Source organism: Euleptes europaea, chromosome 17 (assembly GCF_029931775.1).
Source record: "Euleptes europaea isolate rEulEur1 chromosome 17, rEulEur1.hap1, whole genome shotgun sequence".
Lineage (NCBI taxonomy): Eukaryota > Metazoa > Chordata > Lepidosauria > Squamata > Sphaerodactylidae > Euleptes > Euleptes europaea.
The window spans coordinates 11,638,238-11,881,625 of NC_079328.1; the positions used below are offsets into that span (position 1 = coordinate 11,638,238).

The 243,388-nt window shown below is 45.3% G+C and overlaps 1 protein-coding gene across 1 annotated transcript; it reads left to right on the plus strand.

Annotated features, from left to right (window-relative positions):
- Positions 1-17,367: 17,367 nt before the first annotated feature.
- NRG2 (neuregulin 2) lies at positions 17,368-231,729 on the plus strand. Its single transcript, XM_056862284.1, has 11 exons — positions 17,368-17,505; positions 18,509-19,355; positions 135,165-135,336; positions 151,148-151,266; positions 170,637-170,757; positions 184,165-184,241; positions 212,474-212,576; positions 221,953-222,076; positions 223,520-223,647; positions 227,965-228,189; positions 231,076-231,729. The coding sequence occupies exons 1-11, from the start codon at positions 17,368-17,370 to the stop codon at positions 231,725-231,727; spliced, it is 2,706 nt and encodes a 901-aa protein (XP_056718262.1). The 3' UTR covers positions 231,728-231,729.
- Positions 231,730-243,388: the final 11,659 nt, after the last annotated feature.

Consider the following 243,388-nt stretch of genomic DNA (forward strand, 5'->3'; position numbering starts at 1 on the left):
TCAGGACTCTTGCCAGTGATTTTCAACATTTAGGTCAAGCCACTAAATGAGATCATCCAGAGTTCTGGACCTCAGTATAGTCAATGGGCTGGTGACAACCTGTGGTATATGTTATTTACCAAGCCCTTAGAAGTGGCTACCTTGGTTTTGAACCAATGTCTTGAAGCTGTCATCATGTGGATGAAAGGGGAACAAGCTGAAACTGAATCCCAGTAAGACGGAGATGACGTTGGTTAGTACAATGGATGTTCTGGAAGGAGCCAGACAACCAACTTTAGCTAGCATTATATGGTCATTAACAGATCGGCTAAAGTGTCAGCAGCAAGATGGCCCATCCCTGTTGGGCAGGGTTTGTTGCAGCGGGAATGGTAGGATAGACTTTCCGTCCCTTTCTTCATAAAGGATGAAGAAGCCCCCCAAAAAACAGCAGACTGGAAGCTCATTTGGAAAAGGATGGAAAACATGGAGAAAATGTGGAAATTCAGATTAAAGTTGGGTTGGGGGAACTCTGAGCAGGAAGGAAGAGGGAGGAGGAGGGATACCATTTTGCTAGCTCTTAAGTGAGATTATAGAAAGTTAGTACCACTATCAAGAGAACCTTTGTGTGAAGAAGTCAAAACGTTGAGGTACAGACTTCACACCACCCTCAGCCCATTACCATCCCTTGTAATACCAGCACCAACCCATTTATTTCAAAGATACTATACAAGGATGAGTTTGGGCAAATATACTGTGAGGCCACCCAAGAACTCCTTTGAGAGGGAATCGTCACTTTTAGAAGAACAGCCTACAGCAGCATTTAGGTGGCTGGTTACTATTTCTCTGCTTGGCGCTATAACATTTTCACCATTGCTTTTTGGATAATATGTCCAGTTGAATGGACCACAGGCAATCACTGAATGGAATGCAGCATAAACTGGATGTCAGAGATTAGGCAGTTATTTTTTTTAGCTTGTTCATTTATGTAAAATATTTATGCCTGCACTCTCAGTAAACATACTTTTGAGCCATAAATTATGAAAGGCTCATTTAGAAGCTTATCAAGATAGGCAAAGCTAGAACAGTTAACGATCTTTTGGTTATTTAAAGATCTTCCCGTTTCAAAACCTATGAATAAGTTTTCTGAATCCTGTCAGGTGGTTTATTCATCCACCAGAAGGACTTCCTCAAGTGCGGGAGGATCCAGCTTATGATTTTTTTTGTTTGTTTACAGGCCCCCTTTTCTCTCCTGCACCTGGCTAAGTTGAGAAAAAGCTTATTTATTTGTCAGGTGGAGATGCCCTTAATTTCTGTCCTTTGCACTTTGAAATTCAAGATGGAGCCATAGAGACACAGAGGCAGGCATATGGCACCCCCAGAAGGCAGGCAGTATCCCAGAAGTGGGTGCGAGGCTGGTGCTTGGAAAGCAAATCTATCTAGTTATGCAGGAGACAGAGAAAGTCATCCAGCCCAAGTGGCATGGTGGAGGAGGAGACAGACTTGCTGGCCCCCTGGACAGGAGACCAGCCCTTGAGATGAAACATAGGGCTTCTTCTTCTTTTTGCCATCAAGTTACAGCCAACGTATGGAGACTCCATAGAGTTTTCAAGGCAAGAGATGTTCGGAGATGGTTTGCCATTGCCTGCCTCCACGTCATGCCCCTGGTGTTCCTTGGAGGTCTCCCATCCAAATACTAGCCAGGGGCAGGGCTGAAAGTCTGTGACTTGCCCAAGGTCACCCAGCAAGTTTCCATGGTAGAGTGGTGATTCAAACCTGGGTTTCCCAGATCCTAGTCTGACACGTTAACCACTACACCATGCTGGTTCTCACTGGGCTTCTTAGGGGGAACAAAAGCAGCTGAGAGAGGATTTTACTGCTGCAAACTACTGCCCGGGGGTGCCAAAGCTGTCCCAGAGGTGCCAAAGCTGCTTTTTCTGTGTGGGAGCCCTTCTGCCTGGAGGAAGATTCCCACTTAGCAGACAGCCTTTACAAAGCAAGCAAGCAAGCATCGGAAGGACAACTTGGTGATCCGGGAAAGTCAGCATGGATTTCTCCCCAACAGGTCCTGCCAGGCCAACCTTGTTTCCTTCTTTGTTCAAGTGATGAGCTTACTGGATTGAGGGAATGCAGTTGATGATGTTTATGTGGATTTCAGTAAGGTTTTTGACAAGGCTCCCCTTGATGTTCTGATGGGTAAACTAGAGGACTATAGACTGGACCCTAGGATAGTTAGGTGGATAGAGAACTGGTTGCAGAACTGCACTTAAAGTGTAGTTGCCAATAGAATTTCATCTGAATGGAGAAAGGTGTCCAGTGGGGTGCTACATGGTTCGATTCTGGGCCCAGTGCTTTTCATTATTTTTATAAATGATCTGGATGAGGGTGTGGAGGGATTACTCATTAAATATGCAGATTACACCAAATTAGGAGAAACGGCGAACACATCAGAAGACAGAGATAGAATTCAAGAAGATCAGAACACACTGGAAAAGTGGGTGGATGTGAACAGGATGCAATTCAACAAGGATAAGTGCCAAGTTCTACATCTGGGTAACAGAAATGAGGGACATGCATACTGGATGGGGGGTATACTTCTGGGCAGCAGTGTGTGTGAACAAGATCTTGGGGTACGGGTGGACCGTAAGTTAAATACCGTATATACCCATGTATAAGCCGACCCGCGTATAAGCCGAGGTGCCTAATTTCTCCCCAAAAATGGGGAAAAATTAGGCACCCACGTATAAGCTGGGGGTCGGCTTATAACCCCCCCCCCCCCGCGCGCAGGCTTACCGTTCCTTCTGGGCTCCTGGCGGCGGGGCCGGTGGGGCCGGCGTAGCGGCCTCCCTGCAGCCGCAGGGGGCCTCTGGAGGCCGCTCCCGGCCTGGAAAAGGCGGCGGGGGCGGCTGGGCGGCCTCCCCGCGGCCGCAGGGCGCCTGTAAAGGCCGCTCCCGGCCGGGAGAAGGCGGCGGGGGCGGCTGGGCGGCCTCCCCGCGGCCGCAGGGCGCCTGTAAAGGCCGCTCCCGGCCGGGAGAAGGGGGCGGCTGGGCGGCCTCCCCGCGGCCGCAGGGCGCCTGTAAAGGCCGCTCCCGGCCTGGAAAAGGCGGCGGGGGCGGCTGGGCGGCCTCCCCGTGGCCGCAGGGCACCTGTAAAGGCCGCTCCCGGCCGGGAGAAGGCGGCGGGGCGGCTGGGCGGCCTCCCCGCGGCCGCAGGGCGCCTGTAAAGGCTGCTCCCGGCCAGGAAAAGACGGCGGAGGTAAGTTCCCCCCTCCCTCCTCCCTCCTCCCTCCCCCCTCTACCGTATTGACCCGCGTATAAGCCGAGTTCGGCTTTTTCAGCCCTTTTTTTGGGCTGAAAAACTCGGCTTATACGCGAGTATATACGGTATGAGCAGCCAGTGTGATGCAGCAACAAAAAAAGCTAATGCAATCCTGGGGTGAATCAACAGAGGCATAACATCCAAATCACAAGATGTCATAGTTACGCTGTACAGTGCATTGGTCAGGCTGCACCAGGAGTATCATGTGCTGTTCTGGAGGTCTCAGTTCAAAAAGGATGTGGACAGAATTGAGCAGGTGCAGAGGAGAGCAACGAGGATGATCGGGCCTGGAGATCAAGCCCTATGAGGAAAGGCTGAGTGAGTTGGGAATGTTTAGTCTGGAAAAGAGGAGGTTTAGGTGGGACATGATTGCTGTCTTGAAGAATTTGAAGGGCTGTCATTGAGAGGAGGGCTGGGAGCTGTTCCTGTTGGCAGCAGAGGATAGGACTCGCAATAATGGGTTTAAATCATGGGCTGAAAGGTACCGGCTGGATACTGGGGGGGGGGGCTGAGAGAGTTCTGAGAAAACTGTGACTGGCCCAAGGTAACCCAGCAGGCTTCACGTGGAGGAGTGGGGAATTGAACCCGATTCTCCAGATTAGAGTCTGCTGCTCTTAACCACTACATTATGCTGAGGTCTTCAGCTGGAGGCTTTGGTGTCTCATAACTTTCCCCCACTTTGATTGGCTTGCCCGCAGTGGGAAGCAGTGGTTACAGAATGTTCCGCACGGAGAGAGGCAGTGGCATTTGGATGCTGTTCTGTGGGAATTAGTGCTGAAACGAGGAAAGGTTTATCCACGGGAAACTCTCTAAGCCCAGACTTGAAAAGCAGGAAATTCTGGTCACTCTTTGCCCGCTGACCATTCAACAATGTTGAATACAAAGAATATTTTATCCAAGATTTTGGAATGCAAACACTGTTATTTTTCCAGCAGGGCCCTCTACTGTTTGAAACAACAGCAACAACTATGCTTTCCAAATTATCACAGGGGAATAGCACAGCCCTGCTGGATTGGACCACTCGTCCATTTTGTCCAACACCCCGTCTTATACAGTGGCCAACCAGTTGCCCTGGGGGGCTGGCTCACAGCACAAAAACAAGGCCTTCCCCCAATGTTACTTGCTAGTACTGGGTTTCCAACGTTTACTGCCTATGAATATGGAGGCTCCCTTTACTCATCATGGATAGTAGCCCTTGATTGGTTTTTTGGTTTGGATTGGGGGGGGGGGTTGGCAGTGTTTATAAATGGCAACTGACAAAAGGCTAAACCACATTCATTTGGTGGTAATGAAAAAGATTCTTCAGAGTTGAAACAGGAAAAGCCATCTTTAGAATATAGACAAATGGAGTTTGGTTCCAATCCACAGAACAACGTGCAGCAGTGGATCCTGCAGAGACAGGGGCGGCTGCTCTCTGGCGATGCAGTCAGTTTTGGGGGAAGAGGCCCCATAATCTGATCTGGAGAACCGGGTTTGATTCCCCATCCTCTATTGAGCTGCGGAGGCTAATCTGGTGAACTGGATTTGTTTTCCCACTCCTATACATGAAGCCAGCTGGGTGACCTTGGGCTAATCACACTCTCTCAGCCCCACCTACCTCTCAGGGTGTCTGTTGTGGGGAGGGGAAAGGAAGGTGGTTGTAAGCCGGTTTGATTCTTCCTTAAGTGGTAGAGAAAGTCGGCATATAAAAACCAACTCTTCCTCCTCCTCCTCCTCTCTCTCTGTCTCTCTCTCTTGATAGGTCTTTGGAGAGCAGCGCTGCACGTTTGTGGTTTAATGTTTATGTTTTATTGCAGCCTTATTGCGGCAGGGTGCATTCTGTGCCCACAGGTAAAAAGGTGGGTTAGAAATGGAATAAAAAAAGAAACACATTCACCATTCAAATACATTAAAAAAAAATCTTTCCCTCCTCTTTCAATCAATGGTAAAAATCATAGAGGCTTGGCATCTGAAAGTTGTGAGGCAGGTAACAGTTCCCCCCCCCCTCATTTAAAAACACATTGGAAAATAACTGGTAGTAGCAGGACAGAACCTGTGCTTGTCTGATAAAACTAAACATGTGTTTCAAAATAAAATTAAATGTTTATACCACCCTCTAGTGGCGATGTAAAGTATTACATAATAGAATGTTTCTTTTGGAACTGAGCCTGATTCTGCTAGAACTGAGATTTATTCATTTCATCGTTTGGTTTTGCTGTTGTCAAAAAGCAGCTCTATTTTTCTGCATGTTTTTTATCTGGTCCCTTAAAATATTATAGCATCCCAGCCCTAGCTTCACCCAAGCACATCCAACTTGTAATTAGCCACTCATATTGATTTGGTGATCCCTGCCCCAATCATTTTGGTCAGCAGTTTCCCATGTGCCCCTCTCTGCTGCACTCAGGGGGTTCCTTGGCACTATCTGCTCCTATTCATCCCAGAAAACCTTGCTCTCCCTCCTCCCCCAACCCTGGCATGCAGGCTGGGTGGGCTATATGGCACCAGCAGTGTCCAGGAGGATTGTGCAACTGGAGACGCCTTCCTTACCCCAACTGTGCAGACAATGGAGGATGCCCTCTGCCCCCTCGCAGTGTGAGTCATGTGTTGAAGATAGTGGAGATCCATCAGAGCCGGGGGTAGGAACTGACCCCTTTCTACCAAATCCCAAGCAAACAGTGACTCAGCTGTGAAATAATCCATACATTTATTGAACCATGCCAGGCACTGACTTCTGAATGTAAGGCAGATAAATTGGGTTGCCAGCTCTCTGGTTCTAGTTTGAACACTCACCAGTTCAGCTCCTGTCAGCAAGTGTAGTGGTTAAGAGCAGTGGACTCTAATCTAGGGAACTGGGTTTGATTCCCCACTAGTGTTGTGCATATCGATAAACCTGAACTGAAAATATACCCGAAATTAGCAGTTTTGGTAAATTTCGGGGTTTTGATTTACCGAACTCCAAAACCTGGGGATAAAGCAGAAGCTGAATAGCCATTTCCCGAAATTTGGGGTTTGGCTATTAGCCTTTGCTCAGAAACATGGCTCTGTGCTTTCTCCCCTTTTCCTTCCTTTTTTGGACTGGTTTTGTTAGGGCTCCATAGTTGGGGCCCTTTTGAGATAGGGTTATTTAAAAGATGGGGCTCACCCAGTCCCATCCACAGGGATAAACCCAACTAAAAAGAGCCAGATAGCTGCCAACCACCAGGCTTCTGAAGGAGATTTCTTCATCCACGTGGATGAGCAATCTCCTTCAGACAGCCCCCATGGTCTTGACTTCTGTCGGCTCTGATATCACCCCCCCCCTCATGAAAACTTGCTTTCCAAAAGAAGGTTGCCCTGAGTAGAGGCTTTGTTTCCCCACACCATGACCATCTGTTTGAATCAGATTTTTCATAACCACAATAAAGGACTGCTCACAGGATGTCATTTGCCACCAAAAGGAATGTTTTCAGTGCCTCATTTCTGTTGCATTTAAGCCTTTTTCCTCATTTGCATGGACATCATGCAAAGCAACCCAGAAATGAACGCAGACCCCAGACTTTGAGGTGCCAGCCTGGAATTGCCTCTTTCTGCCAGTTCTCCACAATGCTGAACTTTTGAACCGCATGGACAGCTTGGCTCGCAAATGCTTGGAGGATGGGGGCAACCCCTTTGTGGGCCAATAAAATTGGACCCCCTGTCCCAAAGTTCACCAAATGTTGGTGACCATCAAAGGATGATACAGCCACACTGCAATTTTGGGAATTCTTCCTCCAAAAACGTGCCCTCCAGGAACTTCAAAAATAATCCCCATTGACTATAATGGGCTCGAATTTTTCAGTAAACCCAAAATAAGTCAAATACCTATATTTACCTGTATGTGTAAATATATTTTATTTTGGGTTTACTGAAAAAATCAGGCTGAAAAAACCCCAAAATTTACTGAATTCCCCCCCCCCAACCCTATTTTCCAATCCTCCACATGAAGCCTGCTGGGTGACCTTGGGCCAGTCACAGTTTTCTCCGAACTCTATCAGCCCCACCTACCTCAGAAGGTGCCTGTTGTGGGGAGAGGAACAGAAAGTGACTGTAAGCCGGTTTAAGACTCCTTTTGGTAGAGAAAATTGGGGAATAAAACCCAACTGTTCTTCTACAGCCAGCATGGGGTATTGGTTAAAAGTGGTGATTAGGAGCAGTGGACTCTAATCCACTTCTCCACATGAGTGGCAGACGCTAATCTGGTGAGCCAGGTTGGTTTCCCCACACCTACACATGAAGCCAGCTGGGTGACCTTGGGCTAGTCACAGCTCTCTTAGAGCTCTCTCAGCCCCACCTACATCACAAGGTGTCTGTTGTGGGAAGGGGAAGGGAAGGTGATTGTAAGCCGGTTTGATTCTCCCTTAAGTGGTAGAGAAAGTCAGCATATAAAAACCAACTCCTCTTCCTCTTCTTGTCCTGCTTGTTGGTTGTGAGCTGGGAGCTGGGTTTTTTTTTTTAAAAAAAATTTTTTTGGTTTGACCTATGGTTGGTCTGTTTGTGGCTATCTGGCAGGTTTGCTTCACTGTATTCTTTCTTAACCATGTAGTACATTGCCATTGACTTTTTTCATTTGCACACTCTTACAAAGCTCAGTCAACATTCCAGGTATATTCTAGCACCTGCTGCATATTTATACTCCCTGGAAAGGAGAACACATAGGAGGGCCTATACACTGGCCAGATGGGCAGCCTTACCATCTGCCATATTAGAAGGGAGATTTAAGAAGATCCCCAGGGTGGAAAGACTTTGCCCGTGTAACACAGGGAAGTTGGAAACCACTGAGCATGTATTTTTTAGATGTACCCTCTACAAGTCAGTCCGCTTCAATATTATTGACCCTTTGATTAGGGAAATGGGCTCTGGTGAGGAGGGTGAATGGACCAAAAGGTTTCTGCTGGGAGGCAGCTCACCAATCACCTCCCAGGTTGCAAAATACTGTGCAGTAGCAATGAAGCTACGTCACCTTAATGTACATCCTTAATCTGGGAATTGTAAAATTGGGTGATTCCTAATTTTTTTGGCCTTGGTTGTAAACATCTACTCTGTATGGTCAGTTTCTGTTTTACCTGTTTTATCTGGCATACTAGCCAGAAATAAAATTTATTTATTTACAAAGCTCAGTTTAATTCTACTATCTCCCCCCTTGCTGCACAACTGCTTTGCTCAGCCTGCAGTGGTTTAAATAGACAACTAAAACAGCCATAAATCATATAAATCAGTCATAAATACTCTATTTATCATACTGCCCTTGTACAAATCTATGGAAAGACCACACTTGGAATACTGTGTACAGTTCTGGTCACCACACCTAAAAAAAGATATTGCAGAGCTTGAGAAGTGCAGAAAAGAGCAACCAAAAGGATCAGGGGGCTAGAGCAACTGCCCTATGAGGAGTGGTTGAAACGCTTAGGGCTGTTTAGCTTGGAAAGAAGGCGGATAAGGGGAGACACGATAGAGGTCTATAAAATTATGCATGGTGTGGAGAGAGTGGACAGGGAGAAGCTTTTCTCCCTCTCTCATAATACTAGATCGCGGGGTCATCTGCTGAAGCTGCAGGGTGAGAGGTTCAAAACAGATAAAAGAAAGTATTTCTTCTCACAATGCGTAGTTAAATTGTGGAACTCCCTGCCCTAGGATGTGGTGATGGCTGCCAAGTTGGAAGGCTTTAAGAGGGGAGTGGACATGTTCATGGAGGAGAGGGCTATTCATGGCTACTAGTAAAAATGGATACTGGTCATGATGCATACCTATTCTCTCCAGGATCAGAGGAGCATGCCGAATATATTAGGTGTGGTGAAACACAGGCAGGATAATACTGTTGCAGTTGTCTTTTTTGTGGGCTTCCTAGAGGCACCTGTTTGGCCACTGTGTGAACAGACTTGTGGACTTGATGGGCCTTGGTCTGATCCAGCATGGCCTTTCTTATGTTCTTATTTTACACAGTGTTTGTCTAAGGTCCCTACTGATGCAAATGGCTGCTGATCGGTATGAACGGACAGCATCTTTGGCACGTACAGTTTTGCCAAAACCAGATGCAAACCTATTTCGAACAGCTGTTCGGCATGAACTGAACGTGCTGGGTGATTGACTCACCTCTGACTGGCACCTTCAAATACGGCAATGTCAAATATTCATGGTGAGATTCACAGCATCTCTCATTCCAGCAAAGTTCCTGTGCCAGACCGCAGAGCCAGAGCTGTCCCTGTCATTGCAAGCCCATGAAAGGCGTGAAGTGTCTGTCCTGGAACACCAGTCAAGCAGCCTGGCACAGGAGCCAGGCTAGAACAAGAGGGTTGGCAACCCTACAGCACAGCTACTAGGTGCACGGTGGGCATTGGAGCTACTGGCTGTGTCACAGGCTCAGCAGATGACTTCTACTGCAGTGAGGGTGCTCTAATATTCATTCCACTTGAGCTGGGATATCGCTAACTGGCACAGAAGCTTATTTTTGCACAATCAAAAGCCATGATAATCCAAAAGACATTTACTGAAACTTATGGCAGGTTTTTGGAGCCTCGCCAGTTAGCCTTGACAACATGTCAAAAGGAAATCTTCACCAAGAAAGGTTGGTAAGTTCCCTCCTACCTCCTGGCCATAGCATGAGTGGGAGCATGTCTGTCGCATGGACACCCAGCAAGCTTCACGGCAGAGGAGGGATTCAAACCTGGATCTCTAACCACTGGCACTCTGACCACGACGCCACACCATATACTGCTGGAGTTGTCTTGTTTGATCTAAATAGTGTGGTTTCATTTGTTTGATCCACATTGTGGGCTTTTAAAATTGAAAGTATGGATGAAAACATCTTAAAGAATTGAACAACTTTCTGAGCAGTTAACAAAAGCCATTAAAAAACTCACAATAAAAACAGCAGTGAAAAGGCATTGAGAGCTATAGCTGCCATTTTTGCCTACAAGTAACAAAGGTACCTAGAATGCCCCTGAGCTGTAAACTAAACTGTGTGTGTATAGTAGATGCAACTCAGAGTCTCACACAAGCAGAATCCCATCTCCATGGCTGGGTATAACCATCACCAATAGGTCCATTTTGACGGGATTCAGTTGCGGTTGATTAGTCCTCCTCTCCCTCTCTATCCTGTTACCAATCCCAGGCATCCCTCACAAGGATGATGTGATCAGTTGTCAAGGCCCAGGATCCTGCCCTCCCCCAATGCCAGAGGAGGGTGCCAATGATAAAGAGGAGTGGTGGCATGAACCTACTCAGGAGGCGGAGCTGTCCCATTATGGAGCACTCTGGAAGTTGACAAAGAGCCCTGAGGAACACTGAGGCCCTGTCCTCTGCCCGTGAGAAGGTGACCTTGGGTCGGAGGATGTTCACACAGTGGCCAACCAGGTGCCTCTAGGAAGCCCACAAACAAGACAACTGCAGCAGTATTCTCTTGCCTGTGTTCCAAAGCACCTGATATAATAGGCCTGCTCCTCTGCTCCTGAAGAGAATAGGTATGCATCATGATTAGTATCCATTTTTACTAATAGCCGTGAATAACCCTCTCCTCTATGAACATGTGACTCCCCTCTTAAAGCCTTCCAAGTTGGAAGCCATCACCATCACCACATCCTGGGGCAGGGAGTTCCACTCATGCCCACACCTCTGGAAAAGAGCATGCCCTCTTTATCCTGGACAGTTCTGTCCAGTGAGGTGGGGACCTCACTGCAGGGCTCTTTGCCCTCAGCCCATCACGGTCCACCATGGGAGCATCCCTGCTTGGTAGCTGGTCTTGCGGCAAACTCCCTTTGTCTCCTCTGTGAGCTCTCCATGGTCCTGACCTCTGACTTTGGACTTCTACAGTTCAATACAAGCAAAAATGCACTTAGAGGCTTTAGTCCAGAATGGGAGAGTTTGTTCCAGTCAGAAAGCATGGGACAGCAGCCCTGCTAGCTGAAAACCAGGTCTTTGGGGCACAACAGATGAAAACACAGTCACGTGAGTACAACTTCCGCTGGCCAACTACAGCCGCAGGTCCAGCACATACACACACCTTTGTGGAGAAAATGCTCAGTCAGTAAGCATCTTCGTAGAATTCTTCATTTTATTTCCTTAAAAAAAAGGGGGGGGACAAAGAAAGCTTTTTTAAAAAAGATATACATACAGACAAAAATATAACAATGTGGTGGATCTACACATAGTTTCTATAAATGGTTTCCAAGTATATATGCTCAATTGCCGTCTATATGCCATTCATTCAAATATTGATCCATTGATGTACCAGAGGTGGACTTTTATCTTTCCAATGTTGCAATATGAGATTTTTAGCTGTAGTAAGGGCACAGAAGGTCCATTTTTGTTGACCACCAGTTAGCCTCCAAGAAACAGGCAAATAGTTTAAAAGTACATGGGCATCCTCAAAAACCAGTGAACATACTAATCCAAAAGTGGTATGAGTAATAACTTCTTCTCAGAAAAAACAAATGACTGGAGACACCCAAGTATCCTTGAGGAATTCAAGAGAGACCAAAGGTTTCTCCATTAACTGGTTCTGGCCTAGCTGGATAAAGAATTATGGCTCGAAGGCCCATCTGAAAGGAAAACTGCACATCGAATACTTGGTCAATCAAAGTCAGTATTGTCTACTCAGACTGGCAGCGGCTCTCCAGGGTCTCAGGCAGAGAGGTCTTTCACATCACCTACTTGCCTAGTCCCTTTAACTGGAGATGCCAGCGATTGAACCTGGGACCTTCTGCATGCCAAGCAGATGCTGTACCACTAAGCCACAGCCCCTCCCCAAGTGGGCTTGCCCCAGATGATGTCATCTTGGAATATTTCGTGCCCTTTCTGCTAAGCATCTCACAGATACAATCATTTGCGACTGCCACAAGTAAGATGTCACAATATTGATGATGCTACTGGAGTTCGTCTAATTGCAGTTGATTGGGTCAGTCTCTGTTATAGTGGCAACTGTGTGGACACTAGTTGGCCACTGTGTGAACAGACTGCTGGACTTGATGGGCCTTGGTCTGATCCTGTAGGGCCTTTCTTATGTTCTTATGTGGCCTAAGGATATGGAGAAATTATTTGGAGCTGTCCAACCCACCAGAACAGTATTCAACGTTTGATTTTCCTGGTTTGTTACATCTAGCCAAAGGGTTTCCTGAATAGGTTCAGGAGTTGCCAATGCATTCTTGAAGGAGTAGGTAGTCCCATCCTCCTTGTCAAAGTCCTCCCTGAACCTGCGAGATCTGAATAATTATCATTAGTTGCAAATATCCCCTTTGTGGGCAAAATGCTCAAGCATGTGGTAGTAATCATGTTAAATGCACTGTTGATGCTGCCCCGCACCCAGATCGACCTCTACCTGAACAGTCCAAACTGCTGAATCCAACATCTAATCCTCTATGTCAGTCACATTGGACCTTCTGGGACAGTTCCACTGTGACCACGAAGTCCAGAACCACAATCAGTCAAAGCAGCCCTACCATGGATATTCAAGTCTTTGTTGACGTTCTTTGATGCTGCTGAGACTTCCCCAGAAATTTATGCATCTCCAGGTATTCCAACAACTGCTAGTGGGTTCAGTAGGAATGTCAGGTATGGTCTGAGCACGTGCCTGAGAAACAGAACAGTTTAACCAGAAGTGGATCTTCTTCTAGAGGCTGGTGTCAAAATCACACAATTTGTTACGGTAGTATTCAGTAGACTGCTGAGCAGTGTTTGTGCCTTACACACCTTATGGCCCAATCCTATGCATGCAAACTTAGACAAAAATCTGAGTTCCATAGAGCACACTCCCAGGTAAATGTACCTTAGATTGCAGCCCAAGCCTGGAGCGATTTTTCCTATTATCTGTCTTGGGAGGGAGCAACCAGAGTTCTGATGAAAAAGTAAGTGTTGTGGCACCACAAACATGAGCATATTGATCGTGCCATGAGCATTTATGGAACAGAGCACCCTTCCTACATAATGAGATACTATATTCTCTTCATGTGCTTCTGGAACATCTATGACGATCTTACCAGGATCTTTTAAACCTCCATTACAGTTAAGCAGACTCCTGATTTGGATCAGGGTTCTGTGTGGCTTTAAATTAGTCTTAAGAGACACTGGGAAACTTGTGATCTCTGTCTTGTTCAGTTTAGTTTCACCTTCATAAAATGGGATCTGGAGTGCCAAAGTTGCTGCCACAGTCAGTCTTAAAGGTGCCAGAAGGTGTTCTTGTTGGCTTCTTACTTGTCCTCAAGCTCCCATAACAGGGATGGAAATCTTGTTCTGTGAAGCTTAATAGTAGGAGTCTCCAAGAAATGCATCAATCCCCCCCTCCCCTGGAAATTAAGGTCTCACTCATAGGAAGTACGTACAGCCTTAGAAGTCACTGGTTGAGAGACATGCATGTATGGAACCTTTTGTTTATTTCTACAACTGCTGCACATGCGCAAACAATAAGATTAGGAAGCAGTGGTGGAAACTGTTCATCTCTACCTTTGGAGCCAATGTTCAGCCACAAGAGCCAGCAAGTTGGGGAAGGGGGATTGCCTGAGATTGCAGAAGGTCCATGTAGAGAAGCAGACTTTTATTTGCCAGGAACCCTGGAGAGCTGTTTGCCTCTCAGAATATTGAGCCCATTAGATGAGAGGTCTGATGGTACAAGGCAGCTTTGTATGTTCATATATTCAAGATCTTGTCAACTGAAGTCTGCAGAATACAGGATGTTGCTGAATACAGAGGTTCTGGTGTGCAAACAGACAATTTTCTTATCATAGGGTGAATTCACAGCAGATGTAAAAGGCAAATGCAAAAATGGCCAACAATTAGACACAACTCCAGCATGGTGCAGTGGTTAACAGCAGTGGTTAGGAGCGGTGGACTCTAATCTGGAGAACCGGGTTTGATTCCGCACTCTTCCACATGAAGACGCTGGGTGACCTTAGGCTAGTCACAGTTCTCTTAGAGCTTTCTCAGCCCCACCTACCTCACAGGGTGTCTGTTGTGGGGAGGGGAAGGCGATTGTAATTCTGCTGTTGTCTTGTTTGCAGGCTTCTTAAAGGCACCTGGTTGGCCACTGTGTGAACAGATGGTTGGGCTTGATGGACCTTGGTATGATCCAGTAAGGCCTTTCTTATGATTCTTCCTTAAGGGGTACAGAAAGTCGCCATATAAAAACAAACTCTTCTTCTTTAAAATGAGTAGATGGTGATGCTGGTCTCTCTGCACCTTGGATAGTTTTTTTTTTTTTTTTAAGTTTTCTTTTTATGAAACTTCAGGCACTTTCTGGTGTATGACCAAAGCCCTCAAGATCTCACTCAATTTTAAGTATTATGAAAAGTTCAAAAACCATAAGGCCAATTTCTTCTTCCTCTTTAAGAGTCCTACAGTGTCAGTCTATTAATTGTTAGTTGTATTGCTGGTTGAGTATCCCTCAGCCACGCTTGGTGGTTGCTGTTGTGTGTGTGTGTGTGTGTGTGTGTGTTTTAATCAACCCCTGGAAGTGGCAAACCACGTCTCTTGCCTGGAAAATCCTACAGGGTAACCATAAGTCAGCTGTGACATGACTGCATGCACACACACACACACAGTTGGCACAAGAATAGCCTTAAAGAAAGCTGCGAAAGCCCTTATTTTAGCACCAGTAAATGTGAACAAAGAAATTAAACACTGTAGCAAAACTGATCCTTACTGTATAGATTTTTGAAGATGGGTTCATGTGTGTTACTCCATCTGAGGTCACAATATTTTTGGAGAAAATTACTATCATATCTACCCTCCGTGCCAAGACGTTAGTCTAGAGGCCAGAAGTATATTTTGCCACATGATCTATCCACCTCCTTTATGGGAACAGAGGCTCTACAATGAAGTTGGTTTAGTAATAATAATAATTTAGTATGAATTTAGTTGTTACAGTTAATCTAATGTATTTACAGGCAGCCTTTCAGCCATAAGGGCCCCCAAAGCAGTTTACAATAAAAAAACCCCCAAAACAAATCAACGAAGGAATCAAATAATAAAGTAAATCGGCTGAGATGGAGGGAGAAGGCACTAAGGCATGTGTGATGTTGCCTTCTTCTCAGCATGTTCTGGTGTGCTGCTGTTTCCTTCCTCACAAGACCAGAGGCCAGTAGAAACATCCTTCACTCCACCATCTCATGGGTCTTCTGCTCAATCAAATGACCCTGCCCTTTCTCTCATGCTGCCCCCCCACCCCGATGCTTGGAATGACCCTCCAAGAAACCTTCATGCCATATTTCTGTCTTCCAGTCCCTCATCAAAACCCATATTTCCTGTGAAGTCTTTGGTACAAACCTTAAGGTTGATTCCCTTCCGCTAACAAAACTAAACCATTTGTCTGTCTAGCTCAGCCCTCCCCCCCCCCAACGTGGTACCCGTGGACGCCATTGCAACCACCGACACCTCGTCTCCTGCCTTCCAAGTGTTTGTAGGAAATGGGTGAGGCCAGGTAGGGCTTTTGGAGATGTGATTGGCTGTGCAGATTTAAAAAAAATGTTGCTTTGGCAGCAGCTGCTACCACAACTATCTGCACTACGCTGCTGAAGTTAAACTGCGGCAATCATTTGTGGCTGGCTCCGCCTCCTGCAGCAGCCATTTTGTTTCTCTGCCCACCCGCCATGCCATGTCGGGATTCCAAATGTGCCCGCAGGCTCAAAAAGTTCAGGGACTCCTGGTCTAGCACATGAAGTACATTGTGACTGCACCAAGTCTGCTTCAAGCGCATGAAGAGGCAACCCAACAGGCACAGACTAATCTTGTGTTTCATACCACGCCACTCATTGAAGTGACTGAGGGCTCACGGCTCCTGTCCCAAATTTTGACTGTAAGACAGGGAAATGCCCGCATTTTTCACACTTTTCAGATACTGGCTCTGTCTTGGATTGGGTATGTAACAATTTTCAGCTTCCTAAAATACATGTTTTAGGGCATATTCCATCTTTTCTGTTTTTAGGGACATGCTTACAAATGTCTTTGGTTCTGATGAGGAAATCTCTGTGGGTAAACACCAGTCATCACATTTCACATTTGGAACCGCTCAAACCTTTGGGGGACAGATTTCAGGTGCTCTACTGGGAAGCAAAAGTGTACCTCTCCAGTGTGGTGTAGAGCCAGTGTGGTGTAGTGGTTAAGAGCGGTGGTTTGGAGCAGTGGACTCGGATCTGGAGAACCAGGTTTGATTCCCCACTCCTCCACATGAGCAGCGGAGGCTAATCTGGTGAACTGGATTTGTTTCCCCACTCCTCCACATGAAGCCCGCTGGGTGACCTTGGGCTAGTCACAGCTCTGTTAGAGCTCTCTCAGCCCCATCTACCTCACAGGGTGTCTGTTGCGGGGAGGGGAAGGTGATTGTAAGCCGGTTTGAGTCTCCCCTAAGTGGAAGAGAAAGTCGGCATATAAAAACCAACTCTTCTTCTTCTTTCCGCCTTTCCCTAGTAATCTGGGACAAGGTATGAATCCCAAATGCCACCCCTCCTGTTAATCTGAAAGTAACTAAATCTTTCAGTGCCGGTCTGAGCCTTGGGTTCCGATGCCGAACCCAAATGCCTGCTTCTCAAGCAACCAAGGTGCCTTGTGTTAGACCCGCTCTTTAACTCACAAGAACATCAGAAGAGCCCTGGTGGATGAGACCAGTGGTCCATGCAGTCTAGTATGCTTCAGGATGACTCAGGACAAATGAGAGCAAAAGTGATGTAGTGGTTAAGAGGGGCGGACTCTAATGTGGTGAACTGGGTTTGATTCCCCACTCCTCCACATGAACGGCATACACTAATCTGGTGAACCTGGTTGGTTTCCCCACTCCTCCACATGAAGCCTGCTGGGTGACCTTGGGCCAGTCACAGTTCTCTCGGAACTCTCTCGGCCCCACTTACCTCACAAGGTGTCTGTTGTGGGGTGAGGAAGGGAAAGGAGATTGTACGCTGGTTTGATTGTCTTTAAAATTGTAATTGGCATATAAAAGCCAACTCCTCTTCTCCTCCTCCTCACACAGTGGTCAACTAGTCACCTTGAAGGGCGGACAAGCAAGGCATAGAGGCCGAGGGCTTCCCCTAATGCTGCCTCCTGGCACTGGGATTCAGAGGCCGACTGCCTCTGAACCTGGAGGTTCCCTCATGGGAAAGGATGTTAACCACCGACCCTCCGCCACCCCCGGAATCCCCTCTGCCTCCGCCCAGCCAATGCTGGGAATCCAAAGAAGGCCCGGCAGAGAGGGCTGGCCTGGCCCTGGGCCCCCAGGAGCCAGCCCCCCGGGCCTTCTCTGTTGGAATATCTGTCGTGGAGATATTCCTGTGTTTAGCAGAGTGCCTTAAGCTTAGCAGCAGCAGAAGCTACACGTGTGTGTGTGTGTGTGAAAATAAAAAGGAGCAGTCGTTTGCTCTAATCATACTAAAGTACATTTATTGTGGCAATACACCTTGGATAGGAAAGGACAAACAAGGGTTCACTATCCTGATCTATCTTGCTAATTCTCTCTTCTTTTTTTTTTGAAAATTTTATTGGTTTTTATAATATACATTTCCCATGTTGACAAACAACAATAAAAGTAATATAAAAAACTAAATCATAAGTAATGTTGTTATAATTATTTAAGAACTTAATAAAAATAAAAATTAAAGGAAAATTTGTTGACTTCCCCATCCCCTCCGTCCGCCTCTTAATAAAGTATTCTACCCCATCGTGATGTGATCTGATCTTAATTATTCTTATATCTCAGTTAAGTTTCAATCACAATATTCTATTAATATAATTAATAGAATATTAATATAATTAATTAATATAATTAATAGAATATTGAATATTCTTTATGTTAGCCACGTCATCTAGATCAGATTAAAAGGTCCTCTTCCATTTCCCCCAGCCCTAGTTCCTGTTCACAATATTTCATCCAAGCCTCCCATTCCCCCATAAACTGAACATTGTCCTTTTGGTTTAAAGTAGCCGTAAGCTTTGCCATTTCCACCAGTCCAAACATTTTCATAATCCAGTCTTTTCCCCCAGGAGCGTCTGCCCCGATCTTGCTAATTCTCTCGGTATAAAAGGGGATCTGCCTCCCACTCCATCTTGGGGGGGGGGGGGAGGCCTGGACGCGCGGAGCTCCTCGATCTTGCTCGGATGATGGGCGAAAGGGGAGAGAGAGAGAGAGCAGGGACGTTTCCCTGCCAAGGCATCCTCTAGACCCCAAAGCCGGGGCAGGAAACGAGGGCGAGGTGTCCCTCGAGGTGCCCTCCCCCTGTCCTGCCGATCCATCTGCCTCTGTGGCCAGCTCCCCCTCTCAGTGGGCAGGCCGGTGACCCCGTCCCCGAAGGGCAGGTGTCCGACACTCTCCGCAGAGGGGGCGACGGCCCCTCGGCCCCCGCGCCCTCCTCCAGGCGCAGCCGAGGCGCCGTCCGGGGTTTGCAAGGGAGGGAGGGAGGGAGGGAGGGGGGTGGGCGGCGGCGCGCAGCAGCCCCCGGGGCCTTGCAGCTCGGAGCCCCTCGGGCGGGGCGGCCAGGCCCCCCCGCTTACGCCGCTTCCGGTTGTGCAGCGGGCGCCTGGGCGGCGTCGGCGTCCCCCAGATGGCGCGGGCAGCTGCGGCAGGGCTGGCGCCGCGAGGCCGGGCGCGGCGCTGCGAGGCGGCGCCAGCGCGGGCGGCGGGCGGGGGTCCCGGCGGGGCTGCGGCGGCCCGGGCATGAGGCGCGCTCCGACGGCGCCGCCGCTGCTGGTGCTGCTGGTGCTGGTGCTGGTGGCGGTGGCGGTGCTGGGCGCGTCGCGGGGCTGCCGGCCGCCCGGCCCGCGCGCCCTGCAGGAGCAGGCGCGCTCGGCCGCCGTGGTGCTGGAGGGGCGCGTGCAGGCGGCGCCCAGCGGCGAGGCGGCGGCGGCGTCGTCGGGGCTGTGGGTGCGGGTGCTGGACGTGTGGCCCCAGCGCAGCGGCGGCCTGCGGCGCCAGCAGCTGGTGCGCGTGTCCGCCCCGCCGGCGCCCTGCTTCCAGGCCCGCCCCGACGGCCGCTACCTCTTCTTCCTGGAGCCCACCGAGCGGCCGCTCGTCTTCGCGCCCGCCTTCGCGCCCCTCGACGCCGCCGCCGCCAAGCACCTCAAGCGGGACGTGGCCCAGGCCCTCTGCGCCGGCTGCGGTAAGGGGCGCTCCCGCTTCGTCGTTAGGGGCTGGGGGGGGGGAGCCGTCGGGGGCACGGACGGCGGGAGGGGAGCCGGCCTGCGTCGACGCCGCGCCCCCCCCGGCTCCGTTTCTGGGCTGGGGCGGAGGGGGCTTCCCCGGGGGCCCTTGGGGGCCAAGGCCCTCCGGGGCGGACGTGGCAGCGCGGAGGCTCCGGATCCTGGACCCGACGGCGGCGTCGCGCGCCTTTGGTGGGGGATCGGGCCCTGGGGGGGGGTGTTCCGGGACGCGGCATGATCCGGTTTCTCTCCCCCACCCAAAAGCAAAGGGACCGTCTGGACAGCCTCTGCCGGGTGGGGGCTGGGGAGGGGGGGCGCGTTCTCTTAAGCGGCCGTCGAAGTGCTCGAAAACCCCGGGGTTGAGCTGGGGCGTGGGTCCACGTGGGCTTGTCTGGCCTTTCGCATTTGTATTGGAGAACTGAGCGCAGAGGGACGTTCCTTAAGGTTGCCCTATAGGCTTCAGGTTGTTGCCCCTGCTTTTGGCTGTCTGGCTGGCGGCCTCCTCGGAAGGGCGCGCCTGGCAGCGCAGAGGATCGGGGTGGTTGAACCGCGCCTGATGGGCCGCTGCTGGTTGCAAGGGGAAGGTGGGCCTTTCCAAAGCAGAGGCACCATTTGCAGACGGTTGTGCGAGGTTTTTGGACCTGGATCCAGCTGTTGCCACGTGTTGCTGCCGAGTGTGACCAGTGCACCCCCCCTTCCCAATGTGGACACAACGCTGTACTTCTGGGTCTTGTTTGCTTGCGTGGGAGGCATGCACCTAAGAAAGATAGGCATGGGTTATTGGATCAAATGTATTTCAAAGGGGTTTTTTTTTCTTCTGTGCTCTTCTTCATTTTCTTTTTATCCTAGTTTGGTTTTTCTTCCAGTAATAAATGGTGTGTTCAGGTTTTCATGTTGTGTGCAAAGCTGCATTTCACTTTTATCCATCAGGATTTTCAGCTAGTACCTTTTGTTGTTGTTGCAGTCTTGAAAAATGAGGCCCGGTTATTCATATTTCTCTGTGTTGATGGTCACCGATATTCTGCAGTGAATTATTCCAGTATGTTTTGTGGCGTCATCTGGCAAAGCCTTCGGGTGGGTGGGCGTGCTTACCCAGGTGAACCCAACACAAAAACTGACTCCTGATTCTTTGCATGTTTACTCATAAGTAAATGCCATGGAGTTCTAAAAACATGCAATTTCTAAAACTAAATAAACTTGTGCATGCTTAGTTAGGCAGCAGCTCCATTGGTCCTGCGTCTGCATGAATATGCATACAGTTGGGGCAGCTGGTCTTTGTGTTTGCGGAATTCGTTTAGCTATTGGCTGAGGGATACCATCCTTCGGTTGCAGTAATATCATTCCTTTTTTCTTGTTGAGTTTGCAAGTTGAAACCTGTTGTTTTGACCATCCTTTCTGCTGGACAGTTGGAAGAATTACAGAAAAAAAGGCTTGAATAATTGCTCTTGAAGAGTTGTTATTGGCCTTCTTATCTTGGTATCTCAGATGCTCTCATAAGCACTTGCTGACTGGCTATTTGCACCTGTGTTGCTATCTCTTATATAGGGTAACCAATCAGCTATTTAGAAATAGTCACATGATTGTGAGAACCAAACTTAGAGAAAAATAAGATCTCTTTCTCTATAAATAAGCAGTCCTGTGAGAAGCAAATCAGATTTCCTGGCTGGAGTCTCAGAAGGCAGAGATTAAGAGCTCTTGGTGAGAGATTAGTAATTTGGGTCTTTTTGATAATGCCAAAAAGCAGAGACTAAAAGCTAAGAACCTGATATGTTTTAAACAATTATAATCAATTATTATATGAATAGATAATGTTAGGAACTCTGATTTTATTAGCATATATTTAGTATTTATTTAATAATTCCACAGGTGTCCTTGTTTTAAGTTGCTGCTTGATCAAAAGAGAAAAACTGGAGTCATGTCCAAAAATATTGTTTTGTATTATCAAAAGTTGAGAGTGTAGGAAGTATTCCCACTCTGACATGATAAATCTTTGAGGACTTTTGTCGCTGTTCATTGTTTCAGAAGCAGAGCTTTCGAAAGATTATTCAGTTCAAGGCTCCCTAGGTTGCAGGGCATAATTCTTATGCTACACTGTGACAAGGAATGATCTCTGCATATAGTAGGAACAGAACAAACACAAACTAGTTCCTGCAATTGGCTCTGTCCTGAATGGGGCTTTCTAAACCATGCCTAGGATAGTCTGGGGCTTACTTATCACCTTGATGGATGAAAATAATGCCTTGTTTGTATCATCCCAACTTCAGAACTGATTCCTAGGGGAGGCCTGCCAGGGGGAAATGCTTTTATGTAACTGCATTTGGCCAGTGGTGGAATTTTGCTCTCCTTCACTTGGCCTTTTCTATCCTGATATTTGATCTTCTGTAGTTTGTTTTAAGATTGGTTTTTATTGCTGCCTTAAGCAAATGAATTGTTTGGAAAGGGGCCGATACATTTGATTAATTTCGGAGAACAAAAATTTGAAGACTGTAGATACATTTGCCACTGAAGGGGGTTGATTGTAGGTTAGTAAACTGTGATAGTTTTTCTTTGAATAATAATTCCAAATGTTCTACTGGATTTTCTGCTGCTAGGAAGATCGAAGGCTCAATTGTGTGTGTGAATTCTGCAAGCGAGACTCTCCCTAAAGCATAAGAGTAACTGTACTATTTGGTTACAGATAGCATCTAAGGAAGCAATTGCCTGACTTTGACCTTTGTGTTAAAGCAGAGGAGATGATGTTTTAGAAACCTCATCTGTGTTCCCAGTCAAGGTCTCCGGTAAGCCTTTGAAACTGTGGAGGGTAAAACTAGATGAGCAGCTACCCCGAGGGTAACTGATTTCCAGGGTCCTGATTAGTGAAATGTTTGCAGTGCCCTCCAGGTCATCCACAGAAAATGAGTACATATTAACATAAATTATAACATTAATAACAGTTATGAAAAGAAAGATTTGAAAGAGCTCTCATATATAAATTAGGTGATATGACATCACCCAACACTTTCTTTTGGCCCATATCAGGGCATATCCTCATTTGATGTGTTTGGTGTGACAATTCTCAGTTAAATCAGCATCAGAAGCAAATATGCAGACTTGAGGCAGCTCGGAAGAGACGAGAGAGGATTCTGACCCCGACACCTCAGTGTAAATGCTCTAGTTTCTGCACTTTACCAGTTTGGCAGGATGCCTCCTGGTCAAAACACTCATCAACACTTTCTCATGAGAGAACGGAAGCTCCTGCATTAAACTTTCAATGGATTTCAAATATCAGAGGTAAACAAAGGGCGCAGAGCTACCTGAGGTCCTGTGACTGACCTGCGCAGGACTGTAACGCCTCGTATGTGGTGGGGAGTGATTTTGCTCATCTGAAATTGGCTCAGTTACCGGCACGTCCTGATTCTGCAAAGCTAGCTATTATAGTAAACTATGCAACAAAAGAAGAAAAGGTGATTTTGTTATTGTATACAATCAACACTACCCTGATTTTAGTATCAACACATCTATTTCTGAATTGTGCTGTAGAGGATAGGATCGATAGAGCCACAAAATGGAGCTGGGCTGGGAAATACCTGGAGAGTTTGGGGGTGGAGCTTGGGGAGGGTGGGGTTTGGAGAGGGGAGGGACCTCAGCAGGTATAACACATACAGTCTGCCCTCCAAAGGAGCCATTTGCTCCAGGGGAACTAATCTCATTGTCTGGAGACTAGTTGTAATTCCAGGCGATCTCCAGCCACTACATGAAGGTTGGCAGCCGTTTCTCGGAATGAGTTGATTCACTGTAAAATGGTGCCCCTAGTTTGCACTGTACATAAGCAGCCACAAAGGATAACATGGCCGGTGGTATCTGAATGCTCTGGATGTCCAGGAACATCCACAAAGTCACAGTCTGTGTTTCTTTCTTCTAGCGCAAGACATATTGCAATATGATCAGTGTCCGTGTAGGGTCTTGGAGATGCTCTTCCACTTCCAGCTCAGTCTCTTTTGCACATGTGACTGAGTTCTTGCAGAAGCTTACTTGAAGTGTTGCTGCTTCACATGTCTGTATATGAGGGACCCTGGCATTCTTTTGCCATTTCAGTGGTGATGCTAAAATTCAAAATCATTGACATTAATTTTGTAATTTGTCTTTTCTGGGATGCAGCCATGGGGAAATGTTTTGCTGTGGCCATTTTCAACTTGGTTATCATTCTAAACCAAGGGTGTCAAAAGTTAAGGCCTGTGGGTCGGGGCCGGCCCCTTGAAAGCTCTTATCCAGCCTGTGAGCCAACTGAGGCAGACACCCCCCCCCCCACTCTCAATCGGGATGGCAAGGCATGCCCCACCCGACAAAGTGACATTTATGTCATATCCAGCCTTTGTAACAATTGAGTTCGACACCCTTGTTCAAACCTTTCCTTCTGGAGAACGTTCTCTACACACACATGCCCTCCCATGACCACTGGTAAAAAAAGTGAGAGTTGTGTATTCAGAGGAGTCATCAGGGTTGAAATGAATGACACTGATTAACTGCAAACACTCTAAGCCAATGACAGGAAACCACTGAGAGAGGCAAAAGGAAATAAAATCTTCCTGCGGAAAGCTGATTTGACTTGGGCTTAAGCTATACATGGCAATCAGGTTGTGTAATTCTTTTCCCCTAGTAGTTTAGTTTTTGTATAAAGTAACCTCACAGGTCCAGTCACGACTGGCAGGTGTGTCTGTGCACACACAGTAGATTTCCCTCCCTTGCTGTCTGCTCAAAGTTGTCCTTTCAAGCTTCTTTCCTATGCATGAGGGAAAAAGATACATGGGTTCAACAAATGGGCTATAGAGCTGAATTTTGTCCCCTAATTCTTGCCCTTGGGGGTGGGAAGTAGCTTGGAAAATGCAATTGGCAGGAAGGAAAAGGGCTGTTCATTCTTTTGCCCACACAGGCAGCTTTGAGACTGTAACCCTGAGACACCAATCGGACCCCAATATGTGCCTGTGGGTTAAGGGGACCTGGACCAATGCAGTGAGGCCCTGAATGGCGTTGCAGAAAGACATTCCCCCCAAATGTGGTAGAAGCAGAGCTTCTTTGCCATCTCCCACCATTCTCTTCTTCTGTGTACACATCCATGTCTCTTTGCACCTCATCACTTATGAAAGACAACAGAGAGGCTGGATTTGTGTCTGAGAATTTGGATGCTCTTTCACAGTTTCCTCCTTAAATCTCAGCCTGGTTCCGATCCTGAAAATAACACCTGTTGTGATTTGGAGATGCAAGGTGCTTTTAAGTGAATCAGGGAGTTCCTGGGATCCTGGCAGCCCTTTAGTTTCCCAGGGAAGAAAGCCATAAACTGCACAAAGAGTAAGGGAACAGAGGTGAATTTCCACAGAGAGAGAACAAGATGTGAGTCCTAAGGTGACTGGTAGATTGGGTTTCACCTTCCCATGTGGGAGTAAGTTCCCTAAATTTGGATTGAGAGAGGCTTCCTGCCAATGAAGGCAGGCAGGGTTAAAAAGACCAGTATGGTCCAAATGCTTTGCCCAAATCCTGGAAGCTAGATTCCCTTGCAGGGAGCAGGAGGGGGGTCTGGATGTGCATTTGTTCCACAGACATCGAGGCACAGATGTCAGAGGTAACTAATCTGTATTGTTAAATTTAGCTCAGTGTATATTTTCCTTTTATAATTAGATCTTTCACCAGTAGGCGTGATAGCTGTTTCCCTTGTCTGTGCTCTAACTTAATCTGTAGCAATAAAATCTTTTCCTGTTTAAAAAAGCAGACTGTGATCCAAACTCCTCCTCATGTGACCATAGATCACTTGCTCACGCATGAACACACATGGAGAGGAGCTGAAGTAATTGGGAAGCTGCCCTTTGTACTTGCTCAGATGCAGCCTTTACCAGTGTTCACTGGTAATGTGGGAGGCCGGGTTCTTACCTTGGGATGGTGGTACAATGAAGAGGAATACTGTTTACATGCATACACAACATGCATGTAAGCACACATAGACCTCGGTCAGGTTTATGACAGCACCTAATTATGGCTCAGACATAGCATAGGACAAGCTTACAAATACAACAATGGTACAAGAACAACTTCGGTATTCTTGTGAGTTGTGGGGGCACATAAAATGGCCATGTGTGCCTGCGATGTGGAATTGGCCCTACTGCTGGTCTTCCTTTGTCAGTTTAAAAAATATTTTTTCCCCATTGAATGAATCTTTCCCTGCCCTTTACTTGTTTTAGTTATTGGTCCAGCCCTCTCCTTTGGTGGCTCCTTGATGCCAGAGAGGACCATTAGATGACAATTGCCCCAGTCCAGAGCCAGCATGGTGTGGTTAAGAGCAGTGGTTTGGAGTGCTGGACCCTGATCTGGAGAACCGGGTTTGATTCCCCACTCCTCCACATGAGCGGCAGAGGCTAATCTGGGGAACTGGATTTGTTTCCCCACTCCTACACATGAAGCCAGCTGGGTGACCTTGGACTAGTCACATTCTCTCAGCCCCACCTACCTCACAGGGTGTCTGTTGTGGGTAGGGGAAGGGAAGGTGATTGTAAGCTGGTTTGATTCGTCCTTAAGTGGTAGAGAAAGTTGGCATATAAAAACCAACTCTTCGTCTTCCTCCTCCTCCTGTGTCTGAGGGTTTCTGTTGTGCGCTAAAATGGCTTTTATCAAAACAAACAATATTGTTAGCAGAATACACTGGACCATTACCTAACGCAGATGGTGGTGAATCCATACTAAGGGCGCTTTCACACATGCTGAATAATGCACTTTAATGATCGTTTGCAAGTGGATGTTACCATTTCACACAGTAAAAACCGGCTGCAAAGTGCATTGAAAGTGGATTGAAAGTACATTATTTGGCATGTGTGAAAGCGCCCTGAGTTTCCCAGTGGCAGAAGGGAACTTTCCCGCCTCCTCCCCTGATCTCATTGACCCTTCCCACCTCCTCTCCCACTGAGAGTCAGCGTGGTGCAGTGGTTAGGAGCAGTGGTTTGGAGCGGTGGACTCTGATCTGGAGAACCAGGTTTGATTCCCCACTGCTCCACATGAGCGGCGGAGGCTAATCTGGTGAACTGTATTTGTTTCCCCGCTCCTCCACACGAAGCCAGCTGGGTGACCTTGAGCTAGTCACACTCTCTCAGCCCCACATACCTCACAGGGTGTCTGTTGTGGGCAGGGGAAGGGAAGGTGATTATAAGCCAGTTTGATTCTCCCTTAAGTGATAGAGAAAGTCAGCATATAAAAACCAACTCTTCTTCTGATCTCCACAAAATGCTGCTCTTGGGGGATAGGAGACCCCAAGGAATGTCATGAGGGGGCTCGGCAGCAGGACAGGGTATCAGCGGAAAGTGCCAGTTTAGTCTGAATCCTGCCCAAGATGTTTGCTTCACTTGCGCTGTGATCCGCTGAAACCCACAGAGCCATTTTTAGGCTGGCTCTTGAAAATTGGTCGCATGAAATAAAATGTTAGTGCTGCTTTTTATTTAGAACATTGATTTCTTGTTGTCACTTCTGCAGCTCCGGTGTTCTGTATTGGATTAGAGATGCACTGAAATAAAAGTTGTCATGTTAATTCAGATACAGTTGTCACTGTTTATTTGAAGGTGTGTCAAGATACAGACAAAAGGCATGCCTCAATTAATCATAGTGTTGTTTCTCCACTTGACATCAATTTCTGTTGAAGAGAGGGTATGGTACAGGATATTTTCCCTAACAAATGTAAAAATCTGTGGGTTGGATCTGGGTAACCCCCACATTTTGCGTGAGGAAGGGCTTTGGCTGTGTTTCTCTTCTTTTGGAGGTGTTCTGTGACCCATGAAGAGCTGCCACTAAGAGGTTAAGGGATCTTGGGAACAATTTGGGAGACAGAGTAAGGGGCTGCATTGATAATGCAGAATCAGTGACAAACCTCCCCCCCCCCCTCAATCTTGTATGAGTTCCTTCTCTGTGTAAAGGATTTGGTAATTTTTGCTGATTCTAGGGTGGATTTATTTAAATCAAAGCAATTTAAATCAACAAGAAAAAAAAGTTTCACATTGACTACAACCAGATTTTTTTCATGTAATATTTAGATAGCCCCCAAATAAAAGTGTCTACAAATTGGTTGCTATAGTCCTAAGCCATGACCCCAGATATGATGCTGATCTATGACAGCGATTTCCAGACAGCTGGATTTCGCTGCCTCTTTTTCTTTGTCATGTGTCTGTCCTCTTCTACTTCATCCCTCCCCATAGAATAAAATAATCCTGACCAGAAGCAAAGGATGGTAGTAGTTCCTGGGCAGGTTAGAACTCTTCATGAGAGAAAAGGTGAATGTTCTTTGAGTGATACTTCTAGTACTGAACCAATCAGTAATCAGGTGATTACTAGGCATAAAGTTAGGAGTAAAAGGCGGCTCAGAGGGAATAGAGGGCACTCCCTGGGATGCCTTTCCCCTCCTGGGCCCCCACAATGAAGCCATCATAGTACAGCAATGTTTATGCTGTGTGGCAACTGAGGAAGATGTTTCTCCAGCAGCTAAACCCCATGCTGGGGATTATTAGGAAAGCAGCTGAAAATCACAGCTGATATTATGCTGTCCCTGTATAGATCTATGGTGTGGTCCATTTGGAGCACTGTGTGCAGTTCTGGCCACCGTATCTCAATAAGGACACCGCAGAGGTGGAAAAAGTGCAGAAGAGGGTGACCAAGATGATGGGCAGTGCAATCCAAGGGCTGCCCGTGCTGCAGCCACTGGGTGGCTGTCTAATAATGGAACCACCAGAGTTCTCCCTGAAGGGTTCTGGCAGAGACTAAGAGGCAGGCAAAAGACCAAGAAGTGGAGCCCACAAGCTGCAACCACATCTGCAGCCACACCGTCGCGTCCCATACCAAGTCACAAGGTGCGATGCCAGGAGATCATGTGATGGACAGGGGAGACAGAACCAATAACGGGGTGGCAGGACTGGGGACTCAGCCCTGCGCACATCACAAAGAAGGGGCGGCTCGGCACACCACCACCCCCTTAAAGGAGCACAGTCCTTCTTAACAGTAACAGGGCGGCTGACAGAGTGGGTGTGGGTCTCACTGGTGGTGACCCCAAGCAGGTCCAATGGCTGCGATCACCAAGAAAAGGGCACAGGGAGTAGACAAGGACAGTGCGCCCAGCCAGGGGTCTCTGCAGCTCAGTGGTGGCGGCACCTCCTAGCAGCCCAGCCATGCTGCCAAAGGCACTCCTGGGCTACCCTCTTGGGCTACCCTCCAATGGTGGAGCTGGGAAGGGGGCTATGGTGTGGGGGTACATGTTGCCACTAGTGGATCCCCCAATAGCCTCCTCAGTGGAATGGAAGCATTCTGGGACTGGAATGACCGTCATTCAGCTCTGGGCACTGTCATTCCAGTCTTAGGGCAATTATCTGATTTAGACCATTATTCTAAATTCATTCTGCATCTGTTGTCATGTTTGCAAGCAGTAACGTGTTTCAGTGGAGGCCATGCAAGTCAGTGGGCATTCCTGGCTCCCATGATATCCAATGGGCATTCTATCATATCCCATTGTTCCCAATGGCCATTCTTGTTGTTCAGTTTGGTACATCCCCGATGTCCCTCATGACAGCCCCGGGTCAGAGCCCTCCCTCTTGGATGTGTCATCGGGCAGCCCTAAGGGGGAGTCACAGGTGGGGTGTGGCAGGAATGTAGGAGGAGGAGGAGAAGAAGAGTTGTTTTTTATATGCCGACTTTTCTCTACCACTTAAGGAAGAATCAAACCAGCCTACAATCACCTTCCCTTCTCCTCCCCACAACAGACACCCTGTGAGGTAGGTGGGGCTGAGAGACCTTGGAGAGAACCATGACTAGCCCAAGGTCACCCAGCTGGCTTCATGGGTAGGAGTGGGGAAACCAACCTGGTTCACCAGATTAGCCTCCACCGCTCATGTGGAGGAGTGGGAAATCAAACCCAGTTCTCCAGATCAGAGTCTACCGCTCCAATCCACCGCTCTTAACCACTACACCATGGAGGGAAGGGCATGGAGCTCCTGTCTGACTTACTCTGACTTATGCTGACATATTTTGGAGATACCTGCAACATAATGGCCAATCAGCTCCCTTAACGTTTTCACCCCCTCATTAGGATTGCACTGTGAGGGGTTAGAGCAACTTTCCTATGGCCTTTTATTCAGGGATGTTTTTCTGCGGTCACCCCCACCGACTGCTTCGGGGCTTCCTTTGGATTATGCATGCCTTTTCTGCCCGTCATAGGTCGCCTCTCTCTCCCCCCGCATGTTTTGCCCGCATTTTCCAGATTCTGGCTCAAACAGCATCTAGAAACACAGGCCAAATGCGTGGGGAGAGCAAGGCGACCTCTGATGGGCGGAAAAGGCATGCATAATCCAAAGGAAGCCCTGAAGCAGTCGGCGGGGGTGACCGCAGAAAAACGTCCCTGCGAAAAAGTCCTATGAGACCGGGTTATTTCAGTTCAGAAGAGAAAAGACTGAGGGAAGGGGCCTCATAGAGCAGGGGTTCTCAACAAAGGGGGAATTCCCCCCCCGGGGGGGAATTTTAGGGTTCCAGCGGGGAAATTGGGAACACTGTTCAGCAAAGTGTGATGTCCTGTAAATTATGTACAATCTAAAATTGTAGTTTGTGTTTAATTTTGAGTTAGCATGGGAAGGGGGGAATTATATTCTGAGCACTGTTGAAAGTGGGGAATGAAGCAAAAAAGGTAGAGAACCGCTGTCATAGAGGTTTACAAAAATTTTGCATGGGGGGTGGAGAAAGTAGATACGAAGTTTTTTTTTTTCTCCCTCTCCGATAATACTAGTGCTTGGGGGCACCCAGTGGGCAATAGATTCAACACAGACAAAAGGGACTGCTTCTTTACTCAATGAGTAATTAAATTGTGGAATTCATTGACAGGGAATGTAGTGATGGTCATGAGCATAGGTGACTTTCAGAGGGGATTTGTGGACCTCTGCCCATCAATGGCTACTAGCCATGGGGGCTGAAGGGAGCCTCCATATCAAGAGGCAGCAAACCTCTGAATATCAGAGCTGTGCAGCATCTGTGTTCTTTTTGTTGACCCTCCAGGGTGAGAGCCAGTGTGGCATAGTGGTTAAGAGTGGTGGACTCTAATCTGGAGGACCGGGTTTGATTCCCCACTCATGAAGCCAGCATGAAGCCAGCTGGATGATCTTGGGCTAGTGACAGTTCTCTCTGAACTCTCTCAGCCCCACCTACCTCACAAGGTGCCTGTTGTGGGGAGAGGAAGGGAATGCGATTGTAAGCTGCTTTGAGACTGTTAGAAGACAGAGAAAAGCAGGGTATAAAAGCCAACTCTTCTTCTTCTTCCAGAGTACCTGGTTTGGCCCTTGTATGAAGCAGGTTGCTGGACTAGATGGACCCTTGGTCTGATCCAGCAGGTCTCTTCTTACGTTCCTTGATCTCACTTTAAAACCAGGTTATTTTTAAATGAAACACTTCTAGCTAAGACTCAACAAAATTAGTCAGAGGTGAGCGTGTTCTATAACGGGATGTTCTCGCAGTGAGCACATGCCCGCGGCAGTGCGCAGAGCTTCTCTGGAGACCGCCGCTTCAGGCCAATTACCAAATTATTTTTTGGGGGGAGGGACTTTTCACTTTATTTTTCAGTGCCCTTCACAGTTATTATTTGTAATAATTTCATTGCCTTGTTTTTTGTCTCACAAACCTTGTGCAGTATATATCAGGCAGTAAGCCTCACAAGTGGAATTAGGACTTTTATCAAAGCCCAGAGTTGTTTGAATTTGTAGCTGTCCAAAGGCGGCTTCTGTAGTGCTGCTGAACTGGAGGATTGAAAACGGGAAAGACTTTTATCGCAGGTGATGTGCTATTAGTACTACTAGTTCTCTTTACGTTGTGTAAAATTTGTAGATTGTCAGTCACTGTGGGCAAAGTTACATATTATGTGTACATGGTGTATAAAACATTACGTGTAAATGTTTGTAGGGAAGTGACTTTTTTCTGCATGCGTAGCCATTTGAGGACGGAGCTGGTAAGTGAGGAGAAATGGCGCTGGGGTGGTGGGAGAGGCTTGAGTGACCCCCCCCCCCACTCCAGACTGGTCTCCTGATGGCTCTTCTCACAAACTTCCCAGGATTCATTTTCTCTCAAAATTGCAAGAAACCATTGGGTGGGAGTGGGTGACTTTGACCAGGGAAACAGCAGGCAGAGGTTACACATCTTCCCTCTAGTACTTCTCTGCTGCTGGTCCACTCTGCCATGGCATTTCATCGCAAAAAGAACAGTTGAGCTGCAATTGCAGACATTTGCATGCCGTGTGCAGTTTTTCCCCAGGGTTGACAGTCCGCAGCATGCAGCGGCAGGAGAAAAATAATTTTTAAAAATGTCTGTTGGGCTGATGCCATGATGTCATAGCTGAGAAGACTGGAAGTGACGCCACACCTCTCTAGGAATTGCCAGAAATTCTGTGGTAAAACCATAGAGTTTCCAGTGATTCCTAGAGGGATATCACACCGTTGCAGATGGCAGCCACCATCATGGTCTGCTGCTGTTATCTAGCCCTTACATTCCTATTTTATAAATGGGTAGCTGAATCCTAGAGAAAGTGACTTCCTAAAGGCCAAACAGTGACTAGATATAGAAAGATGGGATTGAATTTGCGTCTTCCAGTCCATGAGTCATATAACCCATATGGTTATATGAAAATCCGTCTAATCTAGATAGTGAAGACTATCTGCAAATAACGCATGCTCCGATGTACCAATGGTCATTAATTAATTTATTTCTGGACTAATGCTTAAAAACAAATCTGGCCCAAACACCAGCTTACCTTTGCCTGGAATTGCAAAGAAGGAAATCCTTGCAGGCTGTGGCTCTTTTTCAGATACTACACATCCGCTTGCAAAGATGCTCCCTGGCAAGAATTCTTAAAAGGTATTTTGAGCTTACGTAAACAGGAGTTCCTGCAGCATGTGGGTTTGGTAGAGGCCGTCAGCCGGCTCCCAATGCTGAGAAATGATAGGAAAGAGTCCAGAATGTCCTTATCCCAACTGGTCCTCTTCTCTACCCAGCAAGTATGTGATAAAGACAGTTTAAAAAAATCCTGAGGTCTTTGCCCATCTCAAGATTTTTTCTTAATTCACAAAAAAAAATTTATAGGCCATAACTGAATTTTAGTTGGCTATGTTGCCCCTGGTGTCGTCAGAGGAATTAACCCTTTCCTGCCTGCTGACCTGGCATGAGACAGAAGGGAAAGTCCAGTTTCCCTTCTTTTGGTCATTGTCCTTAAAATGAGAAAGAGGCAGAGAGAAATCTCCTCATGAAAACAGGTACAAAGGGAATGAACAGCGGACAAGGAATTAACAGAAAAATCACAGGTCTGACTGATGGGAATGCTTTGATTGCAGTCTTCTTTCTGCTGTGTTTATTAATTTTTCTCGTAATTTCCCCCCTCTCAATTGCTTGTATCTGGAAAGCGCTGCTGAGTGTATTTCCCTGTATCTCTTGAATCCTGACTTTACTATGCACGATAAATCCTGCATTGTCTTTTAAGTACTTTGTTCTAACATCCTTGGTTGCTTGAAGTATTATCAGTATTTGTCCTGGTTTTCAATAAAAGTCCTATGATGATAAATACATAATTGTATAAAATGTCACTGATAATTCCAGTCTCTCTCCCCCCCCCCCCAAATTCTAGCCTCTTTTTGCCACTTGGGAAGGTAACAGTCTGGGTCTTAGTACATGGATTAGTGAAGCGGGTGTGCGGTGATGAAGAATGCCTGTATGTATGTACAGGGAGAAGAAGAGGGTAAATAGAAAATATCTCCATCCCCCATCTCTGACTCCCCCTCCTCCAATGGGCAGGGTCCAAAGGATGGACACGCACCCTACCTTCATGCTTCTAGGAAACCCTGGCAGCAGAGAGCATGAGCCTTGAGCCGTCTGGAGGTGAGAGACAGGTGGAAGGGAAGAAAGAGGCTGGCTGTTGGCTTTCCTTCAGAATAGAGACTGAAGGGCAGGAGGAGGAGATTGAGCTTGGGGTGGTATGGGCCAGTGAACCCTGTTCCCCTCTGGTGAAGGACCAGAGGGATGTGTGTCTCTGTAAATATGCTTCAGAGGGTGTGCACCTTTAGTGAACATTTGTCCATAAAGTTGCAGAGGAAGAGCCCATTGACTGACCAAGGTGGCTTCCTGAGATAGCCTGGCTTGCTGGGAATGAGGGTGGGCTATAAATATAAGGAACAAATTTTAAAAAAATGGAAATTTATTTAGCTCTAATAAAACATGACCTGTGTATTGTTGCTGTTGTATATATGTTGGTTAGCTTGCTTCTGCGTTACTGTAAATGTGCCATGAAAAAGACTATCCAGATAATGACTAAAGAAGAAGCTAAATGGAGACAAAATAACAGCAATTGGTGCAAGGGGAAAATATTTAATAATTAAATTGCCCCAACGCATTTCGCATACTCTTTCTCAGGGAGATCTTTCTTTACTCAAATGCCCGAAGCTTGTTGCCGTTATAAGAAGAAGAAGAGGAGTTGGTTTTTATATGCCGATTTTCTCTACCTTTTAAGGAGGATCAAACCGGTTTACAATCTCAAACTGGGTTTTATACCCCACTTTTCTCTACCTTTTTAGGGAATCTCAAAGCGACTTACACTTTCCCTTCCCCTCCCCACAACAGACACCTTGTGAGGTAGGTGGAGCTGAGAGAGTTCAGAGAGAACGGTGACTAGCCCAAGGTCACCCAGCTGGCTTCATGTGGAGGAGCGGGGAAACCAACCCGGCTCACCAGATTAGAGTCTGCCGCTCATGTGGAGGAGTGGGGAATCAAACCCGGTTCTCCAGATTAGAATCCTCTGCTCTTAACCACTCCGCCATGCTGCTAGAGATCTTGAAGCGAATTGCTCTCTGCACAGTCCCATACTCTGCACACACTCAGCCATCACCATAACAAGCATTTACAAGAAGGAAAGGAAAAGGAGAGCAGTAGAAAGTGGGGGGGGGGAGGTCTGATGCCACGTTTGCTCTGCCTTTCCTTTGAAAAAGTAAAGTATTCCAGAAAAGCTACACTTGTTTCATAACCATCTGCCGTACCTTGTGTGTGTGTGTGTGTGTGTGTGTGTGTGTGTGTGTGTGTATGTGTTTCTACTTCAGGTACTCAAAAGTGCCTTTCAACCAACCAATAAAAATGACAAGAATAAAAAGTACTAATAAAATTAAAACATACTATAAAACTCCCTGCTGAAATAACAGCGGTTCAGGTAACAACTAAGAATCAGATTCCCATCACTAGCAAGGAAAGACTTTTCAAAACACCTGCCATCCACTCATCCGGTTAGTGAGAGTAGAGAGACCCTTTACTGCTCATATTTTCAGTCCAAAAGGCTGCTTTTCCATATACTGTTGGTGATTGCAATATGTAAAAAGATTAGTTTTTTTTGGGGGTGGGGATTTTGCCAGCTGCAGATTTAAGGTGGTAGGCAGCGGCCTGTAACTGGTGCTGAAGAGACCAGGGTTCTGCATAGTGAATTCTGGCACAAGTTTTAAAGAGGCAGGTCGTCTTCCCAAGGAGATTGACTCTCCTGTCTTCCAAAACTGCTTGTGAGTTATAGGAGTCGGGGAGATTAACGGTGCCGTCACAAATAGCTACACCCTTCTGAGCCGACTGACTCCAGTGGTCTGAGGTCCAGCCTAGATTTTACATCTGGCATGAGTTGGGTCTGGTGAACCCTGACCCGACTGTAACATTTGTACAGACAAACACGATGGGGAAATTAAGTCGGCGAGTGTGCTGGGCCTCATTCATCTTGGGACCCAGGCGGGAGGGGAGGGGAGGCACCAGCCTTCCTCCCTGCACCGTTTTTTCCAAGCTGAAACAGCCCCGGTGCTCCCCCGAGGCTACATGTAGCTTGGGCCTTAGAAGAGTGTGCCTTGGTCTCCCAAAAGAAGCTGAGAATATAAAAGAGGCACGAGAGGTGTGACGGATAGAGAGAGCTGACACTCTGAGCTGAGAGAGACAGAGAAAGGATTCGAAGTTTGGGACCCAGCCTGACAGGAGGGCTGTGATAGCATTTGAAGCTTGGGACCAGCCAGAGAAGGCTGTGTTAGATTCAGAACAAAACAGGGACAGCTCAAAGGTCAGAAATATCAAAATTGTATATTAAACGTTACAACAAGTGCAATAAATCAAAACTAACAATGTGATAAGCTATATACAAATACGTACAAAAATTGTTGCAAACTCTTACAAAAATATATATAACTTCAATTAAGCACACTGGCCAAATCCAAAATGACGTGAAGCAAAGTCCACTTCAATAGGGTGAGTAGATGTCAGTTTCACTTGTAACGAGTCTTGCCGTTGCACGAACCAAAAGGAAGCGCTTTCCTGGATATTTCTGGCATTTTCACAAAAAAGCTTCATCAGCCTCAAGAGAAAGTCATGGGAAACCCGGATCTCTACCGTCCTGGTTTCTTAAGGAGGAACACAAGTTACTTAGAGCGCTAGGTTAGCTCCGCATATTCATTAGTATGTATTTTGCTAATTTTTATTATTTTTGGGTTTTTTAGGCTCCCCCACAGAGGGGCTGCGAATCTTTCTGCCAGAAAGCCAAAGCTATTGCCACACACAGCCTGTGGGAGTGACAGGAGTGAGAACTGGGTTAGAGACGGAGGGCCCATTCTCAAGTCACAAGGGGAATGAGTCTCTGAGGTAGAGCTATTCCAGTGGCAGGAAGGTGTGGAGGATTACAGCCACTGAGGTGGGGTAGTCAGAGAGAGAGCTGGGCTGGGGACAGAGTTTTGAGAGTCTGAAGCTGTATGGCAGTTTTGAAAGCTGAATCTAAATAGTACTTCTAAGGGACAGAACTAAAGCTGAAGCTGAATGTGTATAATAGTTCTGAGAGACAGAACTAAGCTTGAGAACTGAGGGAACTTGTGTGTGAAGGAAACATCTAAGCTATATCTCTGAAGTAATCTTGCTTGTATCAATCTTAACTCTGAGTTTTCCCTCCAAATTTCTGCCTTTTCTTACAAACCAATCCCTGTGAGTTCTCTTTAATAAACTTTCCTGTTTTCTCTGTTTCAGTTGAAAAGCCTCTTGTCTTCTTTTTCTCACTGAGGTAAATACGGGTGTGGGACTGGAGGAGGAGAAGGAAAACAATTCTCCTCACAAATATACTCAGGCCAACGCCTTTTCCCCTCAGCATATACGGCCGGGCTGAGTGAGTGGGATATTGAAGTGGTTGGAAGGGGGGTGCGTCACAAGAGGATATTTGTTTAGAACTTGTTTCCATAAAGCTTGCCTTTTTTTTCCAGTTTGATAAATGTTTGAGGCATGGTGGTCTGCGTTCTACCGATCGATCATCTACTAACACCACCTTTGATGGAAGCAAGGAAGTTCTCCCTAAGATGAGCGGTTCTTCTGCTGACCCTTTGTTGGAGGAAGGAGTCACTGTTGAACCGAGTGGAGTCATAGAATACAACCCAGTGCCTCTGCCGATCCTGAGAATGGCTTCCCAGACGCTTTGCATAAAATGGCTGCCACTGAAATAGTCGTCGTTGAAAGTTCTGTTTGGTTGGCCAGTTTCCATAGCATTAGAATCGCTGACTTGTCCCAATTTTACCGTCTTAATAGGGCTCAAAGCTGCGAGGGAGCAGTTGTTGGATTTATCGCTCACAGGTCCAAGTGTGTCATCAGCATAAAGGAAAATCTTGGATGTCTTCTGATGCCACAGTGGCTAAATCCCTCACGGTTGAGCAGACTGGTAGCTGTGAGGCCACATCCGTCCGTCTGAGCCTGCAAACTATGGAAAGTCGCCCCGCTAGAAAAAAACCCTCATTTGGGAGTATGAGAGAACTGGAGGATGAAAGGATCTATGAATTTGTTAGAAGATTAAATAGAGGAGAGCCCTTTTGTTTGGGATGAGCCTGGATATGTTAGCAATACGGATTATCTTAATGGGCCTGTTGAGACTCACGTCGTACCATATGTGCTGAGCACGCCTTCATTTTCAGAGACCTGTTTTATCTCAAATTTGAAAACGCAGGCAAAATGTGGGGAAACGCAGGGTGAGAGGGAGACGACCTCTGACAGTCAGAAACGGCATCTGTGATCAACCCAAAGACCTGAAGTCGTCGGAGGGGTGATGGCGAGTTAAAACAGCCATGCGTAAAAGACCTCTATCTAATGTGCAAATACAGGAAACAGTTTCTAGGTCCAGGAGGGGGAAGAGACCCCATGGTGCTGTGACGCACGTCCCAGAATCTCTCTTTGTATCTCAGCTCATATCAATCAATCAATCATTTATTTTACGGTCATTTGACCAAAAAAAAAAGAACAGATCTAATCAGGAGTAACATAAATTTACAATAAAAACAATAAAAACAGTACCAGTCAACGAATTCACAAAGTAAAATAAATCAATAAAATCCCATATCTAAAGAGGCAAATACGCTAGCTTCTAAAATGTTTATCAATCAGATTTTAACTATTTATAAATTGCATACTTTTGGGGCTTATATATAGCAACACAAAATTTGGCCACACATCTTGAAGTTTGTGGGTTACTATCTTCCAGTAGTCGTTGGATGCAAATTTTATCAGGTGGTCCTATATTATTTCTTAAAATGTCTTGGATAGTCTTAGTTCTTGACTCATGATGGAGAGGGTAGTATAAGAAGACATGTTCGCAGGTCTCAATTTCTTCCCCATTGCATGGGCAGACTCATAAAGAGGAATTTTTTTATATCTGCCTTCTAAGACGGCCGATGGCAAAGCTCCACATCTGGCTAACATGAAAGCCCTTCTAAATTTGTTCACCTCCAGTGTCATCAGATATGGGGCTGCCATCATCAGGTGTCTGAACTTCTGTGAGGCTATGAAACCAGGTGACCTTGCAAGGTCATGCTGTCTCTTAGTGTCTTTCACTCTCTGCCTTACTACTTCTTTAAACTGATCTCTGCTCAGTGTCAGTAAGGCCTGAGGTGAAAACCCTAGTTTTCTTAGGTTTGATTGCACCTCCTCGGACCTCCTCGGACATAAATGGCTCAGAGTGCATCCCCCCAGACACGTTTCTGAGATAATTTATTTTGATATTTTAAAAGTTTGTACGATTCACAACATGAAGCTGGCAGATGAGTGAGAACTCGCTTGGGCCGAGGCCAGATTTTCCATGGTTCAGCCCAACATGATTAGCGACATGTGCATCTGCACATTTCCTCTCTTGTGGCCATGAGGAGCAGAGACAGGGAAATTCGGGGGGTGGAGGGGTTCGAAATGCAGAGGTGCTGGCCAGGGGCAGTCCCTCAGTGCCAAGCTTCCTTTGGTGGCAGTCGGGCAGTGTGGGGAGCAGAAGCTTAGAGTTAGTCAGGGAAGGGATTGAATGATAAGAGAGGCCTGCTTCTGTTCTTGTACGTTTTTAAATTTTCCTCATAACATTTTTTTCTTCTTGTCCAAATTGAACCTGAGGAGCCAGGATGAGGCACAAGGCTTTTGTAGTGGGGGTGGGGAAATGGTGCCTTCCAGGCAGCAGCCCAACCCCAAAGTTATTTGCCAGGTTGAGTGCCAAGGCAGCATGCTGAAAGGCGAGTTTTTGCATAGCTTTAGCAGTGGCTGGAGTGCTTTAGTGTCGTCTTCTGCCTTTGCCCAGGCAGTCTCTGTGCTTTTCTGAACAATCGAGGGGGAAGAAGCACAGGAGAATTATATTCCCACAGTTGATTAAAATGTCCCAAACTGAGCTTGCATAGCTCTCCACGAGAGCAGTGGACTCTGATCTGGAGAACCCGGTTTGATTCCCCACTCCCCCACATGAGCGGCGGAGGCTAATCTGGTGAACTGGATTTGTTTCCCCACTCCTACACATGAAGCCAGCTGGGTGACCTTGGGATAGTCACATTCTCTCAGCCCCACCTACCTCACAGGGTGTCTGTTGTGGGGAGGGGAAGGGAAGGTGATTGTAAGCCAGTTTGATTCTTCCTTAAGTGGTAGAGAAAGTGGGCATATAAAAACCAACTCTTCTTCTTCTTCATTTCCTCATGGCTTAGCAGAGATTCAGGGGTCTTGAATTCTGAAGCCACTTCTCCAGAATTACCACGTCAGTTCAACCCCTTGTTGCTCCCAGTTTATTCTCCTCTCCTCATTTTCAGCCTCCTCATTTAAGCTGCTTATTTTCTTATAGGCCCCTGGCTTGCTTTCTCCTGAGGCAGCAAACCCCTCCAGTGTCTTGGTCATGCTGTTTGGGGCCAGTTGGCATCCTTGGTGCCCCCTGCTCGACCCTTCCAAAGGCCGCTACCTTCCTGTGCCCGGCTGAGTGGCGTTCTGCCACTGTCAGCGCGAGTAACGCTAATAAATATATTTCGCAGTGACCTTTAAAGCAATCAGTAAAGTTACAATGATATATCACAATGAAGACCTTTACTCTTCTTCTGTAGATCAATGTTAAAAAAAACGTGTGGCCAAATTGATCTAAGAGCTGGAGATAAGAGTTACTCTAGTTTTGATGCTTGGAGAACATGTTCTCCACTTGCCCTGGGCCTGTTATCTAAGGGTAATCTTCCTTCCTTTATGGATTCTCTGGTTAGTCCAAAGTTATGTAGAATCTTTATGCATTCAAGATTTAATTGCCCCTTTTCAATGGTTTTGCTGGGCCGTATCCTAAAGATCCCCTTTTCAGACCGGTTGGGTCCCTGCCCTCTTCAGTCAGTGGACTCCTTGTTACATATCCTTTTGCATTGTCCTTACGTGTACCAACTTAGGCTAAAATGGATTATACCATGTTTTAACAAATGGTCCACATCTCCTCGAGCAACTTTGGAGCAAAAGGTTCAGTTCCTCTTAGAGGACTCTGACCCTCAGCGTATTTATTTTGTTGCTCGTTTTTTGGAGGCTGCAGAGAAGAGACAAGGGGAGGTGTTTTTAAATATGGGTCTTATTTAAGTGTTGTGGTTTAATTGTTCAAGACCTCAGTCTAAGAACAGGGGAAAAAAGAGATTTATCACAATGGGTAGCTGTGTTAGTCTGTCTGTGGTAGTAGAAAAGAGCAAGAGTCCAGTAGCACATTAAAGACTAACAAAATTTCGGGCAGGGTATGAGCTTTCGTGAGCCAGAGCTCACTGAGCTGTGACTCACGAAAACTCATACCCTGCCTGAAATGTTTTTAGTCTTTAAGGTGTTACAATGATACGTTTCCACAATAATATGAATTCCCCATCATGACTCATAATAATTCCAAAACAACATCTAATGTCTCCTAAAAGAAGTAACTTCATTTTTGTGATGGGTCTGTGTGTAACTCATACCTCCTGCAGATAAATGCCAGTAGGCCTCGTTTCTTAGCGCTGCCACTAATAAAATGAATACAACCGCTCAGGTTCCACAGGCATATGTGCACTGAGCAGAATCTCTAGGTGAATGCTTGCTTCCAGCGAGCTTGTTTGGCATTGATTCTCAGAAATGGGTCACAATTCTCTTGAAAGTGGGTTGTGAAGCCAGGAGGGGAGAGGAACTGGGGGTGGAGGCTCTGCGTCGATCTCTTCTGAACAACAGAACAAGAAGAGCAGTGAGTAAAGCTGCCCTGTGCCCCCTTCTTTGCGGCTCTACTCCTTCCCTCAGTGAGGGGGAGAGAGGCTTAGCCTGCCACTGACTGTGTACATGGCTCATGCTCATGTGTCTGACCAAGCTGAGCATAATCTACGCCCTGTGCTTCCCAGAGCCACACCATCAGTATCTATGCTGAGCCCTGGCCTGCAGTGTTGTGTCACAGACAGTGGCAGCAGAATTTATTTATTTAAATATTTGTACCCCACTTTATCCCCGTGGCACAGAGGAGTAAGCTACAGTACTGCAGTCAAAGATCTGCTCACAACCTGAGTGCGATCCCGATGGAAGTCAGTTTCAGGCTCAAGGTTGACGCAGCCTTCCATTCTTCTGAGGTTGGTAAAATGAGTACCCAGCTTGCTGGGGATAAAATGTGGACAACTGGGGAAGGCAATTGCAAATAGGGCTGTTGAAAACAAAACAAAAAATCGGTTTAATTCGGTTTTGGGTTTAAATGGCCTTTTTTTATTTGGGAAAACCTGAATGCCGAATTCCCTTAAACCGGTATAGGTGGGAATTTGGCTTTAAATTCGGGATTCCCAAATAATTTGGCCATTTAAGCACATTAAATGCATTTCGCAGCTTTTCGCGGCTCCTGCGGGGGCATTTTTGCAGGTAGAGGTCCCAAATTTTCAGGGTAGCTAGAAGAGACTCTCCTTTCAAAACCCCCAAGTTTGGTAAAGATTGGGTCAGGAGATCTGGAGTTATGGGGTCTGGAAGGGGTTGCCCCATCCTCCTCCATTCAAATGCACTGCCAAAGTGGCTGTGTTCAGACTCTTTAATGTGATGTTTGCAATGTATCTGAATGGAGAAGCTGGGCTTTAAACGGTGGTAAGTTCACCCCATACCTCCATAGAGACAAAGTGTTTCACCTTGTATCTCTATGAAGGAACCGGGTGAACTTTCCCACCCACTGTTTAAAGCCCAGGGGGAGGAGAGGGAGTGGTTTGGCCACAACAGTCCAATCATTGAACAGTGGGGTGGATGTGGGTAGGGCAGGACAGAGAAAACTGACAGAAACATTGCGTGCAAGGAAAAACTGACTCAAAATCGGCCTCCGGGAATACATTGGGGTAAAAGTGGTCTCCAAAGAACCAGAAAAAAGGGGAAGGAAAACAAAAACCCCAAAGTGAATATTAAGGGGACAAAAATGCGTGCCCATTTAATACACTGAAGCAGTGTGGGGCCAGAATCAGTGAGAAAAGCCCCTCTATCCTGTGGCTAATGCCAGGTTGGTTTGAATGAACACTAGGTGGCAGTGTTGCTCTTGCCCAGTTCTGCAAAACATTTATCAGGCATCTGTCGAGTAAATGTACTTTTTAAGTCTGCTCTCCTAAACAAGTTTAAAAAAAGTAGGGGTTTGTCACATTATAGGGTATCTTTGTCCTGTCCCCTCGTTTGAAGTATTCCAAACTTCACTTGTGGCATGAAGATACAATCGGTTATCAGCTGTTTTAATTAAACTGCCTTTACTTTGCCATTCAGTAGGCACAATCTTATAATTAAAGGGAATTTAATAAGCACAATGGAGTCTATTTAATTTTTTTGTTTCTGAAATTAGGGTTGAACTGTTGGGATGTTAGGAGACCGTGTTCCTGCTGCCCAGGTTGGCAGATTTGCTGGGTTTGTCCTGCTGGCTGTGCTATGCTAAATTCCGATGGAGTCTGAGTTAGAATGTGGCTTATGTTATCCAGTGACCTCTACAGCAAAGAGGCCCAGCGTTCTACTTAATTATTAATTTACTTCATTTACACCCAGCCTTTCTCCCTAGTGAGGACCCAAAGCAGCTTACATCATTCTCCTGTCCTCCGTTTTATCCTCACAACAACCCTGTGAGGTAGTTTAGTCTGAAAGCATGTGACAAGCCAGGGCAGAACTCCAGTATGTATTGCAGTATGAGCTTTCTGTTTGGTTTTGCTACGAGTAGACTAACACAGCTATCCCAGTTGAATTGACTGGTCTAAAGTCACCCAGTCACCCAGCTTCTATGGCAGAGTGGGAATTCGAATCTGGGTGTCCCAGTTCCTCGGCCAGCACTCCAACCACTACACAACACTGCTCTTTTTGGAGGATTTGTCTCCTGCATTATTTCTGGGGAGTGCTTGCACTGAGAATTTACCCAGATTATCAGCACAGTCCAGCAAGATCCCACCTATCAACCGGTTACATTTTTATACTGCCCAGGATGCCATACATGTTTCTACTTTCTTCCTTTCCCCCCTCAGAATGACCCTGTGAAGTAGGTTAGGCTGAAGACGTGGCTAACCCACAGTCACCCAGTGTGCTTCATAGCTGAGGCAGAATTTGAATCCAGGTCTCTCCGGCCCTGGCCGATTGTTCCAACAGTTACACCACACAGATTCTCTTGAAAGTGGAATGTCATGTTTCCCCAACATTGTGTGTGCTATAATTTGAATCTGATTGTTTCCCCCAGGGAGCAGATCCATTGGATTCACTGTCCCCACATCTTGTCTGCAAAGACTGGTGATTACTTACTAGCAACTTTTCTTTTTTTGCCGTCAAGTCACAGAAGAAGAAGAGCTGGTTTTTGTACTGCTGACTTATGGCGACCCCATAGGGTGGGGCTGGGGGTGGGGGCTCCAACCTTTTAGAGCCTGCAGGCACATTTGGAATTCTGACATGGCACGGTGGGCACAGCAACAAAATAGCTGCCGTGAAATGGCTGCCAAAGGAGACGGAGCCAGCCACAAAATAATTGCCACGAGTTAACTTCTGTAACACGGTGTAGATCCTTGTGCTGTGGTGGCAGCTGCTGCCAAAGCAACATTTTAAAAAATCTGCACAGCCAATCAAATCTCCAATTGTCAATCAGAAGCCTTGCTGCGCAAAAGCCCTACCTGGCCCCACCCACTTCCTAAAAACACTTGGTGGGTGCCAGAAAAGCTGTCTGTGGGCCCTGTGTTGGGGACCCCTGCCATAGGGTTTTGAAGGCAAGAGAAGTTGGGAGGTGCCTCTGCATCACGCCCCTGGTATTCCTTGGAGGTCTCCCATCCAAATACTAACCAGGGTCGGGGCTGAGAGTGTATGAATGGCCCAAGGTCACCCGGCAGGCTTCCATGGTTCGAATGGGGATTCAAACCTGGATTTTCTAGATCCTAGTCTGACACCTTAACCACTATACCATGCTGGCTCTTTAACTTATTTATACCTACTTAAATTTTAATAGTCTTCCTTCCAGACAAGCTAAAGAGGCATGAAACAGTTAATATTTATAGATGGCAATGTTAAAAACATATATTCTACAAAACTGATATTTCTGTGACTTCTTTTTTTACCTAGTTTTTACCTTGTGTTTGTTTGTGTGTGTGTGTGTTTGAGCACATGTTCCCTTGCGTGTCAAACTAAATACAAATCTGGAAGATTTCAGAAATTGGGGGTGGGGAGGGGGCTGCCAAGTTGGATAAAATTGTTTTTAATGGCTTTTCACTAACATCTAAAACAAACAAGTTTTTTCTGGCTCCTTAAAGACTAATAGGTTTATTGTGGCCTCAGCTTTTGTGAACTAGAGCCCCTTTCTCAGGACACGATGAAGCATTTTTCTGTTGACAGACATGCATAGTGCAATCCTGTCTTGACTTACTCCAGTGTAATTCCACTGTAAAGAATAGGCTTCAAGTGAAGTGACTGCTGAGTGTTGCACTGATAGTTACAGAGAGAGCCAGCATTGTATAATGGTTAAGAGCGGCGGACTCTAATCTGGAGAACTGGGTTCGATTCCCCACTCCTCCATAGGAAGCCAGCTGGGTGACCTTAGGCCAGTCACAGTTCTCTCACAACTCTCAGTCCCACCTACCTCACAAGATGTCTGTTGTGGGGAGGGGAAGGGAAAGTGATGGTAAGCCGCTTTGAGACTACTTAAAGGTATGGATGAATGAATTTATTTTTACGGCATTAGCCAGAACACATCAACCAAATTACAAACCTGTAAGTAGATAAAATAATCTCTTTGTAATAGAAAATATCTAAAGATTATCAAAAGTTAAAAAACAATAATTTACCAGTTAAAAATAGCCAGAGTTGACTCTTTAATGGTAGAGAAAAGCGGGGTATAAAAACCAAAAAAAAAAAGGAAAAAAATGTCAGCAGGATTGTCAAAAGACCACAAAATACAGGAAAAATGTGGGGTGATGTTACTGTTAAATTCTAATGTATTTAAGATAAGCACACTGGCAACTGGATGGAATATGGTCTCCTTGTGTTTTCTTACCAGGTTTAACGGAGAAGGGACTGTTGCTGTCTGTCGCTCAGAGTGAATCTGCAAGAAGATTCCTTGCTTCCTCTTATCTGGTGGAGGAGGGGGGCACCCTGCCCTTCACAGCTCCCACCCGGCCCAGTCATTACCGAAAGAGGGCTCTACTTCAAACTAAATCTAGCGGCATCTTAAACATTTATTTCAACACCAGTTTTTGTGGGTCACGGCCCACTTTTGCCAGACAGATACATGCTGGATTAGTAGGGGAATTTTTATGCCGCAGGTTGGGGGAATGGGCGAAAGTTTGGTGTGCATCACTCTGTGAGCCCTTCCAGTGTAAATGGAGCGTTACTGGGGTGAAAGGGCTTTGGAAGCTGCCTAAAGGCAGCTCTGCCCCTGGGAATGCCCCCCCTGGATGCCGGTGCTGCCAGGGAGGTAGTGCCAGCACATGAGCCTCGTGCTGCCACGTTGTTCCCCGGAGCTGGCGTAAGTCACCCAGTGCTAGCACCCGTGCCACTTTGGACAGCACCAGTGGCACGAAAGCCGGCGCTAGGGCCACGCTGGCTCCTAAGTGGCTCGGCCACCCCTTCAGGATTGCATGATTCATTTATAATGGGACTCATACCTACCCTTTCTAAATCATGATCTCCCTTTTCCCCATACACTGAGATTTTGCAAGCATCAAGTTACGACTGCAAAGTAGCTGGCGCAGCCCTGTGAAACTCAATGGGGGAGTTTCACAGGGTTTTTTTTTAATTAAAAGCATTTTTTGCTTCCCCCCCCCCCCCCGGCCGGGGAGCCTCTCAGGAGGCAGAGCTGCTGTGCCATCCCCGGTCTTCTTCTATCTACCCCCCCCCCTTCAGGACTGGGCTGCCTGAGAATTAGCAGTTACACATACTGGATGTTGGGGGCAGTCAGAGATCCAGATAAGCAAATGGTTTAAGTGAAAATTAACTGATATTGGTTATAGACTGGTAAAATGTGTCCAGCCAATTAAAATTTCCAAAAAGCAGATCCTGTGGCGCTAGTAGAGATTGTAGTGACTGAGGAAATCCAAGTATCTGTTTAAACTCACAATGACACGTTGTGTTTAATTATTTGATGAGTTCTAAATCAGCACAGGTTGTATATTCCTTTTGAAAGTTTTGGGGTTTTTTGGTACAGTAATGACTTTCAGATTAAAATGTCCCCCTACTGGGTTTTAAAAGTTGTGTTTTCTTATGTCCAGTTTGTTTTCATTGATTCTCTGCCGCAGTGACCGACACGTTTGCCCAACGTGGGGAGTAGAAGGGCATTGTTGGCAAATGATGTGTCTGTTGGGTTAAGTGCCATCAAGTTGCTTCCGTCCCTGCATAAAAGGCCTTAGCCTACTGAGGTGAAACACCCTTGGGTGGGCTTCCACACATTGCTTTGTCAGTTGAAATCCATCACTATTAATTCTGAAGCATATTGCCATAGGCCAACTATTTGTACAAACAATTGATACATTTCAAACAGGGTTTGTTAATTATTGGTCGCTTGATCTTCAGCAGAACTGGGTTCATTCAGATTAATAATTGTTCTCTTTAATTGGTTCCTGAAAAACAATTGCTTACTATTTATTCTCTGTTCTTCTTGTCTGGAGCAATTGTGGGCTGTACAATATATATAAATGCTTAGCAAAAGATGGCATTCTAGGTGTGTGAGATGGGGGAAGGGCTGCCAGATTCCCCATGGTTACCATTGGGGTGGTGGTGGGGTTAGGGTTGTCAAGTCCAGGTTAGGGAACCTCTGGAGATTTGGGGTGGAGCCTGGGGAAGGCAGGGACCTCAGTGGGGTACAATGCCATAGCGTCTACCCTCCAAAGCAGCCATTTTCTCCAGGGGAGCTGATCTCTAGGCTGGAGATGAGCTGTAATTCTGAGAGATCCCCAGGTCCCACCTGGAGGTTGGCATCCCTAGGTGGGGGCAGTTACTTGGTCCTTGATCCTGGCCTTAGCCTTGATCCATGGGCAAAGTCAGAGTTCATCTTTTTCTGTGGCTGCCCATTAGAACTGCAGTTTTTTTGGGGAGGGGCGAAGCATCAGAAAATGAAGGAGATCTTGTCTGGCTCAAGAGGCTTCCTGCATGTGAAACAACCTGCAAAATATAGTTAGCTTCCCCCCTGACATCTATAATAACTGTAATCATAGGCCTGAAACCTGGGAAGCTTCCTATCCCTCATATGCAGGGATTGTTGGTATCAGGCGCAAGTTATAAATGGGATTTGGCAGGGGGCCATAAAACATCTTTCTCTCTGTGAGACAGAGAGGCATCTGGTATCAGCCTGACACAAACCATTTGACTGGGGTCTGGTTCCTCCCCCTCTCGGCTTCTGAGGGGCAGATCCTTGTAGCCGCGCTGACAAATATTCGAGGGTTGATAACAGGCCCTGTTCCTATTCACTGGAAGTTCATTTCCTTCACATCTCCCCATAGCCCTGCTTGCTTATTCTCTCCCACTGAGCAGCACAAACGTATCGGCGAGTGCCAGCTTGTATAAAGCATGAGGTCTTCACTGGCCGTTGGAATGTGAAGCCGTTGTGAGGCTGCAGCCTTACATAAGAACATAAGAAAAACCAATCTGGATCAGACCGAGGCCCATCAAGTCCAGCAGTCTGTTCACACAGTGGCCAAACAGGTGCCTCTAGGACAGTGATGGCGAACCTTTTAGAGACCGAGTGCCCAAACTGCAACCGAAAACCCACTTATTTATCGCCGAGTGCCAATGCGGCAATTTAACCTGAATACCACCCCCAGAGGGGGCCAAGAGGGAGAGGCTAGGGTTGCCAAGTTCCTCTTCGCCATGAGTGGGAGGTTTTTGGGGTGGCGCCTGAGGAGGGCGGGGTTTGGGGAAGGACTTCAGTGCCATAGAGTCCAATTGCCAAAGTGGCAATTTTTTCCAGGGGAACTGATCTCTATTGGTTGGAGATCACCCGGGGCGGGGCAGAGCCAGAAAGGCCAGCGGCTTGGAGGAACCGCGCGTGCCGGCAGAGAGGGCTACGCGTGCCGGAAGTGGCACGCGTGCCATAGGTTCGCCAACACGGCTCTAGGAAGACCACAAACAAGACGGCTGCAGCAGCACCATCCTGCCTGTGTTCCACAGCACCTAATATAATGGGCATGCTCCTCTGATCCTGGAGAAAATAGGTATGCGTCATGAGGAGTATCCATTTTGACTAGTAGCCATGGATAGCCCTATCCATGAACATGTCCACTCCCCTCTTAAAGCCTTCCAAGTTGGCAGCTATCCCCACATCCTGGGGCAGGGAGTTCCACAATTTAACTATTCCTTCATTCTCCAGGCATTTTTGTTAGGATCTTTCCTCTGCTGGATTGATGATATTCAAAAGAATAACATCCACCCACCCACTCCCACACACTCCGGGATCTGCATGCCGTGCTTGGGATTTCAGTACTTGCGCTTTGTTTTTATCAGAGTTTTGTTTGTGAATGTATTCATGGTATCTGATTCTGTGGTTGACAAGCAAGGGAAAGTAAACTGCTGCAGCCAGAATTGCAATAAAGCCTGCTGGGTGTGGGGTAGCAAGAAAGGAAGGCAGCCCAAGGCCACTTACTAAACTAATGCAGTACTTTTTGTTCAGTTCCCCGCTAGATTCCTGGAGATCAGTTGGACACTCCTGGGGGAATTCATGTGGCACATATGTTCTCAAGAAGATATGGTGAAGAAGAAGAGTTGGTTGTTATATGCTGACTTTCTCTACCTTTTAAGAAGAATCAAACCTGCTTACAATATCCTTCCCTTCCTCTCCCCACAACAGACACCCTGTGAGGTAGGTGGGGCTGAGAAAGTTCTGAGAGAACTGTGACTAGACCAAGGTCACCCAGCTGGCTTCACATGTAGGAGTGGGGAAACCAACCCAGTTCACCAGATTAGAGTCTGCTGTTCATGTGGAGGAGTGGGGAATCAAACCCGGTTCTCCAGATTTGAGTCCACCGCTCTTAACCACTACACCATGCTGAGGTACAGTAAGAGGCAGAAATGAATCCAGTGTCTTAATAAGTGTTATTGTTAACATGCCCGTGTTAACATGTCAAATTACAGATTTGTATGAATGGATGGACTCAGGAAGTTGCCTATAGTTGACACTCAGGAAGTTTCCGATAGTCGAATGTGAACTTTCTGCTGTGGTTTTTGGAACATCTTGGCAGCCCCTCGTGGTTTGCCAAACTCTTCTGGCATTCGACATGGCTCCCTCCCCTCAGCGTGATCTTGACTGGATAACGTGCCCTTTTAGTCACTTCTTGGATGGGCAGGCTATGCACCGTTACAGGGACAAACAGAATATTCTCTTCTTCTGAAACTTAATGGAAGTTTTTCATTTCACCCATGGCAATGTCTGCGTGCCAGCAGTTAAAGGGCATCCAAGCCTTGAGGATAGGCAGCCCCTAATAGCGACTGTTTATATTGGATGGCATTTGGTAGGTGCCTGAACCTGCCATTGTCATGGAAAACAGTAGGAATTTTGCCTGAGTAAGAACAGCAGGATCAGAGCCCCCAGGGTTATTTGTGAACTCTTGACATACCTCTGAAAGGATCGGTTAATTCCTTTTCTGCATTTCCAGAAGGGGTGGTAACAAAGCCAGATGCAGCTAGCGACCCAGAGCTGGCAACCCTGTGAATTGGCCTAGATGGAGGGCATTGAGATGATTCTATGAGAAACAAAAGTTAGGGCTTTAAAGATATTCCCCCTAACTTGTGTGCTCAAAAATAATAACCTGGTCCACAGGCTACTGTTTATGTCATCCATCTCTTACGCTGGACTGAGTGGATCTGTGCAACTGTTTTCAGTAACTTTAAAAAAAAAAATATGATCAATTTCCCGTTTTTTTAAAAAGTCTCAGCTATAAAAAGTGTCTTAAATAACCTTTTAAAAACAAATCCTGACTTAAAAGCATGCGTACTGTTTTGTTTTCATTTTGGGTGTGGGTGTGTCTTAATAAGAAGTATGGCCTGGATTCTATTAATGTGAAACCGATACAGCACATACCATTTGGAGTCTTGAAGCTGTCAGGAAGGGCTCTGTTATTACTAATTTACCATTTAAGTACCCCCCTTGTTTCTTTTGCTGGCTTCTCCACGCATTTCATTTGTCATCTTGTGAGTATGATGTGCTTGTTTTCGGACGTATCTTGAGACATCTACCTATGCATGCATTAAAACTACCCCTGAACAATCTATGAGAGCCTCTGGGGAATCCTCCTTTCAGGAAAAAGCCAATATGGCCCCAGGGGGGCTGTTTCTGTCCCATTCTCTGCTCAGCACAGACTTATCCTTTGCACTCAAGAAATGCCCCAATAGTGATAGCTAGGAAACTCCTTGACAGGTAGCTGTTTCTTCCCTTTCCCATTTGCCTAGGGCAGGGGTCCCCAACGTGGTGCCTGTGGGCACCTGTGGCACCCACCAACACCTTTTCTGGTGCCCACTAAGTGTTTTTGGAAGTGGGCAGGGCCAGGTAGGTCTTTTGCCCAGCAAGACATCTGGTTGATTGGTTCTTGTAGGTTATCCGGGCTGTGTAACCATGGTCTTGGTATTTTCTTTCCTGACGTTTCGCCAGCAGCTGTGGCAGGCATCTTCAGAGGAGTAACACTGAAGGACAGTGTCTCTCAGTGTCAAGTGTGTAGGAAGAGTAATATATAGTCAGAAAGGGGTTGGGTTGAGCTGAATCATTGTCCTGCAAAAAGTATCAAAGGTAATGTGCTAATCATTGTCCTGTAAGTATGAAGATAATGTGCTAATGAGGGTGTGGTATGCTAATATGGAACCATTGTATCCTGAAGTGATCTGTTAATGTGTGAAATCCAAAACTAATCTGCATTGCTATTGTTGACTGTAGTCTTTGTTAGTCTTGAGGTTCCTGTCCTGAAAACCTCCAGACTAACAAAGACTACAGTCAACAATAGCAATGAGCTGAAGGACAGGGAGCCCAGCCACCCCCACCCCCACAACACAGCCAAAGGATATGTTAGAGGAAGGAGAAAAGACCCCTGAGCAGAAAGGGCCATGGGACATGTAGGGAAACAGTTTTGTGTATCAAGGAAATTAAGGAACTGATGGTGAGGGATCCAGGGAAAGCAGGAACAGAAGAGAGAGTTTTGACACTGCCCTGAGGGAAAAAATGACATTTGTAGTCAGCCTCGGTTGTGATCTTTGGTTTCTATCTCTTTTTCAATCTTGCTTCAGGCAGTGAATTGCGCCGGCTTCCCTTTACCTGAAAATGAAGACATTCCCCCCGCCCCCAGGTGTTACAGATTTACCCTGTAGGACCCCAGGGAGAATTCATTGGGATCATCCCATGTTATCGTCACAGCAACCCTGTGAGGTAGGTTAGGCAGCTCAAGGTCCTCTTGACTTCTTGACTGAGCAAGGATTTGAACTCAGGACTCCCTGCTCCAGGCCAGCCCTCAGTCCAGTGTACCCTATTGGACCTGTGTTTGAAATATACTCTGCAGAATCCTTTTGGTTCAACTCCCTGTTGCAGAAGACCTGTTCTGTAGAAAGTGTGCTGCATTTGCTATGATGCCAGTCTAGAAACTTGACAAGAGCTGCAAGTGGAAGGAGCGGCATATGGCTGATTCCACACAGAGACGGTTCTCCGTGTAGCTCTCATTGGTGCTCTGAATGCAGAGACATTTGCAGCGGTAACAGAACCTCCATAGATCAGTTTCCCATTCTCTTTCCTTGCCTTAGCCCTCAACGGCTGCCATTTTCTCCCATTGCCACTGGAAGGCTTTTTCAGGCTTTAATAGATTGGTAACAAGTATTGGTCTAAAGCAGTGGTTCCCAACCTTTTTTTGACCAGGGACCACTAGGACTTTTTTGTTCGGTGCAGGGACCCCAAGGTTCAAAATAAAAATTCAGAGAATTTGAAAATAAACTTTAATCATAACAGTTAAACATTAAACTTAGAATAATATTTGAATATATTTTTTATAATAGAGAACTTTTAATTGTAAATCAATGTGATTTTTGAGCTTCCATCCTATTTACAAGCTGGGCAATTCTAGGGCTAATACTGTTGCTCACAGCTACACGAATATCATCACTTGCTTCCAATCGATTTCTGGTCTTGTTCTTAATTATAAGCAAAACAGAAAACCCTTGTTCGCATAAATAAGTTGTGGAGAAGAGCATAAGATATCGCAAGGCGAATCCCCGAACTGTAGAATATGAATTTGCTTTTTTACACCAGAACTCTTCGAGAGAAACTGATTCAAACGCATCCTTACAGTGCCTATCATTTTGGAATTCAATGAGCTCTTCCTGGATTTCTTCTGCAACCTCTTCAACAGGATTGCGAATCAGCTTTTGGGTATCTTTTGATTCTGTCTGGTTATATTCTGGGAAGTAACGGTGGAATTCACTGACCAGCATTTGCAGATGACTTCTGATGTTGTCTTGTATATTCGCAGTGATCATGCCATCTTTACTATCATCGACCAGTGCTTTTAATGTCACAAACGCAGAATAATTGTTTTCGCCTACCTATAATTGAAGTTTGCCAATAAAGACACACAGTTTGTCTTCAAACATAAAAATGTTTCCCACACCTGCTAAATTTATGTTTCCAGAACCTTGCAACTGTAAGTTTAGTTTATTCAAATGTGAGAAAATATCCACAAGATAAGCCAAATGCATCTGACTTTTCGAATCAGAAAACAGCTCTAGTAAATCTTTAATTTTCTTCTCGGCTAGAAACAGCTCAACCTCTTTTCTTAGTTCAAATAACCTTCCCAGCATATTGCCTTTCGATAGCCAACGAACTTCGGTGTGGAAAAGAAGAGTCTCATGATCGGAGTCCATTTCAGTGCAGAGTTTTTTAAAAAGGCGTGTATTTAAGGCGCTGCTTTTAATAACATTGACCACTTTTATGGTCGTTTCCATGGTATTAACAAGGCTTTTAGGAAGAGTCTTGGAAGCTAACGCCTGACGATGTATGATACAATGAGTTGTTATTGCTGAAGGATTCGTCTTTTTATTAATGTTTCTAGACCGGAGCGTGATCCTAACATGGCTGGAGCGCCATCCGTACAAAAGCCGGTGAGCTTTTCCCACATAATGCTATGTTTCTCAAAATACTCCGCTATTATATTCATGACGTCAATACCTTTTGACGTCGTTTCCAGTTTCCGCGAAATCAATAATTCCTCTTTAATAGTGATGTCGTCTAAAAAGCGGACAAATACGAGCAACTGACTGCAATTAGAAACGTCTGTCGATTCATCACACTGCAAAGCAAAACATGGCGAATTTTTTATTTTCGAAACAAGCTGCTCCTCGATGTCATTTGACATAATTTCAATTCGAGCTTTTACCGTGTTGTTCGATAGAGGTATTCCTTGTATTTTCTTTTTGGCTTCCATTCCTAAAATTTCTTCGACAGCTATCATCAAACAAGGTTTGATGAGTGTTTCTCCTATTGTGTGTGGTTGTGTGAGGCTCACTTGCACCCTCCCCCGGCCTCCCCGCCCCCACATGTTCCTTACTTGTCGTGTGCTGCTCCCGCGAGTCACCACCGCACACCGCAGCGCTCTGCGCCCGCGAGCCGCCGCTATGCCGCCCGCGTAAATATTAATTTATTATGGGTTTAGAACTTTGTTTCGCGAACCCCTGGTTTCGTTCTTGCAGACTCCTGGTGGTCCATGGACCCCTGGTTGGGAACCAGTGGTCTAAAGAGTTATAACGTTATAACACTATGTAGCAACATACCGGTTCCCAGCATTCATCCCCCCCCCCAAAAAAAAACCCCAACAGTGAGTCTCTAACCTTTTTGGTTAAATAGTTATTAGGAAAAGTGTACAGCCGGTATGTTTCTCCTTATAACTCTACAATGAAAAGAGCTAGAGAATTAGTTTAAAAAAGAAAGTTGGGAACTGGTACATTATTTCAATAGATCAATAATATGTTACAATGTTTAGAGAAGCAAAATTTTCAAAACAGTGCAGTCTGCAATTAAGCAAAAGGAATAAAATCTGAAGAGGGAATACTCACTGGCAAGAGGAAAGACAAACTCCAGGTGGGACCTGGGGATCCCCTGGAATCTGCTCATCTCCAGACTACAGAAATCAGTTCCCCTGGGGAAATGGCCTGCTTTGGAGGGTGGACTCTATGACATTGTACCCCACTGAGGTCCCTGTCCTCCCCAGACTCCACCCATAAATCTACAGGAGTTTCCCAACCTAGAGTTAGCAACCCTACCCCGCCTTCCCTGTCGGTGCCAGGGGAACTTGGCAATCCTGAATGCTATAGTGATATTGCTATTACCGGGTGTGTTTTTTTAAGCCCCCCCAAAAAACCCTCCACTGAATGGGGGAAATGGCCACTGCAGGCACTGAAGTAAGAAAACTGGTGGCAATTTGGGCGAGACCTGAAAGAACGCGCACCTTTCTGTTCACACAACAGTCAAACATGCTTGGGCTGTGATCTTTCAAAAAAGATAATATCAAACCAGGTTTGGGCGAGATCACAAAGGAGTGAGGGAAGACACAGAAACAGGGCAAATAGAGGACTACATCGTAAGCCTGTTCTTGAAAACAGCGCTGTGGGAAAGAAGCCAAGGCAGAGCAAAACCCTCCCTGCAGAAAAAAGCTTGCGTTTGTCCTTCCTCTTGCCGGTGAGTATTCCCTCTTGAACACATGAAGCTGCCTTATACTGAATCAGACCCTGTGGCCATCGAAGTCAGTGTTGTCTACTCAGAACGGCAGCGGCTCTCCAGGGTCTCAGGCAGAGGTCTCTCACATCACCTACTTGCCTAGTTCCTTTAACTGGAGATGCAGGGGATTGAACCTTGGGAGCTTCTGCATGCCAAGCAGAGGCTCTACCACTGAGCCACAGTCCCTCTTCAGATTGTATTCCTTTTGTTTAATTGCAGACTGCTCTCCCCAGGACTGACCCCCCCCCAACACACAGCTCTGAAAATGTTTCCATATTTCATTGCTTTCAGAACTACATTTGGACAGGTTGCCACTACTGGGCTGTGAGCAGGGAAATGACGTGGTATTGGGTGAGGTTCTGCCACAAGTCTTTTGCCTAGGTATCGTGCCAGGCCAAACATTCAGCATCATTGCAAGAAACTCATCGCGCTTACCAACCTTCCGGCATCCTCAGCGTTGACATACTCGCCCTTGGGACCTGCTCCAAATTTTTTCCCTTCAAATTCTAATTGCACCTGTAGATCAGCCAAATCTCATGTTTAACTCTTCCTGAGTAATTTTTTATTGATGTGCCTTCGCTGGCGCCAGGCAGTCCCTCTTCCATGAAGCACATGGAACATAATGAAATGCCCAAGGGATTGCGCGGTAGTGTTGCCGGGGGCAGAGGGGTTGTCTTCTGTGTGTGACTGTCTCCGAAGGTGGAGAGAAGCTGGAAAGAGAGACGTGGACAGAAGTGTATGTGTGTGGGGAAAATGCTTGGAGTATTCCTCTGTGTGCATTTCAATGGTGGGAAAAGCTTTCTATCTCCCCTGACATCTGTCTGACTGTCAGGCATTAAGAGCAAAACTTTGTATGCGTCAAGGATGAACTCCTAGGGATGGAATTACACAACTTCTCAGCCCCAAGGATTCCTGACTTCTAAGCAGTGTTCTTAAAATAAAAATATGTACGTCGTAATTCTGCAGAATTTCCCGTGTGCAAGATAATCCCTTCCCCTCCAGTTCCAGTCCCTTTCAGATGTTCAGTGCTTGAACAGCTAGCCTTTGCTTAAATGATGAAAGAGCAGTGTTTTATTTATTACTGTTTCTCTCTCCTTTCTCTTCTCAGGTGAAAGATAGGTAGAAATCTAGAACGCGTCTCACTTTTATGGGCACCTCAAAATGGACCGGGGGGGGGGGTCGAAACTGTTATTTTGCATTTCCTCTGGTAGTGCTGTGGACTACGGCTTTTTCTGGCTTGATAAGACAGTGTTATATCGTGGTTAGATTGCTGGACTAGAATCTGGGAAATACAAGTGCAAATTTTCACTCTGCTGTGGGAGCTTGCTGGGTGACCTTGGGCTGGTCACACAGGCTCAGCTTAGCCTGCCTCACAGAGTTGTTGTGAGGGTAGAATGGTGGTGAGGAGAAGGATGTAAACTGTTTTGGGTTCCCTATTGGGGAGAAAGTTGAGTTATCAGTGAAGCAAAGAAATGAAATAAATCTTCTGATACAATTGGTGAATCGAGGGTAGGATTTGAAGCCAGGTTTTTATATATATATATATATATATATATATATATATATATATATATGTGTGTGTGTGTGTGTGTGTGTGTGTGTGTGTGTGTGTGTGTGTGTGTGTGTGTATGTGTATGTGTGTATATATATATGTATATATATGTATATATATATATATATATATATATAACATAACACATAAAACAAATACAATAATAAAAAGAAAATACAAAAGAGTATCAATTATATAATCTGCTTAATACAATCAAAATTACAAAATTATAAAATTCAAAATACCCTTTTGACCCACCACCCACCATAAAAAGTGACCCATCACCAGACTTCGGAGAAGTGTCTAAACAGTTTAAAGATTACACTATTGACAGTAAGATAAAAAAGTAAAACTTATTTCTATAACTCATTAACTAAAATAGTAAAATCCATTTTTGCCAGTTTATCCCAATATGTGACGGCCTTCACCCATGTTTTTTTTAATTCTTCCATATCTTTTCCATGTAGGAATTCTGTTAATTTGGCCATCCTCATATACATCAATAATTTCTCTCTCCAGTCACTAATTGAAGGTTTATTTACTTGCTTCCAAACTTTGGCTATTATAATTCTTGCAGCAGCAAAACTATATTGACAGATGACCCTATCATTTCTATCCATTTTTTCTTGAGGAATCCCCAATAAACAAAATGCAGGATTTCTTTTTACTCTCGTATTAATCAAATTATTAGTTTCTCCTATTACTTTTTTCCAAAAACTTTTAATTTTTTTGCATATCCACCATGCATGCATAAAAGTTCCTCTTTCCTTTCCACATTTCCAGCATAAATCCATGTCTCCTTTTTTCATTTTGCTTATCATCACGGGAGTTATATACCATCTATAAAACATTTTATATAAGTTCTCTCTAATTGCATTGGTTATTGTAAATTTAAATTCTTTCTTCCATAAGTTTTCCCATGTTTCCAAATCAATATTATATCCTAACTCCTTCATCCATTTCACCATTACTGGTTTAATTCTTTCTTGTTCTAAATTTACTTCAATTAATAATCTATATATCCTTCCTATCAACCCTTTTTTTCCCTTTATTAATATATTTTTTAGTTTGGATTTATTTTTATTAAACCCAACTTGCTTATCTTTGTTAAATATATCTTTTAGTTTATAATACGTAAACCAGTCTTTAATATTAAGTTCGTCTCTACTTCTTAAAACCCAATCTCTTTCCTTACAATCTATAATTTCTCTATATACGTCCATGTCTAAATTTAATTGTATCCCTCTCTTCATAAATGCTTCTACTGGATTAATCCATCCCAGAGTTTTATTTTCCAAAACCTTTTATCACATCTAATAATATGAATATGAAAATCTTTGTTTACCTTTTCCTTATCATACCACAAATATGCATGCCATCCAAAACGTAAATTAAAACCTTCTATTTCCAATATTTTGGGATTCTCTAACAAAATCCAGGTCTTTAACCAAACAAAACAAGATGCCTCTCATAATACATTCTCAAATTTGGTAACCCCAAACCTCCTGTTTCTTTTAATTCAGTTAAATTATTATATGCTATTCTATGTCTTTCTTTGCCCCATAAAAAATTTAAAATATATTTGAGCCCCTTTTATGATTGGTAAATTTTGAAACAAAAAAAGCATTTTAGGTAATACCATCACTTTAATTACCGAAATTCTACCCCGTAATGATAGGGATATTTTTTCCCAATTTTTTAAATCTATAACAATTTGTTGCCATAACTTAATATAATTGTTTTAAAATAAATTAAGGTAGTTTGAAGTTAACCAAATACCCAAATATTTTATTTTATGTTCAATAGAGAAGCCTGGTTTTTTTTGATAATTCTTGCTGCTGCAAAAGTGTCATATTTTAACCAATATTTTATTTTTATTTTTGTTTATTTTAAAACCTGCAAGTTTTCTATAAACCTCAACCGTTTTGTTCCAATTATCAATTTGACTAATAGGATTTGTCAAAAAATAGACTAAATCGTCAGCATAAGCTTTAACCTTAAAATTATTTCTCCCAAATTGACATTCTATTATATCTGGGATATTTCTAATCTTTCTCAATAAAACTTCTAACACTAAAATAAACAATAAAGGTGAAAGAGGGCAACCTTGTCTAGTGCCTTTTTGGATTTCAAATTGTAATGTCAAATTACCATCAATCTAGCTGATTGATAAGTGTAAATATTTCCAATAGCTGACTTAAAATTTCCCCCCAAGCCCATATACTCTAATATTTTTTTCATAAATTTCCAATTTGCATTATCAAACGCTTTTTCTGCATCTAAGAATATCATTGCTATAGGAGTAGTGACAGATTCTGCATATTCTAAAAGATCTATTACTATTCTAACATTTTGACTAATCAGTCTACCTGGGAGAAATCCAGCTTGGTCCTCATGTATAACCTGATTTAATACTATTTTTAATCTGTTTGCTAAGATAGCTACAAAAAGTTTATAATCATTATTCAATAATGAAATTGGTCTATAATTTTTGACATCCAATAAATCCGAGTTTGGTTTTTGGTATTAATACTATATTTGCTTGTTTCCAGGTTTGTGGGATGGATCCGTTCTGCAAGCAATGATTCATCACCTTTAATAAATGTGGAGATAGTTGTTCTATGAAGGTTTTATAATAAAATGCTGTAAATCCATCTTTGCCTGGAGATTTATTTAATTTGCTTTCACCTATAACAGTTTTTAATTCCTCCATAGTTATTCTAGAGTCCAATAGTTCCTTATACTCTTGTGATATTCCATCCCAGTCAAATTGATTTAAATAGACATCCATTTCCCTCTCTGAAACAACATTTTGTCTATATAAATTTGAATAATAATCTATGAAAGTTTCCATAATTTTGTCTGTTGTTATTTTACCCTCCTTCTTGATTTTTAGTATTGGTAATTTCTTCTCTTTATGTTTAACCTGCCAAGCTAATAATTTACCCGGTTTATTGGCATGTTCAAAAAATCTCTGTCTGTTAAACATTATTTTTTGCTTTATTTCTGAAGTTATTAAAAATTCATATTGATATTGTAACTTTTTAAACCTATCTATCTGTTCTTGTTTGAGTGATTTATCTTGTGATTTTGTTAGCTGTCTTTCTCCCAGTTTAATTTCTTCTAATATCTTCTTCTTTTGTGCCTCCCTCTCTTTCAACCATCTTGAATTTGTTGTATCAAAAGTCCTCTAACTACTGCTTTACCGGCATCCCATACTACTTCATCTGAAATTCCTTTGTCTTCATTCTCAGAAAAATAATTTTGTATATCTATTTTTAGCTTATCTACTATTTTTTATCTTTTTAAATAAAAATTCATTTATAGACCATGGTTTATTTCTCTTGTCCCCATTCTTAATTCTGATTGAAACAACATTATGGTCAGATAATACCTTAGGTAAAATTTCCGGATTTTCTGACAAACTTATAACTCCTTTAGAAAGCCATAACATGTCTATTCTTGAATGGGTAAGATGTCTAGATGAATAATATGTATATCCCTTTTATTACCGTTTACCAATCTCCATATATCAAACATTTCCTACTGGTCTATAAGATGGTTAAAAATACCGGGTAATTTACCCTCACAGTTACCCTTTTTTTTCTTTGCAGATCTGTCCAACCTTGGTTCCATCACTCCATTAAAGTCTCCCATCCAAATCATTTTTTCTTTAGCATATTCAGCTAATACCGATGCCAAATTATTATCAAACATTTTTTGGTTTGTATTAGGTGCATAAATACCCACCAACAATATCTTTTTAAAACCACTTACAATTACTATCAATAGGATCCTCCCATCTTTATCTTTGTATAAAATCCTAGGTTCCAATATCAAAGGAACATACATAGCTATTCCATTAATTTTTTTCTTTTCATTGCATGAAGTAAAAAGTTTACCCAGTTTTGATTGTTCCAATCTTATGATATCCTTTGGTAAAATATGAGTTTCCTGAAAACAAAAAACATTAGCCTTAGATTTTTGTAAATGGTAAAATATCTTCTTCCTCTTATTGGGAGAATTCAAACCATTAACATTCCATGACAATACTTGTAGCATATTAACGTTCAATCAACCCCATTTCTTAACCCTTTTTTAAATCTAACCCCCTCCCACCCCCATTACTTCTTTTAGTATCATTTTTATTTTTAATAGTTCAGCCATCGTCTGACTGAGAGGCCTCCTCAGTTGTTTATGGTAACTTTGGCCCACCACTTGCTTCTGCCGCCTTATCTTCTTCAGGAAGATCCTTTTCAGAAAGATCTTTGGATGGATGACGTGTTGGTTTAAGGAGATCTCCTTCGTATCTTCTTAGAAATTGTTCAGCCTTGACAGTGTCTGTGATCTTGAATCTTTTAGCTTTGAAGAGAAAATATATACCTTGTGGAAATTCCCATCTGTGTTGAATCCTGTTGAATCTCAGCCGTTTCACAATCTCTGCAAAATCCTTTCTTTTCCTGAGTAGTCTTCCAGGAATCTCCTTCATTAGCCTCACCGGTGTACCTTCTATTGTGAGTGGATTTGAATAGTGCTTATTCAAGATCAGATCCTGATGACTTCTGGAAAAAAGTTGAACTAGACAATCCCTTGGAACGTTATTTTTTGTTGCGTAAGCAGAGTTGATTCTGTAAGCTGTTATAATCATTCCTTCCACGATTGCTTCATCTTCTTGGAGAAAATCAGCCAACAACACCTTTAAGAAATTTTTAAAATCTTTCCCTTCGGATTTTTCTTTGAGGCCGCGTATGCGAATGCAATTTTCCTTTATTTTAAGTTCCAACACCACTGAGTGGTCATCACGCTTTTCTTCTCTCTCTTGGCTTGCTTCCATTGACATTTCCAAAGTATCAACTCTTTTTCTGGTTTCTTTGTTATCCTTTGAGTGTTTCTGAAATTTAGCCTCCAACTTGTCCTGTCGCACTGTCAAAGATGAAATGGAATCTTTCAGAGCAGAAATGGCGGCCATATTTTGTCCAATAGCCACTGTATTTTGAGTCAGTTCTTGTTTTACTGATTCCACCTCCTGCTTTACTGATGCCACCTCCTGAAATGTTTTAGTCATCAGTTCATGTAAAGAGTTCAGGGTGACTTCAGGTTTTTGTTTAGGTGTCATCTTTACAGCCACAGATATCCCTGTCTGGACTGGTGAAGTGGCTAATGGAACAGTTATATTAGATGCAGAGGCTTTTCTCTGGGATAGTGAAGTTTGCTGAATCTGGAGCTGCTTAGTATCTTTAAGGAGTCCTTTAGGATGTTTTTCTGTATCTTTTTTGTCTTTGTCTCCCATTCCAAAAAGCCTAGATTGGCTGCAGTTTGTAATCCAGAGAGGGGTGGTGGTGGCACTTGCTGTTTAAATCATCAGTTTAAAAATCACATAAAGAGCTGGAAATCAAACTTAGTTCATAGTCCAGACCCGAGAGAGCACTTTAGCACATCAATTTCTTCAGTCTGCTGTCATTTGCCTGCTTTTCTTCACCACGGAAATCTTATTTGAGCTCTTTAAAATGGTTGGCTAAGCTGGCAAGACTGAATTTTAAGTGCGCCACAGCTGGCAAAAAGCCAAGTTTCAGTTTGGAGCTGTTAGTGAATTTTAGATAAAGTCCAGAGTGCTTTCCCTTTATAAGCAAATACGCTGTCAGACACCTCAGTCGTGTAAATTTTTAGTAATAGATGAAATTAAAAAAAAAAACTTGCTGTGTGAAGATCAGAGTCTCCCCGCTGCTCTTCCCGGCTGCCTAAAACGATAATGGCGCCCGCTCCTCGGCTCACCCGTCCGAGCGATCGTCACCGCTTCTGCAGCAATGGCCGCTCCTAGGATGGGGAGCTCACCGGCATCCTGTTCAGCATTCCCTCTTGCACAAGGGGTGCCGCTAGCCAGGTGGTGAGGGGGGCGGTTTCCCTGTCCCCTGGCAGCTTCAAGCCGGCCCGCGATCAGTCGCGCGGCCGCAGCGATTCCCCCCCAATCCGGAAGTCCGAAGCCAGGTTTTTTGATCCAAGACCAAATCCCCATCATTGAAAGGAGCATGCAAGGGGATCAGGCGGAACCCAGAGGATTAAACCCGTTCTCCATTAATTTAAAAGTTCTCATGGAATAATATTGGTCAGGAGTCTTGCAGGAATGTTTAGTTAATTATCGCTTTCTATACTGAGTTTTTTGATTATCTTTTTAAAAAATTTCTAGTTTAAATAGTTATAAAATAGTTATAAAAATTTAAAACAACACAAGAAGTTAACTCTTTAATGTTTACAGCATACACATATCAGCAGACGCTCATATAGAAAAGGATCCTCATTAACTCTTTGAATGGGACATCAGTTAAAATACTTCAGTGCATAATCTCATGTAATGTTCCCAAGATAAAAATAACCAATTTGACCTCAGTGTGCCGAATAAATCACTGTCTGCCTTGGCCTCCTTTACTTTGCTAACTTTGCTGATTCGATGGTGGCTGCAGATCTCTTGCTATTACAACTGATCTCCGGGCAACAGATCCGTTCACCTGGAGATAATGGCCCCTTTGGAAGGTGGACTCTGTGGCACTGTACCTCACTGAAGTCCCTCCCCTCCTCAAACCCTGCCTTCCTCAGGCTCCAGCCCAAAAAATCTCCAGGTATTTCCCAACCCAGAGCTGGCAACCCTAGTTCCACTGCTAAACACAGGGTTGCCTACTCCAAGTTGGGAAATTCCTGGAGATTTGGAGCTTGGGGTGGTCAGAGTTTGGGGAGGGGAGAGACGGTAGTGTGGTATAATGCCATCGGCTGCTGACAGGGCTCAGTTAACAACTCCCTTCGTCTTCCTTTGTAAAAATGAGCAGCAGAGCAGCAAGTTATGGCATGACCCACGTTTTGAAAGAAGGAATTTTTGTTTCCCCTGTAGTTTCATGAGAAAGTCCCACTTCGGTAAATAAACACGGAGGCTTATTCTGTGTGGCAGGAGTCAGTGAGTTGAGATTGTGTGGGTGTAGATGTATATAGAATAACCTGTCCTATTCACAAGGCAATTGTTTACCCTCACAGCAACTGAATTTCTTGTTTTGCAATGGGGAGCGACAGTGGAGAGCGTGACTTTCTTAAGGCAATCCTTTGAGTCCCATAGAGGAGGCAGGATTTGACAGGACCCTTGGCTCCTTGCATACAAGTCCCCAGACTCAATCCCCACCTTTCCCGCTTAACAGGATCTGAGGTGGCAGAGCTGGGAACCCCACCTGGCATCTGCAGCACTACGTTAGCAGGTCAGATTCTAAACCAGGCGGCTTTCTCTCTCCCCATGGCCACGAACCCAAGTTCCCAAGATCTAAATTCATCATGATCCACCAGACTATGTGGTCTACAAAATAAGAATCCTGTACAGACGTCCTGAAGTAAATCTAAATCTATCAGAGGGTCCAATTGGAGTTCCATTAAAAACATGTCAGCAACAGTACCCCAGCCTCGAAGGTTTGCTTTGAAACAGCAGCACCTTAGCACCTTAGTCACAGCAACCAGGCAGTAACAATAGTATTTACAACAGACGTATCACATTTTTGAGTGTCCAGAGTAGAGTACCTGAATTACTTACAATGCAATCCTACGGAGAGTTACTCCAGTCTAAACCCATTCATTTCAATGGGCTTAGATTGGAGTAACTCTGCATAGGATTGCCCTGTTAGTCATCCAGACGATGACTAAATAAAGAGGCTCAGATTATTTGGTTTTCCCCAGAAGTGAGGTAACACTGTCACCTAATGGTACCCCTCATTCCCTCCCCCCCAACCTGGCAGCCCTAGTGGTAAAAACTGCTCTGAGTACCAGAGGAACAGATTATTAGTAGAAATGCAAAAACCTGTTCATTTACATCTATGGCTTTTTCTGCTTTTTCCACTCCATGGCCTTGGTTATCTATGGAAACTTTGCAGAGTGAATTGAATATCCTCAGTTTTAAGAATCCAGCGGGGAAATCAGTCACATATCTGAAAGGTATGTGCTGGGCTAGCTGCCCAGGTGGTCCAGTTCAAAGTGCTGGTTCTTACCTTTAAATGGCTTAGGGCCAGAGTGCCTGAAGGACTGTCCCCTCCCATACTATCTAGACCTCCGGTTAAGATTTGTCTTTCGAGCCCTGCTATCTGTGCCCCTGCCTTCAGAGGGCAGGCTCATGGCAACTAGAGACAGGGTAATTTTTGTGATGGCCCCTTCATCTTTGCAGCGTCCTCTCCTTTGAGGCTCTCCTGAAATCTACTTCACTGTTTTTCACGCACTGGGCCAAAAAGTATCTTATTACCCAGGCTTTTCCTTAGGGGTTTTCTTGTTCCAGCTTTTTAAATGGTCTCCTTCTAGTCTGAGGTCGGTTTTATTGATAGTGTTATGCTGTTTATGTCATTGGGCTTGATTTAATGGTTTGTAGTTTTTATGTTGATAACTTTTTGTTTTAAGCATAAGCCACCTTGAGCAGGACTGATGAGGCAGCAGAGAAATTTCCTAAACAAACAAACAAACATTTGAATGTGAATCCAAATGCAGCCTTTTCTACTCTGTTGCTTTCAGTGAGCTGCAGATTTGGATGTGCATTTGATCTTTCCTTGACTTCCCCGAGTAGCCTCCCCCACTCCTACACATGAAGCCAGCTGTGTAACCTTGGGCTAGTCACACTCTCTCAGCCCCCACCTTCCTCAAAGGGTGTCTGTTGTGGGGAGGGGAAGGGAAGCCGGTTTGATTCTTCCTTAAGTGATAGAGAAAGTTGGCATATAAAAACCAATTCTTCTTCTTAGTTGCAAATATTGTGAACTAATCCAGTAAGCATGACAGTCAGCGTAGAACAGACATATAGCAGCAGCGAAGAAACAAAACAATGCACTTCTTCCCTCCCCAGAAAACTCTACTTCAAACATCTGGTTTCTGTGGCATGTCTGAAAGGAAGCAAAAGGGTTATCACGGGCCTCGCTGGGGGACTCTTCAACACCTGTGATGACAGCGAACACCCTCCTTCGAGCACTGCTGGATCCTACCTCTAAAAAAGAAGGCCCTCTGGCCATTACAAAGTTCTCAAAGAGATGGAACATGGTGGTCAAGGGAGATTTTAATTACCCGGATATCTGTTGGAAGTCCAACTCTGCTAAAAATGCAAGATCCAATAAATTCCTGGCTTGTCTTGCTGACAACTTCCTTTTCCAGAAAGTGAACAGGGAAACAAGGGAATCTGCTATCTTAGACTTGATTCTCACCAACAGGGAAGAACTGGTTGATGAGGTTAAAGTAGTAGGCACCCTGGGTAGTAGTGACCATGTAATCTTGGAATTTGCAATCTTGGGGAAAGGAAAAACTGTACGTAGTCAGACATATAGATTGGACTTTAGGAGAGCTAATTTTAACAAACTTAAACTTATGCTGGGTAGAATCCCATGGTCAGAAATACTTAAGGAGAAGGGAGTTCAAGAAGGGTGGGAGTTTCTTAAAAATGAAATACTGAAGGCGCAATCACAAACCATTCCTATGAGAAGGAAAAATGGAAGGTGCCTAAAGAGGCCAGGGTGGCACCATAAACAGCTTTTTAAAGAGTTGAGAAATTAAAAAGACTCATTTAGGAAGTGGTAGGAGGGCCTTATAACCAAAGATGAATATAAACAACTAGTGCTTGTAGGGAGAGTGCTATGAAAGCTAAAGCTCAGTATCAGCTTAGGCTAGCGAGAGATGCTAAACGTAACAAAAAAGGGTTATTTTCCTATGTACAGAGTAAGAATAAGAACAAGGACAAGCCCATTGCAGGGACTGGAAAGTGAAATTATAGCAGGAGATGAAAAAAAGGCAGAACTCAATTCCTACTTTTCCTTAGTCTTTTCTTGCGAGGGAAGTGGTGCTCAACATGGTGTGGACAGAATACATGATGAGGGAAAGAATTTGCAGCCGAGGATTGGCGTTGGGATAATGCACAAACACCTAGTTTCTTTAAACGAAACAAAGTCCTCAGGGCCAGATGAATTGCATCCAAGGGTACTCAAAGAACTTGCAGATGTAATTTCTGAGCCTCTGTCCATTATTTTTGGGAAGTCTTGGAGAACAAGTGAGGTGCCAGAAGATTGGCAAATGTTGTCCCCATCTTCAAGAAGGGGAAAAAGGAGGATCTGGGTAACTACTGACGGATCAGCTTGACTTCTATACTGGGAAAGGTTTTTGAACAAAACAGTCCTTGAGCATTTAGAAAGGATGGATCTGATTTCTAAGAGCACGGGTTTCTCAAGAACAAGTCATGTCAGACTAATCTTATCTCCTTTTTTGACAAAGTTACTACTTTGCTGGATCAGGGGAATGCTGTAGACATAGTTTATCTTGATTTCAGTAAGGCTTTTGATAAGGTTCCACATAGTATCCTCATTGACAAACTGGGAAAATGTGGTTTAGATCCTATTTCTGTTAGGTGGATCTGTAACTGGTTGACAGATCGCACCCAAATAGTGCTTCTTAATGGTTCCTCATCCACTTGGAGAAAAGTGACTAGTGGAGTGCCTCAGGGATCAGTCCTGGGCCCTGTGTTGTTCAATATCTTTATAAATGATTTGGATGAAGGAATAGAGTGGATGCTTATTAAATTTGCAGATGATACTAAATTAGGAGGGGTAGCAAATACGATAGAAGACAGAGTCAGGATACAGGATGATCTTGACAGGCTGGAGAACTGGGCTAAAACCAATAAAATGCAGTTCAACAAAGATAAATGTAAAGTTCTGCATTTAGTTAGGAAAAATCAAATGCATAATTATAGAATGGGGGGGGACTTGTCTGAGCAGTAGTGTGTGTGAAAAGGATCTTGGGGTCTTAGTAGACCAAACACTGAACATGAGTCAGCAGTGTGATGCGTTAGCTAAAAAGGCAAATGCGATCTTGGGCTGTATCAACAGAAGTATAATGTCCGGATCACGCGAACTGATGGTAGCACTTTGCTCTGGTTAGACCTCACCTAGAGCACTGTGTTCAGATTTGGGCACCGCAATTTAAGAAAGACGTTCCCCTCGTGTAGTTCTGGGCTGCTTCATCACCATTCTCATGATCATTGCAACTCCACGAGATGAGATCTTGCATGGAGCCCCAGACCGAGGGAGGTTGACAGGGTTAGGGTTGTCACCTTCTCACCAAGCTGCTTGGCAATAGTCTTGTAGCCCAGTCCAGCCTTGTGCAGGTCTACAATCTTGTCCCTGACATCCTTGGACAGCTCTTTGGTCTTGGTCATGGTGGCTAGTTTGGAATCTGATGGATTGATTGCTTCTTTCGACAGCAGAACCCTAACCCTAACCCTAACCCTAATCTGGCTGGTTAATAGGGGGTCAAATACTTATTTCACTCATTATCATGCACATCAATCTCTGACTTTTGTCTTCTGGGTTTCTGGGGTTTTTCCTGTTGTTATTCTGTCTCTCACAGCTACAATAAACCTACCATTAAAATTATGGACTGGTCATTTCTTCGTCAGAGGGCAAATGGGCAAATTCAGCAGGGGATCAAATACTTTCCCCCCTCACTGTAGAGGAGGGTGCCGAGTTGTTTTCTGTTGCTCCAGAACGTTGGACCAGAACCAATGGGTTGAAATTAAATCAAAAGAGTTTCTGTCTAGACATTAGGAAGAATTTTCTAACAGTTAAGAGTGGTTCCTCAGTGAAACAGGCTTCCTCAGGAGGTGGTAAGCTCCCCTTCCCTGGAGGTTTTTAAGAAGAGGTTAGATGGTCATCTGTCAGCAATGCTGATTCTATGAGCTTTGGCAGATCATGAGCGGGAGGGGCACCTTGGCCATCTTCTGGGCATGAAGTGTGGGTCACTGGGGGTGTGGGGGGAGGTTGTTCGGAATTTCCTGCATTGTGCAGGGGGTTGGACTAGAAGGCCCTGGTGATCCCTTACAACTCTGTGATTCTATGATTCATTGCCTCCCTGGGGAGCTCAACCATAAGGAAGGTTCTTATGGAGGAGGCAGGCTGGGGTAGGGTTGCCGGGCACGGACTGGCAACCAGAGGAAGACTGGGGGGGAGGGATGGGGGCAGTTGTCAGTGATGGCATGATGTCACGTTTGGGGGAAACTCCAAAATGTCAATTAATCCAGGTCGATTAATGTTGAATATCTCCAGGTCGAACACCCTATATGATGGGCATTTTTGCTTGTAATGTAAGAAACATAAAATGGACAACAGTTATCCTAACCCAGTGGAAAAATGGAGGACTGGTTCTCAGGTCTGGAGAAAAATGTCCTTCCCTTTAACAGAGGCATCTAATGCAATCCTATGTAGAGACAGTGCAGTTTAAGTCCACTGATAAACTAGAGTACCTCTGCATAGGGGTGTGTAGATAATGTGTGGGGATGGGCAGCTGAAGCTTTTCATGGCATGGAGCTCAGGAACATCCCCTGGTCAGGATGTGTGTGTATAAAGTGCCATCAAGTGGCAGCTGACTTATGGCGACCCGATCAAGGCACTTCCAAGGCAAATGAGAAGCAGAGGTGGTTCGCCATTGCCTTCCTCTGCAGAGTCTTCCTTGGTTATCTCCCTTCCAAGGACTGACCCTGCTTAGCTTCCAAGATCTGACAAGATCGGGCTACAACCATCCCATCTTCCCTCCCCCCAGTCAATAACATCCTATAAAGCCTCTTTTAAAGGAAGAGGACTCTTCTATCCAGGGCAGCTGGCAACCCTCATCCTTTCTCCCCCCTCACCCAATCCCAACTGCTAGCAAGTTGATTCCCCCCCCACCCAGGAGCAGCAATTGTGAGGAAAGGGGAGCTGGTTTTGGTCATGGGGATTGCATATCTCAACCTGACTTCACATTCATCTGCAGGGCCCTGTGTAAAGTGACCTGCCAGCCCTGTCTTAGATGGGACCTGACACATCCTGACCTGCCCAAATGACTTGGGCATTTAGACGAAAGGGAAACAGAACCCCAAAGGCATCTTCAGGTCCAAATGAAGCATAATTTGTACCTAAACAGGACCGGCTGTTAATTTTGCATGCCACCCACACATAAATAGCTTGAAGGAGCATTTGGTCACATAACCACTAGGTTTGCAAAGGCCAGTGCTCATGTAAGAACACGTAGAATTTGCAGGAGGAAATTAGGCAACAAGGGATGAGAACTGCCTTTGTGTTTTTCCTGTTGCTGTTAAAAGTCTACCCTTCACTTCCACTCCACACCCTTCTGGGCCGTCCATGGTGAAGTGCAAGGAAGGCTGAGTTAGTGAAAAACTGTTAGTGAAACAGTTCGTTGGAAATTTCAAGGTACAATGATTATTTAAAATTACTTGTTTCCAATGGATACGAATTCAAATCAAGAAGAATGATAGGCACAAGCAGCAGCGTGGAACGAAATGCAATGCAAGGAAATTCTCGGCTAAAATACTGAAAAATGAAACATGGTGAAACTGAGTACAAAATCCTAAGAGACGTGCTAAAATGTGAGATGTGCAAAATGGGTTCCTTTATTTTCAAGCACATTCCACCATGCTTAGCTACAAAAAAAAAGGTAAAGGTCCCCTGTGCAAGCACCAGGTCATTCCTGACCCATGGGGTGACATCACATCACGACATTTACTAGGCAGACTTTGTTTACAGGGTGGTTTGCCAGTGCCTTCCCCAGTCATCTTCCCTTTACCCCCAGCAAGCTGGGTACTCATTTTACTGACCTCAGAAGGATGGAAGGCTGAGTCAACCTTGAGCCGGCTACCTGAAACCAACTTCCATCGGGATCGAACTCAAGTCATGAGCAGAGCTTGGACTGCAGTACTGAAGCTTACCACTCTGCACCACGGGGCTCCTATTAGCTACAAAAGCAGCTATGCAATTTCACAAAGCAGATCCAAATAATAGTCTTATGTCACGTGTATGATGTTGTTGCACATGCTGCTAGTTTTATTGTGTAACAGGTTCTAGGGCTGCCAAGCCCCTTGCTTGCTTTTCCCACTGCTGCTTGGAATCACTGGGCCGATGATATTGTGAGCTAGTCCCATGATAATCCCATAAACAGACTCAGCAGGCAGGGAGTATCATGGCAACCCCCCTCCCTGGAGCAGTCTGGAGGTTCCCACAGAAGAAAGTCAAAACACCTAGGAAGAAGAAGAATACGTTGGCCTTGGCTGGCATCTGGCTCAACCACAACATACCATTCTCAGGCTAGTGCCTGACATTCTGCCCCCCGGAAGGCCCTCTTCACCCCTCAGCGGCGGGTTTCAGTGGATAAGCGGCATGGAATTTTCGAACCAGCTGGGAGGCGGAAACATCGCGAGCATGAACCCATTCATCTTGAGCAGGACTGAAATGTTTCCAACGAACTAAGTATTGAAGGGCACCACGGTGAATGCGGGAGTCTAAGATTTTTGACACTTCAAAATGCTCTCCCCCCCCCCCCACCATCTCAGGCACTTCAGGAGGTGGCTCGGGATGCCATTGAGGGGAGGAAACGTGCCGTTTGAGGAGACTGATGTGGAATACCGGGTGAATTCTCCGTAGGGATTTGGGCAAGGAGAGTTCCACTGTCACGTTATTGATAATCCTGGAAATGGGAAAGAGTCCCACATATTTGGCACTAAGTTTTCCACACGGGCGGGTGAACCGTAGGTTTTTGGTGGAGAGATATACTAGATCTCCCACCTTGTAATCCCACCCCGGGGACCGGTGTTTGTCTGCCTGAGCCTTGTATTTACGTTTGGCTCGTTCCAGATTTTTAATCAACCATGGCCAGGTCGTTTGAAATGTATGAGTCCATTCGGCTACATCGATGCCACCCTTCTCCCCCGAAACATCAACATGGCCAATGGGACCGAATTCTTTCCCATACACAACTTGAAAATGGCTGAACCCTGTGGACTGGTGTACAGCATTATTGTAAGCGTAATCGGCAAAAGGCAGCAGGTCTACCCAATCATCTTGATGGTGATTGACATAGCGTAAATAACATTCCAAAACAGCATTTACTCGTTCGGTTTGACCATCTGTGTGGGGATGGAAAGCACTTGATAGTCCTTGCTCTACCCCCACCAATTTTAGAAATGCTTTCCAAAACCTAGCCACATAGGTTTTGTGTGGTCGCTCACCACTTTGCGCGGAAACGAATGATATTTAAAAACATGTGACACAAAGAGGCAGGCCAACCGTGGGGCGGAGGTACACCTGCGCAAGGTATAAGATGAGCTTGTTTTGAAAACAGATCTGTGACCACCCAGTCTTCCCCTTACTGAGGGGAAGATCAGTCATGAAATCCATTGCAATAACTTCCCATGGTCCTGCGGGGGTTTCTAAGGGCTGCAACAGTCTGGGCGGGTTTCCTTGGGAACGCTTAGCGGAAGCACAAATTGGACAACTGTGGATGAATGAGTCCACATCCGAACGCATGCCCGCCCACCAAAACTGTCTACGCAACAAATGCAAAGTTTTGATAAATCCAAAATGCCCAACACCTCCCCATGCAATCCTTTTGGCACGTATAGCTTAGAATCTTTGTACCAAAACCTTCCGTGCTTGATTAACTTTGGCGGAACAGTTTGAGAGGAGAGTTCTGCTTGATAGCTTTGTAGGAAGGTTTCCTTGAAGGATTTCGACAGTCCTTCCAAACCCCGCACCTCGGGAGCAGCGTCGGCAGACTCCTCAGGAGCAGACGGAGGGAGCGGAGCGGGCGGCTCGGCCGGGCGCTGCACTTCCTCTCCTGCGGAAGGTGGTTGTTTTAGGGCTTGGGTTTGAGAACGGGTTTGCACCGCCAAAGTAGTTAGCAGCCCCCGTTGGGTTGGGGTGAAATCGGACTCAGTGGGCTGATCAAGCTTACTTGGGTACTGGGGGAGTCTGGATAGGGCATTCTCCAGAAGATTTTGCTTGACAGGAACATGTTTCAGCACAAAGCAGAATTTAGAAAAGAAGTCGCCCAGCGCACCTGTTTCGCGGAAAGCTTGCGAGTCCCCGTTAAAGCTTCCAAGTTTTTATGATCACTCCAGACCTCAAAAGGGACTTTAGATCCTTCTAAATATTGTCTCCATATAGTCAAGGCATGTTTAACTGCTGCTGCCTCCTTTTCCCATATCGGCCAATTGAGTTCAGATTGGGCGAACTTCCTGGAGAAGTAAGCACAAGGGTGCAGTTGGTTGTCCTCCCCCCGCTGTAGCAGTGCACCCCCCATTGCTACTTCAGAAGCATCTACCTGGACTATGAAGGGCAGCTCGCAGTCGGGGTGTTGCAACACTGGTTCAGAAGTGAACAGTTGTTTAAGAGTGTCAAAAGCAGTTTGACATTGGGGGGTCCAATTCACTCGGGCAGAAGGCAGAACAGCCGCACTCCCCTTCCCCTTCGTTTTGAGGAGGTCAGTGATGGGTAGTGCAATTTGCGCGAAGTTGGGGAGGAACCCTCGGTAAAAATTTGCGAAGCCGATAAATTTTTGAACCTGTTTGCGAGTTGTGGGTGGCTCCCAGTCAATCACTGCTTGCACCTTCTCTGGGTCCATGGTTAACCCACGATGCGAGATGATGTAGCCCAGGAAAGTCAATTGTTTTTGATGAAACTCGCATTTGGATACTTTAGCATAGAGTTGATTGTCTCTGAGACGTTGTAATACTTCTCTAACCAGAGCAACGTGCTCCTTGTGGGTTTTAGAGTAAATAAGTATGTCGTCCAGATAAACTACTACCCCCTTAAACAGTAAATCATGTAGGACTTTGTTTATTAATTGCATGAAGACCCCCAGGGTCCCTTTCAAGCCAAAGGGCATCACCAGATATTCAAACATTCCAAAGCAACTTGAAAAGGCTGTCAAGGGCTCATCCCCCTCCCAAATCCTAAAGTGGTAGTAGGCTTCAACTAAGTCCAACTTGGTAAAAATGCGCTCCTCCTTCAGTTGCCCCAAGAGATCAGAGATTAGGGGAATAGGGTAGGCATTTGTTTGAGTCACTGCATTGAGTTTTCGAAAATCAATGCACAATCGTAAATCGCCTGTCTTTTTACGCACAAAAAAAGCTGGAGCAGAGTAAGGTGCCGTGGAGGGTCGGATGAAACCACAAGCCAAATTCTTGTCCAGGAACTTGTGGAGCACCGTCCGCTCAGTAGGACTCATGGGATAAATTCTGCTTTTAGGCAGTTTGCCATCCCCCACCACCTCAATTGCACAGTCTGTAGGGCATTGGAGGGGTAGCATGTCACATTCTTGTACATTAAAAGCATCTGCAAAGTCCCGAAACTCGGGAGGCAGTTGGGAAGAATTGGGCACTCCTGATGCTAGAGCTGGGGTTAAAATGGCTACCTCTCGGCGGTGTAGTTCACATTGCGGGCGGTTGAAGGCTAATGTTTTGGTCTCCCAGTCTATGGTGTAACTGTGTCCAGCTAGCCAGTTCGCCCCCAAAACAACGGCATAACGAATTGCAGGAACAATAGTGAAATGAATCTGTTCCCAGTGATGACCTATTCCCATCGCTACCCTCCTTGTGCAGCGGTTTACTGGCCCTCCCCTAAAGTCACTGCCATCCATTTGGGCGAACCGGACTGGCGCCGGTAACAGCACAGCTTTCACTTTTAGAGCTTTAAAAGTGTCTTCATTGATTAGAGTGCGTGCACACCCCGAGTCTACCAAGGCTTTTACATGTAACTGGGGGCTCCCTCTATAATGTTGCAACACCACATCCAGATATACAGTCTCTTCTACATCTCTCACCATTAGTGGAGCCTGGGGTCGTGCAGAGGGATCTGCAGTGGTCCGCGGTGTCGCTCCATCTACCGCAGACCCTGTCCGTTTTTTGGCTGCTCAGGGGGTGATACAAGGTTTAAGGCAGGGGAGGCCCACTGTCCGCCTTCCTTGGAAGAAGTGGAGCTGTCCATGTCCGGGGGAGTTGTACCTGTAATCCTGGACCCCGACAAGTCCGACGGCGGAGGGTCTTTGGTGGCCTCCTCGATGTGGAGCGCTGGGGGCACCTTCCACCCTGGGGCGATGCTACGGTCAGCTACAGCGCTCCTCCTCCGAGTGCTCCCTCTCCTACGAGGAGTACCCTCCGCCCGGGGGGCTTTGGGTTGGCCGCTCCGGGCGTGATGGACAGGCTGCAGCAAAATGACCCATGGCACCGCAAACGAGGCAGACTCCCTTCTGGAAGCGCGTCGCCTGATCCTGCGAGGGCTGGGCTTGCCTCTGCAGTGCAGCAACAGGAGGTTTAGTAGGGAACCTGCTCCCTTCCTTAGCTCGGCGTCGGGCTCCAACAATTCCCGATTCTGGTATTTTAAAGCCTGTATTTCCTCTTCACCCCACCCCCCTGTACACCGGGGATGGCTAACACCGAGGTTAGTATTCCATTCGTCCGAGTCCCCTTCATCCGAGTCGCCCCCTTCCATGTAGCTCCGCACGTCGGGCACAAAGGTCTAATGGGAGGTCACTCCGGCAAGCCGTCATCTGCGGGCCTCACTCCGTAGCGGAAAGGCGTCTGGAGAGGATGAGCGGAATGATGGGAGAGAGGGCCAGTCCACACCCCCACTTCCTTTCGGGCGCGCTCCGGCTGCCGCTGCCACCCGTTCCAAGGAGGCCCTTGCCTGGGCCACGGCCGTCTCCGCCAACAGCTGGTTTTCACTCTTGGAGTGGCAAAATTGCTAACATTGGCAGAACCCCAAGACCAGTTTTCAGGCCTGGTCTACACACACAACAGAACAAGAGGCAGAATAATGAAGTGGTGGAACAGGCAGCACTACAGATTGTAGATGGAAGATCTCACTTTTGAATGCTCTTCTATCTTACATGCTCTTTGCAAATAGAAAATTGGGCACAGCAGGCTACGGGTTGGGCTGATATGCTAATTTTCTTCATTCAATAATTTTTTTTTAAATAGGTGAGTATGCAGAAATGGCATGGCCCATTTGTAGGCTGAAGTGGTTCTGTCCACTCTGCCACTTTACTCCCACTTCATTCTTCTTCGTTGTGTGAACCCTGTCTAGATCAAGGCCCTCATTACACAATCCACATGGTTTCAGTTACAGCCCTGTAAGACGGGTGCAGAAAACACACCACCTTTGCATAATGAGGCCGACAGAGCAAAGGAGGGAATTCTCTCTGTTGTTTCCTCTGATTTACAAGTAAACTGGTTGCTGATTGAGAGCCAAAAGAGTAATATATCAAAAGAGTAATACCTTTTGTTTTATGTTTTTAGCATCAAATGTAGAGCTAGAGATCACATACAGATATTTTAGAAAATGTTAACAGAAAATATTTTGAGTCCCAAAAGTAAGACCTCTGGCAGGCAAACGGGGTCAATGCGATTAAGCTTCACAGCAGCAGGTCTCCTTGATGTCTCTAATTACCATATAACCATTGGGAAATTGGAGGATAGTTAAAATAATGGCACCATCAGCTGACAAACATTTAGTTAAATGAAACAAAAGTCCAGTGGCACCTTAAAGACTTACAACATTTATTTCAATCTTTGCAATTAACGTTCAGTTGCAGACAAGTGTGAGTTGGTTACATTTGTTCACTCATTATTTGGTTCTTGAAAACAGGAAGCCAGATGTAGGCCCAGGAGCAGTTAGGAAGGATAAGGCAGACATGAGCGTTGCCTAAGGGTTTGCCACCTTTCTGAGTCAGCTGGTTATCACAAATTTTATAAGATCAGTTGGTAATAAGGACTATAGCCCATATGCTGTTGTTATGAAATTATTATAAAAAGAGAGGAAATAATTGCTCGACTTTTGGTTACCAAGATGTTCAGCAAAAAACCATTAACCCTTTTGCTGTGGGCATGACACATATTACTGAAAAAAATGGCTGTCTTTTTCTAATGTAGCCACTGAGACTTGATCCAGGATGGTGAAGGAATGTTGTTACCCAAACCTATACAAATACTATAAATTATTTGTTTAATGACTATAATGAAAGAGGTCAGTTGACTGTATAATAAAGAGATTTGCTCTATAATATTGGTTTCTTTGGTAAGTCATGGAGAAGGCATCAGGCCTCTTGCTCAGAAAAATGATCTGCTTATTGACCGTTCTGACCACATGGTATTAACGGAAGGGTGAAAATACTTAGCAGTTTTGAGGAGTTGCAAGGATGTGTCTGCTCTTGCCTGATTTGGAATGTGTATTCTCAAGCTATGCCACACCGAACCTCCGCAAACTTGGAACAGAAATAGGTGTGTGTGTGGTGGGGGAATTGGAAACATATCCTTTTGTTCTGGACGGAGGGGAAGGCAACCCAGCAGAGGAAGTAAGTCTCTACAAACATATTGTGTAGATGTGTGGGAGGGAGCGCAGAAGAACACATGCATGTGAGAAGTTGTCCTGTTAGCTTCAAGCTGTGCAGAGATGATTATCTCTCTGGAGGAACAGGAGTGTGGACCCTACTTTCTAGGCCTAGTATCAGAGTTCCTGAACGGATCTTCATGGTCTGAGGGCACACAATCCAGCAACTGTGCTGCAACTAAACAAGATGTCTTCAGTGCCTGGATGAGAACTACGCATGCAGTGCTTTGAGTTGTGTGCAAGATGGGCAGGATATAGTTCACTGAACAAACGTAGTGGTGGGATGTGAGGAACCTCCGTCTGTGTGCGCATGTGCATGGTATAGAAGAAGAAGAAGAAGAGTTGGCTTTTATATGCCGATTTTCTCTACCTTTTAAGGATAATCAAACCGGCTTACAATCTCCTTCCCTTCCTCTCCCCTTGTGAGGTAGATGAGGCTGAGAGAGTTCGGAGCGAACTGTGATTAGCCCAAGGTTACCCAGCAGGCTTCATGTGTAGGACTGGGGAAACTAACCCGGTTCTCCAGATTAGAGTCCACTGCTCTTTACCACTACACCACACTGGCTCTCAGTATACTATCGTACTTTCAAACCCTTAGCCAACCATTGGATGCCTCATATGGTGGCTTTCCCTAATCACCTGTATCAGGGAGTCTTCTTATTGATAACAGTGCCTCAAGTGCCTCTCACAATATGTTTCACGATGAGGATGTGTGCAAAATGTTGCAGGAGAGACAAATCTATATCAGCCACCTGGAGTTATGTTTTGCAATACCTTGCCAAGCAATATCCCCAAAATACATAGTGAACTATTCAAGTACACTGTGACGGTGGCAAAATAGAAGGCAGATAAATACCCAGATTTGATTGACTGGATCAGTAAGGTAACAGAATATGCAACTAAGGCAAAACTAACATATTTTATATATAATAGACCAATTTCAGAATTTCAGGGAAAATGGAATGTTTTCTTTAATTATATAGCTGGTAGTAGTAATAATAATAATAATAATAATAATAATAATAATAATAATAAATTTATTGCAGTCACAGACCAGAAAATATCAAGGTACAGATTCTATGTTACAAATCTAACAGTCCAAAAGCCTTGTTTTCAAAAATTACTATCAAAACAGGTACAATTCTATATAAAACAGTATAAAACAATATATAGCATAAATCTGTAGTTAATTCTTTATCATTATCATAATAATTAAAAATAGAATTAAAGAAAAACAGGACAAAATGATTTAGGTAATACATATTTTTATAATAAATGTATATTATCTGATATGAAGACATATTGAGAATATAGAGTACTGTAATTCAAATAAGTAAATTATTAAAAAGTAATTTAAAACTCCACATCAACTATAATATGATGAGTGTTTATGTGTGGATGTTTTTATGTTTGTTTGTTTTTGGGGGGGAAATTATTGGACATGGCTGATTCTGGGTGGGCTCCTCGGCCTGGCCTGCCTCTTATGCGCAGATCCTGAGGTCTGCAGTGCTCTGGTGAGGCTTCCCCTCTGCTTTGCTTTTTTTGCTGGCTGGTGGCAGCCGATACCTTCCTGGCCGTGCGTGTTGCTGCTGCCACTGCCGCTGCATTGGTGGGTGGGGGAGACAGATAGCCCAACTAGCTCCTGCCCAGCCCAGCCTAGCTACAGCACTCTGCCCACCGCAGAAGGGGCAGCCAGGGGTGCTGATGAATGGGCCAGCGGCAGCGCATGGAGGCACAGTCCCCAGCAGGGGGGCATGTGGACACCTGTGCCGGCTGCTCCTTCAGCTGCTCACAGGCTGAGGGAGCAATGGCAGCTGTGGAGGCGCCGGGCAGGCAAGCCAGGGAAGGCTGGATGTAGCGCCGAGGGTGCTGTGGGGGACATGAAGCAGGTGCAAGAAAAGGTGTCACCCCCAGGCTACATATTAGGGATCCCTGGGGTATCAGATCATAATTGATTTGTTGGGTTTACTGTAGAGCTAAGATAAGAACAGATTTTTAACACATGGGAAGGCTTTGAGATAAGGAGGGTGTTATATAGTGCTTTTTCAGTGGTTGGAGCCCTGCACGTTCCTGGCAACTGGGGGGAGGGTTTGGGTGGGCACAGCATCATGGGATAAATTTTTTAAAAATACAGTCTTGTGTACTTATTGGAAGTTGATACAGGAAGTGACAATGGTAGCTCTAGGAAGCACTGTAAAGTCTATGGTAAAACCATAGAGTTTTCAGCAATTCCTAGAGCTACCCTTTGTCACTTCCTGTATCAACTTATGGTAAGTACACAAGGGTGCTTTTAAAAAATGTTCTCATGTGGCCACTATGAGCAGTATCAGGCAATGGGACCTGGAGGCGTGGGGATCCCCCGCTTCCACCATGGGCTTGGCAGCCCTTGGCAGACAGTAACAATGTGTGGAAGATCAGCATCATTTGCTCCGTATTGTGTGATGTGTGAAGAATGATGAGATGCTTGACAGAAGCAAGGTTCTCCAGAGAAAAGGGCAACAATCAGTGGGGTGTGTGTGAGGAGGGCAGGTAACTGGAGAAAGTGAAAACAGAAGACAATACTGAGGGTCGTTGCTTTTAAGAACATAAGAAAGGCCGTGCTGGATCAGACCAAGGTCTATCAAGTCCAGCAGTCTGCTCACACAGTGGTCATCCAGGTACCTCTAGGAAGCCTGCAAACAAGATGAGTGCAGCAGCATCCTGCCTTGTTCCACAGCACCGAATAGGCATGCCCCTCTGATCCTGGAGAGAATAGGTATGCATCATGACTAGTATCCATTTTTACTAGTATAATATACAATGATGTCACTTCCGGGTATAGTGCCGCATCGCGACGGGACGCTTTAGCACTCAAACCCCCAAAATGCATAGCTAAAGCTTCCTGTCGTGATGCAGTGCTAAACCCGGAAGTGACATAATTGCATCATGCGTGGGATTGCTGCTCCAGCCCCATCCTGAAAACCTCCCGCCGGTGGAAAGGGGGGACCTGGCAACCCTACTTTTCAGCCACCCAAGCACATCCCAGGGAAGCCAAGCCCTTCTCAAAGCCAAGGCAAGGGAGTAAGCTTCAAGTGCCTTTAGTAAATAGCCAAACAATCATTCATTTTATGATATAGCTGTAAAACTAACCTGCAGGTTCAAAATAAATCACTGTGTAAAACTGTATAGTGTGTACCTTCTAAAAATGATACCTGCATCTATCTCTGAGTTGTGAATATATATTAAGGTTGTAACAACCATCAGGAATGAACTTTTATGTGGGAAACCATGGCTTCAGTCAAGTCTTCCTGACAGTTGATTTAAATCATGGTTTAAATCAATTTGATTTAAATCAAATCAACCCTGTTTAACATCATATAATTTATAATACCATATAACATTGCACTATGTGGCATTTTTATGGAATTTAGAAGGATAACTTTCTTACTTTTTGGAAGCAGAATGGTGAATATACTGCCTTAGTACACACATTTTAGTTTTTGCCATTGGAGAGACGGGTTGGGGGGGGGAATAGAAGTTGAAAATACAAAGCCGCTTATATGGCAATACAAAAGAAAGTTTATTATGTGGACAGGCAGAGTTTTATACAGTCACAGCAGGACTAACAGCATATGTGAATATTGAATTAAACTTTATAACATTGAAAATACCAAACTCTTCAATAGTATAGTATCATTATACACCTAAGTAGGGTTGCCAGACCCCTGCAGGGGATCCCCCATTTTGGGGGCCCTTCCCCAACGCCATTCATCCAGCCAGTGGGAGGACTTACCATGTTGCCAGCAATGTGGGGTCGCTCTGGTATTTGGGCAAAAACCCCACGGTAAAAAACAGCTTCTACCCAAATACCCAATTTTTTTTTTTGCCCAAATACCAGAGCGTCCGCACATCACCGGTGACATGATGACATAACTTCCAGTGTGTGCTGGAAGTGATGTTGATGTGTTGCCGGCGGAAGAGCCCTAGGCCTCAGTTTGCTACTGGAAAGTTCTCCTCCATCCTCTGCCGGTTGCCAAGGAGTACCTGGCAACCCTTCACATGAGTAGTATAGCGTATTCATTATGGACTAAATTAGCCACATTTAAACGGTAAACTTGTCCTTGAAAATATGTTTTGTATGTCTGCAGTACACACAGGCATTGTCTTGCTGAAGAAATCTTTATTCTGCACACCCTGGATTACACCAAAACATTTCATTTATTCCAAAATAAAAAAATATATTTTAGAGGGAGGTTTCTGTTTTCAGAGCTCCGCAGAATTTTCATTTTCCATGCAGAGGTTGCAGCCTTCCCTCCCATGATGTTTTCCCACTCCAAAACAGCCACGGGGCACCTGTTTCACATGCTATGGGGCTCCATGTGTATTGACCGTAGCTCGGGATACCCCACAGTGGGGAAAATGGTCCCTGCAGCTGTTTTGGCTGAAGCTCCTCCTTTCCTGCACCACGTTCCCAAGCCACATTGGACCCTGGATAGCTTGGGAACTTTCATTTTCTGGTGTTACATGTGACTTCAAGTTGGGTCGGGGGATTCCCAACCCAATTTATGTCAAACTTGTCATCTAGCTTGGCCCTAAGTTTCTCAAATGGCCATAGAATACCAAAAATCACTCTTGGAGAGTAGCATCCAATTTTTTTGGTCATTTACTTGCCATGGATACATTAAGCTGGTCAGTCGAGGAGCCAAATCGGACTAATAAACGTTAGGGAACCCACCTTGTACCTAGGGGTTCTTTGAAGTATATTAATTTTACTACCCTATCTTGGTGAAGGATCAGTCTTTTGAAGCCCCAGTTCCAACCAAAAAAAAAAAAAACAATTTAATATGAAGCTTAAACCCTGAGGGGGGTCAGGGAGGGATGGGCGGGTTGAGAATCTTATTACTGCCATTAGCAGATGTTGCCATGGATATTGAGTCAGATGCCTGAAAGGCAAGTTTCCAGTTTTATTCAAAAATCAGAGTCTGGAATGGGTGATAATCATTTCAATTTAGGTTTGGGAAGGACAGTATTCAGCACCCCTCTAGGGCAGAGTCAGAATTCTTATTCCTGCATTATTAGTCTAATAAAGGAGCTCTCATAAAGAGAGGTCTCTGTTCTGGAAACGTGTGGCAAAGGGGAATTGCCTCAGCATGCTTCCCTGCTTGTCAGTCATCAGTTATGAATCCTCATGGACTAGAAATCTCCACTGTTATCTGTGAAGGGAGTTTGTGGGGAAGCCTGTAGAAACAACTGGCTGAGGGATGTCATGGGATACAACTCCTCTGGGAACATAGCCCTCGGCAAACGGAGCGTTCACAGTCCAGCTTCTGTGAGCAAAGGAGAAGGAAGTTTGGCTGGGAAGGAGTAAAACCTCATGCAAATTCAGGGGGTAGGAACAGCGGAGTGAGCTAAGCAAGAGCAGATTAAGGAACTGATAGCTTCTCTACTCTCCTGGTAGCTAAGTGGCAGGAGTGTAGAGGAAGGAGCGCTGCAGAGTAGGCCGTGGTCCGAGAAAGAAATCCATAGGCTGGGGAAAAGTAAAGCCAACAGAGGAAAAGAGTTGAGCTGAGGAGTGGCCAGAAAGACGTTCAACCCATTCCTGAGGTTGGGGGGCCGAATGGGCTTAGAAGGCAGCGTGACTGGCGTCTGTGCCACTTGTGCCATCTAAACTGGCACGGATGCCAGCGTAGGGGAACACACGCTAGCCCCCTTGAAGTCCCTCCCTCCCCAAACCACGCCCTCCTTAGGCTCTGTCCCAAAAGCCTCCCACTGGTTGCAAAGAGGGACCTGGCAAGCCTAACCAGAAGGCATAGGAAAATGCAAGTCTCACATGCCCTGATTAGTAGGGTTGCCAGCCTACAGGTAATAGCTGAAGATCTGCTATTACAACTGATCTCCAGCCGATAGAGATCAGTCCACCTGGAGAAAATGGCCTCTTTGGCAATTGGACTCCATGGCAAGTCCCTCCCCTTCCCTCCCCAAACCCCATCCTTCTCAGGGACCTGGCAACCCTACTGTTGAGATATGATATCCTTGGGCCTGCCTAAGAGCGTCTGGGCCTTAGGGATAAAGCCTACAGGGTCTCCTCTCTCTTCAGCAAGCCTTCCCTGCCATTGTTGCCACTCTCTTGGGTTTTTTGGGGGGAGGGGGGAGAATTGGTAGGGAAGTGAACCTATTTTGGTCCAAGTCTGTACTTCAAAAGGAGTTGGGTTCAGCTTGCAACAGGCCAGGGATTTCCAGCTGAAAGCGTTTGTATCCCACCACCACCCCAATATTGAAAATTTGCCCACAGCTCTAGAAATAACTGATAAAAGGAAGCTTCAGCGTTGTTCAGGAGGGAAGGCAGCATGGTATAACTCGATGGTGTTCAGATCTTGGAAGCAAAGGAGGATCAGTATTTGGACGGGAGACCACCAAGGAAGGCTCTGCAGAGGAAGGTAATGGCAGACCGCCTCTGCTTCTCACTTGCCTTGAAAGCTGCTTGCCGGGGTTGCCGTAAGTCACCTGCAACTTGAGGGCACACATGTCTGCTTAGTGTTCTTAGCCGGTTTAGGATGATAGAAAGGGAGAGCTTCTGTTGACCAGACCTCCTTTTAAACTGCAGGATGTCAAAGTTCATAACATGGAAGAAAAAATAAACTCTTTTATCCACAGCGGGGTTTTTTTTGTTTTAAATAAGGGTATAATGTAGAAAACTTAACAGCGTAATTAAAAGATCAAAGACAGTTGAGTAATTCTCTGACTAGGAAACAATGAAAGAGTAGAGCGAGGCATCCAGGGGTAAAGTAGGGAGGGGGAGAAATTGTGGGGCTTGAGGCAGTGGCAAAGCAAAGGCTGAATTTTATGCAGGATCAGGGTTGCCAACCTCCGAGTGGCACCTGGACATCTCCTGCTATTATAGTTGATCTCCAAACGACCAAGATCAGTTCCCCTGGAGAAAACGGCTTCTTTGGCATGTACCCCACTGAGGCCCCTCCCCTCGTCAAACCCCGCCCTCCCCCAGCACCCCCCAAATCTCCAGGTATTTCCCAACCCAGAGCTGCCAACCTTATGCGTGGTTTTAGCTGCAAGGTTTAGTAATGATGACATGGCAGAGAATCACCACGATCGCTGTTTCAATTATTACTATGCTCTGGTGGTGAATCACCTAATTTGCATGAAAAATTTAAATAAAGCAGATTTTATTTACCACTTTTAGCCATAGTTATATCCTGCATACCTCTAAGCCCATTATCAGCATTATGCTCTGGAAAATTAGAAATGTTATTTGTTTTTTAAAAGTTAGATTTGATTATAAGGAATATTCTAGACCAGTGTTTCCCAAACATTTTGAGTCATGGAGCACTTTTCAGGAGAGAAATTCGATAAGGAGCATTAATTTTAACCTAAGACCTATATACTAAACCAAATGACAGTAGTATTTTTCTTTCCAATCTCTTCATGAAGCACTAGGAGATGTTTCATGGAGCACAGTTTGGGAACCTCTGCTCTAGACAAACCACACAATGTACAATTGCAGAATCATGGATTTATTTATCTCTATATATATTTAAAACATTTCTATGTTGCCTTTCCATCAAACTTAGGGTCTCCAAGGCAGCAAAAAAATAAAAATAAAATAAAACAAGATTTAAAAATAAATAGTATACAATTAAAAACACACAATTAAACAATACACATACAAATCGAACAAAACACGTGTGCAATTAAAACACATGTACAAGAAGAAGGATCAGCAGAGGGGATAACAAATGAAATAGATATGTCTAGTAGTAGATGCTGACCCAGACGTGACTTTGGCAGTTTCAAAATTTATATCTATGGCATTAAATAATACTCCTAAATTTTAAACTGTACAATTATTTATATTTATAATCTTAATGACATTTTATGGAAGTTGTAAATGTAATTTTTATACTTGAGTTGATATATTTAATAATTATGTTATTTCCTAATATATCTTTTTCCTATGCTCACAACTGATTGGTCTAAGAGCATTAAATGAACGATACGATACAATAGATATGTCCACCTGCTGGTGGAAGACAGATGAATCTCTACGGGGAGGAAATTCTGTAATTTTGGTGCCTTGACCGAGAAGGCTGTTTCTTGTATTGCCGCCCATCTAGCCTCAGATGGTGAGGGCGCCCAGAAAAACGCCCTGAAAGAAGATTACAATTATCCATAGCCCTGACTGTAGTAATAGCAGCTATTTCATGAACATGGGGAAGGATGTGCATGCACGCACACATGACCGAAGATTCCTGTAGTGATATCTGTAGAACACTTTATAGTAGTGGGCTTCAGTCCACGACATTCAGCTTGGTACTGGAATTGATGAGCGTCTGGAAGGAGAATCAGTCATTTGCGAACGTTTCACTAAATTATGTCTCCCGGTTTGTGACTTGCTTTCTCTGCTGATGTCCCAGTGCAGTGCAGTGACCATGATAATGCATCCTCTAAAGGTTTCATGAGGCGGACAGTGTGGATCCTAATAGGCCAGGCAGAAGAAGTGCTTATTAGATCGTCTGGTCTGTTTATGGACCATTTTGAGGTTACCATGATGGATATTGACAGGATCCTGGGACCTCTAGTTGTGCAGGCACCTTGCCCACCCTGGCTGCTAAAATCCCATATCGTTGATCATATTGACTTACATCAGGGGTGTCAAACATATGGCCCGTGGGCTGGATCCGGCCCCTTTGAGCTCTTATCTGGCCCGCGAGCCAACCGAGGCAGCCACCCTCCCCCATTCCCAATCTGGGCCGGCGAGTCATGGCCCGGCCCAACCAAGTGCCATTTATGTCACATCCGGCCCTCGTAACAAATGAGTTCGACACCCCTGACTTACACAGCGTAATCTGCCTTAGGCACGGTGAGAAAGGCGGACTATAAATAATGTAAATAAATAAGTAAATAAATGATTAGTTTTGGCTTTCAGGTCCCTGCTATGCCTTGTTCTCTCTGGGTGATGTGGGATAAGACAATATGGACCTCATCCTGAAACCATTTTCACAAGTATCTTTGTGCCTTACCTGTCTCGAAACAATAGCCAGCAGCCTTTCAGCGTTTCTGAAGGCATTGTGAACACCAGCACATGTGAATTTTATTGCAGGTATGAAGAACAAAACATAAGACAATGAGCTGAGGAATAATCCCCGGTGTCAAATCTCCCAGGCTATCGCATCACAGTGTCAAACTCTGGGAGGTTTCTGCATTTCATTGCTTTATTTTCAGCCCTAAAGAGAGTTGGAGCCTTCATTCACTCCCCGCGTCCTGGCTCACCCTGTCTATGCTCCCTGGTACTTCTGCCAGGCAGTGGGAGGGGGAGGAAAAAGCAGCTCATCTCCACCCAGAGGTGGGTGTTGCTTGAGTCAAAAACAGTATAAGAAAGCGTTGGAAGTTTCAGCTGGTGTACAGCAAGCCTGGGATCGCCTCTTCCTCGGGGCTGTAAATATTCTGCCTTCGCAGGATGTCTGAGAACAAGAGGAAGGGGAGAGGAAGGGGGAAAAAGAACAAAGAAGGGGCCCCGAAGAACAAAGAACCAGACCCCAAAGAAGGTACTTTAAAGTTTTAGTACATTTTACTGCATCTTCAGAGCCACTTAACAAGAGAGCTCTTGCCGGCTGGCAAATATAGGAAAGGAGAGACCGTTTCCATCTTGTTCTGGAAAAGGGTTGTCTTCTCACATCTTCTCATGTTTCTGAACTATTTAGAAAATAATGGTGTTAATTAATATCGGCTAAAATCAAGGGTGTGTGCTTTTGGGGAATATTTATGATCATAACCAGTATCAAGTCTTCTAAAGGTGCCACCCTGCAAATGGGTAAGATGGGCAGCCGCCTGTTCATGTGCATCCTCGGTGGTGGCCCCCACCTTATGGCATGACCTGACTGAGGACAGGAAGCCCCCTCGAACTTCTGTCGTCCTGCAGAATGTGCAAAACTGACATGCTCAAGAGGGTATTTTGAAAAAGGTTAGAACTTTAGTGGAATGTCACAGTCCAGGAGGGTGCCTTTTTAATGGAATAGGATTGTAGTCCACTGTGATGATTATTGTGGGCAACGCCTACTTTTAGCACATTGTCCTTGTCTGGCAATCCACTTTCTGCATTGTTTATTGCATACTTGCCTTCAATAGTTTGTTCTCCTTCCTGTCTAATTCTGTGATCCTAGTCCTGTTGTGTTGTTCACAGAGTCTTAGCGAGAAAGGGGACTGTAACTAGAGTAAATAAATAAAGGGTTGAGATGCCAATCAGAGGGCTTCACGGAGCTGGAGTTTTTTCTTGCAGCTGCAAACTAGGAGAAGTTTTTCCTTGAAAGAGAGAAACTGTAACAGGCCAAAGGTGACCTGATTTTGACAGCAGTCTTATGACAGTGGTTACGTTTTGTGACTTGTGAATGAACAGTTTGTGCAAGGTCCTTCTGTTCTCTTTGGTGTGATGCCCCTGCTAAGTGGCTTTAATCTGGTGAGTTATTTGACTGGGCTTGGCTGTTAGAAGTGGATTGCCGGTTAATGGCCGTAAAGGTAAGAAGGCAGTGTGCTGTCTCTGATTGTATTCAGTGTCCCTGGAAGAACACTTGAATGGTTTCAGTGCTCACACCATCAGAACAATGTCACAAGTTCAAAAATGGCAGTTTACTTCAGGGAGATATTTCAGCTGCTGCTGATCTTCTTTCTCATGCAAGCACCCATTCGTGTAACTATTCTTCCAAGTCATTCTTTACCTAGTAACTTATTTGCATAGTGGTCGCTTATTTGCCGAGGGTTGCCAAACTCCAGTTTGGGAAATTCCTGAAGATTTGGGGATGGAGCCTGGGGAGTTTGGGGATGCGAGGAAGCGCAGCAGGGATGTGACGCCATAAAGTCCACCCTCCAAAGCTGCCATTAACTCCAGGGGAACTGATCACTAGAGATCAGTTGTAATTCTGGGAGGACACCAGGCCTCACTTGGAGGTTGGGAAACCTAATCTTGCCCTTCCTATGAAGAACTAAAAGGAGTGCACAAGATCCTCTTCCCCACTTTCCTGTGAAGAAAGGTATGCTGAGCAATCATGACTATTCCAAGATCACCCTGGGGCAGAGCAAGGAATTGAACTCAGGTGTGGATGGTCTAATGGCAACACCTGAGTCACTGCACAGCGCAGACTACTGTAAGAAGCCAGGAGTCAGACATGTGAAGGCCTTACGGAGGCTCTGTAGGGGCCCCGTTTGGCTGACCTCCCCACACGATCCTATCAGGAAAAAAAAGAAGCCCGCCCCCCAAGGGCACCTGTGTGGGAGCACCTAGATTGACACCCGCCTGTAGAGTCCTGCTTTTGTTTGATGGACCACAAAGCACCAGAATATTACTGATGACTGACAAACAGAGATGTGTCACACAAGAATGCATTCCCCCCCACACTGTGAATGGAAGATGAAGCGTGTTTAAACATGTGGCGCTCCCTCCCAGTTAACTATGTTCATTCTGTGGGTTCCTGAGTAGACTGGTCTAATTCAAGGTGATTTAAATCGCCGAGAAGAAAAGCCAGTTGAAATAATTGAGATTTAAAATGTAAAAAGGCCCATGATTATTTTGATATTTCCTGAGGAAAAGTACACATTACAACTGTTTTACAAGTGCAGCCATGACATGATTTTGTAGACAGATGGTGATGGGAATGAACACCACCTGGAACTAGGATTGCCAACCTCCAGGTGATGGCTGGCGATCTCCTGGGATTACAACTAATCCCCAGGCAACAGAGATCAGTTCACCTGGAGAAAATGGCTGCTTTGGAAGGTGGACTCTATGGCGTTATACCCCACTGAAGTCCCTCCCCTACTCAAACCCTGCCCTTCTCAGGCTCCACCCCCCAAATCTCCAGGTATTTTCCAAGCCAGTGCTGGCAACCCTACCTAGAAACGTTTCTTTGCAGGGTTCCTTTCAGTTTGGGTATGCCCATCTCCTTTGTTATATGATTATGTATAATCATTTAGCCCTTCCCTGCCTCACCACCCTACTATTTCTCACACAATTAATTAATCTCAACCAGTAGTCACTGGCTGGACACACCCTGGCCTAGCCACAGTAATCCATGCAACAGTCACCTCCAGGATGGACTACTGAAACTTGCTCTACACAGGGCTACCCTTGAAGCTGATCTGGAAACTTCCATTGGTCCAGAATGTGGCGGTGTGTGTCCTTACGGGGACCCCATGGAGCAGTGCTTTGCCAGCTATACTAGCTCCCAGTTGAGTACCAGATCAGGTTCAAGGTTCTGGTGTTGACCTTCAAAGCCCTAAACAGTCTGGGACCGTCATATCTGCAGGACCGTCTCTCCCGATATAGCTCCCAAATAGGGTTCCCAACCTCCAGGTACTAGTTGGAGATCTCCTGCTATTACAACTAATCTCCAGCCAATAGAGATCAGATCCCCTGGAGAAAATGGCAATTGGACTCTATGGCATGGAAGTCCCCTCCCTAAACCCCGACCTCCTCAGGCTGCACCCTGACCTCCCGCCAGTGGCGGATCTGGCAGCCATACTTCCAAAGACCACTATGCTCAGCTGGTAGCAACTTACTGGTGGTCCCTGGCCCAAAAAGCGTCTGGTGTCCTTGAACCTGGCCAGAGCCTTTTTGGCTCTGGCTCCAACCTGGTGGAACTTTCTGTCGAATGAGACCCTGGCCTTACGGGACTTGGCTCAGTTCCGCAGGGCCTGTAAGACCGAGATGTTCCACCAGGCCAATGGTTGAGGAGAGCGACAGTGTTACATAGTAGTTGGCCTCTCTTCTTCTTGTCCTCCCCCTTCTTCTTTCCCCTCCTCCCTTCCTTTCCTCTCTCTCTTCACTTTCTCCCTGATCGCTCTCCCCATTACTGATATTGTCTTGTGGGGCGCTGTCTTTTATATTGGGTAGGATTTAAAATGTTAACTTATATATTTATATAAAGTATTCATTTTAATTGTATATTTTAACTTTTTTTTTTTAAAAAAAAGATAGAAAGACAGGGGGAGGGGAAAATCAGGAAAAGATAATAAGGAATTGCATGCAATACACTCTTCTTTCTTCCTTGGCACCCAGAATATATTGCGATAAACTCACAAATACATTAAAAACTACCCACTAATATCTTGTCCTGTCTTTCTTTCTTTCTTTCTTTCTTTCTTTCTTTCTTTCTTTCTTTCTTTCTTTCTTTCTTTCTTTCTTTCTTTCTTTCTTTCTTTCTTTCTTTCTTTCTTTCTTTCTTTCTTTCTTTCTTTCTTTCTTTCCATGGCCAAGAAGGCCCTTCCTTGGCTTGATGCCCATTTAGCCTCAGTTGGAGGAGACACCTGAAGCAGGGCTTCTGAAGGTTATCATATGGGTCAGGTAGGTTTGTATGGGAGTGGGCAGTGCTTAAAGTATGCAGGTCCCAGGCATATATGGCTTTAAACTCAGTACCAGGCCAGCATCTTGAATTGGGCCCAGAAATAGATTGGGAGCCACTGTAGATAGAAAAAGATTGGAGTGATATAGTCTCTATAACCCTATTATACGAACTGTCGTGCTGTGGAAAATGAAAATGGTGTTTCCTCAATAATTTTCTCTTCATGAAGCAAAAGAGTTGTAGGTGTTGATAATAGGGTCATAGATCCAGTACATTAAGTTCCTTTTAAAGCAGATTTTAAAAAAGAAAAGAAAATTATAGCTCAGAGTTATTTTTAAGATTAACTTGTTTAATTTTTGTTTAAATAGGAGGTTCATAATCAGACTATCGCTGTTTGTATGACCTTAATCCTCCATAGCAATAGAGTGTGCGAACGGCAGGATTCTGAGGGTGAGAAGATTCTCTGCTGTTTATAAGCCCTTCAGCAAAGAGGAGTTCTAAAAAATGCAGAGCTGCATTTCTAAAGAGGAGGCAGAGCGGGTCTTTTTCGGCAGCAGAAGTGACAGGATTAAATGCAAGCCGGCTTGGTGTCAAAAGCCGCTGCTGGGAGGCAGGATGTGCATATAAGCCCCACGAGCGTGACTGAAAGAAATCATTCAGAAAGAAAGCTTAGAAACTGAGGAGGTTGAACTGTGGCCGGGCGGAAGGTGGATCTGTGTTTCTCTAGGTGGGGCACATTTTGTTCACATTTAACATTGCAGGCAGTGCTGATGTTCCGGGCCACAGAGAGGGAACTCGGGACAAAACAGGGCTTGCCGCCCCCCCTCTTGCACCCCTCCCCCATGCTGCCAACAGCCAACACAAGCATATTTAAGTACATGGAATTAAAACGTACATGTATGTGTTGTATGGTTTAGTGTGTAATCACAATAAATCAGAGCTGCCAGTCTTTCTGCTACGGTTTTACCACAGAGTTCCTGGCGATTCCTAGAGCTACCTGATTTCACTTCTGGGTTTCCCCAGAAGTGATGTCATGGCACAGACAATGTAGCCCTCCCCATGTCCCCTGCTGTTTTTATCTGTTTGCTTTCGGTACAAGGTGTTGGCATTTAGGTGGCTCCCCCTCCAGCTGCTTCTTGGGAATAAACTCTTGATATAGCAGTTCACTCCGGATCACAAACTTCACTGGGTTCTGCTTGGAGAGTGGGGTGGTCTTCCCAAGTCTTCTGCAAACTGGGATAGCTCCTTTGCTGCCTTAGAAAGCCAGAGGAGTCAGAAAGAGTTTGTGCACTTATAAGTTCCCTTGGGTTCATCCATCCTTGGTTTTCTTCAGCTCTGTTGAAAGTAACACCTTCCTGTGGAGGACACAATGCCCCCAACACCACCATAGTCTCACAATGTCTCTCAGGTGAGGGATTGCCCCCTTCTCAGCTCAGAACCCAGCAGAATCTTAGGTGAACAGGGAGGGTCGGCAGGGATGGAGACTGCTCTCTGCCCTTCCTGCTGCTGCATCAACTGATGACTTCCTGCCACTTCAAACGCCATTTGCACTTCCTGGGCTTGAAAGCTGAGATGCGTTTCCTCAAGGCGAAGCTACTGCATCTCCTGTGCATGGGCCATTTTAGCATGGGTTAATTGCAGCTCTCTTCCCCCCCCCCCGCTTCAAAACATCAGGTGGGGTGGCTCCAGTCAGCCTCCTCAATTCAGGACCCACTGTTGTGGGTCGATCCACACTGCCGAGATCGTCCTCCTTCACACTCACCATGCTGTTTAGTCTTCCGTCCCCAAGCTTGGCTGCCTGTCTCCTGTTATGGATGTATGGATGTGTGGATGTGAATCAGTGTGGGTAAGCAGGGGAACTTGGCTGAGCTTGGGATTCTCCAAGGCTCCTAAACCTGTGTGTACCCATTGGTTACTGGGGGTTGTTCCCCCCCCCCCAATCACAGTCTGGAGGGAGTGGCCGCAGGCGGCCAGGGGGGGCATATAAGCAGGGTCTGCCCACTGTAGTTCCAGTTCTGTTCTCGTTCTCAATAAAGCTGGTGTTGTTGGAACTCTGTCTCTGACCTCGTGTGTCCTCCCCCACGTGGACTTAACAGTGGTGACGAAGGCTGGTAGGCTGACCGGCTGTCCTGCTGATCTCACTCTTGCCTCTGCTGAATTCACGGTGCCAGGTAGGCAGCCCGGTTTGCCTTGCTCATTTCACTTCAACACACTTGGGAGCTGCAACGCGCCACGAAATGGCCACCAAAGACTCAATGGAAGTGTTCGATGCTGCCCATAACATCTCCCATAAGTGCTGTTGCTGCGAGATGCTGAACTTGTAGGGCTGTCAGTAGGGTTGCCAGGTCCCTCTTTGCTACCCACAGGAGGTTTTTGGGGTGGAGCCTGCTTTGGAAGGTGAAGCGATTTAATCCACCAGGATGGAAACAGTGATATGATGCTGTCTATATAGGGATGACTTTATAAGAGTATTATTTTGGAGAATTGAAAAAGCCTAGCTCATTTTGAGCAATGCGAAATGACTCTTGAATGAGGCTGCCAGGCCATCTTCTCTTCTTTGAAGGTTCTCCTTTGGAAAGATATTGTCTTCTGTATAATTTACCTGCAAAGATAAGGAAAGAAACACAAGCTTCAAGACAGATGGTCAACTGTATTTCTACTCACCTTTTTCTGTGATGCATTCGTTTCTCACATCTACTGCAAGAGATAAAGAAAATACTATGTGTTAGTCTAAAGACTTCCATGGAATATGTTGTAGGGTTGTTCATTACTCTGTTTATGTATGGATGTTCATTACTGTGTCTGAGAATACATGTAATTGTCATATATTTTATGATTTAGGTACTCTTTGATAGATATACATGCATTGCACCTTCTTGACTTATGCTGTCTATTCTTATTTAGACTACCTGGAGGGACCTCTCCCTGGCTGTTGTGTGCATTCATCGTGGGGATACAGCTGGGAGAGGAAGCTCCTTCCTCTACCCCTGTGCTCTTTGCACCCTATGGACTACCAGTGCTTTGCTGCACGGACTTGTTAGTCTTCATTCCCATCCTGACTAACCAAATAGTCCCTCTCACTTGTGTGTGCATACACACACACACACTGCTTCACCTCTCCTGCACTTGCATTTACCCAGTCTTACTGATTTTAGATTGATTTTTGTGATTTTATAATGATTTAAGTGTATTATTGTGTTTATTGTACTGATTGTTAGTTGTGAGCCGTCCTGAGGCCGGCCTTGACCAAGAGCGGGGTATAAAATAAATACATAAATTAAACTAAGAGTGCCCACTTTCAGTCTGCTGTTTCTCAACTCAATCCCTGACTGCTGCCAACCATGTCATGATCTCCAGAACGTTGTGGGGCACAACTGGCTAATGTCTTGCCCTGCCTTTGACTGCTGCCACCACCACCTTGGGTAAAATCCAGGCCCTGTCTCTCATGTGGGTTGGCTGAGGCCAACTCCTCAAGGGTGTATCACTGTAGCATGCCAAGGAGTCAAAGGCAGATGGGTAAGGATGTGGGCAGACTCTCTCCAATTAAATAACATTACTTCTACAAGACACAAACTCAGGGTACTGCAAGGACAGATCTAGGTGCACTGAGAAAAATAAAAGGAGAGTTACTAACTAGGTACTTACAACCCATGGTACATCTGATCTTTGTTGGATGCAGGATGCCCCCACCCATCCCTGGTGCATCTGTAACCCTCTTTAACATCATTCCCCTCTCTCATCCTTCATACCAAAACCCAAGAGAGACAGCCAGTGTGGTGTTGTGGTTAAGAGCCAGCTTATGCTTTGGTTGTTGTGAGCCAGCATGGTGTAGTGGTTAAGAGTGGTGGTTTGGAGTAGTGGACTTTAATCTGGAAAACCAGGTTTGATTCCCCACTCTTCTACATGAACAGCAGATGCTAATCTGGTGAACAGGTTGGTTTCCCCACTCCTACGCATGAAGCCAGCTGGGTGACTTTGGGCTAGTCACAGCTCTCTTAGAGTACTCTCGGCCCCACCTGCCTCACAAGGTGCCTGTTGTAGGGAAGGGAAAGGATTGTGATTGCAAGCCGGTTTGATTCTCCCTTAAGTGGTAGAGAAAGTCGGCATATAAAAACCCACTCTTCTTCTTCTCTCATGCTCCAAAAACCAACAACCAAAGCATATGAGACAAAGGAACAGCTCCCTTTTCCAGACGCCACCCCACATGTGCTCCAAGGCCTGTAGCCAATCTGGGTGCCAGGTTCAAGACCACTAGACCTGGACTTTCTAGTCAAGAGGCATTAACACATCAAAGAGCTAGTGTGGGAAAGGATGCTATCTTGCCGGGAAGAGCACCTTATCCCCTTCTTACCAGCCACAGAGATGCCAGGGTCCATAACTGTCACAGCATCTCTTTCCCCACTGCCTCTCAATGCATCACAATGGTTTTGTATGTAGTAGTTAGGTAAAGGTCCCCCTGTGCAAGCACCGGGTCATTCCTGACCCATGGGGTGATGTCACATCCCGACGTTTTCTAGGCAGACATTGTTTGCCAGTTCTATTCCCCAGTCATCTTCCCTTTACCCCCAGCAAGCTGGGTACTCATTTTACCAACCTCGGAGGATGGAAGGCTGAGTCAACCTTGAGCCGGCTACCTGAATCCAACTTCCGTTGGGATCGGACTCAGGTCGTGAGCAGAGCTTTTGACTGCAGTACTACAGCTTTACTACTCTGTGCCATGGGGCTCTAAATTACAGCTGGCAGTCCTACTGCTATGGTATTACCATAGAGTTTCTGGGGATTCCTAGAGCTACCTGATGTCACTTTTGGGTTTTTCCAGAAGGGATGTCCTAGGACATAAAACCCTATGTCCCTGCCCCCAAAACTCCCACATTCATTAATGATCAAGGCTCCCAATTCAGTATCCAGGCAAATAGGTTTCCTATTTGACAACTCACGAAAGCTCCTACCCTGCCAGAAATTTTGTTAGTCTTTAAGGTGCTACTGGACTCTTGCTCTTTTGTACTGCTAGTGACAGACTAACACGCTACCCATCGTGATCTGTCTTCAAGTAATATGAACCAGGATGTTGGGGACCCTCAATTTTATGGGGGCCTGGGTAGGTTGGTTGCCTTTGTCACCCCTCCCACACATCTGCTGGTGTTGGATGAATGTGTGGCGTGTACAGCTGATCTGGTTTAAAACTGCTTTTTAAGACAAGGCTTTACCCACTAAGGATATGCAGTATGAAAAACTTAATGCCATACAATCTATAGCAGGGGTGTCAAACATACGGCCCGGGGGCCTAATCCGGCCCCTTTAGAGCTCTTATGTGGCCTGCAAGCCAGCCAAGGCAGCCACCTTCCCCCCACCCCCCGGTCCATATCTGGGCTGGCGAGGCTTGGCTCAGTCCAACTAAGTGACATATATGCCATTTCTGGCCCTTGACAGCCCTGATCTGGAGTATTAGATAATGATATTTGCTATTAGAGATATGAAAAAACTGGAAAAAATTAGGGATGGGGAAGAAACCTGAGGTAGCCTGGGGGGTTTAAAGGGCTTTTTCCCCATTTTCTTTTAATGGAAAAATTGGGAAATTTAGGGGAGCACTGCGGGAAAACCCTCTTTTGGAATGAGTGAAATGCTTTTCAAGGCCAGGGCTTACTCACTCAGCTTGTGCTGCATGATAAATGTTATGTAAGACAGTCTCGACAGCATTAGATAATGATAATTCCCGTGTATAGTGTTGAAACATACAACGTATTTTTCAAGGATCTGGCTATTGTGTAAATGTGAGTAATTTGGGCAACAAGTAATATATTGTAATTCGTTTGATGATAATTCATTATGAAAGAGTTCAATAGTTTCAGTTCTGTAAAGTTTTAATACATATACTCTCTCAAAAATGTTGATTCTCTTGATCTGAAAAGCTAGAAAATGCAGGAACTTTTGACTCTCCCCACCCCCGGTTTAAGAGACGGATATTGGAAAGATCAGAGTTGATCATGCTCCCCCTTCCAGGGGCTTTTAAACCACTGCAGTGTTCTTGTCTTATAAGTGAAGATGTAAAGTTTATACAGTCTTTGTCAAAGCCAAGTTAATGCCAAGTCTCCCCCCCCCCAAAAAAAACCCCAGCAACAAGAAATGGATGTATAGATGAGACCAATGTGTGAATTGAGAGCAAACAGAACTTCCCTGTCCACATATATAAAGAATGCAAAATAGAGCATGATGTTCTTTTGCTAGAGGACAGCCAGCCTGAGACAAAACATCAGAACGATGCCCTCTTGCTTCGTCTGTAAATTTCATTGCGACGCCAACTGTAGCATAAGCACCATCTTGCTGGGTCAGACAATTGTGGTTTGGTTAGAATCATAGAATCATAGTTGGAAGGGACCACCTGGGTCATCTAGTCCACAATGCAGGAAATTCACAATTACCTCCCCACACACACCCCCAGTGACCCCCTACTCCATGCCCAGAAGATGGCCAGAAAACAACAACAACCCCAAACTCTCCAGGATCCCTGGTCAGTTTGGCCTGGAGGAAAATTGCTTCCTGACCCCAAAGTGGCAATCGGCATTACCCTGGGCATGCAAGAAAAGGGCGATGCAGACCTTCCTGCCCTTCCTCTCATGATCTGTCATAGAATCAGCATTGCTGACAGATGGCCATCTAGCCTCTGGTGGTCTGGTAGATATGCTGCCTCTAAACGTGGTTCCATTTACAAGCTTAATAGCCGTTGATTGATTTGGAGTGCAATCTAAGCAGAGTTACACCCTTCAAACCTATTGACTTCATCCTAACAGTGCTTTTAGGATGGCACTATTATTCCCTTAGAGTTCTCCTTCTCTTCCTTAAAAGCCTTCTAAGTAGTGTTGCCAGCTCCAGGTTGGGAAATACCTGGAGATTTTGGGGGTGGAGTCTGAGGAGGGTGGGGTTTGGAGAGGGGAGGGGCTTCAATGCCATAGAGTCCAATTGCCAAAGTGGCCATTTGCTCCAGGGGAACTGATCTCTGTCGCCTGGAGATCGGTTGTAATAGCAGGAGATCTCCAACCACCACCTGGAGGCTGGCAACCCTACAACCAAGCCAGTCTTCAGATGGTAAAATTCTGTAGACTGACAGTAGATTTTCCATCTGACTTTCTACCATCCTGCCCAGTTTTTCCCACTCACATGAACACATGAAGCTGCCTTCTACTGAATCAGACCCTTGGTCCATCAAAGTCAGTACTGTCTACTCAGACTGGCAGCAGCTCTCCAGGGTCTCAGGCAGAGGTCTTTCACATCACCGACTTGCCTAGTCCCTTTAACTGGAGATGCCAGGGATTGAACCTGGGACCTTCTGCATGCCAAGCAGTTGCTCTACCATTGAGCTACCTTCCCCACTCAAGGACTGTTTACAGGAAGGCTTGTTTTGTTTTTTTGTTTTTGTAAAGGGTGGAAGAATAGGGGGAAGGTGGGTTGTCTATTTATTTGTTTGTTCAGATCTATTGAACATATCATGTGAATTTTAAGGTTTCCTTTTTTTAGTGCCGCTCTGTATCCTTGTGCACTTACATGGAATTTGATTTGCCTACCTGCACATCTGGGCTCATTAGGCTCACTGACTATCTGTTCATAGTTCTGCCATCCTGACTAAGGAAGTGTCCTCCAGAAGTGTGGCTAACTAACCATTCTCCTCTGAATCCAGATTGGTTTGCTGGCAGACGATCAGCTTCTACCACTTGGACATACTACCTGTACCGGAGGCCACTGTGACACGGGGACTGCATTTTAGCACTATCCAGTCACGTGGCTGCTGATTGGGTAGCTGTATCCAGCTGGGCTGCTAATGTAATCCCTCGCATCAATCTCTACCATGAACTCAATGGTTGCACGCATGCACAGTGCCGAAGTTTTTCCGGTGGCTTCACTGCCTTGCAGATCTCTCCTGTAACTGTGTGGCTACTCAACGATGGCTGTTCACAGTCATTCTAACAAACTGTTGCACAAGCTGCCAGTCATGTTGCTGGAATTTCTCTCTACCCGTCTGTGTTTTTTGGTACACAAATATCTGTCTCCAGCTGATTTTGCAAGAAAGGAGAGCGAGGAAGAGTAAGAGAGAGGTAGGACATCCCTGGAACAAGGTGAAGGACTGAGGTTGAATTTTTTTTTGCCTGTGCCAGAACTTGCAACCCTTAGACTAGCAAACACTTTGGACAGGCATCCGTTCCTGACACATTTTGCAACCTTAGACACATTCAAGCAAAATGCTGTAAAATCTGGTTGGATGTCTGTTTTAGTAGATTATGCAACATTTGGAATAGGAAGAAATCCCAGACTAACTGTTGGGGTTTGCAAGATTTATTTATTATCCCTCTCTTCCTTCATGGCATTCCGGGTAGCTTATGTAAATCCTCCTCTTTTCTCCTCACAAAAGTCCTGTGAGGTCCATCTACACATTACAAAGCCCTCATGTTTGTTGGGGAACAACGCAAAGACTTTGGGCAAAAACGTTTTCGCCGAACTGCGTTCGATCCTGGCTAAATCCTGGCTGAAACAGGGAATAAAGGAGGCTAAAGCGACCATGCGTTTTCGCCCTTTGTATCATGTGTGCAATAGGAGTTTTGTGCCTCCCAGCACACACGGGGGTCTTTTCTGTTTGCAAACAAAGCAGGCAAGGAGACACTGCTGTAACCCACCCATGTTTTCAGTCCTCAAACTGCTCATGGAGTTGCTGTTGGCTCCATGTTAACTTTATGCATAGCTTCTTAAGTAACATGATTTTTACAATGGAGCCAGTAGCTGTTCGCTGATGTGAAAACGGCACAGTGGCAGGGTGGATAAAAATCAATTATTAAAAAAATATTTTAATCAAGTTTTTAACATTTAAATTAGATTTTTTAAAAAATAAAATGCTTTTTGAGGAAAAATGTATCTAAACATAGTTTTCTATTTAAGATAAAGTATAGTTTCATGTCAGAAACTAATGCCATTTTGCATGGCAGCTTTCTCTGACACATACAATATACAACCTGACATGAATTTAGGACACTTTCCCCAATAACCAGTAGTTCTGAAAAACACCAATAATTCTTCATTGCAGAGATTCAGGAACTTAAGAAATGCTCTTGACTTTTCATAGACCTGTTGGGTTTCCTCTTTATTTCCCCTCACAAATTGGAAAGTTTGGAATAGGGAGGAAAATGGTTTTGAGACCTCTTCTTAAAACCTCAGGCTTTTGGCCAAGGGCTAATATCCCTTTGTTGGGCAAAGTGCTTGAGCGAATGGTGGCTGTACAACATCCTAGATGTTGGATAAAATTGATTATCTAAATGAGGGGTCCTCAACGTGGTGCCTGTGGGGTGCCATGGCACCCCACCAACACCTTTCCTGGTGCTTGCAAAGTGTTTTTAGAAAGTGAGTAGGGCCAGGTGGGGCTGCTGCTCAGCAGGGCTTCTGGTTGGTGATCTGGTGATCCCTGGACCGAAACATATCCGGCTGTCGTCAACCAGAGCCAGGGCTTTTTTGGTCCTGGCCCCGGCCTGGTGGAACTTTCTGTCGAGCACCAGGACCTGCACTGTGTTACTGAAGCGGTTGCAATCATTTTGTGGCTGGCTTGGCCTCCTTTTGTTGCCACGCCCACCATGCCGTTTCAGAATTCTAAATGTGTCCACAGGCTAAAAAAGGTCGGGGATCCCTCGTTTAAGGACTATATCACTCCAGTCTTGGCTGATCTACACTGGCTCTCAGTCTGTTTACAGGCACAATTAAAGGTGGTGGTCTTGACCTTCAAAGCCTTATATGGTTTGAGACCAGCATACCTGAAGGACTGCTCCCTAAGGAACCTACTCTAACGAACTTAATAATGAATAGGGTTGTGCATATCAATGAACCCAAACCATAAAAATAAAAATAAAAAAACAACCCAAAAAAGGCCTTTTTGGCTTCTTTCAGGTTTATTTTAACCCAAATATTAAAACTAGGAATAAAGCCGAAGCCGGATAACTGGTCGCCAAATCAGCCGAATCGGTATTTGGCTTTTTCGGCTTCGGCTTTCCCCAGGCTTTTCCTTATGGAATTTTTTTAATGAGCTCTGGGGGAGGCATTTTTAGAGGTAGAGTTCCCAAATTTTCAGCATAGCTTCAAGGGACTCTCCTTGCATGAACCATGAAGTTTGGTGAAGGTTGGGTCAGGGGGTCCAATTTTATGGGGTCCCAAAAGGGTCGACACCCTCCTCCATAGAGAAGCATTGTAAAGCATCTGCATTTTGTTATGTATGAACGACATCATAGTTGCGTCTTCTTTTCTTTTTCTTTTTTGCTATGGGTGCATTGATTGATTGGACAGCCATAAACTTTTTTGGGTATCTGCAAATGTATTTACTACAAGATTCCCAATGTTCTTTAAACTTAAGAAGAACTGCCAATAAAACCAACCTCTGTGAACTTGTTACTTTTGTTTTGTTTTTGTTCCTAATAAATGTGTACACACCCACTGGTTTGTTGCCATTCTGTATATCTGGGTATTGCTGTCTTGCTGAGTACATGGTGTGGGCAGAAGCAGCAGCATGCTTGGCTTATTCAGTCTGTTCATTGGTGACAGAAGGTTCAAAATATGCAATTTCAAGTACACCTCACATCCTCGCATTTTACAAGGCCGGCACTAAATTCTTGTACATAAATTGTGGGGCAGAGGATTCCTCGAACGATGGAGGAGGAGGATTGTTCTGCATCACCCTGTTCTTGTAGACAACTCTTAAAGCTGCTCATGGTTGGAAGAAGAGGTTCCTTCTTGAAATGGAGTAGAATAGTGGCCAACACAATGATCTGTGAACCAGCAAAGTCCCTTGTTCAAATCTTGCCTCCTTCACAAGTGAACTAGGCAAGCTGTTGTTCTGCAAATTGGAGAGTATTAAATTACTAGAGGAGAGAAGCAATTCATTATTTATTTAAGTCATTCCTGTTCTGCCTCATAAACCTTACAGTTCTTGAGATGCCATGCAAGAATAAAAATTATACTCCATCAAACCCAGTGTTTAAATAATAAAACAGGAAGCTGAGAATATATTAGAACAGTTCAGTTTAATAGCTGATAAAATCAATATAGCCACAATAAATCCCAAGCAATTTGAAATGAAAAAGCAATTAAAACAAGGAACAGAACCAGAAACATGTGCATAACAACTAGTTAAATTAACTGTTTTCTGCATACCTTAACCTGAGCTGAAGCGTCTTGCTCAGAGGTGTAATCTCTTTCTCTCTCAAACTGGTTTTTATGATTATGATTTTGCAGTTTATTTATAAATGTGTTTTGCCTTGAAGTTGTTGCTATGTTACTATTTTAAATAGTCTTAATCACTACTTTACAGTATACTGATTATTGTTGTTCAGAACAGTGGACCCCCCAGGGCTGAATAGTGACATAGGATTCTTATCTCACTGCAGATGCTAATTTGCTACCCCTAAGCAGTTCCCCTTTGCTCTAATCAAGCTAATTACTATGTGCATTGTACCTCTGCATCCGGAGTTCCTTCTTTGCAACACCCCTCCCACCTTCTGACTGGGATATAAGGACTCCATTCTGACTTGTATTTGAGGAAGGGAGCTTTGACTCTTGAAACTTATACCCCCAAAATCTAGTTGGTCTCTAGGTGCTACTGGACTCGAATCTAGTTGTACACCCACTCTGGCTCTCTCATTAGGAGATTTGCAAACACCTATAGATTTCAGCCAGTTGTTTCCCTAGTATAACAGGAAGCTGAATGTACGTATATTAATCAGTACCCTTGGAAATGGGCTCAGACCAGCAGAGCAATTGATAGGATGGAAATGAGTAGGTTTGCCAGCTCGAGGTTGGGAAATACCTGGAGATTTTGGGGGCAGAGCCTGAGAAGGGTGGGGTTTGGTGAGGGGAGGGACTTCAATGCCATAGAGTCCAATTGCCAAAGCAGCCATTTTCTCCAGATGAACTAATCTCTATCGGCTGGAGATCAGTCGTAATAGCGGGAGATCTCCAACCACCACCTGGAGGTTGGCAACCCTAGAAATGAGGCTCTCCAATCCCAGTTTTTTTTCTTCCTAATTATATCCATGTTGACCTGATTTCCACATCAAGGCTAGCCAGAAGGACTTCTTTAACAGATCGTAAAGAGGTAGATCCCCAGGAGGCAGGGAACTAGGGAGACAAAATTCCAGGGGCCAGTGTTGCCCTGGGCAACTGTGAAGTCTGACAAGGTGCCACAAGTACACAGGCCCGCCCTATATATGTAGGCCCTAACTTCAGGTGAGTATGAAGTGTGAATGAGGTTAGTGTAGGATGCAAGAACGCTTTCAGTAAAGCTTGATTTAATGTAAAAGAGTCTTGTCTGGGACTCTGTGCCTCTTCACTGCTGGATGTGAAGCGTGTAAGTCTAGTCAGCACTGATTTCTGAGGTCAAGGAGCCGCAGGTGGAGCTGTGTATCAGACAGCGTGAGGGTTTAAAGAGGGAATATTTTGGGCAGGGGGCAAGGTGGCTTCTGCAGTAGATTCCTAGGGCCATTTATGCAGGGTTGATTCTGCTCCTCACTCAATGCTGATTTTTTAAATTCGACCTTTAAAATGACTTTTCACTGTCCCGATGCAAGAGGAGAAAGTCAAACAAATTCCACCACCCCACTCGCCTGCTCCTTCGTTTGCATAGCCATTAGCAATAGTCATTTGCATAGCTAAGCCATGGCTGTGATTCTGCATGCTTCCTTCAGTGAATGTTTCGGTGCGGGGGCGGAGCAAATACAAAAGGTCGTGTTAAAGGGGCTCTTAAGAAATGCAAAGCAGGTATGCGATGGCTTCGCGGTGATGTCTAGAATGTCGGATGAGCATGAAGAAATAAAAAAAATATGTGGGGCACTTCAGCCTGGAACTTCAGCTAATGACCAAGCATAAATGGCCTAGGAGTATTGAAACTGGGAGCCTTGGTTTGGAAAGGAGGGAACGTTATGCAGAGACACTTCCGGGGGGGAGAGTAAGCCTGCTGCTGGGGAACTGGAACAGAGAGACTGCAGAGAAACCTGCCATATCGAAGCCCTGTTGCTGCTGAGTTTTATCTTCTGCCTCACCAGCAATGGGGAAACCACAAAATCCTGTCCCCAATATGGTTCTTGTGCCTGCTGACACTTTTTCTGGCGCCCGCCAAGTGTTTTAGGAGGTGGGTGGGGCCAGGTAGGGCTTTTCCCAGCAAGGCTTCTGATCGACTATTGGAGATTTTAGTGGCTGTGCTGATTTTTTTAAATGTTGCTTTGGCAGCCGCTGCTACCACATCCCAAGAATTTACACTGTGTTACTAAAGGTAAGCTGTGGCAATCGTTTTGTGGCTGGCTCGACCTCCTGTTTTTGTTTCTGCACCCACCAGGCCATGTCAGAGCTGCCTTATACTGTATAAGGAAGCTGCCTTATACTGAATCTGACCCTTGGTCCATCAAAGTCAGCATTGTCTACTCAGACCAGCAGCGGCTCTCCAGGGTCTCAGGCAGACGTCTTTCACATCACCTACCTGCCTAGTCCCTTTAACTGGAGATGCCAGGAATTGAACCTGGGGCCTTCTGCATGCCAAGCAGATGCTCTACCACTGAGCCACAGCCCTTCCGAACATGCCTACAGGCTGAAAAAAGTAGGGAACCCCTGTCCTAAACAGACGAAAGGAAGTGGTGGTACTGCACGGTGACATATCTTAAGTCACCCATGTGGGATCAACCCCACCAGTTGATGACCATTTGATTAGATGGTCCAATTCTATAGGAGGACAACTCTGCACCGCTTCTTGTGGAGCTTGGGTTCCCCTTCTCCTGGCATATCTGACTTTGTTTAACTAAGGCTTGCTATCATATGCATACTTAATTCCTGCAATTCCTGTTGAATTTACTGGCACTTCTTATACTGAATTGAACTGCATGTGTACCTATTTTTCCTACAAGTCCTTCTAGCAACTTGCTTGCTCATTCTTTACTCATAGCTTCTGTCACAAAGGAGCCTGGAAGAGCAGTGAGAATTTGCCACACCCCAAAATTCCTACCTCTGATTACATTACAGGAGCTAGGAGTAGATTTGGCAGCCGGCAGGTATAGACTAGCCCTGCAATTCATTTCTACTTTAATTCTTAGCTCCCTGAGGATATGTTCTTTGCCATGTAAACTATACTGTGGAGAGGGTGAAAGAATAATATTGTTTCTTTTCTTGTTTGGAATCTGTGGCTTAAGAATTTCAGGTTAGATTTAAAATTGGAGATAATTCAGGAAATGGCTACTTGGTTAGTAAAATGTTGGTAAGAATTGGTGCCATGGGCATGAAAGCCAGTCTAGTTCTACAAACTGGACTTACGTAGATTATTATTATTATTATTTATTTAGCACCATTGAAATGAATGGCACTTTGAAACGGTGCATCTCCATCCTTCAGCTTCTTACAGAGTCAACATGGTATTGTGATTAGGGTGTCAGACTAGGATCTGTGAGACCCAGGTTCAAATCCGTACTGGACCATGGTGCTCTTGGGCCAATCACACCCTCTGCTCCTAACCTACCTCACAGGGTTCTTGTGAGGACAAAACGGAGGTGAGCAGAATGACATAAGCTGTTTTGGGTCTGCATTAGGGAGAAAGGTAGGGTATCAGTGAAGTAAATAAATACCGTAATATTCAACACAGGGGAGGCAATAAAGAGTGTAAGCTGTTTTGATTATCCTTAAAGGTAGAGAAAGTCACCATATAAAAACCAACTCTTCTTCTGCTGCTGCTGTTGCTGCTGCTGTTTGGATGGGAGACCTCCAAGGAATGCCAAGGTCATGATGCAGAGACAGGCAATGGCAAACCACCTCTGAACATCTCTTGCCTTGAAAACCCTACAGGGTCGCCATAAGGCAGCTTTGACTTGATGGCACTTTCTACTACTACCACCAGTCATAAGTGACTTAGTCCACTCTGCTGTCTGAGGGCTTTGCCTTCTCAGACAGTAATTAATGAGAGATTCAAAACAGATGAAAGGAAGTATTTCTTCACACAACACATAGTTAAACTGTGGAACTCCCTGCCCCAAGATGTGGTGATGGCTGCCAACTCGGAAGGCTTTAAGAGGGGAGTGGACAGGTTCATGGAGAAGAGGGGTATTCATGGCTATTAGTAAAAATGGATACTTGTCATGATGCATACCTATTCTCTGCAGGATCAGAGGCGTGTGCGTATTTTATTAGTTGCTTTGGAACACAGGCAGGATAATGCTGCTGCAGTCGTCTTGTTTGTGGGCTTCCTAGAGGCACCTGGTTGGCCACTGTGTGAACAGTCTGCTGGACGTGATGGGCCTTGGTCTGATCCAGCGTGGCCTTTCTTATGTTCTTAATAATATAGATATAACTGTCACATAATTAAAAATATTATTTTTAAAAAATTATATAGAAAGATGAGACATAGGACAATTCACAGAGCATGTACAAAATGCAACATCTAACCACATCTTAATGTAGAGAAAATTAAATAGACTATAATGTAGTCTACTTATTGTCGATTTGAAAAGAAATCACTTTTTAAATTAGCATTAATTAACACTGACCTTTCAGATTCTACTTAGCCACGTTCCCATACATGTCATAAAGCAAACGTCGGCTGCTATAGCTGCTTCAGGGCCAGATGTTTCCGCGGATCCTTCCCCAACTTCTAGAGGTTGCCAGGAGCAGTCATAAAACTACTGATGGATAAATGCTTCGTCAGTTAATTAGCTTAATTTGTATAATTGGCAAACGGTGCTCATCTGTGCAACTTAGCTAAGCCTTGGGAGTGGGAACCGGGCCTAGGAGATGTCTGCACAGGGCAGTCTAGTGTTTGAAGGGCTTCCTAATATTTAACTTGGGAATTTTTGTTTTTGCCATTGAACAGAATGGGACCGTGACAGGCAGTAGGCTGGCCTCATGTCAGTTTGGAATCCCAGAGTTAACCATGTCCAACCTACACAGTTAGGAAGAGTTAGCAGCCCTTTTTCACGAGTTATAGTTTACAACTACACCTGAAGGGAGGCAAGGGAGGGGCAGAGTTCAACACTTTCCCCAGCGTGATCCTTTTGATGTTAAAATTATCCCACCTTATGGGATAATTTCCTTCTCCCATAGTAGTGGAACATGGGGGCACCCAATGAAGTTGCTGCGAAATACGTCCAGGACAGACAAAAGGAAACGCTGCTGCTGCTGCTTCTTCTGCTGCTGCTGCTGGCAAGTCACAGCTGATTTATGGCAACCCCTGGTGAGGTTTTCAAGGGTGTCAGTGGCCATCAGAAAAGGTGTCAGCAGGCGCCATGGGCACCATGTTGGGGACCTCTGGGCTACTTGATTTGATTTTCTTTTAGGCCCTCAGCTCAGAGTTAACCAAACTTGGAATTAAATTGCAGATTCTGGAGTGTAGGATTGGGCATTGATGTTGGGAGTCTGTAAGTCTTCCAAGAGTTTGCTTTGCTGTTCTTCTAGGAGTTTTCACTAGCAGGCAATAAGGAATGCATTTAAATTTGCAGTGATGGAGAAGCAATATTTTAATTAGCATTTACCAAGTGGTGTTAGGCTCCTATGCCTCAGCCTAGAGACCATAGGGCAAACAGATTTAATTGGTAGATAAAACTTCAGGTTGCTGTTAAGGAATGAATATGGGCAAACCATGTCTTGGACTCAAGAAGTTAAGCATGCGGAACAACCCTGCTTCTTGTTCTAGGTCTATGAAGATCTGCAGGGTGATGGCTGAGGCCTATAAAAAGTAAGGTAAAGGTCCCCTGTGCAAGCACCGGGTCATTCCTGACCCATGGGGTGACGTCACATCCCGACATTTCCTAGGCATACTTTGTTTACGGGGTGGTTTGCCAGTGCCTTCCCCAGTCATCTTCCCTTTATCCCCATCAAGCTGGGTTTGACCGACCTCGGAAGGATGGAAGGCTGAGTCGACTTTGAGCTGGCTACCTGAAACCAACTTCCGTCGGTATCGAACTCAAGTCGTGAGCAGAGCTTGGACTGCAGTACTGCAGCTTACCACTCTGCGCCATGGGGCTGAGGCCTATACACGTATCTTTTCCCCTCGGCTGGGCTTAATTTTGATCTTAGAGCTAAGGGAATGGGAGAGCTGTCACAGAGAGGAGGGCAAACACTTGTTCTGTGCTACTCGAGAGGGCAGGACTGATGCACTTGATGATACAGCTGGGTAGATTTTGGTTGATCATGGATAAGAGAAACTTCCTAACGATGAGAACAGTGCAGTAATGGACCCTGCTACCTGTCTGAGGAGATGGGCTCTCCTTTGCTGGAGTCAGGGTTGCGAGGTCCCCCCCACCAGTCGCCGGCTGGGGATGAGGCGGGGAGGGTGGCCAGATCCAGGCTGGGAAATTCATGGGGATTTGGGGATGGAGCCTGGGGAGGACAGGGACCTCAGAGGGGTATAGGGTTGCCAACCTTCAGGTTGTAGCTGGAGATCTCCTGCTATTGCAACTGATATCCAGCTGACAGAGATCAGTTCACCTGGAGAAAATGGTCACTTGGGCCATTGGACTCTATGGCATTGAAGTCCCTCCCCTCCCCAAATCCCTCCCTCCTCAAGCTTCGCTCCAAAAATCTCCAGGTATTTCATACCCGGAGCTGACAACCCTAGTGGGGTACAGTGTCACAGAGTCCACCCTCCAAAGTAACCATTTTCTCCAGCAGAACTGATCTCTGTCATCTGGAGATGAGCTGTAATTCCAGGGGATCCCCAGGTCCCACCTGGAGGCCGGCATCCCTAGCTTGAAGTCTTCTGAGCCCAGGCTGGAAAGGCATCTGTCAGGGATGCTTGGGTTTCCTCCATGGAACAGGGGGTTAGACTTAAAACTCTAGGACTGTAAGAAACAGGAAAAAAGGTCAAGAGAATTGGTGTGTAAAGGAAGAATGAAAACATCTCTCCTGCCCGTCAGTTCTCCCTTGCAAATACCCCTGCGCGGCAGAGAAGTGCGGGTTTGGGAACCTCAAACCATGTAACTGTGCCCTGATCATCTTACTTTTTGCAGTCTGAGCGCACTCTGTTCAATTTATTAAATCTTAATCTTAAAAAAAATTTTTTTTAAGGCAGCACATTTGTTCCTCCCACACAGCAAGCCTCCAGCTCATGAGATGTATCACACTGTTGAATCAGGGCGTGCAGGATTATCCCTTCAAAAGCTAAGCAGTGGTTGGGGCAGGCTTTAAACTGATCACCTGGGCAAGTCCACAATAAAACAAACCCATTAAAAAGGGGGAAAAAACTGGGCTGGGACCAAAGAGATGGCTGGTGCGCAGGGTGAAGTGAGTCAGTCCCAGTTTGCTTTGCCTGGGGCGCTGAGGCCTAGGGTAGGTCCTAAGCGCCAGCATGTTGGAGCATGGGCGTGACTGTTTTGATGGGAAAGCCAAATAGGATCAACGATTGTGTCTGCCTCTTAAATAGCATTTTACATGTTCAAAGCATTTCCTAAGTCTCAAAAATGTCCTTGGCAGGCAAAGCTGGATGAGGGCTTACATCCGACTGGTAAAGAATATCCAAGGTGGAGCCTGACTTTCATTGCTTCAGAAAAGGATGCACCTTTGGTGTAGTGGGAGGGGTAGGGACAGGTTTTGGAGATGCAGATTGTTGATCGCACATCACTCTGGTTTACTTTAGAAAGTTTTTTGATCTCAGGTATTGCCTGTAGGGGAAAAAAGGGGACCGAATGTGGAGTATGGGGGTGCAAAATACCCTTGACAAAGTGTCCCTCCATGTACTACTGGCTTGGGTTTTTTCTCCAGCTGTAAACTTTGCCATCATGATAATTCACCTTTGTGTTGCTGCTGATCAGTGGCATTTGTTCTTCTCTTGCTGTGCTGCTTTGGCTCACGGCACACTGCTAGAAGCCAGGGACACCTCTATTGAAAATAAAGACACCGGTCAGAATAAAAAGAATTCTCTGAAAGAGGCTGATGCTTTTCAAAGAATTTGAGTCCTATGTGGACAGCAGAGCAGGGATAAGATTTCCAAGTGCTGAGCAGCAACTGAGATTGGAATTTGTGCGGCCACAGAACTGGCAACACAGTTTACAATGCAGAGGAAGGGAGGCAGGTTGTAGAAGAGAAAGAATGAGACGAAGGAATGCAACTGCTTCCCAATTTCAGGGTTCCTGTTAAGTACATCAGAGCCAGTATGGTGTAGTGGTTAAGAGTAGACTCTAATCTAGTGGTTAAGAGTAGACTCTAATCTAGAGAACCGGGTTCGACTCCCTACTCTTCCACATGAAGCCTGCTGGGTGACTTTGGGCCAGTCACAGTTCTCTGCAAACTCTCAGCCCGCACGGAGGCAGGCGACGGCAAACCCCCTCCGAATGGCTCTTGCCTTGAAAACTCCACGGGGTTGCCCTAAGTCGGCTGTGACTTAGCAGCAAAATCACATACACAAACACACATTAAGTACATCACAAGACGATCTGTGAAGGCTTATGGAAATCAATTCATGCTCCGTTCGGCTCCCTTCCTTGCATCCAGCGCAGGGGATGTGAGTTCCTAGGAACCTCTTTGTAATTGAGGACATTCCCCTGAGGGGTGAAGGTGAGATGTAAAAAATGATCCTGTAAGTGGCTGTGAATGGAGAAGCAGCCCTCCCGATGTTTACATTTCCGACAGCTGGTTTTGGAAGCAAAGAAAATCTGTGGTAGCTGCCCGAACTCAGGTATACTGCATTCAGATTTTATTTACCGTAATTGTTTGCTCTCTCACTGTATTTTGACAATGGAGAAACGGTTCTTGTTGGACCAAGTTTTGATAAATGGAGGATATTATAAATTTGCAGTGCTGGTTTTTAGGGGGCTGCTGGCTTCAAAAAGAAAGAAAAGAAAAAGAAAGAAAGGACAGGCAGCAAACAAAACCCTTATCCAATTTAAAACGGAAATATCCACAGACTTCTTTTCCTCACATTGGCTTTCACCTCTATCTCCCTCTGCTGATTCTGTCTTTTACAATACTTTCTCTTGTTGGTTATTTTCATATCATGGTTTCCTGGTAGCGTCTTTGTACAGAATTTTTTCTCTCTCTTTCTTTAGTAGGGGGCTTTTTAAACCTCAAAGTCTTGTGCTCCAGAGCTGGGAGAAAAATGGACTGAGAGCATTCACCCACTGGAAATACAGAAAGATGGACTTTACCAACCTCAGTCTCGGCAATATCTGTGATAGAACTCATGGGCCATTCATGCATGGGAGGTTTCACTTTGGATTTGGCCAGTCTCTAAATGCACATTTTCCCCATCCAAATTCTCAAAACTCTGCATGGGATCTTATTGTTGAGTTTTGAGAATTTAGATGGGAAAAAATGTTCATCTACATAGTAGTAAATCCAAGGCAAAACCTCCCCCACAGCCTCAATATTAGACATTGTGATTGTCTTAATAGGAGCAATCTGAATGCTTCTTAAAAGGTAAAGGTCCCCTGTGCAGGCGCCGGGTCATTCCTGACCTATGGGGTGACATCACATCCCGACGTTTACTAGGCAGACTTTGTTTTACGGGGTGGTTTGCCAGTGCCTTCCCCAGTCATCTCCCCTTTACCCCCAGCAAGCTTACTCATTTCACCGACCTCGCTCTTTTTTCTTTCTTTCTTTTTTTGATAATTTTTAAATTATTTTTCCAAAATTATTAACAGACATTGTTCTCAGCTGTTCCATTTTATCCTCACAACATCCTTGTACCCTGCACGGTACCCACATGTAGCTGCAGAAGAGACCACCCAATTAACAACAGTTACAGAAAAGTGCAGCGCTGTTTTCTGTGCTACCATTATTTCGACTGATTCTCATTCAGCAAAAATTATTCAGGAAAATGTGGTTTATATCGTATTACTATTAGGTGAATGTGTAACCGGTTGACAGATCGTACCCAAAGAATGCCAGTTAATGGTTCCTCATCCACTTGGAGAGAAGTGACTAGTGGAGTGCCTCAGGAATCTGTCCTGGGCCCTGTGTTGTTCAACATCTTTATAAATGATTTGGATGAAGGAATAGAGGGGATGCTTATTAAATTTGCAGATGATACTAAATTGGGAGGGGTAGCAAACATGGTAGAAGACAGAGCCAGGATACAGGATGATCTTGACAGGCTGGAGAATTGGGCTAATAAAATGAACTTCAACAAAGATAAATGTAAAGTTCTGCATTTAGGTAGGAAAAATCAAATGCATAATTATAGGATGGGGGATACTGTCTTAGCAGTAGTGTGTGCGAAAAGGATCTTGGGGTCTTAGTAGACCAAACACTGAACATGAGTCAGCAGTGTGATGTGGTAGCTAAAAAGGCAAATGTGATCTTGGGCTGAATCAACAGAAGAATCGCGTCCAGATCATGTGAAGTGATGGTATTGCTTTACTTTGCTCTGGTTAGACATCACTTAGAGCAAAATTGTGTTCAGTTTTGGGCACCACAATTTAAGAAGGATGTAGACAAGCTGGAACGTGTCCAGAGCGGTTCCTCAGTGGAACAGGCTTCCTCGGGAGGTGGTAAGCTCTCCTTCCCTGGAGGTTTTTAAGCAGAGGCTAGATGGCCATCTGTCAGCAATGCTGATTCTATGACCTTAGGCAGATCATTAGAGAAAGAAAGAGCGTCATGACCATCTTCTGGGCATGGAGCATGGATCACTGGGGGTGTGGGGGGGAGGTAGTTGTGAATTTCCTGCATTGTGCAGGGGGTTGGACTAGATGACCCTGGTGGTCCCTTCCAACTCTATGATTCTACTTCCGAGAGTATAGTGTGATGAATTTCCAGGCTGGAGTGAGTTGGATAGAAATTTGGCAATACATTGCGGCATTTGTTTTTCAAGATTCTTTGCAGATAAAATCTCCCTGACCTGACCTGATTGAAATGCTAAGCTTGCTTGTGGATCAGGCGGTAGAGGTTCCTGTAGCACCATTTAGTCAGTTTGTGATGGATAGACTCGGATGACTTCTTCCAGCGGAGGCTGCCAGGGCTCTTGGCCTTGTGAAGGTCCCTACAGAAAACCTGGACTGCATCTCCCTTCAAAGCCGATGTGGCAGCACTGTCCCAACCCCTCATTTCTGCCCCTTCTCACAAGACGGTTAGGGCAGCAGCAGATCATTTTAGAATCCAGAGCTTTCTCTGTGATAGCTCAAGAGCTCTGAAATGGGCAGCCAGTAGAGATGGGAACTGCACCCTCCCTATTTGTTTTCTGCAGACTGAGCAAGTTGTTCCTGTTTAAAAGGGCTTTTAGTTTTAATTAATCAATGGATTTGATTAATCTGTGTTACTGGTTTTTTTTTAGAATGAAGAATTCTTGGTTTCAAACTGTCTTGGCTATTTGGTGCATGCTTTTGTACTGTCTTATGTCCTTGGTCTACATGTTTTGGACAATTTTACATGAACTGCCTTGAACTCCCCTTGGGTGAACAAAGATAATTTAAATTTTAAAAAATTAGTGAAACTAGATTAAATCAGATCTCAAGCAGTTTCTTGAGAGCTGGCGTGGTATAGTGGTTAAGAGCAGTGGTTTGGAGTGGACTCTGATCAGGAGAACCGGGTTTGATCCTCCACTCCTCCACATGAGCGGCGGACACTAATCTGGTGAACTGGATTGATTTCCTCAGTCCTACACCTTAGCCAGCTGGGTGACCTTGGGCTAGTCACAGTTCTCTTACAGCTCTCTCAGCCCCACCTACCTCACAAGGTGTCTTTCTGTTGTGGGGAGGGGAAGGGAAGGGGATTGTAAGATGGTTTGATTCTTCCTTAAGTGGTAGAGAAAGTCAGCATATAAAAACCTTCTTCCTCTTCCTCCTCTTCCTCTTCTTCTTCTCTTCTAAAACCACCATGAGGAAGGGCTCTTTGCTTTCCCCAGGCAGGCTCAGGCATGGGTTTGAAGCAAGGTTTTTTTCATTCTTATTTTTTAATTTCCAATTTATTTCTATTTTTTCTCTCCCCACACCATAGCGAGGGCTTTTAGATCAGCGAAGGAGCACCAGAAAAGGATGGAGAGGACCACGTCTTCTACCTCCATTCCTGGCTGCTCTCCCTTTTGAACTGAGGTAGAATAGACAGCTATGGCAGTTTTCTACTCACTGTTGCCTTCTCTCCCTGAATCCTGAAGAGATCAGGATGCCAAGTGGCAGTCTATGGCCCCATTAATAGCATCTCTTCTGTAGCAAGGTGCAGGGCTCCCATAAGCTCCCCTGTCCCCCATCTGTAGGTGGAAGTGGCCACTGCGGAAAACAGTGACTGCTACTCCCCTTCTCCATCACAAGGAGACACAGATCCAAGAGATGAGAGAACCTTATTAGTTGATTTTGTTGCCCTTGGGAAATGACATCAACAGCAGGTCCAGCTGCCATTTTGGTTCCTCTTGGCAAGACACAGACAACCAGCACAGCACAATAAGGGGACAACACCTAGGCTCCCCAACAAAGGGGTGTTCTCTTCTTACCCCCAAGTTGGCAGGAATGTACACAAAGCCTGAGCTCTTGGGATGAATAGATTTAACCCCCTCCCCAATAAAGGGTTCTGTGTTATATGTAGGGGGAGGGAAGGCAGCATTGTATCACCCGATCTCGTCAGATCTTGGAAGCTAGGCAGGGTCAGTTCTTGGAAGGGAGACCTCCCAAGGAAGACCCTGCAGAGGAAGGCAATGGCAAACCACCTCTGCTTCTCACTTGCCTTGAAAGCCCCGTGCTGGGGTCACCATAGGTCAGCTGTAACTTGACGGCACTTTAGATACACATTATATTTAGAAGAAGAAGAAGAGTTTTTATATGCCAACTTTCTCTACCACTTAAGGGAGACTCGAACCGGCTTACAATCACCTTCTCTTCCCCTCCCCACAATAGACACCCTGTGAGGTAGGTGGGGCTTAGAGAACTCTTAAGAGAGCTGAGACTAGCCCAAGGTCACCCAGCTGGCTTCGTGTGTAGGAGTAGGGAAACAATTCCAGTTCACCAGATTAGCCTCTGCCGCTCATGTGCAGGAGTGGGGAATCAAGCCTGGTTCTCCAGATCAGAGTCCACCACTCCAGACCACCACTCTTAACCACTACACCACGCTGGCTCTCTTAGGGTTGCCAGGCAGTGCAACTGTTGGGGTGGGATGAATGTGCAGCATTGCAGAAGGAATTTTCTTTTTCAATGGAGCCTCATGCACTTACCGGGACCTAGGGTCGGGGCTTGGAAGCCCTAATTATATTAGTTTTAAAATGATTCAAAAGCAAGGTCATCCACACGTATTATATGGTGTGGAAGTATGGGGGTGGAAGGATGCCATCCTCTCCAGCTTAGAGGGGATCCAAAATTACTTTCTCAGATGCATCCTAGTTCTTCCCAAGAGGACACCAGCAGCCCTGATGAGAGCTGAAACTGGCCTCCCGTCTTTCAGGGCTCGCGCTCATCTCGCAATGATAAAATATTGCAAAAAACATAGAACTTCCTGAACAAACCTGTTCAGTGGTACATCTCTTGAACATTTAATGTCAAAAGACCAAGCAAATCAAAGATTTCTCAATAATATCTGTGTTTGTTATTCTATCCCTGACAACCTTTTAGATGCTTCTTCAGACAATTCTCTCCTTGGAGACTGGGTGTTCAGGATGAATGCATGGATCGATAGAGCATCAGTCCGGGAATCCAAATTTTCACCTTGGTTTAAACTCATTAAAAAGATCACTTAAGATCTTCATATCTAGTTAACTTCACAATTCAGAGTCTCAGAGCGGCCTTTACTGCCTGACGATTTCAGACTATGTCTTCTGCCTTTTTTATTAGGTTGGTATAGTCAAACGCCAAAGGAACAACGTATATGCATCTGTGGAATCCCATCTCTGGAGGACATATTTCATTATGTCTTATTATGCCCGTTGTATAGGGAGCCCAGAGCTAAATTTCTGGATGGGATTTTGAATGGCGTAAACTTCTGTTCTGAAACCGAAAAACTGATTTTCCTACTATCAGCCTCTGTTGCACATGTGACTTATAGAATGTCTCAATTTGCCCTGGCTGCTAAGAAAATAAGAGCCCTGGAGGCTACAAAGAAGGAAACTGTCTAGGCATAGCAAATGAGAACATTTTTAGTTTTAGTTTTAAATGATTTTTCCTCTTTTATTGTATGATTATAGACTTGTGATTGTGTGATAACTATTGTTTTACTTTTATCCTGTAACTAATTTTTAATCTTTTTTTTTTTTTTAGAATTTTGTAAATATTTTAGGATACTATGTAATGGCTATACAAATAAACTCCTGACTTGACTGATTATATTAGTTGGCTAGTCTTACCTGGTATAGGGGTAAATTATCCTCTTGTGGCGGGGGGATGGAAAGATTTCCAGTGGAATCACCCTGGCCACCACAGGCAGGGCTTCTCCAGATGTTGGCTGCTCTTTGGAGTTCTGGAAGAAAAAGGATTTCCCATAAGCAACATTTTCATTTTGATTTCAAAGAAAATGGTGAGAAAGGAAGGAAACGTTCATACATAAGTCAGGTCATTGTGCAGTGGAAAAGTGCTCATAAGAACATAAGAAAGGCCATGCTGGATCAGAACAAGGCCCATCAAGTCTAGCAGTCTGTTCACACAGTGGCCAACCAGGTGCCTCTAGGAAGCCCACAAACAAGACGACTGCAGCATTGTCCTGCCTGTGTTCCACAGCACCTCAGAAAATAGGCATGTTCCTCTGATCTTAGAGAGAACAGGTATGCATCAAGACTATTATCCATTTTTACTAGTAGCCATGAATAGCCTTCTCCTCCATGAACATGTTCCCACATGCAGACAGGCTTGAGTAGTTTCCCTGTTTCTGCTGCAGCTGCTGACTCAGAGTGGCGGCAACGCAGCCTCCATGCAGCAAGTTTCCCCGGTAGTTTTTCTTTAAATCAGTGATTTATTTATTGTATTAAACTTGTATCCCGCCCTCCCTAGAAAAGCCGAGCTCAGGACGGCTCACACAATCGTACGATACCTACAATAAATCACAATAAAATCTTGCTCAAACAAGAGTCATAAAAACTGCCCCATAAAATCAATAAATAATAACGTCAGTGTGTATCAGGTGACGCACATATAAGCCACAGTTGGGCCTGCGGGCAGTCAGAGCCCCCCAGGTAATAATAATAAATTCAGGGGGGTAGGATAGGGAGGCCAGTATTGATGGAAAGAACCGTAGCTAGTTTCAACCATAGGCCTGGTGGAATAGCTCTGTCTTGCAGGCCCTGTGGTAATCCTTAAGGTCCTGCAGGACGGATGGCCCTTATTGAGGCCATCCAGACACTCTTTGGGCTGGGGACCACCAGCAAATTATTATTCGATGATTGTAATGTTCTCTGGGGAACATACTAGGACAAGATATATCATTATACTAAAATACGCACCAGGTTCTCAGCTTTTAAAAAAAGTCTCTAGCTGTGCGAGCAGGGCCATGAAAATCTGAGTTTTTTTAATTCAAAGACAGCTGCCCAAGCTTCGCTGGGAACTTTCCCATAACTTTGCAGCAAAGCAGGTTTGGGAAAAATCAGAGGGAAGCCGGGACATCTGTAGGTGGTACATGAATGCACCATGTGAGGAAGTAGGAAACCCCCCCCCCCCCCACTTCCCAACAACATTGAACTCTGGGCAAATAACCCATGGACTCTTGCGTCCCTTAGCCATGCTGAGGTCTGTTTGGTGATCAGGGGATATCAATCAAAGGTTGGTAGTTTACAGTGTAGAGCAGTGGTTTTCAAAGTGGGCAGTACCACCCCCTGGGGGGAGTGGTGGGATTATCTAGGGGGGCACTAAGAGGCAAGAGGGCAGCAGGGGACGCTAGAGGTGGGCCCCTTCAACTGTGTTGTTCGCTAATTTACAATACATCAAGCTACGGCACCATGCTGGCAAATTTGGTGGAAACTATCAGAATTTTTTTCCAGACTTTGAAGAGCTTGTACCACTGGATCAAGTTCATCAGTTTTGTGGAATACATTTCAACTATTTTTTTTTATTTTGAATAGATGTGCAATTAATTGTTATTGTTTTGAAATTTTATTGTTCTTCTGTAGTGAGTCATGCAAACCCCTATTTTGAATAATGCTTTTTATAGGATAAGGTAGGGGTGCTGGGGTTGAATTTGCGGAACTAAGGGGGCGGCGGCCACTGGTATAGAGTATACAGTATGGAGACCTTGAGAACCGCTTGGTGATGAGAGTGGGCTAAAAATATTTTAAAATACATTAATAATGGTTTTCAGAATAAGGGCGAGACTCAAGCAAAGCATAATACATTGGTTACCCAGTGTGTGTGTGTGTGTTGCTGTCTAGAAGAGCCTCTTACAGAACTCCCGTAGGCCAGAGGTAAAGTATTCTTGACAACTTGTCATCCGTCTTCATGTACTTTGGTTCCCTGTATGAGTTCGTTTACAGAGAGATGCCTTCTTACAGATCGGAGATGCCCCAGGAGGTGGAAAAACAAACCTTGTGCCAACGTTCATTTAGGGTTGAAATGAAAGGGAGGCAGGGATGATGTCTGCTGGCCCCATCTGCAGCCCCTGTTTGTGCGCTTGTGGATACCCAAATGTATGCAGGCTCCTTACAAGTGATCCATGCCCACAGTTTTATAGGCATTTCCGATGTACATGCACCGATTATTTGCAGCCAGCACTGTGAATGCACAGTGGTTGGGGGAGAAGGACAGAAAGTACAATTCTAATCCCCCCCTTCCCCTGGCAGATGTTGCTATCCAATATGAACGTTTGCACAGTTCGGCTGAAAAAGTCTTGCTGTGGTCATTTTTGCTGTTGAGGAGTTAATGCACCAGCACAGCAAGGGATGAGCTGAATTCTCGCCATATTTAATTTAAACGCAAAACTAGCTGGATATATGTCCTCTCCCAAAGCCTGCCAAATCCTCAGTATATGTATGGGTTATCTTTCCTTTCTTCTTTGAAACTCAAAGGAGCATGCATAGACTGTCCAGAAGATCTCCCATCTGGGCATTGACCTAAACTACCTAGCTTCAGCATTGGGTGCCTTCAGGCTTACGTCCTGGGATGTTTTCAAATCAAGAGACTCAGAAAGATGGAAGGCAACTTAGGAGCCTCTTGTTGGAGTAAGAGCGACTCAGCATGCCTTGACATTGGGGGGCGCTGATTTACTCTAAGTTTGTAGTTGTTATCTCTTGAATGTTATCTCTTTGACTGAACCTAGGGACTGCCCTCTAACCCCTCCTCCTTCTCTCTCAGTACTGTAGCCATTTCGTCTTTCTCTTTTCCACATGGTCTGGATGGAGGCAGATGTTTCTACAGATCTCTCCTGTAAAAACCAGTGCAATCATAATTGCACTCACATGATGCTGGATTAGCCAGCCACTTGTATAGGGAAATGTATTCTTTAGATGAGGCTTTCTCTCTTCTATCGACTGCAACAAGAATGTTAACAGGCTAAACTTGAATAAATGTAAGTTCTACTTTTTTGCAATTTACTTTTTGGGAAGATTGATTTTATTGCACTCAATATCACACTTCCATGACTGGGCAAACAGTGCCAAATTAACCATATATAAAAACCCAATACCTCTTCCATTCTCTATCTGTGTGGTGTTGCAGCTGCTGTGAAACAGTTCCTTATTGTGTTGCTTGTGAAACGTCAGGTGCCCTGGTCTTATGAAAGCAGTCCAAAGCAGAGATCCCGCTTATGTCACCATTTCCCCATTTACAGGAGGGCTGGTGCTGACATGGGAGGGAGCCATTCTGTGGTGTAAAGAGCCAATGTGGTGTAGTGGTAAGTGTTGGATTAGGATCGGGGCTGTAGCTCAGTTTGTAGAGCATCTGCTTGGCATGCAGAAGGTCCCAGGTTCAATCCCTGGCATCTCCAGTTAAAGGGACTAGGCAAGTAGGTCATGGGAAAGACCTCTGCCTGAGACACTGGAGAGCCACTGCCGGTCCAAGTAGACAATACTGACTTCGATGGACCAAGGATCTGATTCAGTGTAAGGCAGCTTCATGTGTTCATGTGAGACTGCAGGTGACTATGGGCCAGTCACACACACTCAGCCTAACCTACCGCACAGGGTTGTTGTGAGGATAATATGGAGGAGAGGGGAGTGGTGTAAGATGCTTTTGGGTCCCATTGGGGAGAAAGGTGGGATATAAATGAAGTAAATAAAATAAATTCATGTTGTGAAACTCCAGTGTGACCTGAGGCTTATGATGCTAACTGAGTAGGGTAGGCAAGAGTTGTGATCCACCACAAATGAAATGTCAGACTTGGCCCTTAGTGGCCCTGGCACACTACATCCAACATGATGGATCTACAGCCTGTAACAAAATATATATTTGTCAGTCAGTCAGTCCATCCATCAGTCAGGCAGTCATTCTCTCTCTCCCCCTCTCTGTCTCTCTTATAATAAGGGGGGACCAACCCCATCTGTCTATTACCCTATTCTAGGGCGTATTTCACTGGGCAAATGCAGATTCCAGTGAGAATATGAATTAGAAGGAGAGGGAACAATTTTTGTGCCTATAGCAACCTACAAAAAATGTATTGTGAACAGATCTTTAGCTAGCCTGCCTTCCTACCACCACCACCCCCAGTAAAATACAGTGCAACACCCTGCAAAACAGGAAGGCATGCTTGGGTTTTATTTTTTAAGATTGTGGAATTACGCTGCAAGATTTCCACTGGGTTATTATTTTCATTTAGTCCATCTAGTTCAGAATTTTGGTCCCCAATGCCTAATCTTTAAGAAGCTGTATTTGTGTGAGGACGGGCAGCCCATCCTAACAGGGGAGGATAGGAGCCGGCATGACCTCTGCGCCTGCATTAGTGCCACTTCCACCAGCTAAAGTGGCACTAATGCCGGCCCTGGGGAGCAGTGCAGCAGCACCATGGTCGGCGCCAGTGCAACCTCACTGGTAGCATTTTCCTGGCACAGGGGCTCTTACTGGCATCAAAGAGGGCATTCCCGGGGGCAGAGTCAGCTCCCTAAGCCCTTTTGACCTTGGAATGCCCAACTTTGCAGGTGCTGAGTTACGCCTGCAAAAAGGCCCATGGAACTCTATGGAGAGTTGCAAGAGATTTTCTTCAAAATTGCTTTTTTGGCTTGCTGCAGCAAGCCGCTCTAGAGGTGGCATGGCTGCACCATGTCCAGGAGCTCCTTAACCACCACCCTCTTTACGATTGGACTGTAAAGGATATAACCTTCCCTTGTAATATTTTAATGCCACAGATTAAAAATGTTGCCTGGATATCTTATAAGGCCCATGTTGGCCATCTGGCTGTTACATTGCAAAGGGTTTGGAATCTCCGGAGCTGGGTTGGACAGGGGCCATCCGTGAGGTCAAATAATGGGATTCCAAGATTGTGAGACTGTTCACTGGAACTGCTTGCTTAGCAGATGCAGTTAGCGAAAATTTCACTGTGTGCTAATTAAAAGCCTCAATGAAGAGAAATGGAAGGGCTTGCCAATTGTCAAGTGCTGCCCTCAGGAAATTAAAAATATGTATTGTGGTTTCCTAGGTGCATGTTCTTTCCTTGGCAGCAGAGCAGCAACTGTTTCCCAAAAAAGTCAGGTTAGTAGCTGTGAGAAAGCCTGGTCATCCTTTTTCACACAAAATGGAAATATAAGTTGCCTAAAGCATGAAACATATTATAAGCTCCATATTACATTTTACGTTCTTTAGAGTCTGTAATTTTCTACTAATGGATTGCAGTGTGATAAGGGCTAAATCTAGATAGAATCATAGAATCATAGAGTTGGAAGGGACCACCAGGGTCATCTAGTCCAACCCCCTGCCCAACGCAGGAATTTCACAACTACCTCCCCCCCACACACACAGTGACCCCTACTCCATGCTCAGAAGATGGCCAAGATGCCCTCCCTCTCATAAACTGACTCTCATGAACTGCCTAAGGTCAGAGAATCAGCATTGCTGACTGATGGCCATCTAGTCTCTGCTTAAAAACCTCCAGGGAAGGAGCACTTACCACCTCCCGAGGAAGCCTGTTCCACTGAGGAACTGCTCTAACTGTTAGAAATGTCTTCCTAATGTCTAGATGGAAACTAGATGGATATGTTTAATATTTACCTACTCTCCAACATAGATTTGGGCAGGATGAGTTGATGTATATATTAATGGGAATAGAATCGAATAGAAATTTTATTTGTATCCTACCCTCTCCTGGCAGAGCTGGGCTCAGAGCGGCTAATACGAATACACAACAGTTTTAAAAACCATTAAATAATTAATGCTTGATATAACAATATATGTATAAATGACGCCATATTCATTCCTGTGAGGAGTGATGTCATTCCGGCAGCTGCCGCTGAACCATTTTTTTTGATGTCATGAAGAAGGAGATGGATAACAAAATCAACACAAGGAAAGGGAAAACACATAGGTGGGAAAAGGAGGGAACAAAGAGGGGGAGGATGGCCAGGAAAAGGGGAATGGAAAAAAGGGGAAAGGAAAAGAGGTGAGTGAAGAGGGGGAATTGAGGCCAGCTGCTGATGGAAACTGTCGCTGTCCTCAACCATAGACCTGGCGGAACATCTCCATTTTATACGCCCTGTGGAACTGAACCAGATCCCACAGTGTGCAGGTCTCATTAGACAGTGAATTCCGCCAGGCTGGGGCCAAGGCCGAGAAAGCCCTGGCCCTCGTTGAGGACAGCCAGATGTTCTTAGAGCCAGGGATCACCAATAGATTGTTCCCAGCTGATCACAAGGCTCTCTGGGGGATGTACAGGGAAAGGTGACCCCGCAGATATAGTGGTCCCAGACTGTTAAGGGCTTTAAAAGTTAATACCAAAACCTTGAACTTGATCCAGAATTCAATCTGGAGCTGGTGCAGCATTGGCTGGACATGTGCTGTCCAAGGGGTCCCTGTCAGGACCTGCGCCGCTGCGTTCTGGATCAGTTGCAGTTACTGGAGCAGTCTCAAGGGTAGCCCTGCGTAGAGCAAGTAGTCTAGTCCAGAGGTGACCGTTGCATGGATCACTGTGGCTAGGTCGGTCCGAGATAGGTAGGGGACCAACTGCTGGTCCTGGTGTAGATGAAAAAATGCCATCCTGGCAGTGCGTGTAACTTGGGCCTCCAGAGATAAGGAGGCATCCAGGATCACTCCCAGGCTCTTGACAGAGGTAGCCAGTTCCCGCTGAACCCTGTCAAGGGTGAGATCCATTCCACACACAGCTGTCTCTCCATTGAACATGCATGTAGCGGAAGGTAATGTGTGGGATGGATCCCAACCCCCCCCCCATTAACAGGTGCATTTAAAGCATCCAACGGTCATCATTCCTTCATCTTGAGTGTGAAGGGCACCTGTACCATTAACTGCCCTAGAGCAGGTTTTCTTGGTTCTTCAGCTTAAGTTCACATCTCCATGTATGGTGGAATCCAAAGGGCACAGCTCACAGTGTGAGATGAGGTGGACCCTTTACCCAAGGACATCATACGATGTGTTGTGTGAAGAGATGGAGCAGCAGCAGCAGCTCCAGACCTCTAAAGAAGAAGGAAGAAGCAGCCAAATCCAGACTCGGACGGTGCCCCTTTCGTTCAGAAAGCCAGCGTGGTGTAGTGGTTAAGAGCGGCGGACTCTAATCTGGAGAACCAGGTTTGATTTCCCCACTCCTCCACATGAAGCCAGCTGGGTGACCTTGGGCCAGTCACAGTTCTCTTAGAGCTCTTTCAGCCTCGCCTACCTCACAAGGTGTCTGTTGTGGGGAGAAGGGAAGGAGATTGTAAGCTGGTTTGATTCTCCTTAAAAGATAGAGAAAATCGGCATACAAAACCAACTCTTCTTCTTCTTCTCTCTGTATCCTTGTTACTGCGAGGTTTCCAATACTGAGAGTTTCAGTAAATGACAGGAAGGGTTTTTTGCTGTTCTTTCTTTCATGAAGAGTGTATCTGTTTGACAAACCTGGAGAACCCGGTGTTGTATATCCAGACTAAGCTGTTTCAGTCTGGGAAGAAACTAGTTTGTGGCTGCTGATTGCGAAAAGCTTTCTAAAGGCAAAATAGTACTGAAGAAAATTGACCTTATTTACGGTAAATTGAGACGTTTTCATGTGAAATATCCCTTAGCAATTACCTCCCACTTACAATTCGCTTCAAGAGGGAAACTATCTTGCCCTGTGAGTTAAACATCTAAGGCTCAGTTTCTCCTGATCAGCTGCCAAGAGAGTGACAGTAAATCCATTTGCTGTGACCCCACCCATCCTTTGCTGATGTGAGATCTTTAAAATCAGGAAAATGTTGGGCAGGGTGTGTGCGTAGCCTTTAAAACCAACATTAAACATTGCAATTTTTCATTGGGCTGCCTTTGTTTTCTGCTACAACCGTCTGCTGGTGCTTTACGAAATGAGTGGTGTTTTACAAAATGCAGTTCATTTAATTAAAAACTGCATGTGGAATCGTTTTTCGGAAAGGTGGTTAGTACCTCCGGGATTCTGATATTCTGTCTGATTATAGGTTCTGTTTCACTGGTACCTTGCATGAAATACCTGGTGAAATTAATGACTTGCCCAATAACACCATGATTGAAAGTGTGAAACTGTATTTCTTGAAAAGAAATGGGCAGCCCAGTCCTGAAGGGGGGGCAGTTCCATGGCGGCAGGGAATGGCGCAACCTCGCCGCCTTTTCCGAGACTTCCTGGCCGCCACAGAGGGAAAAAGAGACCTATAAATTTTTTAAAAGGGGGGAAATCCCCCATTGCCGCCGATGGGGCTGCACCACCGGAAAAGGCGGCAAAGCCCCACCACTGCTCCAGGGGGGCATTCCTGGGGCAAAAGGGCTGTAGAAGCTGCCTAAAGGCAGCTCCACCCCTGGGAATGCCCCAGGAATGCCCCCTCAAGCTGGTATGGGCTTCCCCTTCTGGGAAAGCCCTGTCAGTGTGGCTGTGCTGGTGGCGGGGGCCGGCAGAGCCTGGACACTGGCGTGTTTGCCCCTGTGCTAGCATAGGTGCCACCTTATTCACCTATGCTGGCGTGGGGTCACGCCAGCTCCAGAGGAGCTTCGGGGGCCCCTTTAGAAATGGGCTGAAAGAGTCCCATCCATTTTATGAGAGCTCAGATGGCGCAACGCTAATATAGTTATGATTTAACAGTGCTAAATGGAAGATTTGGAAATTTACCCTACCCTGAAAGTCTTTGCTCATGTAATATGAAGAAAATTGATACGCTTTCTCACATCATGCTGGAGTGTCCCCACTTCAAACTCCAATGTGATCAATGGATCCCACCTGTTTTAATGAAATCCCCTGCCACCATAACAGATGATAAAATAGTCCCCTTTTTGCTGGTGGATAGAGATCCAAGTATAGCATTGGTGGTGGCCAAGTATCTCTCCACCATATTTTTCTTAAAGAAATAGGAAAAAAATTAAAAAACCCTTTCTATTAACTGCTCAAGACCTGTGGGTCATGGGAGCTTGGAAGGAAAAAGGAAATATAGAGAGAGAACCCCAAATTTTCTAAGCTATGATTACTGAGAGCTGCCCCATCCCAGTATGAACCCCATTCTAAGTTATCCCAGCATCTATGAATATTTGATGTATAACCTGCTGGGTGGGATGCAACCTCTGATACTCTTCCCATCATTAGACAATATATAGGCAGATTGCTGGTTTACAGTTAATGATGCTTTTAAGTTAAAACACTTAAATTATGCCCCAAAGCATCTATGATATCGTATGTTTTTTGTCATTAAGGTTCTTAAATTCAGCACCAGGTGTAATCAAAGTTATTCTAATTAAATACATAAAAGTCTTCTAAGGTAGATATCTTAGAGTGTAGCCACTTAGGGCAAGATATTGAGATATTGAATTTTGCAATTCCGTTCCTCTGCTCTGCGCATTAGGAATGTCAATTGTAAGGGGGAAAGGGTCAGGAAAATAACTAGCACACCTTCTGTTTGGGTTGGATTTATTTCTTTATTTAAAACATTTTAAAGCTGCCTTTCTGCCCAATTTAGGGTCCCCAAGATGGTGAACAATAAAAACATTAAAATAAGATTAATAAGATTGTTATTTGAAAAAAAAAATCCAGGGTAATGATGGATAGAAAATGAATGATTAATTTTATCTCAGGGGATTTTATTGTGATTTATCTCATGGTCTTTAGGCCGATAGAGCTGTATCATTAAAGAAAAGTAAAATAAGATTAAAAGCACATAAATATGTAAAATAATTAAAACTAAACAGATAAACACATTAATGGGAGAACGATCAATAAGAATCAGTGAGGGGGTGCTAGACATACCAGAAAAGTGGAGACTGACTGGTGGAAAATAATGATAGGAGGGTACAGATTGCCCTGGAGAGGTGCCATGACCGAGGAGGCCTTTTCTTGGGTTACTGCTGTCTAACCCCAGATGGCAGGGGAGACCAAAGCAGGGTCTCCAGAGATTACCAGGTTTTACCTTCTAGGCTGCTTCCTTGCATCAGTAATTTGCCACTTAGCTTTCATTACCACTGCAAATGCAGTGGCAACGGAGCATCCCCAAAGCAGTTTCCTCAACAGTTTTCCTGGCTTCACCCCCCTCCAGCAGAATCGCCCCGGCGCCACTGGATGACTTTTTCAGGTGTCATGACCAAGAAGGCCCTTTCTTGCATTTCCATTTTATGCTGGCAATAACTTTGCGAGGTAGGTTAGGCTGAGAGTGCGTATAACTGAGGTCTTTTATGCATGGGCACTTGGACTCACGTTCACCCCCTGTCTGACTCGGTCGTCCCTTGGAGTTCTGCATGAGTTTTCCATCCATTAGAAATGATGTCACTGCCAGCCCTCGCAATGTCCGGGTCTTCCCCTTCCTCTGTTAACCTGATTCTTCCCTCTCCCCTGAGCTCAGCCCGGCTGAAATCTCCGTGCAGAAGGCAAAGCACGGGCACAGGAAGATTGGCATCTCTCAAGCCAATCACAAAGCAAAATGTAAACAGGCGGGGATTCAAATTCTTCCTGTTTCCTGGGAGCTCTTTCTGAGCAAAAGAAAAGCTTTTTAAAACCAAGGCTTGGATTTTTCCCTCCCCCTTACTTTCAGATTACTCTGCTTTTTGTTTTTTGTTCTTAACATGCTTTTTTATGCAGCAAGTGGGTTGGGGGGGGTTTCTCTCACTGCAAGGTAAGGCAATTACAAAGCAGCATTTAAAGGGATGGGACTTGATTTGAGCATGGAGACTGGTTGTGCATAGATTCCCAACTAGAAAGTGTGGGTCCAGCCAGCAACAAACCTCAGGTAAAACTCCCATGCATAAACGACCTGAAGTCTTTTGTAAAAAAGTTTTCACAATCAATGCAAAATATTCAGGATCTTACTTCTGAAGTTAGGCTAGATTATATCTGTTTGGGTCTGGTGGCATTTTGCTTGCAATAATGAATGTTCTCTGAAGACTCTCTTCCAAATACTACAAACAAGCTTAGCTGCTTTTTGCTTCTAAGTCACAGAGCTCATATTCAAAAGCTGGATCGGGGAATTTTTTCATGTTTCACCCGAGACTCCTAATATTCTTCCTGCTAGGAACTGCATGGCAGAAGGAGATTTCAAGGCCACTTGAGAAAAGTGCCTGATTGCCTTTGACACAACACCAACCTCCTCGTTCTTCTCACCAATCACACCAGTCAAACCCATTTTTAAGTGCTGAGGAAAACAGGCATGTGAGTGAAGTTCTGTGAAGTGCTTGGTCCAAGAGAAAAGAACCCCCCGGCGATCATTGTCAGGGTTGCGAGGTCCCTCTTCACCACTAGTGGGAGGTTTTTGGGGCAGAGCCTGAGGAGGGTGGGGTTTGGGGAGGGGAAGGGCTTCAATGCCATAGAGTCCAATTGCCAAAGTGGCCATTTTCTCCAGGGGAACTGATCTCTATCACCTGATCAGTTGTAATAGCATGAGATCTCCAGCTATTACCTGGAGGTTAAGGAAAGTAGTGCAGGAATCTTAGGCTATAATTAATACAACACAAATGAGTGAAACATCAAAATGTAATCAATGCATACAATAGTGGAAAAGGACAAACATACAACTATATACAATAGTATTTCAATAATCCACAAAGGTATGTATAAATATATTTTCTTCAATAGTCCATAAGGGTACATAGATCCAAGAAGATTCCAATAGTTGGTCACAAGAACTCAGCAAATGTGTAAAAGACTATTATGAAAGGAAGGCGATCGTTTCATTCTTCATCAGTTCCATTCAATTCATGCAGTTCAAAAGGTATACACAAAATTCAAAAATTCATTTCTTCCCCTTAGGGATAAATCTTATAACTATATCCATTGGCAATTGCAATAGTAAAATCTATAGAGGATATAGTTAGAATAAACAGAAGTCATTGCAAACGTAACCGTTCCACAAGGGAACTATTGCAATTGTGTATACCTTTTGAACTGCATGAATTGAATGGAACTGATGAAGAATGAAACGATCGTCTTCCTTTCATAATAGTCTTTTACACATTTGCTGAGTTCTTATGACCAACCATTGGAATCTTCTTGGATCTATGTACCCTTATGGACTATTGAAGAAAATATATTTATACATACCTTTGTGGATTATTGAAATACTATTGTATATAGTTGTATGTTTGTCCTTTCCCACTATTGTATGCATTGATTACATTTTGATGTTTCACTCATTTGTGTTGTATTAATTATAGCCTAAGATTCCTGCACTACTTTCCTTATCTTCGATATTAGTGCAGAGGTGTTGATTTTGGTTTGCATTACCTGGAGGTTGGCAACCCTAAGCTGAAGGGATGAATGGTGGAGTCTGTGGTGGCTGGGGGGAAATCTGAGAAGATCACAGTGACAGGAAGAGCACAGAAATGGAGCCTGGCAACCCAGGAGCCGGCCAGAGCCGTGCTCTGAACTCATCAATAGGAGCTGAGTACTTAGGCTTTGAGGGCTGGGTGTGACGTTGGGAGTGGGAGAAAAGTGTTAGTTTAACTAGAGTATGAGTTAAAGATCTGTGAAGATGTCAAAACTTTGGGTTAAGTCTGGTTAATGGATAGGATTGCCAGCTCCAGGTTGGGAAATACCTGGAGATTTTGGGAGGGGTGGAGCCTAAGGAGGGTGGGGTTTGGGGAGAGGAGAGACTTCAATGGGGTATTGTCAGGTTCTCCAGCCAACCTGGGCAGTTCCCAAAAAGCCACTCGCTCAGACAGCCAAGTCAGAAGCAGGTAAACTTAATTGTAGAAGCAACAGGTCAAGCTAAGGCAACTTGCAGTTTCAGAGCTGCTAATGACGGGCAAGGCTACAAGGCATAACTTAAAGCATGGTTACATGATTACATTACAGCTGCAGGTTCAAACGGCCTGGGAAACATAGATAACGGGGCATGGGAGGAAGGAGGGAGACAGGAGCCTAAACACGGCATTGCTCCTTAGCTATCCAAGGTCGGAGCAAAGGGAGGGGAAAGGAACAAGGAGTGGGAATCTCAAAGCAAATGAACATCAAAGTAAACATGCGAACCCTGGCCTAACTCATGTCAGGAGCCTGACCGCTTATACGGGCCAGCCCAAGCATGGCTAGGCAAGGACTCAGAAAACATTCAGTGAAGAACCAAAGGCATCGAAAGGCAACCTCTGACGGGTATGATGCCATAGAGTCCGCCTTCTCCTCTGAGGCAAGGGCATCTTGAAGCAGTGGGTGATTCCTGCCCACTTCCGGGGAGGCAGGACCAATTTTCATTTCCTGCCTCCTTGGCAGGAGTTGCCCCCTGGAGGATCCAGTTTTCGTCCTGCCTCTGAGGGGAGAGCAGCGTTGCAGCACAGCTCTGTGCTTTTAGGCCTATAGGAAACTTTCTATCTAAAACTATTCTATATTCTTGCTTATATCCTATATCTTATCTGTACCTAATTCTGCTCTAAATACTTAGTCTACCTAATTCAGGGATGGGGAACCTCAGGCCCACACTTTTTGTGGCCCTCGGGAGCTCTGGGGCCCGGCCATGGAGGCCTGTCAGCTGTTGAGCAGCGAGAGGGAGCTGGGGAAAGAGGCCGGCGGCCCCCGGCGGCAGAGCATGCATGCGGGAGCCGATCGGGCTTTGGGAAGGGGCCTTTTGTGGACTCTGGGGGGGGCATGGAGATTGGGGCCCAGTCACTTGGGGCTCCGTGCGCTGCTGGGTGTGTGTGTGTGTGTGTGTGTGTGTGTGTGTGTGTGTGGGCGGGGGAGGTGGGGAGGCTGGGGCCCAGTTGCACGGGGCCGGCATGCGTGTGTGCATGTGCGGGGGGGGGGAAGGCTTTTCTCTCTTTTCTTCCTCTTTTTCTGTCACTCTCCTTTCTCTCCCTCTCTTTCTCCCTCTTTTTCTGTCTCTTTCTTTGTCTCCCTCCGTCCTTTTCTTTCTTTCTCCCCCTCTCTCCATTTCTTTCTCCCTGTCTCTCCCTTTCTCCCTCCCTCCCTTTTCCTCTTTCTCTGCTTTCCTTCCTCCCTTGCCAATTGACTGTGGGCTGCGCCCCCCTGGTGCCTCATTTGCTCGGGCCCACCACTGGATGCCCTCCCACCTGGGAGGGGGGGAGGGGGGCACCCTGCAGGCCTTCTCTGTGTGGCCTCCCCTGGGGTTGCCAACCTCCATGTGGTGGCTGGAGACCTGGCAACCCTAGCCTCTCCCCCCCCCCCCACACCGAGAGATCTACACCTGGTATGGCCCCTGAATGATGTTATAAATGTGCAAATGGCCCTTGGCAGGAAAAAGGTTCCCCACCCCTGACCTAATTCCTTAACCTTCCTTTTGTGCCTTCTGCCTGCCCCTCGGGTGCGACAAAATGGCCGCTGTCAGTAAGAGAAAGGAGAACTATTTTCCTGTCCGTTGAAGACTACGAAGGAGTCCGCCTTGCAAAGCAGCCGTTTTCTCCAGGTGAACGGATCTCCGTCACCTCGAGCTCAGTTGTAATAGCAGGAGATCTCCAGACACCACCTGAAGGTTGGCAACCCTAGTGGTGGAGATGTTACAGAAGGCTAGGAGGGTTTGCCAGCCTGGTGTGGAGCTGAATGGCAGCAGAGGCACTGTATGAGGATGTTAAACAGCTGCCTGAGAGAAAGTTTTCCTTAGGCATGTACTGTTCAAAACGGAACGTCCCACCACTCTGGATGGATAATATTTATCTCAGTTGTGTGTTTTTTTCTGAAGAAATGTTCTTGTTCACTTTCAAATAGCAAACCGCCTGCTCTTGTAAATTTACCTCATTAACCCTCAGTTATAAGTTCAGGCTTGAGAGAGTTTATACCTAAGCCTGAACTTATAACTGAGGGTTAGTGAGGTAAACTGACAAGAGCAGGCGGTTTGCTACTTGAAAGTGAACAAGTGTTAAGCTGCAGTACTGCAGTCCAAAGCTCTGCTCACGACCTGAGTTCGATCCCGACGGAAGTCGGATTCAGGTAGCCGGCTCAAGGTTGACTCAGCCTTCCAGCCTTGCGAGGTGGGTCAAATGAGTACCCAGCTTGCTGGGGGTAAAGGGAAGATGACTGGGGAAGGCACTGGCAAACCACCCCACAAACAAAGTCTGCCTAGAAAACGTCGGGATGTGACGTCTCCCCATGGGTCAGGAATGACCCGGTGCTTGCACAGGGGACCATTACCTTTTACTTTTTTATAAGTTCAGGCTTTAGAGCAGTGGTTCCCAACCTTTTTTTGACCAGGGACCACTAGGACTTTTTTGTTCGGTGCAGGGACCCCAAGGTTCAAAATAAAAATTCCGATAATTTGAAAATAAACTGTAATCATAACTGTTAGTTAAACATTAAACTTAGAATAATATTTGAATATATATATTTTATAATAGAGAACTTTTAATTGAAAATATTAATTTATTATGGATTTATAACTTTGTTTCGCGGACCTTAATTTAGTTCTCGCGGACCCCTGGGGGTCCACGGACCCCCGGTTGGGAACCAGTGCTTTAGAGAGTTTATACCTAGGCCCAGATTGTGTTCCCTTGAAAAAATTTTTTTTAAAAAAATATGTAAATCTTATTGGGAATCCCAGTGCAGAGGGTAGGTGGAAAATCGTTACAAGAAGGATCCTGTGGGGTAGTGTCTAGCCCCTAGGAAATCCATCACAACCACCTTCTCTTTCCAGTAGTGGAAATCTACTGTGGGATCAAACCCTAAGTCGGTCTATGCCTGTTAGCCATGACAGCTAAATAGTTCTATTTAAGGACTGTAATTGTCAGGTGTTTCGGTGAGAAAAACAGCAGAGCGATGGCTGATAGCCAAAACTTTCCAAAAGCATTTGATTAGTTACTATTGAATACAGTCTACTGGACTAGAGTCGGATCTACTTTGATCTAGCCTCTTTATGTTTCTGTGTTCTTGAATGATGAAGAGCAATGGCTAAATGGGCGTGGATAAGAAGGAAGCAGTGTTAAAACTGTGGTGCTACAGAGAAGGAGCAAAAATCTGGAGCTATTCCTATGTATCAGAATTGATATTTACTGATTCCTTTGCGAATCATCATGAAAGAGAATACAGTATATTCAGCTGTGTTATATGCTTGCTTCTTGGAAGACCCCCCCTTTCCTAATAGCAAAATATTTTTTGAGAACTCTGCATCCTTTCTGACACTAAGTGGGTGCAATACAGTGTTTGCATTCTTTGCGCTGTAGGAAATTAATTAATTAATTAATTAGTATCCTGCCTTTCTGTTCAAAAGGACACTTAAAGCGGCTAACAAATAAGAAACAGCAGATTATAATACAGACATAAAATAATAAGCTATTAATTAACAAAACAGTACCAGCTTTCAAGTTTGTTGGTTCATTTTAAGGGCAAATAAAAAGATCTTCCTTCTTATGGGTTTTTTATATTTAAAATTTTTATTAACATATATGAATACCTACAATCACCATATTCAAAGGAGAGTGGAAAGAACCCCCCCCCAAATAAAACTATAACCCACATTAAGCATCAAGTAAAATCTCTTGCTGACCATTATTCAGTCTATGCAGCTGATTGCAATAACTAACAAACAGGTACCATTGTGCTATAAACATTTCTTCCTTAAAGTTTTTTTCCTGCCTTATATGCTTAACAGCTGTGATTTTACTCATAAACATCACATGCCATAATATTGTCGAAGGCTTTCACGGTCAGAGTTCATCAGTTCTTGTAGGTTATCCGGGCTGTGTGACCGAGGTCTTGGTATTTTCTTTCCTGACGTTTCGCCAGCAGCTGTGGCGTGCTACTCCTCTGAAGATGCCTGCCACAGCTGCTGGCGAAACGTCAGGAAAGAAAATACCAAGACCACGGTCACACAGCCCGGATAACCTACAAGAACTGATCACATGCCATATTTTTGTGCCGTCAAGTCTTATGACTTATGACGACCCCGTAGGGTTTTCATGGCAAGAGATGTTCAGAGGTGGTTTGCCATTGCCTGCCTCCACGTCATGCCCCTGGTGTTCCTTGGAGGTCTCCCATCCAAATACTTGCCAGGGCCAACCCTGCCTAGTTTAAGAGATCTGATGAGATCAGGCTAGCCTGGCCTATCCAGGTTAGGGCAGGAAGTGCTCTTACACCTGTGTTTGGATGCAGCCCAATGTTTGGTGGTTTGCCATTGCCTGCTTCTGCGTCGCGTCCCTGGTATTCCTTGGAGGTCTCCCATCCAAATTCTAACCAGGGCTATTCATGCATATCTGGGTGAGTTTTCATTTTCAAGAAGGAGCAATTAAGATTATTGCCGCTGTCAACATATTTAGCATCAATAATCTAAATTTACATGGTATTGATAAAAAGCTAAACTTATTGCTCGGAATCTTGCTTATACATTAAAATATTGTATCCCAATACCCTTGGGCCTCTGAACAATTCCACCAGATATGTAAGAACATTCCTGTCATCAGATCTTCATAGGGAAGTCTCTCTCCCATTTTCACTGAATGGTCTGAATCATGAAGTCCCCAGTAGATTTTTTTTAGTAGCCCCTTTTGAGTTAGTGATTTGAGGGGGGAAAAAAGTTAAAACTTTGTAAGTTCCTTGTAAATGAACTTCCTACTCAGAATCTACACAAGGTCCCTTAATTGCATATATTGGTACCCGGAGACCTTTTCTGGGGCTATAGTTTTCTTTCATCGCAACAAAGGATACCTCTTGATTGGCTACCTCTGAAATGCATTAACGTGGATAAACCATGTCTTATGCACACATTGAAGTTGGCACTTTGTCTGGCCATTTTAAAATCAGAATGATCAATAACTGATTCCAGTGGAAACATTACAGTCACAATTTGTGGCCTATTCCCCCGCCCCCGCAAACTTTAATCAATTCAGCAGGTATCACCAGTTCAATCATAAATCCCTTTGTCTCCTTTTCCCCACCACGTCCAAGTAAATAGTATTGTATCAATGCCCACCTGTTTGATATTCCAAACTACCTGAGTTTTCTTCCCTTAGCCGTAATAGTAAGATCACTAATCTCACGGCTATGTCTCAATTTTTGGAACTACTGTTCCTCCTTTAAAATAGGTTACTTACTTCATGTATGCCACTTCTTTCTCCCCATTAGGGACCCAAAGTGGCTTATACCACTTTCCTCTCTTCCATTTTATCTTCACAACAACCCTGGGAGGTAGGTTAGGCTGAGAGTGTACAGCAATTTTCCATGGCAGAGTGGGGATTCGAACCTGGCTCTTTCATATCCTAGTCTGACACTCTAACCACTACACCACACTTGCCCACAGTGTGATAACTGAAGAGCCTCCTTTCCTATTCTCTGGCATTTATAATTCCAAATAAATTTATTAATTGCTGTTTGGATTTTATTAAAAATTTAAGAGGGCATTTGTGAGGGACATGGAGAAATTTAAATACAAACCCCAACAATATTTTCATCTTTACTGCAGCTAATTTTCCAAGTCACGAGATCCTGAACTTTGCCCATGTTATTAATGTCAGATTCTCCTTTCAGAAATATATGTTACAAATTATCTGTCAACATATTATCTGCATTTATAGAGATATAGATCCCCAGATCTTTCACACTGGCTGGTAGAAAAGATGGTAGGAATATCTTTTGGGCATCATTAAACAAACCAGTGTGAAGGCCATGCCAAAATAACTCAGATCGATGGCATCAGGTTTATATGAATTTCAGATTCTATTTTGGATATCTTCGAGACATTTAGAAAAATGAGGTTGTACCCTATTACAGAAAAAAAAACCACCCAGCTATCCTAATGAAGAGGAATATCTCAAAGGTTGCCAAGCTTCATACGGTGTGTGACACATTGGCTGGGGAGCATTTGCTGAATGCTGCAGTGTTGCACAATCTTTTTCTGATGCAAGTGTGTTATTTTCCCTTCGCTGCTAAAGCATCCAGTAAAGGTCATGGCTCACGGCAGCAGCGGATCCATGGTGTTTGGGGGCCGTTTACTTGATGGTGGTTGTGTGGGGTCTTCTCAATATTTGCTTGCCGGGTTTTACTCCCTCTCAGCCCAAACGCTTTTCTGTTCCTCCTCCCTGTCTCTGGCAGACCTTGCAGCTACCGCTTGATGGGGAAGACTGTCATTTTTGAGAGGCAGAATGACCTTCTGGGTTGCCTGTTTTCTGTTACGGGGAGGTGTTTTAGCGTTTTCCCACTTGGCAGCGGAAGAGTGAGCGTACAGTACATTCCCAGAACGAATAGGCAGGCACATGAGCATCAAGGGGAGGAAAAAAATCTGCAGTGATTGTAGCTGAACTGTAAGGAAGAGAATACTCCTCCCCTTCTTCCTTTCCTGTAGCCAAATGCTGCCAGTCAGATCAGCACAGGCTGTGGAATCAACAGCATGTCTGCCACCACCACCAGCAGCAGCGGTAAGGGAGACAGCGCGGCAAATGAGTTAGGGAGAGCGGCGGCTGCGGAAGGAGGGCACGGAGCATCCTTCCAGAAGGGCCTGCGTGAGATCATGATGGCGCTGTCCTCTTTGATCGGAGTTGAGCTTCCGACTCGGATGGGCATTTTACATCTCTCTCGTGCCCGGCTCGGGGAGAAATGGTGCTGGCATTCATTCGTAAGGGGAAAATGCAGCAGGTGTATCGGGGTGGGAAGAGCTGCAGTGTGCGCAAGTTAAGGGTCTCTTGGTGCCAGATTTTTAAAAAAAATGAATGTGGGGAAGTGGGGAATGCACTTGTTTCTTCTCTGCTTTGACATGTCAAAAAAAAAAAGCTGAAAGAGGCAATGGTGACTTGGTCACTGGTTGGGGGTGGGGAGATGCAAGCAGGAAGCCTTGGAACAGAAGGCTTTGTCAGGGGAAACCTGAGCAGCCCTAGTGTTATTTTCTCGTTCCCTAATGCTGAAAAGGGCTGGCCTAGTTGCTTGATTCATTCCTTGCTTTTCCTCCTCTTTTGCAGCTGTCCCTCCCAAACTAAAGAAACTGAAGAGTCTCAGTGTGGAAGTGGGGGCAAAGATTTCTTTGAAATGTGAGGCCAGTGCAGGGAATCCCCAGCCATCCTACAAATGGTTCAAAGACGGCAAAGAGCTGAAAAAGAGCAAAGATGTCAGGATCAAATATGGGAATGGCAAGTAAGTATTAAACATTTGCTACCTAGAAATTGTGTTTTTTTTAGCATTCATGTATGTGTTCTGGCTAATGCTGTAAAAATTAATTCATTCAAACATTCATATATTGCCTTTTAGATGCTTTCTCTGAAGGAATCCTGCAGGAATAGTTAATTTCTAAACAAAGTGGTGTCAGCTATCAAATGTACCTTCATATAACATTGGAGCTCTTTCTTGGTGTTCCCCCTCCCCATTCATGTTTTAAGGCGGCTTGTGATTCTCTTTGGTACTTAGTTAATTACTTCCTGTTCTATTCTATTGTGCTGGCATATCTGAATATATTCCTAATTAATTCCTTGAGAGGAGGGGGCATAAGGACTGGGAAACTGGAATTACTGCATTTCTCTTGGCTGCAAAGTGTGCTAGCTGTTTTATTTATTTAAAATGTTTATCTCCCCCCTCAAAAGACCTACAGTGGGGCACCAAAGATGTTAGCAGACTTCAACCATTTCAGAAGTTCAAACAATTAATGGTTAGCTTGAGTAAAAACCTTTAATCTACATTTAAATTCCCAGTTGGCGCACAGTGCATGTGTAGAGCGAAGGTTCTTCAGTTCCGGGGGCTCCAGATCAGGAAGGGCTTTAAAGTTCGGCGTCACTGCCTTAAACTGAGCCCAGAAACAAACGGGGGACCGAGGAAGCTGTTTTAACACATGTGTAACCTGCTCATATTGTCTCACCCCCGTCAACAAATTTGCAGCTTCACTGTGCGCTGATGGAAGTTTCAAAGTTGTCTTTAAGGGCCGCGGTTTCCAATTGTAATTGAGAAAAAGATGGGAAAGCAGCACAGAAAATACTGGACTGCAATAGGGTGACTACCATGTTACCTAGATCTTCTGTATTAGCCGTGTGAACTGACTGTGGTAATTCCAGATGAAATGGTCATGTGGAACCAACCTGAGGGCTTTACTGCATGGGGTTTTCCCCATCACTTCAGTTTATCCCCCAATTTCCATGCACATTTTTGTGCCTTTAGTCTTCACTTCATTTTTTGTCCCCCCAAGTTTTTTTTTGTTCTTTTGAAACCACTTTTACCGTAATCTTTTTCTGAAGCCAATTCTGAGTCACCTTTTTCCTCATGTGTAATGTTTCTGTAGGTTTTCTTTGCCCCTCCCACTCACGCCCACCTCTAGCCCACTTTTCAATAATTGGACTGTCACCCCCACTGAGAGCCAGCGTGGTGTAGTGGTTAAGAGCGGTGGTTTGGAGCGGCGGACTCTAATCTGGAGAAATGAGTTTGATTCCCCACTTCTCCACATGAGCGGTGGAGGCTAATCTGGTGAACCTGGCTAGTTTCCCCTCTCCTCCACTTGAAGCCAGCTGAGTGACCTTGGGCTAGTCACAGCTCTCTTCGAGCTCTCTCAGCCCCACCTACCTCACAGGGTGTCTGTTGTGGGGAGGGGAAGGGAAGGTGATTGTAAGCCGGTTTGATTTTGCCTTAAGTGGTAGAGAAAGTCGGCATATAAAAACCAGCTCTTCTTCTTCTTCTCCTCCTCCTCCTCCTCCTCCTCCTCCTCCTCCTCCTCCTCCTCCTTCTCCTTCTAACCAGTCCCACTCCTACCCCCAAAGACGAGTGGTTTCAGTTAAAAAAAAAACAGCCCTAAAATATTGTTATATTGATATAGAGTTATGTAATATAAAAAGGCAGAGAAATGCCTTTTCCTTTATATCTCTGTGAGGGAAGAGACCAGAGCAGGAGTGTCGGGCTCAATTGTTACGAGGGCCGGATAAGGACATAAATGTCACTTGGTTGGGCCGGTCCATGTCTCACCAGCCCAGATTGAGAGTGAGGCAGGGTGGCTGGCTAGTGGCCAGATGAGAGCTCTCAAGGGGCTGGATCCAGCCCACAAGCCTTATGTTTGACACCCCAGGCTAGAGACTTACTTAAAAAAACAAACTGAAAGCTAGGAATTCAGAGAACCTTAAACTATCATTACAAAACTATATCGATATATTGATATTTTAGTGTCGTTTTTTTAAAAAGGGGGTTGCTGTGATGCCACCAATGGCAACACTGATGACAACAGCACCCGTCCTTGAGAATCCTGATTATGTAAACTGACAGCCCATTCCCGAGGGGGAGGGCTGCGCAGGTGACTGCCACGCTGCCTCCAAAGGAGGTTTCACACACACACCCCCACTAAGGCTGAAACCTTGCCCTTACCTGGAAAACTCGTGCAACCGCTCCATTGGATTGCATGGGGATACTCCACCGAAAAAGGTGGTTTATCTCCAGGTAAGGGAAAGGGGGCGTTCCTGAGCCAAAAGGGCTTAGGAGGCTGGCTAAAGGTGGCTCCTCCCCTGGCCCGGTGTAGAAATGTCCCTGGGAGGACAGCGCACAGAAGTGCGCTATTCAGATGCCGGCGCGAGGCTGTGCCAGCATTCCTGGGTGGCTTTGCTGCAGCAGCGCTGGGAGGATGGCGTCTGGGCCTCCCTTGCTGGCATCCATGCCACCCTGGGCAGTGTAAGTGGCATGGGCACCGGCAAAAAGGGGCCTGAACGCCGACACAGCCTCTTCCTGGCCTCCTAAGGACTTTTGTCCTTTAGGCTCAGGAATGAGCTGAAAGTGTGGAAGAAAATAAACTGACTCCACACCTGTGAAAATGCAGAGGGCGGGCTGATGTGCAGAAGAACCATGCCCAGACCGATTCTAATGTGTGTGGATTGACTGCCAAGAAAATCAGGAGTTAGTCAAGTGTGCAGATAAGCCCCAGGTCAAGGAGAATGTGGCCAACAACATGAGGCCAGCACAACCACCACAAGAATTGGCTGAAGATGCACCAGCAGAATAGTGAGAGGAGAAAATCTCCAAGCACGCAGCAACATTTTGCACAATTTGTGTTTTGTGCATCTCTGGCTTCAATGAACGCAAAATTCTGGAGGTGGCTCAGCAAGTCACGAGGAACAAAACTCAAAAGACAGTTGTGACAACTGAACCTTAGGACTGCTATCACTGATGGGTCAGGATCTGGGAAGGAGTACCTTGAAAATCCTATGGGGTCGTCATAAGTCAGCTGTGACTTGACGGCAAAAACAAACAAACGAGAAGGAGATATGCCTTTTCCTTTATATCTCTGTGAGGGAAGAGACCAGAGCAGGAGCCAGAGAAGGGAGCCAGGCTGAGCAGAAAGAAACAAATTTGCTTCAGAATCTGTAAGGATGGAGAACATGCTTGTGTGTGTGTAAAGTGCCTTCAAGTTGCAGCCGACTTATGGCGACCCCTTTTTTGGGGTTTTCATGGCAAGAGACTAATAGAGGTGGTTTGCCAGTACCTTCCTCTGCACAGCAACCCTGGTATTCTTTGGTGGTCTCCCATCCAAATACTAACCAGGGCCGACCCTGCTTAGCTTCTGAGATCTGATTATGCTTGGCTGGATGAATTTGCACTTGTTATTTTCTTATCCTAAATGCTCTTGGGTTTCTTTTTGTACATGATACTTAGCAACTTTTTTTTAGTGTATTTTATTGCTTTTTCCCTTTAAAACTTCAGACAAAGCTGGTATTGAAAGATTTGTTTCCATACCATGGCTAAACCACCCCACTCTGTCTGGTAGCTATGAGTTGAGTCAGGTTATCAAGAAACCTGTCAGGTTATCAAGAACAGGTTGCCGAGTAGAGGCAACCAAGAGAAAAACAGACTTTCCCCTGGTGCCAGCTGTCGAGGCTGCAGGAGGAGTTCTTGAATCTGTGCATTTTTCAAAGAACACATGCACATATGCTCTCGGGCTGTGGTCAGCAGGTGTAGTAGGAGCACAGGTCCAGCCACCTAAGTATTTTTGAGAACCAGACTTCTTTCTTTTTGCGCATTCTTAGTTCTTATATCTTTAGAAGCCGGAGAGAAAATGATAGGAGAATTTGCGGCAGGAATACAGCAAAGTTTGCAACAGCTGGTCCAAAATAATGTAACCTACATTTCTTCTATGCTCTCTGTTGTATGGCTTAACATACCGTGTTTCCCCGAAAATAAGACACTGTCTAATATTTATTTTTCCTCAACAAGACACACTATGCCTTATTTTCGGGGGATGTCTTATTTTTATTACCATAAGTACGGTATGTGTCCCGAGTCCACGACCTGGGGCGGACCCTCGGGACTGCGCCTTGCCTCCACCGCCACACCCGGCCCTCCAGGAGAACCCCAACGCCTGGGGAGGCAACCCCACTTACCAGGCCGGGGGGAAGAGGAGGCGAGGGCAGCCGAGCCCGCCGGCGGCGTGGGTGGATGCAGAGCCGGAGGGGGAAACGGGGGAAGGCCGAGCGCCGACCTTGCACCTCGGGGGAAGTGAGCCAGCCCGAGGCAGACGGCACTGGTCTTGGAGGGGGGCAGGGACAACCCCTTCCCGGGCAGCAGATGCCCTGAAACCGGGGGACCCTCCGGGAGAACCCCAACGCCTGCGGAGGCAACCCCACTTACCAGGCCGGGGGGAAGAGGAGGCGAGGGCGGCCGAGCCCGCCGGCGGCGCGGGTGGATGCAGAGCCGGAGGGGGAAACGGGGGGAGGCCGAGCGCCGACCTTGCACCTCGGGGGGAAATGGGCCGGCCCGAGGCAGACAGCATGGGTCCTGGGGGTGGGGGGACAACCCGGGGGACCCAACAGAGGCCAAAGCTCAGCCCCGCGTTCCAGCGGGGGAGCGGGAGTGGCGGTAGATCGCTGGGGGAGCCGTCGGTGGGAGAGGGGAGTGGGGAGAAGACGGGGAACGGGAGTGATCGCCCCCTGGGAGGTCGGGGCGCGAGCGCGGGAACAGGGGAAGACTGAGCCCAACGGCCCACGGAGGGTGGGGCTCAGGGGAGTTTAGTCTCCCTCTAGCCAGTCTTCTTAGTATTTGTCTAAGCGGGAGGGAAGGTGGTATGGCATAGCCTAATCTTGTCCGGTCTCAGAAGCTAAGCAGGGTTGGTACTTGGAAGGAAGACCACCAAGGAAGACTGTGCAGAGGTAGGCAATGGCAGATCCCCTCTGCTTCTCACATGCCTTGAAAGCCCCTTGCTGGAGTTGTCATAAGTCGGCTGCAACTTAACGGCACTTTACGCACACATACACATTTGTCTAAGTCATCCTTAGTGATGCTAATGGCTACCTGTTGGCTTGAATCAGAGGTGTCTTTGCAGATGCGCACAGTTTTGCACAAACCTGATGCAGACCTGTTTGTCAGTCATTTGCAGCTTTTCAACAAGAACTGAACAAACTGGGTGATCTGCTCATGTCTGGTTGTCACCTTCAACAGATTTGTCAAACATGTTTGTGGTGAAATTCACAGCACCCCTAGTAAAAATACATGTTGATATCAACATCTGTTGTTCAGGCTTTTAAAAGTAATTCCCCTTCTTTTGTTTTTCGGCTGAACAATTCTTTATTATGCTGGTTAATCAGAATGTTAGCATAATTTCAGCAATGGCTGTAAATTGGCTGGAGGCAATCCCCTTGTAACAAACCCTCCCTTCTAAAACCAGAGGGAGTTGATGCACTTTTATCCATCAGGAAACATCGCAGTTGGTTGAAAAAGCACCAGTCTCTAAAATTGAAGATATAAAACAGTCAATAAAAATTCAGCAGAATTGCCTTGAAAACAGCTCAGAGACTGAATCTGGTCCAGAATGTGGCAGCCTAATTGTCGGGGACTAGGCAAAGGCAACATATATCGCCCATTTTGAAAGCAATATTGACTGCTAGTTTGTTTTGGAGTTCCTTTCGAGGTGCTGGTTACAATCTTTGAAGGCATTCATGGCCTGGGGCCCAGAGAACCTTTTTTTTTTTGGCCGTCAAGTCACAGCTGATTTATGGCGACCCCTGTAGGGTTTTCAAGGCAAGAGATATTCATAGGTGGCTTGCCGTTGCCTGCCTCCGCATCACACCCCTGGTATTCCTTGGAGGTCTCCCATCCAAATACTTGCCAGAGTCGAGGCTGTGCGTCTGGCCCAAGGTCACCCAGAAAGTTTCCATGGCAGAGTGGGGAATCAAACCTGGGTTTCCTAGAACCACTACACCATGCTGGCTCTCCCAAAGAACCATCTTCCCCCATATATTCCTATGTGACAGCTAGGGGCTGCAGGTTGCCACCTTAGGGTTGCCAGCTCCAGGTTGGGAAATACCTGGAGATTTTGGGGGTGGAGCCTGAAGAGGGAGGGGTTTGGAGAGGAGAGGGATTTCAATGCCATAGTGTCCAATTGCCAAAACAGCCATTTTCTCCAGGGGAACTGATCTCTATCAGCTGGAGATCTGTTGTAATATCCAGCCACCACCTGGAGGCTGGCAACCCTGTGCCACCTGCTAGCTAGAGCCCCACTTAGGGTGGGCCACCTGGCATCAACCAGAGCACAAGCCTTTTCCATGGAAGCTTCCACTTTGTGGAATGAGCTCCCTGAAGATGTGAGCAGAGCCCTCTCTTTGGAGATCTTCAGGAGGCACTGCAAGGGTGGTTTATTTACCAGGGTTGATGGGATATAAACAGCAGCAGGGGAGGGTATTTGTGGTTTTGTTTTGTCTGGTTTTCATTTTAAATGTTTTAATTATTACCTGTAAGCTGCCTGGAGCCAACCGGAGAGACAAGGTATAAATATTTTAATAAATCAATTACATGATTTTTTAAAAAGAAAATTCAGGCAGAAAGGATTTGGACTTCTTGCACATAGGTGAACCCTAAAAGAACGCCAGATGTACATGTTCTTGCATCTCAACTGAGTGGGGTATTCTTCACAGAGATTTGCTGCTGTTTCGATGCTGATTTACGTCGGAGGCAAATTTTGGTTATTCACTGCAGATCCGTGTTTTCCCCCACTGAGCAAAATAAGCCGGGTTAAAAGAGAGGCAATCCAAACCACTTCTGAGCCGTACTTTCCAGTAGAAGAGCGTTTTTTTGCTCGGATGCCCATGAAAAAATGTTTGCTTCGCTCCCCGGGACGTCTCCTTTCTCCTCCCCCAAGAATGGTGATTGGCTGGGGGAGTTGCCACTCTAACAGCATCGCACCGGCAGGAGGGAGACCCAAAGCAGACTGGCTGCCCCTCTTCAAAAGGGTGATGGGGGTTTTGGCTTGGATTTGCTGCTCTCAGGATGCCCCCCCAACACACACACACATAGGATCGCACCGGCTGGAGGGAGACCCAGAGCAGACTGGCTGCCCCTCTTCAGAAGGGTGATGGGGGTTTTGGCTTGGATTTGCCGCTCTCAGGATGCCCCCCCAACACACACACACATAGGATCGCACCAGCTGGAGGGAGACCCAGAGCAGACTGGCTGCCCCTCTTCAGAAGGGTGATGGGGGTTTTGGCTTGGATTTGCCGCTCTCAGGATGCCCCCCCAACACACACACACATAGGATCGCACCAGCTGGAGGGAGACCCAGAGCAGACTGGCTGCCCCTCTTCAGAAGGGTGATGGGGGTTTTGGCTTGGATTTGCCGCTCTCAGGATGCCCCCCAACACACACACACACACACACATAGGATCGCACCAGCTGGAGGGAGACCCAGAGCAGACTGGCTGTCCCTCTTCAGAAGGGTGATGGGGGTTTTGGCTTGGATTTGCCGCTCTCAGGATGCCCCCCCAACACACACACACACACACACATAGGATCGCACCAGCTGGAGGGAGACCCAGAGCAGACTGGCTGCCCCTCTTCAGAAGGGTGATGGGGGTTTTGGCTTGGATTTGCCGCTCTCAGGATGCCTCCCCAACACACACACACATAGGATCATGGGAAGAGTGGGCGGGATTAGGCGGATTTGGAGCGGTGAGTCATGAGCGGCAGCAGACGTAAGCAGCGCAGAGAAGTGCGCTGTTTCTCCCATGAAAAATTGAAAATGCCTCGGGATGGGGGGGGGGGGGGAATCTGTGCTGCCATGAAAAAGCTATTTAAATCGGTTTATTGTTTGCTCTTATTCGAAACCGAAGCAAAAACCACCGTGAAAAATACCCCAGTATCTTAATTGACATCCCACCCCTGTGGAAGTTAAGAGGAACCATGAAACCATATGGCCTGCAAAATATTCACCCAACCCGCTGGAACAGATTCTTCAACACTCACACAAATTTGGTTTTTGTAGAGGTAAGCATAAAACCATCAGGTCAAGCTCCACATTGATAGCATTGTAAAGCCTGCAGGTTTACCATACAGGCACATTCCATTCTATGTATGAAAACTCGTAGAAGAGGAATTAGTTTTTAAAAGCAAGATTTTTCCTGGTTGGTTTGAGTTTGGGAGCAGCCACAAATGGAGAGATCCATGTGGTAGGCCCTTGAATTTTCTCAGTGATACTGAATCTTTCTAATGATTCTAATTCCTCTTCTACTAGTTTAAATAGATGCTGGATTTTGAGCTCGTCTCCTTTTCTGTTTTTTTTTAAAAAATAAATAAATTATTTAAGAACCCTGTGTGTGGAAGCGTGCCTGCCAAAGCAAGCTGTAAACCCTATAGTGGCTAATATAATCGCAGACCTGAAGGAACAAAAATATTCTCCAAGCAGTTTTAATGCTGGTTGTTAACTACCTAGAACTTCACCCATATGTATCACCACATTTACTGAGTTTTGGTGTCTCTTCAGCTGCTGAAATTTTTCATAATGTCACCTGGGAAACCTTTGCTGGGCTGGCTGTGGTACAGTCTTAGCAACAATATTCTTTTGTTTGGCACAGCTGAAGAAGAAGAGTTGGTTTTTATGCCAACTTTCTCTACCTTTTTAGGAGAATCAAACCGGCTTACAATCCCCTTCCTCTCCCCACAACAGACACCTTATGAGGTAGGTGGGGCTGAGAGAGTTCTGAGAGAACTGTGACTAGTCCAAGGTCACCTAGCTGGCTTCATGTGTAGGAATGAGAACCAACCCGGTTCAGATTAGAGTCTGCCACTCTTAACCACTACACCACGCTGGCTGGAACATGATGACACATGTGAAACTGCTCTGAAGTGGCTTCAACAGTGCAACCTCACATTAAATTCTGAGAAGTGTGAATACAACAAGAGCAAACTAGATTTTTTGGGATTTGTTTCTCTGCTGAGGGATCTCCTGATGCAAAGAAAGTGGCAGCCATATGGATCGCCGCAGACCCAAATACTTCATCTGAACATAGACGTTTACTTGGCCTTGCTACATTCTGTGGGCATTTCATCCTCTGCCTTGACTAGGATTCACCAGCAACAATAAAACATGGACATGGATGAGTGAACATTAAGCTCACCTTAAGATATCCTTCTCCACTGATGTAATAATAACATATTTTGACCCCATACTCATCTCCAATGTAAGATACAAGCAGTCAGGAATATACTGAGGGTCTTCTGAAGTAAACAGAGTACAATTTTATTCAGAATAAACTAACTTGAAATAGAGAGAAACTAACTTGAAATAGAGAAATGAGGTCTACCAGAGTCCTTCATAGCAGCTTGCCTAGCAGTACTGCATAGAGGGGTAAAACCAAAGTACGTGTATGAAGCTGCCTTATAGTGAATCGGCCCCTTGGTCCATCAAGGTCAGTATTGTCTACTCAGACTGGCAGCGGCTCTCCAGGGGTTCAAGTAAAAGTCTTTCACATCACCCACTACCTGATCCTTTTGACTGGAGTTGCTGGTGATTGAACCCAGGACCTTCTGCATGCCAAACAGATGCTCTACCAGTGAGCCACACCCCTTCACCTAAAGTACAACCTGGCCTAGAACTGCACTAGGTTCTGGTACCCTGGAATGGTCTCATCCTCAGCTGGAAAGCTGAAGTGATCAAGTGCCCCTAGGTGAAGGTGGTCTTTCAGCTCAGTCAGGAAGGCTGATGGCCAGTGAGATTACCAGAAGAATCCCTAATCTGGCTCGGTTATCTGATGCTAGGTATGCATGTTCAATCTGAATGCAACGGACTTGGTTGTAACTCTTCTGAAGATTGCACTGCAAATTACATCTTCTGTTCCCCAATACATTTATTTTAATCCCTGACAAGATTTTGAATTAATGGCAAAGACTGGTCAGTAATTTTCTGAGGGTGGGCAAAAAAATAATAATTGGAAACTCTCCAAGGCAAGTGGAGGCTGTCAGATTCCCAATTTAAAGTTATACTATACTACAATGTAATATGATCATGCAACGAAACCAGCATGAGCAACAGAAGAATTAAAGGGCAGCAGTGGATCTACTTTTATGATCCTAGAACATGCCCCAGTTAAAAGCCCATCACAAACTTTGCTCTAGGTGAATGGGGGGGGGGGGGTTAAAGGTCAGGATTACTGTAGTAAATATTGAGACTTATAAAACGGCAAAGAGATTTTAAGGTACTTTGTTTTGAATAGCTCTCTCTTCTAAATTAGCTCAGATGTCAGAGAAATTTGCTTTTAAATGGCTGATCATTGGCATTAACACTGGAAACTCACAAAAGATATCTAAAACAGAATCAGGCAAATTCTGACACTGTCATGGCAGCAAACTTATTTTTTAAAACATTTGTGGTGGCCTTTGGGTAAGGCTAAATGGTTTTGATAACAGGCTGGAAAATAGTTTTTGGTATCTTAAAAGAAAAGGAGAGTCAGCATGGTGTAGTGGTTAAGGTGTTGGACTAAGATCTGGGAAATCCAGGTTCGAATCCCCACTCTGCCGTTGAGACTTGCTGGGTGACCTTGGGCCAGTCACACATTCTCAGCCTCGACCCTGTCAAGTATTTAGATGGGAGACTCCAAGGAGTATAATATAACTGATGGCTGTTACTATCTGTAACCTGTTGACTCTGTAGTAGATGCTGTGAAAAGTTGGCTGAACAGTTGCTGAATAACTGCTAGGATTAAATGATATAATATCCCAAATTGGGAATATTGGAGAGCTATATTTGCAGTTATATTAAGTATCCCTATGGGGACTTTATGGAAAATTGTGAAAATATGCATAAGTTGAATTTGTAACAAGTATATGCACTGCTGTTGATATAAGTGGGACTGAGGAAGACTGCGAAACGATCGTATCCCTTATTACTCTTCACTTTGAAGATACCATTTTTGGACAGATTGATATTGGATACCATTTATATGGACTTCTTCATAAATATTGTGCATACTTTATTTCATTGGCACTGTATATATCTTTCACTTGTTGCTTGTAGTTAGTTAATACAATTTTGTTATGCTATGGTTGTGTCAGCTGTTTCCTGTACTAAGTACCTAGAGGTTGGCAACCCTAATGTACAGGCAGGATGTGCATATGTTCACTGAAACGTGAACAGGGCTGAACTGAATTAAAGAAGGCGTTCCCTTGAAATGTTAAGATCTAGTATTATATTTGATTGTAGCAACAAGGATGGTGTTTGCCATATGTTAAAAACATCAGAAAATCCCAAGAAAAAGTGAATGGCTCTGTAAGATACAGAATGTGTTAGCTATATAGATATGGTAAATTTTAATGATGTTTGATTTGGTCCTCTTGACTGGTACAGATTTGACTCTGACTTGAATTCTTTAATAATATCTATGCTATTAGTTATGGCCCTTTCTTTCTAACTATACATCACTTTCTTTTCACAAGTATGTGTTGTGTATTATTTTGAAGTTCTGTAAACTTTAAAGTATATTTGTTAAGTGTATATCGTTTGTGCAGTAATAAATAAAAGGAGTCACATAGTTACCAAGAGATGCACATTACAACAAAGAGCCATACATTTGCATTGACAAAGTCTAAATTGACTGAGAAAACCCAGGAAGGAGATCTTGAGGTCACAGCAGAAAGTTAATTGAACTGGCATCTTAGTGTGCTGTTGCAGTGAATAAAAGTAAATTTGGAGCGATGAAGCCGTAGGAAAAGAACTAAAAACAAGGCTTCAGGTATCATAATGCCGTTGGGCAATTTGTTGGTCTTGCCACAATTAGAATACAGTTCTGATCATCCATCTTGAAAATGAAGTAAAGGGCTGGCTAACGTGCCAAAAAGAACATCTAAAGTGATTCATAGCATGGAGTGCACGTAGGGTTGCCAGGTCCCTCTTCACCACCAGTGGGATGTTTTTGGAGCGGAGCCTGAGGAGGGTGGGGTTTGGGGAGGGGAGGGACTTCAATTAGGGTTGCCAACCTCTGGGTACTAGCTGGAGATCTCCAGCTATTACAAGCGATCTCCAGCCGATAGAGATCAGTTCACCTGGATAAAATAGGTGCTTTGGCAATTGGACTCAATTCAATTCAATTCAAAAACCTTTATTGGCATAACAAATCGTACAAGGTATTCCAGAATTTGACAAATTATAAAAACATCAATATCGAAATCTGTAGCAATAGACATGAATAAAATGAGGTATGCCAGAGTACAGTGAATATAAGGTATATTTAGAAAACGAGTATCTACAAGTAACCGGAATAGGAGCTATTATATTTTTTGTTTGATTTTTAACATTAGAGCTTGCTTCAAAAACATGACTACTATTTCTGTAGTTTCTGGATCATACCCGTTCAGTAAAAGTCTAAACAAAGAGTGGGGAGAAGAGTTCCTATCCAAAATTGATGGCATTAAAAATTTAGTACGTAGGTCTCTAGCATTTCACATTCCAATAAAATATGATAAATGGAGACTATCTGATTCAAGCCACAGCCACAAATTCTCTTTTCCAAAGGGGTACCACTTGTTAGAGGCACCTAGCTGGCTACTGTTGAAAACTGGGTGTTGAACTACATGGACGCTGGAATGGATACAGCAGAGTTTTCCTTAGCATAGTATGGAAAACAAACCATTCCTGCTCATATTATGTGTTCCAGTTTTTCTCAGTTCTTACGCAGAGTTGGGACCTGAGAGAGTGGAGCTCTCACGAGGTCTCACTCCACTGTGTTTAGATGACATCGAAACCATTCAGAAGTTTGTTTATTTATTTTAGCTACAAAATTTATATACCTTGCCTTTCTGCCTTCATAAGGGCCATTCAGGTGGCTGACAGATTAAAAGTACATAATAAAATCAACATCTTCAAAACCATTAAAACCAACACCCACATAATTAAAACCAGAGCTAACATACACCTACAAAAACATAAAAACAACAAAACATTGTGCAGAAAGGAGTGAAGGATCACTGAGTTCTGTTTTAACAAAATCGTGCCATCATGTTGGACAAATGGTCTTGCTGTACCTTGCTGTATAATTTCTGTTTTTGCAGACTTTAGCTATATTGCTGTTACTTTTGCAAATGATGCTGGATTCTTTTTGATCCCTTGAAATGCGGCTAATTATTAGACTAGAACTATTTACTAGCTTGAGCAGTACCATGGGAGTCAGAATGCCTAGGCTACTACTTATTCTGAGTGCTTGTCTGAATTTCTCTTATTGAAAAGTTTAAACAGTGATTCTACATCTTAAGGGTGTGTGATTTTTAGTGCATGGTAAATGTTATCTCAAGCCCAGGTGCTGTTTGTATTAAAAGACTTTTTCCATTTCCAATTTCCCCGAGCCAAATGAGCTTAAGATTGTTTTTAGTGACGATGGACCATAATGAACTGTAGAAAATAGCAATTACCAGAATGTCAAATCATCCACTTTTCTATCAGCCCCCCCCCCCCACCAACTGCTCACATAGCCACCTGGCGCCCACTGGGCAGGGGAGTTGTCCTTTCCAATGAATTCTGCTGGAGAAGAGGGGGAAACTCCTTCCTTGTGAACTGCCTGTTCTGTTACTACTTAGAAACAGGCAGGGGCAAGTCTGCCTTTTTTGAGAAGGAGACGGATAATCTTGGGGGAAAGACATTTCCTGCTGCTCAGTTTACCTCCTGCTAAATAAAATTCCAATAAGAAAGCCAAATCATAATAACTCCTCTGTCATCTTGCGCTGTTATAGTGTGCTACAATAACCCTAGTAGACAGAGGAATCCTTATTTGAGTCTGAATTAAAGTTACCAAGATTCACGATTTGCCCCCTTTCTTTATCCTGATTTCTGATTATCTAAAGATTCTGCACATTTTTGTTAACAAATCTGCTTGGTGCCCCAAACACTGTCAGCCCCACAACATCCAAAGTAGAAAAGAGCAAGAGTCTACTAGCACCTTAATATTTCTGGCAGGGTATGAGCTTTTGTGAGTCACAGCTCACTTCTTGAAGAAGTTATCTTGAAGAAGTGAGCTGTGACTCACAAAAGCTCATATCCTGCCAGAAATATTTTAGTCTTTAACGTGCTAGTGGACTCTTGCTCTTTTCTACTGCGACAGACAGACTAACATGGCTACCCATTGTGATCCAGCATCCAAAGCGAATGAGTTGCCCCTCGTTGTCAGTTGGATAGCAGAACTTCAACCAGAATCATTCTGAGCTCCCCAACATCTGCCTATTGGGATATTAATGTAGCACAGTTTGCCCAGCCATAGAAGCATGATGTTGAGTGCAGTAGCTAAATCTCCCAAGAAGACATATATTGCAAAATTACATTTATTCAAGTAGATTCTGTTTACATCCAGGTTGCAGTCGAAAGGAAGAAAGAGAAACCTAGCCTAAAGAGTACTTTTCCCTGGCACAAGTGGCCAGCTGATCTGGCATATGGAAACACAAGGCATTGTTTCTACAGGAGAGACCTGTAGATATGTGTGGCTCCACGGAGATCTGTGTGGAGAAGGGAAAAACAAAGGACACACGGAGGGAGGAGGGGTCAGAGGGCAGCTCCCAGGTTAAGACAAAGAAAGGGACATCCCATCCAAGGAGATAACACTTATACACATTTAGAGTGATGTAGCACCCCCCAATGTCCAGGCATGCTGAGTTGCTCACATCAACACTACCAACCTTGACTGTACTTCCAGGGGGGCTGCGGCAGAGGCTACCCCATCTCCTCCCACCCACTCTAGTCAGCATTCCTGGTCAGCCACCCCAGTGTGCCACAACCCCCCTTCCCCAATCGTTGGGTTATTTACTAGTATCTGATGATCTTTTTCCCAAGGACCCCTCATGTCAACCTTGCCTACCCTTTCTTGCACCAGCCAGCTGCCTCGAGAAGATTGAACTGTCTTGAAGTTAAGGCTTCCTACTCCTCTTGTGAGTCACGGATGGTGGCTGATTATGCAGGCAAATTGGGGAGAAGGCTAGACATTAGGGTAAAGGCTAGAAACATCGAGAACAGTGGCTCCCAACCTGGGGTACACATACCCCTAGGGTTACAAACCAGGACATTTAGGGGTATGCAAAAAAAAATTGAATAATGGCGGGGAAAAGCATTTGAAATAACAGCAACTATATTAATTAAAAATATTTTGGTAATATGGGGGGTACAATTTATGGAAATTGGCTGCCAAGGGGTACACAAGTGAAAAAAGGTTGGCAGCCACTGATCTAGAAGAACAAGCCTTGCTGAAGAAAAATCAGCATGGCTTCTTCAACATGTAGCCCTGACTTGCCAGCCTTATAGAATTTTCTCGATGTCAACAAATATGTAAATAGGAGTGACCTGGTAGACATTACAGGCTTGAACTTTCAGTAGTATTGTTAACAGATTATTTTACCAAAAACTCTTAGGAGAATTCAACAGTAATGGAACAAATAATAGGGTCTGTTATGAATTGGAAACATTGAAAAGCAAGAAACAATGGTTGGGAGGAAACAGATCGTATCCACAAAAAGTAATAAGCAGTGAGATCTCCCAAGGATTTTTATTGGGACTAGTACATGTTACCTAGCATGGTTGGTTCTCTGAGAAACTGACACTGTGAAGTATTTCATTTTCAATGCTACATTCACGGTATTTGCAAATGCATCAAATGCACAAATTGTGTAGAATTTGTGAATCCCAAATGGCCTTAAGTGGCTCTCCTACCATACTGGCCACAGATAATGTCTTTGTCTGTCTCTGTTTATTTTGCAGAAAAAATTCCAGATTACAGTTGAATAGGGTGAGAGTAGAAGATGCAGGAGAATATAGCTGTGAAGCAGAGAACGTGCTGGGCAGGGACACAGTCAAAGGCACCATCAGTGTGAAAAGTGGTAAGTTGAGCGTTTTAAGCAGAGTTGAGACAAAACAATCTGTTTAATATGGTTATTATTTTCCTATGTGGAATCTGTGAGCGTTTCTGATCAAGCTTGGAGAAGAGTCCTTTTACATACTGTCTGCAAGAACTTCACCAAGAACTCTTCCACCACCCCATATCAACAGCCCACTCGTATGAATTATATACAAGAAATACAAAAAACAATCCACTTTCTATCTCTACCTCCTTTTAGGGGGAGGTTGTACAGAGAGCAGCATTTAGGACTCGAATGAAAGAGAAAAACTTTGCCTGTTTGTTTTACCCATCAAACCCACACATTTTGACAAGAAAATGGAAACTTTTGTGAAAATTCCAATCAATTCAGATCTTGTTTTAAGCCTTGTTGTTTCTTTGTGGCTAGCCAGGCTGGTGTACCTACTGTTTCTTGGTGCAGAGGGAAGTTGCTTGTGGTGACAACAAATCAACACAGCTCTGGCATAAATTTTGACCTCTAGCAGAGAACACTTGACTAGAGATGCTGCAAATTTCTCAGCGAACCTGTTCAGCAGGTGCACTTACCTTGTTCGACGCTCATGATCAGACTGTGAGCCGATCAGGGACATGTTCAGTTTCCGTCAACCTACTCAAACAGCTGCCAAACACACTTGCAGCTGCCTGTTGATCAGAAGCCGTTGATTGGGGGATCAGCTGGGAGTTCTTATCCACCCAGCTTCACTGTAAAGTTACAAAAGGGAGCTCTTCCTTATCCTCCAAACTGGGCAGGGACAAAAGCAGTGCTTTTAATGCCTGCATTGCATTCTTCTTTGCTCTGCAGCCCAAGCCAACAGCTTGGAAAGGGGAGAGGAGAAGGGAAATCAGCTGAACTTCTGATCATCCCCCCCATTTACTGCATCTCAGCATGTGTGGGAGGCAACAAAGGTTCCAGGATAGCAGAGCAGAAGAACAGCTGGGAGATCAGCTGGAAGTTGGCTCCTGATCCCCCCCCCCCAGCACAACTTCCTGAGCAGGAGATCAGAAGTCGATTCACAGCTGATCCCTCATATTCAGGCTGGGATGTAACCTCCCTTCCCCGCTCACCTCCCATGACATCCTGTCAGCACCAGCAGCCATGACTACAACACCAAGCACAGGCAACTATCACAACACCCTGTGGTAGGGATGTGTAAACCTTTTCTATTATTGCCATGGAAAGGTATCATCCGAATTGTTCTTTCTCATATTTGTTTGCAGATACAGATCCTAATATCAGAGAGGTCTGATGTATGCTTTTTTAAGTGATTTTTATAGAAGCACTGGAGCACATTATCCTTCTCCCCCCCCCACCAAAAACGAGGAGGTTGACCTGCTTGCTTCCGAGCAACTTGCTGTCCTTGATTGTGCACCTTTCTTCTTATTGAACAATAGTTTTAGGTGAAGCAAATTTGAGACACATGTAAATAAGTTGTTTTGCTTACGAAGACCAGAGATTCTTGTTGCATCCTTACTTTGGTCTACCCTTTGGTTTGTACAATGAGTCTGAGGCCCGATTTAAACATGATGCTACCAAGGCAAGGCAAAGAGATTCCTCTGGTAACTTTGTGCTGGCTCGGGTCCTCCTTTAAACAGTACTGGAACCCGTGCGAAGTGCCTACATGTGCTTCTTTAGCATTCCAGTGCATTATCCGCCATGGAAAGTGATCTCTGGCAGGCAAACTAAGCATGTTGAAACTGTTTTGGACAGATTGGAGCAATTTCATTGAGATGCAGTGCAGTGTGGCGTTGCATGGGAAAGCTCTTCTGCCTTGCCAGGATGACATTTAAATCAGACCCGATGAAAGAGAAGCGAGGGGGGTGCTTTTGGTGCCTATTTGTGGATTCCCGACCCTCTGTGACCCTCTGTGTTTCTGTAAACGATTGATTACTCAGGATTGTTCTTAGAATCACTGTTGTAGATTAGAACTGCCACTCTGGTTTCCAGGAACACTTTGGAAGAGTGGAAGAACTTGGTGCTTTTACACTTAAACCATCATAACTTTGTAAATATAATCACTGTACAGTGTAGAAAGTTGTATATTAATGTACAGCTTGGGTATATCTTAATTTTGATGTGGGAAGCTAAAGCAGCATCTGTATATGACTTGGATGCATTGTATATGACAAGACTGCATTGTTTCAAATATATTTGCATTCCATTTCATAAGAACGTGACATAAGAAAGGCCATGCTGGATCAGACCAAGGTCTATCAAGTCCAGCAGTCTGTCACACAGTGGCCAACCAGATGCCTCTAGGAAGCCCACAAACAAGACAACTGCAGCAGCATTGTCCTGCCTGTGTTCCAAAGCACCTAATATAATAGGCATGCTCCTCTGATCCTGGAGAGAATAGGTATACATCATGACTAGTATCCATTTTTACTAGTAGCCATGAATACCCCTCTCCTCCATGAATATGTCCACTCCCCTCTTAAAGCCTTCCAAGTTGGCAGCCATTACCCACGTCCTGGGGCAGGGAGTTCCACAATTTAACTATGCGTTGTGTGAAGAAATACTTCCTTTTATCTGTTTCGAATCTCTCACCCTCCAGCTTCAGCAAATGACCCCACATTATGGTATTATGAGAGAGGGAGAAAAGCTTCTCCCTGTCCAACACCCCACCCCCGGCAAGGGCTCAGTGCATATCCATAAATCCATTACGCTGTTGTCTCCGTGTGTGTGTCTTCTCAGACCTTAGTTTGCGTTCACAGATGGGATTCAAGGGACAGCTTGTGTTAGCGATAGAGGTTGCTGCCTCAGCTGTGTCCAGTGCTGTGGGCTCTCCAGGCTCAGACATTATCACTCCACTGTTTTCATGCATAGCAGCCTATTTTTGATATCGCCATCCACATTGGAAGTGTTAGGGCGGCAGCAGCTGTGGTTCAGCAATATCTGATTTTTAACATCAGGGCAGGGAAGCAGATGGGGATGGAATCTGAATCTTCAGGCATGCTTTGTCAGCAGGCTTGGGAGTTTGAATTGGGCATTATGCACAGTCCCAAAGTTCCTGCAACCTGCGCTGTGCCAGGCCCCCATTAAATGTCTCTCACCCATTAGAAGAAGAAGCAGAGTTGGTTTTTCTATGCTGACTTTCTCTACCTTTTAAGGAGAATCAAACCAGTTTACAATCTCCTTCCCTTCCTCTCCCCACAACAGACACCCTGTGAGATAGGTGGGGCTGAGAGAGTTCAGAGAGAACTGTGACTGGCCCAAGGTCACCCAGTGGGCTTCATGTGTAGGAGAGGGGAAACCAACCTGGTTCACCAGATTAGAGTCCGTCGTTCATGTGGAGGAGTGGGGAATGAAACCAGGTCTCCAGATCAGAGTCCGCTGCTCTTAACCACGACACCATGTTGGCTCTCCACTGTCACATAAATGATCAGGACAGGAGGTCGTCCTGTGCCACATCATTCACAGTAAAAATCTGCAGAGCCGCAAGCTTTTCTCCTGTTCCCTTTGTTGTGAGACTGCAGGAACCACTAAATGTGTTTGCTAGAGAGGGGGGGGGGATTTATACATTGATGCATGTTGACTTTCTGAAAAGCATTGACTGTCTCCCATGTATAACTGACACAGTCACGGCCAACAAAGACATAAGAAGACCCTAAATACAGCTGGAGCCCTTGGATGCCCGCCAGTGAAAAACAAATTGTCTTGTGCTGGATAATAAAGAGTATCTTGTAGAGATATGTCTGATTTGCTATAACAAGACAGAGCCAGCAAATGACCAGAATTTGTAGCTCATTTTGCAATTTGCATGTTTCCTGGGTGCTAGATTATTTGCCAGAAATTATTACAAGCAACGCATTTCTGAGCCTTCAAGGCGAAAGCCCTTAGGAGGCCAGGAAGGCACCACGCCGGCGTCCGGGCCCCCCACGTCTGGGCAGGAAGGCCCGTACGTCGGTCATGGGCTGTTGTTCCTGCAGCACCGGCCTGGGAAACCAAAGGAGCCTTCTGCCAGCATCCAAACGCCAGCAAAGGCCGTGCCAGCGTCCCAGGAGACATTCCCAGTCCGTAACGGCATCCCGGGAGGCGTTCCCGGGGCGTTACGGCGCCGGGCTGTGGGCGGGGCCGCCTTTAGGTGGTCTCCAAAGCTGTTTTTAAAGCTGTTTTGAAGTCAGCGCAGCTGCTCTGCCTCATAAGCCCAGGGCAGGCATTCCACTCAGGAATACATTGTAAAAGTCCTAACTCCCAGAAGTGCCCCTGTCCCTAAGGGATTCCTATAAATTGTGTGATGACTGGCATTATTGGAAATGCAAGCAGGCACATGGACTGGTGGCTTGCTCCCAGTCACACACACTGTGGGTTTGCTTGTTCCTAGAATGGCATGTTCACTTTGGGACTGAGACTGCTTCACAACATTAACATTTGCCAGCTGCCACTTGAAAGCAGGGCAGAGTCTTGGCACAGCAGAATTCTATGGTTTGGCTGCTTGAGGAGTAAGTTCACACTCACAGTGCATTCCTGAGAGGAATGCTTGCGCCGGCTGTGCTGCCTCCAAAGGAGGTTTCAGCTCTGCCAAACCCTCCTCTCAGCTTTAAAAATCTGTGCAACCCTTTATAGGGTTGCACTGGAGATACATCACCTAAAAAGTGGTGTATCTTGAGAAAATAAAAAAGGGGTGTTCCCAACCCCAAAAGGGCTTTGGAGGCCCCCAGCCTGGTGCTGGAACACCCCGGAAACGCCTCCTGGGACAGCGGCAGGAGTGGAAAAAGGACAGGTCAGAGAGCATCCTATCTACCCCTGTACTGACTCTTGACTGCCCTCCCCTGAGGCTGCCAGCATTAAGCGACATGGTGCAGTCCATTCATTCCAGCACCACTTGCAAGCCATCTGGCTTTATTGTGTGGTATGCCTGCAGTCCCCAGAAAGAGGGGCCATGGCTTAGTGGTAGAGCATACACATTGCATGCAGAATGTCTCTGCTTCAGTCTCTGGCACCTCCAGTTATGAGGATCTCAGGCAGTAGTGCAAGAAGAGACACTTCTCTTCCCAAGGCCTTGGAGAGCCACTGTCATTCTGAGCAGACAGCGAAGAGAGAGGTGTAAGACGGCTTCACTGCTTATAAGGAAGCTGCAGTGGTGCGTGCAGAAGGCAAAGGAGAGCAGCAATTTGTACCCAACTCAAATCCAGCTTTTTGCTGCCTGTCTTGTACTCTATTCTGTGAGCTCTTCTGTGCTGCCTGTTTCCGTGCTGTCCCCTGCAACTGGCATTCCTTCACTCCATCTGCATTTCAAATGCAGTCTCAGCTTCTTCCTTCTGATGCCCTGCTCTGCAGTCCCCAGTCAATTCTCCTGGGTTTCTACAATCTCCTCGACATCCTTGACCTCTTTGCTGCCTTGGATAAGGTTGAGCTCTCTCTCCTCCTTGATTCCCTCCACCCTTTTGGTTTTGGCAACTCTGTCCTCACCAGGCTCTCTCTGGAGATTTGCTCATTAGTTTTTTCCACGGGGATAATTTCCTTCACAGCCTTCCTCTCTCGGTTGTGATTCCTTACAGTTGTGTCCTCAATCCCTGCTGTTTTCTGTTTTTTATTCTTTAAAAAAACTTTAGTCACCTGTCTAGCTTACACTCCAGCTCATAAAACTGATTTGTTAAAAATACAATTATAAAATGAGCAGAACAATTGTTGTTGGGTGAACTTTGGTAAATCCCGTAGCTTTTGGGACCGCTGATATGATGGTGTCACCCAATTTGCATCTCTTCCCAAGTCAACCATGTGCCTGATATTTCAGCTTCACTATTTTGTTACCTTTGGAAATGGGGTATGTCCAAGGCTACACTGGTAATCTTTCTTTCTGTTTCTGTTTCATTCTGAGTATCATTTAACATCAGTTAACATCTACCCGGTCACAGACAAAACTTCTTGGTTTTGATTCTTCTCTTTTGCTCCCTTATATTCAATTTGTTAGCAAGTTGTGTTGCTTCTCCCTTTATGGCATTATCAGAATCTGGCCTTTCCTCTCAGTCCCCTTTGGGTCATCTGTTGCCTTGACTACAGAACCTACTTTCTGGCTTTTCCAAATCACATTTCAGTCCTCTCCCCTCTATCCACAATGCTGCTGCCCAAATAATTCACTGCTCTAGCTGTGATGTTCCTCAGATCTCTTCACTGACATTCCTGTTCAGCACAAATTCCTTCCAAACTCTCGGCAGAGCTTACCCCACCTGAACTTTATGTCCCTACATGCAATCTTTGCCTCTCTAACACCACACTTGCTTTGTTGTTGTTGTTGTTACTGTCAAGTCACACCTGATTTATGGCGAACCCGTAGGGTTTTCAAGGCACAAGATGTTCAGAGGTGGTTTGCCATTGCCTGCCTCTGTGTCACACTCCCCTGGTATTCCTTGGAGGTCTCCCATCCAAATACTTGCCAGGGTGGAGGCTGAGAGTGTGTGACTGGCCCAAGGTCACCCAGCAGGCTTTCATGGCAGAGTGGGAATTCAAACTTGGGTTTCCCAGATCCTAATCTGACTTCTTAATCACTACACCACATTGGCTCTCCACACTCACTTGCAGGCCCTTTATTATGCCATATTCCCACAACATGTTGCTGAGTTCTCCTTCTCTTCCTTCTTTCAACTTCTTCCTTGCCCTTTTCCATGGAGCCTTTTGCTTTAACCCCTGAATCCCCATCCCGATTTGAAACAAAGGATTTAAAGTCCATTCCTGACCTGAAAGGATGGAAGTCCTTTGGAGGCCAGGAAAGGGCTGTGCTGGCATGTGGCATGGCCGCCAGTGGCTGTGCCACTTATGCCATCCAGGTTGGTACGGATGCCGGCGGGGGGACCCAGATGCTGGTCTCCTGGTGCTGCCATGGCAGCGCTGCCCAGGGATGCCAGCTGGGCCTTCCGGCTGGGCCTTCCACTGGCGTCCCACTGGCGCAAAGCCCTGGATGTCATTATTGTGGCCTCAAGACCCCTTCCCCCTGCCCCCCAGCTGCTCAGTGTCCTACCTGGCAAAAAACAAACAAATGCAGACAACATAATTCAGCCTGTTTGGTTCACCCAGCAGAGAAATAGCACTCCTGATGGCCATTTAACATTGGGACTGCAAGGCAGAGGGACAGAGCTCTCTCCTTTCCACCTGTACCATGGCTTTAATCTGAACTGGGGGGGGCTGTCCTGTGGGAGATCCTGATGGAGATCCATTTATGGTTCTAGTTAAGCCCAAAGTGCATGGAGCTGCACTCTCTCAGGTCCATCCCTTGTATTTGCTCCCTCTGTTATTTCTCCAGCTTGTCCAACTGTAGACATTTAGATTTTAAGCTCTTTATGGTTTGCAGTTGGCCTTTTGCTTATATATCTTCCTAATACTATGCATTAGAATAATAATATTACAAGTGAGAACCTGCAAGGACTTATGAGAGGCATCTCATTTCCCCCTCTATTTCCCTAGGGGAGTCATGCAAATTGGGTGGTATCAAGTCACCCAGTGGTTGCCTCTTGGCCTGGCCCCAATGAGTCCATTCTCAAAGGCCAAAACAGCCCTGGAAAGTGTCCTTCTCCCTCCCCTTGCCTTTTACGCATAGAATCCAAGCCTGGAATGTTGTGGTTGCCTAGCATCAGCCACTGAGGGCATCTTTAAATAGGAAATGAAAATACTCATTCAACCCGATGGCCTTGAGCAGTCTCTGAGGGCATCTGCTTCTTAAAGTTACAGGCATTCCTTTTATTATTGGGTTTTTTTAACACCCCATGGGTTTTTTTTTTTTTTTTTTAAGATTTCAGATTTTTCTGCAAACCTTGGGTATGTTTCAGGTTTGTAGAAAGATCTCTCTTGCCCGTTCACAGCTCCAGTCACCGGATTTAAGTATCCTCAGATTTGGCCAACTTTGCTATTAGAATATACAAGTGGGGACTCATGAAAAACTCATGGGAAAATTCCCCCACTGGTCACTCTGGCTTCTGACACCCCCAGCCACCTTTCTGTGCCCATTTCTCTCACTGCCACCTTGCTGCTTTGTCTATCTACCCCCACTCTTGGCATTCTACTCACTGTTGTCCCTACCTACTCCTCAACCCTCACTGTTCTCCCTAACTTACCCCTCCCTTGGCATTCTACTAACCCCCACCCTTGCTGCTCTGCCTACTTAACTGCCCCAACCTTGCTGCTTCATCTACCTACGCCCCCTTGGCACTCCATTCACCTCCCCCACCTTTGCTGCTCTTCCTACAAAACTCACCCACGCCTCTCTGCCTACCTGCCTCCACCCATGGCACTCACCCCTGCACACCCTCGCTGCTCTCCCTACCTATCCCCCCAGCCTCTCTGCTCTCCCTTCCTTCCCCAACCCTTGCAACTCATGCCCAGTAGCCTGCCCCCGCCAGTTTTCCATCTCGGCAACAGCTCCCTCACTCATCCAGCTGCTTCGCCGTCCCCATCCCTCCAATCCTCTTGGCAGCACACACACAGGTCCTGATACCTCCACCACCCTCCTCCACCAGCACAGCTCCCCGCCTCAGCTGTTGGGCCCACTGTGTACTGCCAGGCCCAGCAAGGCTCCTGTCAGCGAGCCCCAAGCAGATTCTGGCCTCCACCGCCAGGCCTGCCAAGGTTTCTTCTCCCCCCATCAATGACAGTGCCTCCACTGCCAGCTTCCTGCTTCTGCCACAGGGGCCATCCAGCAGAGGAGGCTTGTCTGCACATGCACAGACAACAATTTTGTTGTTTTGGGGAGATTCAATGTAATTTTATGGCTTTCAGATTTTTCTGCAAAGCTGGGGTTAGTCTTCCACGTTTGGAGAAGAATCTTCTTTCTGACACTGCGGGCCTGATGTGCAGATTTAGATATCCTTAGATTGGCCCACACTTGACTATTTGATATATGTGTGTGTGTGTTAATTGCCGTCAAGTGTAAGGATGTGTCACTGGCCACCAAGATTAGGTTAATTCATGCCATCGTATTCCCTATTATTATGTATGGGTGTGAAAGCTGGACAATGAAGAAAGCTGACAGGACTCCTTTGAAATGTGGTGTTGGAGGAGAGTGTTACGGATACCGTGGACTGCCAAAAAAAAAAAATCAGTGGGTTATAGATCAAATCAAGCCTGAACTGACCCTAGAAGCTAAAATGACTAATAGATGATATTATTATATAAAGTCTTCTTCTGTTGCTTGTCAGTATTAAAATGCTTTTCTCCTCTTAGAGTCTACAGGGTTTGGATTAAACGTGTTGTCCTTTGGATCAGCATTGATTTATTTTGATTGTATTTATTTAATTCTATTTATTTAAATATTTATATCCCAGTTCTCTCCCTGGAGGAACACGCAGTGGCTCACAGCGGGTGACGAAAATAATAATCCAACAAACAAGCAAAATAGCCAACTCTATCTTGGCCTGGTCCAGAGTTCCCTGCTTATCTGTTCCATATCTATCAGTTTCAAGCCACAGTCTAAGAGCCAAAGAGCCCTTTGGCTCATGGCCAAGGGCTCCCTCCTCTGGCCCACATTCAAGTTTTATAATAGTACCCGAAGTGCGGAGGGAAAAGGCAGTGGCTCATGGTTTTTTGTGTGCTGTAAATCCGCTCTTACCTTTGCACACTGACATAAAGCAAAATTAAATTGCAGTTCTGTATGAAGGAATGTATATTTATTTAATTTAAACACATTGCTATGCTGCCTTTCTGCCCAGATAGGGTCCCCAAGGCAGTGAACATTAAAAACATTAAAACATTTCAACATTTATGATATTTAAGCAGCATTTGAAATAAATTGTATAAAATAGTTAAACGTCAAAAAAAATGTATAAACACACAAACACACATAACAACACAGCCATGTAGGAGAGCCACGAACAGTTATTGGGGGTACACCAAACAGAATGAAAAAGTCTTCACCCACTGGTAGAAGAGAATGATAGAGAAAGACAGATTAATTTCCCTGGGGAGGGAGTTCTAACGTTTCGGTGCCATGACCAAGAAGGCCCTTTCTCAGGTTGCCAACCATCTAGTCCCAGACGGTAGAGGCACCTGAAGCGAGGCCTCCAAAGATGACCAGGAATGGATGTGTAGATTCATATGGGAGAAGGACATATATGATATCCAAGATCCTTTCTGGGTACTTGAGCATTAGGGGAAAGCCAGGCGCATAGGCTGCATGTAGTCTGTAATCCTAGCAGCGGTACAGTTTTAGGCTTTGGACTAAACGATTTATCAGGCTCCTCTTTTTGAAGTAATGTGTATTTCCTATGTGAAGCTGCAGTCTGCTTCCTTTCCTGAACCCTTGAGCGATGGCCTTCGACTTATGCCCCAAGGTCTGGCCCCAACAGTACCATTGAATCCTAGGGTTCCCTTTCATAACATATTAAGAAGCAGAGCTTCCCAATAAACATGAACATCCCCACATCAGACCATTCAGACCATGGTGGTCAGATATAAAGCAAAGGAGACAAAACAAGAAAATTACATATGAGATGGATGCCAGTCTCCAAAAAATTAGATGCTTGAATATTGTGTGTGTGTAAAGTGCCTTCAAGTCGCAGCCGACTTATGGCGACCCCTTTTTTGGGGGGGTTTCATGGCAAGAGACTAACAGAGGTGGTTTGGGGTTTTTTTTCATGACAAGAGACTAACAGAGGTGGTTTGCCAGTGCCTTCCTCTGCACAGCAACCCTGGACTTCCTTGGAGGTCTCCCATCCAAATACTAACCAGGGCTGACCCTGCTTAGCCTCTGAGATCTGACGAGATCAGGCTAGCCTGGGCCATCCAGGTCAGTGGCAGTTTTCAGTGGCTTGAGTATTAAGTTTCTACAAATAAATTTACTACTTGTAACATCCTGATACACAAGGCAGAGTTGATTCCAAAATAAGTTGGCTCGTCAAGGTGTCATGATAAGAAAAATAATTTCATCTTGCCATCCATTACTAACTCAGTGAACCATGCTGATGGATGCAAACCCTTGCCTTAAGGAAATGCAGATGTGTAGTTTTATTGCTTTCTTTGGTGCACCACCAAAAAAGGAAAACTGAACATGGCTTTGGTGAAGCAGGGTTTTCCCCCAGTCCTGTGTTAAGGATGTTGCCTGGTTTCAGCTTGATAGTATTTTCTTTGCAAAATTCCTCTGGCAGCTCCGTCGTGCTGCATGTGTTCAACATATGTCAGGCTGTAGAGTTCGTCCTCCTCCTGTCAACAGTCAGCTCTGAATGGCCTTACAGCTGATAGTTTTCAGTGGCTGACTGTATGTCAGAAAGTGCTGCCTCAAAACTGTGTATCCTCCTTTACCTTCAGCAACTTCATGATTCTTCATTTACAGCTGAATAAGCGGAATCATACCTTCTGGTTGATTCTAAAACATTTCTTAAAGTTGTAACTTCCTGTCTTAAAAATTATTTAATGATTTTAACCCATCCACTACATTTAACCTCCAGGATCTTCTACAATTTGTCTTTTCCTACCTGTCACCTTTTGTGTAGGAAGGCCTTGATCGTTCTGTTATCTTCTTTTTCCCAGATGCCATCGGGAATATGAATCCTCTTATAGAAATAGAATCATAGAGTTGGAGGGGGCCGTACAAGCCATCTAGTCCAACCCCCTGCTTAATGCAGGATCAGCCTAGAGCATCCCTGACAAGTGCTTGTCCAGCCTCTGCTTAAAGACTGCCAGTGAGGGGTTGCTCACCACCAACAATACTTACTGTAAAAAAGTTTTTTTCCTAATATCCAGCCGGTACCTTTCCGCCTGCAATTTAAACCCATTATTGCGAGTCCTATCCTCTACTGCCGACAGGAACAGCTCCCTGCCATCCTTTAAGTGACAACCCTTAAAATACGTAAATGGTTGAGCATTTAAACCACAAGTAAAATAATGCCTCTTCCTTTCTCGCCCGCTGCTTCATTGAATTATCTTACCTGGTGATACTAGTGGTTTAACTGGGTACCAAACTCTTAGAGATCCGTTGCCTTACCTTAAGTATTTCTCTCAGTCAGTATATAGGTAACTTGACCATTGTCCTTCCTCTACAAAAGGGGGCATTTTTTTCATTGCTTTCTTGCCTTAATTTCTCTAGGAACAACGAATGAACCACCAGTTTTACCCACTTCAGAATCTAAATTAGTTGTAATGGAAGAAAAGTGTAAGTACCTCCCCCCCCCATTCTTTCTCTTTTCAAAGATATTTAATTTGTTTTTATAGTACATCTCACTTCAGTACTTTATTACCTCTTGATATAGGCATTCTCATCAGTAGAACTTCAAAGAAAAGTTCATTAGTTAAGCTTCCACAAAGGAGTATTTGTGTTTTTGGTGTTCAGGCTGCCCAGAATCAGGAAACTTTATCTGAGAGAATAAGTCCTTTAAGGATGCTGTTGCTGCCACATAAATTGTAGCATTCAGACTGCTTGGGCAAGAGGAGTCCTATTGGTGTTTATGGAACTCCTCCAAAAGAAATGGTGTGTGAGCTTTCGGTTCTCTTTCACCATATGTGTTTATGGAATTGAGACCTTTTCATTCCATACATTTTTAAAAAATCCCTATCAAAGCATATGCAAGCTGGGCTAACGTAATTGTATCAAGAAGTGAAAATTGAAGGATCCCATATACAGCATGAAAAGATACAAGCCTGTTGTTACAACACTCCAGTATATATTTATATTGTACTGTGTACAGTTCTGGTCACCACACCTAAAAAAGGATATTGTAGACTTTGAGAAGGTGCCGAAAAGAGCAACCAGAATGATCGGGGGACTAGAGCAACTGCCCTATGAGGAGCGGTTAAAATACTTAGGGCTGTTTAGCTTGGAAAGAAGGCTGTTAAGGGTAGACAAGATAGAGGTCTATAAAATTATGCATGGTCATCTGCTGAAGCCGCAGAGTGAGAGATTCAAAACAGATAAAAGGAAGTATTTCTTCACACAACACATACTTAAATTGTGGAACTCCCTGCCCCAGGATGTGGTGATGGCTGCCAACTTGGAAGGCTTTAAGAGGGGAGTGGACATGTTCATGGAGCAGAGGGCTATTAATGGCTACTAGTCAAAATGGATACTAGTCATGATGCATACCTGTTCTCTCCAGGATCAGAGGAGCACGCTTATTATATTAGGTGCTCTGGAACACAGGCAGGATAATGTTGCTGCAGTTGTCTTGTTTGTGGGCTTCCTAGAGGTACCTGGTTGGCCACTGTGTGAACAGGCTGATGGACTTGATGGGCCTTGGTCACCATGGCCTTTCTTATGTTCTTATGATATTTTAGTGCCTTTCAAAAAAAAGAAAATAAAAATAAATCACTCATCTTGGGGGAGGGGGAGGAGAGGAGTAGTTTGACCATGACAAAGTGAGTTAGAGGTAGGTGGGACAATGAAAACCAATGAAAACATTATACTTGAGAAAAAAGCCAACTCAGAATCAGCTTTCAGAAAAACATTGATGTAAAAGTGGGTCTCCAAAGAACCAAAAAAAAACCTGGGAGGGAAAAGGGTAACAAAAAACTCTAAGCGAAAACTAAAGGCACAAAAATGCCTGCAGAAATCGGGATAAACCAAAGCAGTATGGGGCCATAATTAATGAAAAAACCCATGCAGAAAACCACTAGGGCTAAACCCAGCATGGAAAAGATCTAAACAGTTTGCCTCGTCCAGAAAAGCTTGGAGTTGTCTGGCCACCATTCGCTCAGTCACCGTGCTCAAGAAGGGAACGTTTGAGACTGTCGATAATTATTGAGATCTCCTGGGTCCAGGGTAGGCTTCTTTGGAAGTGGACTCACCACAGCCTCTCTTAAGGAAGCACTCCCAGCAGTTTTAAGTAATCATGAAGGGCAGGGGTCACACAATCAGGTGGTAGGCCTCAAACTTCCAATGATCTTCTCAACGTCCCCAGACTGATCTGAAAAGTATCCCAAACTATTGGACACATTGGCACCCTGGCACCATCTGACCCTGTCACTGCTAACATGGAATCCAAGTTGGAATGGATGCGGGAGATTTTATCTGCAAAATGCTGAGCAGAACAGTCACAGAAGGCCACTGAGCAGTCCACCTTCTTCTGCAAGCCAGATCCCAACAGGCCTCTGACCAACTAGAAGGGATCCATTGACGTAAAGTGTGCACATGCAGCGGTGGCAGAAAAGTGTTGTTTCTTTGTAGCCATCCTTGCCATGGAGTATGCTTCAAAACAAGCTTTTGCCCATGCCTTATCAGATTCATCCTTTCTCCACTGGCTCTCTAGCCATCTCCTCTATCTTTAAATTGCCCGCAGCCCCTCAGTAAACCAAGGGGCTAGCTGGGCTCTAACAGCTGAGAGCGGTTTACTAGGAGTGATTGTGTCAACCTCCCTGGTCATTTCCTCATTCCAGAGGTCAGCCAGGGCATCAATAGGAACACCAACCATATGAACAGGAAAATCCCCTAGAACCATCTAAGAGCTTTTCAGATTCATCTGGCACCAGGGGTGGATCATTCTAATAGATTTCCCACCCCTGCAGAGTCTTGGTATGCTGAGAATGACATCACATACCTTTGAGTGCATCTTGCCAGGTGAATCTTCCAGACAGGGATTGCATCCACCCCATCCACACAAGTACATTGTTTTTGTCAAGTCTGAAATGAGGGTTGCCACCTCTGAAACAAAGAAATGCATGCCTTAGTGTTGCCACTTTCCAACCAAGAGATGGTGTTTATTCACATGCATTTCTTGTAATAAGAAAGTTACATGACGATTATGTAGGTGTGCAGTCAGACATTATTACACTTAAAATAGGAAAAATATGTGTGTAGTGTTACAGAGCATAATAAATGTCTAGTATGGCTTTCTGAGGCTATCATACTTTGGTCACATTATGAGAAGACAAGAGTTACTGGAAAAGAGAATAATGCTAGGAAAAGTTGAAGACAGCAGGAAAAGGGGAGGATCCAACAAGAGATGGATTGACTCTATAAAGGAAGCCAGGGCCCTCAGTTTGCAAGACCTGAGCAAGGCTGTTAACGATAGGATGTTTTGGAGGACATTGATTCATAGGGTCTCAATAAGTCGGAAGCGACGTGACAGCACTTAACTCTCACAGATGGCTTTATAACTTCTACTAATTCCATGTGTACTTATTGTACACATTGTTAAGAGAAAAGATATGTTTGCTTTGAAAAGCTGCAAAATGCAAGCCAGCACTTAGACAGGGAATGGCCTTGGTGCAGCTGTGCCACAGCTCATGTGCCAACACAGCCCCAGAGGGCAGCAAGTTCCTCAAGACTACCTCCCAATAATTTGGCTTTGCCATTAGGACACAGCAGGCGGATCCGTGGGGCCATTGCATAGATGTATGGGAAGGTATGGGCAGGGACCTCATGCTTGTTCTGCATTTAGGTTGCTGGATTGGGCTAGGTGTGCGTGGCTGCTCTTAGTCACTGCATCCCACCTAGTGTGGACCAGACTGTTACCTATGTTACCTACTCACGCAGTACAGTGCAATTGTACTTGGTATGTATTTTCAGATTTTTAGTCTAGGCCTGGAGACCCCAGCCTTTTTGAGCCTCCAGGCCCCTTTGGAATTCAGACACTGAGTGATGGGTGCAGACAAAAAATGACTGCCACAGGAGGCGGAGCCTACCACAAAAGGTCAGGGAGTGAAATGGCTAACTCTAGTAGTAACTCTTCAATGCTCAGGCAGAAGCTCTGCTTCAGGATGCCTTTTAAAATTAACAGGTTGTTTAAATATATTTTCTTGCATACACACAGCTTATCTTCAGTCATGCAGTGCAAATCCTTGTACTATGTTGACAGCAGCTGCCAAAGCTACTATGTACTATGTTGACAGCAGCTGCACAGTCAGATCTTCTATGGTCAATAAGCCCTGTTAGCCCTGTTAGACAAAAGCCCCTCCTGGCCCAACCCATTTCCTAAAAACTCTTGGCCGACACCAGGAAAGGTGTCAGCAGGTGCTGTGGTACCCACAGGCACCATGTTGGAGACACCTGGTCTAGGATATGGTTTGAAGACAAATGGTGCAGTGATGTCGCTGAAGCTCATATCGGTCTAGATGGATCAGCTAGAAGCCAGATGTATGTTACCTGAAGTCCCCAGCAGAAAGATGGGCTCAGCAGAAAGATGAGCTCAGACTCAGGGAACCTTCCAGTCTTGGGCTGAGTTGTTTTAGGGTGCTTTTATGAATGGAATGGGCCTTGGAGAGTCAGTGTGGTGTAATGGTTAAGAGCAGTGGTTTGGAGCGGTGGACTCAGAACTGGAGAACTGGGTTTGATTCCCCACTCCTCCACATGAGCGGTGGAGGCTAATCTGGTGAACTGGATTTGTTTCCCCACTCCTACACATGAAGCCAGCTGGGTGATCTTGCGCTAGTCACAGTTCTCTTAGAGCTCTCTCAGCCCTACCTACTTCACAGGGTGTCTGTTGTGGGGAGGGGAAGGGAAGGTGATTGTATGCTGGTCTGAGTCTCCCTTAAGTGGTAGAGAAAGTCAGCATATAAAAACCAACTCTTCCTCTTCCTCTTCTTCTTCTCCATTTGGCTTGGTTCAGCTGCTTTTTCCTGAGGCTCAACAGCTTTGTCGAGTTGTTCACTTCCTCGTGCTGGGAGCTTCATTAATTCTAGCAGGCTCAGGGGCTCTGCAGCACTTCCGTATCTGATCTTATGAATCGGACGTTCTACTGACTATCACCTACTGAATTCTTCTTTGATAGCAACTTCAATGAAGTCTGCTACAGAAAAGAGCACAGCATGAAGGAAAGCCAGACTTCAAAAAATTGCGCAAAATGTCAGGACTGCTTAGTTTTGGTTCCATAAAGGGCTACAAGAGCGCTTATGCTTTTGAGGTATGGCAGGCAAGTACAGCACCTAGTTTCTGAAACTTGAGGAACACTAAAATGGCACAGGTATTGGGGTGGGACTTGGGTTAGTTGTCGCAAGAGATATGATAACCACATACACCTCTGTCTACACAGTATTCCATACCGTAATGACACGCTTAGGGCATGGGGGTGAAAGACACATTTTCCCACATAGCAAAATACTGTGGATTGAATGCAGGGAAATGCTGTTTCTTTGCAACAGGTGGGCTACCCCAAGGAAAGACAGCTGGATTGCATGCCACGGCCAGGTACTCTGTATAGTTTTTGCAGGGGGAAATACCTGGAATAGGCCTTGGAAAGTCAGCTGTTTTCCTTGCCGGGTCTTGAGCTCTGAACACCCATTGCACACTCTTCTCCTTATTTGTGAGGTCAAAAAACTTTGTGCTATTCTGAGATTCTCAGGATTCTTACTGTTGTGCATTCAGAGATATAGGATGTTTTCAGAGCTCATCGGAGAATCCCTGAAACCATGTATGTGCTCCAGTTTAATCCTTAGTAGTAATGTTTCTTTCCTGTTTATGAAAGCAGACTGTGATTCAAATCCTACCCACACACCTAGCCCGCTTATACACACTAAGAACATGTATGCATGGGGGTGGGTAAAGTAACTGGAAAGCTCTACCCTTTTTACTGCCCTGACCTGGATGTCCCAGGCTAGCCCAATCTCATCAGATCTCAGAAGCTAAGCAGGGTCAGCCCAGGTTAGTATTTGGATGGGAGACCACCAAGGAATACCAGGGTTGCTATGCAGAGGAAGGCAATGGCAAACCACCTCTGTTAGTCTCTTGCCTTGAAAACCCCATAAAGGGTAGCTATAAGTCAGCTTTGACTTGATAGTACCTTACACACACACACACACACACACACACACACACACACACACACTTTGTACTTGCTCAGAGGCAGCCTTACCAAGGCACCGGTTACATGATAGGCTGGGTTTTATAACTTGTAGTGGTGTTGGCACAAAAAGAAACACACTTTACGTGCAGGCAATCACACAACATGCATGTGAGAACACGCAGACCCAGGGTGGGTTTGTGACACTCACTACGCTGCTGGTACCTTGCAGATGAAAACCCTTTTGACTGTGGATACTGGATAGCTTTTCGGACTGAGAAGTTTGGCTGATTCTGTGGGGACAACATTCTGGTTCTGCTTGTGTTTTCCTTTAATTGGAGTTCTTTGGCCATGGGGAACCATAGAGACACAGACGATATCCCATAACTTTCGTAACACACTGCCAGTGCCAACATAATACAACCATTTCAGTCCCAGGGCCTCTGTGGCCTTTGTCAGCAGCTGCTGTGCTTTCAGAGTAGACACTCAGGAGATGCATGACAAAGGAAGTGAAGAAACATTAGGGACGCCCGATCGAAAATCTTCCCCAAAAAAGCAACTGCTGTTGCTTCTCTCAGGCTGCTGGTGAAGGACTGCACGCCCCCCCAGAGGTCAATGGTTTTTTAAGAAACCGCTGGATAGCCTTGACTAGCTGGATCTTGTCAGAGCTTGGAAGCTAAGCAGGGTTAATACTTGGATGGGAGACTAGCCAAGGAAGACAAGGGTTGCTGTGTAGAGGAAGGCAATGGCAAACCACTTCTGCTCATCTCTTGCCTTGAAAAGCATATGGTCCTGGGGTTGCCATGAGTTGGTTGCAAATTGACGACACACAATCATTTTCGTGAATGTGGAGTTGCTTGCACATATAGTGACCAAACCAAGCGTGCCCTGTGAGTTCTATGGTCCAAGTCAGTGGTTTCAGGCCACTTCCCCCTTGGTTCCACAAACGCAACCCCAGCGCCCCCTACCCTATTCTATAAAAAGCATTATTCAAAATAGGGGTTTGCCTGACTCACTAAAGAAGATAATAACAATAAAATTTCAAATCGGTAACAATTAATTGCACATCTATTCAGAATCAAATTAAAACTTTTTAGTTGAAATTTATTCATCAAAACTGCTGAATTTGATCCAGTGGTACCAGCTCTTCAAAGTCTGGAAAAAAATTCTGATAGTTTGCTACCAAATTTGCCAGCATGGTGCCATAGCTTGATCTATTGTAAATTAGTGAACAACATAGTTGAAGGGGCCCACCTCTAGCAACCCCCCTGCTGCCCTTTTGCCTCTTAGTGCCCCCCTAGGTAATCCCATCGCCCCCCAGGGGTTGGTACTGCCCTCTTTGGGAACCACTGGTCTAAGTCCCATTCATTTTTAAACTCAATTTTCAGGCATGCCGTGTGGGCTGGGGTCACATGGAGGGGGTGTCAGCGGTGGTGGAGGTTGAAAACTGTCCTCCCTGCAGTCCCAGTCTGAACCTGGCCACCTCACACCTGAAAATTAAGTTTCCCTTTTTCCTTCCAAGCTCCCATGACGCACAGGTCTTGAGCAGTTTTAAAAATCACTGGGAGTTCTGCACACAACTAGATGTGTCTAGTTTGACCCGTACAGATTGAGCGATTGGCTCTTTCCAGTGGTTTCACTCTCACAGCTGTTTTGCCTAAGAAGGAGGCGAATTGCTAAATAATCATTACAACCCAATGTCCTGTTTTTTCCCCCCCACAGTAAGTACAACTCTGTCCTCTGGGCCTGGACATACCAGACAATGCAACGAAACGGTCAAGTCTTATTGTGTCAATGGTGGAGTGTGCTACTACATCGAAGGCATCAATCAGCTGTCCTGCAGGTAAGCAGACAGGTTTCTTTCCTCCAGAGTTCTTGGAGTCCGGCAGGGTGGCTGCTGTGTGCCATATGGGGAGGGGGAGAGACGCTGGCTTTGATGGCTCCTTGGCGCTGGTGCTGGCTGAGAAGTGGAACGGGCTGAGCTGGAGGCTAGCTGCGGTGGCAGGCTTCCCATTTCCATTCTCCGCTGCTTCTGCATCAACCTTCTTCTGCATCAAAGCGCTTCTTGGTTTATATTGGGATACTTATAAGCAGTCTCTCTGTCCCTCCCTCTTCCAGCTGCAAAGAAGGTCGACCCATTCCCTCTTTTTCCACAGCCTAGTTTCAGTTAGAACTGTTGCCGTCATCCTTCGAAGAGGAAAAGGCCTGGATGTTAATATCTAGATGTCTTGTGTCAGGCCAGAAGTGCCACTGGCAAAAGGGATGGGCTTCTTAATCTTTGCATTCATAGCAGACAATAACCTGGGTGGTCAATGAGTAAATGGAGTTTGCTTTGATAGGTAAGGAGAGTGAAAATCAAGAGAATCAGATACAGATAGTATGTTCTCAATGGATGCGCACACAACCTTCGAATCCACCCAACAGCATCTGTGCAGCCTGCATGAACAGCGGAGGCCACTGGCGGGGTGGGACCTGCTTAGGGTTGCCAGCTCCAGGTTGGGAAATACCTGGAGATTTTGGGGGCGGAGCCTGAGGAGGGAGAGTTTGGAGAGGGGAGGGACTTCAGTGCCATAGAGTCCAATTGCCAAAGCAGCCATTTTCTCCAGGTGAACTGATCTCTGTCGGCTGGAGATCAGTTGTAATAGTGCAAGATCTCCAGCCACCACCTGGAGGTTTGAATGTGAAGGTTGTGTGTAGTTGTGGCCGTTTGCGTCCGTTGTGAACATACTGTCTGTCCCCCGAAAAGGATCCAGTGAGCTCCTGCCCCCTCCTGTCCTGTAAAAAGAAGTGTGATGTGCAGACATCAGCAGGTGAAACTTTTCGTAGTGTTGCCCCTCAACATGATCGCCTGCTGGTTGCTGCGGAACACTCTGCTGTTCAAGGGACCTCTGGTGGGGCTGGTGCACGTGTTGTCAACTTGATATTTATGGCAGACATTTAATTATCTGGATTTTGCAAGAGATTACAAATTCCAATTTTAGGTTTGCTTATCATTTTTGAGTAGCAGGATAGCTATCCCTGAGGCAGACACTCAATATGTGTGTGCATGAAGGGGGGTGGTTAAGGTGTGTTTGGTACATTTGAAAGTTAACAGATAAGGAAATAATGTTAGAGCAGGAGTCCCAATGTGGCACCTGCCAACATCTTTCCCGGGACTCACCAAGTGTTTTTAGAAAGTGGGTAGGGCCAGGTGGGGCTGTTGCCTAACAGGGCCCTGCTTTGGCGATTGGAGATCTGTTGGCTGAGCAGATTTTTTAAAATGTTGTTTCAGAGGCAGCTGTCACCACAGTGTTGGTGCTTATTCTGTTTTTCACTTCTCCCTCTCTTTTAAAATTATCCCTCTTCTCTTCTGCACTTGGGCTTCCTCTGTGTAGATATGTGTGCATGGCTCTGCCTCCCGCAGCAGCCATTTTGTGATTGGCTCCACCTCCCATGGCAGCCATAAGGTTGGGAAACCCTGTGGTAGAGTGATGACGAAGTATCTTCTCATTCCAGTGTCATAGTTATAATATAGCGTTTTGGGGTATAAAACTTTAAAACATTTCTAGAAGGAAACTTTTTGTGGCACTAAAAAAGTAGTGAATATAGAGTTTAAAACTATGAGGGGGGAAATTAGCGCATCACCAAATCAGGCAGCATACCGTGGAGACAATGTTTTATTATTTATTCATATATTTAAAACATTTGCTGCCTTTCTCCCTTACAGAGCTCAAGGTCACTTACAATTTAGATAAGATACATAGAATAAAATACATTAAAACATAAGCACCAAAATTTAAAATCACAATTCAGGACTGCTAGTAAACCTAACCAAAGGTGGTGCTAAGTAAGCTTGTCTTCAACTGCCTCCTAAGGATTCAAAGTGAGGGGGCCAGGTGTACGCCCCCAGGGAGGTTTCCCCATAAATGTGGGGCTCCGTGCCATGTTCAATCTGCCTCGCTCAGAGTTTTCTGCTAGCAGCACTCTTGCCGTTGTCCCTCAGGTTTCATCACCATCAGCCCTCCAGTGAACCAGGGAGACTGCTTGGCTCTGTCCAGGGGCCAAGGGCGCTTAGTTGTGTCAACAACCAAGGGGCAGTTGTGTCAACAGCCTGGGCCATTTCCCTATTCCAGAGAGTGGCAAGGGCCTCGACAGAACCGTCAGCAGTCAAGGTGGGAAAATCCCTAAGTGCGGTTAGGAAACCATCAGGATTTATCACGTTGAGTCGAAGATGACTCCTGCGAGTTTATTGTTATCCAAGGGGGTAAAGATCCCTCTGCCCAGATAAAATGGGTAATATAATTAAATCAGAGCCGCTATGGCCAAACCAAAAATATGAATAATAAAAAATAATAATTAATCAGTGTTGCAATGCCGCATGTGTGTTTGACTCGTATATTTAAACTTCTTCAATATCTCAGATACAACAATACGAAACACCTAAATAAGCACACCCAGCTATGACAGAGGACAACAAAACTAGAACCAATACAATAAGCATAACAATCATGTGAAATATATAAGATGAATTCCCAATTGTACCAAATGTCCAAACCGTATTAACAACGCAATTAGCAGGCGAAAACAGGAATCCGGTATCTTCCCACTTTCGTGATCTTCTTCAGTCGCCAATCAGTTAATGGTATTAATAATGTTACAACTATTGGGGTGCCGAAGGCATATCCCCTCAAGTCCAGTATCCGTTGTCCGTGGGGTTGTCACAAGGACTAAGAGTGCCGAAAGGCGTTCTTCCTTGTAGACGCTGTATAAGCATGTCCATTATACTTCAACTCCATAACCGCCATCTGGTGGATATAACTATGCAGCAATTCACTGGGGGTGCCGCTGGCATTCTCCCTTACAACGCCTTGTAGGCTGACAATCTGCGATCCTTATTGTTGTATTTGGGATATTGAAATAGTTTAAATATACGAGTCAAACACACATGTGGCATTGCAACATTGATTAATTAATTATTATTTGTTATTATTCATATTTTTGGTTTGGCCATAGCGGCTGTGATTTCATTATATTATCCACTAAAACAGCACCAGTTCTTCTTTTTTGTACCCAGATAAAATGGGTATCCAAGAGACCTTACTGTCCCAAAGGCATATGAGCTAGGTCAGTGATCTAACACAGCCATCCTTTTCCGTCCCATGCCTGAGGTTTATAGCTCTTGCCCATTAAGGTAGGCCGCAATTGCTTTATTGATATTAAAACTGATATTAAAACCAGATGTCGGGAAGACATAAGGCCCTACTTCCCAGTATCTGTATCAGGTCAGGAAAATGATATGGAGGGAGGCATAAGCCCCCCTATCCCCTTGCACTCTGTACCTAGTCCAGATCAGACCCTTCAAGTGCCTGAGAATTAAATTTCAGAAATCACTGGGAGCTCTGTATATGGAATTCCCAGCTCATCTCTGGTGTGATGGAATCCAGAAACATTGTAATGTGTAGTTCAGCCCTTCAGCTACTGTCCTAAGAACCCACCTCCTCCAGGACATGTTATTGCAAAGACGGTTTCTATCAGTAATTGAGTCCCATTTCAGACAGGAAACTGTAATTGACTTACCCTTCCTTCTGTAGTGGAAGAGGAGGGATACAAGAACTTACCCCAGAATGGAAACTTTCATGTAATTCCGTTGGAAGAGGTAAAAAAAAAAATGTGGGATATAATGAAAAGGAAAGGGAACAGGAAATGCAAATCCTGCAGCTTATTTTGACAGCGAGTTCTGATAGTGGGAGAAGGAGGAAAACATTACCACTGTCCACTTTTTAACGTCACTTATGATGTTATAACTCCCTAGCGGATTTCCCTCCTTTTATTTATCTTTTCTCTATATGAAGAATGCTGACATACTTTTGCCTTTCATGACAGGAAGATACTTTATCCCTTCATGATTTTAGTAATGCTTTTCTGCACCTTTTCAAGCTTTACCTTATTGTTTTTGAGATGTGATGACCGCCTGCAGCTCTGTAGATGAAGGCACCGTTCTGATTTCCAGTTTGTCCATTCAGCCTAGAGCTTACTCTGGTGTCACATGTGGTTGACTTAGTCTTTCTGATGCAGAAGTTCTGTTCTAGAGGCTGCCCCTGTAGTCGGTCTAGGGGAGAGCTCCCAGAGACATGGTAGGGATCATTCTTGGACAGGGAAAGCTCTTCTTTTCTGAATGCTCAGCAGCTGGTGCTGCTGCCATAAGATCATAAGACCAAGTCCCATCAAGTCCAGCATTCTGTTCACTCAGTGGCCAACCAGGGGGCCTCTAGAGAGCCCACAAACAAGATGACTGCAGCAGCATTCTCCTGCCTGCGCTCCTCAGCACCTAATATAATAGGTCTGCTCCTCTGGTCCTGGAGAAAATAGGTATGCACCATGACTAGTATCCATTTTTGATAATTATCAGGCAAGCGAAGAGCTGGGGTCATTGGAAGGAGCGTAAGCTACAACTGGAAAGTTAAGATGAGATACTGCAGATTTGAAGGGGGAGGGGGTCATTTTGGTTTGAATCTCACCATTACTCTGCTTAGTGAAATTTGAAGCCTTACTCCAATGGAAGAGGGTCTTGTTCAGCGGGCAGAAGAGGAAGGCTTCAAACCAGCATGGTGTAGTGGCTAGGAGCAGTAGATTCTAATCTGGTGAACTGGGTTGGTTTCCCCACTCCTCCACATGAAGCCAGCTGGGTGACCTTGGGCTAGTCACAGTTCTCTTAGAGCTCTCTCAGCCTCACCTACGTCACAAGGTATCTGTTGTGGGGAGAGGAAGAGAAGGCGATTGTAAGCTGTTTTGATTCCTCTTAAAGGTAGAGAAAGTCGACATATAAAAACCAACTCTTCTCCTTCTCCTTCTTTCCAGAGTAGAGCAGGGAGATGCAAGCCACTGGTGTTATGGCTGGTGTACATCTGTAACAACTCTGCCCTTTCATGCACAAAGAAGAGGTTCCAGGGAATTGTGCTGATTAAGAGAGCGTCCTTCCTGTAGAGTTTAAGCAGAACTCCAGGAAGGAGCTGGAAATCGTGCTTTTCAGCTGTTCCAGCATCAGTGTACAAATATAAGCAGCTGCCCTAAGACCACCCCTTGATTTGTATCCTTGACCACATGACTAATTGGTGGCAGACACTGGCCAAAGGAGAATTCCTGGGTAAAGAAGAGCTCTGGTCTTGCCTATGCATCAAGTGAGAACAAATGATGGTGTACAGGGTAGTGAATGTCCTTGGATAGAGGGAATGTTGGCAGGAGAACTCCAAATTCACTGCAAGCCCCAGGAAGCAAGACATGCAAAATAGTCAGTTACGTATGTAAGTAATGCTGGGTGGTTTGTGGTGAGGATTCTTGGAGTTAAGGAGCATTCAGCTGTCCAGAATGGTCTTCCAGAGCTACATGAATGCATTTCACATCCGTTCTTTCTCTTTACCACCCACATCATCCCCAAACATTTTAGTGACTTCCATGAATATTTAAAGTTTTTTTTAAATAATTGAAAGAGGGGGACCTTTAGGTGAAGATACAAAGCTTCTTGGTGACCAGGGGATAGGGTTGCCAACTCCAGATTGGAAAATTCCTGGAAATGTGGGGTCAGTGCCTGGGGAGGATGCTCAAAGGGGATGTGATGTCATAGAATCTATCCTCCAAAGCTGTGATTTCAGGAGAACTCCAGGCCCCACCTGGTTGTCAACCCTAGAAGGGGAAGGGGTGACCTTCCAACAGCCCCTCTGATAGGGATCTGGCTATCTTTGCCTTGCCTCTGCAGCCACAGGGATGTTCACCAACCATCACAGCGAAGGAAGGAAGGAAGGAAGGAAGGAAGGAAGGAAGGAAGGAAGGAAGGAAGGAAGGAAGGAAGGAAGGAAGGAAGGAAGGAAGGAGCTTACAATAGTCTTTGGTAGACTGACCTGGCCCTTGATGAAGTTTTTGCTTGGAGGATGGAGCAAGCTTTTAATCATGCTGTGTAGCTGAAATGGTGGGTTTTCTTATACTTAATATAGTTGTATTGCTTCTTGCACCCCCACAAGGAAGTCCCATCAGACATGTTTTTTAGCACAGGATTTCCCTGTACATCCTAGCCTAGGGTGTCCTCCAAGGCATCCCACATTAGGACTCTACTGGAAGTACTCACTGTTTCTCAGGAACGTTTGTGGCAGACTATAAAGGGGAAAAGCCTGCATTCCTCTTTTGGTGGGTTTCAGCAATGCCTGTGGAAATATTCCTTGACACTGCCCCCCCCCTCCCTCTCTCTCTCTCTCTCACTCACTCACTCACTCACTCTCTTTTTGTCTCTCTCTCCCATTAACCTTGTTTGCCCTGATTGACATCATCACATAGTCAAATGGGATTGGCTGTGTACTCTAGTGATATAATTCCATTCACTGAGTGATCCCTGATTAATAGGGATGCCAACCTCCAGGTACTAGCTGGAGATCTCCTGCTATTACAACTGATCTCCAGTCGATAGAGATCAGTTCCTCTGGAGAAAATGGCCGCTTTGGCAATTGGGCTGTATGTCATTGAAGTCCCTTCCCTCTCCTAACCCTCCCTCCTCAGACTGTGCCCCAAAAACCTCCCGCTGGTGGTGAAGAGGGACCTGGCAACCCTGCTGATTAACTAGGACCACCCATGTGACTAACCCCAGAAATATTCCCTCCCTCCCAGCTGATTTTTCCTCTGGTGATGCTTAATGCCGCCCCTTTCCCAACATGAACCCAGAATGTCTGGGATCTCCAATATGACTAATCAAGGAAAGGAATAGAAGCAGTATCATGAGGGAAATATGTCAAAGCGGCAACAGGTGGTAGAAACGTGGGGACAGAACAGGATTAAAGAAGCCAATATTTTCAGTATCATAATATTTGGGGGGTTTCTATTCCCTCTTGCCCCAAGAAATCTCCACCAAAATGGGAGGATATTTCATGCACCCATAGCTCTAAATCTTTACTTTCCGCCGAAATGGCCAAAATGCCCGCAAGTGCCCTGGTTCTTTTAGCTGGTGAGGCTTCTTATGGGAATCTGTGGGACTCCTGGTAAATATTTCCTTGTTTGATAGCACATCAGCTGCTCGATGCTATCTTGACGCTACCTGACCATTCGCAGTAATCATTCAGCGGCTCCATGCAATGTGCGAAACAGAAGTTGCCCTTGTTGGCAGAGGTTGAAAGCCAACGTGCTGCCTGAGAAAGAGGGTATGCCATGGAAGTGCCATGAGTTTGATGATGATGATGATGATGTCTGAGAGAGGAAGTGCAACTGCACATGTCTGGCTGTCACTGCTGCTGCTGCTTTGCGGCAGAGACCACTTTGGGATAGACCTGGGTGCTTGCTTGCTTGCCTCCTGCTATAAACAAACAGCAACTCAAGAACACCACAAGTCTCCATCCCTCTCCTCCCCAAAAGAAGCTAACTGTATAAATGTCTAACTTCCTGCTGCTTGTGGGAAATGAGTTGTGTGAAACAACGCAAAATGCAGCTCTTGAGTGTATCTTGGATCCCTCCTGTGTGCGCCTTCCAAACAGACCTGCAAAAAGGGGCAAAGCGTGGCTCTTCTTACTACTATATCCCATCCCTTCCAGTATCTATTTTTTGGTTCTAGTTGTTTCACTTGCTTTTAAAAAAAAAAGTTTATTTTTTAAAAATAAAATAAGCAGAACAATAAAGAAAAGAAAAGAGAAATTACCAGCCATATAACAAACACAGTTACAATTAAATCTGTCACACCAAACAAAAAAGGAAATGAAAGAATAGACCAAATGCGATAAAATGAACAATATGTAACAAAAGGTGATAGCAGGTATGTGTAATATATAACAAGTTAGTAATAACTGTTTAGCAATCATCATCCTAATATTTTTAGCATAAATCATGAAATACTTTGTTTGGTACTTGGTAAACACTATAGTACTATTTTATCTGGCATATTAGCCTCAAATAAAATTTATTTATATTTATTTATATTCACTATAGTACTATTAAAGCGAATTATAAAGTAACATATGTAAGCTAAATAAAAATACATAGTGTTAATTATTGTTTTATATTTCTAGTAATATTTCCCAAACATTGAAAATTGAGTGTGTCCCCCCCATTTTTGGCACACAAGCAGTATAACATTTCAAGAAGATTTTTCATAATTTGCAAACATCATTTCAACACTCTGTTTTTGGTTCTAATTGCTTCACTTGCTCTCTGAGGCCCACAACTGGGAGAGGGCTCAGTTCTCACCATGTGTCTCTGAGATCGGCAGTGGATGGCTTCATACAGAGTAGCCGCACTGTTGCAGGGGATGTAGGGAGGGGTGTGGTGTCTATGGGAATTCACTACTTGATCTACTCTTACCCTGGCATGTCCCTTGTAGTAGTTCTGCGTGCTACCTTTTGCTTTTGGAGAGCCAGCGGGGTGTAGTGGTTGAGAGCAGTGGTTTGGAGCAATGGAGAACTGGCTTTGATTACCCACTCCTCCACATGAGCGGCCGAGGCTAATTGGTGAACTGGATTTGCTTCCTCACTCCTATACATGAAGCCAGCTGGGTGACCTTGGAGTAGTCACAGCTCTCTCAGCCCCACCTATCTCACAGGGTGTCTGTTTTGAGGAGGGGAAGGGAAAGAGATTGTAAGCCGGTTTGATTCCTCCTTAAGTGGTAGAGAAAGTCGGCATATAAAAACCAACTCTTCTTCTTGTCGACTCAACAAGGGCTGTCTCTGGTTTCTTGTCTGAAGCAAAGCGAAAAGTGACTGTCAATATTCCTCCTCAAGTGAAATAACTGAGTTACATAGTTTTGATAAGTTTGGAGGCTTCATGTGCCTTTAAGCTACTACCAGATTTTACCTAAAAAGACATTCAGAGCAGATTTGGGCATTCTCTCCGTGCAAAACACCTGTATTTTTGAAGGAGCCTTAATGACCAGTGAAATTTCTCTGGGGCTCCGCACCTCCAGAAGCATTTGAACTGACATAGATTTCTAGAAGTATTGCCCCTCCCATGTTTCCACCTACCCTTTTTTATTGCTGAGTGGTTGCCAGGTTTAAAGCATCTAAACAGACCTTTGGGGTTTTATGCACTCGGCACTCCATTCTTTGCATCACTTCATGTTCTGCTAACTATTTAGTAGCACTCTACTACTCCCCCCCCCCAACATCTGTTTATTATATCACTGTTATCTCCACAATTCCACATACAATTCTGGCCAATCCTGGCAGTCCTGAATTATAGGCATGTTTTTGAACAAAAATTAATGCCTTTCTGATCAAATGCAGTTGTGCCTATTTGTATTAGTTTAAGACCTCAGACCCCATTCTTAAAATGAGGATATTACCAGAAATTGGTGAAAGTTAGTACTGATGCTTTACAGAACCAATAAGCGAGCGAGTGCGACAGGCTGAGACCCATGCATCTTATAATTAAAATTAGAATTTTAGAGGTAGTGCCAGGAACAAGAATGAATGTGAGCAACACAGTTGGGAATGAGCAGCATGGGAGGGGGGGAGGCGCCAGTACTCATATATAAGGTTGCGCTGATGTCCACCAATACCCGTCAGGATGGGAGCCACCCAAAAAGGTGCCAGTACTCAGTACCTGTGAGTTCCAGCCCCCCAAAAAAGACCTGGGGATGAGGACTACCAAATGCCCCAGACAAGATGGGTTTTGAAGAGGAATTTGAAAGATGCATGGGTAGAGATTCTTTGGGGTGATTCCCGTAGTCTGTCTAAGGCCATTTTTGTGTGGGAGGTTTTGCTTTGGATTTGCCACTCTCTAGATGCACATTTTCCCCATCCAAATTCTCAAAACTCAACAACAAGCCCCCATGCAGAGTCTTGAGAATTCGGATGGGGATAATATGCATCTAGAGAGCAGCAAATCCAAGGCAAAACTTCCCACGCATAAATGGCCTCTGAGTCTCTTCTTCATTGTGTGTGCCAAGTCAATCAGCTCCAAACAAAGTCACTCTGTTCCAGCTCTTGGAATTTGCTTCACCATCTTTCTCCTTGGCTCTGGGTCTCAGGATGGCTCCAGGGTATCTCCATGGTTAGCAAGGGGTTCTATAGCTATAAGGTGCTCTGGAATCAAGGCAGCTCTTAAACTGGGAAAGAGAAGCCACCATGCTAAGTGGCTGCCCCGTCCTCTAGTTTTAGCTAAGTCCCTCCTGATTTCTCTCATGCTTTTCTTGTTACTTTCTCTGAGGCTGTAAAATAAACATGTCTCAAATGGAAAGCTGGTAATCTGTTTTTATAGTTGGGAAAAATATGCACTTGAGATTTCCTAGATGTTGAACCATTTGAGATACCATCTTTCTTTATATTCCCACTTGGGCTTTTATATTCGCAACGTAACAACAATCACACATCAGTTTGACAAGATAGCCCAGTTTTTTTGCTTCCCCTTAAGAGAAAGCACAGTGCTTCTCAGTGGGGCAGAAACTTGCACATTGGATTTTGCATGCAGCTAAGAACACCGAGAATATTATTCTCCTTCCATTTTGCCTGTGTTATCTACCGTGTGCAAATTGTAGGAGAGGTTTGTAGATCTATGCAATCTCAACTTCTACAAAAAAAATATATTTTGTATGCAAATCAACACAGCAAATGGAAATGTGTGAAGACAATTATTCAAGCCATGGTGAGAAATTCGACATTGGTAAACCTTTTCTGCTTTATAGGAGACTTTGGAGCCAGAGCGTCATAACTGGGGCTAACAGCTTAGTTGCCCCCCCCCCTTGATAAAGGGAAGTGCCAGGTTCTTAACCAGATCTGCTGCTGCATGAATTATTTGACTAGAGCTTTTGCAGAATAAAAGGCTCCATGGATTGTGATGCATGTTAACAGACTCCTCTTTGATTCTTAACCAGGGCAAGACTAATAGGATCCATAGGGAGCTGCTTCTTTTCTTCTACTTTGTAGTGCTCTATCCAGAACAGGAAGGTTTCCTGCTTCTGGAAAAACCCTTTTCAGTTTCTGTTGTAAACGCGGCACCAAACCTTTCAGATGGGGTTGCCAAACTCCAGGTGGCACTTGGAGATCTCCCACTATGACAACTGATCTCCAGACGAATAACACCTGGAGGGTTGACTCTAGGACATGATACCCTGCTGAGGTCCTTCCCCTCCCCAAACCCCACCCTCCCTAGACTCCACTCCCCAAATCTCCAGGTATTTCCCAACCCAGAGCTGGCAACCCTACTTTCAGAAGGAGCAGGAGTAGATTGGGATGTCAAAACAGCCCTGGAGCAAGCCAAGCACAGGGTCTCCTGGTGGCATCACGGGGCCCTCCCAACTTTGGCATGGGATGCAACAACGATGGCTCATCTAGCAGATCTGCTCCTGTGGCCACCATTGCTGCGGCCTGGGTCCAAGCCGGGTGGCCCTGCGACTCTTGCGGCACCGCAGACTGAGGCCCCTTGGCTCAACTTGCTCCTGGCAGCCAGTGGCCCTTCAGGGCAGCAGCTCGCCGGGAATTGCCCCAGTAGGTTAGAGAGCCAGCCGACCACCTGGAAACAAGCCCTTGTCCCGTTGCATCTTCCCTAGAACGTGCTAGAATGCCAATGCGGATGATCCCACAGTGCAGGCTATCATCTGACGGACCCAGATATGCATTTAGAGCTGCTCTTTGTCGTAGATGGATTAGTAGGAGGAGGAACTTGGAGAAACAAGGCACAGAGGGATATGGGATGGCTTTCCACAGCAGGTACAGAGGAAGGCAGGGGAAACCACCACTTTTACACAGAATAACTACTTTTGTACAGAACCGTTACAGTCAAATGGAACCACTCCTGTGGAAAGTGGCTTAGGGGTCATTGCACCACTGACTCGAAATGAAACCTGCATTTAAAGGTACACAAAAAATACCCAACTGTTAGGGGGCTAGGTCAGTTGCTGAGCCTAGCCCCCTTTCATTTATTTCATGTTACTTCATTTGTAGCCCATTTTTCTCCCCATTAGGGACCCCAAGTGACTTAAAACGTTTTCCCTGTCTCTGTTCTATCCTCACAACAACCCAGTGAGGTAGGTTATGCTGACCGCATGGCTCATTTGCTGTGCTACATAAGGTGTTTTTTTTGCTTGTCCAAATAACTCTTTTTAATGTGTTAGAGCCCTTGCGATTAGAATATATGCCTAGTTAAAAACATTTGATAGTCCCCTTTTGACAAAGAGCACACTTTCATCTGCTGCTTCCTCTGTGGCCAAAGGAGACTGGGCCATTTGATTCTTTTGCTAGGTGGTGATAAAAGAAATGCACTTACTATCAGCATAACTTGTTTTCCATTGTTCATAGTCTTGTTAGCTAGTTGATTATATTGATGATTTGAAATCCAGTATCAAACAATCTTATCATGAAACTGGGAGACCCAGAGCTCATGCATGCATTACGCATCATTTTGATGAAAAATTGGAATCAGCACACAGTGCCTCCATGCCCTCATCTGGATCATATCAATCTCTTTATATTTCCCTCCTGATGCAACTGCCAACGTATTTCTATCACCTGACAATACCAAAGCTCAGAAGAGTTTTTACTTTGGTGAAAATGAATGCCCTTTCCTTCATCGGTTTTGGAGGGCAGATATTTAAAAAGTGCCATACTCAAATAGAATATGTAGATGCTCACATGACAACGATAATACCATCAAACATATGATCATGGAGTGTCCTATATTTAATGAGATGAGGGCCAGTTTAATTAGTCCCTTATTTAAAAATATAGAAATGTCCGACGAGGTATCTGGCAGTACGAGGGCAGAGGTGACGTGGATACTATCAGATACAAATGATTCTGTTACTCTGGCAAAATTTATAGGGACAATAATTAAATATCAAAAGAATAACACTAAGTAAGGCATTTCTATTCCTTTATTTTCTGCTCAAGGCTATAGCTGTATGAGCAGAGATAGATAGATAGATAGATAGATAGATAGATAGATAGATAGATAGACAGACAGACAGACAGACAGACAGACAGACAGACAGACAGACAGACAGACAGACAGACAGACAGACATGGGACAGTAACTGGTGTCCCATTTCTCATGGCTGAAGCCAATTGGGTGATTTGGCCCTTTAAGTTGACAGGTAACAAGCTTCGGGAAGCATGGCTTCCCAAGCGGAGGGCCAATTGTGGCAGACAATAGTTAGCATTTCCCTTTTAACACAGCAAAGATTCAACTCAGGTTATCTTACATGGTGCTTTAAATTTTTCTTTAATTCATCGCTGTGCACTTTTATTTCTAACCGTAGCCTCCAGGATGATGCCAGCCTTGTTCTGTGATTTGTCCCCTTTTCCTCCTCCAGATGTCCAAATGGATTCTTCGGACAGAGATGTTTGGAGAAACTGCCTTTGCGATTGTACATGCCAGATCCTAAGCAAAGTATGTTTGAAGACAAAAATTGCACCATACGACTTAAAATCTCCCGGGTACAGCGCTGGATTTAGAGTGGCATAGTGAGGGTGTTTTTTTGAGTTATCATCTGGGTTAAGGTTTAGGGCATGCAGGTAAGGGACCAAGGCAAAAGCACATCAGGAGAGATCTCGAAAGGGAACTAAGTTGGCAACAGAAAGGGCCTCGTTTCAGTCTGTTTGGATGTCATGCTATCTTGTTTCTCTCTTTCTGGTTTTCTTTCTTTCGTTAGGTGTCCGAACGAATACACAGGGGACCAGTGTCAGAACTTCGCAATGGCCAGCTTCTCCAGTATGTCTCTTTCCACTTCTCTCTTTTCTCTGGTTTATTGTGGCACGCTGTGTGACTCCTTTAAAGCAGCTTTCCCCCAGTTTTGGAGCCTTCGCTCTCTTGCTATGCATTGAAGGGGTATTGCTCTCCAATCTGATTTGATCATAACACACTATTGACGTACAGTCTGAGCAAAGTGAAGACTGATTTAAGTGCATCTATGAGCCTGAACACTTAAAAAAAAAGTTTGTGATCCTGTGGCACAATGCAAGGGGACTGGTTTTTATCTTTGTCTAACGCAGGAGCTGTAAGTTGTCTATAAAACGTGGTATTCATTGGAAGCCTCCACTCTGCATCGAACCCCCTGTTTTTGGACATGACCAAGTTTCATCATGAGTGCAGACTGCAAATGCAGCAGAGCACTAAAAAGCCATTTTTTAAAAAATATGGTAGGTTGGAAGGACCAAAAGAGGTCGTCTTCTGCCACAAACTAACATTGCGGTGTTCCAAGTGCTGCAAAGCCAGGGCCTACATGACAGAGCTGTGGATCCCTTCCACGGCACAACTATCCTTGGAAGCAGCTAGAATTAATTCCAGAAGTCCCCTTGGATTGGTTTTAGGACCCGGCTGCTGAATGCCTTGGCTCAGTGGCTTTTAGAGTCAGGCAGTTCACACAGTCTTTGCTTTTTCAGAAGTGAAGTTCTCAAGTTCCTAGCTCAATAATGAAGCCAGTGAGGATGCTGATAGGCATGTTGTCTGCTGTGCAAACTTGTGCAACGGCAGTTGTGCACATGGAATTATGCATAGGGTTTCAGGTTATGGTCCCCTCCTGCAGAGCAGCAGAGTTGTGCGTGCTTTCACTGCTATGCATCTTCTTCCAACGAATGACCTTTTAGGGACAGGATGACAGGCTTATTTGCAAGACCTGAGGAATCCTGGCCAGACACATCCTGCCTTCCTTATCTAGGACTTCTCTGTGAGCAGGGAGCATTTCTTTCTTCCTTCTTCTCCACTTTAATTCTGCAGTTCGAAAAGGGAAAGATGCGGGCCTGTCTCTGAAGGCTGTTGTGGGGGAGCTGAATTGATATTACAATCCACCCTGAGCCTAAGGCAGTGTTGTGAGCTATAAATATAAATTAATCCAATAAAAGGAAATAATGGAACAGTTTTGATAGAACATCTTCCTGCTTGGTCTGCGTGGTTTTGGGTGCTACCATAGCGATGTGCGGGAGAGTTTGTACGGAACTGCACGGTTGGCAGCACTCATGGAAAGCTTAATTAGGGCAGCTTGAAGACTATCTCATGTGAAGTTGCAAGGCAAACCCTTGAGAACTTTTGAGTCAATTCACAAGAAAATTGAAGCCAAATACCAAGTTTTCAATAGAGGGTTTAGGCAGAGAAAAATCACCTTAAAACACACCCACATTTAGTTTAAGTGACCATGTTTAAGTCCACAGCAATTCTGTCTAGGATTTTGTCCGTTGAATGTCACGCTGAAACCGAGAGAGAGGTTTACATTTCAACCAATGCTCCTTTTGGTTTGTTGGTGTTTTACTGCAAAAATTAAGACGAGCCTGTCAGAATACAGGAGCAGTTGCCTAAAAGGGTCTACATTCCTTGAAAAGGGCAATCTCGCATGCAGGACTTCGTTTGGAAGACTGCTACAGAGCTTCTGTGGTATTAACGGGGGAATTGATAGTATCCTACACCAGGAGAAGGCACCGGTATAGGTGGATCTTTCCTCCCTTCCTCCCAGGAGCCCATGAGTGGCCTAGAAAAGGCAATGCTGAAGAGACCCACATGAATGAAAAGCTATTAGATATGACAGGAGGGGGGGCTGTTGAGAAAGGAGTGAAATCCTGCCTCTCTTCCTGTTCCTGCAGCACAGCACACTGGTAGGAGGAGTAATTTTGCTGGTCTCTCCCCAGTCCGTGTGGCTGTTTGTGCAGCACGGCATTTCATCTGTGTGGTTCCCCACCAACCTCCAGCATCCTCTTTTCAGGACATGCGGGCAGCCGTTCGGGGGAGGGGGAAGGGGGAAGTGGGAAAAATCTGCTCCCCTCAGCACTTTACGCTGGCAATGCCCAGGATCCCCACTGTGGTAAGCAAAAATGATAAATTAACAGCTTTTGGATTGGCTGCAATGACCTGCAATGGAAGTAGGCAGAAAAAGAAAATAGGAATGAAATCTTGATTGTTACCTTGAGCTGAGGCCTGCTTGCCCTTGGCCAGAGTAATTTCTGTGCCATTGGATACGGTCTCCAAGTGCGTGGAAGCCGGGGGATGCTCATCTTAGACATAATTTAAACAAAATTAGGGCTGGGCCAAACGCCCTCCTCCCAGGGGGACTTGGCATGCCCATGGCATTTCAGGTATACCAGGTCGCAGAACCCCTCCATTTCACATGCCCTGCCAATTTTTTGTTGCCAGTGGCAACTGGCCGTAGAGAGATGATGTGAAGCAGAACACATTCCAGGTTCAAAAGGCAGGGAGGAAATTAATTGTATGGAAAAGGTGATTTATTTTACGTGACATGAGGTGGCAGACGCTTTTACTGACCGAGTGAAAAGGGGACCCAGTTCAGATGACTCATCTTCTCAGAGGCACTACTTGTACATCCATTTTTTTTAATAAAGTATTGATTACATTTGTATACATTAGTGACATAATCCCATTCCCATTTCAGATTAATATTCATGTGTTTGTTTAACATATTTTGGTGGTGTGTTTTCTGTTCAATAAACACTGGAAATGTCAGAACCATACAATACAGCAGCAACTAAGAACAGAACCTCAGTAATAATGTACTGTTAAAAAGTCCAGGCATAGCAATCCCACTCCCACCAAAGCCTTCCAAAAGAAGTCGGCCTTCATGGTTGCCTCGAAAGGTATGCCTTGAAAGAGATGGAACCACAGGTTGCCTCGAAAGAGATGGAACCACTTGCACCTCCTGTGGGAGGGAGTCCCACATTTTAGGGGCGGAAACCAAGATGGGCTTTGCATGGCTCCCCACCAAGCAAAATCCCTAACGCAGAGGTTCATAGAATCATAGAGTTGGAAGGGGCCATCCAGGCCATCCAGTTCAACCCCTTGCTCAACTCAGGATCAGCCTAAAGCATCCATGCCAAGTGTTCATCCAAATATCCCCCCGGTGTGATACTGGAACTTCCACGTTGCACCAGAAGAGACTACATCGCGTGGGGATACAGATTGCTGCCCCCTGTACCCGCCTCCCAAATACTCCCACCGGTTGTCAAGAAGGACCTGGCAACCCTAGAGCCAGTGCAGTTGGTGGAGCATCAGTTTGATATGTTTATAATGATGAATTTGCTGATCATCTTTCCTTTTGGAAATAGACCCTCTCCAACCTACCAACAGACCTCTTCCCATTACATCTGCTTTAGTCTTCTTTCTGCTGCAAGAAGGAAGGAGCTAGTTTCTCATTACTTTCCTTCAGAGCATTTCTCCGCAGTTGTGAGAAGTTATCTGATGAAGGAAATGAACACACGAGCACCCGAGACTGCATCTCAAACAGTCAGGTGGTGTGTGCATGTGTGCACCTAGCATAGCCAAGATATTGTTTGCCAAATGGGGATGCACCCAGCTTGAGAGAAGGAAGGGCGTCAGGCTTTTAATTGGTAAAAGGCAATTTTCCTCTCCTCCGCAGTTCCTCCAAGGAAGCCCAGTTACACTGACAAGTTTGGTGTGTTTCCCTAGCATTTCTCTAAACTGACTGCAGAGAGAGGAAAGCCCTTCTTAGGGATGCTTTTTTTTTTGTCTGCTTCTAATGACATACATCTGGCAGTCTGAGATGCGAATGGGTGTCTGTGTGTGTTCATGTGTTTGCTTTCCCTTCGTAGTATTGCTTTTCTGTTGTTCTTCTAGGAAATTAAAAGCAAAGAAGCAAATGCAAAACCCTTGCCTGCATTTCAGGCAGTGATACTGAGAACTCTGCAAAAAAATGTGACCAAATTATTCGCAGTTCACAGGGTTGGCTTTTTAGCCCTTTTGAGCCTATCTTTCGATTGCCTCGATTATTTGCCTGCAATTTAAAATGAGCTGTTTTGTACCCAGCAGTTTTGCACCCAGGCAGGACCATCATTTGGCATGGAAACCAGCCAGGTTGCTGCTGATCATTTGTGCTTTATTGCTGTGCCCAAGTTGATCATGGGATGACTCTTTCAAAAGCAGCCACGCTGGATGTCCGTGTTGCTTTTGCACCTGCCCGGTTAGGAACATTCCCCAGTTATTAGCATGCCTTCTACTTTTCATTCTTTCTGTACAGCTGGGGACCTTTCTGTCCGTTTTGTTTTGTTCTACATTTCCTGAAAACATACACCACTGTGGCCAAGAAACCTTTGGTCCATTCTCTTTCGGGTACCTAGGCTCAAAGCTGTGCTCCACCAAACTAAGCTTGTTTATGCATGGGTGTTTTACCTGAGGTTCGTTGCTCGCTGAACCCACACTTTCCTGTTGGGTGTCCATGCACCAGCAGTCTCCAAGCTCAAATCAGGAAGTATTTGAATCCTCGCCCCTTGAAATGCTGCTTTGTAATTGGCTGTAGTGAGAGAAAAGTTCGCTCCCCCCCAACCCAATTGCTGCATAAAAAAGCATTTTAAGAACGTTAAACAAACAATGGAGCAATCTGAAAAGAAGTGTGTGTGTGTGTGGGGGGGGAGAAATCCAAGCCTCAGTTTTAAAAAGCCTTTCTTCTGCTCAGAAAGAGCTCTCAGGAAGCAGGAGGCATTTGAATCCCTACCTCTTTACATGCTGCTTTGTAATTGGCTGTGAGCGAAACAAAGCTTGCGTGTCCCGTACTTTGCCTTATGCACTGAGATTTCACCTGGGCTGAGCTCGGGGAGAGGGAAGAATTGGGTTAACAGAGGAACGGGAAGGTCCAGATTTTGTGAGGGCTGGCCGCGAGACCATCTCAAGGCAGTTTCCATACACTATAGCAATCCATGTGTCACTTAAAATCCGTTTAAAACATGGCCATCTCCATCATATCAACCAGTCACAGATCCTACAGTGAAGCTAGCCGAATCAATGCAAGGCCCTCCTCAACTGCTCTGCTTGACAAGCTCTGCAGAAGGAAAGCAAAGACCATGCGGGGATCCTCTTACTTGCTGGTCTGCTAGCTTCAATGATATCTTACCCTGTGTGCTAATCTGCATTTTTGTAAAGCAAACCTTCATTATCCATTCCATTTCCATGACGGTTGTTTGATTAAGGTTGCTTCCACACAAAGCTCTCTCTGTGCCTTTTCTCAACAACAACAGCAGCAGCAGCAGCAGCACCTTTATTGGCAAATATGCAATTAATGTGTGTGTGTAAAGTGCCTTCAAGTCGCAGCCGACTTACGGCAACCCCTTTTGGGGTTTTCATGGCAAGAGTCTAACAGAGGTGGTTTGCCAGTGCCTTCCTCTGCACAGCAACCCTGGTATTCCTATGCAATTAATACAGGGGCTAAAAAACAAGGAGAAAAAAAGCTTGGATCAGAAAGGATCAGAATTTAGATTCTCAAAGCCTCATAGCTAGTTGTAGAAATTTTGCTACCCTAACCATTATATCGGAGTTTTGTCCAGAGAGAAACGACTGAACTTTCGAAACTCCATTCCATTCATCTAAGAGTGACTTAAGAAATTTAGCTCAGATATCAACATAGAAAGGACAATATAAAAAAACATGTTGTAGTGATGCTACATTGTTCATACTGCATGGACAGAGTCTTTTAGAATATGAAACCTCCCAAAAAGTAAAGCTGGCCTTTTCTCCCCGACAGCAGAGGTTCCTTCTGGGGGCTTCCACCAAACATCATTTCCCCATTGTTTCCTTTCCAGGTTTTCCCAGGCTCTGCCTCAGCTTTCCCCAGACTTGCTTTGGTAAGATCTTTCTATTCAAGGCAGGCTTGGGCAAAGAGTGGAAGAGAGGGTGTGGACTTTTGGGCCTACGCCCAGTGCCATTTCCTTCCTGGCTGCCATTTCCTGCCCTACAATGGGCTTTTTGCCTTTTCATTAAAAATATTGGTAGTAAGTAAGAGCCAGCATGGTGTAGTGGTTAAGAGCGGTGGTTTGGAGCGGTGGACTCTGATCTGGAGAACTGGGTTTGATTCCCCATTCCTCCATGTGAGTGGTGGAGACTAATCTGGTGAACTGGATTTGTTTCCCCACTTCTACACACAAAGCCAGCTGGGTGACCTTGGGCAAGTCACAGTTCTATTAAGAGCTCTCTAAGCCCCACTTACCTTACAGGGTGTGGGGAGGGAAGGTGATTGTAAGCCGGTTTGAGTCTCCCTTAAGTGGTAGAGAAAGACGGCATATAAAAAACCAACTCTTCTTCTGCAGTGTTTGAACACGATAATGATACACAGGCTACCAGTTTTAAGAAATCACAAAATATTTTCTATTAATGTTGGAATTAAAAAGTGCAGAATAATAAAGATTAAAAAATACACATATAAATCCAAATTTAATAAAGGGAGAGTAAACAGTGAAAATAAATTACAGCTGTTTCCTTAGAGACAGCGTTTCTACAGTCAACATATAATATCACCAGATTGCTAGATATCCCAGGTGTAAGATGGATAAAATATGAAAGAGGTAACTGGGGAGATACAATAATAGAAGAGAAATGAAAAATCTTGTTATGTGGGAAAACAGTTTGGAAGTTTTCCTTTATATGTTCATAAAGAAAAAAAAACCAAAATAACACCATCTCTCTGGATACCACGTTCAGTTCGTCAGTTAAGTTTCATATATTTATAGAGAAGATGTGATTTCCCATTCCCAAAATAATTTATCCCTCAAATATCTTCTGTGTAATCAGGTGATTTCAGTGAGGTATTTACACGTGGGAAAGATCCACAAATGGGGGGAAAGGAGGTTGCTTCTAGATCATGTTAATATGCTTATATACATCCTGCCCAAGTGGGATTATTCGTTTTCAACTCCAGATCATAGGGACAGTTGTAACAAGAAGAGTCAGAAGAGACCATCTCTCTTTTACCTGGATATGGAGGTTCCCAGTGTGACCTCTAGAGTATATGTTGTCATTGTTGTTATAAGGTGCCCCCTCAGGGATGTACTGGGAGTTTTACCAACCTCCTAACCTTGTACCCAAATCATAGAAAAGGTAGTGATCATTAATCGCCATTCCATATTGGCCTTAGTAGTTCCCTTTTTGTTGCCCTCTGTGCTTTGAGGATATTTCATTTTATCCTGTAAAGCCCAAAGTATGTGTTTACCAGTATCATGTCACATGACAGAGCATATAAACATGGAGTGGCATGCAAGATTCAGATGCCAAAGCCAGGATAGTACAAGCAGTTTATTCTTAGGAAGTCACATCACTTGGAATTTGCACCATGAAAGATAAGAAGGTAGTCCTAAAAGTCAAGTGCTTAGGATTAGAGTTCATACTTGTAGTAACTACAGGGTTTGAAAAACCAACGGGTGTTTCTGAACTCAAAGGGCCTTGGTGGCCAGCTTGTCTTGTACACATTGTCAGAGAACAAAGAAACAGCAAACCAGAAGTTGCTCCAGAGCAACAACATTTCTAAAGAAACTCCCCCAAAAAGTTTCTCTCTGGAGTTAGTGTTACCAATTCCCTCCAAAGCATTTACATTTAGGTGACCCAGCAACCATCAAGTTGGCAAGATGAAAGGTGAGAGGAGGTAGGTTTTGAAGTCTGACCTGCAGTGTGGGATACACGGTAGAATGTATTAACACGCTAATCCACAGGTGTAAACTCATCTTTTGTTCTTATGTGTAGACTGTGAAATGTACAAAGTAATTTCTACTGATCCACCACTGTGCAAGTTACGTTGCTGTTCAATTAAAGAGACATTATTGGGTAATCGTATCCTGAGAATTTGAAGTATTTTCTCCACCACTCTTTCCTGGTTGCTGGATAGTCTCCATTTCTTGTAGGCCTTACTGTAGGAACTTGGGAGCAAATGAATGTTTGCTCACGTTCTAGATTTCCACAGACATCAGTAGCACTCTGTGCCCTTGAATTGCTTTCCCCATTGATCCAAGCGGAATGCCCAGGTTGTACTGCCAATTCCAGGGTCGCTCCAGATAATGAGTACTGTGCTGATCATTTGGATCTCTTTGCCAGACATCTAGAATCCACAGTTTTGCGTCTGGCATCTCATCTTTACAGACTAGCTCATCAGGCTGATGCTTACAATATATTATAGGTCAAAGTCAGGTACTTTAAATGACCGCAATGCATAAGGCTTGAGCATTCCCACCTGTGGGGAATATTATTTTCTGCATGGCACTTATAATACTGGGATAGTACTTGTTCACACACACGTGCCAGTATGCAAAGGAACTGTATTTCAAGTAGAAAACTGACTTCACACCTTAGTCTTTGTTGTTTTCTTGAGCAATTCTAAATCTTCACCGTAGAATAAAACTAGGGAACTGTTTTGTTTGCCCGAGAGTGACAACCATTTGGAGTTGACTGCACTGATAACATGATTTTTGGAGTCAGCCACAATGGATATTAGTTTGGTTCTGAGTTTTGATTTAGTTTTTTTCTTACAGCCAGGCCACCTACAGACAAAGCTAGGTCTCTGCATACTCGGCTGACTTCTCATATATGCGGAACAATATGACTTTGTAAATTAATGGAAAGAAAAAGGAACTCTCTTCTCTTTAAAAAAAAATGGCCAGACAAGGACTGCGTGCACTTCATCGAGCACAGAGTATTGTTCCAGCCACAAGAGTTCATAGATCCCGGAGGAGGAGATTTTGGGGAAGGTTTTTTTTTAATTATTATTTCTCATCCCACCTTCCTTGTGAGCCCTTAGCTTGCTTACTAAAAGTTAGCTACATGATGGCAACGATATTCATCTAGTCACAGAGGAGGGGAGATAGATACCCTTGGCCTTCATACCACCAGGACCATTTTAGTAATAATTCAGCTGCCTCAGCATTTATCCGGATTGCCATCATGTGCTGAAGAGAAGTGCAGAGAACGTGGCTCCATTCCAAGCAAGCAGGCCCCTAAGACAGAGTGGTAACAGAAGATATTTGGCCCATAGGCCTTCCATTTTGTGCTGCCATATTGATTTTAGCTGTGACATTTGTGGTACATTGTGGGTGCATCCTCGAGAGGGCCTTTGTCACCTGACCAATGCAAACAACAGCCTCGCCATTTGAAAACATTCGTTATTGTTGTGTTAATACAACGTCTCTTACGTAGCTCCGAGGGTTAAAAATAGGCAGGTCCCCCCCCCAAGGAGCTCACAGTCTCCAATGTGCACTGTCCTTTGAAACTCCAAGGATATCTTCTCAAAATGGAAGAGTTCCAGACTGTAGTGGAGGGATGTTACTTCTCTTCCTGGGAGGATGACCTCTAAGCAGCCACTGGAAGCAGTGCAACTTTCCCCAAGCTGCAGGTTGTGAAATAGTCCCCCCCACCCAAGGACATTGATTCCTTTTCACAGGATACTTGAGTTAGGCTAAATCCTCGTGTGTTCTCCTGAAAGATTGTGTGATATCTCTGTCTTTGAAAGTACCATCAGGCCGGGGTGGATTGGAACATTTAAGGAGCCCTGGAACAGACTGAGCCGTGTGGTCCACGTGGTCTTGGCAGTGCGGCGGGGTCCCCTAAAACTTGGGCTGCGGCAACAGCAACAGTGGGCGTAGGCTCGAGACAAACCTACATCTGTTGTGGCCATCACCATGGCCCAGGTCCAAGATAGACAGACCCCTCCCTGCAATGCTGCCTGTAGTGCCGCGGCGGCTTCAGCTTGCTCCCTGGCCAGCAGCCCTCCAAGGCAGTGGCCCTTCAGGAACTTTTCCTAGTAAGTTAAAGGGTCACGCTGCCCTTGCCATGAAGTCAGACTTCTTCTGAGTGTATAGAGTGACTTGACCTTCGTTTTTGAAGTTGTTGAAGTTACACGTTTGGGGGCTGTCTCGTGCTTTAAGGGAGCCCTTCCCCCACGCAGTGCTACGGGACGGGCTTTTTCGGGGTGTGGGTCGCCTGCTCTGCGTCCGTCTTTTCTGCTCCTGCCATAGCAAGTGGGCCAAGGTCAGCTGCGGGTAACTGCAAAATGTGTTTTGTGTCTCCCCCTCCCTATATATTTGGAAGCCTTTTGACGGATCTGTTTTTTCTCTTTTCTCTTCCCCCCGCTTCTTGTCCTCTTTCTGCGATGGCAGAGCATCTTGGATTAGAATTAAAGGGTATGGAATAAACCATTTGTTAATCAGACGCCATTAAGAGCGGGCCCTCCGTCTTTCACAATGTATTTTGACAGCTTTAATGGTGGGATGGTTAAAAAAAGGAAAGAAACCAACACTTCTTTATTTTAGCACCATTGGGGGATGGGGGAAGGAAGGGTCCCCAAATTTATATTTGTGATTTTGTTTTTAAAAGGTCTGTGTGTAAGTATTGCAGCATTTCTTAAGTAGTCTTGATGGGTCATGCGGCCTTCCTCGGCTTTGCAGGCGGTTCTGAGCCACCTTTGTGCCTCGGTTCTGTTTGGGAACTGAAAAGCTGGCCTTTGTGTCTGTTTTGGAAGGTCATCAACGTGTCCAGTCATGGGAGTGGACAAACACTCCAGTAAGGAACAGACAGGTATTAATGGGATGAGGAAGCCTGAGGGTGGTTCTGCAGCAATTTCACAAAATCTAGCCTGGCAGTGAAGCAATAAACATGAAAGACAAATTTTCTCCCCTAACATCTAAGCAGATTTCATTCATGGCTGGAAGAAATTAGGGTTGCCAACTTCAGGTGGTAGCTGGGGAGCTGCTGGGATTACGATTAATCTCCCGGCAACAGAGATCCGTTCCCCTGGAGAAAATGGCTTCTTTGGAAGGTGGAGTCTATGGCATTATACCACGCCAAAGTCCTTCCCCTCCCCAAACCCCACCCTCCCTAGACTCCATTCCCCAGACCTCCAGGAATTTCCCAGCCAGGAACTGGCAATCCTACTCTAGATGCAGACAGGTTTATTAAAAACTATTCAATACTTGATGCAGAATAAAGTGGTATATTGAGGAGGTTGAGGTTTGGACTGTACCACACCCATGGGCAGGGTGTGTGTGTGTGTGTGTGTGTGTGAGTGAGGGGGGGGCACACCATTTTTGCATTCTTCCAAATCATACAGTAAACTGAAGACCAAATGAGACATCATATGGGAGATATATGAACAGCTCTCCCAACGTATGCATTTTCACTTAAAAGCAGCTGAATGGGAAAGGGTGTTTTGTTTTGTTTTAATTTTGCCCATTTAACTGAGGGAGCTGGACCGGGGGGGGGGGGAGTACCTGTAACATTTTCAGCCTTCACTCTTTCCTTAATATAATTTGCACGTGCACCCAAAACCTGTGCTGAACTACCTGTATTTTCTCCCCTGTGGATCAAACGCAACTTGGAGCAGGGCCCAATTTATCTTGGGGTGATTAAAATTTCACAAGTGAAGGGCTAACCACCACTTTCCCCGGAACGACTGTTCCGATCGAATTCAAAGTTTCCAACCACTGCTTTCGAGTGAGATTTCATATGGCAGGGGATCCAGTTACAATCTCCCTCATAACGTGATTTGGGTTTAACATCAGGAATGACAAATAGCTCTGAAAAAGGGGGTGGTACAGAAAGCTCCATTCTGCCCCCCCCCCCCCGGCTGCACTCATGCTTACTTACCTGTCCAATACCGTATCGTCTCCCACCCATGCCCACACTACACTTTCCCACTTCAGCAGAGGCAGAAGGAAAGGGATTCGTCCAAGGATAGTCCGTGAGTTTGTGGCAGGAAATCCTTAAAACCAGCAAAATATGTACTCCTGCAGGATAAAATGTATATCCCACCCTTTGACCTGAGCTAGTTTACAAAAATATCAACGCACAAAGCAAACATTTAAAAATTTGCTTAACAACCCAGGTCTAAAGCAACAAACAGCCATAACAGTAAAAAACGAGGACACAATCGAACGATGAGATCCTAAAACTGGAGCAGTGACTTAAACCCAAATCAATAAGCCAGTATAAACCAGGCATCAATATCTCCCTAAGTGAAGGGGCCAACCAGATCTGCAGAGTGAGGGAATTCCAGTTAATCCATGATTCAGATTGGGCGCAACGGCTGAGATAAAAGGATTTGGGCAAGATCTACTGTGGCTATTTGATGAAATGACAGAAAAGGTTCCGCTGCCTTAAACAAGGGACTATTTTTGGTTGCAGTGTATTTAGACACCACAGTGTAAACTCTGTTCTGGAAGTGCAAATTCAGCAAAAAGAGATTATGGCAATGTGCAGAGGTCCTAGGGATGCCAGCATCCAGGTGGGACCTGGGGAATACCCAGAATTACAGCTAATCTCCAGATGACAGAGATCAACTCCCCTGGAGAAAATGGATGCTTTGGAGGGTGGATTCTATGGCATTGTACCCCACCAAGGTCGATATCCTCCCCAGGCTTCATCCCCAAATCTCCAGGAGTTTCCCAACCCAGATCTGGTAACCCTACTCCCCATCCCTCACCGGTGGCTGGGAGTGACGGGGACCTGGCAACCCTATGCAGAACATGCCTTGTATGCATGGATGAACCTGTATATTTTCAGTTCTTCTCTAGTTTGCTTGCATTCAAGGAGGACAAATTTCTTCTAAACTTTTTTTAAAAAAATCTCTGGTGGTGTTTACAGCTTTTAATACACTTTTATGCCTGTATCATCCCTTTAGCATTGAGTGTAAATTCCATCAACTGTTGCATAATTAATGGATAAGCAGTTAAATTAATGGCTAAAGCAGAACACACAAACAAATTCCCTTTTCGTCTTCTTGAAAGGTTTAGCAAGAGCAGGGGATTAGCCTAACAATTAATACCCATTGATCAGACAGCAGCTGACTGTTCTAAATCACTATCATAACAAAAGAATGATCAACCCTCTAAGCTACCGGCTTTTATTTTTAACCTGACCAACAGGTATCAAAATCTGTTCCCTTGCTGACTCTTCAGAGAGTTTTAAAGGGACAGTGAGCCTCAAATCCCCCATTTTCAGTGAATAGCACATAAAAATAAAAAATCTATATTACCTTAATCTTATCTACCTTAAAATTCAAACCACATATTATAAAACAAGATGGCGTGGTTTCAGCTCCTGGGCAGTCCTGACCAGCCAGTGAACCCCAAAACCAGTTGGGGGAGGATGGGGAGGCCAGCAGTTTGTAACAGTGGAGAGGCATTAAACCAAACATTTCTAAGAGGTTGAATTCCTTCTCTTCCTGAAACTTGAATTGCTTTTTTTTTAATGACTCAAAGCTTAGGGTGCAGAGGGGACTCAATATCTAACCATTAACATCCCTTGAGCAGTGGTTGGCAAACTCATTAGTCAGCAGAGCCAAATATCAACAGTACAATGATTGAGATTTCTTTTGAGAGCCAAATTTCTTAAACTTAAACTATATAGGTAGGTACACTGTTTATAAACTTAATAAACTTTAATTACAGTTTTAAGTCTTAATTAAACTATAGGTACACTGAATAAAACTTGATATCATACTTAATAACGATCTTATTTATTGATAAAAATTAAATTGTAAGTCCCTGCCATTTCCCCCTCCCCGTCCGGAGTCCTCGTCTGGAGGCCTGATCTACAGTCATAAAAGCCTATTGGTAGACCTGGCCTCCGGCTGAGTCCCTTTGGGAGGCCAGGTCTACCCATTGGCTTTCTTGGCAGTAGACCTGGCCTCCGGAGGCCCATAAAAGCCTATTGGTAGACCTGCATCTGAAGGGGGACTTTTTCCCCTCCTCGGAGTCCAGGAAGCCCGCCCCGCCCAACAGCTGATAGGCTGGCGGGCCTGGGCCAGGAACCGCCGAGCCACCCGCCCAGCAATCGCACGGCTATTGGGGAGGGGAGGCTTTAACCTCCCAACCACTGAGGGCAAGGGAAAGGGGGACCCAGCCATTCTCCACGGCGGGGGGGGGAGAGACAGCGCGCCCACTCGCCTACTCTATCGCGCTCACTCTTTCTCTCTCAGGCACATTGGCTCCGGACAGGAAACTCGCCTCCGCTCTCTCTCTCGCTCTCTCTCTGTCACAAAGGGAGCAAGCGCAGCCCGGCTGCCGGCATGTGCAGGCTCGAGAGCAGGCGGGGAGCCGCACTTAAGGGGCCAAAGAGCCGCATGCGGCTCGGGAGCTGCTGTTTGCCGACCACTGCCCTTGAGGAAACATCAGCCAGCCCTTCTGATCCTCAGCGTAACAAAGAAATGGGCAGAGCTCCAGCATTACTTTTTCAGCCCCCAAGCCCTGAGCAGCAGGCATCCATTTCAGTGACAAAAGTTAGTTTGTCAATTAAATATGCCAAATATATCCAGCTAGGGTTGCCAGCTCTGGGTTGGGAAATACCAGGAGCTTTTGGGGGTGGAGCCTTAGGAAGACGGGGTTTGGGGAGGGGAGGAACTTCAATGGGGTATAATGTGGTCTCTAGCCCACTATAACCCCACTCTAACCCCATAGGCCAAGGGGCAGAGCAGTATGAATGAATGAATGAATGGTTTTATTTGCATATAGCCTTTGGCCATTACAAACATGTCAACAATATCACAAATACATAAGAAAAGGAAAATGCTAGGTTAAAAAATTGCTAGATTGATAATAAATATACATAATAAAACTATGCTAAATTTTTGCTTACAGAGCAATCAGCCAAAAATTGCAGCGGTGTCCCAATCGGCCAATGAGACCTTGCAATCATTAAAATCAACTTGAAGAATCAGCTCTCTTAGCAACCATATTGGACCTTATTTTCTTTGCCGCCAGAGCATACAGGGAGGTCTTGTAAGAAACAAACCCATCAGAGTCTTTTAACAAACATACTAATTTCTCAGCACTAGGACAAGTGTTTAGGCCAGAAACCAACCGGGCAAGAAATTTAGCCCTGGGTTCCACATATGTGTGTGTGTGTGTAAAGTGCCTTCGAGTCACAGCCGACTTATGGCGACCCTATTTGGGGTTTTCATGGCAAGAGACTAACAGGTGGTTTGCCAGTGCCTTCCTCTGCCCAGCAACCCTGGTATTCCTTGGTGGTCTCCCATCCAAATACTAACCAGGGCTGACCCTGCTTAGCTTCTGAGATCTGACGAGATCAGGCTAGCCTGGGCCATCCAGGTCAGGGTGGCTCTACATATAGAGGGCATTCAAATAAGTAGTGGTGTAAGTCCTCCAGAACATACGTTCCACAGATGCAAAAACGTTGATCTCTGGGAATTTGGCTATAATGCTCAGTCAATACAGCCACTGGCATTGTTTGAAAACGTAGGGACGTAAAGGCTGCTCTAAACTTTGGATATGGTCCCAGGCTAGCCTGATCTCATCAGATCTCATAAACTAGGCAGGGTTGGTCCTGGCAAGTATTTGGATGGGAGACCTCCAAGGAATACCAGGGTTGGGATGCGGAGTCAGGCAATGGCAAACCACCTCTGAATGTCTCTTGTCTCGAAAACCCCCACCAGAGTTTGCCTTGAGGAGGGTGGGGTTTGGGGAGGGGAGGGACATTATGGGGCATAATGCCAGAGTCCCCCTTACAAAGCGGCTATTTTCTCCAGGTGAACTGATCTCTTTTGGCTGGAGATCAGTTGTAATAGCGGGAGAACTCCAGCCAACACCTGGAGGTTGGCAACCATAAAAGTGCTAGGGAGGCTGGGGGTTTGAGAAAGGAGCAGGAAGAAGTTTTGGCTTGACATGAGTGTTTGGATGGATTAGGGAGAGCAGACCGAAATGTGCAATTATAGCTAGGGCTTGAGGGGAAATGGGGTTTTGTTTGGAGGTTGATTGTGACAGAGTCAAGGTGATGTAGTTTAGACTGTGATGGAGCACGCTGGGACTTTGAAGGAAGAACGTGGAGGTGAAGGAGGCTGGAAAGAACATTCTGTTCCTTCACCTATCCTCGTTTGCTCTGCTGTCCCCAATCCTTTGTCCTTGCTGGGAATCAAAATCCCAGGGTGGCATCCATACAGGTGTCCGTGGAGAGCTTGGGAAAGTAGGATGAAAAGAAACTGCCCTGCTGGTTGATCAGCTATCTCTGCTGCTGGCAGAAAGGACACTGACTGCCTCAGTGGCGGGAGCAGCTAAGGTCAGTCCTCTTCAGTTCCCCCCCACTCCATGACAGGATCAATTGCTTGGAGGAAAGGGCAGTGCCAGCTCTCACACTGGCGTTTTGTATGGCTGTAACTCTGGGTTTTGTTAGCTGATCATAGCATGTTGATGCAGGAAAAAAAGTTTCATAAATAAAATTCATATTCACTGAAAATGGTACTATTTTTAATGCACACTCTTTAACTTGGTCAAGGCTACAATATGTGCCCTGATATTAAAAATTTGGCTAATCTGAATATCTCCTCTATCCTTCTTAACCCCTGTGTTTTTTAATTCTTTCTTCTTCAGAGGTCAAGGGGTGTTTTGCACCATTTTCATGTTTGCAAAATTCATTTAGAAAGTCTCAGTAGTAATGCTTCTATTAATCCCTAATTCTTTTGGATAGGTGAGCCATGTAGCACAAGTCAGCAGAGAAATAGTTACCCTGCTTGTCTCTTTATAAATAAATAATGCAAATGCTCAGTTCATTCAGATTTGGATTATTTGAGAAGGAGGATGAAATCCAACCTGAGTCACTAGCCAAACATTCCTGAATTTGTTTTCCAGTATTTAAAAAGTGTATTCCACTTATCCAAGGACTACCTGCCATTAAATCCAGTATTTCTATGGACTGGATTGTTTACAGAACACATATGCACATTTTGAGCCCATTTGGGGGGGGCAACTGTGGAGGGGAAAAAAGCATTTTTTCCAAGATAAAACCAGGAAAAAAGGCTTTTTCCGTACATCTCGAGAGGCGTTCCAGGGGCGAGAGGGGTTTGGAAGCTGGCTAAAGGCAGCTCCCTCCCCTGGAACGCCCCCTGAACGCCTCCTGGGATGCCACCACAGGGATTTGCGCTGGGAGAATGCCGGTGGAAGGCCCAGCTAGCACCTGAGCCCCGTGCTGCGGTGTGGCGTCCCAGAGCTGGCGGGGATGCCTTCTGCAGCAGTGTAAGTGGCCTTTAGCTTGGGATAACCAGGCACATATGCCGCTGCAAGGTCATGTCGGCTCCTAAGCTAACTCACCACCCCCCTTCAGGATTGCACTGTTTATCTTGAAATTGTTTTAACTGAACCTTTCCCCCAGCTCCCTTCCTACCTACATTCCTTCCTTCGTTCCTTTAACTGAATCACCGGAGGAAAATGTACAGTATAGGGGGGGAAAATCAAATGGATAATTGTCTCAGCCTTACCTTGCTTACCGGGGTAACACCCCAAAGAAGCTTACAAACATTCCTTTATAGGCAGGATTGCTGAACAAGGTTTATCAAAAGCGTAGGGGATTTGTTTGTTTGTTTGTTTCACAGCACCTCTATGAAACACAGTTAATACTTATTAAATTAAATGAGGGATGATAGATCCCAAAATCAGATGACCAGTTACAGAAACAGCTTCTGGCCAACACAGAAAACAAATCATTTTAACTTCATTGGGGACTTTGTGTTATATGAATGAGGTCTGTATGCCGTACCAGGACAGTTCAACCCACGACTCTAAACTATTCCAGCATTTGCAGACATCAGGGTTTAATTTGTGATGGAGCTTTGACCCCTGTACAGGTTGAGTATCCCTTATCCGGACATCTGATCTCTGGACTGATCCGAAAACCGGACCTTTTGAAGCATCATGCAGGCATTACTCACAGGCCCTCAGCAGTGCCATTGATGGTTCAATGTACACAAAATTATTTTAAAATATTGTTTAAACTTACATTTAGGCTATGTGTATAAAGCATACATAAAACATAAATGAATTTTGTGTTTAGATTTGGGTGCCATCCCCAAGATATCTCATTATGTATTTGCAAAAATTCCAAAATATTCCAAAATACGGAAGGCTCTGATATATGGACCACTTCTGGTCCTGAGCAGTCTGGATAAGGGATACTCAACCTGTTTTCTGCATACACCAGGACACAAGCCTTAGGACTTGTCAAGCAACATCAAAGAAGAATGCATATACAGAGCGGTGCCCTGAATACTGACTGCCCACCTCTCGGTCTCTTACTGGGGATTAATTGCAAGATCTTGGAGGATAGATGGAGGGATTCCTTGAGCCTCTGGCGTTTCATGTCTGATAAATGAAGACGTACGGTCAGAGCTGCAAGGGAGAGAGACAGTCCTCTAAAGATTTGTCTGTGCCATTCTCAGAGATGCAACCGGAGGGGGGGGGGGAGTGTCTAGAATCTTACCCTTGCCTAAGACAAGAGCTTGGGGCAGAACTTCTTCTCCCTACTTTGCAGTTGTTGTCAAACATCTCTGGAGGTTCTCATATAGTTTATCCTACTCCAGGACCAATGCAAGTGAGTGAAGCCAGTGAAACAGTGTAGGGCCAAGAACATGGATAGAAAAGGAATTCCAGAACATCTGCTATCTAAGGACAAACCATCTGGTTGTCAGTGCCAATCATTTGCGTGTGTTCAAACCAGTATGCTAACACACACACACTAAACCCAGGGCTTATGACAACTAAGGGTCCTTCAGTTAGGCATTCCCCTCCTCCCACACGCAGATGTGCTAAGTACTCGCCATAGATACCACTGCCAGGCCTTCTGTGTAACTTGTGAGTTGGGCTTACTCCATGGGGTTCCGTCTTTGTTTAAGCGGAGCATGTGGGAGTCTGTGCCCTTAGCTCCCATTTACTAGGGAGGAGAGTGCTTATTTTCTAGAAGAAAAACGTAATAGTACTAAGTGGGTTCACGGTAGCCTGCCTAGTCCTTACGGTATGTTTGTCTGTGTTTCCGAATTGCCTCGAAACCATGCAAATTACTCAGTTCCCCAGATCCCAAACTGACCGATGAGAATTGGTGGTTCAGTGCCCTTCCACTGTGCTCTTTTGTAATGGCTGCTTCCCATGTTCGAATATTTTATTCGTAGGAATGCTTGCAACCACACAAACCGCTTTGCTGACAAAGCACAGTGATTCTATGGGAGCTGTGCTTTTGTATCAGACACAGTCACCAGCCTTCCACAGCAGGTATACTCTTGTGAAAGGAAAGTGGAATGTGGCCCTGATGGTAGAATCAACCTGGGTCTGCTGATTCAAATACACTGTGAAATGCCACTGACATCCCTTCTTAGTGTACGTATCCTCGTCTGTTGGATTTTTTAAAAGCTTTCTTTCTAGGTTCACTGCATTTGTGATCCTCTACCATCCTGTCTGTCTCTTTCATCCCTTCCCTCCTCCATGTGTTTCTTGTAGCACTCATGGGTGACGCTATTTTCCATGCTCTGATTTACTCTTGACATGTGCTTGCTAACACAGAACGATAAGCATATCGGGTAGAAAATCACAAATATAGCTAGATCTGCTCAAGATATTACCAGCTTGCTGACCTCACAAAAAAAAGAGAGTGTGTTGGAATGACTAGTATTGCTTTATTTTCCAATGGATGTAAGTTGACATGTGTTATCGATAGGGTGGTACAGCAGTTGGTCTCAGAAACAACCTATATTATTGTAGCAAAACTTTTCACTCTTACTTTCTAACAGCATTCTGTTGTTCCAACATGGCATTGCTGTGTTGTAATGGGCACCGTCAAGAAATGAGGTTCTGTTCTGCTGAAAATGGTTGAAAATTAAATGTTTCTGCAGTTCTCAAATGGAGGATTGATCCGTACATACATGCAGCCAAGTGACAGGTCAGAGACGTGAGAGTAATAATGGCCCTGGAAGGAAAAAAAACAATTGTTTGAATAGTTTTTCTCACCCAAAGAAAGTGACAATGAATGAAAATCCCCACCAATACATCTTAGGCGGATTTCGTCTTCGTTATTTTTCAGACTGGTTATTTGTTATTTTTCAGACTGGTGAATTTACTTCTTCAAGCTGAAATTCACCAGTCTGAAAAATAACGAATAGGCACATTCTTAACCCTTACGTTCATCTTGGCGAGTTTTGCACAGGCGCTGGCTTCGTATATGCAGCGCTCCATTGCCAGTCATCTATCATGGCAAAGCTGGGGGACTGTAGAGTGGCAGGACTTCCAGCTGTGAAAAAGAAAGTCTCCGACACACTGTCAGCGGTTATGCTGAGCACAGCAAGGTGAATAGAAAGACTGTGTTCTAAAAAACCACGTTACATTTTGTAGGGAGATGCAGGTACAGACGGTCTGAACATTGTTGACTTTTTAAAAAACATTTTATTATACGTAATTTAATATATAAGAATAAGAATACAGAATAGAAAAAATAGATTTTAAAAGTCTGATCTTTGAACACATGAACACATGAAGCTGCCTTATACTGAATCATACCCTTGGTCCATCAAAGTCAGTATTGTCTGCTCAGACCGGCAGCGGCTCTCCAGGGTCTCAGGAAGAGGTCTTTTCACATCACCTACATGCCTAGTCCCTTTAACTGGAGATGCCGGGGATTGAACCTGGAACCTTCTGCATGCTGAATAGATGCTCTACCACTGAGCCACGGCCCTTCCCCCTTTCAATCATTACAAGAGATGACAGACAATATTCTTCTTTGCAATACACAGTAACATAACATTACGTATTAATGAAAACACTGATTGTTCAACAATAATAACAGTCTTATTGTAAAACATAGATTTTCTATATAATACTTATAAAATATTGTTTTAAAATTGAACATTATTATGGAACTGGATTATTATTAAATGGTATTATTGACTCAAATATAACATATAATAAATAAAATTATTTATAGTATTATTTGTTATTTTATATTTCTGAGATTTCCCTCTCAAATAATACTTAAGATATACTTATTTTATTGTTATTTTTAAAGAGTAGTTCAAATAATAAGTTTACATTTTTCCAATTCTTTAGATGGTTTCCTGCTAACGTAGTTTGTGGGATTTGCCATAGATGCATATTCAACCAGTTTATTGACTTTTTAACATGTAGCGTGGGCTGAAAAGTGTTCAAGACTGCCTGAAATACACCGAATTTTGGCAAAGACGAGAGGCACCCTTAGGAACTTGCTTCAGCTTTAAGGGGGCAGAGGATTCTGCCCACAGTCTGCTGTAAATTGCAGCAATCAAACAAAAAAGAAGGGGCCTCATATAGTGCAAAGTGTAGCCAGTCCTGTTTCCCAGTCTCTGATGTCATATAATTCCAGGCTATCAGAATGCTAGTTTTAAAGAGAATATTCATGTAAGTACTGCGTGGACCAGAATTCTTTCTTTTCATTCATTCATTCATACATACATACATTCAAATTTATAGCCCGCCCTAATTCCCAGCAAACCAGATTCAGGGCGGGTAACAACCATTAAAATACATAAAACCATCAAACATCAATAAAACATCAGCAACATCAATAAAACATCATAATACAGTCATAAACAGGTGGCCTTAAAAATTAGAAGCTGGGTACCCAGGTTGGGTGGGATAAATAAAATAAATAGTTAAAGAAAATATAATTTACTTAAGGCTCTATGTCAGGATAAAAATTATTTTAAAATATCGTTAAAACAACACAATGGCATATCCTAGGTTGATATACTGTAACCACATTCCAGACGCATTTCTGCCTGTTTGGCCTTCCTCAGTGGTCAATTGATACCCATGTAAAACACACACACAAATATACAAACATCTGGTTAGATTGTCTACAAGTTGTTATACTGGGCTGTATATGTCTCCCATATAAAATGTGTGCGCAATTATTAATGTTTGTACAACTGGAAATATACTATACAACCAACATGCATGCCTGGCCTGATATATAATTGTCTGTATATGTTTATATATATCTGTAAATATGTGTGTATGTTTTACATGGGTATCAATTGACCACTCTATGGTGGACTCTATGGTATACCCCACTGAAGTCCCTCCCCTCCCCAAATCCTGCCTTCCCCAGACTCCACCCCCAAAATCTCCAGGTATTTCCCAACCCAGAGCTGGCGACCCTATTTGGGAGCCAAAATTAAGCTGTAAAAACTGGGATATTGTAGCATTAAGATAAAAGGAAGATGTCTGTGTGGAGTAGTTCCTCTCAATCGTGTGATTTTGGATCAAGGTAATAAAGCTGGTTGAGAATATGCTGTTTCTTTTACCAGTTCTAATTTTGTACTGAATGTCATTTTGCAAAGCACAAGACAAAATCTCTTGCCCTTATGTCTACATAGGGCAGTGGTGGCGAACCTATGGCACGCGTGCCAGAGGTGGCACTCAGAGCTCTCTCTGTGGGCATGCGAGCCGTCGCCCCAGCACAGAGTTTGCCTGAGTTTGTTCCCCTGGCTGAGGAGTCTGGGGACCAGCGGTGCCTTCCCAGCTCCTCCGGGAAGCGCCAGACTCCTTCCCAGCGCCTTCTCCAAAGTCGCCAGCTGTGCGCTCCGGAAGTGAAGACAACGACGAACCTTCTGCCGAGGACTGGAAGAGGTGGAGCTGGGACGGGGCTGGATTGGGAGTGGGACGCCTGGGCGGCCGCCTGTGGCAGGTGACTGTTGTTGGTGACTGCAGCGCAGGGGGTTGGCGGTGAGGGCTGAACGGGGGCCCGTCTGGCATTTGTGCTGGAGCCAAACCCTTCGCTTAGCTCGGGTTTCCACTCTGCTCGTTCATGCAACCGAAGGTGCCTCTGAGCTCGTGTAGAGGGCTGCCCCCACCATCAGCCCCCCCCCCCGGCATAACAGTCTTTTTTAATTCGTATGAAGATAACAGTTGGAAAAAGAACCAAACTGAAGGGGTGGGGGCTATGCTCCAGCTGCTTTCCTTACCCCGCTCCCCCGCCCATGCTGGGTTGCCAACCTCCAGGTAGTAGCAGGTGATCTGCTATTTCAGTTCACCTGGAGAAAATGGCCGCTTTGGCAATTGGACTCTAGGGCATTGAAGTCCCTCCCCAAACCCCACCATCCTCAGGCTCCGCCCCAAAAACCTCCCGCAGGTGGCAAAGAGGGACCTGGCAACCCCTAGCCCCATGTAGACTTCTAGCTGTGTTGGCACTTTGTGATAAATAAGTGGATTTGGGGTTGCCGTTTGGGCACTCGGTCGCTAAAAGGTTCGCCATCACTGACATAGGGGAATGTAGACTGGGCTTGTTAATAATATTTGCTAAGAAAATGGACCACAGTCCCAGGATCCATTAATTCACAAACCAAAAAGGTTTCAAAGCAAGACTCTTATTTATTCATCCATCCATCCATCCATCCATCCATTCAAAACAATTTTAGCTCCCTTTCTATCTTGTGGCATTCAAGGCGGCTTATAGTACTACCCCAGGGATATTCACTGGATCAGGTTTATTGAGTATGGCCAAAGGCCATTACAAAAATTAGTGTAAAAACATGATAAGTTCATATGACAATCTTGGATTACATTTACATTTTAATACCAAATGAAAACTTAAGGAGGAAGAAAGGTGGGGAAAGGTTTCTCTAGACCGCTGAAACTTATGAAAGTATGGAACATAAGACATTCGAAATTATCTAAAATTAAACTAACAAAACCCACAACCACTCATAACTTGAAATCGTAGTTTTTAGCGCTTGCCTGAATAGAGCTCACTTTTGGGACTAGAGAATCTCTCTTCTTACTATGTCAACAATTTATAGATGGGATATGAAGTTCAGTTCTGATCGCTTATAATACTTTAGGTCAGCCTAGCCCAAATTTTCTTTGCCACTAGAGCAAAGAGGGCTACTTTATATGAGATAGCTGGCTCTGAATCTGTGAAGAGAAATAGATTGGGCCAAGATTGTCCCAAGAATGTTTGCCTTGGATACCCCAGGGATATTAATGAAGGGATATCTGCTGTGATACATTAACATTACCATCCTGAGTCCACTGAAACCAGTGGGCTTAAAGCCCAACAACACATAGAATTTTTGCATAAGTTGCCAAGAGGGACTGGCAACTCTCTGAGCTCTCTCAGCCCCACCTACCTCACAGGGTGTCTGTTGTGGGGAGAGGAAGGGAAGGAAATTGTAAGCCAGTTTGATTCTCCTTAAAATTTAGAGAAAATTGGCATATAAAAACCAACCCTTCTTTTTTGGGATCTGAGATGGGCCATTTCAGCTGCCAGAACTGAAGACATGCCATGGTCCTGATCTGCATTGGGTTCCTGCTGTGCTTTTACATAGGGGTTGCCACTGGGGCCTTGCAGCTGCACTATGGTTGGAGGTCCCCATGGTGAAATCGTAAAGCATAACATGTATTTTGGACCTTAGAAGGTTGTAAGTCTTCTTGGGATAGCACTGTAAAATGAGGCCCACCCTAAACAAGCAAATTGGCGGGGTTTTTTTTTGCAAAACATGTAGGGCTTCTTTCATAGAGTTGCCAGCCCCAGGTTGGGAAATTCCTGGAGATTTGGGGTGGTGGAGCCAGGGGGAAGCAGGGTTTGGGGAGTGTGAGGCCTCAGCCAAGTATAATGCCATACAGTCCTCCATCCAAAGCTGCCATTTTCTCCCAGGGAACTGATCTCTCTCATCTCGAGATCAGTTGTAATTCCAGGAAATCTACAGGCCACGCCTGGAAGTTAGCAACCCCGTTCATGGGACTTTTCAGCATGTGTATGCTAGAATTTCATTATTGGGTAATTGGAATTTTTTTTTAGTGTTATTCTGCTTGTGTTTGTGTTTTATTAGGGCAATGTATTTGAATGGGTTAGATTTTTTTAAGCTTGGATGAAGGCTAAGGCGCGACAGACATTTTAAAATAAATTAGATGAAATGAATGTGTGTAATGAAACTCCTGCTGATGCTCTTGATGCGCAAAAGCTGCTTCAGGAGAGTGCACTTGTCAGTAGAGAAGCATCATGCTTAAGGATCATTCCCTCCCCTCCTAATTCCTCCTCTCAAAGAGGCTTTTTTATAACAAAAGCAGATGTCAACGTTTTGTTATTTTTGTCTGCACGTAACAATTACCTGTGCCCTGAAACAGATTGCTTTCTGCTAGCTGCCTTATATTAGAAAATTTTATGCATTAGCAAAATAGAGAGCATAGTAAAGAGAGATAAAAAACATGTTTGGGTCTGTTTGGGTCTAAAAATTAAGCTGTGTTCTAAAATGTTCTCGAGAAATCTGGCTCTGGAGTTTACAAAGATCTGATAATGTAAAATATGCTATTAAGAAGAACAACAGTATGTTGCTAAAAATCTTCTTTGGGAGTCTGTTAACCCATGACAATGTCTACTTGAAAGAATTATTCTCTTTTGTTTGCAATTGGAACTTGCAAAGTACTCACATGTGCTTGTTGGAATAACTTGGGAACTATTTGGCACGTATAGAGAACCACAGCACTTCCTGGGTTTTTTAATCTGTAATGATCATGAGAGTCCCATGGCACAGAGTGGTAAGCTGCAGTACTGCAGTCCAAGCTCTGCTCATGACCTGAGTTCAATCCTGACGAAAGTCGGTTTCAGGTAGCCAGCTCAAGGTTGACTCAGCCTTCCATCCTTCTGAGGTCGGTAAAATGAGTACCATGCTTGCTGGGCATAAAGTGTAGAAGACTGGGGAAGGCAATGGCAAACCACCCCGTAAACGTAGTCTGCCTAGGAAATGCCGGGATGTGGCATCACCTCATGGGTCAGTAATGACCCGGTGCTTACACAGGGGACTACCTTTACCTTTAATGGTCATGAAATCATAGGTTGCCATAAGTTGGAAGCAACCTGACAGCACATAACACACAATACCTTCTCAGTAGCCATTCCATCTTTACAGTCCAGTCACACACCACATACCTTTCCATCCCTGATCGCGTACTTCCCCTTTGAGTACCGCTTGCTTTAACACAATATACATACAGAGACACACCATTCATACCATCTAGCAATTGATCACTGCTCTGATAGTGCTGTTTCCAGCATTGTCCTTCCTCCATACCCAAAAAACCCATACTTTCCTTTATTCCTGTTCTTTATGCTCGCGGACCAACAGATCAGGAGCAAAATGAATTCAATCAGTTCAGTAATAGAGAAATAACCAAACATACAGAAATACGAAATCTAAAATATACAACTAAAAGGAAGTATCATTAAAAACCATAGATAAGTGTTTTGCCATGGCGAAGGTTACGTTTGGATCAATATCAGTCATTAGCTTTGCAAGTGTCTCTTGCTTTAGAGCAGGTATCTACTTCTGGATGTATACTGTGATCCATTTATCTCTAGCAAGATCATTCTTTTTACCATCAATTAAAAAAATGCCCGATGGTGTCCAGGTTCCCTGATTTACAATCACAAAGTTGTTCAGAAAAAGGGATCCCTGAAAACCTACCTGCTAACTCCCCCAATGGTAATACATTTAGTCTGGCTTTGGAGAAAAGTATTCTATATTTGGGGACAGTTAAAACATTTACAATAACAGGTAGGAACCTTGGGAAAGGAAGGGCCAGATAGTACAAGGAGCATACCCTGGACACTCTGCAGCCAGTGCTCCATTTGTCAAGGTGCAACACTCTACAACTGACCAATTTACGTGTAGAGGGATATTCCATTTGCTTTAAAACCTCAAAACGCAAACTTACTCTCTGCAATCTATCATCAACTAATTTTTGCCATGAACTTTTAAAGCCATCTTTAACAAGTAAATGCAAATAGCACCCCTCTAGAGAATGAAGAATTTTCAATCTAAAAGTAAATGCTGCAACTCAAGCTTTAGTTTCCAAAGATGGTTCCGCAAATTCCCGATGAATTTCTGTGCCAGAGATACATGTTGGCAAGTTGGACAGGAATCATACTTCTCGTTACCTGTGCCAATAGCCGAGGTACGCCAAATAATAATAATGGGGCCACCTTAGCCTTAAACACCTGGATGTCAGCAGGTATATAATTGCCTTCTGAGGTCCAAAAGAATTTCAAGAAGGCTGTTGAGTGTACAGATGCTAGCTTCATGGCAGCAGTCATATGACCTGTCCAGGATATATTAGAAGAGGACACCCAGATAGCAAAATGTATCAACCTGCTCAATTAAGAAGCCATTCATATTCCAGGGGAAATGGTGAAATGGAACACCTTTACAAAATACTATAAACTTAGTCTTTTGATAATTTATATCTAAAGACTCTTGAGAACAATAAAATGCAAACACACTTAGTAGACGTTTTAAACCCACACAAGACCAACGTCTAGTAGTTAGTCAATGAAAGTAAGTGAAATCAATCCATATTATCTTTTAAAAAACATTTCTAGATACATTTTTAAAGATCCATGACCACATGCAGTTGGAATATTTTAAGTGGCTCACCTGTTTCTCAGACGTTCAACAGATTCTCCACCTGTTCCTGTCTCTGATGCATCTACCTGTCAGTGGCTAGTAGTTTCTCCATCCAGAACAAGGGACTGTGTATTTAAATGAACTCTGCATCCCTGTGAGCAGATATGAAAACAGAATGCTGTCAGAAAGTTAGGAGAAGCTGAGATGTGATATTGAGCGCAGAAAGAAGAGGGTATACATATTCCTCTTCAGGCTGTTTCTTCAGAAAAAATATGGCACCTAAGTACTTTCATTGGGGGTCACTTGTTAATTTTCTGAAATATTTGAATGGTACTCGTGAGCTTGGAAAGAGATGCTAAATAAATGTAGGAGCCTCAGTCTTAGCTGGAGAATCTTAATCTTAAGAAGTTGTACTAAGAGTGTTACAAAGAAAAGGAAAAAGGGGCAGAGGGCTTAGATAGGAAAAGGAGCCCAGAATAGATCTTCTTTTCAATCATAAGGACAGGAAGTTAATCAAAGGAAAGGTTGGGAGAGAGATGGTGAAGAGTATAACATGTACAGCTACTGTTGAGAGAGGTGTACAGATCTGAGCACCAGGAGACAGAAACCTGATATATTTTGTTTCCTAATGTCAGGGTTGGTAGTTTTGTGTCCAGAATTCACCCTTTGAATTTGAAATGTATTTTAATTGTGGATTATTTTTTGTCATTTGCAGAAGCTGAGGAGCTGTATCAGAAGAGAGTTCTAACCATTACCGGGATTTGTGTTGCGTTGCTTGTTGTGGGAATAGTGTGTGTGGTAGCTTACTGTAAAACCAAGTGAGTGATTTTTAATTAATATTCATCATCCGTTGAAAGCTGATGTCATTCTGACAGTTCTGATGCTTACTGACTAGGATCCTTCAACCAAGAGGGTGCGTTCAGAGCTCCTTCTTTCAGGGAAGGCAGCATAGCTGATGGTAGGAAGCCAAACCCATGTGATGCCAGCGTGGTGTAGTGGTTAAGAGCGGAGGACTCTAATCTGGTGAACCAGGTTCTATTCCCCACTCCTCCACATGAAGCTTGCTGGATGACCTTGGGCTACTCACAATTATCTCTGAATTCTCTCAGCCTCACCTACCTCACAAGGTGCCTGTTGCGGGGAGAGGAAGGGAAGGTGATGGTAAGCCTGTCTGAGATTCCTTAAAGGTAGAGAAAATTGGGGTATAGAAAAACCAACTCTTCTTCTGCTGCTGCTCTTGACCTGGAATTTGGACACTGGGCTTGCACATTACAGTTGCTTTCCATGTGCCTTGGGCTGACAACTCTGGGTTAGGAAATTCTGGAAGATTTGGGGGTGGAGCCTGTGGAGAGTGGAATTTGGGGAAGGGTGGGACCTTGATGGGCCATAATGTCATACAGTCCACGTTCCAAAGCTTCCATTTTCTCCAGGGCAGCTGATCTCTTTAGTCTTTAGATAAGTTATAACACTAGGAAATCTCTTGGCCCCACCAGGAGGTTGGCAACCATGTGCCCTACCACACAGCACAACTTCAGGTCTCATCCTCTTGTCCTCTCCCCCACACCCAAATAGTATTTAGTAAGGAAAAATAGGCACAGTGATTGCTTCTTGTGTTTCAGTACTCTGCTGTCTATTGTAGGTTGTTGCTTTCTGGGATTACAGAAATTTGCGATTTGATGACATCACTTCTTCCATTTTGCCTTGCTAAAGGATATGGAAAAGAAGGGGAGGGGATCACCCATCCTCAGCCCCTTAGCAGCTGTTGGAGCTGAAGTTGCATCTAGAGCGCGCCTGGAATTTGCCTACCTTTGCAGGATATCTTACTTTCCCCCTGGTGCTGGGGTTGCACAGTTAGCTGTGAACAAGTGTCCTAAATATCAAGGGTCACTATACATGTGACATTTATCCTCCACTGAGGATGTAGGAAATAGAGCACACATTTGTGTCTGTATACTGTCTCTAATCCAGGTGTCTTTGTCTAACAATAGCAAGGACTTTTTTTGTCTAGAGGTGTCTGCATTTCAGGATGACAAACTTTCTATTCTGATAACAGCCTTGTGAATTCCTTCAATCGTCAGTTAAAAATAGTGTTACAAACACACTAGAAACGGTTCAAGTCTTCTTCATTTAGATCTGGGAGAGGTATCCTGGGCTCTGAACTGGCAGATCCAAATGCCAGCTGTGCTCCAGTGGTGAATTTGGTCATGGAAACAGGTGGCATGATTGAGCCCTGAGTGAACCCCATCTGATTATGGACCAGGCTGTCTATCAGCTGGGTCACAGGTTCATGTAAAGAAGGGAAGCATCAAGACAATGATTATCGTTGCTACTGTCTATCAGTCACATTTGCACGGGAGGAAAGAGCCAGTGAAAAATTAAGCACAGTTTTTAGTATATGTGTGCTATGCCACACGGTCCTTTTATGAGCACACTTGTGAGTTAAGATCAAGCAGAGGTCTGGGTTTGGGGTTATTTTAGTTCCATGATCCCAAGCTTCGACATGAGGCAGGAAAAGGCCAGAGAGTTCAGTGCTTTGGCTACTTGGAATTGTATTCCGGTCATGAACGTGTTTACTTGGAAGTAAGTTCCATTGAGTAAATGAGATGCAGCTCCTCAGAATTGTGTGCAACAATGTCTGGCAGTCCCAGGGACCACTCGATGATTCAGTGTCCATGTCGTTTGAGCGTGAAACACATTGCAATATGAGAGGGAAAAATCTGTCATAAAAGGACACATGATTCCAGAGGGTAGCCATGTTGGCCTGTGGTAGACCAGTTAGTTTTGAGTCCAGTAGCACCTTAGAGACTGACAAGAGTTTCATGGTACAAGCTTTTGAGAGTCCAGAGCTCCCTTCATCAGACACAAGTAGGAATGGAGATTTCTTAGTCTCTATATCCCAGTCAGAAGGTGGGAGGGGTATTGTAAAGAATGCTTGTAAAGGACGCAGAGGTACCATATGTCAGGTTCTCCAGCCAACCTGGGCAATTCCCAAAAAGCCACTCACTTAGACAGCCAAGTCAGAAGCAGGTAAACTTTATTGTAGAAGCAACAGGTCAAGCTAAGGCAACTTGCAGTTTCAAAGCTGCTAATGAGAAGCCAGGCTACTAGGCATAATTTAAAAGCATGATTACATCACAGGTGCAGTTTCAAACGGCCTGGGAAATGACTCGATAACGGTGCTTGGCAGGAAGGAGGAAGACGGAGCCTAAACACGGCACTGCTCGTTAGCCGCTCAAGGCTAAAGCAAGGGAGGGGGGAATGGACAGGGAGTGGGAAGAACAGAGCAAATGAACATCAAAGTAAACGTGAACACTGGCCTAACTCATGTCAGGAGCCTGACTGCTTATACTGGTCAGCTCAAGCATGGCTAGGCAAGGACTCAGAAGACATTCAGCGAAGAACCAAAAGGCAATCAAAAGGCAACCTCTGACATTCTGCCCCCCTTAAGAGCCCCCTCCTCCATCCGAGCTCTGTTGGGGCTTTAGAGAGTAGGCACTGTAAAACTCATGAACCAGCCGAGGAGCTGCAACATGTGGAGTGGCCACCCACTCATCATGGGCCGGTCCCAGATGTTTCCACCGAACCAGATAAAACAGCTTTCCCCTTTTCAGTTTGGAATCCAGAATTTTAGACACTTCCAGATGTACCTCCCCCCACCACCACGGTAGGCTCTTCAGGCTCAGACTCAGGGTGGAAGTGGGGGGTGCCATATAGGGTTTGAGAAGACTGATATGAAACACTGGGTGTACCCCCCTGAGTGCTTTAGGAAGCGCTAGTTCTACTGTGACCTCGTTGATCACCCTAGTAATGGGATAGGGATCTACATACTTCTCACTGAGTTTCTTACTAGGACGTAAAGACCGCAGATTTTTTGTGGACAGATACACTTGATCCCCCACCTTTAGATCCCACCCTGGTGAACGATGTTTATCCGCTTGCTCCTTGTATTTGTTTTTTGCTCGTTCTAAATTTTTCTGGAGCCAAGGCCAGGTGGTTTGTACAACGTGTACCCAATGTTTGATTTCTCCTGTACCTTCCACCTCCAGGGTAAGGGCTGTGTTCCCGAAAGGCCCGAACTCTCTGCCATGCACCACCCGAAAAGGGCTAAACCCCGTAGACGAATGGGGAGCATTATTGTACGCATATTCAGCAAAGGGCAACAACTCAACCCAATTATCCTGATGGTAATTTACATAACATCGTAAATAACATTCAATTACAGCATTGACTTTTCCTGTTTGTCCATCCATTTGAGGGTGGTAAGCTGAAGACAGACCTTGTTCCACCCCCATCAATTTCAGGAAGGCTCTCCAAAATTGCGCCACAAATTGTGGCCCCCTGTCGGAAATTACCTTGCATGGCAACCCATGATATTTCATCACATGTGTAATGAACATATGTGCCAACTTTTGGGCAGAAGGTAAACCTGAACAGGGAACAAAATGTACTTGTTTGGAAAATAAGTCTGTCACCACCCACAACACTGTTTCCCCCCCGACTGGGAGGAAGGTTCGTAATAAAGTCCATGGCAATGACTTCCCAAGGAACAGACGGAACTTCTAAAGGTTTGAGGAGTCCAGGGGGCTTCCCCATGAGTTTTTTCGAGGTTGCGCAAGTGGGACAACTGCACACAAACAGATCCACATCCGCCCTCATTCCCGGCCACCAAAACTGACGCCGCAGCAAATGCAAAGATTTGACGAACCCAAAATGTCTGGCTGTTTTAGCCCCATGAACCATCTCCAAAACCTCCCTCCTAACAGTTTCAGGCACATAGAGCTGTTCTCCATGAAACCACAGGTCCCCTTGGGGGGTGAGGGCTTGGGTGACCATCTGGCTTCCTTCCTCCTGAAGCGTGGCTTCTCTCAGTTTCACCCGGAAAGCCTCCTGGAGTCCACTAGCCACGGCGGAGTCCTTCGCCCGGCTTTGAGCCCAGGTGGTCACAGCCAAACCCAAAACCTCCCCCTGCTGCTCTGGGATGAAGAGGGAATCAACAGGACGATCTATTTGACCACAGTACTGGGGAAGCCGGGACAATGCGTCAGCCAAAGAATTGTCTTTTCCTGGCACATGTTTTAATATAAACCGAAACTTGGCAAAGAATTGCGCCCAACGAACCTGTTTTGCGGACAGCTTTCTAGAGCCTTTAAGCGCCTCTAGATTTTTGTGGTCGGTCCAGACCTCAAAGGGGAACCTCAACCCCCTCCAGAAAATGCCTCCAGATCGTGAGGGCATGTTTCACAGTGGCCGCCTCTTTTTCCCAAATAGCCCAGTTAATTTCGGCCTGTGAAAACTTCTTTGAAAAGTAAGCGCACAGCTTTAAATGTCCATTCTCATCCTTTTGTAAAAGCCCCCCCCCATAGCAACATCAGAAGCGTCCACCTGCACAATAAAAGGTCTTTCAATCTGGATGTTGTAGCACTGGTTCTGACGTGAACAACTGTTTGAGCGTATCAAACGCCTGTTGGCATTCAGAAGACCATTGAAGCTGAGCGGACCGCAAAGCGGCTTCAGGTCCCTTCCCTTTCGTTCGTAGTAGGGTGGTGAGAGGCAAAGCAACTTGGGCAAAATCAGGAATGAAATTTCGATTAAAATTCGCAAACCCGAGAAATTGCTGTAACTGTTTGCTAGTAGTGGGAGCTTCCCACTCTACCATGGCCCGAACCTTTTCGGGATCCATCTCAAGCCCCTGTTGTGACACAATATAACCCAGAAAAGTTATAGATGGGTGATGGAAGTCACACTTGGACACCTTCGCATACAGTTCATGAGCGCGCAACCGTTTCAAAACTTCTTTGACTAGGGCCACATGTTCGTCCATAGTTTTCGTGTAAATTAAAATGTCATCCAAATAAACAATCACTCCTCTGAATAGCAAGTCATGTAACACTTCATTAATCATTTGCATGAACACACTAGGAGCCCCCATTAATCCGAACGGCATTACTAAGTACTCAAACATCCCAAAACAACTAGAGAAGGCGGTCTTATGTTCATCCCTTCCCTAATCCTGATACGATGGTAAGCGTCCACCAAGTCCAGCTTAGTAAAAATCTGGCCTTCTTTCAACTCATGCCACAAGGCCGCTTCACTTCGGGCCGGATCATCCTTGAACAGCGTGCCCGTAAACCCTTGTCGCCTGGGGCGAGTGTCCATGCCCGACATCCAGCCCCGTGGAGAATCCATCCAGGAGCTGAAGCGGGGGGGCTTGGGCTGCGCTCCAGAGCCAGAGCCACTCGTTTTTCCCCCCAGCTGCTTGGTCGGCTTGGAGTTAGGATCGCGCCGTCCGGGGTCTTTTCTGTCTTGTCCTCCTCCTTGCCATCTCCATTCCCCGCCATAGCCACCCGCACGTCGGGATGGGAGCGGAGACCGGAGCAAAGATGATTAGCAGCTTAATGTCAGGTTCTCCAGCCAACCTGGGCAATTCCCAAAAAGCCACTCATTCAGACAGCCAAGTCAGAAGCAGGTAAACTTTATTGTAGAAGCAACAGGTCAAGCTAAGGCAACTTGCAGTTTCAAAGCTGCTAATGAGGAGCCAGGCTACTAGGCATAACTTAAAAGCATGATTACATCACAGGTGCAGTTTCAAATGGCCTGGGAAATGACTCAATAACGGTGCTTGGCAAGAAGGAGGAAGACGGAGCCTAAACACGGCGCTGCTTGTTAGCCGCTCAAGGCCAAAGCAAGGGAGGGGGGAATATACAGGGAGTGGGAAGAACAGAGCAAATGAACATCAAAGTAAACATGTGAACACTGGCCTAACTCATGTCAGGAGCCTGACTGCTTATACGGGTCAGCCCAAGCATGGCTAGGCAAGGACTCAGAAGACATTCAGCGAAGAACCAAAAGGCAATCGAAAGGCAACCTCTGACACCATATTGATTGCATATTAATTGATCAGCTTGAATAGAGCAGAGGGGGAAATTAGCATCTGTAGCAAGATAAGATTCCATGGACTGCCAAAAAAACAAATCAGTGGGTTATAGATCAAATCAAGCCTGAACTGACCCTAGAAGCTAAAATGACTAAACTGAGGCTATCGTATTTTGGTCACGTCATGAGACGACAAGAGTCACTGGAAAAGACAGTCATGCTAGGAAAAGTTGAGGGCAGCAGGAAAAGAGGAAGACCCAACAAGAGATGGATTGACTCAATAAAGGAAGCCACAGCCTTCAATTTGTAAGATCTCAGCAAGGCTGTGAAAGATAGGACATTTTGGAGGACTTTCATTCATAGGGTCGCCATGAGTTGGAAGCGACGTGACGGCACTTAACACACACACACACACACACACACAGCAAGATAAGAATCCTCTGCCCCTTTTCAGCTGTGGGGGTCCATTGTTCTGTACTTGTGAATTAACTCAAGTTTAGCAATCTCTCATTGTAATTTTCCTTTGAAGTTTCTTTGTTTGAGGACTGCCACTCTTAGGTCAGCAATGGAATGACCTGGAAGATTAAAATGTTCTCCCACTGGTTTTTGGATTTATATCCATTTATTCTTTTGAGATGGAGTAACTGTATAAAGGAAGCCATGGCCCTCAGTTTGCAGGACCTGAGCAAGGCTGTTAACAGTAGGATGTTTCAGAGGACATTGATTCATAGGGTCGCCATGAGTCTGAAGCAACTTGACGGCACTTAACGCACAAACACATTCTTTTACGCGGGGACTCACCTGTTTGATGTCGAGAGTAGAAGGGTGTTGCAGACATTTGATGGCATATATAACATTGGAAGATGAACAAGAGAATGATCCTGAGTTGGTATCACAGGTATTGTTAGGTAGACGATGGATTGCTTGATGTAATTAGGATGGTGACTGGAGGCATGTAGATATGTTTGGCGATCAGTAGGGTTCCAGTATAAGGTGGTTTTTATGCTTCTGTTATGTATTGGTACAGTGGTGTCTAGAAAGTGTATTTCTTGCGTGGATTGGTTCATGGTCAGGTTGATGGTGGGGTGGAAGTTACTGAAGGCTTGGTGAAATTTCTCCAAAACCTGGAAACACTTGAGAGTTTATACCCTGAAACTCTTGTTGGCCATTAAGGTGAACATAAGAACATAAGAAAGGCTCTGCTGGATCAGACCAAGGCCCATCAAGTCCAGCAGTCTGTTCACACAGTGGCCAACCAGGTGCCTCTAGGAAGCCACTAACAAGACAAGTGCAGCAGCACCATCCTGCCTGTGTTCCACCGCACCCAAAATAATAGGCATGCTCCTCTGATACTAGAGAGAATAGGTATGCAGCATGACTAGTATCCATTCTAACTAACAGCCACGAATACCCCTCTCCTCCATGAATATGTCCACTCCCCTCTTAAAGCCCTCCAAGCTGGCAGCCATCACCACATCCTGGGGCAGGGAGTTCCACAATTTAACTGTGTGAAAAAATACTTTTATCTGTTTTGAATCTCTCACCCTCCAGCTTTAGCAGATGACCCCGTGTTCTAGTATTATGGGAGAGGGAGAAAAACTTCTCCCTGTCCACTCTCTCCATGCATAATTTTATAGACCTCTATCATGTCTCCCCTCAGCCGTGCTACTGGACCGGAATCTAAAAGGACACATGGAAATCATAAGAATTTGTTTTCAAGAAAACCAGTAGGAGCAGAGAGAAAGAGGGTTTCCTTCACTCTGGAGAAAATGGATCTCCCTACATCCATTGGGGAGCGAAGGCAATGGCAGTGCAGCCCCTCCAGGCAGGGATTCTGTGAAATTATCCTCACAGTTTCTCAATGGCCGTCACAAAAGAACCGAGGCTTGGAACTGTCTGTCACTGGGAAACCCTTTGAAATGCAAATCTGAAAATTGCTGTAATTGTATGTGCTAAATTTTATTGAAAGCATTCATTTAGTTGGGGAGCGATTTGCAGCTGAAAAGAGAAAATAATAAAAGTCTGCCTCAGGCAGATTTACGACAAGAATCTCCAAAATTCACAGTTCAGCATTCTAGACCATTTAAGAGCCAGAAGTAGATTTGCTTTGAATGAGTTATGAGTGAAATCCCTTCCTCTCCATTTGGAATGGGCCCAGTGCTGAGTTTCTTGGAGAATTCTCAGATAAAAGCTTGTTTTTCCCCCAGAGTTTGTTCATGGTGTTGGTGCCAGCAAGGAGCAGTTACCGCTCTGGGAACTGAAATGAAGAAAACTGAACTCTCTCTCTCTCTCTTCACACACACACACACACACACACACACACAGAGGGCAAAAACGCATGGTCACTTTAGCCTCCTTTATTCCCTGTTTCAGCCAGGATTCAGCCAGGATCGAACGCACGTTCGGTGAAACACATGCATTCGATCCTAGCTGAATCCTGGCTGAAACAGGGAATAAAGGAGGCTAAAGCGACCATGCGTTTTCGCCCACAGAGACACACATTATTTTTTTAAAAAGGAAGAAGATTTATTTTTTCCAAGGAGTTTTATGGGTTTTAAAAAACATATAAGTAATATTTGGGGACTGTTTTTTATTTTTTTTCCCTATGCACTAGCACTCCAAGAAATACTAATACACTGTAATGCAGTGATTTTTTAAAATGTTAGTTGAATTTGGAGGGGGGAGTATTTCACAGGAGAAACCATTCTTTCCTGTGTGGTTTTTCACTCTTGCAACAGCACATCTCTAGTGCAGAGGAAAATAATTTAGAATGTAAAACTAAAAGTATTACTAGGAGTCTAAAAACAGCAGCAAACTCTTCTGTCAAGAGTTGTTTGATACTTTAATTATTTCTACCAGTATTTGATATCATATGCTTATTTAAGAAATTAGCATGTTTATTACCAGTTGCAGTTGTCCAGATTTTAAAATCATGACTAATCAAGGATCAAAGCCTATAGAATTCAGTTTGAAAATTTTCTCTCCCTGTTCCACATTCCTCTGCTTGGCATAGGAGAGAAGTATAGCTGGGTACTTGGGCGAGCTGACCTTCAGGGTTCTGCCTTGTCTTTGCCTCTGCAGAACAGCTTGTGTTCCCAAGTGTAGTGCAAGAAATCTCTCAATTCCAATCTCCCAAGGCAAGCATGACCCAAGGCCCGGCATAATCATCCAACAGGGGACCCCCGTTTTCCTCAGCAGAAGAATGGGGCCGAAGGATCCCGTCTCAGTCAGCTTTTGGGTTTCCCACTTCTCTGAATTCCTTTTTGATCCAAAACAATGCAAGTTTAACCTGTGACCTTTCTCAATCTGCTTATTCTTCAGAAAACAGAGGAATCAAATGCATAATCATTTAAGGCAAAATATGTGTCCAGCTCATCAGAACAGGAACCTGGCCAATGGACCCAGCCACCCTCGGCTGGACCCTGAGGAAATTCAGATGGCGGATGTAAGTGGCTTTTGTTAATTCAGCATGGAGGGGAAAACTTCTCAGAAATCAGAGCGTTGGGAGAGGCAGAACACCCAGAGAAAGAGAGAAAGAAAAGCCATCCCTTCTCCTTCCTCTTCCCACTTTTCTGTTCCCTCTTTCCTTAACCCTGCATTTCTTTCCTTCCTCCCCCCTCTCTGGATTCAGTTCATTCTTCCTCTTTGGCTGCCTCCTCCTTGTCCATCTTCTGTTGGCTAGAATGAGGTGCCATGAAGAGGCCAATGAGCAGCCTTCAAAGAAGAAGAAGCGGCTTACAATCACCTTCTCTTCCCCTCCCCACAACAGACACCCTGTGAGGTAGGTGGGGCTGAGAAAGCTCTAAAAGAACTGTGACTAGCCCAAGGTCAGCCAGCTGGCTTCATGTGGAGGAGTGGAGAAACCAGCCCGGTTCACCAGATTAGCCTCCGCTGCTCATAAGGAGGAGTGGGGAATCAAACCCGGTTGTCCAGATTACTGTTGACCGCTCCAAACCACCGCTCTTAACCACTGCACCATGCTGGCTCTCAAGTTCCTAGAACATTTTTTCAGGATCAGAACCCTTCTCTGCTCTAATGCTTAGTTGTGGCATTCTCAGCTTTGCTACTGGGCCCCTGTAACCCAGAACAGGGAAAACGTACCCGGGGATTAGCCTTATGAGGCCTGAAGCACTTAAAATGATCATAATTGGTATTCCTGGTTGGTGTAATTGTTTTGGGAGTTCTGGGGCTGAAGGACTAAAATCCAAGACACACGGGCTGATCTGACCCGACTGACCCAATTATTACCTCTGAGAATGATAACTTGGGATTGTATCCTGAGATGCTGTTCTATTGGCTCACCAACGGCTCCTCCGATGGACCGGCTTTCCCATCTGTGAAGAAGAAGAGGGAGATTCCTCTCCCCACCTCTGCCAATTCCCCACACCATTCTTTCCAGTCCACTGACCAACAGGACCACAGTTTTGGGGGGCATAGGCTGCACTGGGGGGAGGATGTCTACACTAGCGTGGCGTAGTAATTAGGAGCTGTGGACTGTAATCTGGAGAACCGGGTTTGATTCCCCGCTCCTCCACATGAGTGGTGGATTCTAATCTGAAGAACCGGGTTGGTTTCCCTGCTCCTCCACATGAAGCATTCTGGGTGACCTTGGGCAGTCACAGTTCTCTCCGAACACTCTCAGCCCCACCTACCTCACAAGGTGTCTGTTGTGGGGAGAGGAAGGGAAGGCAATTGTAAGCTGGTTTGAGACCCCTTAAAGGCAGAGAAAATCGGGGTATAAAAACCAACTGTTTTTCTTCTTCTTCAGTGCAATTCTGTTTATGCTACAGGATCCGAGCAATAATGTAGTATGTTTATGACAATCCTATACTTAAATCACTGCTGTCCTCTTCAGATTAATGTGAGATCCCTATAACTCTTTCCCCAGTATATGTCTAAAAACGTCCCGGTGACTGAGCACGTCATACGAAGGGAGACAGAGACAACCTTTTCAGGGAGCCATTCCTGTTCGCCATCGCATCGCTGTTCCACAGGGACTCCGACTTCAAGCCAAAGGTGATGAAAACCACCACACCGCGGCTCCTCACAGTCTCTATCCGTCTGTGTCGATATCTCTGTGCATTTTCAGTGGTGTTCTGTGCTCTAGGGGCAGATGAAAACATCTCTCTTGGTCTTACCCCCAGCACCAAACAGCATCTTGGATCATTTATGCATGGGAGTTTTACCTGAGGTTCGTTGCTGGCTAGACCCACACTTTCCAGTTGGGAATCTCTGCACCAAGCTCTCTCCAAGCTCAAATCTTGTAATGCTGCTTTGTAATTGGCTTACTTCGCAGTGCTGCTTTGCAATTGGCTGTGAGAGAAACCAAGCTTGCATGCCCCGCACTTTGCCTTCTGCATGGGGATTTCACCCGGGCTTTGCTCAGGGAAGATGGAATAGTCGGGTTAACAGAGGAATGGGAAGACCCGGACATTGCGAGGGTTGGCAGCAAGGTGATCTCTAATGGAGGGAAAACTCATGCATTACTCCAAGGAACAACTGATTCAGACCAGTACCAAACGTTAGTGAAAGTGCCCATGCATAAATGACCTTGGAAACCCTCTTTGCAACGATGTAGGAATCTAGTTGCAGTAATGTCTGCCGGTGACTCTTTCCCCTGCTTGTACACATAAGGCCTTGAGTTCAAATCCCACCTTCCCACCCCCCACCCCCCGGTGCCAAAAGCTTGTAGGGGACTCCACTTTCCAGAGGGAGTGTTCCTCTGAGTGCTGGATGTTGGGGATGAAAAGCTAGGGACAGATATATTTTTAAAGGCCTGTAAGCACCATCCTCTTCAGCATGCTTTCCTTTTGGAGGTATATTTAGTTGTTTCCAGCGCAGGAATAGTGAGCTGCTGTCCTGCATTCTTTGGGAGTTTCATGAATCCTTTTATTGTAAATTGACTGCTGTTTTCCTTGTGGGTTTTGGCCCTGTTTATGCTCACATCCACTCTGGGCTGCAAGGAAAAGGTGGAGAGAAAAGGTGCCTTCCTCCCAGGGCCTTGCTCCCAGGTGCCTTGCTCCCAGGTGCCTTGCTCCCACTATGGCTCCCAGGGATTGGAAGCCAACTCTTCCTTTCCTGAGCTACCATGCTGGCTCTCCAGAAGCCAGCCCAGATTTCAAGAGGCACTGGAAAGGGTATGCAAGAATCCCTTGGTCAGGAATTTAGAAGGGGTGGCACAGAGTTGTAAGTTGCAGTACTGCCGTCAAAAGCTCTGCTCATGACCTGAGTTTGATCCCGATGGAAGTCGGTTTCAGTTTTTGAGGGGCGTGCTAGAGTGTCCCTCTCACCTCCAGGGTAAACCCAGAAGGGACATTATTTCGCCGCATGCTGCTGTGCTTGCGGATGGATCGCCCCCTTTCAGCTGGCCTGCTTCCCCCCGCCGACCAGGTGAGGGCCAGCGTGCAGGCCTGTTAATTGGCGGGCAATTGCCTGCTATTAACAGGTGAATGGGAACCCTTCGCAGGAGGCGGAGCCAGACACAAAATTGCCACAGCTTAACTTCAGTTATTTAGTTCAGATCTTGTGCTGTGGTGGCAGCTGCTGCCAAAGCAACATTTTTTAAAATCTGCATGGCCAGTTAAATCTCCAGGGGGCATTTTTCATGGTAGATTTTGCTTCTGTTTGCCACGGACTAAAAAAACCCACAATTGAAATGTTTTTTTCATGGCCGCGATTTATCCCCGTCAATTATCTGTAGTTTTGGTTTTTCATGGGAACAAAGTACGCTGTATTTGACAACGGTTTGGTCTGTCCCTTTTGCAGGAGGCCGCCCCTTCCAACAGGCTCATTGTTTATGCCTGCCCCCAGCTCCGCCCCAACCCACCCAGCAGATTACCTCGTGCGGTTCACCAGCCCCAGCGCAAAAAACAAGCACCAGTCCCTCTGGTCTCCTCCATATTTCTTCCACCCTCGCTCGGTTCTGCTTTTGGAACAGTCAGATTCCAAATTTGCGGGGGGGGGGGGGGCAAGGCAGAGCTTTCCTCAAAGCTTCCCTCTATTTTCTATAGGTGTGGAACCCATTGCCCTTTAATGATAGACAGGATTGGGGGGGGCAGGGAATCCATGTGCCCAGAGAAGTGTTTAGCTGAAAGTGGGAATGGGGGGGGGAAAGAGGAAAGAAGGCCCCTGGATTGCGTGCCGGCCATGATCCGGCCACATTGCATCGTGAGAGACAGGAGGGCTCCTAGCTTGCGCACCAGCCCCGATCCAGCCAGTGTGCATGGCGGGGGGGGGAGGAAAGAAGGCCCCTGGATCGCGCGCCGGCCATGATCCAGCCACATTGCATCGTGAGAGACAGGAGGGCTCCTAGCTTGCACACCAGCCCCGATCCAGCCAGTGTGTATGGCGGGGGGGAGAGGAAAGAAAGCCCCTGGATTGCGCGCCGGCCATGATCCGGCCACATTGCATCATGAGAGACAGGAGGGCTCCTAGCTTACGCACCAGCCCCGATCCAGCCAGTGTGCATGGCGGGGGGTGGAGAGGAAAGAAGGCCTCTGGATTGTGCGCCGGCCATGATCCGGCCACAGTGCATCGAGAGAGAGGAGGGAGATAAGAGCAGGCTGGCCGCCACTCTTCAGAAGAGTGATGGGAGGGAGTTTTGCCTTGGGTTTTCCGCTCTCAGGATGCACATTTTTCCCATCCGAATTCTCAAAAATCCCCCCTCCCCGGTGGGGTAGAGGGGCCAACAGCCCCTTCCCTTGAACATCCCCCCCCACGGGTCCAGCTGCCCTAGACTGAGCTGCCACCACCCCCAGCGCGCGAGGAGCACATGGCGTGGCCCCGTCGGTCTCCCCCTGGAGCCGTCCGTCCGATGTCCCCCTGGGCTTGGAGGTGTGGGCCCAGCTCCAAGGCCCAACCCGGGCGAGGGGCGGGGAAGGCGTGCGGGGACGGAGGGAGAGAAGTGCCAGGATTCTAGGCAGGCAGGCAGGCAGGCAGCAAAAGGGGCGGTATTCTTGTCTGAGCGTGAAACTCCCCCAGCCAATCACCGTTCTTGGGGGAGGAGAAAGGAGACGTCCCGGGGAGCGAAGCAAACATTTTTTCATGGGCATCCGAGCAGCAAAACACGCGTCCACAGGAAAGATAGTCTCAAAAGTGGTTTGGATTGCCTCTCTTTTAATGCGGCTTGTTTTGCTCAGTGGGGGAAAATACAGATCTGCAGTGAATAACCAAAATTTGACTCCGACGCAAATCATTGTCGAAACAGAAGCAAATCTCCATGAAGAATACCCCCAGTAGTCAACCAGAAACCTTGCTGGCCCTTCTTGGCCCCATCCACTTACTAAAAACACTTGGTGGGTGCCAGAAAAGGTGTCAGCAAGCACTGCTGTCCACATTGGGGACCCCTGGGTTAGGTGGTGATAAACAGCTTCCCAGGCAGGATGAGCACAACATCCCCTCCCACTAGGGTTGCCAAGTGCCAGGTGGTGGCAGGCAAACCCCTGCCAATCCACCTGGCTGCCCGGCAACCAGCTGAGGGTCGGCGGGCAATGTGTGCACGCACACCTGCCCACAGCGCCACGTCACTTCCGGTTTACACCCAGAAGTGCCGCATCGCAAGGGACTGTTTACCACTCAGACTCCCAGTTTGAGTGGTAAAAGGCCCCTTGCGATGCATTTACACCCAGAAGTGCAGCATCGCAACGGGCCTTTTACCACTCAAACTCCCAGTAAAGGCCCTCGCGATGCAGCTGGGTGTAAACTGGAAGTGACGCAATTGCGTTGGCGCACCCGTGCGCGCACAATCTTGCCTCACCTCTGCCCCAAAAACCTCCCGGCAGAGGAGAGAGGGGGCCTGGCAACCCTACCTCTCCCGCCAAACTATGAGATAGATCCCAGCTATCTCCTGACTTGTGCGTGTGTGTGTGTGTGTGTGTGCGCGCGCGTGTGTGAATTACTCTGGGATTGCGATCTGTGAATGTCAACACTTCAGCAAATTTCACCAACCAACATTCACTGTAGCATTGATGTGTCTCAGCGCCATTCCCCTCACGCAGACAAATGTGACGTTCTTTCATGAGCTGTACTGACAGGGCTGAGCCTCGCCAGTGATTTCCCTTCACCTCATCATCGGCAGCCATGCAGTCAAGAGCTCTTGAATGCCTTTCAGTTTTCTTCAGAGGCTGTGCCACCAAACCCCACTCCTGCAACCCGTGGGGACCCCTCCCCCCACATGCAAATGTTATTGCTGGGGATCCTATGTAGCGGCCACCCCTTCTTAAGAAAACTGGAAGGTTTCTGGATCCAGGCCACCCTGAGGGAGCTGGGAAGAGCAGACCGCATCCGGTCAAAGTGCCTGGCAAATCACCGTTTGTTGTTTGGCTCGGTTCACAGACACGAAAGCCACACTTGGAGCATGGAACGGACGGAAAGCCTGACCTCGGATTGCCAGTCGGGGATCATGTTATCTTCCGTGGGGACCAGCAAGTGCAACAGCCCTGCCTGTGTGGAGGCCCGTGCGCGGCGGGAAGCCACCTTCTGCGTGGAGGACCAGCGGAGGCCAATGACCCAGTACAGAGACTCGGTGGACTCCCTTCGAGACTCGCCGCACAGCGAGAGGTCTGCTTCCCTTGTCAATGGAAGGGGGGGGTTTGCAGTGCCAAGCTAGAGAAAAGCCCCCTCCTGCACAAGTCAGTTCCAGTCTCTGTAAGGACATCAGTGGGAGCAAAGTGACGAGGGGAACGGCAAGAGGATCGATGTAGCCGATTAGGCAAGGGGTTGAAGGAACCGGGTATGTTTAGCCTGCAGAGGAGACATCTGAGAGGTGACATGATCACCATCTTCATGTACTTGAAGGGCTGTCATATACAGGATGGTGCCGAGTTGTTTTCTGTTGCCCCAGAAGGTCGGACCAGGACCAACAGGTTGAAATTAAATCAAAAGAGTTTCCATCTAGACATTAGGGTCATCTAGTCCAACCCCCTGCACAATGCAGGAAATTCACAACTACCTCCACTCCACTCCCCCATTGACCCCTGCTCTATGCCCAGAGGAAGGGGAAAAAAACCTCCACAATCCCTGGCTTATCTGGCCTGGAGGAAAATTGCTTCCTGACCACAACATAGCAATTGGCATTGCCCTGGGCATGTAAGAAGATCCAAGAACTGATGCAGCCCTTCCTGCCCTCCCTCTCATGATCCACCTAAGTTCACAGAATCAGTATTGCTGACAATTGGCATCTAGCCTCTGCTTAAAAATTTCCAAAGAAGGAGAGCCCATCACCTCCCATGGAAGCCTGTTCTACTCAGGAACTCCTTTAACAGTTAGGAAGTTCTTTGTCATGTTTAGCCAAAAACTCTTTTGATTTAATTTCAACCCAGTGGTTCTGGCCCAATCTTCTGGGGCAACAGAAAACAACTCTGCACCATCCTCCATATGATAGCTCTTCAAGTACTTGAAGATGGTTATCATATCACCTCTCAGTCGTCTCCTCTCCAGGCTAAACATACCCAGCTCCATCAATCTTTCGTCATAGGACTTGGTCTCCAGACCCTTAACCATCTTTGTTGCCTTCCTCTGGACATGTTCCATCCTTGTTAAACTGTGGTGCTCAAAACTGAGCACTGTACTCCAAGAGAGGTCTAACCATAGCGTAGTAAAGCAATACTATCACTTCACGTGATCTGGATGCTACGCTGCATTGATACAGCCCAAACTAGCATTTGCCCTTTTAGCTGCTGCATCACGCTGCTGACTCATGTTCAGTGTTTGGTCTACTAAGACCCCTAGATCCTTTTCACACACACTACTCCCCCATCTTATAATTATGCATTTTATTTTTCCTATCTAATTTTGTTAGTTTTAGCCCCGTTTTCCAGCTTGTTGAGATCATCCTGTATCTTGACTCTGTCTTCTACTGTATTTGCTACCCCTCCCAATAGTATTATCTGCAGATTTAAGTAGCATCCCCTCCATCCCTTCATCCAAGTTATTTATAAAGATGTTGAACAACCAGGGCCTAGGACAGATCCCTGAGGCACTCCATTTGTCACTCCTCTCTAAGAGCATGAGGAACCATTAACAAGCATTCTTTGGGTGTGATCTGCTAACCATCATGACTATGATGTTGTTTGATTTCCTATTGTGTGCTTGCATGCGTTCCATGCCCAGTGGGCATAGAGACCACCAAGATGGTATATGTTCAGAAAACATTTGTTAGTACAGTTTTTATAACTAATATGATTTGGGATGGGGGCAGGAATAACAACCATCAGAAATCTACAGATTTTATCATTTTTCTGACACCTGTCTTGTCTAGCATAGAGTTTATGGAGATCAGAGGGAGAAGGGAGAATGAGTAGGTAGATAATGTAACTGACAAGGATGTTTTCCAATCAGCAGAGTTACGCATAGATCTTGCCAGTGAAGATGCCTGCACTGATAGATCTATCCTTCCGAAGTGTTTCTTTTATAACATGCCACTGGCTTGGGGAGTACTTGAAGGTTCTATAAGCGGTAGATCCTGGATGCTTGCCCTTTTGTTCTCTGGTGCTGCTCCCACTAGTCACTGGCTTGCACACCATGGCATTTGAGCCATGTTGCATCCTGGGTGTGGGATGCCTCGCTTATGCCTCCTTCACCACTTGTAGTGCTGCAGACTGGCAGCTGAATAAAAGCAATGGCCCTCCCTCCAGAGGCCAGGTTGCATCTTGCCTCTTCCTGCAATAATGTGCGTACACTGTGAGACCGTAAGGAATTCCACAGGGCCTACAAGATGGAGTTATTCCACCAGGCCTACGGTTGAGGTCAGCTATGATTTTTCCATCAACGCTGGCCTCCCTACCCCACCCTTTTCTGTTGTTGCCATCTGAATTTAATTGCTATTACGTGGGGGTGGGGCTCTGACCGCCCGCAGGCCCTGCTGCGGCCTCTGTGCCACAATAAGTGTGCCAGATGCCCTGATGCTTGATATTTTCATGGTTGTATGGGGTCGTCTATTTGTGAGCATTGTTTTAATATGATTTATTGTGATTTTGTTGTATTTGTGTTTTAAGAATGTATGAGCCGCCCTGAGCCCGGATTTTTCTGGGGAGGGCAGGATACAAGTTTAATAAAATAAATAAAATTAAAATAAATTGATAACCCCAGGATAGCAACGGATAGACTCATAGCCAAACTGGACAAGGTGGGACAGTTTGTGACCAGAACCTGAGATCACGCAACGCTTTAAATTTGCTTTAATTGTCTAGAGGGGGATCCCTTTGACCTAGATACAATCTCCTTGACCTAGGAATCTTTCTAACGTCCTTGAACTTACTTCCATCTCACAGTTATCAAAAATATCTTAGCAAAGAGAACAGTAGTTCTTGATAAGGGGTTCCATTGGCAAAAACAAAGAGAGTCAGGATTTAACATTTGTATTGAGCTATACAATTTCTTCATGCTAAACTAAAGGCTTTGGGTCAGATCTGAAGTTGACTCTTATGCTGTCTTTTCCTCTTCTAGGTACGTATCTGCCTTGACAACGCCAGCCCGCCTGTCCCCCGTTGACTTCCATTGTTCCACATCAGCCCACATGCCCACCTTTGAGATCACCTCTCCGAACTCGGCACATGCAGTCTCGTTACCCCCTGCGGCATCCATTAGCTTCCAGGTGGAAGAGCAGCAGCCATTGCTCAGAAGGTACCAGGTCCCTTTCCAAGAAATGCAGAGATACGATAGTTACTACCAAAGAAGCAACTACCTGAACGAGAGCACAGGGAGCTTGCCCTCCAGCCCCTTCCGTATCACAGAGGACGACGAGTACGAGACGACGCAAGAGTACATCACCGCACTAGAACATCCAAAGAGAATAGGCAGCAGCAACAGGCGGTGGAAGAGATCAAAACTCAACGGACATCTGTCGCACAGGGGCAAAATGCTCAGAGACTCCTTTTCGGTGAGCAGTGCCTCTTACAGTGAATCTGACGAGGAGCTGGTAGCAGAGAGCACCCCTTTCTTAAGTATTCGGAACACTGAAGCGATGGACACAGACTCACCCCCCCTGTATCGTCCAGCAGAGAGCAGGACTTACTATTCCTTCGACAGATGCAGCGCGCAGGGAGACAGCCGCCTCTCACACCCCACCAGGTCCAGCCAAGACACGGCACCACCTTAGAGCCCCCCAGACACTTCCTCGTAGGCACTCCCAGGAACACACCAGAGCCAAGGAGGACAAAACGAACAGAACAGACAAATTTTTATTTTATATAAAAGAGGAAAAAATATAACAAATGAAATGTTTTATTTTCATTTTAGCAATGGTGTCTTATAATAGCTAATGGCAAAGACCGTTTTATAAGGAATCTCTATTTATATGGAACATCTTGATTTACAGCTTCTGAGAAAAGAAGAAATCAACAAAAAAAAATTAAAAAAGATGGGCCAATTTTTGACTATTTTCAAATCATTAAAAAAAATATCGTGGTGCCTTTTTGCTGTATGGTAATGCCAGAGTCCACTCTAAAGATTATGTTTAAGCATCCTTGAGGTCATAGGTTTTATGTTCAGGACAACTTGTTATGGAATATTTTAATGGGCACTTTTCCATTTGAATAATAACAACACTTTTAAATTGCCTGATAACTGGATGTTGGTAATCTAGTGCTTTAAAATATTGCTCTCCCTCCCTCCCTCCCTCTCTCTCTCTCTCTCTCTCTCTCTCTCTCTCTCTCTCTCTCTCTCTCTCTCTTCACACACACACACACACACACACACACACACACACGGTCAAAAAAAGACATGTGAATGGATGTTTTCAAAAGTACATTTCCCTTAGAAGGGAAACAATATGTACTATTAAGAAAAAAATAACGTTTTGTTGTTGTGAAGTAAGAAGTGAAAAAGCACACAATTGTACCAGCCCTTCCAATCTATCTTTTGACCTGAACAGATCTATGAACAAGGCAAAACCCTTTTGTCACAACGTTGCGAGGGTTTAATCCCACAAATTTGGTATCTCAAACCAATGAAGTTAACTAATGCTACTTCAAGTTTTACTAGTGAAAATCTGCTTCCGCGCTATCAATTGGAGACTAGCGACTCATTCCTGACTCTGAGCCCCGCTGTGCATTTCTGCAGAGCAAAAAAAGAGCACGACCCAGATGCTGATGCCAGGTTGAGCATAAAACACAAGCGAGCCCCATACTGGAGCGCTTAGGATGTGCCATGTACTGTTGATGAGGTGTGGACACCACACATATTTCAAAAATCCCAGGTGAGCTAAAGGCCTCGTGCTTTTCAGCTTGTCCGCCTGACCACCAGCTCTCCCCTTTTCCTCTGCCTCCTTCTTATGCCTCATCTAGGGTTGCCAGGTGGCTTGGAATGGTGGGCAATTGCCTGCCAATCCATCAGCTGGTTGACGGCAAGGATCGCGCGTGTGCGTGGCCGCAAGCAACGCGATCCCGTCACTTCCGGTTTGCTTCCGCAAGCACTGCAGCACGATGGGACGATTTACCACTCAGATGGGGGTTTGAGTGCTAAATTGTCCTGTTGCGCTGCGGCACTTCTGGAAGTAAACCGGGAGTGACAGGATCTCATCGCTCACAGCCGCGCATGTGAGATCCCCATTCCAAAAGTCTCACGCTGGAGAAGAGGGGGGACCTGGCAACCCTAGCCCCATGTCATGCCATCCTTCTTCAACCTCCCTCCCGTGGAAAGCAAGACCTCAAGAAGGGCCTGGGGTGGGAAGCGCTCATGTGCTGTATTTGGTCAGGACAGTTGTCACAGTAACACCCTAGCATTACAGAATGACTTCTTGTTAAACAGCAACGAGGAATAGCTGCACTGTTGGCCCCCAAACGTCGTCTGTGTACAGGTTGGCCAGAAAACCCCCTTTCAAGAGAGAGAGCCCCTCCCTCATTCCTTTCAGTTCCTTGTGGGCCCCTCCTGTTTACATCCTAGCCTGGCCTCTTTTCTTTTTCTTTTGTCTATTTTGACTTCTGCATGTCCTTTGCATTTCAGATACTGTAGATTGGATGCATGGAGAAGCTGTGATTGAGAAGATAAAATACAATTGCCAATGTATTTCATTTTAACTTTTAGCAATAAAAAATACTTTAAAACCCTTTGTTCCTCACCCACAACAGGGTCCAATAGAAACGCTGCTAATTTGTCATAAAGATGATTGTAAAAAAAAAAAAATTGCTCTGGATTGTCTGAATGTCAGAACTCTTGACTGTTTAACACTTGAACTTTTTTATATTATAAATAAAAGTAAGAAATGACTACCACCATTCTTAAAAAAACCCAATCTTGTATTCACTGGTAAGACAGGAAGTGAAAGAACAGTAGCCTTCTCGGATGGATTGCCTCTTTCCAAGATGGGCTTGAGTCACAAGGAGAACAAATACACAAGAAGAACAAATACAGGCTAAAGTTCTCAGCTTGGAAAGCAGAGGTTTGGCCTAGTTGCCACCTCCTGCCCTGTGGAGATGCAAGAGTCCCTAGAATAGCTTCTAACTTTGCACTTAGTGTATCTTTGCACTGCAAGGGTGTGTTCCCATGGATGAGCCCCACAACACTCAGTGGGTCTTATTTCTGAGTCCATCAGGATGCATAAGTTGATGACTTATTGTTTCCATTTGGACAGATCCTTTTAGAGCTCTCGACAGTCTTCTTGGGATTTCTCCATTGTGAATAATTTGAAGTCATCTGCGGACTTAACTACTTCAGTATTCATTCCTAGTTCTTGATAATTTACAAGTTAACACCAGTCCCAAAACTGCTTCTTGGGGAACCCAACTAATTTTTCCATCCTTTGTGGAAACTGTCCACTCTGGTGCTTGCTCTTCCAGCAATCCATAAACGGACCTGTCTGCTAATCCCATAACCACTAAATTTACCCAGGAGGCTTTAGTCCAAGAGTTTGTTAGAAGTCATTGTCCAAGTATGTAATTTCTACCAGATCATCCCTGTCAGTGTACTTGTTTATACCCCGGGTGAATTCTGGAAGGCCAGTGAGGCAAAACTTTGATTGCAGAAGCTGCATTGATTCTTCCTTTTCTAGGGGTTTTGTTCTCTGTGTTTAATTATTCTTGTCTAATTAAGACTTTCAATCAGTCAATTTGTAGGGAACCAAAATTTCCCTACTGCATCCTTTCCCTCCTGCATCCTTTTAAAAGTTGGCGCTTGCATTGGATGTTTTCCAGTCCTCTTGTAAAAAAACTACCTTGTCAAGGTCTTTCCAAACACTTGGCTAGGTGCCTTGTTACTTTCCTCCTGTAGCGCAAGCCCCATGGTATTGTTCAGAAATAACAATGTGTGTGTGCTTCTACGCAGTTCTGCTTGACAACGGGAAGAGCTGGTGGTTAAGAACGCTCCACTTGCCTCTTTCCACTTGCACAATTTTACGAACGGCACACACAAGGCTAATGAACGGTCCCCCTTTTCTCGGGTTCTCTGGCAAGGGGGTGTCTGATGGAGCCTCCATTCATTTCCATGTGAGGACCAGCAGATGAGCTGAGCAATCAGTCTTGTGAGGAGCATTTTCTGACAGTGAATGTAAAAGGAGTTTCCTGATGCTCCATGGGAGAGGATCAAAAGAAGCAAGGAATAAAAAGTGCTGGGGGTATCAAGTGACAACATGTTCCAGCACAGGATAATTTTTTTGACAACGTTAATAGCATGAATTTTCTGAAAATACTTGTCTGTACTTCACACCTGTAATTAAGTGCTGGAGTCTTCAAAGCCACACTGGTACATCTTTCAACCATTGCCCAGAGTCAAGAAATTGGGGGCTCAGATGGGCAAACGGTTTACACTGAGCTGAACCCTCTGTGATTTTCTGCCAACAAAATTCACATTCATTCATTCTGCAAAGTGCCTTTACTCCAGAGGTATTCCATATTCATTTTCCCATACTCAGCATAGCACACACTTGCCCAGGATTTCTTCTTGGTTGGAGAGGGGAAGGAATACAATAAGCTCCACACACACACACCCAAAAGCCTTCATAAATCTGCAGGATTCTGCTGTTTTGTAGCACACACAGGGTTGGATCCAGCCGGTGCAAGGTTTTCTCCTGTGGGTGGAGCCCCTGACACAAAATGTTCTCCACGAGAGGTTCTCTGAGCTTGTTCCGTCAAGGAAGGAAGGCTCCTTGTTGCAGAAGTTGATGGCTCTGGATATTCTTCCATCTTGGTAGGGTTGCCAACCTCACGGTGGTGGCTGGAGATCTCCTGCTATTACAACTGATCTCCAGCCAATAGAGATCCATTTATTGGGTTCATAGGGTTGCCTCTTCACAACTGGCAGGAGTTTTTTGGGCAGAGCCTGAGGAGGGCAGGGTTTGGGGAGGGGAAGGACTTCAATGCCATAGAATCCAATTGCCAAGGCAGCCATTTTCTCCAGGTGAACTGATCTCTATCAGCTGGAGATCAGTTGCAATGGTGGGAAATCTCCAGCAATTACCTGGAGATTGACAATCCTATCAGTTCACCTGGAGAAAATGGCTGCTTTGCCGAAGAGGGACCTGGCAACCCTACATCTTGGGCCCTTTGCTATCACACGGAACAGAGTTTATATCTTAGAACACACCAAATCTTGCCCTGGGGCTATAAATTGAAGGATATTTATTTCTTTATTTAAAACATTTCCATGCTGCCTGTCCATCCAATTCAGAATCTCCACGGCGGCAAACATTAAAACAAAACTAAAAGATTTCAGACATTAAAAAGCATTTAAATTAAAATGTTTAAAACAAAACCTCAAAATATAAACACATAAAAACAGACAGGGAGGAGGGCTAAGAAAAGTGAGTGAGAGACTGCCAAACCAAGTGAAAAAGTCTTCACCCGCCAGTGGAAGACAACAATATAGGGGGGTCAGATGACTACCTAGGGAGGTCTGTAGAGGTCACCATGTTTAGGACACCATGAGAACCATCCAAAGCTTCCCCAGCAAATAGTTTGAATGCCACTGACACATCATAGTTGATCAATAGCGTGTAATTTTTAAAAAATCTCTCTACGTTTGATGAATAGCATTTATTTAGTATCTGATGGCATTTGATATAAAATACATTTGATAGCATCTGAGGCTTAGTAGTCACAGCCAAAAACAGCCAACCAATGTGCCTTCGATATTTTAAATTTTGAGTTTAAAGTGTTAATTTAAATTTTTAAATTTTGTTTCTACATTTCTATTTTCCAAAAATAACATGGAGAAACTGGTAAGTCTGACCGTCTCATTCTTCAGCGTGTGTAAACTTCGGGGTTAGAGAGGAAAACCCCAAGGAAAGCGCTGAGTGATGGATAGGGTTGCCAGCTCTGGGTTGGGAAATATCTGGAGATTTTGGGGGTGGAGCTTGCGGAAGGCAGGGTTTGGAGAGGGGAGGGATTTCAATGCTATAGAGTCCAATTGCCAAAGTGGCCATTTTCTGCACCACAGAACGGGTTGGAGAATTGCACTCAAAGAGTAGTTTCAGTGGCATTTCATCTGAATGGAGGGAGGTGTCCAATGGGGTGCCACAGGGCTCCATTCTGGGCCCGGTACTTTTCAATATGATCTGGATGAGGGTGTGGAGGGACTACTCATTAAATTTGCAGATGACACCAAATTGGGAGGAGCAGCGAACACCCCAGAAGACAGAGATAGAATTCAACGAGTTCTGAACACACTGGAAAAGTGGGCAAATGTGAACAAGATGCAATTCAACAAAGATAAGAGCCGAGTTCTACATCTGGGTAACAAAAATGAGGGACATGCATACTGGATGGGGGATACACTTCTGGGTAGCAGTGTGTGAACAAGATCTAGGGGTACGGGTGGACCGTAAGTTAAATATGAGCAGCCAGTGTGATGCAGTGACAAAAAAAAAAGCTAATGCGATCTTGGGGTGCATCAACAGAGGAATAACATCCAAGTCGCAAGATGTCACAGTTCCACTGAACACAGTATTGGTCAGGCTGCAGCTGGATTATTGTGTGCAGTTCTGGAGGTCTCAGTTCAAAAAGGATGGGGACAGAATCGAGCAGGTGCAGAGGAGAGCGACAAGGATGATCAGGGGCCTGGAGACCAAGCCGTACGAGGAAAAGCTGAGGAAGATGGGAATGTTTAGTCTGGAGAAGAGGAGGTTGAGGGAGGACACGATCGCTCTCTTTAAGTATTTCAAGGGCTGTCACTTAGAGGAGGGGAGGGAGCTGTTCCTGTTGGCAGCAGAGGATAGGACTCACAATAATGGGTTTAAATTTCGGGAGGAAAGGTACCGGCTGGTTATTAGGAAAAAATTTTTTTACAGTAAAAGTTGTTCGACAGTGGAAGCAGCCACCTAGGGAGGTGGTGAGCTCCCCCTCACTGGCGGTCTTTAAGCAGAGACTGGACAAACACCTGTCAGGGATGCTCTAGGCTGATCCTGCTTTGAGCAGGGGGTTGGACTAGATGGCCTGTCTGGCCCCTTCCAACTCTATGATTCTACACATATTTCTATAAGCTCTATTATGTCCCCACCTTACTCATCTTTTTCTCAGTTAAAATGCCCCCTGTGCTTTAGACTTCCCTTGTAGGTGGGTGCTCCAGCCCCTTGATAATTTTGGTGGCCATCCCCCCCCCCCGCCAGCTCTGTGACATCCTTTTTAAAGGTGGGGCAACAAGAACAATGCACACTATTCTGAAAGTAGCAATGCCATAGGTTTACACAAGGGTGTTACAGTACCGCCATATTGCCATCCAGGCCTGTGGATATTTAACCAGCTGGGTATTCAGTTCTCTAGTCATGGCATTCCCATAGGGTTGCCAGGTTCCCCCTCTCCACTGGCGGGAGGTTTTTGGGGCAGAGCCTGAGGAGGGCGGGGTTTGTGGAGGGGAGGAACTTCAATGCCATAGAGCCCATTGCCAAAGCGACCCTTTTCTCCAGGTGAACTGATCTCTATCGGCTGGAGATCAGTTGTAATAGCAGGAGATCTCCAGCTAGTACCTGGAGGTTAGCAAAAACTAAAACTATTTTGGGTTTTGCTAACTAACTATATAGCAGGCTAACTGTATATTTATTCAAGTACCTGGAGGAACCTGGTACAGGAGGAACCTGTATATTTATTCAAGTACCTGGAGGTACCTGGAACCTAGATTCCCCCCCATTTGTTGCAAAGCTTTGGGGAGCAGAATAATTGGCTTGTAACACTACCTGAACAGCTGTGGAAAGCAGAGGCCCATGGGTTCCCTCTCTGGGCACGTAGAGAGCTCCAAGTCCCCTGGTGCCGGAAAGTCTGGGGGAAAGATCTATCAAAAAGGGAGCCGGCGTTCCAGGGGCTGCAGCTCAGGCTGAGCTCACGTACCTTTGTCCCGGGGTGTAGAAGAGAAAATGGAATGGGGAAAGGAAGGAACGAGCAAGGGGGAAAACCACATCTCAGACAGAAGTGATTCAGACCCTAGGGGATGTGGGGAGTCTGGGCACAGAGTTAGGAACATGATCAGACAGAAGTTTTGTGTTTCTTTGGAGGCCTGAGAGACAGGGTGAGAAAGTGAGAGAACATGGCTGCTTCTCTCTGTGGAGTTTCTTGTCCTGTACACAAACATCTCTTCCAATACTTGAAAAAGAAGCAGAGAAGACATGAAGAAGGCACGTCCAACTGCTCTGAGTTTGGTTCAGGTTGTTTTCATCAGTCTCTAAGGGTGCTTTCATGAATCCTAAGTAATGCACTTTCAATCCTTTTTCAATGCACTTTAATGATCATTTGCAAGGGGACTTTGCTATTTCACACAGGGCTTCACTCATTTGACATGGATTGTATGTTGCTGATGCTGGAAGCCAGAGATGGTTCTGTGATCAATCTGATGCTTAGCAGAGTGCTGGTGGCTTGTCAGAAGGCTAGTGAGGCTACGCAGACATTATTTGGGAGGACTTCATCTGACGTGCCAAGACTGACTCTTAGGTTAATATCAGGACTTTGCGTTCTTCACAACTATATCCAAAACAATAGCAGAGATGATGCATTGATGTGGAAGTGGGTGCCTTTGTCAGAGACCATCGTCATGCAGTTCAGGTCTTTTATGCATGGCTGTTACACTCGTTTCCCTACGTTTTGCCCTCATTTTCAGAGACCTGTTTTATCTCGAATTTGAAAACGGGGGCGAAACACGGGGAAACGCAGGGGGAGAGCAAGGCAACCTTTGACTTTCAGAAACAGCATGCATAATCGAAACAAAGACCAGAAGTCATTGGAGGGGTGATGACGAGGGAAACAGCCATGCATAAAAGACCTAAGTTTCCCCCGTTTAACTCGTTCCTTATGCCCGGGACTGACAGAAGCAATGCAGTTTTTCTTCCCAGCTGCCATTGTGTCAACAAAGTGACGTACAACGAAGGTCTTCCAAGTGGATATCTAGGCTGCCTCCCTCCAGAAGTGGTGTTACCTGTACTGCCGGGTAAATTCCCATGACCATGCGCCACTGAAGCATCACCCAAGTACCCATACAGTTATTTAGTCTGACAAACTCTACTAACTCTACTAACTCTGACAAACTCTACAAACTCTACTAACACAGACCAGAGTTGTTTGCCTAAGATAAAGCATGTCGAAACAAAGCATACTAGACATAGAGATGCAAACTATGTTCTCATTAGCGCACATTTTCCCTGCTTAACATCTCCGCAACTTCGTCGGGTTTTTATGTTAGCTCTCCTGGACATCTGCCCGACTGAAATTCTTTGGGGTAGATTTAAGCACATCCCTGTCGGTAACTGGACCTGCCCACGCTCCCAGGACCAACCAGAAACAGTGGCTCATGAGTTCCTTTATTGTGCTTTGTACGTGCCCTTATGGGAAAGCTGCATTGATCTGCTGATGCAGGATATTCTCTGTCTCCCCGCAAAGGACACAGTGGCTTTCCTGCTGGCTGATCAGTGCCCCTGTATTACAGAGGAGGTAGCAGAGTTTCTATTAGCCGCTATGAGGCTTCGAGGAAACAAGTGTAAACCTGTTTGAATGTTGCCAGGACTGATTTATTTCATTTACATATAAACTGTATTTTATCTGGATAAAACTATTTTTAATGATTGTAACTGTAATCCCTATGCCATTAAAGGTTGATCTCTCTCTCTCTCTCTTTCTCTCCCCCTCCCTCTCTCTCTCCCTCCCCCCTCTCTCTAACTATCTAACTATCTATCTGATAAACTGTAATTCCTATGCCATTAAAGGTTTATATATATGATAAAGCATGTCTCAATGAACATTTACTGTCAACGAGGTGTAGTGGATAACGGTGGTTTGGAGCGGTGGAGTCTGATCTGGAGAACCAGGTTTGATTCCCCACTCCTCCACATGAGCGGCGGTTGACATGAAGATGTCAACCCAGTGTGTGGCTGCTGTGAAAAAGGCAAATTCCATGCTGGCCATAATTAGATGAAGTATAGAGGATAAAACTGCTGCTATCATACTGCCCTTGTACAAAACTATGGTGAGACCACACTTGAAATACTGTGAACAGTTCTGTTCACCACACCTAAAAAAGGATATTGCAGAGCTTGAGAAGGTGAAGAAAAGAGCAACCAAAATGATCAGGAGGCTAGAGCATCTGCCCTATGAGGAGCAGTTAAAACACTTAGGGCTATTTTGCTTGGAAAGAAGGGAGACATGATAGAGGTGTATAAAATTATGTATGGTATGAAGAGATTGGACAGGGAGAAGCTTTTCTCCCTCTCTCATAATACGAGGACACGGGGTCATCTGCTGATGCTGGAGGGTGAGAGATTCAAAACTGATAAAAGGAAGTATTTCTTCACACAACACATAGTTAAGTTGTGGAACTCCCTGCCCCAGGATGTGGTGATGGCTGCCAACTTGGAAGGCTTTCAAAGGGGAGTGGGCATGTTCATGGAGGAGAGGGGTATTCATGGCTACTAGTAAAAATGAATACTACTCATGATGCATATCTATTGTCTCCAGGATCAGAGGAGCATGCCTATTATCTTAGGTGATGTAGAACACAAGCCGGATAATTCTGCTGCAGTGCTCTTGTTTGTGGGCTTCCTAGAGGCACCTGGTTGGCCACTGTATGATGAGACTGCTGGACTTGATGGACCTTGGTCTTATCCAGCATGGCCTTTCTTATGTTCTTATGACCCTATGGGATTTTTAAGGCAAAAAGGGTTGAGATGGCTCGCCATGGCCTGCCTCTGCATTGCAGACCCTGGGCTTCTCTGGTGGTTTCCTATCCAAATAATAACCAGGGCTGACCCTGCTTAGCTTTTAAGATCTGATGATATCTGGTTAGCCTGAACTATCTAGGTCAGGGCTCTGAGAGTTCCTGTGTGTGTGTGTGTGTGTGTGTGTGTGTAGTGCCATCAAGTTGCAGCTGACTCAAGGCGACCCTGTAGGGTTTTCAAGGCGAGAGACTAAGGTCGTTTATGCATGAGAGTTGCTGTTGCTCGCTGGACCCACACTTTCCTGTTGGGAATCTACTGACCAGCAGTCTCCAAGCTCAAATCAAGAAGCATTTGAGTCCCCGCCTCTTGTAATGCTGCTTTGTAATTGGCTGTAGTGAGAGAAAAGCCCCCCCCCCAAACCCAATTGCTGCATAAAAAAGCATGGCCCTGGACTTCCTTGGTGATCTCCCACCTGAATACTAACCAAGGCCGACCCAACAGGTTAAAAGTAATTAAAAGGAGCAGTAGACAGCACTGAATTAATTATCCTTATTAACAATTTCATCTTTATTAATTTGTACATGATTCTTAGTGCATCCTTTCAAATAAAACTATCAAACTGTACAAAAAACCCAAATATATTTTAAAAAAGGGAGTGGCAAAACAGGGCGGTGGCTTCTCAGTGGTAAGAAACATTATGGAAACACAATCATTTATAAACTCTTAAAAGCTGTGAGAATCCAAACAAATCTCTTTTATTATCCTTTTTTCCTTAAAAAGCTGCAAAAATATAACCTGTAAATTACTGTAATTAGCAGCAACAAGATCCTTTAAAACCGGAACTTGGTTAACTGTGAATATGTCTAGAAAAGAAGATGAGAAATGAATCCATTTTGTAAATAAAGTGCTGAAGAACTTGAAAATGCAGCAGGAGGAAAGGAAGAGAAGCACGACGTCCTATTAAGCAAGTCTATTGATGCCGACAGCGAAATGGAGTTATGTACAGCGGTCTGTGACCAGCGGCTTGATGGCCCCGCCCTCCCCGACGCATGGAGCGAAGCTTGCGATTGCTTGGATGCCCAGAAAGCTGAAGCAGAAGGAACGGGCACAAGAGACGGCGGCGAATTGGCTATTTATGGCAGTGGAGCGCATAGCAACAGGAGCGCCTTGGTTGCAGCGAAGCTAGATGGGATTCTCTTGTTACAAAACAGAAGCAGAAATGTTTAAGCGATTACATTAAAAAGCATACACACACACACACATTGCTTAGCATTGCTAAGATCCCTGTATATTAAAGTTGATTTCTTCCTGCCATTCTCTCACCTCTGCAAGGTGGTGCATTTGGCACTACATTTAAAAAAAATGAATATATGTTTGGGCTGGTAATGCAGTTATTGCAATGCAGTTTGTGGGGTGGTAGTCGACTTTACAAACGTACAAAGCGTCCACCCCCGACCCTGTCATCTGTGCCACTGCACTGTGGGGAAATCCTGCCTGCTGTTTCTGTCCGTTGGCTGTCCTGCTATTTCTTGTCTGATACAGTGTAAAGTGCTGCAGTCCCGACGGTATTTCTTAAAATTTACAGAACAGAGGTGTTCGTGTCTCCGGGTAACGCAGGAGTTGCTCATTGGGGAAATCCATGGAGGCCCGAGGGAAAGCACCAGCCAAAAGAGCCGCTCAGCTCTTCTAAGTGGGGCG

What these genes read in the sequence shown, in the direction of transcription:
- NRG2 (XM_056862284.1), top strand. Translation starts at nt 17,368, where the DNA reads ATGTTAACCACCGACCCTCCGCCACCCCCGGAATCCCCTCTGCCTCCG. An exon ending in CAGCCCCCCGGGCCTTCTCT is followed by an intron (nt 17,506 to 18,508) that starts GTTGGAATATCT and finishes CTCTGTGGCCAG; the next exon opens with CTCCCCCTCTCAGTGGGCAG. An exon ending in GGCCCTCTGCGCCGGCTGCG is followed by an intron (nt 19,356 to 135,164) that starts GTAAGGGGCGCT and finishes CCTCTTTTGCAG; the next exon opens with CTGTCCCTCCCAAACTAAAG.